We start from the raw sequence: 246380 nt of genomic DNA on the forward strand, positions 1-246380 counted from the left end.
ATGTGAATAACAGTAGTGGAATGTCTGTGCATGCTCCAAATTAGAGAGAAGGACAATTCCATTACATTTTATTTTGCCTTCCTAGAGACAAGCCTTCCAATCTTTTTTTTTCCTTTATGAGGGATGGCATCAGCTGAACATGCTGTGTATGTTTACTGTCTTTGTTATACACGCAAGCCATTTTCTCATTGTGTTTTGAGTCACCTTTAGTTTTGATCCTTCTGAGACTGTTCTCTGATTCATAGTCCTATAGTATCACTGGGAAAATACTGATGTTAAAATGATGGGCTTTTGCAGCACTAAGCAGTTTGAGATCATTGAAAGCACTGTGAAATATCCTAAAATGTGATATGCCTAATCTCTTCTTGTTATTAAATTCTGGGTGCAGCTCAAGAGCTACCTGTAGTGCATATCCCAAATGGACTAGTATTAATGTCACAACTCAGTGACTTTTCTACCTGATTGCATTTCATCATCTGGGCAATATGGTCTTTTTATTTGCTTTTCTGTTTTGGTTCTAGGCTGATCTCTTTTGAATGACCACAGAAGTGTATACCATATATATATAGTTTGTGTGTATATTTATTTAAATTTGTTTGTACATTAAAATATCTTATTAACTCCCTCCCTGTGTTCCTCTCACAAGAGAAGGAATCATTTGACTTATTTCTATTCTTCAGTTCTTTCTCTGGAGGTGGACATATACAAGTCATTCATTATAGTAACCTTGTTTAGCAAAAGAAAATATATAACATTTATATAGCACTTACTATATGTCAGGAGTTTTAGAATTATTTAATTATTTCATTTGATCTTCACAGCAACCTTGGGAGGTAGATGCTATTATGATCTCCATTTTACAGATGAGGCAAATGAGGAAGATCCCAGGGTCACATAGCTAGTAAGTATCTGAGGCTGGATCAGAACTCAGGTTTTCCTACATCTCAGCCTAGCACTCTATTCACTGCACTACCTATCCACTGAGACAGACCTATAAAGCTCTGGAACTCAGAACTCTATGACTCATTGACACTAAAGAGTAATATACAAGAGCAGCATCAGTAGAACTTTTGTCATCAGGAAATCCTTCTTTTATCTGGACATAGAATCATAGAATCTAAGCCAGAATGCAAAAAGACTTCAGAAGTCATCTAATCTTCACTATACCCAAACAAGAATTCTCTATACAAATCCTTGACAATTGAGCATCTAGGGTCCCTTAGGGATTTCCATTGAGTTGACATCAGCTCTTTCCCAAAGTAGCCTTTCTGGTTTTAAACAGTTTTAATTTTTAGGAAAATTTTCTTTATAGTCAGCCAAAATCTGCCTTTCCAACTTGCCAAGCAAGAAAGAGCTTAATCTTTCCTCTTTCCTTAATCCATTTAACTACTTTAAGACCATTTCCATGTTCTTCCTACTAAGCAGACATAGGTCACCCACTAGAGTGATTAAATGCTTTTCCCCAGATTTAGGATATTGCCAAGATTCACGATCCTTCAGCAGTATAAAAACAAGAGAATTTAGTTTAACATCTTTTTCTTAGTATCTAAACCTGTGATTTCACCAGTATGGGAGAATTTCCTGAAATGGAATTCCCTGCTAATGTATGTCAACAGCTTTTCTTTATCTTATAGACGCTGCAGAGTTGCCTGGAATATTGAGTTGTAACTTACACGGGGTTACGCAGTTAGAAAGTGTTCAGTCTTCAGTCTTGAACTCAGGTCTTCTTGACTCTAAGGTGAGCTCTTTATAAGGCTATTATGCTTTACTCTCTCTTACTTATGCCTATATGTGAAGAGCAATTCATTTAAGTAGGAGACAACAGAAAGTGGGCTGGGATGAACTCCTCCCCCATGTGACAGCCTCCCAGCAGCAGCAGCAACAGTCTTTTTCTGGTGTGGAGGTGTGTTTCAAAGGGCAAGGATCTGATTTCTTTTCCTTCCACCTTTTATTCCCCATTTTTCAACTGAGGACTGCTTGTCTGGACACAAAAATGGTGTAGCCCTGAAATCTCTTATTCAGCCTTTAGTTTCTCAGCCTGAATAAGAGATTTACACACACACATACACACACAGCTTTTCATAATGGCATGCCACACTCTTGATTTATATTGAGTTGAGAGCCACCTAAAACCCCAGATCTTTTTCATATGAACTATATAGTCTAGACAGGGTAGATAGAACACTAGACTTAAAGTATTCTGACCTTTACTAGATGTGAGACTGTGGGCAAGACACTTTACCTTTTTTTGGCCTCTGTCTCCTCATCTATAAAATGAGATAAAATATTCACTTACATATAAAATTAGAATTGTTGTGAATTGTGTATCCTCAAATGGGATAATCTGCAAATTGTACTTTATAAACTGTAGAACATTATACTTACTCACATTAAATTTCACTTTCTTAGATTTAGCCCCTCGTTTTTGTCTATTGAGACCACCTTAGATTCTAATTGTGTGAGGTGGATTAACTATCCTTTCATTTTCATTTAGTCTGCAAATCTGATAAGTGGGCCACCAATGTCTTCATCCAGTCACTGACAAAAGTGTTGAATAGCACAAGCCAAATAGGTTTCTGAAGCTATTTGGGAGTGATATCCTTTCAAATTAACATTGACTCACTAGTGACCAAACTGCTGTAGTCTGGCTATTTAACCAATACTAAATTCACCACCTAGCCCACAGCTCTCAGTTTTGCTTCTTAGAGTGAGTGGTTGGTCCAGTTCACAGCACCTACAATGCATACATGTGCTTGTTTTCCTACAGTCATTTCCAACAACTGTCATTTTCTTTTGGGGTTACTTTTGCCAATCTGATGAATGGAAGGTAGAACTTGAATTATTTTAATTGGAATTTCTCTAATTACAAGTAATTTTGAGTATTTTTCTTCTAATTATTAGTAATATGAAGCTTCCTTTAAGAGCTGACCTTTTGATCATTTAGTTATTGGGAAATGGCTCTTACTCTTACATATTTGGATATAAGGCCTTTATTAGAGAATAGAATGCAAAGATTTTCCTGGTTAACTGTTTCCTTTCTAATTTTAAATCTATTGAATATATTTACATTTATATAACCTGGGGGCACTAAGGCGGTTCAGTAGATTGAGAACTAGGCTTAGAGAAGGGGAAGTATGGGGTTCAAATCCAGTCTCAGACACTTCTTAACTGTGTGACTGTGAGCAAGTCATTTAATCCCTAGTGCCTAGCTCTTACCATTCTGCCTTGGAACAGATACTCAGTATTGATTCTAAAATGGAAGGTAAAGGTTTGTATTTTTTTTTAATTTATATAATCAAATTTATATATTTTATTTTTGATAATATTTTCTTTTCCTTGTTTGGTTTCATTTCTGTATTTTAAAAATGCTTTATTGATACTCTTTTTCTTCCTTTTTATCTCTAATACTACTTTCTAAATAAATTCCTTTGTAACAAATATAGTTGTTACAGCAAATATTCAATTAATGGAGAAAATAGAAGCAAAATAAGTCCTAAGTAGGTAAAAGTAGTTCTTTCCATTGCTCCATCATTTTCTATTTATCTAAGTGATGATCCTACCCTTATTTTCTTTTTAATCTTCTAACATGGGACAACTAGATGGCTCAGTGGACTGAGAGCCAAGCTTACAAACAGGAGGTCCTGGGCTCAAATCTGGCCTAAAGACACTTAATAGCTATGTGACCCTGAGCTAGTCACTTAACCCTCATTGCTAAGCCCTTACTTCCCTTCTACCTTGGCGCTAATATGCAGTATTGATTCTAAGACAGTAAGGTAAGGGTTTTAAAATAAAAATAAATCTTCTGGCTCTTGGGGTTGCTAAGAAACCTCTGTTTGTTATTCTTAACATTCATCCATAGCTTCAGGTCATTTTGAGCTTTAGTACTTCTAATGTTATTATTATAGAACTGTATCACTCTTTGCTCTTTATGCTCAGTTAATTGCCTTTGATTCCACCATTTATTATTGAATTTTTTAAATTTAAATTGATCATTGAATTCTCTATGCAACACTAGATCCATAATTTCATCAAACCTATAGAAACACAATGTGCCACTTTAATTATCTATCACAATAGTTTGATAAAAGGATGCACTATCTGAATTGTTCACTAGGTAAGCCAAGAGTCTTCTTTGTAAGTTACTTCTGGTACATGTACAAGATGGCTCTTTCTTAGAAGTCTACATTAACTCTGCTGGCCAGCAATGGACACAGCCTATAAAGGCCTACAGTCTATTGTGAAGCCCATGTTGTTGCAGCACTAAAACAGCTTTAATTAACCACTCATTGACTAGGTTCAAATTTCTTCTAGGTAAATAATGAAATATTGCTGAAAGTATTAAAATATGAAACTTACCATCTATTCTTAGCTCTGAGCCCCCTGTAATGGATTTACTTTCTTAGACCACTTTCCAATGAATTCAGAGATTCACAATTCTATTTGCATAATGTATAATTGAAAATTTGTTACCCTAAAAAAGAACTACATATCCTGAGAGCCCACTGACTTCCTGTTATTAGGTACTTCCTGTAGACAGAGGATAAAGGAGTGGGCATTGAGGTTCCTCCTCTTTGGCATGATGTAGCATCAGCGGTGATGGTGGTAAGGTGGGCATTTCAAAAATGGCTAACAAGCCATGGGCACGTGGTTTTTTATTTTGTACCCTCTTTATTCCTTGATTTCTAATGATCATTTAATAAACCTCTAAAATATAATTTTTACTATATTAATATATAATTAAAATTTTTACAATGTTGTATTCACACTGTGGTTATTATACATAGAATAAACTGAAAAGGAACTATACCAAACAATTTCTTTCAAGAAAGTTAACTGCCATGCTGCCACATGCAGACTGCTCTACAGTACATCTTGGTCTTCTGGTTCTGGAATAGCAATTAAATCAATGCTGCCATTGCTACTGGAAAAGGGTGTGACAATTGACTGCTCTAAGGCTCTATTCCTATTCTCTGGGATTATTAATGCAGACTGAAACTCCTTTCCCTGATCTCTTATATGTACTGTACTTAAGCCCCCATTATAAAATAAACTCCTTGATGGCAGGAATTTATTTTTGTATTTGTTTCCCCAGAACCAGCACAATACCTGGCATATAGCAGTCACTTAATAAATGCTTTTTCATTCATTTATTCCAACTGTGTACCAGTTCTTCTCTGTGACCTTTTTTGGGTGGAAAAAGATAATATAACCACAAAACCTATGGTCATGGAAAAGGAATAAAGGTAGAGGGCTCCCTATCATAAGATGATGCACAAAAATGGAAAAGTGGAAAAGATGATGAGAGTCTTTAATTTTCCAGAATAAGCTCTGTAGCTTGATTCCTAGGTGAATAGGATTCTTAAAAACGGATGCTCTTAGATAATTTGGATCTCTTTTATTTATTTTTAAATTTTCAGTTGTTTTTTTTTTTAAACCCTTACCTTCCATCTTGGAATACTGTGTATTGGTTCCAAGGCAGAAGAGTGGTAAGGGCTAGGCAATGGGGGCCAAGTGACTTGCCCAGGGTCACACAGGGAAGTGTCTGAGGTCAGATTTGAACCCAGGACCTCCCATCTCTAGGCCTGGCTCTCAATCCACTGAGCCACCAAACTGCCCCCAAATTTTTAGTTTTTATTGATATATTTTTTTCTCTTACCTTAGTTTCCGAATAGTCTTCCCCCTTTCGTCCCCAATGAGCTATCGTTTACTTTAAAATTATTTTAAAAGTAGGAAAAAAATGAAGTCCAGCAACACTAACCAACTTATCAGCTGAGTCTGCCAGTATAGGTATGGCTACATACCTGTTGATCTGCAAAGAGGAGAAAGATGTAAATTTTCTCACTTTTTCTTTAGCTTTATATATAAATCAACTTTGTGTGGTTTCTTTTATGTTTGCATTGTTGCAGTTAAGATATATATGGGTTTTCTGGTGATAGTCATTTGACTATACATCAGTTCATCTGTCTTTCTATGCTTTTCTGCTCTCTTATGGAACTCATATTACATTTAACTTAACATATCACAATTTATTTAGCCATTTCTCCAATCGTTATGCATCTACATGGTTTCCAGCTCTTTGTTAACATTAAAAGTTAACCTCAAAAGCTATGAGTATTTGGGTGTCTAGCTTTGTGTGATCATCTTAGGTTATGTGCCTAGCTGAGATATTTGAGTCAAAGGATAGGATAAAATGGGATATTTGTGAAGTGTTTTTAAAATCTTAAAGCCCTATACAAGGGCTATTATTACTATTCCTGCCTCATAGAACACTTAGGAAGGATGGCATCTACTTCCCTCTTTATCATAAAGAGCCTAAGCAGTTTCATTTGGGGGTATGTCTCAAAAATTCTGTCCTATCTCCTTTTATGGAAAACTCCTAGACTTTTAAAGTCTCCAGGGAGTTGAAAAAGGTGAGTTAGTGGCACAAATAATAATAATACATAATTTTTTTAATTCCTTAAGATAAATTCTAGCTTCACTTGTTTGTGGTAATACTAGTTAGTGAACTTTTACAATTCAGGTTATAAAAACTCATTTGAGGCCCAATTTAAAGGACCCTTAGAAATAACACAGGCAACATAGTGAAGTAGAAAAAACTGGATCTGGAATCAGAAAGTATGGGTTCAAATACTGATTCTAAGGTATTGGAAAAATTACCTAACCATTCTAGGCTTTAGTTACATTTGTAAAATGCAGCTAGGTAGCCAGGGATAGAGCTCCAGGACTGGAGTGAGGAAGACCCTAGTTCAAATCTAACTTTAGACATTACTATTAAATTATCTAGACATTTCAGTTTCCTTATCTGTAAAATGGGGATTATAATAGCACCTACCTACCAAGAGCTGTTCTGAGGATCAAATGAGAGAATATTTGTAAAATATTTGGATAGTGCCTAGAACAGAGTAGGTACTATGTAAATGTTAGCTATTATTATTATTATTTTAAAGTTATTTCCAATTCTAACTCCTATGACAATGAATTCTCTTTTTAATAACATAAGGTAAAAAATTAACTTTGCAAAATTTTATAAATGATTTAAAAGTTATAGTAAACTTAGTTTCACAATGTGTTTCATATCTTGTCAATTTTTTCCTCTTTCCTAAAGCAGAAATAATGACTTTATTATGAGAAATTCCAGAAACTGATTTAGAAGATTAGCAGTAAGGAAAATAAGTGAGGATCTATCTTTCTATCTCTGTTTACTGGGAGACTGAAATGAACATACAAAAATTGTATATCCTGAATCTCCTTCCAATTCATTCCAAAAAAAAGGAGACTGTGGGGTCATCTGGCCTTTGTTGTTTTCATCTTATATGTCTCCATTTCCTCCACAAGCTCTATGGCTTCATGATAGCTGTAGTAGGGCTGCTTCCTCTCATTCAGCTACATGATTTCCATGGCTTGTAGGAGGTGGGTCTCCTTGCATTTAATGCTTTTTCGGTTGATTATATGCATGAAGCAACTTAAATCTCCTCAAAGAGAAGCACAAAAACGTTTTTATAGCACTAAAAAAGGTCTAGTTTAAATTTTTTATATGGTGAAAAAAGTTCTTTATCCAAGAGAAGAAGCTGATAAGCTCGAATGACTCTAAGAACATGTAGGGACAACCACCAAACAAGCAGCAGTATTTCCTCTCAACCCTCCTGATTTAGAGCTTTGGTCTCATTGTTGGGGTTAGGAGTGGGGTGGGGCTATGAAAGGGGAGGGGGGTTGTAAAAGTAGCCAAGTCTTAACTCTAAGGAAAGAGCTCTTAGTGCCTAGTGCTGGATACAGAGGTCCCAAGTGGGCAAATCTGGAATGAGTTCACCAGTATACAGGGCAAAATACCAGCAGTATGCTGGAATCATCTCATACAGGCCTGTGATACTTGATTGCTAAATTTTCAGTGTGAGGATTAACACTTCAGAAGTCAGCAAATGTGACAAATCAAGACTTGAGTAATTTTTTTTTTTTGGGGGGGGAGTCTAGACTTAAGTGATGGAAAAAAATGTCATTTATGCCAATTAAGTTTAAAAGTGAGTTATGGGTATATTTCCCTCCCTCCCTCCCCTAGACACCCACCCTCAGCTGATTATTAAACCTTTACCATCACACCCTTGCACTGGAACCCTTAGAAGAGGAGACAGTAGCAGCTCTGCTCTCTCTAGACTCCAGAAGAATTGTTACCCCCCAACACTTCCTTAGAACCTGAAGGGATCACTTCTTCAGGGGGTGGGCTCTTGGGTCCTGTGCTAGTCTCACTATCGGGGAGAGGGGCATGTTCACCAGGCTCAGCTCAACTCCAAAGTTGAAATTGACCAACAAGTCCCAGTTCCCATTTTCATGAGCCAAGTGCTCTTGCCTTAGTCAGTTTGTAGTAGTTCCCATAGTTTTAAGTTATAGAAGGAACCAGAATGCAAACTTCGTCTCCTAGTGACTTGCTTGCAAGGAATGATATGTAGCTCATTTTGGAATCTTGAAAATTTCAAAATACAGATAGTATATTGATGAGAGTGCTAGTTTTGGAGTCAGAGGACCCGGGTTCAAACATTATCTTTGATTCTACCCAGGTGAACTTGAGAACTTCATCTTTCTAGGCCTTGGTTTCCTCATCTATACAATGAGGACACTGGATCAGATGACATTTCTTTCAGACTCTACATCTTTGGCCCTGTGGTCCTGGAGAACTTCAGCTTCACTAGTTTCTAGCTCAAATTGCATGTTTGTTTTAATATATCTATAACTACAACCCATTGAAGATCAGCCCTATGATGCTATATGCTGTATTACACATGTGTAAGAAAAATGTGATTTTAGATTACTGGAGGACACAAGGAAAAAAGTTGGGGGAAAAATACTACAGGCATCCAGAAAGAAGCAGTGCCAAGTAAATAAGTTTATTCAGGATCTCACAGAATCAAGCAGCTTCTACTATAAAATGAGAAATCTTAGAATATGACATTTCAAAAAATGATAGGCTCATAACCAAGAACTTATCTCACAACACTGAGTATAATTCTAAAGGCTATTTTAATGATTTTTATGAAGATATTTTATCAATTGCATGTAATAAATTTTCTACCATGAGTTTTCTGAAATTATATGATCTACACTGTCTCCCTCCCTACCATTCCTCCCAGTTCCCAGAGCTGGCAAGCAATTTTATCTGGATTATACATGTATTATCATACAAAACACATTTCTATATTATTCATTTTTATAAGAGAATAATCATATAAAGCCAACCCCCCCAAATAAAAATCCAAATAAATTGAAGTGAAAAATCATAGGCTTTGATTTGCATTCTGATGCCAACAGTTCTTTCTCTAGAGGTGGATAGTATTCTTTGTCATTGCCTCAAAATTGTCTTGATTCTAAAGGGCTAGTTTAAAAAACTGATTTTTTAAGCATTTCTGATGAAAAGACTAGATCTAGCTCATCAGACACTGAAATGTAAGCACAAGTCCAAAGAAACCTAGAAAGGGAATCTGTTTGGCCAATTGGAAAGTTTATATGATGATGTAGTGTTAACATTGATAAAGGAGATGAAAACAAGCATCTTTTCAGAATAATAATGTTATTAATATTAAAGGATATTTAAAAAGTTAAAAGAGAAAAACTCATCCTGGGGGTAGAATTTGTTTTGATGATTCTAAGAGGGTAAAGGAAATAGAAGGAGGAATACATTAGTGTAGCAATAAAGAAGGGTTGGAAATTGGGGTAAGAAAAGTATGCAAACATGGAGGAAGCAGTATGGGGAGAGGCTATCAGCTAAATCTCATTCTTCTTAGTTGGAAAAAAAGAGGATTGACTACACACTCACAGGATCTGTGTAGAATTCATTAAACTCAACAGAGAAACAAGCAAGGACAGAGAGGTGGTATTCAGGAGGACAATACTAGGGAAGGAATAGCCAAAAGCTAAACAAACTCCTAATTCGGGATAGGGACCATAAGGGTAAGGAAAGAACTGGTCTCTAAGAGGGTGCCTTGGATTAGTGGTGTCAGACTGAAATAGAAAAGTTCTCTACTGGCTGTATATTGACTAACACCCTCTTCCCTCCCCCCCTCCCATTTAACCTTATCTCTTGTTGTATTTTATTTTTATTTTGTTAAACATTTCTCAATTACATTTTAATCTGGTTCAGGCAGCTTGGGAGTTTTATAGCCATTTGCAGCCCATAGGCCACAAGTTTAACACCTTTGTCTTAGATTGCTTTTTATATAATTGGGGAATGGCTGAGCAAATTATTGTATATAAATGAAATAAACAATTATTGTTCTATAAGAAATGAATGGAGGAAAAGTTCCAGAGATTCCTGGTTACAGAGTAGTGTGAGAACCAAGAAAACAATTTAAACAAGGCAGAAACTATAAAGGAAAACAACTTTGAAAAACTTAAGAACTGTGACCATGCTCTACACAATGAATAAGTCTCCAGAAAACCAATGATAAAATGTTACTCACCTGCTCACAGAGGATGGACTAAAAGTACAGGAACATATATTTTTTAATTGACATAAATTTGTTTTGCTTGACTATGCTTATTAGTTATTGGCTTCCCTTATTTCTCTGGCTAATGTGGTGGTGATTATGGGGAACTCATAGGGATAAAGGTTTAGCAATAGTGATACCAAAAAAAACCAAGTCTTTGTAGCCTTTTTTTAAAATTTGGAGAACAGAAAGAAGTTTAGAATCACAGACAAGGGTAGTTTTGAAAAATTTAAATTTATTATACTTTTAAAAAAGCAAGTAGTTTGAGAGGTCTATGGTTTCATATAAAATCCCCCCTTTGGGTCCTACTATGTATTTGGGGTGTATGGGGTGCTCAGGGAGGGGTAGTATCTCTGGTATGGAGGGCTTGTCCTGTCCTCTTAGGGCAGCTCTCCAGCCTCTGACCCTCACCTGACACCCAGCTCTCACTTGTGGCTCCCAGTAGCTGCTAGCATGCGGCAGCGGCCACACCCCGGGCAACGGCTTCGACAGGCTGGCCAAACCTTGTGAGGGTAGCCATTGGGTCATCGACCCATGGTGAACCAGGGCTTTGCTCACCCAGCATGTGAAGACTGCTCCCTCGGAACAAACGGGAGAAACCAACAAGAAGGTTCAACGGCTGAGATGGCGATGCAGCAAAGCACTGTGGAGTGCTCAGGGCATGTTGGAGCACAAAGGACAACACGGCCATCCAATGTAGCTGAGGAAGTCTCCAGGTGTAACGATTTTTCGTGCCACTGGACCCAGGCTTCCAACGCTGAGAGAGTAGGACTGTCTCTGTGCATCGACTTTTCCACTTAAATCTCCTTCACGCACAAGTGTCTTTGTGCACACTCATCTATACACCATAGATGAAAACGCACAAAGACAATCATCATCCTCGGTTACCGAGAGACTACTACTACTACTACTACTACTACTACTACTACTACTACTACTACTACTACTACTATGTATTTGGAAATGCTTTTTTGGTGTTTAAGGTCAGAATTTTTTTTTGAAAGGCCTTGTTGCTTCAGAAGGATAAACGAGGTCCAGAGATAATTTCATAAGGCAAACTTTGGATTAATTTAAGGAAAAGCTTCCTAACAATTAGAATTATCAGAAAGTGTAAAGAATTGCTTCAGGATGTAGTGAGTTCTCTCCCACAGGTTTTTACTCAAAAGCTAGATGACTACTCCTCCCTGAGAATTTTGTAGAGAGTTTCTTAGTCAGGTATGATTTAAACTAAATGGCTTGGGGGGAGGTCCCTTCCAACTTTGAAGTGCTATGATTCTGATGTCATATTCAAATACCATGAACCCAGCTCTTAGCATATACATACATCCCAACTCATTACTTGACTTAATTTATAATGGTTCTTGTTGACCCTTGTAGATAAGTCTAATTCATCAGATCATAACCTTAGCTCACTTTACTTCCATAATTTAGAACACCTTACACCAGGATTCAGCAAGTTCTTGAGATAGACTATTCCAAATTGCCATTTGTTCATTCCCTTATGAACCATAAAGCAGGTTTGTTTTTTTAACTGGCCCCTATCAATTTTATGGCATGGCCTTTTACTTCAGCTTCTACTACTTAGCGTTTCTCTAAAACCTTAGTCACTGTACCTAGGAAATAAATACATCCCAAAATACCAACCTCACTATTTTTCATTCCACTATTATGGTTTCATATCACTGGTTCTCAAAACTTTTCCAAATCTGAATCTTTAAAAATATACAGGTCCCCTTTTCACAAGCTAGCCCTCCCTTAAGGTGACCTGAAAGGGTTCACTGACACAAGACTGAAATTAAGAATGGGATAAAAAATAGGTTGGGATAGGTTTGGAACACTGAATGAGAGGAAGAAAAGTGACTGAAATAGGAGAGTGTTGAAAACAATCTTTGCCTGGGATGCTTTTTATACTGATGTCTAGTTTTTGATCCAGTGTCTTTGTTTACCCTGACCTCCTTTACCAATGTACTTTTTTTTTTTTGGTATCTCAAGTCTGGAGCTCTTAACATCATAGGTTTTAAGACAGGAGGATTACTATCTTTTGAGGAAGGGTAAATATTAAATGATTTCTATGATTCCAAATTGTAGAATTTGGATTCTGGGTTGTATGCTCATCGAATAACATAGTATTATGCACATTTATGAGAATACCCTTATCACCCACTTACAATTTTTTGTGATTTCTCAGAACACTCTTTCACATTGTCTACATTCTTCCCTGGGTTGTGAAGAAAGTCCCTTCTAAACGTCAAACTATATAAATGAGCTATTATTCTAACAAAACTGAGTTTGTCATTCTCTAATCTCATTCAATTCTTTTACATCTATATGCTTTTGCTCATATCCTATCTCACTTCTCAGACTAATTCTATTCCCTAGGCCTATCATTGAAATCCTTCAAGATTCGGGTCAGGAACCAACTCTGCCATGAAACTCTCCCAGATATATCCCTTGAGAAATGGTCTTGGAGACTGAACCCCGCCTTTGTCCTATTATTGACATTCATCTGTACTATGGTTATTTGTATTGTCTAGTCTTCTCTTACAAGATTTTAAGGCCCTTGAGGGAAAGTCTGTTTTATTTCATTCTTGTACAGTTGACTGTCAGAATGGTGCAGTACACATACAGATGCTCGAAAAATGGCTAAGGAGCTCCATTCAAAATTAAATAGTTGAGGTCAATTTTAGATTAGGAAAAAATTTAGGTGCTGAAGCTTTTATTAAAAAATAAGAGGTGCTACAAAGATTTGATTGAAATTTTTATTTTAACTTTTGTGATATTGTTAGCAAATTGTTTTTACTGTTTCTCAATGGTAAGAACTTGTGACTTGTAGTATAATACAAAATATTCCCCTTTAAAGTTTTAAACATGTCACCAGTCACTAAATACAAGGTTAGATTTCCTTACAAGTGACTTTCGTTAAAGGGTTTTTCTATGAATCGAGGAAAATATTTTCGGTAAAGACTATGGGCAGGCCTTCATTACCTGGAGGGTGAGAAATGGAACACATTTGGCTGGCTTCTTCCTACTTTCAATATCTGGGGTAAGTTTGTTCATATCTAGCCTCAGAAAGGTGTGACCCCGAGGCAGCCTCTCCCTAAATGGGTAAACAAGGCAACACACCAAGTGCTGGTATGCGTGAAATCTAGATCGGCCATTAAGAGTTCTCCTTACCTACCCTCCTCCCTCTGGGTGTGGAGGCACAGGGTGCTGAAACTCGGGCTTTACACCATTCCCCACAGGGATGTTTACCACACACAACAGGGTGAGTATACAAGGGCCAACCCCTGAAAACCTCATCTAAGGGGCCTGGCCCCAGCTCGCCTCGGCGAGATCTCCGACTCCAGACGGGAGCCCTCGGCTCCATCCGGGGGTCTAGCCCCCTCGACGGGCACGGGGCGCCAGAAGAGAAAGAGCAGGGATCGGGGCGGAGACTGATGGCTGGTCACAAACAAGCCCCGCGATCCCCTCCCCCAGGCCCGGGATCCGCCTGCCGCTGGGGCCCGGCCCAGGGGAGGCTGACTCCTCCCGCTAAAGCGGCGGCGGCGGCGGCTGTCCGGCCCCCTTTCCAGTGTGTCGGCCTCGCTCTTGCTCCCCCCTACTGTCACCCGCCTCCCAGGCCCTCAGCTGCTCACAGTCACCTCAGGGAAGGGGGAGGGGGGGGAAAGGCAAGCTCGGCCCAACCTCCATTTTTCCCCGACCCCCATCACCTCCAAAAGCCAAGGAGAGAGGCTGCCTGCCCCCGCCGCGCAGGCTCACAGCCTCGGCCGCCCCTAGTGCGCCTCCCCTCCCCCACCCAGCCGCCCCTCTCCGCCCCTTCCCGGAGCCCGCCCGAAGCCCGCCTCCGCGCCTGCCCACCAGCCCGCTTGCTCTCTCGCTAGCTCTCGCGCGCACCCGGGCGCCTCGCCTTCGCGCGTGCTCAATAACTGTCCCCCGAGCTGACCGTCCCACTTCCCCCGCCCCTCTGCTGTTTGAATATTCTAATGAGGGAACAGTCCATGACCTATAGGAGAGCAGGGCGGTGTGTCACATGGCACGGGGACGTGTCAGGGGGGCGGAGCCCGAGCAGCCCCTGCCCGAGTTAAAACCGGAGTGTGAGAGAGAAAAGCGCTTCAGTAGCGAGAGGGGCCGAGAAAGTGGTGACACCGCCGGGGAGCGGGGGGAGTCCCTGAAACTTCTCCCAACAGCCCCAGGGCCAATTTCCCCCCCTCAGCCCAACCCCCTCTTCGCCAGCTCCCGAGTCCCCACTCCCTGCGCCGGGGGTGGGGTGGGGAGCCAGGCCCGTCTCCCGCTGGGACACACACAGGGGCCGGGAGCGGGGACGGGACCCCCGAGGCGGGTGGACGGACGGACGGACAGGCAGGCAGGCGGACAGACGGCCGGGCGCCCGGCCCAGCAGGCAGGCAGGAGGAGGAGGTTGGGGGTCCGGCGGGGCGGCCAGAGGCGAGGGGAGTTTCCTCTCAACTATCAAGGGGAAAAACTCCCCTCTGCCGGAGGAGAGACCCCGACCGTGTTTTCCTCCCCGGGGCCGCGCTCCCCCACCCCACGTAGCGGCGGCGGCCGCAGCCGCCGCCGCCTCCACCTCCTCCACCAGCTCTACCACTACCACCATCTCCTCTTCCTCCACCACCTCGGGCCCCGGTGTCCCCGGCCAGCACTATGCCCATCTTACTGTTCCTGATAGACACGTCCGCTTCTATGAACCAGCGCAGCCATCTGGGCACCACCTACCTGGACACGGCCAAAGGCGCGGTAGAGACCTTCATGAAGGTACCGACTGACCGAGCCCGGTGGCAAACACGGCCAGGGCGGACCCGGGGAGCGGACGAGGAAGGGGTGGTGGTGGTGGTGGTGGGGTGGAGAGGGTGTGGGGGAGACCTGGCTGCGGGAACAGCCAGGCGTGGGGACCCCCCCCCTCCCGCCACCCCCGCGGGCGAGCAGGCGGGCGGGCGCTGGGGATCCGGGGTCGGGCGGGGGGCTCTGGGCGCAGAAGGGAGCTGGGGGATGGTGGGGGAAGGACGGGGTGGACCCTGCGTGTGTGCTGTACGGTGGGGAACGGGGTGGCTCGGTATGCCTGCGATGATGCCTCGTAACCCAGGCTGTATGCTTTCCTCTGCCCGCCCTGTTCTCTCTCTTCCTCCCTTCCTCCCGCTTCCTCGCAGCTCCGTGCCCGGGATCCAGCCAGTAGAGGAGACAGGTATATGCTGGTCACTTTCGAAGAGCCTCCTTATGCTATCAAGGTAATAGCCCCCGCCCTCCCTCCGTTCCTCTACCCCTGGTTCTCTCGCCTTGCCTTGCCTTCCTTATTCCTTCCTCTCTCTCGCCCTGCTCCCCCTCCCCCCTCCCCATTCACCCTTCATTATGCTCCCCTCCCCCATTCGCCGTGGCTTCGGGCCCTTTTCTCTCTTCGTTTTTTCTTCCCGTTTCTCGGCCCCCGCCTCCTCCCACCCCTGCCCTCGATACTTCTGGGGCCAAGTGGAGTGGAGCGGCCGCGGCCTCCTGCACGCCGCCCGGATCGGGCAGCCCGCGGCGGCGGCGGCGGCGGCACTGCTATCAACATGGCCGACATTTCCCCCTGTGTGGTGTGAGCAGCAGCGGCAGCGGCAGCAAGGCACTGTGGGGGATATTTATTCAAGTTAGAGAAGTGACAGCGGCGGCAGCGGCAGCAGCAGCAGCACCACCAGCAGCAGCAGCAACAACTCGAGCTCAAGTTTTGCATTAAAGGGAAATCGGGTCTCGAGCTGCTTGTAGGAACCTGCGTGTCCGCTCCAATCCCTGTCTGGCCGCCAGTTTGAGGGCGGCGGGGCACGGGAGAGGAACTTGTGCACTCCCTCTTTTTTGGGAAGAGTTTGGAGGAAAAGACCTTAGTAGAGCTTCAGGCTCTCGGAGATAGACCGCCAGGGAAGCCGCTGCGCCCTGCTTATCTGCAGGACCCCCCCAACTGCCCAGGGGACTTGGTCAGGCCTTTCCTGGGGGAACTTGGCATTCCTCACGGCTCCAGGAAGTGTCCTTTAGAGGGACAGGCACATGGAGAGGCCTGTGGAGGTGTGTGTGGGTGGGTGGTTGGATTTTCCCAAATAATGTGTTGTGTGAACAGTCTAGGTAAGGCAGAGCAGCTGTCTTGAGATCAACTCACTGAAAGAGCTGTCCATGTGTACCTGTCTGCATTTAGTAGTTGAAAAATAAACAATCTTGCATTTCTCTTTTCAGGCTGGATGGAAAGAAAACCACGCCACCTTTATGAATGAACTGAAAAACCTTCAAGCTGAAGGACTTACGACTCTTGGCCAATCCCTAAGGACAGCTTTTGATTTATTAAATTTAAATAGATTAGTAACTGGCATAGACAACTATGGGCAGGTAGGTTGAATATTAAGGCGTGGAAACTAGTTCATTTTCCTTTTTTCTGAAGAAACAGTTCCAGTTCAAAAACTATTTTCATAATATGAAGTTTTAAAATGTACCTGTGCTCAAAGCATATTTGAATGGGGGGGTAAACATACACATATTAGAGGCACCCTAAGAATAGTTTTGTTCCCCTCATGTTATTTTTTAAAAAGCATTTGTTTTCTGAACTTGAATTCTTTATTTAATAAGATGACATTTTCCTACCCTCATACAGTTTAACAATACTGAAATTTGTGATTAAGATGAGGAAATTTTGTGTATTTCCTAATATTACCTGCTTATTATAGTGCTCCACTTTAATCATGTGTTTACAACTTTTGCACTTACTGAGGCACAGGCATTATTAGGTCCTCAGTGGCTTTCTTCATTCTATTTGTAAAAAAAACAAAACAAAAACAAAACCCAAACAGGGAACTTGCTCTCTTCTGTACCAGTGCTTATCCATTCCATGTATGTCACTTGTCTGAAGGGTAAGAAAAGTATATTTTCACATAAGTGCAGACATCTTTTGATTTTTGAATACATTAGGGTTTCTAAGCTTCCTTTGAAGGATCCAGAATTGGCTTCTGTTGTTTTTAGTGAACTAAACTGTTAGGTCCAGATGACAATCTTTTGCTCTTTCTTAAGAGCTTTTTTCCTTCATTCAACCCCTTGGGTTTCTCTGGAAACTGAAGAGCCCTTAACCCCTAAGTCCCTGTATTACAGCTGCTGCTCATCAATATGAGGATCAGACAAGATCTCTTGGAGCCTGGCAACACCATTCTCTAATCAGCGTGATGGTTCGATATGGAGTAATCAAGGTGCTCCATTAAAACATTCCATGAGACTGCTGGCCTGAGAAATAAAAGATCTAAGACCCAAGAGGTTCAGATGTTACCTAGAAGTGCACTGCACTCCTACCACAGGGACCTGTTATATTTAAATATCTGCCTTTGCTCCACTCAACTCCCATGAACCATGACTGCCTGTTAGTAGGACTGTTGTCTGCCACTTTGCTTCTTACAAACTAAATTTACTCTATAGGAGAAGGAGCACACCTGAATTCAGTATAATTTTTGGTGTTCACGTAGGGAAAAGTGATATATATGCTCACAAGGCTATATACTATTCTAATTATTGAAAAATTAACCTCAAAATTAGTTTTGAGAACATAGCCCTCAATTTAATGTGTCATTTCAGAATCATCTTTTTACCTAGCTGCATTCGTGTTCTCTTATGTTTTATCTGTTTTTCCTTTTGTACCTATTCCATTCTAGGCTCTTCTCTACTCCCCACCTCTAACTTCTCAATCCACTTTCTGCTAGCTTTTCAGTTAATGTCTCCTTTTTGGCCAAGGAATGTGTGAGTTTGGAATTGATTGCTGCTGTGAAAGGATAATTTTCTTTGTATTTTCTTATGTAGTGATACATAACATGGCTTCTTGTGGATTCAAAAATTCATCTAATGGAATATGCCACCCTTTGTTTCATATTTTCATATTGTTTATGAAAACTATCAGATCTTTTTTACTTCTCCATCACATTTCATCAATTCAAAATGAATGTTATTTGAGTATTAATAGTTTTTTATATGTAAGAAATAGACTAATTGCACAGAGGAACTTATTTTAATTTTCTGTCTTGCTATTTCCAGATAGGAACTTTTGACTGTGAACTCAAACTTTATTGATAAAGTTTTTGGAGTATGATGTTTTCTGTATTTGGCATAGGGAGAATAGGGGAAGAGCCCTTGAGATGAGATTGCAGGTTTTAGGATGTTTGAATTTTGCAGGGACGTGGAGAATTGATGTAGGTGAGTAGTACAGCTCTTAAGCATGAGTTTAGAGCACCAAAGCCTTACATACAAGATACTTCATGATGATATAAAGGTCAGCTTGGCCTCTCAAAGGCCATGTCAGTTCATCATAAGCTGTGGCTTGTCCTGGCTAGCTTGAAAGTGTATTTTCAAAGGTCATTCTTAAGTTCAGAGAGTCATCATTAGAAAGTTGGCCATTAAATGGAGAATTTTTTTTGTGCCCCATTAACTCAAAAATTTAAGGCTTAATAATACTCATCTAACTTGAGGATGGTGTCTCCTTGTCAATAAAATGAATCCTGAAGCTTGGATTCAAGAAGTTTATATAAATGCTGTTAAGTGTTCTACAGGTAGAGAAGAAAATTAAGACATTAAAATAGCTGAAAAACAATTTTTCAAATGAAAGCTCACATGAACTTTAAGGGAGTAATGCACTAAAGAAAAATACCTCTTTAAGCAATTCTGCTCAGGAATATTTAGTTCCTGACTTAAATATTTCAGAATACATAAGTATAGTTTTCCTTTTTGCCCAGGTATGTTTGTTATGCCTGAAGTCAAGTGGGCTGAAGGAAATTCTAGGGGGACCTTTGTCAACTTTTGAGAAATTCTAAGATTCCTGCAATTCTAGCAAACCTTAAATTAGGCAGATGTATAAGTAGTCTTAACTAGCTAAAGTATGGTTGATAAAGGTCCCTCAAAATTTCCTTCAATGGTAGATAAAAGTCCATTATGGAATATTTTCAGATTCTTATGTGTCTGTCAAACTTCTTGTGTTACTTTTAAGCTAGATATATATAAATTAATGGGATTTTAAACTAGAAGAGATCTCCAATCATTTTTTCAAACCTTTTTTTTTTAAACAGATGAGCAAAATAGATTTCAAAATAAGCTGCTTTAAGGTCTTAAGGCAGTGGGTGAGAGTACCAGAATTCTAACATCTTCAAATCAGAAATCCAATGTTTATATGTGTGCATATATATATATATATATATACACACACACACACACACACACATTCATGCAAAAAATTTGCCATTTCCTAATGTGTGATTTGAACCAAAGAACTGATAGAAAAAAAATTTTTTTTTTACATCTACACATTTTTCATTTATTGGTTCCTCTAATTAGCAGTTGTACAAATAAAACACCTATTTTGACATTGACCTTGGCACAATCTACTGGTAAATATTCTGGAATTGAAGCTCTTAAGGAAAGAGGAATATTTCTGATTGATAATCTCTGAAAATATATGCCCAGCCTTCTCCAATAATATGTACGAAGCACCACTACTATCCACAGTTGAATATACTTGATCAGAAAAGTATTCAATCAATTAAATGAATATATTTTTCAATTCAGGTGATTTTCCCCAAATATGAAAATAATGTGGTAGCAAAATTTTTCTTTAATTATAGCAACATCTTGAGTGTAATGACACTTCATAGGCACTTAAAGCATCTTTAAAATTACTATTGGAGATCAGTTTTAAACTAAAGTATTCAAATGTATATACTTTTAAAGTATTCACTTTATACTTTTACTAAAGATCTGAATCTCTCCCTTAATATGTAAAATTAGGGCATGTTTAAAACTTGAGATCTAAGTTAAAATGTACTTCAATCCTTAATTTTCCAGTTCCTATTATTATTACTTTTTAGTGAAACATTTTCGAAAGAATTTCCAAGTTATATTCCTTTAGATTTTCATCTTTTGAGGTTATTCTTGTCTGAAATCTGACATTTCTATCTGTCCCAAGTTTGGTATTTCTTCAATTCCCTTAATTAGTAAATGAAATTACTCCTTTCATGCTGTGCAATTTACCTACTTAACCATTGCACTTTTGAAAAAGTAATGCTTTAGTCGATAGGTAATATTAAAAATTATGTATTTTGTAGTGGATAGAATTCCTGTTCAACCTTGGTATTGGGAGGACCCAGGTTCAAATCTTAACTTTCACCCAAATTGAAGGCAAATCTATTAACTTTATGTTGCATCCAGGAAACGTAAAAGACTTAAGTTAAAGATGCATTGGTAGAGGGCTTTATACTGTGGAAATCACAGTTGAAATTTAAAAAAATTTCTTAAACTTTGATAGCCCTGTTAATTTTTTATATAAATTAAAATTTTGAATGCCTAGTTATTATAATTGTTAAGATATTTTAGTGAAGATGAAACCAGATCAGGTAATGCGTGTATATTGTGGAATTCCATTTTAAAATTTAACCATTTGGGAAAAAATGGACATGGGTAAAAATGCTCTAGTTTTTTTTCTTGCAATATTCCATTTGTTCCCCAAGTGATGGAGTTCAGAATACCCAAATAGATCTTTAGGTAGAATTACTTCATTTAAACATCTTTTCTCCTGTTTAACATAATCAATGTAAATGATGGATAATTTTATCTCTATCCATGAAACTGAACTTTGAGCAGGTATCCATCCTGTTAATGTATCTTCCTCTTTTGCCATACTAAAAATCTGTTCTTTTTGGGGGGAGTTGGTGTATATGTACTCCTTTAGGTCTTTGACAATTTTCCTAAAGCCAATGACTAGTACTGTAAAAGGTTGTTTTTTTGTTTTGTTTCACTACAGCCTTCTCCCCCCTAAAGAAAATAAATCAGAAACAATTTAATATTCTATATTCATGAAAAGAATTTAAACCATTAATGTAATGGTAAATAGAGATCTATCCTTGTACCTTTTCACTTCCCTTAGTTATTTTCCTTGTTTCATATAGCTACATATATTTTATCCAGAATTAATTTTTGTCTTAGAATGTGGGTTTTCCCCACATTTCCCACATGTTGGGGTATTTTGGCATAGTGAGAAGGGCATTGTGCCCATGGGCTTTGGGGATTGGATTAGTGCCCCAACTCTAATTGATTTGTGTGACTTTAGCCAAAATACTTTATTAACCCTTCTGTTCCTCAGTTTCATTTACTATAAAATAGAGATGATGCAGCCTGCTCTACTTATGGGATTGTTGTGAGAATCATGGGACAATTAGGATTTATTTTAAACTATAAAATGCTATATAGATATAAGCCAAGGTTATAGATTTAGAAGAAGGGTTTTTTTAGATTATCCAGCCCAACTCCCTCATCTCATGTATGCAAGAAGAAATTAAGACCCAACAAGATTAGGACAGTTTGGCAAGTAACTGAACTGAGATTTCACAGAGTTCTTCCGACTACAAAACTGATATACTTGGGTCATAAGATAATAAATTCTTTAAGGTCACCTGGTTTTATAGGTACTATTCTCATCTAATTTAGTTTTAGTTGCATGCCAGTGGAAGTCATGGGTTATTTTTATCAATGGTTTTGCCCAACAGTCATCTGATTTTTTTGTTTGTTTATAAATGGAAGCAGTAAACATTTTCTGCTTTGTATACTGAAAAATACCTAGTTCTAAACTGAAAGCACATGTTTTCACCAGACTCTGCAGTGTAGTAGAAATACACTAATCAAAAGTCAATGTGAAGAATCTTGACCAAAGAAGTTTGTCATTTAAAAAGCATATAATAAAACTGATTTTTTTCTTCCTTAATAAGACCACATATGTGGAAATACCGATGTTAGTGACATTTTTTGCATTTCAAAAATACCCTTTGTTTAATAGATAAATAATTATTTTCTTACTCAGGAAGACCTTCAAGCAGTTTTAGACAACACATTGTTTAAAATGAGGCTCACTTGTAAGAAAGATGAGGTCTAAGCCTATAATGGCTATGATTCTAGATTTACTGTTTTAGTACATTGTTTAGTTGAGTCCAACTTTCCTGACCTTATAGTTTGTACTGTCCATGGAGTTTTCTTGGCAAAGATACTGGAATGGTTTGTCATTTTCTTCTTTGTTACACTGTTGTACTATGAGCTACTAGGGGAAGAGAAGTTTGAAATGTTGGGGTAGGAGATTTCGAAGAATTGAGTTAAAAAAAAAATTACTTTTCCAAAGTATTGAAAACATTCTCTAGTACATATTTCAAGTGATCTAGAATTTTTCAGATATTTTGGAAATCACTGTCATTGTTGAAAGATGACTAGTCAGTAAAATAAAAGTGCTTTTCCCTTTTAGTTTAATAAATCACAGTTCCTGTTTTAAATATAAATGTGTAATTAGTTACTAAGGTATTTAAAACTCAAGCTTGAAGGTAAAATAAGTGTTAAATTTGAATGAAAGTAAATAGAAATACTCTTAAAAGATTTTTTTAGCGAGAAAGTCAAAATGAGAAAAATAGATAAAAATCATTTGGTATAAATTTTTTCATTTTAAGTTTTAATTATAGAAATTCCTTGTCTTATAATTTGTAAAAATCTTGTGATTTGATGTCTATATTTTAAATAACTTAAACACATTTTTCATGATACTAAATCACCTTGATTTTGGAGTATGGTCCTGTTTGTGGGAAGGGAGAAAAGAAAGGAACACTCAGGCCATCTATTATTACCCATTGTTAGTTTGAAGTAACAAAGCCTAATTTAAGTATACTTCACTGAAAAACAAGTGTTCTTTAAAGCAACTCTCTTTTATTGTGCTTAGGAATTAGAATTTGAGATAATTTAGGTTGACCTTTTATACCAGAGGAGACAACAACCCTAGAGGTAAATTTCTCAGACTTGTGGAAATTAGGTAAATAAGTTATTTTGTGTTTTTTTTAATTGAAAAGCACAATTAAAACATCTCCATTATATTCTATTAGGTTGTAAAAGCAAGATATTTTTATTGATAAAGAATTCTACTCATCTCTTTTTTTATGATGAACATTCAATAGGATTTTTTTTTCTAGTTTAGTTAAATTGTTTTCACTGAGGCAAGTTGAAATAACATTATGGTTAAAGATTTATAAATAATATTAAATTATAATTTAAATTTTTAAGGGAACTTGTATGTTTGAAGGCACACTATAATATCAATTTTTTTCTAAAGTTAGGAAGTTATTAACTCCCTATATTTCAACTGAAGCTGACAAACTTAATTTTCCCAAAGTTATATGTGAAATATAACAGCTGTATTATATATGAGTGACAACTCAAGTTTAATATGTGGTTTTTTTTAAAAGAAGCCAAAACATTTCCCCTTTGAAATCCATATTGTATTGAAAGATGATAACTCTTAATTGTAGTAGTATTAGAACAAAAAGTCTAGGGGGGGAAGGTATTTTTTTGTGTGTCTTGGTTTTAGAAAATTCCTTCATACTATGCTAGATTTTATCACTGAAAGCCCAAATATGAAGTGATTTCAAGGCTTTTACTGAGTTCTTAACAAGATAAAAGGTTACTCCTCTTTAAATATATTTGTGAGAGTAGCAGACAGGACTCCTAAAAGATAGTATGTAGGTGAAAGTAAACCATTTTATTAAGTTGTAGTCAACTATTAAAGTCTCAGAAGGAATCTATTGCCACATTAATCATGTATATTCTGTTCCTAGACACAGTTTATACAAAGTGACTTCAAACTGCTTTGCAAAATAAAGGATTTTATTTAAGGCTGAAGTTTAACAACTAAAATTTACAAGAGATTTCTACATTGAGGCTTCATTCTTAGGATCCATTTTTAATTTGATAACCATCATATTATTCTCAGTTGTAGGTATAATATAATCACCAACATAGGTTTTTTTCCTTCCAGGATTTGAGTTTAGGTCAAAGAACTTGTACCATAGTTATATAATCTTATAAATCCTTTTTATTATATGGTAAATATTAAGACATCTCTACATAGATTTTTATGAAGGTTAAAAAAGTCTAGTGTAATAATGTGCTTTTCTTGTTGTTTTGGTAGAGCAAAGTATTTTCTTCATGTTAAATTTACCACCATAGATGAATAATGACTATTTGTATTTCAGAGACTTTTAAAACTATTTAAGTAGATTATAATTTATAAAAAATGTATTTGTTGAGTGAATCTGTACCAGAATATTCAAAAGATGTTCTTCAGGGTTCCTTAAATTAAGTGGAGAAGATCATGTGAAATGTAAAAACAAATTCCATCACCACCCATTTTTAAAAACTTAAATTTTATATCAATTTTTAATTTCTCCCTGTCAAATAGTCTATTAGGATTTCCCCCCTCTGTGCTTCATACTAATAATAGTAGATCTCTACATAGCACTTTAAGGTTTGCATACATACTTTGATGTGAATAGTAAAAGTATTGTCCCCATTTTATAGAATCAGAATTTAGGATCAGGGAAGTTTATTGATTTGGCTATTGCTCATATAGTCATTGAAGTTAGGGGGATATTGAACTTCAAGCCTTTTAACTTCCAAGTCCAACAATCTTCACTAGTATTCTCATTGATGAATAATTTTATAGGATTTCCATCTCATCATAGTGCTGACTTAGTTGTTTGATGATTCTTAATATACATTTAGAAGTTCCTTTTAAAATAATAATTTTTGCATGTAACACTTTTAGCTAATTGTGCTTACCATCTTTGTGCTATAGCAGTCTTGAGTAAGGAGACTAGTAAAAGTGCAGTTCACTCATTATGTTTTGTTTTTGTCATTATGTGCCATCCACATTTATATGTCAGTTTATAATAACATTGTAAGTTGAGGTTTGCAGAAATTGGTCTCTCTTGACACACTTGTCCATTGCAGAGATCTTTTCACTTAAAAAAAATTTTTTCCCTGCCACGTTTCTAACTTCTTAGTGTGATTTGTGTATTCTTTCATGGTTTGAATTCTTTTTCATTTAGAATTGTCTATCCAGGGGGCAGCTGGGTAGCTCAGTGGATTGAGAGCCAGGCTCAGAGACTGGAGGTCCTAGGTTCAAATCTGTCCTCAGACGCTTCCCAGTTGTGTGACCTTGGGCAAGTCACTTGATCCCCCTTTGCCTAGCCCTTACCACTCTTCTGCCTTGTTGATTCCAAGATGGAAGGTAAGGGTTTAAAAAAAAAAGAAGTGTTTATCTACTTATTAAGTATTTATATAATTATAATAACTTTATAAATAACATTTACTTATCATACACTGATATCTTCCCAATGCCAATCAGCCTGTCTTTAGATTGAATGTCAGACTTGTTTGCCTCCCAATACTTTTTCATTTTCTGCCATATCTAGAAATCTGTTAATTCTATGGTAATTGTATCTAAACCTATCAGAGTTCAGTTTAAAGGTGAATATTTTAAGATGTTTCAAATTATTAATCATTTCAGATATATCATTTATGTTCTTTTCCTTTGATGCATTAATACTAACATTATTAATTATTGAGTTTCCTACCATTAATTTTTTTTGTAGAACCATGAATGATACTTTAATCCTTCTTAGACTTAGATTTCTTAATATTTGATCCATTATTTAAACAAAGTCCTGAATGCCACTAGTAGAACATTATCTTCAGTGTGTGACTTGCTTCTCTTCCCCTCTCCTGTCCATTTCCTCCATCCCTATTATTCCACTCAAAAGTATTTCTGAACTGGGATAATGGGGTCTAATCTGGATATTGTTCCATTTAAAATTAATCTGAAATTCTGAGTTGCTTAAATGTTTAATTTAAATACTTCTTAGCTGTATTCCAATTACTTTGATGTTTAAACATTAACACTTAATTATGCTCCCCCGCCTCCCCCCTGCCTGCCTTTTGGGGTAAAATTCAAAATCTTCAAATCTTGATTTCTTAAGGTGAATTACTTAAAATTTAAAAAATTTCATAGGATCAGATTTAGGACCGGAAGGAATTGATAAACTTGTACTAGAAGTCCCCTGAGTGCCTTTCTGCTCTGTTACCTAGAATCTTAAGAGTGGCTGGAGGTACTTGGAGATCATTAAATGGCTTGGTCAGGGGTCATGTGAGCTAGAATGTTTCAGAGACAGATCCTTCTGACTTCCAGGCTAGCTCTTGATCCACTATACCACACTACCATTGGTCTTAAACTAATTTTTAGCAAAACTATTGAATATTGAAAAATGGACTGTGTAAATAATAATATTGGTCTTGGGAAATACAAGTGAATACGTATGTAATGATTGTGACCACGACTATTAACATTGTGTATAATTGTTATATTCTGTGGCATTAACTCTGCGATACATTTGATGAGTCAGTAGTTAATATTGCTTCTAAGAAAAACTTCACTTAGTTTAATTTCTATATTGTGTTTCTACTTTCATGGATAGCCACATCTTGTTAGAAAGATAATACATTTGGAAATTGCTTTAGTTTTTTTTCTGAAATTAAAAATGAACATTAGGTAATATTTAATATGCTTGGAATTTAATGGAATCTAATCTCTTCCCTTTTGTAAGGGAGCAGGAATGGGGAGGATTAGAGATGATGAAATGTACACTTCTAAAGCTGATTTAAAAAATGTTTTCTTGCTAAAAAAGTAAGCACTTTTAAGAATATTAAGTATACATTTTCAAAAATATTTTTAATTTAAAAGTTATCAGATCAGCATGGTATAGTAGAAAGAACATTGAATTAGAAGCTGTTTTAGAATATTCTGTTTGAATTTTACTTTGAAAAGTACTAGTGATTTTGGGCAAGTCATTTAATAATTGCCTTGAGCCTCAGTTTCCTCATTTTAAAAATTAGAGTGTTAAACTATATGATTGATCTTTGAGGATTCTTCTATTAGGGAACTCTGTTGTGTATGTGTGTATGAGAAAGGAAAATAGACCCCTTTCCATATTAGGGATCTCTTGTTAAATCTGTATGAACAGTTGGAGGATATAGATCCTGGAATTTCATTTTCTTCTTCTACCCACTGGCCAACATAAATATCTCTTCTTTCACATAAGATTTAATTATCAACTGTGCCTTTTATAGCATATCTAAGTAATTAAAGACATTTTTTATATACATTATTTCAAAGATATTTATATCGGGCTTACATTATCATTTTAAAATTTTGCTTTCATTTTTCCATCCTGATTCCTTAGTAGGTAAGATTTCAAAAAAATTGTCAGAATATTTTCTTTCTAAATTTGACTTATATGCCAGAACCACAAAACATGCAGTAATAAAACAGGGTGATCATTTTTTAATAGCATGTGAATTTAAATTTGTTTTGTAAGTAGAATAGTTAGAAAAACATAAAATGGATCAAATCAACATTTTTTTCTTGCTTATCCACATAGGCATAATGGTTAACAGAAAAATAATCAAATGTTTATTTTCAAGTGTAGCATTAAAATAATGTTGAACTATTTATAATTTTTTAGATATTAATGGTTACATATGTTTTAAAACTTTTTCTATATTTCATAGTCTATTCAGAATACATATTTTAAGTAAGAATGAAGAATAAAAATGATTCTTTATGGTATATATAGAATCCCTAGAAATTTGAGAAAACAAACCTAAAAATGAAAAACACTTGTGGTACTTTATTTTTGAGTTATTTTATTCTTGTACCAAAAATCAAAAGATCATAGACTTAGAGAGCTAGAAAAGACTTTAAAATCCATAATGCTTGTCTTGGGAGGTAATAGTCACACCATCTCATTTTGCAGATTAGAAAGCTGAGGCTTAGAATAGGTACAAAGTAACTTTTTAAAAGTGACAATTATAACATGGAAGATGGGATTTGAACCTAGATCCTGTGACTCCAACCTCAGTAGAGTAGCCTTTTTAATTCTTACTGATCAAGTGAAATTTTCCTAATGATTATTTTTAAAAGTGACTACAAAATAATTTCTAAAAGCCTGAATGAAATTCTGAAGCCTGTATGTTGGTAGATATTTGGAATTCTGTGTGGAAAACTAGTATGTAATTAGCAAAATGAGATAAAACTTGCATTGATGCTCTGTAATTCTGATCTTAAATATGTATTTACATAGATTTGTAAGCATGTTTTGTAGATGTATGACACATCTGTTGTTGAGGTGGAAACTTTTTTGAAAGAGATATTTTGTGATTAAAACAACCTTCTTACCCATCAGAGACCTAATGCTAACTTCACTAAAGGAAGTCCTAGATATTGCTTTTTATTTTTTCTTTCTTTTTTTTCTAAATAAAAGTACCTACTTAAACATAGTAGATGCTTTGGGTAAATATTTAATTCCTTTTTACTTTTTGGATTCTTTGTCTTCTAACTCCAGAATGCAGAAGCTGAGATTCTTGTATATAAATCTATGACTGTCAATTGTGTCTGGTTTTTGGATAGCTGGATAGTGTGTCAGGATATCCTGTTTAGGAAAAAAGTCAGGGAGCAGCAGTCATACTGCTGTCTATAAATGATTTCTGAGGACTAACAGTAATACTCGGACACCCCACCCCCCACCCCCCTCCAGCTGTAGGATTAAGTAGTTACTGAGTTGAAAGTACAAACAAGCTTGTGGGACTACTTCATATTCAGTAACTGAGCCATACAGTTTTTAGATAGTCTGTTTAAAGGGAAGAGCCATCCCTTTGTGTTATTGGTTCATCAGCATATTTGCTCATTAACTATTGCTTTAGAGTATATACTTATCATGAATTCTGCCTTTTAACACCTCTCTTGCTGTCCATTCAATCAACTGTTATGTCCCTTTAGGCCATTTCTTAATACCAGCCAGTTTAAAATTTTGATGTTGGCTATCAAAAATATATGTTAAGAATTTGACAGATATTAAAATTTTGTTACAATTGCTGCCAAAAATTTGTTAAAAGTTTTCTTTGATATAAGCAATTCAACTTGGTTTTAAATTTAAATCTGGTTTTTTTTTTTTGAGGCTGTTGTTATCCTGTAAAGAAATTGCTGTTTGGATTATTTATATTTATTAGTTTGTTTTTGCTTTGCTAACTTAGAACAAAAGTATCCTTTCTCCATCTTTCTTTTCGTAGTTATTTTCAATTACAGCTTTTTTTTGTTGGCTTATATCCAGTTTAATATTATAAATAAGTAGTTAGACTTTCTAAATAAAAACTTGGACATGGAAAATATTAGTGTGTAATATACATATGTGTGTGTATATACATGTATGTATATATACTACATATATAAAATATTTAATTCATATCTATGTCTTTTTATAAAAATGGCTTTAGAGATCATCTAAGAATGTCCCCTCATTTTCATCTGCTTCTGGATTCTGGGTTCTGCCAAATTGTATAAGGAACTTAAATGTTAAAATTTAGTAATTATATAAACCATAGAGTTTGACTTGGAGGACTGTGCATTTACCTGTTTATTATCCATTGTGGGCCAAGAATAGTGAAATTAGTACATGGATAGTACAAGTCATTTATATTTGTATTTACATGGTTTGTATAATACATTACATTTTGTATTGCACTGACACCTGGGATTTTGTATACAACAAATTAATGAAGAATGAAGCCATGCTGAAGATTTCACTCAGGAGGAACTGGAAACCTGTCTATCCAATTAATCACCCACCCTATACTCCCTTCTCATATTGGGTTTAAAGAGCATTATCTCTCAGATTGATTTCTAACCTTGCCTATGTATGGGTTACTTTTCTTGGTTACAGGAAAATAATTAAATATTTTGATTTAAAAGACATTTTCCAATAGTTTATCATGACCGCCCCCATCCCCTCCTAACAAGAAAAAAATAAGAAGATAAAAATTATAGCAATTATAGGGGCCTTACTTAGAAAATCAAGCTACTTTTATTTTGCACAAGGGGAAACTGAAGCCTAGAGAGATTGTGACAAAATGACAAAATGTAGCAGAACCAGGATCAAGAGAACCTCAAATCTCATTTCAGGCCTTGCTAGACTATATGCTTCATTAGAATGGGAACAAATAACTCTGGACTATTAACTGGAGAAGTAAAGTGTTCAGTTTGTCAATGAAAATATCCTTAAGGCTGATGAAAGCAAGATTTGCTATGGATATGAGTAAAAAATGTTATGCATTAGGAATTGATTGTGGATCTACTAAATAGAAATACTTTAAGAGTATACCATCTTTTTCTAGTTACCTGAAAATTTTTTCTCATGATATATTTTATATAAGAACATAAAATGACATTTGGTGATGAAGTTTGAATAGCAAAAAGGTAGTGTGAGTTTTATATGGAAATTTCTTGGCTTTGAAGGCATAGTAAGATGAGACTTAAAATTGGAGTCAGGATATGTATTTTAATTCTGCTCCTGCCTCTCTTTAACACCTATGTGGAAATAATTTTGAAATGTTAGTTACAACTCAACCTAAGTAATTAACCTGGCAAGATTAATTTTAAATCATTAAAAGAAATTATTTCAAAATTCATAGGTAAGGTAACATCCTGAACATTAGTCCTTAAAATTCTGGCCTACTCCACATTAGTGATTATTTTTCCCTGATGGAAACTTGCAACTAATACATAGAAGAGTGGTTAATGTAACTTGTCCAAGTCACTTAGGAAACTGAGGCTTTAATTTTCCCATTTTATAAGATGAAAATGGTAGGGAGTGTGTCATATTTCTATGTGTTTAAAAAAAAAAAGGGAAATTTGAGTGTTTTAGTTAGAAATAAGAATCTTAGGAAACTGGCACTTTTCCCAAGTTCTTGTTTTTCAGATTGGCATTCTTTGCCCTGAAGAACTGTCTTAGCTATCACTCTATCTGTAGAAAGTATCTTCCTTCCTTTTTACTAAGACCAAGGTAACCAAATGGAAGGAGAGAGGAGAGATGTGGTGTGTGTCATGTCTATTTAATGTGGGGGATTCTTAAGCCTGAGATTCTGACACCTTGAATCCAAGTTTTCCTAGCCATTTCTAACCCTTGAATCATTGCAGTAGTAACAGTGGTACTAGAAGTGGTGGTGCCTTATTGTCAAACTCAGAATCTGGGGGCCACTAATTTGTACATAAAGGTCTCTGTAAGCCACATATTGTTTTAGTTTTCTAGTATAGGTTAGTTATGTTGTATTTTTGTTTATTTTCTTAAATATGACTCAGTTATATTTCAATCTAGTTCAGGCTACACTCAAGCCTAGCTGGCCCATATTGCAGGTAGGTAGCATGTTTGACATGGCTGTTAAACCATATTTACCAGTGTCATGGGACATATTGAGGAGGAACTATTGCAGTGCTATGGACCCTTTTTGACACTAAGGCTAATAGGCATGTTGAAGGACAATTGGAAATGTTAATAGATAACATTTATAGAGTACTTACAATTCACACAGAGCTTTTCACAACAGTTACCTGAGGTAGGTAGAACAAATATTTCCTCATTTTCCAGCAATGGAAGTGATTGATTCCTTGGAGATGCTATAACTTGTTTTCATTCTAAATTCTAAGACAGCATGCCTGACTGTCCCTATTTTCCTCACATATATACATACACTGGCAAAGGTCACATGGACCAGACCTTCTGGAGTTAAAGGGACTAGTTAGAATGTTCATGATTATGCCCTTAGCTAAAGTATTATTTTTTGGCACTTTAAAAAACAACTATATAACCCTTCTCTGGGACTTGTTTATGAGGGAGATCCAGGGGAATTGAAGAGATGACTTCTAAAAGCTAAATTTATGTAAATTTTCCTCTTTGTATAGAAGGCCTGCTAACTAAATAATAAGAAATATAGTTGATTTTCCATAATTAAAGTATGAAGCAACTTAACCCAGATGTCATGTTTTAAAAAAATTAATGAGAGGCAGCTAGGTGGTTTGGAAAGAAAGCCAGGCCTGGAGACAAGAGGGTCAGTGTTCAAATCTGGTTTGACACTAAGAACGTGAACCCTGAGCAAGTCATTTCACCCGGATGGCCTAGTCTTTATTGTTCTTCTGCCTTGGAACCAAAACTTAGTATTGATTCTAAAACATAAGGTAAAAGTTTAAAGGGAAAGGATTAATAGAATACAATTAATTATCTTTTGACTCATTTAGGGAAATTAGAATTCTTTATGCCTATGACTAACATTAAAAAAAATTAGGAATTTGTAAAATCAAGTTAACTCTGGGCATACTAGTTTGGAAAAGAAAAATGTTATCAAGTGCAACAGTTAATTGCCATCTTTTAGCAATTGTTACAAAGACTTGATACCAGAGGAAGCAAAACTTAAAGGCTCAGTTGAGATATGAGGGTAATCTCTGGATTTAATTTTATTTATACTATCAGTAAGAATACTTGAATTAGCTTTATTTTTATTCACTTTATGACTAATTAGAAATTTCATCTCATAGTTATGATATTACTATTAATATGTGGTTGTTTTCTTATGTTCCTTTTAATTTTTCACTTTTAATATCTATTTTATGTGATCTAAAATTTTTGTAACAGATTTATATAGAAAATCATTTCTGTTTCTATAATGGAATGATTCAATTTTATAATATCCCATAATCACATTATGGCTGCATATGTGAGTGAACAAGTAGAACATTTGTCAGATAATTACAGTGAAAATTTTCATGTACTTATAATTTAAATGTTTTAATTACTTAACAATGTGATACTATATTTATTCTTAAATACCCTAGTAGCTCTTTGAATGAAGTGAAGATCCTTATATACTTATATCCTGCATATTTCTCCTTGAGTTCCAATGTGTTTCTTTTCTTCTAATGATGAAATGATAGTTCTAAGTTGTGCTAAAGAATTCAATAACAAATAAGCCAATGGAGCTAGCTATTGCTAGAGTGATAAGTTAAAGTAATCATATACCACATAATAACCAAAACTTTCATGGACTGCTTTTTTGCCAAGAAATCCTCTTTTTAACATTGGAATGTAAAAGTTTGCCTTACTGAATGATAGGAAGAAAGGAGTGAGTTAACTTTTAGTCCCTCTACTGGTAAACTCTTTAATAGCAGAGCTTAAATTTTAAGAGAGGTTCTTCATTGTTATTAATCAAGCCATAAATGTTTATTAATTTCCTATTATGTGCTAGGCACTGTGCTAAACATTGTTAATTCAAAATCAAAATAATATGTCCTGTCTTCAAAGAACTTATAGTTCCATCTGGATACTGATTATTTGCAACTTATCTAATATTTTAGTGTGGAAAAATTTATTTCTAGTATCTCACATTTAATGAAGTTAAAAAGCCCTCATTTAAAAAATATAAATGTTATTAGTTTCTTAGATTTTGAGACCATATCAAAAAACATTATTTTGCAAATTAACATTATGGACTTCCAAAATTGACTTTGTTTAACAAATTTCAACTGTAGTTAACTTTCTGAATCTTTATAATTTTTCACAAAAAAACTGATCCAAAGAATTGATGATTCCTACTTTTTTAATATTCTGATTTACAGGATTGATAGGATGTGGCTATGATATTGCCACTTGGAGAGAGTAATATGAAAGTCAAATAGCATGTCATATAAATTTATCATCAGATTCCTGAAATTGCAGGAAAACTTAATTTTCTTCAATCTATCCTATAAGCATAAGCCCTTCCTAGTCAGAATTTCATTTTAAAATGAATTCATTTTATGGATCATCTCTTTAGGTGTCTTGACACTTTTATAGATTTAAATCTGTAAACAGGTCTTAGAATCCATAAAGCCCAACCCACTCATTTTATAAATAAGGAAAATGATGTATAGAAGTGTTTTTTCTTATACAAGGACATACTACTGTTAAGTATTTTGGGCAGTAGTTGAATTTAAGTCTTCCTGACTCCCTAACCAGTGAATGTTCTTTGCATTGTGCTATCTTATTGCCTTGAAGTCTCACAATCCTTAATACTTTTGTGAGGAAGCTAGGTTTCTGATTAAGCTTTTGATTTTATAGTCAAGGGTATTAAGTAGGTTCAAATTTAGGTTCAATTGAATAGATATAATAAAATTGGAAAAGGTATTGATCTACATCTGTTTTACATACAAGTCTTCAAACATCAAATATTTGAATCCTCTGAAGACTTATTAGATTATTTTGCATCAAAGTATACTCTAAAAAGGATTCACTATATTAGGATGTGTATATTCACTCACGTATGTATGTATATACATAAATTATAAACTTTGTTAATTCCTTTTTGCTTTATCTTAGAGGAGTTGTTCTTGAGTGAATGGAGCAGACTGGTGGAAGGACCTAATATTTTTGCTCTGTAATTTGATATTTACTTAAGGGACAGGGGAATAAAAAAAAAAAGACAAGAACTGATGGGATAAGGAACTGACCTGACATACATATTAAATAATATGGCATTTGTATAATCTTGTTAAATGTATATTAGAATCTTACAGATTAGAAGGGAAGGTCAATTTTGAATGCCATTTGAAAAGTTTCAATTAATACCAAAATAATTTTATAGGTGGTCTTATTTTTAAGGCGGTCACTTTATAGTCTCTGGTGATTCATTATATACTCTCCAGTTTGTTTTTCAATATAATTGAAATAAATATTTAAGCTTTAATTCAGCATATACAAACATATCATAGATGATGGACTAGATGAGACATATTTTTGGATATAGTTAATGGCTCTTGATTATATTACAGGGGTTTTGTTTTTTCTTATTTCTCTCTTCTCCAGTGGGACAAGAAAGAAAAATGTATGCCAGTTGAAAAAAATGTAAAAATTAATCACTTTAAAGCATATAGTGTATAGGTTCTTTGGTGAACTTTAATAGTGAATTTTACTGAGATATTGAAAAGCAGCAGAAATTATTTTGGAAGTTTTTTTTTCTCACTAAAATCTAGTTAAAGAAGAGATTAGCTGATTATTGTGTATATGTGCACATTTGTAAATTTTAGGTAATGTATGAAAGGATAACATGCTAGAAGACATACAATTAAATGTATTCTGTGACATACTCCAAATGTAGAATTTCAGAGGATTGTCAGTGAAGGCTAGAGGACTTAGGTAAATTTTCATGGAGTGCATATAGGACTTCACCTGAACTATATGAGTAGCAGTTTGGGAGAATGGAGAGAAGTTTCCCCTTCCTTTTGGGGGGAATATCAAGAACAAAGGCAGAGAATCAGGAATGAAGAAAATGTCCTGTTTGTAGAACTGACTGGAATAGGATAAATGTCTGGGAACCTCCTATACCGAGGCAGATTATAATAGCACTTCCATAAAGTACAAATTGAGATTGTTGCTTTTAGGTCTGGGAGGTTAAAAAGATTACTTGAGTTCCTCTGTGGCTTGCATTCAATCAACGTACAGGTCTCATTTTCTGCTGCCTCTAAGATTAAGATGTTGTAGGAAATTCTTGGAGAAATGGATTGTGGTCAGATTATTTTGGCAGAAAAATGTTAATTAGGTATAGAAAAATCGGGCCAGTTTTTTTTGTTTTGTTTTTTTTACTGTAAACCCTTACCTTCTGTCTTAGAATCAATACTGTGTATTGGTTCCAAGGCAGAAGAGTGGTAAGGGCTAGGCAATGGGGGTTAAGTGACTTGCCCAGGGTCACACATCTGGGAAGTGTCAGAGGCCAGATTTGAACCTAGGATCTCCCATCTCTAGGCCTGGTTCTCAATCCATTAAGCCATCCAGCTGCCAGTTTTTTGATAATATAATGATATAAAAGTCAAGAAAAGAAATATGGATGATGAATTCAGGAATGTATTGAGAGGCCAGTAAATTGACTGTTGAAGTAATCTAGGGGACTTGGCCTTGAATTAAAGTAACAGGAATGCAAGTGAGCTATGTCATAGGAAGACTCAATATATTAAGATAAAAGTAAAGGAATGAAATGAATCGAAGTACTGAGTGTGTAGGGGAATGGAGGTACCATTGTCAGGGAACTTAAGCAGGTTGGTTGGTTTTTAGGGGATAGTATGAATCTGGTTTGGAAATAGTTGGAAGTGATAGTGGAATATCCAGGTGGAAATGTGAAGCAGGCATCTGGAGATAAAAGGGTGTAGGGGTGTGTGTGTGTATGTGTGTGTGTGTGTACATGCTTATAATTTAAGACTAAGGTAATGTTTATGTTCTGCTAAAAATGACAGATTTGGTATCTACATATAATAATAGCACTTTTAATATTTGATTAATTCTTTTTTATTCATAATGACTTAGATGTTCTCTGAGAGATTTGCCATATTCTGTTTATAGAGTTGCTATTTGGCCTAAAATATAGAGCATTTAAATACCAGGAGTCATGAACTGGATTTTATTTTCATATCTGTATGGACTTTCTGTGCCTGAACCCTGGATATATTCCTCATTTGGAAACATGTTTAAGACAATTTGTGTGTGTGTGTATACATGCACACATCTACATATATATGTCGATATATAGTATACATATGCAAAATATACACTTTGAAGTCTTAAAACATTTTTAATGGTTGTTTTTAAAGTTGAATGGGAAAAAATCTTGAAATAAAAAAATGACTTAAACTTTCTATTTCTGCATTTTTCCTTAAAGGAATTTATTGTCTTTCTAACATTTATGGCAATGTGAAGAATGGAATGAGAGGTATACATAGAGAACTAGCTTTGTAATTGGAAAGACCTGGGTTCAAATTCTGCCTCTAGACACACTTGTTCTGTAACCTATGAATGATTCTCTAAGAGTATAAATTGCAGGAATGGAATATATTGTGCTGATAGAAAAGCCATTATTACGTATTGACTGTGATTCAAAGACAAGTGAAACGGTTGCCTTCTCTCAAAGAGCATATGCTATAACTGGGAAGACAAGATATATAGATGTATATGTGCACGTGTTTGTGTGTGCGTGCGTGCGTGTGTGTGTGTGTGTGTGTGTGTGTGTGTTTTCAAGATAAGTACAAAATGGATGCAAGAAGATATTTGGGAGGAGAGGATACTGGCAGTTTAGAAGTGGGGTTGGGAAAGAACCAGGAAAAGGCTCTTGTAGGAGGTAGTGCTTGAGTTGAATTTTGAAGGAATTTAGGGCTTCCCAGAGATGGAAGTAAGATGCAGCTAGGGCAAAGGTAGAGACAATTTCTTCTTTGAATTCTCTACACCAATAAAATCAGAAGTCCAATCAAAGAAATATGAATAATTCTGCATTTTGAATGCTTGTTTTAGATGTTTATGAAGACCTTCATTCAGGAAACAAGTAGAAACAATGAGTCTACTTTGGAGAATCTACTTTGATTATAGCTATATATGAGTAAGAATTTACTTTGGTTATAGTTGTATGTGAATAATATATGGCATTAATTTTTCTACATTTATTTAATAAAATAAAGGCATTTATGAATTATATTTAATAGCTATGAAATTTTATTTTCTAGAATTCCAGAATGAATCATATAAAATCATTATGTTAAAAGTTCCCCTTATCTACTTACTGTCACGTTTCCTTTTTTCTTGAAAATGATACTTAGTTTCTGTTAATTTACTTGTTGCTGTGGATAGTGCTTTCCTGTGGCCAGTAATTTCCATCTTTTTAAAACTTAGTTTTCAGTACTACACCTTGAGGTCTTAATTGTGATTTTATTCAGCAGCCCTAGTATTTTTTAGGAAGTCAGGTCATCCTTTACCTTTCTACTTCTTCTTTCAAACACCTAGTTAGGTACCTAGGTCAGAGAGTAAGTACCTATCTTTCTTTTTCTGTCTGTTTTCTACCTTTTTTAGTCTAGTTCAAATGGAATTTTTTCATTGAAACATTGATTCCCATCAGCCAGAAATACATTCTACTTTCTCTGAAGTATAACACTTTGTTATATTTGACTTTCACATTTTACCTTGTATTTATAGTTGTTTGTTATACATGTTTCTGAATTCCCCCTACCTCTACCAATAGGTGCTTTCTCCCCCATTTCCTTGTATTTATTTTGTATGCACTTGTATATATACTTATACATATATATTTCCTCTCCTGAGAGAATAGAATATCCCTGAGAGTAGGGATTTGTTCATTTTTTTTCTTCATATTTCTATTGCCTCATATTAAGTACATTAGGTCCTTAATAAATGCTTTTTGACAGATTGATCTCTATTAGGAGTAATCAATTCTGTGAGGGTGGGAACTGTTTTACTTTATATTTCTCATAACTCATCAGATATTCTCTCTGTGTGTATGTGTGTTGCAAGCGAATGAAAACTTTTTCAAAACCAATGTATATCAGTGACTTAAAATTTTAAGAGTATCCCAGGGTTATCCAGTCAGTAATGTTAGAGGTAAGATTTGAACTCGGGTCTTTTGCTCCAAGGCTGGATCTCTAGCCACTATACCACATTGAATTTCTTACTATTTGTCCAACGTGTGCCTTGTAGTTTTGATTTTATGAATTTTCCTTTATGTTGGTAGTATAAACATTTAGATATGTTTTTAACATAATAGAATAAAAATTAATAAACTGAAACAAAAGAATTGCTATTGTACATATATGTAGACTTCATTTATTTAGGATTTACTAATCCCGGAAGGTTAATATTGACTTTTAACTTTCATATACTTTTTTTTCTTTTTTGGCTTGATCTTTCTAAGCCTTTTTTTTTCTGTTGATGATTTCCTGGTTTTTTGTTATTGTTGTAACTCATTGTTTTTGAATGAATAAAGGAAGCTAGGTGGCACAGTGTGGAATGTTAGTCCTGGAATCAAGAATACCTAAATTCATGTCCAATCTCAGATGCAAATTGTGTGATCCTGGACAAACTCAGTTTCCTCATCTATAAAATGAGATAATAATAGCATCTACTTTCCAGGGTTGTTGGGATAAAATGAAATAATTGTTGTGTTTTTAAATCTTAAAGCATTGTAAAAGTACTATGTTTACTATTATTATTTGCGTCCCATTTTTGTATACAGAAATGATATTTGTTATTGATAGTTTATACAGTGTTTTGTCTAGTCTCACTACTTAACCTAATAAATATTTATTGGTAACTTTTAATAATGGTAATATTTTTGAATAGTTGATTTTAAGCCACAAATTTAGACTAAAGCCTGATTTTTAAAATCCATGTTGTACATGACAATTATAATTTGTTTTTTTACTCTTTAGGGAAGAAACCCTTTTTTCCTGGAGCCAGCGATAATTATAACAATTACTGATGGGAGCAAGTTGACTACTACCAGTGGAGTTCAGGAGGAGGTAAGCTTTGCTTACTTCAGCATTTATAATAGAAATTCAGTTTAAAAACAAACAAGCAACTTGTATACAGTCAATTCTTACTTACCGTCTAGTGGATTATATAACCTTTTCAGTTTATGATAATCAAAAGCTCTCTCTCTCTCCCATTGTCTGTTTGCCTCCTGGGTTGCAGGTGGTGAGCCATGAGGGAATTAAAGCCAGAGTTTAAGGGGAGGGATGCATATTTGTATTTGTGTAGATATGTGAGACAGGAGCTGCTTTCTAAAACCAAGCGTGGTATAAACAGTTTTTGGCTTTATGTCTTGGCATCTCCATTAGCATGGGAAATTGAGAATTGACTATATGCAGTTTAATAGGATGAACATCTTGGATTTCTTTTTGGTTTAAGATATTTATATATAAGTAACTTGGATTTCCTTTGAACTTCCAAAAATGAATTGCATATATTTTTGAAAAATAAATTAAAAAATTTTTAAATTACAGTCTTCTAAATTATATATAGTATTTGCTTGAGAATCTTAATTGTTAACCTCAGCTTACTTATTGCCTGTAAAAGGGTATGAATAAGAAGAAATTGAATGTTTTAAGCATATGAAGTAATATTAGACATTAGACTTTATTCACAGCAAAGTTAGATGTCTATCTTATTCATGTTAATTAATGAAATTACCATAAAGAGTTTACAAATATGGTATTGATTTTTTAGAAAATATTGCAGTTTTTTCTTCTGAATTTATAGCAAGAAAAGAGAACTGAGACCATGGTTGTTTAAAGCAAAGTTAAAATTTCATTTATATTCTAATCCAAAATTAAGGGGCCCTTTTTACAGCATATTAGTAATTTAAGAATGCTTCTTAGCCAAAATTCTTAATTATTTACCTTTACCGGCAGGAATCAACATGTAGCTAATTATTTGTGTCAGCATATGTCAGGTATAAATTTAACTCACAGATAATATATTTTAATTATTTTTCTGTTTGAAACGCCTTTCTACCAAATTTTTTTTTCAGATAGTTGCCAATAAATAGCTAGACTGAATCAATTTGAGTTTTGTTTACTTCTGTATTTATTGGACTTTCTTTGGGAAATTTGATGAAGCATGAAATAGCCAAAAAAATGAGAGATCATTTTGGTATGATGAGCATTCTTTAAACATTATTCCTTAGTTTTGGCAAATCAATAGCTCTTTCCTGATTTTGTTTTAGCCTCTTTTGGGTTGACTTCACATTATAATTAAAAAACTGGTTGTGTTTTTTTTTTTTAATTTCTATTTTAAACTTTTGTTGAATTCCTTTTAAGGTATATATGGCTATATAAGTATACATACATGCACATGTGTATATGTATATATGTATGTATACATATATGTATGTGTGCTTTTTGCCTTTCTTAGAAGTGTCTTTGGGATGCACATATTGAACTTTATCTGACAAATTACTGTCTCTGCTTTGTTTGGTCTGTTTTGTCATTTGGTCCTCTTTAGCCCTTTTCTCATGTATCTATATATTATACAATATTTTGATCTGTGAGCTGACATCAGGATGTCTTCTGTTGTATCCTTAGTAGAGAGATACTGGGAGAAGTCAGTTTTAAGTTTGAGAGCCCTTCTTGGGCTGGAAAGGTGCCCTTTGTCAGTATATGCAATGAGTTAAACTTTTGGAAATATGTATCATGTTATACATGTGTGCGGGAATTCACTTGAGATATTTCTGAGCTCTTGAGTTTTTGTAAATATGGTTTGCTCTTAGTTCTGTTGATCTGACTGTAAGAGGCTGAGTTTTGTTTTTGTTGCTTGATGTAGTTCTGACTCCTGTTGCCTTTTCCTAATCTTTTTTCCCTACAATATCTTAAAATACTGTATTGAGTGTAGAGACACTCTTGGCTATATAAATAGTAATACTTTTTTGAGTTGTCTAGAGCAACATGGATTTTCCCCCCCTCAACTGGGAGGTTTTTACTGATTAAAAGAATCCAGAAATGAACATTGATAACCTTGTAATGCTATGAGGGATCTAGGAATAGTGGTTTAAAGTAGAAGGATCCATAATTTCTCTAGTATAATGATGTGTGACAGATGTGAAAAAGTTGAAACACTGCATATGATATTTGCTAAATACTAACAAATAGCTTAGTAGTCACAGTATTCATCATGACATAATAAAAACTTGTTTTGTGGCTAATATTTCAGTCATTATTTTAGTTATTTTTGTCCTTTCTGTATAATTAATGATTACTAATACAGAAATCTGAAGCTTTTAAATTACTTAAGGTAAACTTAGTCTCATATGTTGAGTAAACTTGGTAATGAAAAGACAGTAATAATATTAGTATTAATAATCCTAAACGAAGATATTTTGCAAACTCAGGATCAGGAAGTTGGTTTTCTCTAATAGAATTTACCTGGTTATCACACCCGGTTTCTATTATTATGCTATGCTCTGACAGAAATATTCGGATTTATTTTCATCAGGATTGAGATTTTCTCTATTTTTGAGAAGCTTGTGTGAACCTCATAACTGTAGTATAATATTAGTGGTCTAATGGGACATGGGTGTTGGTTTTTTTCTAATATAGAACCCGTGGAATTGACTTCAGTAGATAACAATAACAATGTGACAAATTTTGATTAGATGAAAAAATTATTCACTTCTGTTGACCAGAGAACTCTTTTGAAGTAGCTGCAGTTCTCTTTGAGCTTCTGCACCACATGTGGTTTAGTTAATTATACTAAGAAACCATTTGGTTTGATTATTTCCAGATGACTAATAAAAAAAAAGGAAAAGCTGATCACATTTTAAAAGAAAGCTATTTGATAATAAAAAGAGATTTTGTATAATTCAAATGATATTTAGTATTTCCTAAAATACAAGAATTCACTGAAATACCTTTTTACTGAACACTAACAGGTTACAGTACATTGGGTGGATTCTTCTTTTGTTACATCTTTCATATATGTCATTTTTTGTCAGTTCTTAATGCTACTGCACTCCTCAGCAAGGAGCTCATCATTCCAGTAATGAATGCTAGTGGCTCATCTCCTTGTCTCTAAGGAAGCAGCACACCATTGCCAGAATGCATTCTTCTGAAACACATGCCACTGCTTTGTTCAGGAACTTAGAAGACTTCCCGGTTTGACTGCCATGCCTGGATCTAAACCCACTTTCCTCTTAAAGGGCCTCCATAACTTCACCTATCCAGTTTTATTTCCTACTCTTCCCCAACTCACTTGCTGTCAAAGTATCTTTACTATGTCCAAAACATGTCATATGCATTCTCATCTCAAACATTTTTTTTATGCTATGCTCCAACCCTGGAATACTCCTTTCTTTCCTTAAAGCCTGTATACATTTTACATATCTTTTAAGTACCTTTACTCAAGTTGTCATCAATTATAACAATAAAAAAGTTACTAGGGTATTTTATACTTTAAAATGTACATTATTTACATTACCTTATTCTGATCCATACAATGGTACTGTTACATAAGTAGTAAAAAATTACTACCTCTATTTTAACGGTGAAAAACCAAACCTCTGAAAGGTTATGTTACTTGCCTCATGGTTTGTGTAATAGAGCTGAGATATGAATGTGTTATTTCTAAATTCAAATCCAGTTCCTTGGGTAGAAAAATCAGAATTTTAAAAAAAGCTAGTGTTTTTTCCACTAGACCCTAATGACCATTATATATTTAGAGTCTGCATCACACTGTATATAGTTAAACATGACTTGTTTTCCACAGTACCTAGCAGAGTGTTGTTAGATTAATAGCATATGTGCTTAGTCAATACTGGATTGATTGATCCTAGAAAAATTAGTGTTGTGGCTAATAACCTCTAAGGCACACTTTGTACTCCTAAGCTTTAAATTGACTAATTGACTGTCTCCATTTATCTGAGGCACAGTTTTTGTTTACATTCAAGTCAAGGCATCTACAGGAAGGATGACCATATAATATAAGCTCTTGAGAAGTCATATAGTTCTTGTATAAGATCAAGTTCATGCCTTCTAACTCACAAATAAGCAAAAGTTTTGATTATTTAGGTGTCACACAGACAAATTGTAGTGCTATATATAGGAAGGGGAAATGTAGTAAGTGAACTGCTCAGTTTTATGATAGACTTTAATATAATTCACTTGTATAATTTGAGAGGAATGCACATTACCCAAAGACAAAATTATAACTTGCTATTGTGACTAGTTGATTTTTCATAAACCATATTTTACCTTGATTTAAAGTTTCATAATGTGGCAGTATCCCTGTCTGCTAACTTAAGGATGCAAGAGATCCAAGTATACCAACTTTCTATTAATAGGTCATTATTTACAAAGTTTCACTGCAAAATAAGCCACTCAGGGAAATCATTTGTTGACTTTGTAAATAACATATTTGATCTGTATAATGGTCCATATGACTATTTTGTTTGACAAAAGGCATGTCTTCTATGACATTAACTGATACCAAGATAGCAGAACTGACTGATAGCTTGTTTTTATATTATAGACTAAAAACTTGGGCTATATATGATTGAAACATTTGTTGTTCCCTTTTTCAGAATAGGTCATCATCAAGTGTACTGTAACATAGTCTGCTAGAATAGTTAACTAGTTGACTAGAAGCAATAGATTTTGTACGCTTTCAGACAGAATCATGTAAAAATTACATTTTGCATTTTCAGTCCTGTATCAACTCTCACACAACCAAATTACAATATGGTAGTCATCTAAGATTTTGAAGAACTCTTCTGCAGCCAAGCATACCTTTTTTTCATTGCCTTTTCTACTGATAGGAAGTCCTTTTGTATAATGGGTAAATAAATACCATTGCTACAGTACTGCATCATAACTGAAATATTCAATCATATCATGCTTTCAGAAGGATATAGTCAGTGATACTAATCAACAGGCAATCTAGAAACTATCAGACTATTTTCTTTAGCACAGTGGTGGTGAGAATTTAGTATAGCAGTTAGCATTTTCTTCCTTCCCTCCTCTTCATCTTATAAATGGCCATAATGGTTTATTTATCTATATATATATATATATACACACACACACACATATATATATATATACACATATATATATTCATTAATATTAGGATTGCTTTGGATACCAAAATTGTTTTGATGAGATTTATAAGTGAAAAAAAAAAACCCTTGTATGTATTATGCTTGCTGTTGACACTAAAGGCTATAGTTTCTCACTAGTTTTCCCAGCAAATATTATTCAGGTCAATCAGACATGCCACTAGTTTTTACCTCAAAACTTCTTTATCAAATTCTATTTCTAGCAGTTGTACTTTCTCACAAGGATTGGTGCATTAATCTACATGGTAGATGTTCAGTTGTCATGCAGGTTTATAGGAATTATTTATAGTAATTCTAAATTGATATCTTACCTTACATTTTATAGCTATGGATAGGTTGGTTAGTAGCTCTTGAGTGTTTTAGTGAAAGAACATAATAAATTAGCGTCCTTAGAACTGTATGTTGTCATCAAAGTCTGTCATCCAGTTTTATAATTCTTTTCTACATGACCTCCTGATATAGCTACCACACTAATTCAAGCCCTCATTTACTCTCCTGGATTGCAGCATCTTCTGACTTGTCTCCTGCCACAATTCTCCTACCATATCAACCCCATTCCCCCAACAACAACAAAATTCCAGTGGCTACCTATTACTGCTACAGTCAAATATCAAGTCCTTTATTTCATATATCTCTTCACAAGTTGGCCATTTCATACCTCTATTTGCTTCTTACACTCTATTCCCCTCCACATTTTGATTCAACTACACCTGTTTTCTTGTTCCTAACACTTGATACTTTCCCATTTCCATGTCTTTGCTGCCCTGCATTCCTGGAGTGCTCTCCCCTCATCAATTTCCCTGTCTTCCTTCAAGATTCATCTTAAATATCAACTTTTGCATGAGGCCTTTTCTATATTGCTGCCCTCTCTCTTTGTGAGATGACCTTCTTTTTACTCTGTATCTTGTGTGTTGTTTGTTTTCTGGTCATGTTCAATTCTTTGTGGTCCCATTTGGGATTTTCTTGGCAAAGATACTGGAATGGTTTTGCTATTTCCTTCTTCATTTTACAGACGAAGAAACTGAGGCAAATAGGGTTAATTTATTTGATTTATCACATAACTAGTTGGAGTCTGAGGCCAGATTTGAACTTAAGAGTTTTCCTGATTCAAGCCCAGCACTCTTATCTACTGTGCCACTTATTCTCTAAATATTTATTTGCATGTTGTATCCTCATTAGAATTTTAGCTTTTTCAAGGAAGAATGTTTTATATCCTTGATATTTCATAAACTTGATCTGACTGTAGGCATTGTCTAAATTTTTATTTTAAAGGATTCACTTGAGGATTCATACTGATGAAAATGTATGGGTACTGCTATGTATTTTTATGGTACAAAACTTTATTTCTTCTGACTTTACAAGAATAGTTTTTAATTTCATAAAGTAGCTAAAAACTCATCCAAAATTGCTTTAGAGGGTGTTGGAATTCCATCATGTCATTTTATATTATCTCCAATAAAACATTTTTGCATAAGCCTTACCTAAAACGATTGAAATTGATTGAGGGCACTTTGTGTGTTTTTTTCAAAGAGGTGAGTGAGAAGGACCCCAAAAATAATCTAGCCTGACAACATAAAAATAAGCTATTCTTTGTATTAGCAGGACTATTTCTCTTTCCCCCACCCTTCCCCTCTCTTCCTTTCTCCCCCATCAGTGTTTTTGTTTGTTTTTTATATTTTTTATTATCAACCCACCACTACATTTCCTAGTAATGTTAACCCCAGATCTGGTCCTGTAGTATATATTCATTCTAGGGTTTTATCTATTCAACCATTCAACAATAGTTAATTAATATCCATTGTGTGAAGATAATTTCTTCTTCTGTCCGCGGCACCTACTTATAGTCATTTTACTGTCTGATCATATTTGTACGTTTTGGGGTAGCATACAAGTATACACATTATTACCAGCATATTGTGAAAAGTAATTTTTCATATTTGAAATATAGAATTTATTACATTCTTATTTTTAGGTAGTGACACCTTTTAATTTCATTCTACTGGGAAATTCCCAGTGACATATGTATATGGAAAGCATTTCTCTGATAGGATATCTTTATTTTCCCACACCACCACCCTTTTATCCTTTCTTCTCAATGAGGTCACCTGGGAACAGGAAATATAAAGTAGAATATTTCTATGTACAGAAATATTTTTTTTTAAATTATGCTTATTGAAGAACTGGCTACTTTAAAGAAAATGTTAAATATGTAATAATAATTGAATTAATTCAGTAATTCTTTGATTTTGTTGGAAAATAAATCTTGACTTTGACCTTTTATTTAATGGCTTGTCAGAACCAATAAGTAAATATAAGAGATTTCTCATGTAAGGAAAATTTCATTTAGAAATGATCCTTTCTTTCCAACCACATTTTCCTTTATCCAGACTCTGGTGAATTGAAAACAGTGTCTAGTAAGAATTTAGATTAGGCAAAATGGATACTATCCTTACCTTGGGAATTGTTAAATTCTTAAAATCCCAGAATCGGTTACCAAGTTAGACTGATTAATTTTCTTTCAGGAAATATTTTAAAATAGGATAAATTATCATCTGTCATATTGTTTTAGATGTTCCTATCTTAAAAGACTAGATGATAATCTATCATCCCTGCTAGGTAGTAATTCCATATTTGAGCATCTTTTTGGTTAAACATAATTACTTTTTAAAAGGCATTTTAAAGCACTCATTCTTGATAATGAGTAGTGGGGAAGGTAATTATTTTATTATAGGAAGTTGCTAAATGTATTTATTTTAAAAAATCAGACACTCAGTCTTCGTCTATATTGAGAAATTTTAGATTATCCTTAACCACTAGGTTTCTTGTGAAGTGTGTAGTAAATTGTATTGCACAGAAAAATTTCTAGGAAGTAAAAAAAGAAAGTAATAATTTGAAAATTATTAGGATAATATAAAAGATTCATATTTATTTTCCTCTTATTTAGAATATCTGATAAGGAACCCTATGCTAATACTGTAAAGCTGCAGCCTAAAAGGATTTCATTTCGTCCTGGTATCATTATGCCTGGGGAAAGTATTTTATGTTTATGAGGGTTTATTGAAATAATAAATAATTTACTTTGGCCACAGTAGATCATGTTTTAAGGAGCAATTGGATTGGAAGAGCTAGCAGTGGGAGTAGAGCTTCTTGCCTGGAGTTGAGGGGTGGTTACCTGGGAAATGTGACCTCAGACACTTCCTTGCTGTGTGAACCTGGACAAGTCACTTAACCCTAATTGCCTACTCCTTACCACTATTCTGTCTTGGAATTGATACTAAGACCGAAAGTAAGGCCAAAAAACAAACAAATATAGCAGTAGGAGTAAACTTTGAGTCATTCTTTTTGGTATTTGGCTTATGAGCTTTTCTTTTAAAAGACATAACAAGTATTTAAAATGGTCTTATCACTAATTTCAAGATTGAAATTCATCAGAATAACAGGGTAAGAACTTTTTATATATATGTCACTATAGTTAATGAAGATGACTGCAGTTTAAAAACACAGACCCCATGACTTATTTCATAAGGTTGATTGTTATACAGTATTTAGTTAAGCAACAGGGCTAGTTACTTGGATGTTAAAAATGGCACATGGCAGTCTTAGTAAATGGAATTAATAATTCAGATTAGGTGATTGGGAATAATTTTTCTCATGCTTATGTATATTTTGATATGTCCTTGAAAAATTCTGGCAATGTCCACAATTTAAATACATTTAATACTCCCTCAGAGACAGAATTTTAGAAACTGAACACTGATGTTCTGCTAATGGGAAGAACATATTCTCATGAGCATTCTTTGTAGCACTGTCTTGGGTCTTCCTTGTATTTCTTGACTAGGATAAACACTTTGTAAGCCTTATAAAACACTATGCAAATATTAGCTGCTACTGTGAATTAGGCTTTGTGTTTTTTACCTCTAAAACGAAGTCTTTTATTGGTACTTGGTATGACTGGTTTAGCTTTCTAGGCTCTTGCTATTTATTTTGATATTTTCCTTCCCATTTTCACTACACCATCCTTTTCTGATTTGGGATAGCAATTTTAACTTTTCAATCATATTTTAAGAACAAATCTTGTTCATCAACTCCAACAGGGTTTTGGAGTGTTGGTCATTGTTTCAAAGCAAGGCTACATTTGTATCTAGACAAGGCTATTTTGGTTTATTTCCCTCCCCCCACTCCCCACATCTTGTCTTCTCAGTTTGAGTCACTGATTTTTTCCCTTTGTTTTGTTTGTTGTGGTTTTGATGTTTTCTTTCCTTTCAGCTGAAGGAGCAGTCCAGTGGTTTCAAGAAGTGCCAAAGTGCACTGACTGTCTCATGATGACTGGTGCCTCAGGGAGGGTCATGATTCCTGGATACAGGATCGACCTGATCCTGGATGTCACTTCAAGCAGTCAGATCGTGGGGGAAATGCCTTGTCTAATGGCTAGTCTTCCTCAGTTCTTCTCAAAAGTCTGATGCTAGTCATCACAGAAGGCCTCAGAAAAAGCCCTAAAGGTGAGCAGAGTAGAGTGTAGTTCTCTCTGGGGGCTGTGAATATATGTTGGAGAATACATTTTTAAGCACAAACTTGACCCAACAGAACCAGGTTGAATTAGAAAAGCAAATTTGATCTTACAAACTGATGTTTCATTTCTAACTTTGAGGTGTTAGAACCACCCCCCCAAAATTCAAGACTCATTTAAGTGAAGGGCTCTTGGTGTGCCTCCAGGATTTCAATTATAGGGCTCTAAGAGTATTAGGTTAATTTTCTTTGAGTTTAACTAGGTGTGTCCAGCTCAACAAGGATGGACTAGTGTTTTGGTTACAAAATTTAACTTGGTTATCAGTTATGGCCTTTTAAAAAATTAATTGGGCTAGTACTATCATGTTTCTAGTTGTATATATCTCCTGAATTTGGTATATATTTTACCAACTCTATTCAGGCTGTTGACTTTCAAGTTTCAACAGTTGGAGAGCCTTTGTGTAGTACATTGTTGTTTGGTTTTTATAGGTTTGCCATTTTCAACACAGCCTCCTGTGAACCAGTTCCAGTTTATAGTAGGATTATGTAGGTATTGAGGAGTCTTAACTTATTTAACAGTAAATTCCTAAAGAATATATGACCCTGTGCCTGTATTGTTAGAATAATGAGCCTTTAGACTCTAGAAATTCCCATGAAGAAGTCAGCTCTTAAATCTGACCATTGTGCTGAATGAACATAAAGGTCAACTTTTCTTTTGCATTTTAATCATTTCCTAGAAATGATGAATTATGAACTTTTGAGAATAGAAACAAAAATTATGTGTCAGGTCCCACCTATTTCATAATAACCAGTCTAACCTATATTAATAATTACTAGGATGGACTTTTCGAGAATCTTTACAATGAACTTTCTACTCTGACAAGGTGAGAGTTTGAATGATAGTAGTTGTCTTAAAATTGAATGAATGATGGGTTTTTTATTGCCCAAACATGTCCTACTTTTTTTCTTTAGAAGTAGACAAATATCTACAGGTACAGATTCCCTACTGACAAGCCTTGAAGGTCAGATGGATTTACTTTTAAGATTTGTGGGAATGAAACTTTGATGTTGCTATTCTTTAGGTGATTGTTCATCTCAAACTGCAAATGATATTGACTCATTAGCAAGAGATTTGCCAGATTGGGACTGTATCTGCATAAATCAGTTTTTAATATGTATTTAAGTAGGAGTGTGTTTAGTCCCTAGTGTCACATAGTCTAAGAATTCTCCATTTGATAATATTCATTTTTAAAGAAGATGGCTAACTGAGTGGTTCCCAGAATGCTTTCCTTAACACTTCATTTTTTAAAGTGTATCTTTGTATTCTTATAACCTGTAAAAGTAGTAGTGAAAGGGAAAACTTGTGGAGAGAGAATTATCATCCTTCAGTGTAGTAATGAGAGTCATGATCCTTCATATAGTAATGTGTAGAAATTGTCCAATAGTTTTGTAGTTGAATACCGAAGAGGGATTCTTGTCAAATCCATCAGTATTAAGTGGTCTGGGAAAAGAAATATTGTTATCCCCAACTGGAGCCAAATAAGGAAGGAAATAGTATTTCTACTTGAGAGGGGAATAAACTAGATTGTCACTTCTATCTTAGTGTGGTGTCTTATTTTCCTTTCCTTATCAGGTTGAAATAAAATTCTTGTTGCTTGTATTAAATCATAATATTACAAAGTTAAAGTGTGCTAGGGGTGCTTTACTTACTTTTTTCAAGAGATATTTACTAAAGAAAGATTAAATAGAATTTTGACTTAAAGGAAGTTAGAATTAGGTTCCTTTTTTGTTTGTAACTACCAGCTGTTTTTTTTTTTAAACCCTTACCTTCCGTCTTGGAGTCAATACCATGTATTGGCTCCAAGGCAGAAGAGTGGTAAGGGTAGGCAATGAGGGTCAAGTGACTTGCCCAGGGTCACACAGCTAGGAAGTGTCTGAGGCCAGATTTGAACCTAGGACCTCCCATCTCTAGGCCTGGCTCTCAATCCACTGAGCTACACAGCTGCCCCCAACTACCAGCTGTTTTAAAAAAGTTTTTTTTTATTAAAAATTTTTGTTTATGTTTCTAAATAATGCATTGGAAAAAGAAAAATAAAATTTATCTCTGAACTGTTATTACTATTAAAACACAGAATTATTGAAGGAATAGGTGGTTACGTATCTTTTAATGAAGATTATAACTAAAAATAAATCAACATTATAGTTGTGAGTTTTACTTTTGTTATTTTTCTTTGAGTTTAATGATTAGGATTATTATTCATGTTTTTTTTTAAGTAAAGTAGAAAGTATTTAAAATACTTGCCCTGCTAATGAGTCTTCACTGACCTCACATATGTTAATATGAAATGAATAAACAAAAAAGTACCTCTACCTTGATACATGAGAATTGAAACTATTATAATTGTAAAGGTAGCTAGGCTGGTCTAGTTGGTCTAACCTCAGTTAACATTACGAACTGGGAAATTACCAAAAACACCATAAACCAAGAAATTCAAAGTAATCCTTGGGAGAAAGAGGTTGTTTTCATGTTAATAAATTCTTAGCCATCTGACTTCTTCCAAGCAATTACTTTTTAGGTTGTCTAAAATTTTTACTGATAGTATTTAGATAACAATAATAGGAATAGTAAAGTGGCACATCAGAGTGCTGGACCAAGTTCAAATCTAGCCTTTGATTTTTAATTAGCTATGTGACCCTGGGCAAGTAATTTAACCTCTGCCTCAGTTTCCTTAATTTTGAGAATAGGGGTAGTAGTAGGTAGTGCCTACTTTACAGGATTTAGAGATATTTGTAACATGTTTAGCATAATGCCTGGCTTGCTTAAGAATGTTTTTTTTTCTTTCCTCTTCTTCCCTTCCTTGGGAGAAGTAATACTTTTAAAAAATCGTCTTCTAATTACTTTGCTTTTTAGATGTATATCTTTGTGGGTAAATTATTCTTCATATATTATACTTTTTCCTATGAAATTGAACTTTTCTAATTTATTTTCATTCTCTTTCTGTTTGCCTTGACAACATTTCTCTCATGTTCATTATAAATTATTCTCTCCATTTCTTTTTTATTGAAATCTCCCTCTTGGAATTTCAGCTTAGATACTTCCTTCTCAATTTATTAAAAGTTTTCTTGGTTCTTTTTGGCCTTTGTGACTTTTTATCTTATATCATACTTATTTGGATACATGTACTCTTCTAAGACTGTAAGCTTCTAGAAGGAAAGGTTCATCATTTTTCATCTTTATATTGTCTGGTTTCTAGTAGAAAACTTTGTGCAGAGTATACATTTAATTGAATTGAAAACTATTTGTTGGAATTTCTACTTTTTGCTTCTATATAGACAACTAATTGGAGACTTCAGTAATGAAATGAAACATTTTGTCTATGAAAACTAAAATAAGGAAGCTATCCCTAATAATTGCATATTGGGTCACAGAAGTCCCCAGTTCATAAATCACTTAATAATTGTGTTGCAGAAGTTGGAATTAGTTTGGAATTTAATGCATTTAAATATTAGTAATTTTTGAAGTAGTTCATAAGTTTTCAGGTTTGCATTTAAGAATCTATACTTAACCCACGATATACCTGAAATACTAGACATTTGCAATAATTATTAAGCAATATTAAATAAGATTATTTTGAATAATATTATTTGAGAGCATACTAAAATACTAAGTAAGATTTCCAAGTTTATCTTGTATAAATATTCTATGTAAGCAAACCACAATCCCTCCATGACCTAATAGATGATTTCATAAGGTGCTATGGTAAAAAATAATAATTATTATATATATATATATTTATATATCTCATCAAGTAGCTTACCTTCTCTTAAATCTTTCCAAATTTAGCTAAGCTGATCTGGGTCTTGCTGCCAGCATTCGAAACCTTTTCAAGATTTTCCTTGCCAGGGTTTGGTACTCTGCTGAAATAATATAGAATTTGTCATCATTGCCACTTCATGATGAGGGATCGAGGTAGGATTTTTGATGTAAGGATTTGAGGAAAAGTAGTTTCAATTAGAGTAGGATCAAGTGATATATGATTATTGTGGAGATTTCAAAGGAGACTTTTGGGTGTTTTTTTTTTTTTGGAGACTTAAGTTGATAAGTCAACTTTTTTTTGATACATCAGGAAGAGAACTCTATTGAAAATTTTGTTTTTGTATAGTCAATTAAATTGAATCTGACTCTTCATGACTCCATTTGGGGCTTTCTTGGCAAAACTAATGCAGTAGTTTGCCTTTTCCTTCTTCAGCTCATTTTCCAATAAGGAAACTGAGGGTCCAAATGACTTGCCCAGGGTCACACTGCTAGTAAGTATCTGAGTCCATATTTGAACTCAGGAGGAATCGTCCTGACTAGGCTAGGCAACCCTATTCATTGTGTCACCCAGCTGTCCTATTTAAAATTATTAGTCATGATTAAAAGTATCCAGAAAGAAATTGAGAAGGAGGATTTTCCTGTGGTAGTAGGGCTATGGGTTAAATGGGAAATAGGAAGGAGTTTAAAGAAGATGTATAAATGTTTGTGAGAGAGTATGCCTCTGGTGGAATAAAACTATGAAGTACTGTGGGGTAAGAGGTAAGGTAATATGAAAATGAGGCTCATATTGAGTTGTCCTGTGCCACATTTAATATCTATTCAGAGGGAGTAGTATATAACTGGTTATCTCAAGAACAGGTCAGATGATGTGACCTTTTTCTAGGTAAGGAGACAAAAAAAAAAGTTAGATGAGGCCATTTTATATATAAAAGCTTGTCTGCTTCTATATTGCCCAAAAAGGCATATTCTAGGGTGGGGAACTCATAGGTCCTTGTGATTAGTGCTCCTATAGTTTGTTTTATGTAAAAAAAAATCCCCTTGGATTTGGAATTAGATGACCTGGAATCAAATCCTAGCTCTGCTATTTCATTTTTCTCTGTGATCTTCTTGATCATGCCACTTTTCTACTTTATTTCTTCTTGCCATTATCTATTACTAACTATATATTGAAGTCACCATTTATCAAAGTATATGTTGATTTAATTTGGAGGATATCTCTGAATCTTACTTTTTCATGAAGGAGATTGTTCTTTAAGTTCAAGATTCTTTGAATGATGTCTTTATTTGCCTTGCTTTATTTGACTTCCCTCCTGTCAAAATTAATATCCTTTACTAATATAATTGGATTTCTTCATAAATATATTTATATATAAAGCTATGCCATAAAAATCAGCAAGGAAAAAGAAACCTTATTTTTTACACGTTTTTGTTCAGTAATTTCAGTCATGTCTGACTCTATGACCTCATTTGGGATTTTCTTGGCAGAGGTACTAGGGGTTTGCTATTTTCTTCTCCAGCTCATTTTACAGATGAGGCAACTGAGGCAGACGGGTTAAGTGGCCATGGTCACACAGCTAGCAAGAGCCCAAGGCCATATTTGAACTTGAGTCTCCCTGACTCCAGTAGTAGCACTTTACCCATTACCTCTGAATATTCTCATTTGTCTAACTTCTAGTTTTGTTGTCATCTCTCTTTTCTTTTTCATCTCTGATTTAATACAAATAGAATCTTAGAGCTGTCTGGGTTTTGACTCCCAAGTGACTATAAAGCATAATGGGTTGGGTTTTTTCCCTTTAATACTCTTTCTTATCTTTTTACCAATTTTCTGTCTTGAGAATCAATTATAGAGGTTCTGGTATTCATGAATTGCCCCACTTCTTGTCCTGCTTCATTTTTGGTCAGTTCTGAATTGTGATATGAGAGAATACATTTAGAGCTGAAAGGGATCCTATAGGTCACTTAGTCCATCTTCCTCATTTTTAAGATGAGGAGGAGGAATCTCAGAGAAGTGAAGCAATTTTGCCTGCTATTAAATGACAGAACTTGGATATGGAAACCAAGTCTTTAACTGTTAAATTCAGTGTTCTTTTCACTCTCCATACTGCCTTCTTCTGTTTTCTAAAAACTTATTACCACTGACATTTTCCTGGATTTTTGACTGTGATCTTTGAGCCTCTTCTAGTCCTTGATTCATTGATTCTTTCTCAGATCTTTATAGCTATAAACAATTTACTTTGGAAAATCTGATTACCTGAAGTGTCTAGTTTGCATCCCACCCTCTGGTGCAAGTTTTGCACAAACTGTCCCCATGATCACGTTTCCTTTTTCCATTCACAGAACCCCCCTCCTTTTCTTCCTTTAAACACTTGCCAAAATTAGTCTAAGGTGTTTCCATTTGGAAAGCATAAGACTTTTCTAGGTATTAAATCTGAATTTTCTTCACTTATTTCTTTTATAGCTGTATAGTTTATATTTAGTATTCTGTAAAGTAACACTTTTTCTCTAATTGTATGTTGCATTGGGGAGGAAATGGAGAATTGAACCCCATGTTCTAGCTCAAATTATGCCCCTTGTATGACTTAGATTAAGTAACAACTTTTCTTTGTTTATCTCTCTAATTATAAAATGGGGATAAGATATGTCCTGTCTAATCATAGGACTATAAATATCAATAGTTTTGAAAGTGTGATAGCATGTTGCCAGTTTAAGATAGGATTACAAGGACCATTTTCTTTTCTCTATAACATGCCACTCCATAGCACTCTAAACATTGCTCTGTACTCTGAAAACTCAACCATTGATCCAATATTCAATTATTAAGTGCTCATCCACTATATGCAATGCACTGCAAGTGACACAAAGATGGGGAGGAATAGCTGGTGGTAGCTTTTTTTCTGGAAGGTAGGATTCACAAAGATTTTGACTGGCAGACATTGGGCTAAACCTAACAAAAAATTAATGTTTAACTGGGATAAATGTTAAAAAAAAAAGAAAAGACCAACCCTTACATTTGGATTTAAAAGAAAATTTAATTTAGAGTTACAAGATGGGAGAAGCGTGGCTGTCATTTGTCTCAAAATGATATTGAGTTTTTAATGGCTTGATGTATCAGTTCGAATTATGAGCGTTAGGTCTTAGCAAATAAAAAAAGCTATTTAGATCTTAGACTGTGTTAAGATAGGCAAAACTTCTAGGCATATATATATATATTTTTATCATTCATACTCTGAAGCTTCATTGCAGTAGGGTTGGATTAGGTGCTTGAAAGCTATGTTGGTGGAGCATAGTCTCTAGCAGGGTCTGCTTTGCTTTAAAGGCATTTAGTCAAGTCTTAGGAAACTGGATAGAGTATGGGATCTGGAATTAGGAAGTTTAAATCCAACCTTAGACACTGACTAGTTGGGTGACCTTGGGAAAATCACTTAACCTGTGTCTGCCTCAGTTTCCTTATCTATAAAATCAGGATCATTAGTACCTGTCTCACAGGGTTGTTGTGTGAGGATCAAATGAACTTGTAAAGCACTTAGTGTAAAGCACCAAAATGCTTATTCCATTCTCTTCTCCTTTTCCTGGTAATGAAATAGTCTCCTTTAAGGACTAGGCTACCTATATAGGGAGAGGCTTATCACTAGCAGGTTGGTAGATTGTTGATGAATTCTTTGGGTCTGGCATCCATCAAACAAAATTAGAAAATAATCCTTTTATCTTTTGTGGTCCCCTTTTCTGCAGTGAAAATGGCAAAAGGATGCATGTACTAAGTCACAGTTTTCATACTGTCTCTAAACTTACAATACAACTTGATTGTATGCTAAATTTGAGATCCTGAATAGCAAGTAATCATGTTACTGTTGGTCCTGAATGACCTTGAGCAAACACTTAACCTCTTTAGACTTCAAGTTCCTTGTTTGTAAAATGTGAGTTTTGACATCATTGTTGTGGCTCCATAATCTATATTAATCCTTATATTCTTGCTATAAAAACAAAGGTAAAAGAAGGAAGGTGCTGCCAAATTAAGGGATAGTAGACAGGCTTTCCTTGGAGAGACCAATAAAGTTATTGGCAGAGTTTTTATTTTATACTCAAAGGCTACAAGAAGCATAAGTTCATAGGACACTTTGTCATCTCATAGTCCTCTTGATAAGATTTTGCAAAAAATCACCCTTAAAATTATTGCACTTATGCAAGAGTCTCTGTTACAGAGGATGAAAAAGAGTTGAGAGTTAATGAAGAACTCTGAAAGTCCCTTCAAAACATGTCAGCTTTACATACCTTTTGATGCTTAATGACTAGCATATAGATAGTGACTTGGAAAACATGAATCTGTAATGAAGATTGAGAGAGGCCAAGTTAAGGTGTGCAGGAACCTCAGGCTTCTAGATCATTAATATTTCCTTTGATAAAAGGATTAAGTATTGCATATTGTGAGAACTTATTATTTTGACAGAAATGATATGTTAACTGATATGGTGGTTATTGGTGAATCAGTTGTGTAGTTAGAACAATGATATGTTAGAAAAAAGGACTAAAATTAGCAAAAACCTAGAAGAAAGAATAAAAATGTGAAAGAGATACTGCATGAAGTTGAAACAGTTTATTCTTGACATTTAAAGAAGTTATTGCTAACAGACAGAAGAAAGAAAATGACACTGATTTTAAGTACTTTGGTTAGCAAACTCAGTTTATAAAGCAGAGGGAGATTGTAGCCAAGGGCACTGCTAGTTTAAAATGTAAGCTCATTTGTAAAATCTCATAGAGAAAAATGATGAAAGATTGTGCTGAATTGTCTCATAAGCAATGGAAGGTCAAGCAAATTTAAAGAAAGCTTGGCCAGGGCTCAATAAAACAAGTCATTCTGAGGGTATTTAGGGATTCAAATGGGAGGAAGATCCTACAAAAATTCACAAGAAAAAAGTAAAAAAGATCTGTGAAGATTTTTGTCATATCTTTTTTCACCATCAAGGACAATTGAGCACTACAGCACACTACCAGATGTGCTAAAAGAGAAAGAAGAAATGGCACTAAAGAGAACAAAGATAGGGAAAACAGCTGGATTGGAATAAGTGTACATAGATAATTTGTACTGGAAGTAACATAATCATCAGGATATTCAGTGATTGACTCATTAGGTATCTGAAAATAGAGAAGATACTGAAGGTTTAGGGAAAAAGATTGAACATTATTAATACCCCAACAAAACTGAAAACACAGATTTTCCCATATTTGTGACTACTTTTTTAGCTCTATTAAATGTTTATGAAAATCTACATTTGTGTGTGTGCGTGTGTGTAACAATTAATAGTAAATGAAACAAAAAAAATCAACTAAAACATTTACAAGGATGTAGCACAGTACTCGGCACATATGCATTTAAATGACTTTTTTGTTCAGTTCCAGTGATGAGGGTATTGATATAGAACTGGTAAGCTTTTAAAGTGATAGTGTATGCTGGACCATATTTTTTATTCTAAAATTGCCTGAAAGTTGTAAAGAGTACAAGATAGTACTGTATGTATTTTTTTTTTTAAAAAACCCTTACCTTCTGTCTTGGAATCAATACTGTGTATTGGTTCCTAGGCAGAAAAGTGGTAAGGGCTAGGCAATGGGGGTCAAGTGACTTGCCCAGGGTCACACAGCTAGGAAGTGTCTGAGGACAAATTTGGGCCTAGGACCTCCCGTCTCTAGGCCTGGCTTTCAATACACTGAGCCACCCAGCTTCCCTGTGTGTATTTTTGATTATAAAAAAGCATGTGATTTGGTAGATCCAAATACTCCCTTAAAGACTGTCTTTCAGCAAAATGTCTCCTATACATATCACAGTTATTTAAGATTTTTGGAAAGCTACAACAGAAATAAGTTTGTTCAGTTAACCCCTCCTTATTGCTAGCATCAGATGAGGCATCAAGCCCTTGACAGTGTTCAGCACTGTAATGAGAGAGGCAGTGCCAAGTCCAAGTTGAAAGGAGATTCCCTACTGGCATCAAGTGTCTTCAGATGCTTCTTTTGGTGAATGCTGTCATGATAATTGCCTTAAACCTAGCATGTGGAAGAGATTTATTACCACACAGAAGCATTTGGCTTGTCTACAGAAACAAAACCAAGTGAATTCTCCAGATGATATATGGTTGGATGGTTAACCTACAGAGCTTGTTTAACTATATGTTATTGGGATAAACAGTGCAAATATACAGTGAATTGGACCTGTAATTAAAACAGAGGGTAGGAGAACAAATAGGATTTCCCTCTAGGAATGGCAAGACTAGCTTAATAATTCCAAACTTCTCTTAACAAAGCCTGCCTTTTTAATACCATATTGTACTAGTGGTATTACATGGCTTTGAGACATGGAACATGAGTCTTTAAGAAAATTGACCATGAGTGTAACAGAAGGCATTGAAGAGATTCATAGGGGATATCAGGGAGTAGCAAATGTATGGCAAACTAGAAATTTCAAATAAGTTGAAGAATAAACCAATGTGCGGAAATGTGTGACCAAAAGAAATGGGCTGATCACATGGTGAGGTCAAGGATTGCCAGTGGAACACTCAAGCTCTCCATCTCTTGTTCCTTATCCCTTACTGTGTACTTCTTGGTCTCCTATTGCAATTTCAGGAGAAAGGAAGGAAGGCCCCCAATATTTTGGTTGGATCCTCTGGTGAACTTAAGTGGAACTGCACAGTTAAAAGGTGCACAGAATGGTCAATATATAGTTAGATGAGATACCAGATTTATTTGAATTTAACATATTTCCAGAGTCAACGAAGTATATAGCACTGCTATACTCCATCATACCTATTTAAAAGTGAGGAAATTCAGCACTGTAACCTGGAATATGGAAAGATTTGGTTTCTGTTTGTATTCAGGTGGCAAAGCCAGGAACAATGGGGAGAGATTGCAAAGAAACCTGTAGTTTTGAAGTGAGGAAAGTTTTCTAAATATTAGAAGTAGAGGGCAGTTAGGTGGGTCAGTGGATTGTGTAAACCTCCCTTGTTACAATTGGAAGGCAGGACTGAAAGGTTCTGGATTCAAATTTTACCTCAGGCACTTCCTAGCTGTGTGACGATGGGCAAGTCACAACTTCAAGTTGCCTAGCCCTTGCTGTTCTTCTGCCTTGGAACCAATACATAGTATTGATTCTAAGATGGAACATAATGGTTTTTAATAACAACAACAAAATTAGTAGTAGATTCCTTATTATACAAGTACTCAGGCAGAGCTTGTAGTGAAAGCTTTCCAAATGTTATATGAGGAATTTTTTCCCCAGTTAGTGGGTAAGCAAGTGGCCATTAAAATCTCATCTAACTGAAATTTTGTGGTTTTACAGTTCTTGATAGCTTGGAATGAAGAAGTAGTGTTAAGGTGCATTAAGTAAACTTCTGTGCTTGGCCAAAGTATTTCTAAATGGGTTTTTTATCATTTGTATATTTTAATAAGTATCACAGCAAGAATTCAATCTAGTGGTTTCACTACTAGCTTTGAAACAAATTTGTTCATGTTAATATATTTGCTTTTGTCCATGACTGTAACTCAAAATTCTTTATCTGTTAGTTCGATGTAGTACCATTTCTTCTGATCTCTTATTTTAAGTACCTTGAAGGTATTTCCACCAAAATGTTTTTATGGCTTAAACTCAGGTTGTCCAAAACTAAAGTTGTCATTTTTATTCCTAAGCTGATACTGCTTCCCAACACACTAACACCACGCAAGCTTTGCCATTTGTACCTTTTCTGTCTATTCTTCATTCTTAATATCTCTTAAATTTTTCCCAGTTTCTCTAGTTCTACTTTGAGAAAACAAGAAGGAAAGAAATAAGCATTTATATAGTGCTTAGTGTGTGTCAGGTACTTTGCTGAGTGCTTTATTACAAATATCTAATTGGTTCTCACAACCCTGAGAGGTAGGTGCTATCATTCCTATTTTACAGTTGAGAAAATGAGGCAAACAGGTTAAGGGCTTGCCACAGCTATTTAGTATTTGAGGCGGATTTGAGCTTGGGTCTCCCCCTCTCTAGTGTACCATCAACTCCCAACTGGTCCTTGTATTTATATTCCAGAATCATCTACTTTCTGGAAAACTGCAGATAGAATTGGATTGGTCTTCATGAGTTTCTGTTATCTTTCTCTCCACTGGCTTACTTACCAAATCTAATTTGTATTCTTAACTTCTTGCTCAAGAGCCTGTGTTAAGTCTGCTCAAGTATGTATGATTGTCTACCATATGAAATGTTCGTTTGTATTTAACTCATTTAGACTGTCCATAATTTGTCCTTGCTCTCTACCTATGAAATTTAATGTCTTTACTAAGCTTTAATGTGAATGAATATGACTTAATATGCTCCTGGTTCTTTGCTTCCAACTTCCAACAGCCTCCTTAGCTAATCTTTATTTCCATAACTTTGCTTAGAGTTAGCCTGGATGGCACTTTCCATTCCCTTTTACCTATCTAATCTTATCTATCTTTTTGAACACCTTGCTCAAACTTTAGCCTTTCTGTGAAACTTGTCCTTATTCTAGTGTTTAGTGATCTTTTCTTTCTGTGAATGTTTTAATGTACCACAGAATATAACCCTTGATTTGTCATTTATTGCCATTCTGCTTCATTACTGTCTTCCCCAATTATAAATTCCTTGTGCAAGGATGTGATACCATTTTAAAAAATTAAAATAAATAAATTTTTTGTTATTTTAGCACATTCAGCACAATGCTAGGTACTACAGATCATAAATGTTTGTAGTTGGTTGACTTTACTTTTATTTGGAAAGGAGAAATTTATATAATGGATGCAGACAGTAAAATAGCCTGTTATTCCAAAGATGCCAAATATTGTACATAATTGTCACTTAATAAACTTTTGTTGAATGAATGAAGCTTCTGTTCTCACTTGTAAAAGAGCTGCATAGTGTAATGTGAAAGAGTAGTGCACTGGCTGATGAGGACATTTGGCTCCTCATTTAACTCATGGGTCTGGGTTCCCTCATCTGGAACATTAGGAGCTTGTACTCAGTGATGCCCAAGATATCCCATTCAATATAAAAGCTGAGTCTGACTGAGAAAATTGGACTTTGCCTAATTATGTCTGGCCTTTTAATCATTTATTCTTGTCTTAAATCTTTTGTTTCTCATGATGCTGCACATCAGCACCTTACTATTAAGAGGTGATGGTCAGATATTCCTTCTCTATTTTACATGCATGTTTATGATAACTTGCCTGTCTGGGATTGAGACATTTGAAACAACTGAGAACCAGAAATAAAAAGGAGGGAAAGGTCTATAAGCAGTCAAAATAAATGTTACAAAAGATTGTACTTGAAAACTCATGCAATTTGTAAGGATAAAAAATGTAAGGGGTTAGTCTAAAAGGTTGGACTGGATTATTTAGGTGTAGGGTCGCCAGGAATTTAGTCAAATTTCAAAGAGATTTATTTTAACAATTTATTTATAAAATATGGAAAGAGTGAAAGTAAGAAAATCAGAGAGAGGATAGGGTATGATATCTAGCCTAAACACTTAAGTATTTTGCTCCTACCCCTGGCTCAACCCAGGCAGGGCTCATTAGCCCTTAGCAGGAGAGGCCTCAGCCTTGAGGTGAGGACCTGGGGATGCAGGAAGTGTCTCTCAAGAGGTTAGGTCTCTCCTGAGGCTAGTCCCTTCAGAAAATCTTCAGGAAAAGGAGTCAGCCTTTTTCACCCACCCCACATGGTAGTTTTAAGGAAAGTAGAAGCAATCCGAGATCTTCAGTCAGAGCTCCTCTTTGCAAAAGAGCTGAAGGCCTCTTCACAGGAAGTTCTTGGCATTTTAAAAGATCATTTCTTTTTGTCACTTCCTGTGACTTCCTTCCATTTTACATGTACCAATTATAGCTAAAGCTTTGCTTAGGTAGATTCTGATTCGTCACCCACTATCGCACATGTGCATTTATTTTGTCTCACAGACTTCCCCTACTCCTCAGGTATAAGATATATATGCTTCTGGTGATTAAATCTAAAAATGGGCAGGGGAGAGTAAATTTAATGTTCATATTTTATTCATAAATATTAATAGTAACAACTTATAATTATATCTTGCCTTTACAAAGGCAAGTTTACAAAGCATCTTATGTATGATGCCTTTTTTTTTAAACCCTTGACTTATGTCTTAGAATCAATAGTGTGTATTGGTTCTAAGGCAGAAAAGTGGTAAGGGCTAGGCAATGGGGATTAAGTGACTTTCCCAGAGTCACATAGCTAGGAAGTATCTGAGACCAGATTTGAACCTGGGACCTCCCCTCTCTAGACCTGACTCTCAATCCACTGAGCCACCCAGCTGCCCCCTGTGTCTTGATCCTCTTAACAGCCCCCCATGAGGTAACTATTACAGGTATTGTCTCCATTTTAAATTTCAGAAAAATAGAGGTTCAGAGTAAATTTTTGTCTATGATTATACATAGTTTTTAAGTGTTAGATACAGGATTTTAGACCCTTACACTCTCACTTAGAACCTATTTACTCTTACCTATGAAAAGGTATAATAAGCTTAATCTGTTTTCTAAGTCCACTGCAAATTAGAGCACTGGGATAGGTGTTGGTCTCCTTTGGTTTTGGTCTCAAATGGCATCAAGTAGCTTATGACCTTTGTCAGGTCATTAAGTTTTCCCATTTGTAAAGAATTTGGATTTAATCAAAGGATTTAGGAGCTTTAACAGATCTCATTTTCCTCAACCAGTTTGTATGGCTGTTTCCTTTGCCCCTCTGTATGGGGAAGTGGTTTTTTCTTTGTATTTCCTTTCATTTTTTTAATATGTAGTAGACACTATTAAGCTTCTGTTGAACTTTTTGAATGGTTGCATTTATTTAGTCTCACTTCCTCTGCTTTTATTGTTTGAGAAATTGGGACTCAAAGAAGCACACCCATTGTATGTCTAAAATGCTGTGGTTTTATTTATATTTAAGAAAGGATTAGATTACATTTAATTATGTTATAATGATGGTTGTGTGAAGGAGTATACTTTGAGCTATGTGGAAAACCCAGCTAGCCTGAACAATTTAGAACCCTTTGTTTTAAAAACTCATACCAGTGGAGTGTAAATTAATCCTGCAAATCAATGCATGTGTGTATGCTAATCTACATATTTTACATTATCAATTGAATTATTAATTTTCAATACTTCATTTGTGGTTTGTACTACTGAGTATCAAAATGAGATGAGAGGAATTTAGAAACGATAAGCAGTATCCCTTTCTAGATTCAAAGAAATTAGGATTAAATCAGTCTAAATTAGTAGGAAATCTGAATTTTTAGTATTTTTTATAAAAAATGTTTTATTATTGAGGATATTATTCAGTAACACAAATTCATGGTAAACAAGTAAATCACTGGCCCAGCTTGCTTCAACATAGAGAAGACTGTTTTCACTAAAGTATTAATTGCTTGCATGTTTTCTGTAAGTTACAAAGAAATTGTTAGTCAAATTCAAATTCAAACAAAACCCAATAAGACAATCAAGAAGCATTTATTAAAAGTATGTAGGTTTCAGGCACTGTGATGATTGCAAAAGATACAAATACCAGTGAAACAATTCTTACCCTGTGGGGAACCCAACATCATGTACACATGTAAGTAGAGACAAAATTTTTTAAAATTGGGAGTGGGTCCTGGCAACTGCATAAGTTGGAAAAGACTTCATGCAAGAAGTAGCATTTCAGCTAAGCTTTGAAGGAAACTTGAGGTTCTTTGGGTTGGAAGTAAAGGAAGAAGTGCAATCCAGACATGAAGAACAAGAGTGCATAATGTTGGCAAACCTATGGCACTCCTGGAAGAGGAGGCGGCTCACCTCCCCCATCTCCACACATGCCTGAGGACATTTCTCACATGACCCACCCCTCTGCTCAGCAGCCCAATGGGAGTACTTCTTCCCTCCCCTGTCTGGGGTAAGGCATTCCCTCACATGCCACATGAGGGTTGCAGTTTGGGCACTTGGTCTCTAAAAGAGTCACCATCACTGGTTTAGATTGTCTGGTGTGAGAAACAGTAAGAAACCCAGTTTGGCTGGATTGTTGTGTGGATAAAGGGGAGAGATGATGGTAGCAGCTAGGGGACACCATAATGCATAGAATACTGGGACTGGAGTCAGGAAGACCTGAGCTCAAATTCAACCATTCATAGCTATATGATGTTTGGAATAGTCACTGCTCTACCTGTCTGCCTCATTTTCCTCAATCATAAAGTGGGAATAATAAAAGCATTGTACTTCCCATATCAAATGCGATAATATTTACAGAGTACTTAACACAGTGGTTGGCATGTAATAGGTACTAAAGAGAATGAAAATCCCTGTCCCCTTGATTATTTTTAAAGAAGACCTGAGTTATCACATTTAATCAGTAATTAGACACAATAAGCAGTTGTCCCAGATTATAGTAAGATTACTAGAAATCTAGTAATTGCATTTCATAAGGAAAAAGTCTAAGCGATGTAGGATATCTTACTTTCTCTTTAATCTCATAAGCTATCATTTACAATAGTGTGTGACTCATTAAGTTAGCTGAGAGCTTATCAAAATACATAAAGGCATGTCCAGATGGTGAGTGGTGGAGGGTTTTGGAGGTGTGCTGACCTTTTGACCAAAGGACTTAGCCTAGTATATCAGATGGAAGGCCATCCCAACAACCAATACTCAATAAAAAGCTGAGACACCTCCTCAAGCACTCAATCATTGCTAGAAAATAGTCTTTCTGCCTATTGTCCCTAGATGTAACTCCTATCCTTTTATCCTAAATGGATCTCCCACCCATTGAGACCCAGGATTGGTGGTTGAATATTGGGGTGGGATCTTGAATGATGTAATGATGTTAGGATATAAAAGAAGGAGAAAAACCTCTCATTCAATTGTCTTAGATTATGAGGAAAATCTGATGACCTAGCTTTGCTGAGAGACAATAAACTTGTCATTGACTTGGAGTTTTGCCACTTTGCTTTATTCCACATTGGCTGAAAAATATTCGTGACAGTATCATATAAATGCTTATTCCTTCCCCATCCCTGGCCCTCAATGTGTAATAAATTAGGTTGAGGAACAGGTTGTGAAGGGCTTTAAATGCCAAACCCAAGGATTCTATTTTTTTTCCCTAGAAGGGGTGGGGGGCGGGAGGCGGAGGGCGCCATTGGTTATTGAGCAAGGGAAAGACCTGGCTATATTTTTCAGTTTATGGAATCACTTTGTGATATGAAGGATGAACTTGAGGCAGAGAGACCATTTGGGAAGAAGCTTTTGTAATAAGCCAAGGTGAGACTGATCTAGAGGTAGTGGTTCCCACCTGAGTGGAGAAAAGAGGAAGCTGAATGAATACATATGGTAAGACAGTAAAGGGTCAGGCTGTGGACAGGGAGAAGGAATTTTAAAAGGTGAGTTTAGGGGTAAGATAATGATTTATTTTTAATAATTTTTTTGTGTGGCTATGTTGAGTGAGATTCTGAGACTAGTAGTACAGAATGCCTGATAAACAGTTGTTAGTGGGTTTGGGAAACTATGGAGAGACTAAAGTTAAGTGCTAAGTACATCAATGTAAAGCAAAGATTCAATGAGATCATTTAGAATAATTTAATATTCTGATGAATTGGATTTCCTGTTTAACTGGTTTGTTTCAATTTATTTTATATTAACCCTTTTTGGAAATAGAAAATACTGTCATTTACTTCTACCTAAGACCTATTTTAGAATATTAGTGACTATAATTTGACCTTTTGTTTAGTGTTTTACAGTTCTGTAGTTCCTCTGGGTTATTATTCTGAACATCACTTACTGTTCATTATTGAAAATATGGAAAGTATAGGATATTGGGTTGAATCTGAAATGAAAACTTTGACTTAAAAAAATTTCCATCATTAGTTTTTCTCCCAAATATTATTTGGTTGTATAAGGAATATGACTAGTTAAGTTACTGTCAATACAGGTTTTATTTTTATTTGTTTATTTTAAAATATTTTCCCATGTTTACATGATTTATTTTCTTTCCCTCCACTCTTCTCTTCCTCCCTTTCCCTCCCCTGAACGGATAAGCAATTCCACTGGATTATACAAATGTTATCACTTGATACCTATTTCCATATTATTCATTTTTTCTATTGAATGATTTTTTAAAAAGCCTAAACCCCAAATCACATATCCATATATACATGTGCTAAGTGATGTCATATGTTTTGCTTTTGCATTTCTCCTCCCATAGTTCTTTCAGTGTGGTTAGCATTCTTTCCCATAAGTCCTTTAGGAGTGTCCTGGCTTGTTGCATTGCTACTAGTTGCAAAGTCCATTGTATTGGATTATTTCACAATATTTTACTTTTCTGTGTACAATGTTCTCCTGGTTCTGCTCATTTTAATAGTTTTTTTTTTTAAGTAAATTACAATTCTTTTCAAACCTGTACTATTTGCTTAGCAAATATTTCTAGATAGTTCAGAGGGATATTTTCAAACATGCCTAATATTAACCTCTTTGATTTGGGTCACCGTCTTAATTTTGATTACTTGGTACGTTCAAAGAAAATAACTAGAAATTTTAAAAGTTACTTGTTTAAATGCTGTTTAGAGTTAAGAGAACTATGTGACTAGCTTTCATGACAGAGGGTAACATCAGTGTGATTTATTTGATCTTCATGATTTCTAACCTATATGTTGGGGATACCTGAGGTACAGCAGTATTAAAAACAACTTTCTGGATGCTATTTTTCATAATGTATGGAAGCACTTGTGTTGAAAAAATGCAAATTTAATTGAGCTAATGGAATTAATTGTACATTTTTATCCTTTTCTCAGTTAATGGTATACTTATAGTTGTACTTATACAGTTGTCATGAGGTAGAGTCTCTGAAATTTAAAAAGATTCCAATGGGGGGGGGTGGTAAGGGATGTGTGTGTGTGTGTGTGTGTGTCTGTGTCTGTGTCTGTGTCTGTGTCTGTGTCTGCGTCTGTTGTTTACCTCTAGAGGGTAATCTGTTTCTGCTGAGGAGTAAAAGGAAGAACATGTAGTAAAATTCCAAGGGAAGAAAGGAGAGTTTGGATTGTGGGATGATTTATAGAGCCATTCTGCCCGATTTTTAAAGTGGGACTTAAGTTAATGGAAGGTAATCTGGTTGATGATTAGTAATCCTAATATGTATCTGCCTTTTAAAAATACCAGCATAGGAAATATTAATTGGCATGAAATCAAATTAAAATTTTAAGAATTCTTTACCTTCTATCTTGATATCAAGATATATATTGGTTCTAATGTAGAAGCTAGGTAAAGGCTAGACAGTGGGAGTTAAGTGACTTGCCCAGGGCTACATAGCTAGGAAGTGTCTGAGACTAGATTTGAACTTGGGTCTTTAGACCTGGCTCTCAGTCTTCTTAGTCACCTAGTTCCCCCTGCCCCCCAATTAGTTTCTAAAATAGTGTTTTAACATTGTGTACAAACACCTATGTACTAGATTAATAGACATGCTAACATGATGAAAATTTAACATTTCATCCCTTATAGTCATTTAAAAAATGAAAGTCATGTGATCCCCCCCCCATGCCATCTAATTAAGGGTCCATCTTAGAATATCCTAAAATCATATATAGTATTTTCTTTCTCCTTGTGGTTCTTGACAGTTGTAGTAAGAGGAAAGAAAAAGGAAGTGCACTTTCTTTTTCCTCTTTTTTCATTTACTCTGGGGACTGCTTCAGTGAAAAATGCTAACTTGATATGGGTTTATAGAACCAAACCCAAATTTGCTTTCCAGTGATTTTAATAGCTTCCAACCATCTCCCATAAGAACAGGGTGAATACAGCCAGATGCATATGTAACTAAGGATAATCAGTTTAAACAAATTGAAAAAGGGACAGTGTTGATTTAGAGAGTATAGCCTTGCTTTTAAAAAATAATCAAATTTATTAAATTTGTGAATTACTTAAAAATTAAATTTAAAAATGTTCATTTTTGATGTTGAGTGATAATACTAGATTTATCAAAATTATGTAATGGATTATTAGATTATTAAATTAGATTATTAAAGGACATCTAGTAAATATAGATAACGGGAAACTAATGTGACTTCATCAAAACCAGATCATACCATACTGAATCACTTTATTTTTTGATAGAATTACTAGACTTCTAGGTTAAGGAAATGCTCTAGATAAGATTTATCTAGGTCTTATAAAGCAGTTGAAAAAAATCTCATGCTACTTATGGAAATGCTAGAGAATAAGATGTGGGCTGGATAATAGTGCAGTCAAATGAAACTTGAACTTTATGAATGACCATATCCAAAGAAGAGTGATTAATGTTTCAATGGCTACTTGGAGAAATGTCTCCACAGGAGGACCTCAGAGATCTGGATGTACTTCATCCTGAACTAAAGGCATGGCATAATATGCTTAACAAATTTGCAGATAACCTGAAACTGGGGGGGTTGTTAGCATATATAGGATGATAGTTAGAATTTAAAGATATCTTAACATTGGGGCAAATCAGTATGGTGATAATTATAACATCTTACACTTGGATTCAAAATATGTCATGAATGCAAGATAGAGGAAGACATGGCTAGATAGTAGATCATCTGAAAATGATTTGGAGATTTAAATGAAGAGTCAATTCAATTTGTGTAAACAGTGATAGAATGGACAAGAAAGCTAGTGCCACCTCAGGCTTCTGGCCTAGTCAGACTATATCTGGAGTATTGGGTTCAGTTTTTGAAAAGCCATTTGGTACAATGATGAGTATTAGAAGGAAGGCAACAAAAAAGTGGATGAAGGGCTTTTAGGTTGTGCCTCATAACATATCAGAAAGAATTGGTAATGTTTTTCTGGGAAAGGGAAAGATTTGGTGGGGTAGATTTTAGAAGTGGGAGTGGTGGTGAGAGAAGAGTTGAAGGGGTTTATCTTGGAAGAAAAGTGATTATTCCTGTTCTTAGTACAGGAAGGCAATGGATAGAAGATGTACAAAGGTAAATTTATGTTTACTATTAGGGAAAAACTTGATTAACACTTAAAACTGCCAAAAGAGCCTTGCTATCTCAAGGGGGCAATGGGTACCTTTTGATGGAGATCTTTGAGCAAAGTCTAGTTTTTTGCTTGGGTAGAAGGGATTCCTATTTAGATACAGGCTGGATTAGGTAGCCCCTGGAAGTTGTGGGGTGGGGGTGGGGGAGAAAGATTGTATGAATCTATGATTAAAATAAGTTAATTACATTAAAGGTTAAATTGTAAGTTTTCTGTAATGTTTTGATTTAAAAATGGCAAACTTTCTAAATTGCCTTATCTTTAGATCTCTCATTCAGAAAGCAGTGAAAAACAAAGCCATAAGTGAAGATGATTTTTTTCTTAACTGTTCAGATATTATGTAGTCATATAATTTTGAAGTTTGTCTTTTCAAATAGCTTTCAGAAATGGCTGCATGGTGGGATGGAGAGCACTGGACCTTGGGATTGTGACTTTGTTCTACTACTTAAATACTGGTTGTATGAATGGCAGTAAAGCTTGGTTTAGCTTGCCCAATATTCCATGTATACCAAATTGCTGACATTAATATCTTTTTTATTTTTAAAATCTAATAAATGTTAGTACTTAAAAATGAAGATTTGGGGAATTTAAATTTTCTGAAACATTGCTATAAATCTGTTTTAGAGGCCTAGACATCTTTTCCCAGCTATAAATTCAACTCTATAGTATCTCTCTCTTTTCCAAACCCTTATCTACTATCTCAGAATCAATACTGTGTATTGGTTCCAAGGCAGAAGAGAGGGAAGGACTAGGCAATGGGGGTTAAGTGACTTGCTCAGGGTCACACAGCTAGGAAGGCCAGATTTGAAGCCAGAACCTCTCATTTCTGGGCCTGGCTCTTAATCCACTGAGCTACCCAGCTGCCCTCCACTCTATATAGGATCTCTGCTTAGCTCAGGCTATACATCCTCAACTATACTGGACATCTCAAGCTTAGTGGCCTATAGGCAATGCAAACTCAACATGTCTGAGTGAGAATTCATTCTCTCTTGTGCCTTGAGTGGACCATTGTTCCAAACTTTGTGATTTCTATTGAGGATGTCACCATTCTTCCAGTCACCAAGTTTGCAACCTCAGAGCCATCAATAACTCTTCACCCTATCCTTGACATAGTCAGTTACCAAACCATGACATTTCTTTTGTTGTTGCTGTTGTTTGTCTTATTTTTGACTCTTCATGACCCCATTTGGTGTTTTCTTGTCAAAGGTTCTGGAGTGGTTTGACATTTTCTTTTACAGATAAGGAAACTGAGGCATAGTTTTAAGTGACTTGCCCAGGGTTTGAATTCATGTCTGTCTGGTTCTCTGTTCATTGAGACACCTAGATGCCTCCTCGATATTGCTACTGCCATAAAATCCTTCTCTTTCTATTTGCATAGCCACCATCCTTGAATAAGCCCTTAATTGCCTCTTGCCTAGACTATTGGCAATATCTTCAAATTCATGTCCCTGATTTCAAATCATGTCCCTTCCTGTCAGACTTCCACACAACCAAAAGTTATATTCCTAAAGCACAAGACTGTTTGCCTCTAGGATAAAATGCAAACATTTCTGATAACCTGGTTCATCTTAATGAATTTAATTTTTTTTTCAGTTACATTAGAACCAATTTTTAACAATTATTTTATGACCCTTTGTGAATCAGAATCTCAGCACCCCTTTTCCCCCCTTCTCTTCCTCTTCCTCTAAGATGGTAAAAAGTCTGATTTAGGTTATTGCTTTCATGCAATACATATTTCCATATTCTTCATGTTATGACTGAAGACACATACACTAATAGACATTTAAGGCCTTTTTCAACCTGTCATCAGCTTGTCTTTTTGCTGTAATTACACATTACTTTCCTTTATTTTTTGCTATAGTTTAGCCAAACTGGGCCTCTTGTTCCTCCTATAAGACAGTTCATCTCCCATCTTTGTGCTTTTACTTTGTATAGACTTATATCCAGTGTTTGGAACACACTTCCTCTTTACTCTTCTACCTCTTACAATTTAGTTTCCTTCAAAACTCAGCCCAAATGCCATCTTTGGCTTTTCCTGATTCTTACTGTTATAGGACTTTCTCCTCCTCTCCTTTATTATCTTCTGTTTAGGTTTTTTAATACTTAAATATATACTTAGTATGTGCTTCTTAATTGTTTAGCCAGAGATTTGTGGTATGACCCTTATTCTTTTTGTGACTCAATTTCCATTGACTGGCCTACACAATTGTAGGAATCCACATTAGTGCATAAGTAAGAAGGCAGAAAAAACAAGAAATGACAACTGTTGGGATAATGGTAATGCTTTAAAATTTCAAAACAGCTTCAGAATTTACTGTAAAATATGGATATTTATTTGGAAATATTCTTTAGACAGTTGTAGCTTTTCCGTTATTTGAAAGTGTGGTCTTGGGGAATATTCTAGTGGAGACCTAGCATGATATCAACCTAATAATTTTCATTTCTATTACATGCATTATGGATTATTTATATTTTTAAGTTTTCTTCATTCCATAAATCTATGTAGATTTGATTCCATTTTTCTTATGTATATTATAACAGCTTGCTTTTGCTATCTTTCTTGGTTTGGTGTTTTTATTCCCCTTGACCTGGATGTTTCCACTCTCAGGTCTTTGGGGACTGTTCCATATTCTAGATATTATGTGCCCTGACCAGCCACATTAGTCATTAGAGGCCTTACCTTTATCCAGTGTCTCTTGCCTGTATTTGTAGTGTTTAGAGATTGTGCTGCTGCAAAGAAAAGGACCTAGATACAGCACAGGTTCTTCCCAAATTGATGGTAGTTGAGGAAGAAAAGGGTCAGGATTCATTATCACTTGTGTCATTTTTAGTGCACGGATTGCCCAGAATGGGAATGACAAAAGTAATATTTTGATTTTTGACTGCTATGGAGTTAGGGATCTATCTAGTTAGACCCTGGACCATATTTCCTCAACATTGCTCCCCACTGCCACTGCCATCTGACTTGGCCAGATGGCAGTAAGCAAAAGTTTGATTCCATCCAATAACCACTAACTGACAATAATGAAGTTACTGACCCTTAGGTCTTACATAGGGAAATGTTTTGTTGATATTGTCTCCTTATCATGAGTATTTAGGGGAAAAGATAGCAACAAAATAATTTTTAACTCTCTTCTTAAAATGAGGAATTTGAAAAGTATATTATTGGGAAGGAAGGACTTGGCTTCTCACTCTACAGCCAGCTTATCTCTCTCTAGGAACTGATAAATGAGTAGAAAAAACTTAAATCTTTTAATAATGTAGAACAAGATTGTTCTAAGTGACCAACTTTATAAGCTCAAAAATCATTTACTTTTGGTTTAGCAAAGGTTATCTATAAAAGATGGCAAATATACATATTACTTTTAAAAATGTAAAAAAAATTAAAATCAAATAAATATAGGTGACTATTTACCGTACAGAAGAATTCTTGACCTTTACCGCAAATTTTCTCTAACTAAATAAGTTATCTTAATGCTTTTAATGCATGATTTGTTTTAAAAATATGAAATTTATGCAAAAATTTCAGGAATACAATTTGGTGGCAAAAGCTTTGTAGTAATTCAGACTTCCCAGCAGAGGTCCTCAAAGCAAGGCTTGCAATACATTTTCCTTTTGGCATTTTATTTTCTTTTTTGCTTTGTGTTATGAGAATACTAATGTTACATTAATTTATGATTTGAACTGAAAACTTAAATTTCCTTTTTCTTTTTAGCTCCATTTACCTCTTAATTCACCTTTGCCTGGAAGTGAATTGACCAAGGAACCTTTTCGTTGGGATCAGAGACTCTTTGCATTAGTGTTGCGATTGCCTGGTACCATGGCTGTTGAATCAGAGCAGTTGACAGGTGTGCCTCTAGATGATTCCGCAATCACACCAATGTGTGAGGTGACAGGAGGTAAGGTTTTTGATTAAAACAAAAACAAAACTCTCAGTTAGTGCTAACCTAAGAGCATTTTTAAAATGCCTTTGGCTTTAATGGACACTGATCTTGAAGCTGTTATAGCTACTGGATTTGATTTTGAATAGCAATATTTTATGCTTCTCAACTAGAAAATGGAAGTATTCATAATTCCTTAGATGTTTTCCTTAACTATTTACTTAATTATTAACTAATAGGAGATTAGCAGTTTGGAGTTATTAGACTGATATGGTGAAAGAATATGGGTTCAAATAGAGATGGGTTCAGATCCCATCTCCAATAATGCCCTGGGAACCATGGTGAGTCACTTAACTTCTCTAGGCTTCAGTTTTATCACCTATAAAATAAAGGGGTTGAATTAGATGTCTCTGAGTGTCTTCCCCACCCCCACCCCCAAATCTAGAACTATGCACCTTGGTTGGAAACATTAAAGTTAGATTTAAGAAAGAATTTCTTATAGGAGCTGTTTATTGGACCAAATGATTAAGGAAGAGTATAGACTATTATGAAAATATTTTAATATTAGGATGTCTAAGGGCATAAGCACTAATCTTAGAGGCAAAGATGTGAGTAGAAATATATTTCAACCACATGTTCCACTTAAAAATCAGATAATGTAGCCACTTTGTTAAGTGAATATTATTAAATAACTCAAAAGATCATAATGGTCAGGAGATGTTGGCAGAGTGTTTTATGAACTAGTTTTGTCTGAGACACTCAGATATAAAGTCAGGGCTTCTGTTGTCTTTAATTGTGTGCCTGCATGCATATTTGTGACTCTGTGTGTGTGTTTAAATGAATGAAAAAATATTATGCATTAAGTGTGAAGCACTGGGAATACAAAAAAAAAAGGACTAAAGTACTAAAAGTAGAAGAAAAGAAACTTTGCTTTGTAACAATGGGAGAAGACAGCACATAGGAAACTTCTTTAAGTCAAATGTCAAGGCCCAGTGGCCCTTAGCACATAGTGATGCATCATCTTTAGTGTCATTTCCATTAATGAAACCTTTTTATTTTCTGTTGGTGGACCGTTTGATGATTCCAAGGACTTAGTTTATAAGTTTCTTTTCTTGACTTCAGTAATTGGCTGAAGAGAAGGCAAAGGCTGTAGCCCTGGAAGAGGTAGTTGCCAGTTCTAACTTATACAAAAGTTGTTTTCCTGAATGTTAGCTGAAAATAGTGTTTAGGGGAGGGAGGGTGTGGGAACTAATGCTGCAGAGGTTCTTAGATTTACCTAACTATAGCTGCCTACTTGTTATTAGTCTCCTGTCAGTGTCAGTTGGTTGATAGTGTTGTTGATATTGGCAGTATTGGTGGGCCTCTTTCCACCAGGTTTGCTCCTCTAGATGATTGGCTGCAAAGTCCAAGCTGGAAGAAGGGTTGGTGTGACTTATTCTTAGGGTTTTTGAACTATAGGACCCTGGAGGGTGGTGTGAAGAGAGCAAGGATATAGTGTAGTTGTGATTTGATCTGCCTATCACATGCCATTATCTTGTTTTTCAAGGTTGTGTGGTAATATTCAAGAATGTTTTTATTTCATTCTTGCATTGCACTGAACCATCTATAGACTTGATATAATTTTTGAAACCTCAGGGAATAGAATTTAGAGTTTGCAGGAACCTTAGAAATCATGTAGTCTACCTTAATTGGATAATTACTCGTTGTACTTGCAATAGTACAACTCTCAGATGTATATACAGCTTTTCAGCTATTTTATTATTTGTTAGGTTGAAGGACTTAAAGATTTTACATATGTGTAAAGGTTAAATTTAATGGTTGGACACAGTTTATTTACCAAAATGGAGGGGAAACAATAAAGTAGAGAAATGTGACAGAGGTTATAGAAAATACCTATACTAGTCCTTGGTCAGGAGGGCTGGTAGTGAGTTAGCTGGAAGCTAGGCTTAGGAAACGAGTCAGCCTTTTCACTCACCCAACCAAGTGGTCCAGGAGTCTTTAAGTTGAAGTCAGGATCCACACTGCAGTCTCCAATGAGGTTCCCTCCAAGACTATCTCCAGGAGACACTCCCCGCAAGACTAAACTTCACCAGCCTCCCAACTGAAGAATTTTGTGGCTTTTATGGTGGTTTCCTATCCTTGCCCCTCTTCACAGAGGCCAATCACAATTTCCAAAATTGTCATACCTCTCATCCTCCTAGGATTCACACTTTTGGATTCACACCTTTCTGAATGTGTGAACTCTTAAAAGAATTCAAAAGTTTCTGGCTGTTTGAGTTAGAAAAAAGGGTGGAGCTTTTCCAAGTATCTTGCTGGCTTCTCACCTTTAAAGGTGTTAACTCTCCTCCTGGGAGTAAGAGTTTGTGGACTTCCATTATCTTAGGGTTAAGCATGGGTGTATTTGCTTTTGTTGATTAATTAAAAAATAGACAAGAGAGTTTATCCTGTCTTCAGTCTAGTGAGGTACTAGGCAAAGAGAACAAAGGATTTCCTTTTCACAAGTGCAAACTCAGAATAGACAAAGAGGACCAAGAATTTCCTTTCATAGATGCTTTGTATACAGGTTGGAAATATCTGTTTTTCACTAAATTATTTTGGAGAATTGGTATAAATTTCTAGGATTATTGAGTGACTTGGCATTAGGTTCAGATAAATTTAGGATTGTACAATAAAACAACCATAGAATGACTAGAAGGAAGCTTGAAGTTATCTAATTTCAAGTCTCCTGTCTACCTGATCATCTGATTGGCACAATGGACAGAGCATTGGGCTTGGTGTCAGGAAGAACTGAGGTTGCATGTAGCTTCAAACACTTGCTGTGTAATCCTGGGGAAATGGCCTAATCTTTCTGCCTCAGGTTGCTCAATTGTATCACGTGAATAATAATAGAACCTACCTCACAAGGTTGTGGCGAGAATCAAATGAAATAATATTTATAAAGTTCTAGTGTCTGGCATTATTAAATACTTGTTCTCATCCTTAATCTTTTCTCCTTTCAGAAATTCTGTATTGAAATAGTTTTTACCAACTAGCTATCTCTTGCCTTTGGCTTAATTTTTGTTTAACCTCCAGAGCAGGTGATTCTACAACCTTCCCTGGTCTTGTATTTTAATTTTTCAGGAATCTTCAGATGCTAGAAATTTTTTTCCTAAAATCTAATGGGTCCATTTAGTTTAGCACCATCAATAATGGAAATAGAGGAAAGCTGTTCTTGGTCACATGAAGTTTTCAAGAAACAATCCTAATTTTTCTTAGGTTAGAGAAATTCATTTTTTTTTAACCTTCATTGTTAGTTCATTTCAAAAATTAGAATTTTGGTTCTATTACTTTATTTTTTTTAATTGTTACTCTTCAATTGTATTCAACTCTTAAGTGATCCCTTTTGAGTTTATCTAAGGATACAGGAGTTGTTTGCCATTTCCTTTTCCAGCTCACTTTACAGATGAGGAAACGGAGGTGATTTGTCTATGGTCACACAGCTAATAGGTGTTTTAGGCAGATTTGAACTCAGGAAGATGAGTCTTTCTGGTCTTAGGCCTGGCACTCTATCCACTAGGCCATCTAGCTGCCCTTCTTTTGTTTTCCTAGACTTAATTATGATGCTACTCTAGTACCTACATACTTGGACTATTTACACACTTGTGTATGACCATGCATTTGTATTCATACTGTCTGCTCTGGTCTATGGGGGCTAGCACTGACCAAAACCAAGTGAAGTCTTAACTTTGATTTATGATTTTGTGTGTTCTTGTCAAAATTGCTCCATAAGCTTAAAAGTTACTAGTTGATTTTGATTCAGATTTGGTATACTGTTGCAGGAGTATAAAGATAAGTTTTACTTAATATGTGTTTTAACCTGTCAAAAGACAAATAGTGGTTCATAAAAATTTTCAAGTGGTTATATCTCATTTTTAGTGTAGTACAATGCATTTTGTTATATTTGCAAAAGTGTTTTTAAGAGAAAAATGAAAATTTAGAATAAAGGCCTTTTCTATAATATTTATAAGTTACTTAACTCTTCTCTTGTGATTGACATTACTTTGAGACTGCAGGGAAGTAAGGTATGTAGTTTACAGAATCAATAGTTAATAAATATAGGATTATGAAGAAACAAATCACAGTGGATTAAATAAACTGAATATTGAGTACTAATCACCCATGCAAATCTTTGCGATTTTATTTCTTTGGTATTGATATCACATATGATTGTGTTTTACTACTTAATTCATTATGGTACAAGGCTCAACTGTTATTAAATGTAATATTTATCCCCAGTCTTGCCTTCCTGGGAGGTACATATATACATGTATCCTATATTTTTGGTAAAAAAATCATCATTTGAGTATAGCTCTATTTCCAAACCAGTTTGTTTTGTAAAAAATTAATTGATTTTACACTAATTTGAATATTATATTGAGCTTGTTTTTATCATAACACTCAATGAACAAGGCAACAGGCACAGATATAATTTCTTATATACACTAATGCCAAATCTCTTTATATTTTGTCCTTTAAGCAAAGCTGTCTTTGAGTTTTATGTTTCATTACTGACTGGGATGTTTGTATTTTTCAAAATAACCTTTTGCTAAAGGTCATATATGCTAAATGCATATGTTATAACTACCTTGAGACATATAATATGATTTCTTTCCACTAATATTGACTATTTGTGAAAAGGACACAGCCGCTGTTGACTTTTTTTTTTAAACCCTTACCTTCTGTCTTGGAGTCAGTACTCTGTATTGGCTCCACGGCAGAAGAGTGGCAAGGGTTAGGCAATGGGGGTCAAGTGACTTGCCCAGGGTCACACAGCTAGGAAGTGTCTGAGGACAAATTTGGGCCTAGGACCTCCCGTCTCTAGGCCTGGCTCTCAATCCACTGAGCCACCCAGCTGCCCCCGCTCTGTTGACTTTTTAACAACTAAAATAGATATGGTTTGAATTGATGATTATTAGGCAGATTTTCGCATTTCCTAGGCTTTTCAAACTGTTACCTGCAGTTGTACCCTGAAAATGCCCACTTAAGAAATGAATGTTGGTATCTCCCTTTTTGTTGTTTAGTGTTATTAGAGAATCTTTTATTTCAATACTGCTTGCTTTAAAAAATAATTTGTTAAGTTCTACCCATTATTTTCAAAACTGTCCTGCATGCCTGTATTGCCTTCTATTCTCCTTTGAATAGATTTTTTTCAGTGGCTCTTTTTAAAAAAATTTTTTTCTTTTTTCTTTTCTTTTTGGTTATTATCATCACTTCCCACCAAATTCTCCTCTTCCTTCCCCCCTTTTAAGCAGAGGAAATATTCTTCTCAAATTGACTCTGAATGTAAGAGACTTTCAAGCTACATGTGTCTGGCCATTCTGGAAGGCAGTTCAATATGGTTTACCTGAAAAAGGAGTACGGAACCTAGAAACAAGAGGATATTGGTTCAGATCTAGCCTCAGGCACTTAATTAGCTGTATGACTCTGGACATTTGTTTTAACTTCTATCCTCAGGTTCTTTATCCAAGACAATAACAGGAACAGTAATATTTCCTATATTTAAGAGTTGTTGTGAGGATAAAATGAGATATTTGTAAAGTGCTCTGCAAACTTTAAAGTGTTATACAAATGCTACCTCTTACTGTCATACCATTCTTGCTAACATCTAATCTTTTGCCCAGGAATAATTGAAATCCTCTTCCTTCAAGGCACTTTTTTACATACTTTAGTTTTGCAAGATATGTTCAATTTTTTATTGTAAGCCTATATCTTTTGTTTCTTGTAATATTGTAATCCAGGATTCTCTGTTCATTTAAAGTAGAAGTTGCCGGTTCTTGTGTGATCCTTTCATGGTTTCTGACTATTTTATAGTTTATTATTCTTTGACTTGGGAGCTCTAGATCTTGACTTGACATGCCTGCATCTTTTCCTTTTGGTGTTTATATCAGGAGGTGATGGCTGAATTCTTTTTATCTTTACCATAGCTCTAATAATGTTAAGTTTTCATTTGTGATTTCTTGAAATGTGATTCTACTGCTTCATAAATTATCTCCCCCTGACCTTGCAAGTCAGTTGTTTTTGTATTTGATATCACATTTTATATTTTATCCTATTTTTTTCAGTCTATTTCATTCTAATATTTGCTCTCTTGGAATAATTGATTTCTGCATAGATTATTCTAGTTTTTCAGAGATTTCATTTCTTTATGTAATATTGGATTTCTTTTTTCTTCTAAGCTACTTACTTACTATCCTTCAAAGTTTTTTCTTCAGAGCTTTTATTTCATGTTCTACTTCTTGCTTTATTCTGGATATTCATTAGGCCACGTGGAAAAACCTAATTTTTTATCTTTGATTTTTCTGCTTATAGTTATGGAGAATTATATTTTCCAGGTCAGATTTTTGGACAGCTCTGGATCCATTATAAAGGCCTGAATCTTTTGCTTGTTCTTTCCCACCTTAGTTCCTAAGTGAAGGCTTTGTGCCAGCCCCCTGCTATGTTTTTGAGTGGGATGGCTTATCTTCCTTTGTTAATTTTTATCTCTTAGGGCTAGGCCCACTTGGATCTTTGAAGTATTCAGAGAGCTAAGGGCCTGAAGTGTCCTAAGGGCCTGAGGTGTCCTGGTCTCAATGTTCCCATGCTCAAGTGGGCCTCTGCCTCCTGTGTCTAGTGGTCCCTTTCTAAGAGCCTTCCAACATTCCACATGTAGGTATTCAAACTTTGTGGGCCTTTTGGGGAGAATACTCTTTTCCAACTGTCTCTAGATATGAGACTTGCAAGCTATGTGTATTTGGCCAATTTGGGGGTACTCTGAAAGGCAGTTATATCGTTTGCTTGAATGAGGAGGACTGTTTTTTTCCACAGGTGTCCTCTCATCTGCTGCCTGTGTATTTTTGGAATACATGTTTTTGTGAAGTTCTTGGATCAATGAAATCAACTTTTACTATAGTTCCTAATTGGATTTCTTGATTATCATTTGAGCTGCCATGACATTTTAGGTTTTCCTGTAGTTTCAAGTAATTGTATCCAAAGAACCCACTATTTGTGATATGACTTAGTGTAAACATCTCAACTAGAAAATACAAATCCTCCCAAATAAATAAAAGTATTTGTGTATGTATGCCTCCATTAACATTATTTACATGTAAACTCTTTCTAAGATTAAATGACATCACAGAGGACTCTTTGTTCCATTGGAAAAGAACAAAGCAGGAATTGAAGCCACTGATGAAGAAGGGATTTGAGGGAAGGCAGCTTAGCAGGGGACTTGAAAAAGTTTCATACAAAGGTTTAAGACTTTATAGTAGGATGAAATGTTATGTAGCTCTGCTTGTATACTTAAAAACTAAATATCTAGGATACATCATAGCTACCATTGATTGAATTTAAGAAATACCATTGAATGCCTATTATGTTCTTTAATAACTTTTTGAGACTACTCAATAGAAGAGTTTTGTTATTCAATATTATGTATAGTTTGAAACATGATATAGTATAGTGGTTCTTAATTTAGGATTTGTGAACTTTTAAAAAAAAGTTTCAAATTTGTATTTCAATATAATTTATTTCCTTTGTAATCCTATATTTTATTTTAGGAATTTAAAAAGCATTATACTGAGATGGGTTCCTTTAGCTTTAGCAGAGTACCAAAAGGGCTCGTGACAAAAAATTACAAAAGAGGTCTACAGTCTTGGAACCAAGCCTGAGTGCCAGTATGTGCTCTAACTCTGAGTAGGTCACATTATTTCTAAGCATCAGTTTCTTCATTTGTGAAATGGAGGCAGTATACTGCTTATATCACAGTCAGAAAGTTGTCATAAAGAAAATGCTTTGTAAGCTTTAGTGTCTAGCTCTGCTTGTATATGTTCTTTCCTCTTTAAAATGTGTCTGGAGGAGGCTCAGTGGATTGAGAGCCAGGCCTAGAGATGGGAGGTCCTGGGTTTAAATATGCCTCAGACACTTCCTAACTGTGTGACCCTGGGCAAGTCACTTAACCCCCATTGCCTAGCCCTTACCACTTTTCTGTCTTGGAATCAGTATCCAAGACAGAAGGTAAGAGTTTTTTTAAAACTGTCTGGAGACAAGAACCAGCTTGCTTATATTGACAATATGTATATTGTTTGCATTGAGCATACAGATTGGCATATACTGTGTATTTAATAAATGATTTTTCTTTCATTAGTATAAATTTTAGCCCTTTTTATTTAATATTAGCTTTTTCCTAGAATCTTAAGAACTGAAGGGACTTCCAAGGACCATATAGTCTAATCTGTATCTGTACAAGAAACTCTTCTAAGTAGTCATTTGATCTCAGCTATCAGTAAAGACAAAAGACTCTTTTGGAGGCAGCACATTACCACTTTTGAGTAATTCTAATATCTTCAAAAGTCTTCCTTCAGTTACACCTAAATTGGAGGCAACTGGGAAGCATATTAAAGAGACTTCTGGGCTGGAGTCAAGAAGATCTGAGGTCAAATCTAGCTATAGCTACTAATTGTGTGGCTGAGCAAATCCCTTAACACATCATATTTCCTCAACTGTAAAATTTGGATAACAACACCTTTCCTCCCAGGAAGGCACCTAAATGTTTATTTCTTTTACCCTCCTCCAATCTGATTCTCTAAAGCCTGCAGTTCCATTATTGTAGTGTAACCTGTATTATTCTAAAAGTCTTCAAGGTCTGTGAGTACAAAGTTTTAAAGAAGACAATGTAAGGGAAAGAGCACTGGTCTTAGCACTTGGGTTCAAATCCCACTGATATCACTTTTTTCTCTCAGGTTTCTTACTGTACTTAGCTTCTTAGCTTTAGTTTTCTCATCTGTAAAATAAGGGAATTACGATACATGACTTCTGGTGGCTTGTTGTTATTTCTAAACCTGTGATCCTTTGACTATACCTAATCTTTTGGGACAGTTTGATTTAGTATAAAGAGTTCTGGGTTCAAATCTCAATTTTTACATTATCACTTGACCAGTATCTGTGAGAAGCAGGCAGTATGGCATAGAATTTAGACATGCTGGACTTGGAATCAAGAAGACCTAGATTTAAATTCTGCCTCAGACATTATTCTTTGACAAATCATCTAACTTCTTTGATCATTAGATTTCTTCATCTATTAAATGGAAGTAATATCTTAATGAGCATTTAAAATTTAATCTCATGGAGGGTTTATGAGCATCAAATGACAATTTTTTGTCATTTTTTGTATTTTGCAAATCTGTTGTGTAAATGTAAGTTAGTAATTTTCTCATCTGCATGAAGATAAAATGGTTCTACATCTAGTATATCTCGCCAGAGTTTTTTGATTAAAGTATTTTGTGCACCTTAAGGTATTGTTGATAACTTTGTATATTCTCCCAGTGTTATGCCTATAGTTGAAGTTGACTTGGTAAATGTTGTTGAATATTCCTAGTTTTGGCATATGTTAAGCTTTGTTTTGTTTATATTTCAAGGAATTAGAAGAAGGGGATTTATTTAATTACTTTATAGCTGTTACAGGGAAATGTATGTTATATTTAATAATTATAATGTGTATCAGGTAAATATAATTCACATTTAGGGCTGTGTTGTGGAGAGACCACAGTTACTTGTCCAAAAATTTAATTAGTAACAATTTCTAAAATATATGTTACATGAGTATTGCTGCTTATATTTTTAAAAAATCTACTCTTACATAAAGTAATGAAATAAAGTTGACATTTTGTTAGCATTGTCAGTAATGGGACAGTCATTTTATTCCATCAGCATTAAATGCCTACTATCTGCAGAGTAGGGCATTTGACTCTGAGATGAGGTGCAGTTTAGAAAAGCTCTTGTCCCTAACATTGTAGAACTTATAGCTAATGGTTTGTCTGGTAAAGGTGAGGATTTTGATGGCTAACTAGTTTTTGTCTTACTTTTGTATTTTAGGCCGCTCATATTCAGTGTGTTCTCCAAGAATGCTTAATCAGTGTCTGGAGTCCTTGGTGCAAAAGGTGCAAAGTGGGGTGGTGATAAACTTTGAAAAAGCAGGACCAGATCCTTCCCCCATAGAAGGTACTGTAATTTCCTAGTAGACTTTTGAAGTAAACATCAGCAGCAGTAAAATTAAAACTAAGAAATCATTTTGGTATGGCAATATATAAAGATATTAAACCTTTAGTGGTGATCAACAGAAAGTATGTATATAAAATAAATAATGAAGTGTTCTGACAGTCCCACAGCTTAGCTGTTACTGTGGGAAAATCCATTAATTTAGGGGGGCCCAAAAGGCCAGGGATAAACCTTGACTATAAGGTCTTCATCTTTACCTGTAGGCAATTTGTATCTGGATTCATTCTCTTAAGACTATAAATTATAAGAGTATTAGGCTACTTTAAAGCCATGACTATGTTAGAAGAACAGAACTCAATAGGCACAATTTTTGTGTTTTTTGAGGCTCTAAGAGGTCTATCTCAAAAACTTGAATGTTGCTTGGTAGAGGTGATCTATTAGGAATACATAATAATAGAAGAATTATAGAACTTAAATACTTTGTTGGAGAACCTAAGCTAGTGTTAAGAAGCTAGTGTTCCACGCTTTAGTTGGTCTTGAGTATTTTCTTATAGAAATAAAAATTGTTAGGAGATTCATAATCACTTTGATTTTACTATTTAAATTTGTGTCAAGTTTTTAATGACAAATACGTCTTTTATACTTTCTTAACTACAGATGGACAGACAGAACTATCAAGACCTTTTGGATCTCAACCTTGGCACAGCTGTCATAAGCTTATCTACGTCAGACCAAACCCTAAAACTGGGGTTCCAATAGGTCACTGGCCTGTTCCAGAGTCCTTTTGGCCAGATCAAAATTCTCCAACACTAGTAAGTGTCAGAAATAGTGTGGTGAGAAGCATGTGGAAATAAATATCCTTTTATATTAGTTTTAAATTGTAGATGGTCAATACTTGTAATGAAGACAATAAAAGGTATAGTCTCTTTGAGGAAGAAGTGCATTCTATTTGTTCAAAATTCTGTGATCAGCTCTTAAAGGATAATTAAACTTTCATAAAATCTCAGAATGTACCTCAGAAGCATCCAGTCCAAACCTGTATATGGGCAAAAATGCCCTTTACAGAATACTTGATAAATAATTCATCTAGCTTTCGCTTGAAGATTTTCAAGGAGTGGGGGGAAGGGGGAGAACCTACTACTTCCTATGGAAGAATATTCCAGGTTTTGATAACCTTATTGTTAGGAAGTATTCACCTAGATTGTGTGTATATAGAGACAGACAGACAGACCAGGTAGAGTGTCAGGCCTTCTCGAGTTCAAACTGGCCTCAATACTTTCTAGTTTTGGTGACTCTGGGCAAGTGATTTAACCCTGTTTGCCTCAGTTTCCTCTTCTGTAAAGTGAGCTGGAGAAGGAAATGGCAAACTACTCTAGTATCTTTGCAAAGAAAACTCCAAATGAGGGCATGAAAAATTGGACATGACTGAGCAACAACTATATAGATATATCTCTGTCTACACATGTATGTTACTTTCAAAGATGAATCATTTTGGGGACATGATTATATGGATGGGATCATATATTTGACCTCCTAAGTTAAAGAGTAAAGAAAGAATTGAGTATTCTCTCCCTTAGAAATTACCCAAGATTACTTTGTAGATTGAAATAGTTTACTTGATTTTGGTTTAAGTAAATCCAAAATGCCCATAGCCAAATAATATATTTAAGCTTATAGTAAGGTATTATAGTAAGGTAGGTGAAATTTCTCTTTTTATAGTAGTATAATGTGGTGAGGGGTAATGAGACTGAAAGAATGTAGAACACAAAGTTTGAAGCTGGTAACCAAAAACTGATTATTATGTAAAGATTGGAAAGTAAGTGGGGGTGGGGTAATCTGTGATTGTTCCAAAAATTTGCTCTATGCCACTTCAGCTTATCTTGAAGATCATTCCTTTGATGCTCTAGACCAGTTCCTCTTCCTATCTTCCTTTTCTTTAGTGCTCTTTCTGCTTGCTTGTATAGCACACCAGGGACTTTAATTTTAAGAGTCCAAATGTGAATTCTGCAATAGAAGTTGCTTCATGAACTACAATTATTTTTGTGGTGGTCATTTTTCAGATATTTACAATTAATAATGTAATAGGGTATGACCAAGTGTCCTATGAAATGTTTATTTTTATCTTTACATGCCTGATAAAACCATCTCCATCATGTTGTTTATTTGCCTCTCCAAGGAAACTTGTGACCCAGGCTTGCATTTAGCTGTTATTGTTTCCTTCTTCATGTATAGAAAAAGTATATACATATACACACACACATATATGAATGATTTAGTCTGTATCAAAAAGCTTGATTTCTCAATGAAGAATAAGAGAGGGAATTTGGAATTCAAAAAGCTAAAAGATCTAGGATGACGGTTACGTCCTGTAGGTGCAATGCTGTAGAAATTCATACTGAATTATAGTAGATCATAAAGCTGAAAATGTGGCCTCTCATTCTGTTGCCTTTTATTGTCCTAGTTCTGTACCTTTTCATCTTTCACTCTTTAAAAAAAATTATATACTTAATAATTACCACCAGCAGTAGCAGAAAATATTTAGCTTAAATGTATTAAAAAATTATGTGCAAATCCACAAATTCCACATTGTTTATAATTCATTTAAAATATGTAAGTTGTATATGTATGGAAATATAGACATCCTCTTTTGAGTTCCCTTTGGATTTTTTACTTGGATACTTTTTTTTCTTGATTTTGTGGCTGTTTTTTTTTAATCATAGTATTATTATTCTTTTCTTCATACATTTCCCTTGTTTTCTTTATATTTCCAATATTTGTTACTTATAATAACATAATACAATCTATTACATTAAAATATATTTTCAGTCATTTTTCACTTTCATTGCATTTGTGGTATTTTTAGTTATTTTGTCACAACATACAAAGCTTTCATATTTTCATATATATATAGTTTTTTACCCTCTCAATAATGCCCATAGGACTTTGACTTAATAATAGGATCTCAAGATAAATAAGCATGACCATTCTCTTTCCAAAACAAGTCTGTCAGCTTGGTCATAGCCAGTGGAACTTTTGTTTCAGTGTCACCACCCCCATATTATGATGAGTGTTGAAGTAAGGCTTCTGTTGAATATTTATGTCTCTCAATGATTGTCATCCCACTAGAAATTATGTGTAGAGTATGTGTATACTCAGGCTTAGCTCTGCTACTAATCTTATATAGGTTTGTGTGTGTGTGTACATGCACGCGCATCTTTCACTCTTTTAGTACAATTTTTTATTCCACCTTTCACAGAATGTTAGAACTGAGAGGGAAGCCTGCTTCTTACATTACATTACATTACTCCCATAATAACTAGCAATGGGACTACCAGTGCCCAGAAAATTCCTGTTGATTCTAAAATTAAAGATACCATCATTTTCTTTGTCCATTGTTTAACTTAAGAGAAAAAGTTTTCCTCATCATGGAATATAGTATATTAGTGGAATAGGTATAGTGAAATACTCTATTACTGTATTGGTGCAGATGTGGCATGCGTGCCCTGCTGGATGGGTCTGTTCCCCTCCCATTCTCCACAGTGCCCAAGGACATTTTTCACAAGTCCTGCCCCTCTACTCACCAGCCCAACAAGAGCTCTTCCTCCCTCCACTCTCTGGGATAATGCAGGGGGCTCGTGGGCAGCTTGGGCATGTGATCTCTAAAAAGTTTTTCCAATGTTGCAGTAATACAAAGAACTGGAAGTCTGGTTTCTCACTTCATTTAAAAAAATTGATTTTGTGATTTTAGGCAAGCTCTTTTTCTCTGGCCTTTCATTTTCCTAATTTACAAATTCATAAGATCAGATGATTCCTTCTGTTCCTTTTAACAGCTCTATTTTCACATAACTGATATATGAATCAAATTAATTCAATCTTTCAAGATTGAGGAGCAAGGTCAGTGTTTGAAACATCATAGAATCATACTTAAAGGTAGAAAGGAGGTTAGAAAATCATCTAATCTAACCAAATCTACTTGAACCACTGTGCCTATTATAGTGACATTTAACAAATGTTAGTGATAGTAAATAGACAGCTTGAGAAAGAGAACTTGCAGAAAGTGTTGAATCAGATTCAATATCCAGAAGATATAGAACCTATGGATCTAGAAGAAACCTTTAGTTTGAACCTCTTTTTTAAATTTTAAATGAAGACACTGAGCCAGGGAGATTGTTAATTCTGTGTTGACACTGACATAGAAGTAGTAGGGTATGAATTTAAATATAGATCCTCTGCTTCCAAAGCCCGTGCTCTTCTAATATACCGTTGTCTTTCCATTCTGGTCCTATTTTTTGTTTTGTTTTGTTTCTTTTGTGACATTTATAATGTTAAAATGTTGAGATTTCATTTTCTGTCATGAATTAGCTCTTAATCTAGGGTGTTAAGAGATATCACAGAATCTTAAAGTTAGAAGGGATTTCATAGTCCTTAGTCCAATAGGACACTTCAGACCCCAACTGAAAACTCCCTCTATAACATTCCCAACAACTGGGTGTATATGGTAATTTTAGTTTATATGTAAGTTTTATTAGTGTTTGAAAAAGATGTATGAAGATATGAATTTATATTAGATCTCTGATTCTTTTCATTGATATGAATATAAAATGAATGGCTAGTAAGTAAACTGAAATGAAAATATTTTTAAATTCCTTTATGTAGAGATGTTTTTATGTATAATGTATTATACATTAATTTGTTACCCTATTTGTTAGGAGGATGTCCATTTGCTGGATAATAGAATGGAAACTTAACATGGAACAACACTTTGAATAGCTCAGAAATAATTTTGCATATTGTTAGGTTGCACATATGGATGTGCTTAGTAAACTACATTGGGGCCATTTTATTAATTTCTGGGTGGATCTGAATTTTCAAACTCCCAGTGTGTAAACTCCACTAAATACAGTATGTCTTTTGGAAGTTATTTGGAGTTCTAAGATTTTAAGTATCTTACTCATTGCCCATAAAAAGTATATGTCAGAGGCAGAATTTGAACCTGTTAGGAAAAAAACAGGGTCTGGCCAGAGTTTTAAGTGTTTATTAATAAAATGAGAAAGTGAGAGAGATTTAGCTGTACTAATTTAAGGTAAGATCTGATCCCAAGTTCAGCCCAGCATGGTTCCCTCCATGCTGACTGCCAATCACTATGCACCAGTTGAGGGAACCAGTCTGTTCAAGAGTGGAGGTAAAGAGACTTCTTCTTGTGCTTGCCTTTTTATCCTCCCCCGCCCCCCCATCCTCCCTCCATAGCAACTTTGCTTGTTGATACTCAGACTGACTCAGGGATGCCAGGCTAGCCAGGCCATTAGATATGATGTTACATTTACCATTGGGGTGCGTATTTTTCCTCACACAAACCCTTGTTCTTTCTAATTTTGATAGCAACTCTACTACATCACTCAGGCTCTTCCTGGGTCAGACTGTATTGGTCATTATAAGAACAGAGGCGACTTTAGAAAGTTTACTCCTTTCTTTTTAGTGCTACATTAGCATCACTAATATTTAAGCTTCTAAGTTTTTAAAATTTGTTCTTAAAAGGGAAGTCCAATCCCTCAGTTTCCCTTGAATATTTTATTTTAATTGCTTTCCTCTGGACCTCTTACATTTTTCATATGGTATAATATTCAGAAATATTTGCACTTATTTTTAGTTGCATCATAGTGTTTTATTTTGTGCAGTCATTCCAGGTATATTTGTTGAGTTCAGATATGGAGGTCAATGAGAGGGCTATTGAAGGGTATTAAAGGCAGCATCTATGCTTAGGGAGTAAATAATCAAGATCTTTGTGCTCAAGATGCAGATAATTTAGTAAATAGTATAATCTCCAAATTGGAAGGAGAGAAAAGAATGTTTAAAACTCTTAATCTCATTTTTCGATGAGGAAAATTGTGATTCATAGGAATAAATCATCTTGCTTAAGCTCACATAACAAGTAAGTGGCAAATTTCCAGACTAAAATCAATGCTTTTTCCAGATAAAACATGAACACAGATAGCTATGGGTCAGTTTGTACTGTAAGAATGGTACAAAATGCAATGAGAGGCAAGAAGAAGGAGCAGAGATCACTTCCATTAGAGCTAATCAGAGATGACTTTGTAAATCAAATTATATTTAAGTTGGGGATTGAATTACTATTTCCACATGCAGAATTTAGAAAAACCAAGGAGAGTACGGACAAAGGTATGAAAAGAGAGAAGTCTTATTTGCTAGGAACGATGAGTCCAATTTGGTAGGTACGTGGGTTTTGTGTTGGGTGGAGTGTTAGATGGAGAGTTCATAAGGATCCAAATTGTGAAATCTAAGAAGTTTGTGCTTTATTAAGTAGGTACTTAGAAGCCATTTAAGTGTTGTGGGTGTGTTTTTTTTTAAAAGCAAGAGAATGAAAAGATAAAATATCTACTTTAACAGATTAAAATGGAGGATTTTGTGTGTTAATTTTTGGGGGAGCAGTGAGGCCTGGATTCTGGGAAGCTATTACAGCATTCCAGTTTATTAGACATGGAAAAAAGATTACAGTTAATTCATTTACAGTTTTCACTAATGTCAGTGTATTTAGGCATTCAGTCACTAAAATAGAAAATGAATTATTTAGTTTGTTTTATAACAGTATTCTGAGAGGAAAAGCCAATGCCCCTTTTATTACATATTTCAGGAAAAGATTTTGTTTTGGATGATATTAGATGTATTTACTGTCTTTGTAGATAACATGCCATGATTTAACTTAAATTGTTCCCAGAAAATTACTGTTAGTAAAACAGAAACTTTTTGATCATTGAATGTTTTCTGATCACAAGAGATTTCACAGATTTTTCATAGCGTTTCAGAAATATTTAAAAATAATAAGAGAAGTAATAGCTCCTGTTTTGGACTTTTATTAGGAACAATTACTTAATAAGTCATTTAGGAGTGATGCCTCCACACAAAACATTAGGAATTTTGCTTTGTTATTTTCATTACTCAATAGGGGAACATTCCTTAGATAACAGCCATTTTTTATTGATCACGTTGTCCAAATAAATTGTCCATCTTTATACATATTATATATTATAATATTCATCTAATTATAGTCATTTTTGTGATTATAACTCCAGAGAAATTATTTTAGTGATTTCTTTAATGTGACAAAGCTACTTTATCCTGGAGAATTCCTTCAATACCCACTCTCCTCATTCTCCCTCCCCTCTCCCCTAATTAAAATATTTTTCTGTGAAATGCAGGCTTTCTTATTCTGAAATTTTTAGGGGGCAAGGGTAATAGTAGTGAAAGGAGAGAAACTTAAGTTTATTCCTCTGGGGATTGTATTACTAAATGACTAATAAATCTTGACCAGCATTTCTGGTCACCTGGTGGGAGTTGATTTTGATTGCAAAAAATTCAAAAGTATGTCTCTGTAGGAAACTGCCTTCAAGAAATATCTAGATGTCAATTTGCTTCTTTTTGTATTAGTACGAAAATTCTTTGAAGATTTTGAAAAGTTTGTTTTACTTTATAAATTTACTTCATTAAAGTGTTTTTTAAATAAATTAAGAAATTAAATATAAGTAGGTTATAAAATTGATCATTGATTTAGCGCTAGTAAGGATCTTCAATGGTTATCCAGTTCAACCCCATTTATTTTATAGCTGGTAAAATTGCTTTCTTGTTCTTGATTTATTTTCAGTGAGAATAGTCAAGAGTTGTTTAAAGTATTTTGGTGATCACTTCCTAGCTGTGTGGCCCCAGGCAAGTCACTTAATTCAAATTGCCTAGCTCTTACTGCTCTTCTGCCTTGGAACCAAATACTTAGTATTGATCCTAAGACAGAAGGTGAGGGTTTTTTAAAAATTGTTTTGATGATAATAGTCATATTTTTCTGTTTAGCCACCTCGGACATCACATCCTATCGTGAAGTTTTCTTGTACTGACTGTGAACCAATGGTTATTGATAAACTGCCTTTTGACAAATATGAATTAGAACCATCACCACTGACCCAGTTTATCCTAGAAAGGAAATCCCCTCAAACTTGTTGGCAGGTAAAGTAAACATAATTATTTACAAATAAAATTCTAGATTTTAGAAGATTTTAATTGATGAATAATATAATAGTTTAAATTCCATCCATTTTTATCAGCTTTATAAAGTTTTTATGATTTTTTTTTTAAACAGGTGTACGTGAGCAACAGTGCAAAGTATAGTGAACTTGGCCATCCTTTTGGTTACTTGAAAGCTAGTACAGCATTGAATTGTGTCAATTTATTTGTGATGCCTTATAATTATCCAGTCCTCCTTCCTCTTTTAGGTAAGTAATACTTGTAAATTTCCTGTATAGAGAAGTATGAAAAAGTAATTTTTGAAAAACAAGTTTTGAAAGTTGTTCCTATTAGAAATGTTCTTTGTAACAATAACCTTTATCATCTTTTGGAATGAGTTAATCAGAAGAAGTTCATAATAATTGCTTGTATCTTTATAAAATGAAGGGTATATATATATATTTGAAAATGTTTTTCTTTGTATGAATTTAACTGCCTTATTTTCTCTCTAACAGATATTAAAAATCAAAGTGTTATTTGACCCCAAATAATGATATAGTAAACACTCACAATTGTTGGCTTCTATACACCTCTAATGTTGATGCTAAGCACAACTATTAGAGATGATCCCCTCGTACCTGTCCTATCATCTCAGTCCTAATAATGGTGGTTACAACACTGTTATCTATATATTCTGTGATGAACCCTCTCCCTCATGTTGGTAACTCCTGGGATCTGATATATGTAGATCTACAATAATGGGTGATGTATTATTATGGGTTTTTTTGTATTTTTTGTAATCCTACATTTTTCCCCCCACAAAACTTCTTTTAAAGCCCTTAGTTTATAGTTATTTGAAATTTTCTCTCATGTTTCAATCCATATTTGAAATATCTTTCCAAGACAAAAGACTAAAATTCAGGAATTTCACTGAATGGTAATTAGTAATTAGCTTATATACTTCTTAGCTTATTACAAATCTAAAGGCACATGCTTGTAAAATAATTAGAAACTGACTTTTGTATTTATAAATACTGAGTGGTGGTGGTTTCTACATGTTATACATTTTTAGATGACCTATTCAAGGTGCATAAAGCAAAGCCAACAATAAAGTGGAGACAGTCATTTGAAAGTTATTTGAAGACCATGCCTCCCTACTATCTTGGGGTAAGATTATGAAACTTTTTAAATAGAGAATTAGTTATATGATTCATGTTTTGCTTTGGATATTATAATAAAAAATTTTTCCTGTCGATTAGCACTTCCTATTGTTCAGATGACCTTTAGATAGTAAATACAAAGGAGAAAATTCAGAGATTTGCAAGCAATTAGTATATTAGGCTTGGGAAACATGATGCCTAGGTTCTTAGCTCTCAGCTTTATTAATTATGTCACCATGCATGAGCATATTACTTAGCTTCACAACTTCAGAATTTGCCCTACTTTTCACAGGAAGAAAAGACAGTTGACTAAACCTCTCAGGTTAATGTGTGTGTGAGTCTAAATAAAACAGACTACATTTACACAAAATTTCCTTGGTTATTATTTAGGAAATTTCATAGATGGGTTGGTGAGGTGAGATTGGAAGGTGCAGTATGTTAAACTTGGTTTCCTGAGCAGAAGTAACCCCTTAAATAAGGAGCCACTTTAAAGCAAATGGGAACTTACGAATTTATATAGAATGGGAACTTGAACTTTTCCTAGCTAGAATTCTGTTATGGATGATTTTAATTGTATCAAAGTTGTACATAAATGAACACTAAAATATAAAGTACTGATAAATATTTTACCAGGAATTTGAATAGCTTATACAAATTAGGAAATTCAGATATGACATACTCAAGAAAAGCAACCATTCCACTGATTTCCATGTAGTTGGCAGATATTTGATTTATTTTGACAATATTTCAGTAATTCTCTGAGAAAGTCTTGGATAACTGCACAAGTGAGTGTTACAGTCAAGTTTTATTCAGGTATTTGAAACATGGATGAAGGGAAATACCACTTGAAAGCTTTAATTGATCTGGGAACCTCTTCCCAAATTAACATTAAAAAACCTTGCTAAATATTGTTTAAAAAAACAATGTGGCCAAAATGCTACTGTGTAATAGATTTTATGCTTCTACTTGGCAACTGAAACTAACATTTTCTTCTGATAGCATTCCCAGTTAAATGAGAATCTCTAAATTGGAATTAGAAGATCATATAGCTCCAGAGGTAACAAAGATTGTAGAGTTCGTTTGGGCCATTTTATATAGGAAGAAACTAGTTCTAGAGAATTATGACTTGACCAATGTTATATAGGTAGGAGTAAGTGGCAGAATTGTTATTTGAACCTAAGTTCTCTCCCTCTAAAGCCACGCACGCTGCTTGGAAAGCAGCCACTGGAAATTTGAGACTGGGCAATTCATAGACCCATTAGACACTCCTAGTTCTACCAAGTCTCAATAGCAACTCTTGGGAGTGGGTACATTCTAGTCGTATATATTGTTTTTCTGGTTCTTCTTTATTTACTTTGCATCAGTTCGCAAAATCTTCCCATGTTTCTCTCAATTCTTCACCCAGTAAATCTGTATCACATTTACACCTTGCAATATGAATATTTTGGCATATATAGGACATCACTTCTTTGGTATATATGGCCAGGAGTGGGATTTCTGGGTCAAATCAGTTTGATGTCTTTTCATTCATCATTCCAAACTGTCTTCCAGAGTGGTTGGACCACGTCACAACAAAGAAATGAAATGCTGAAAATAGTGTTTTAAGATTAGCCTAATTTTTGAAGGGTTAGAAAGTCCTAGAGTAAGAGAACTTGGCTATGTACACTTGTAGTTATTCAGAAATAAGTGTAATGAAGGACTTGTCTGGAGTGAAATGTAAGGATTGAATTAATCTGAGAAATAGTAAGGAATAAATGAATGTGAGAAATAGGAATAGAGAGGAATGAACCAATCTGAGAGACATTCTTAAAAAACAGCAAGATTTATTGAAGGACTGGATACTAGGGAATCGGGAAGGGAAAGAATCAGATACTCCAAGGTTGAGAGATAGGGAAACTAAATAGGAAATTTGTTAGAAATAGAGCCATTGGGGATGAGAGCCAGTTTGTACAAATAATAATGAATTAATTTTTTTGACATTTTAATTTAGGTTGATGTGACATCTAAGTAGAATTATAGATAGTTGGAGAAAAAAGACATTGTGCAAGTAAGAAGTCAGAATTGAAGATAGAGATTTAGGAGTCAGCACAGCTACGACCTTAAAAGTCTTAAAGACGAATCAATTTTTTAGTAGTGAACTAATAAACATTTATTAAGTGCATGTTATGTGTGAAGTATTCAAGTACTAGGGATACAAAGAAGGGCAAAAAAATAAATTAAGGTGAAGATGAAATGGAATACTTAATGGAGATTACTAGATGTCTTTTTGTTCCTGTGAATAAGGTGATACAGTCATAATTATGGTTCAAAGTTGATAATGCTTTGCATGTAGTCTCATTTTGACCATCCGAATAGCCATTTGAAGTAGATAGTATAACTGTTCACCTCATTTTAAAGATTGGGAAACAAGCTTAGAGAAGTCAAATGACTAATTCAAAGTTACAGGAAACTAATGTGGTCAGAAGCAATCTAGGTCTTATTATTTCCCACTATGCCCTGCTGACTTCTAGATCATCTAGGGGAAGATTGTAAAGGAGTATACTGGATAGGCAATAAGAGATGAATTAAAGGAATTGTATATAACAAGTTTTGTGAGTTTTACAGTTTATGCTTTTGGCAATATTTTGTCCTTGAAGTAGTTAAATGCCTACTGTTTAGAAGTTACTTTGTTAAGGCCTCTGGGAATACAAAGAGAAAAGTAAAAATAGTCTATGCCCTGATGGAGCTTTTGTTTTCCTTGGGTGATGAGAGGGAGAGGAAAGGTCATATTTTTATTCATAAATGCAAGGTAATTTAAAAGGGGGACAGGAGGGAGAGGGGTAGAGTACCTGATACATAAAATGTCTTTTCTTCCTCCTAGGAATAGTGGTGGATTTATCTTAACATCCAGTATCATTCTCTCCCTTTTAAAACCATTTATGCATTTGCATAGCCAGTAAAGGAACAGAAATGTAATTTATGATTATGAAACAGAATAAAGCTGTCTTACTTGATAATTTAATTTGGGGGGAGGGGGATAATTTAAGCGAAGTGGCACAGTAGGTAGAGCAACAGACCTAGAGTCAGGAAGACTTGAGTTCAAATATGGCCTGAGACTCTTTACTAGATGTGAGACCCTAGGCAAGTCACCTGACTTTTTCTTTGTTTCCTCATCTGTAAAATGGAGAAGGAAATTGCAAACCAAATCTTTGCCCAAAAAAATCTCAAATGAGGTCACACTGAATGGGAAACAACTAAAATGAACAGCAAAAACTTTTTCTTCCCTTGGCCTTTGATGTATCAGTCCTTTCTTTTAGAATACTGATAATGGTTAATTATTTTGCATATAAAAGTGAAATATAATTGAAAAAATGAAAGTAGGAGAAATTATTTATTCCTTATAATTCCTTCCAGATTTACATCTTTTAAATAAGTTAAATGACCATCTAATTATTTTACCTTCTTTTATTAGTCCTACTGTAATTCAGTTTTCTTGATTACTATAATATTTGATTGGGATAAGGGACTACTTTGTTTTAAAACTTTTTTTCCTCCAATAACTCAGGCATACAAGTTCTTTTTATGTAAGTCAGGATATAGTATTAATGATTGCTTTTTTCCCCCCTCAGCCCTTGAAGAAAGCTGTTAGAATGATGGGAGCACCTAACCTTATAGCAGACAGTGTGGAATATGGACTTAGTTATAGTGTCATTTCATACCTCAAAAAATTGAGTCAACAGGTAATGTTAATAAATAGAAGTATCATTAGATAGGAAACTTAAGAATTTTGAACTGGTAATTACAATAGTGAACAAGACTGGAGCCAATCTTAATGATTCAAACAGCTTGGCTTCTCTTAAATTCAATTATTATTAAGATAGCTCTGTATTTAGATTCCAAATTAAGATAAAAGTTTTTATAAGAAAATGGGAAATCGTTAATGGAATAAATCTTAGATAAGATGATATACATGTGGTCTTGAATGCACTGAATTTTATTTTAAGTCTTAGTTTAAGGTTTGATAATTCCTTATTTGTGAAATTATAATTTATCTGGTACTATTTTCTTTCATATGCACAATTGCATGTTTGATTTGAAGTTCTTGTTAAAGATTGCTTCTTTTATTGGAAGTAGTGTTAGTATTTTTATTCTTTTCCAAATATTAAAATGTATGGGTTTTCTTTTTTTCTTTTTTAAAGTCTCTTGGGCACACTAAAAAAACAAAACAGTAAATTCTATCATAATGGCCATAATTCAAAGTAAATGAAGATACTGTGTCAGTTAAGTAGGGACTGAAAACAGTCAGCAAATGATGCTTTATCTTGCCAAATTATTAGTGTGCTATGAAATATAGTACATGCTGTAGGACTTTCTGATAGCTGGAAAACAGATGTTTTCCATTAGAAATTGGCTGTTGACTAAAATGCTGATGGACCACTAGGAAAACTATCTGCTTCTGTTTTTTAATGCCTTTTTTCCTCTCTAACAATCTTTATAGAACTATATCATATTGCTTTTTGTTATATGTATAAAAACTTCCTTGTGTGGGTTAAGAAGACTTGTTGGGTAATTGGTGAGATTTCCCCTCCCCTACTGTCTCATCACTCCTGAGTGTGATTATACATTATCATGTATGGTATAGTGACATTTTATAGATATCATAGTGTAGTGTAGTAGCTATTTACATGGGAGTCTTAAGAAATAAACATTTTTTATGTAGTGAATTTAGCTCCTTTATGTGAAATTTACCATGCTCAGATGACTTAGAATTGTGGCAATACATAACCATGTGAATGAGATTTTTGTTTCTTATATATAATTTTTCATAGTGTATCACATTTTTAATGAATCTTTTACATAAAATTTAAAACTTATTTTTATAATCTGATTAAAATGTTTAGAATATATCATGTCAACTTCTATTTATTTTGAATTAAGGCCAAAATAGAATCTGATAGAGTCATCGGATCTGTAGGCAAAAAAGTAGTGCAGGAAACTGGAATTAAGGTCCGAAGCCGATCACACAATCTGTCAATGGCATATAGGAAAGATTTTCAACAGCTGCTACAGGGAATTAATGAGGAAGTTCCTCACAGACTTCTAGACCTCAACATGAAGGAATACACTGGGTTCCAAGTTGCTTTGCTGAATAAGGTAATTGTTGTACATAATAGTACCACCTCAAATATGCTCCTTTGTTGTTGAATACAATAAACTCTCTGTTATCTGACTTTCTGCCTATCAGAACTCTGTTACCAGCCCATCTACACATTTATAGTACAGTAATAACTAATGCTTATAATGTTGACCCTGAGGCACTACACAGTTCTGAAGTACCTTTTGAATTATCAAAGATTAGTATCATTTATGTTTGAAATAATTCATTCTTATTCTTTAAAAATTGATAATTTATGTATACCATGTAGTTCTATTAACCATCTATTTAATAAAAGGTAGTAACAGAAAAGGATCTTAAAGGTCTTCTAGTCTTTAGTCTCTGAAAGGTCTGGAATAAATGCCTCTGACCAGTAGTCATCCAGACTCTTTTCAAACAGTTTCTGTTGTGGAAGTTTACTGCTTTAGACAACCCATTCCATTTTAACTAATTTATTAGAACCACCTTCCCCTTTTTGCTGGCTGAACTAGCCTAGTAGAATATTCTGTTCTCTAACCATTTCGCAGATAAGAGAGTTTACTGTATTTCAATTACATTTGTAAAAGTGTTGATTTAAAAATTTCCCTCTTAATACTTTAATTGTAGGATTTGAAGCCACAGACTTTTAGAAATGCTTATGATATACCCAGACGAAATCTTTTGGATCATTTAACAAGGATGAGATCTAATCTTTTGAAGACAACTCGTAAATATCTTAAAGGTCAAGATGAAGGTTAGACTACTGATTATTTGTATTTCCTTTGTATTTCATACTAATGTGATACCATTACTACCAAACTTAAATTAGGCTTAGCACATTTTTTTTGGAATTAAAGACCCTCTGCTTTAAGTGATGCTGTTGTGGTAGCATTCAAAGATAAAATGATAAAAAAAATCAAAATTCTGATTACTCAGAGCCAAAAGTTTATAAAATGTTCTAGTCATGGATCCTGGACTTTCTTATTTTCTAAGTAACATGTTGCTATTTGTAGAATATTGTGTTTGATATAAGGTGCAGTGGAATAAACATGGATTTTCATAATAGGATTTCTCACTGGTCTTTAGTCTATACCATTGAATATAAGATTAATGTAAGATTCTGAAAACCCTGAGCAAAATTGCCATAATATTAATATAAATTATGCTAATACTGTTTACATTTACTTTACTTCCACACTCATAACTTCAAATGGAATTCATTCTGATGAGTTTGATAACTGATTATATATGCTATCTGATGAAAATTAATTTAGTAGAGCTTTCTTTCTTGTTTCTATTTTGCTAGATCAAGTACACAGTGTTCCTATAGCACAAATGGGGAATTATCAAGAGTACCTCAAGCAGATACCTTCTCCTCTTAGAGAACTTGATCCTGACCAGCCTCGAAGGCTGCATACATTTGGGAATCCCTTCAAGCTTGATAAAAAGGTAACTATTTTAAAGTTTTCCTTAATATAACTAGGAATCAAAAAAAAATATTGGCATAATTTATAAGTAATTTTTTTTCTGTAACAAGAAAAAATGTTGATAACTTTTTATTACAGAAGCTAAAACAGCCACAATAATAAAGCTATACAGTAAAGTCAGACAGAATGAAAATTTGATTCTCCTCATCTTCTTTTTGAATAAAAGGATCCAATATTTAGCATAGCAATCTGGACAAAATTTGACCCTAAAGTTCTTTTTTTGTTAAAAAAAAAAAGGAAAAAAAACCTCAGACCACAGCATGGTATAATCAGTATTAATTCAGAATGAAGGAAAAACTCCTCTTCTATCTCATTTAACCCCATCCTTCTAATAAATGTTTCTTTACAAAACAAAACTAAGAAGCCAAATGGGATTCATATATTTTAGCATGAATTCTTTCTTTATGTAATTAGGAGTTCTTTAAATTCAATAGATTGATAATGTTACCATTATTTCAGTGACTTCTTTCTGGTGGCTTTTTAAAAAATGGCCACTTGGGAAATTATTTTAAATTTATTTTGTATTTTTCAATTTTCTTTAGTTGATCAATATCTATATATAAACTAAGCACAAAAAGTCTTGAAACCTTTTTACCTTCCTCATTTCCTTACATATCATTTTGTTCAAGCTAGAGTATTATTTTCTAAATCTTATGAAGATTGGAGTATTTCTAAGCAATAGATTGAGAATTGTCTGAGTGAAGTTGAAGGTATTTAGTTTTCCATTTTGTTCATCTGAAGACAAAAGTAAATAGATTTTTTTTCCTGTTTGGATTAGTGAATGTGATTGATTTTATAAGTGTCTAAATATTTTTAATTGGAACTTTGATTTTGTCAGATGTGATCAATTTTAAATAGTATTGTTTACATGTTGTTGTCCCTGTTACATTGGTGAACTTCTTGAGAGCAGGGACCTTTTGCCTTTCTTTATATCTTTAGGACGTAGCACAGCTACTTAATAAATGCTTGTTGGCTAATTAATCAGTTTTACTCATTATAGGGAATGATGATAGACGAAGCAGATGAATTTGTATCTGGGCCTCAAAATAAACACAAACGACCTGGAGAACCAAATATGCAAGGGATCCCCAAAAGACGTCGTTGTATGTCTCCACTTCTAAGAGGAAGACAGCAGACTCCTCCAGTTGCAAACAATCATATCGGAGGAAAAGGACCTCCTGTTCCAACTGCACAAGCACAGCCTGATCTTATTAAGCCTCTTCCTCTTCACAAAAGTTTGTTAAACTTTTTGTCCCCCTCTCCCCTCTTATTTTTGCCTTTTGGTTCCTCTTCAGTTACTTCTTATTATATATTAGATTTAGTAATTTGGTTAGTAATCCTATATTTCTAAAGATGATTTATATTTGTCTAAATGTGTGCTTTTTAAAAAAAAAATTTCCTTTAGGATAGAATTTACTGAGCATTCATGTATTCATGTCACTGTTTAAGGCCTTGACATTTTCATATTATCTTTTGTGATTTGTAAATTCATCAAAGGCTATAGATCTATAGAATATGACAATTTATAATCTATACAAGAGAAAATTAGTTCTATACATAAAGATAGTGTGATGCAGTTTGAATTTATGATCAGAATTTGGGATTTGGGAATGCTAATAATGATAACTAACATTTATGAAGCTCTTTAAGAATTGGAAAACATTTTATAAATATCTTATTGTATCGTTAGCATTTTTTGAGGTAAGGATTTTAGAAATAAGAAAACAAGCTCTGGAGAAATATGATGTGTGACAGTCCTTGAACCTTACTAACAGGTTTTTTTGAGCAAGATTTAGAAATCAAATACAGTTGACTCCAAGCCCAACATTTTATCCACAGGTCCACAGAATTAATATTATCTAGAACCAGTTTGTGTTGGCATAGATTCTGTTAAATTAGAATTGACTTAAGGTGTCAATTGTTAGTTTGCAGGGACCTCAGAGTCCATTTATTCCAAAACTTTTTTTTTATAGAGGAAGAACCTGAAGTTGAGAGGAGTCAAGGGGTTTGCCCAGTTAGGCAGGTAGTACTTAATAGCAGTACTTGGACTATATGCTTGAGGCCACTGAAACTCCTTCCTCTCCAAGCCTTATAATTTCATCTCTTGCTTTTAATTTATAATAGCTGGTAAGTGTAATTGTGCTTCCTTAGCTTGCTTGAGGTCTGCTTGAGGCAGACAGAATGAGAGAGAGAGGCAAGTATGAGCTATCTCCTACAGTGAGATAAATGCCTTGAGTAAAACAAATGTTCCACCAAGGCCAAAAGAAATTAAAGGACTAAATATAACAAATTATGCGTATCTTACCTAAACATATCTCATTTAAAAGTTATAGTGCATGGCAGAAGTTAAAAACTACTCTCAATACATTTATTTTAAAGAAAACATCAGTGCCATATTATGTATGTATATTGATTTGTAGAATATAAGAAATAGCCTTAGATGATGCTTTTATAGTCTTTGATTAAATGCTTCCCATTTGGTCCTGTGTTTAAGCTCTCTTATCTTTGTTTTTAGCTTCAGAAACCACTAATGACATGGCAGTGGATGATGTGGTTGAGAATCATGTTGCAGACCAACTGTCATCAGACATTGCACCGAATGCGATGGATTCTGAGTTTTCGACATCCTCTTCTCCGGTCAATTTACTGGAGCGACCAACCAATCACACAGAGGCTCTTGGCCATGATCATTTAGGAACTAATGACCTTACTGTGGGTGGATTTTTAGAAAATCATGAAGAACCAAGAGATAAAGAACAATGTGCTGAGGATAACATGCCAGCATCTTCACTCAACAAAGGGAAAAAATTGATGCATTGCAGAAGCCACGAAGAGGTCAACATTGAATTAAAAGCACAAATAATGAAGGAAATTCGAAAGCCAGGAAGAAGTAGGTGCTAGTAACAGATAACACCTCAAATTTGATTGTCTTACGTAGTCAAAGAGGAGTATTTGTAGACTTCATTTTGTCTCAGGATCAGATAATTTTTGTCAGAGTTTAATAATACTCTTTCATGTCCATTTTGACTGCATAGTCATCTCTAGAAGTTGACATTTCTCTCAGCATGCAAACACAATCATTGCAAAATTATGATTTTTGCACTATATATACTTTTACTTTAGTCAGTCAATAGGTATCTATTGAGTATCTACCAAGAGTTAGTTATTCCTAGTATAGTGTGCCATATGCTTGTCAGCTCCATTTGTTGTTGTTTTGTTTTGTTTTTTTTAAACCCTTACCTTCCGTCTTGGATTCAATATTGTATATTGGCTCCAAGGCAGAAGAGTGGTAAAGGCTAGGCAATGGGGGTAAAGTGACTTGCCCAGGGTCACACAGCTGGGAAGTGTCTGAGGCCAGATTTGAACCCAGGACCTCCCATCTCTAGGCCTGACTCTCAATCCACTGAGCCACCCAGCTGCCCCCCTTGTCGGCTCCATTTGGATCAAGATCCTGGCTTATTTGATCTTTATATATATCCCATGGCACAATCCTGTATACATACTATATTTAAAACATATTGGATATTGAATACCATGATTATTAAACATGAGCTTAGGGATGTTTTTTAGTGTATGAGCTTAACAACAATTATATGTGTGGGGAAAGAAGGAAGGAAGCATGTGCCAAACACTGTAGTAAGCATTATATATTAGCTTATTTTATCCTCTCAACAACTCTGGGACACATGATCAAAGAGGCTAAATGACATTCCCAGGTTCACACAGTAAGTTTCTGATTTTGAACTCGATTTGAAATTATTTGAACTTGAAACTTTCTGACCTAAGGCCCACTGCTCTATCTACTGTACCACCTAGCTGCCTCTGAGAAAGATAGTACCATAGATAGATAATAATTTTTTTAATCCATACCTATTTTCTCAGATTCAAAACTAAGTATTCCAAGGCAGAAAAACTGTAAGGGCTAGGCAACTGGGATTAAATGACTTGCCCAGGGTCACACACCTGGTCTCCTGGTTGAACCCAGGACCTCCCCATCTCAGGTCTGGCTCTATTCACGGAGCCATCTAGCTACTTTATATGTAGATATTTAATGGAAATTATTTTAACTTTAAATTCACTATTGTAACTTAATTCACTTATTCAATAAACATTGAGTTCCTACCATTTGTAAAACTTTGGGAAGTACAAAGATGTTATACATGCACCTCCATATATATATATATTTTTTTTATTTTAATATATATTACATGTAATACATATAATATATTTTAATTTAATAAAAAATATCATCAGAAAACATTTAAACTCAGAAATCATTGAGTATTTTTATATAATCAAACATAAGGAATATGAATGGACTCGCCTTTCCTAATCTGTTTATATAATACAATTCTTGTCTTAAAGAAACTTGTAATATAGACCATCATTTGAAATCCTCCAAATCTTTACACACAAAGCTTGAAATGAAAGTTTTAAATTCTGTTTTTCATCCCTTCCCCACACTTTTGTTTGAGGAAAAAGTTTTTTTAATGAACAACAAATACTTAAGTAAAAAAATTTATTTACATATTATTTCAGTTATTATAAAGCTATCTACAAAATTAATGCTTTCCTGGCTTTATGCTTATTACTTTGATGTAGGAGTTGCCTCAAAATATTAATATTGTATAAATTACTTTTGTCTTGTTCACATTTATTTTCCTTAATCACACTTGTTTTATATGCACTATAAATCATTAATCAGTGTTAAAATCCTCCTATGAAATTATTTTTATATTTTTGTATGACAATATTTCTTTGTAGAACAAGTGCCTACAAAAGATAATTTAGAAAATGATTAACTATATGAAAAACCATTTACTTAGATGCTGCTTTTCTTTTTTTTTTTTAAGAATATGAAAGAATCTTCACATTACTGAAGCATGTGCAAGGCAGTTTGCAGACAAGACTAATATTTTTACAGAATGTTATTAAAGAAGCATCAAGGTAGGTCATCTTGGAACAATAAAACTGTCAAATATTTTAAAATAACTGGCAAATGTAGACTATTCTATAAAGCATTTTATATTATGCATACGAATTTCTATATATGTATATCTTTTTTGGTTAATAAAAATCTCACCAGTTAAAAAGAATACATTTAAACCCCTCAGAAATCATGGAGTGTATTTATGTAAGCAAAAATAAGGAATGTGGATAGACTTATCTCTCAATCTGTTTTAATTTTGTTTCTCCTTTTGGTTTTTCTTAGTTTTTTATAGTTATACTGCCATAAATGCTATTGATTAGAAATGAGATTTGAATGGAACATGTTTATAGGTGGGAACCTCTTAAAATTAAGTGGGTTAATGTGGTACAGCTTAAATTATCATTGACCTAGAAGCCTAAAAATCGTGGTAGGAATAATCTAGATTAAATTATTGAGTTTTATATAGTCACATGAGTTGAAATAAGTTTGTATAAATGGAATAAAATAGATGTTTACTTTACTAATCTAAAAATCACATTTTTAAGCCAAAAGAAACCTTAGAGATAATTTAATAGTTTTCCTCAGAAATATAAACTTTAGCTAATTTCATAGCAACTTCTATGCTACCCACACAATAATTTTAGAGTGAATAGATAGATCATCTCTTATTTGTTGGAAGCAATCTTTCTTATAAAACAGTCATAGGTCATATTTTGCCATAACATTGGACCTAGAAGTCAAAGAGATTTGGGCTCTAGTCTCAGCTTTCTCACTTTGTGGTTTGGGTCAAGTCACTTAACTTTTCTAGGCCCTTAATTTTCTCATCTAAAAAATGATGGAGCTGAACTCAAATCTGCACTTTGGTGCAAGTAGAAAAAGCACTGAATCTTGAAGCTAAAGTGTCCCTGTTCACTTTGTCACTCCCCACTCACTTCCTGATCTATGACTGAAATTATCTCTACTAGATTCATTACAGCTCCATGTTGATATTGATAGCCCTGTGATCCCAGGCTTGTGGATGAAGATGATAGGGTTCCCTTATGGATTGGAAGGTAGTGAGCCCTGGCTTTGCTCTTAAAGGACCTACCTCAGGTCAGGTCCTGCCTTTGACATTTATAACCTGTGTATCCTTACACAAGCCACTTAATCTACCTGATCCTCAGAGTGAATGTTGGGTTAGATGGCTACCCTAGTCCTTTTTAACACTGGATTGATCCAGGCAAGAGCCACACATAGTCCAAAGATTAGTTTAAATTTTGAATCCTTTAGCAGCTCACAGACCACAGATGTAACAGTCTAGAGGCCAGTCACTAAACTGCTGCTCACTTTTAGTGGAAATTGGGTTGACAAGTGGGAAGAAAGGGCTAGTGAAAAGAATTGAAGTAAATAGAACCTCTTTAATCCATGGAGCCATCATTGCTCATTTACTGAAGAATCTTCAGATTTTTAGGTCTGTTAACTGCTGGGAAGCTGGGGGGAGGGGGGGGACCTTCCTTTTTGTAGCTTGGCCCCCTATAGCAGTTTGGAGTAGGCTATGAACTTCTTGAATAATACTTTTAAACGAATGGAATGGAATGTGTAGGATTACAAAGGAAACCAATTATGTTGAAATTCAATTATCAAAATGTTTAAAAAGATAAGACCACAGACCCCAAGTTAAGAATCTTTGTTCTAGATCTATGATCTTATCCTTCCAGTTTGGTTTTTCCTTGTGCCATTTGTAAATTCCTGAAGCCAATGTCATTGTCATTCTGTCATTCTGTCACAATGTATTTGGATGGGACTGGCATTTGTGTTCCATTTTTATCAAGGTTATGAAAATCATATATAGTTTTTGCATAGGTTGAGAAGTAATGGATCAAAGTGTTTCAAGAGTGAAACAATCAAGTTTATTTTATTACCCTTTGAATTAATTATATTAACTTTGCCAACTTTTTAAGTACAGGTTTATTTTTTTCATATTAATGCTCAATTTTTACTTTTCTTAACTTTCTTTGAATGTCCACAAAGTATCCCAAGAAGATTGTTTTTCCAGCAATTATTTTGGGACCTATATTAATTAGGTCATATTCTAAGAAGTAATAATATTTAGATGAATTTATCTGGTTTTTAAGTTAGTATCCAGATTTAAAAGTCAGATTTGTTTTTACATTCATGTCTCTGAAGTCCTAAAACAAGCTATTTTGAAAAACATTTTTCTAATTATGTCTTAATCTTTATTCACTTTTTAAGTGTTATTATTATTTTTTTTTTTTAGGTTTAAAAAACGAATGCTAATAGAGCAGTTGGAGGGCTTCTTGGAAGAAATTCATCGCAGATCCAATCAGATAAACCATATCAATAGCAATTAAAAAGAAACTAGAATGTGGCCACCTCTTTCCCTCCCTTCCCCCAAACACAAAGTAAAAATATGACTGAAGGAGTACACTGCTGTGATCTTTGCATTCGTTTTTGACAAGCACTGTTGGCTCTTTGAAATACTAAAAGCAGCAAGTCTACAGATCCTGTTTCCATCATTTTACAGTGACCTTTCTTCATTTTGGTTTTATTTTTCTAATGTGAAAAGTATCACTCAAGAACATTTTTATTTAACAAACTAAAACAAAAAAATCCCATAGAAATTCTTGCTTGTCATTGACTCTTGCGTGTCAATTTCCCTCAGGTTCTATTTTCTTAATCCAACCTTCAAAATTGTCACCTCTGTTAAGGTTGAATTTTGCCAAAAAAAGGAAAAAAAAAGAAAAAAAGAAAAGAAAAAGACAAAAAAAGAAAAAAGTTACTTTGTAATTTTTTGGGGAAAAAGCACATACATAAAAACAAGGTAATGTTTTGTATATACAGTTATTTTGGATATATTATTGTAAGTTGTACAAATGTATTTTGAAGAATATTTAAGAAAAGCACTTTTGTTATTCCATCAATAAATGCTCTATTTTAATCTTGTGTGTTTTAGGAAGTAGTCAAATTTAAAATAATCCTTTTAAGGAAAATTCTTGAGATCAGCATAATTTTTGAGGCATCACATTTTTAGTACTAGAAATGTTATACCCTTTGAAGTTTATGTTAAGAGTTTACCATAGTCTTATCAAAATTCCTGCAACATGATAACACAATCTGATTATTTCATTAGGCTGTTGGCCAAAATATATTATTTCCATTATTACTCCATCTCCAGATTACAGAAAAAATCCATAGATGTGGCACTGGAAAGAATAAAACAATTCAAGGAATAGAAGCTATGGAATGTTAATTGCTAACTTTTGTTCTTCCCCATAGCAACTTTTTCCTCTGAATTTAACTAACTAAACTGATGATATTACTGGGAAGCAAGTATTTGGGACACACCACACACCATATATTGGTTCAACTGTCTAGTCAATCCTTAGAATTGAAGACTATGGAGGTTTTAATTGTTTATTCAATAAGAACTTTAAACATTGATGTAATCAAGAAAGGGATTTATTCTTCCTGATTAGCCTATTGCCTGAGCTTGAATGCTAGACGAATTAAGACATTTTAAGATTACTTTTCCATGTTTAGAAATTTTAATAACAAAGTAAAGCAGTAAATTTGGTTCCCTGGATTATAGTTTTAGCTCATACCTTACTTAATTCAGTACCTAGCAGAAAGCTCTAGACTACTAATATTTAGTAGACATCAACAGTTGATGGATAGCCAAAGCTAACTGTTGGAAGGAGAGTATACCTGTTTCCTAAGGCCTTAGCATAACTTGGTGTGCACCACATTTGACTCAATCTTACCTCTCATACACATTACATTAAAGTTTGATGGCCACTAAAACTGTGTTTCACTGCTAATGGTCCCCCTGTGTATTTAGTAAACTGAAAGAAAAAAGATTTTGAATGCGAAAGAAAAATTGGTGCATGATAGCATTAATAGTTTATGCAAGTGTTTTTAGGTTCATATAGCCTTTACCCTGTTCAGGTATAATAAAAATACAGTCACATTTTGTTGAGGAGAGAGCTCAGTGCTCAGAGGGAAGTGAAGAAACCACCTTTGAGACCTATTATTCTAGAGGATTTGTAACTCTTCCAATACTGAGGACAGAACCTGTGAATAAAAACAAATACTTAAAGCAGTGCTACTAAGTATCTTTCTAGGCATTTAAAAACCTTGACCTATACAAAATGCCTATCAGTAAAATAGCATCTAATTCAGTAGGCTGAGAAGTTAGCCACTTAAAATCATATTGCAAAGCAAATACTAAGCATAGAGTAGGTGACTTGCTATTTAGGACTCAAATATAAACCCAGAATGTGAGATGGATAGAAAAATGAAGTCTCTTGGTTGATATTTTTCTAGATAGGAACATACTTCATTAGAGTACCTGGCAAACAGGTTTACTTCATTTTGGTATTCAATAACTAAACATCAAAATATTTTCCCCATTTATTTAACATGTCGGTTCTGCTTTTATATTGTCTATTGGAAGATCAGAGGGTCATCATGCTCAATTTAATTAGACTAACTAGATCCCAGGACTGACTTGAGCAAAAGGAGGAAAGCTCTTTCCCAGTCCTCCTCACAACATTGGTCATCTGTTTGCCTCTCCAAGTCAATGCAATGTGTCCTCATGCTTCCAGTGCTCATATTGCTGTCTCAATGCCTTTATGTTGTCTCTCAGTGGTGTTAGGAGAGAACTGAATAAATTAATTTACACTGTGTTCTGTCTTACAAGGCTGAAAATGCTCCTAACAGGGATAGTTACATTTTAACAAGCTGAAAGTCTTAAGCCAAAGGAATGAATTCTTAACTGTGGAGTCAGGAAATGGAATGATAGGGAAGTAACTTTGGCTCTTCACATCAGTTTGTAAGACTGACCCCAAAGATTTTATACCCAAGTTAAATTATCACAATTCCTTAGACTTTATTGTTATATTCCATTTATCATCATGCCCACTGGCTTTTGGGATTTGTTTTTGATGGCTGTGATAAAAATAAGCTTAGTGTACTTCTACCTAGGGTTTTGTTGTTGTTGTTTTTTTAAGAAAACAATGCAACTAGGGCAGATTCTCTACCACTTTAATTATCTCCTTCATGAGAACCTTTAACTGATTTGGAACACTAGCAAAGACCTTTATGTTTAATTTCTTAAAGGCCATTGTTGGGTGATGGGGGGAGGGGGAAATGATAATTGAACCTAAAAGTGCTTCAGTGTATATTCATAATTATATTGTCATACGAAGTGACCATTTAAATGCTTAAGGGAAATGGTTTTTGATTAGATTTTTGCAGTCACTGCCAACTTTTAAATAAGGTAGTGTTCTTCCAAAACATCAAGGTTTTGATGTCATTTTCCAAATTCCCATCCAGTGGGAATTTCTGACTTTGGAACATGTTTTGATAGCCAATTACCCTGGCCATGATGATTCTGACCATTTTTTTCCCTGTTATATTTTGGTGTTTTAGAAAAGCAGCCCCAAATTACTTTAGCTTTATGTTCTTTGGAAGTACCCTTTCTAATTGAAGTTTAATGTCTGCCTATGAGGAGTTAATGTGCTTTCCTTTTCCTTCCATATTACTGCCCTCACTCCAAACCTGCCAATGAAATGCTGAAGCATATAAATGAATCTCTTCTTACAGAAACTATCTTCTGGTGAAGGTTTAAGTCTAAGGTACAATATACAGCTAATAATTCTCAAATAAAATGCTGTCAACAGTTTCCCTAGCAAATTTTTATAGTAAATGTTTCCCTAGACATTCCAATTTTCTTTATTAACTCTTGAACATAGTTTTCCTCCATTAATAACAATCATGCCTGCTGTTTAGTACAGTTAGATCAGTTCACCTTTGCCTGATTTATTAAATTCCTATTCCATTTTGTTCCTTTTTACTTGACAATGCCAATCTTTGCTTGAAAGTACCTTTTCCTTCTTGGGATTTTAAAGGTTGCCAAAGGAGGGAGAAAAGCAAATAGTAAGCTATGCATGCAAAGAGAAACAAAACACTGTTCGATTTTGCCAAATCTGAGAGGTTTTACCTCTTATTTCTGACTTGCCAAGGCCTTATGTTGTAAATTTGCCTGTACAAAGCTATGTGGTGCCCAAAAGTGCTTAGGGGAAAGATTTTTGTTTCCTGTGCAATTTCAACAAGAGTGTGGAAAATGTAAGATCCCAGCTCTGGCTGAAAATCAGTATAGAAAATTCAGGAAAATAAATAAATAATGATCTTAAATGCACCTCAAAGTGCCTTCCTTGGGTTAATATTTTCCTTTCATGATGTTAGGGGTCTACTTTAGTCAGTCAAGAATTACCCTAGTGTACTCTAGTGGACTAAAAGTAGCCTCAATTCCTAAGATGTTGAACTTAGTATTGAGAAACTGCTGATAAAGCAAGCAAATTTTCTTAATATAATTTTGCATACTTTTTTTTTCCATTCTAAAAGTTTAACCAATAATCAGCAGGCTTCTAAATTGTTTTGATCTCATAGTCCTCTTAAAGATTTGGGCCTACAATAATTCATACACAATTATTTAAGATCCAAAGGCAGGAGTCTACAAATGGCGAATGAAACAGATTCATATGAGGTTCCTCAAACCACAGTTATAGCACCAGCAGTTATAGGAGTCAAAACCTCACACACACCTAGATGTTGATGGGTTATCTTTCTCATAAAAAAGATGTCATTTAATTGTGTGACACATTAACTCAAACAATAAAACAGGTGAGCCCTTGTTTAGATTGGAGAGCCTAGTCCTAATGTGTATGTAGTTTTTCTCATGAAATTCCTTTAAAGAAATTATCGAAATACCTGTATTCGATTCTCTCAGGAAAAAGATGAATGGCCTGTCTGCCTTAAAAATTGGAGTCCTTGATCTTCTTAGTAACAATAGAGCTACAGAAAAAATGAGGGAAATAGAGAAATTAATGTGATAAGCTGCTATTATGATTTTATTGGAACTAGATGGATATAGGCTGATTAGTGATCTAGAGATTCTACTTGCCAGTAGAGAAATCTTCTCTACATAATGTCCTTAACAGGTCTTAAGCCTCTGGTGGAAATGGAAACTCATTACTTCTCAAAGCAGTTGAGGAGAAGGGCTACATTTAAATTGAAATAAGTAAAATATGTACTTGACTTTTAAAGATAAGAGATTATAATGACATTAAATTCAAGATATTTGCAAAAATTGAAATGAACAAAACAGCATATAATACTTGGGGAAGACCAGGTGATAGGTCAATGTCAGGAATGTGAAGAGATCTAAAACCTCCTAGTTCTAGTAATATATCCCAAGTGTGAAGTTCTTTTATGCTGAAAATAATTTTCAAATGGATCAGTACACACTATTTTTAGGGAGTAATAATAGTATTTTTCTAATCTCATTTTCATTTTTGGAAACTCATTGCTGTTGCATTGAGTTGCAATTATTCTTATGTATAGATAGCCAACATTGAAAAACTCTGAACCTAGACTACAACATCAATATTTCAGATAAAGTTTTAAGTTCAAAAATAAAACACGATAACTTGAACTCTGGTGTATTTAATGTGAGTAGATGTGCCACTAGCAAATTCTCACTTTTCTGCTCCTTGTTTGTACAAGCATACCTGTTGTCCCAGATGCCTTGATGCCATTTTCCAAAACTTCAATTCTGGCATTGTGGATTGCATCAGAAACGTAAAGGTCATCTTGGCCTAATCCCAAGAAAAGACAAAGCTTTGGGTTACTTATTTTTGTTATAACTTAAGTTTGGCATAAAGGTTTTAACATTTGAAAATGTTTGTACATATTCTATTTGCATTATCTGAGGCACACCTTGTCTCTACTTGCAAGTGTCTCTCATTACCTTTTGCTGAGGTTGAGATTTTAACTGATGAACTAAAAGTACTAGACTTGAACAAAATGGCCTCTGCATTTCCCTCAGCAATAGAGCCATTGCATGAAACAATTTATGTAATTTCAGTAGCAGATGCTTAATGAGCATGAATGTAATTCAATTTAATACATTTATTAAGTACCAATTCTGTGCAACTGGGCAAGATTCTGGGAGAAAAAGCAGTTGAGATTAGACATGGTCTTTTTGTCATAGAGCTTAATTTAACATAAAAGTATGATGCACACAGAAAAATAATACAGAATTCCAATAGCTCACATTTATATAGGATTTTGAGATTTACTAAGGGTTTTTATCATAACTCTATAAGGTGAGTACCATATAAGTATTTAGAGAGATGATAAAATTACATGAGGTCCAGAGGATCAGGGAAGGTTTCATGGAGATATATATTAAATTAAGCTTTTAGTGTATAGATAAGAGAGTAGATGATATATACCCTTGGCTTAATAGAATTAATTACCAAAATGAGTGTAAAAAAAAAAAAGCAAGGATCCCTTGTTCTATGGCCTCTTGCCAAAAGCTTTGAATTTTAGCCAGCAGTATTAGTCTGCCCCTGAACTTTGAATTGGTTGAGAAATTATGAATATCCTATAAGAGGAAAGTCCAAAGTTGACACAGTAGACCTTGAAATATAATCCAATCAGTTTATAAACAGCAAAGTAAAATGTTATGTAGCAGGATGTGACTATATCATAAAGTAAATTTTGGAATCTGCCACGTGCAAGACATTATACTAGGATCTGGGGGTACAAAGGCAACGAACGTAAAGCTCTCTTGGATGGTTATGATGTAGTCCAGATGTTATGTATGCTAGAATGTGATGGAGGCAGGGGAGAGGAGGACTCTGAGTTGGAGCAATTAGGTAAGATTTCATGGAAGAGATAGTGGCTGATTTGAGCCTTGTGAGGAGTTATGATTCTGGAAGGCATTCATGTTGGTGAAGAGGGAATTAATTTACAGCTGAGAGATGGCCTACGTGAACATCTATTAAATTCAGTAAACATTGGTACACCTTTGCATGAAAATACAATGTGTGTAAGGGGTTGAAGTGAAATAAAACTGAAAAGGTAAGAGATTACAGGGGGCCTTAAATAATAGGTGAGGAATTTTATATTTCATATATAATATATTATATATTGTGGACAATAGAGAACCGATAAAGGGTTTTTGATCAAAGGAGCCACGTGGTCATACTTATGCATTAGGAATATTATTGTGATAGCTATGTGAAGAACTGAATTAGAGAGTTTCTTTTGATTTTTCACGAGATTGCTCTCAATTCTACTTGTTTTACTGCTCCTTAAGCTCCTTAGCTGAATTTTCATCTATTTAATGCCTATTAACTGTAGATAACCCCCTATGGCTTTGTCCTGGGTCCTCTTCCCTCTTCTCAGTACTATCTCACTTAGTGATCTCATGGCTCCCATGTGTTCAATTATCATCTCTATGCAGATGATTCCCAAACCACCCCTAGTCTGCCTCCTGAGCTCCAGTCTTGCATCACTAACGTTATTGGACAGTTGAACTGGATGTCCTATAGGCATCTCAAACTCAGTATCAAAAATAGAATGCATCTCCTCTCCCTTTAACTCACTCATCCTCCCTCCAAACTTCCCTAGTATTAAAGGCATCACCATTTTTCCAGTCGCCTACATGCTCTCTTTGACTCATCCCAATAGGCAATGGGTTTTATCATTACTATATTCATATCTTTCCTATATCTTCTTCCTTGGCTATGAGTATGTAGCAAGTCCTAATTCTGACGTTTATCGCTTCGCTCCTAAGCTCTAGCACTGACTTTATTCTCCCTGCCTAAAGCCTTTTCCTACTCCAATCCACCATTCACATAACTGACGAGATGATTTTCCTAAAGTATGGCTCTAATCATAACCATGGCTAACTGTGTTACTATTTAACTCCAGTAGGTAGCTCCCCGTTAACTCTAGGATCAACATAAAACCGTTTGTGTTTAGCATTTTAGCTCTTCAAACCCAGCCCCTTTCTGCCTTTCCACTTTAGGACCCTCCACACTGTATTCCCCCAGGCTAGATGACACCATTGTCTACCTTTACCCTGGCTGCCCTCCATTCCTGGGATGTCTCTTCACCTCCACTTCCTTCAAGACAACTGAAATGCCACCTTCTCCTCCTCCCCCTCATTTACAGAGCCATTACCTCTTGAGGTAATTTTTCATGTGCTCTGTGTAGTACTCTGTATTTACCTAATATTTACCTCTCTAACTGGAATAGGAGTTCCTTTAGGGTAGGGACTGGGGTATTTGGGTTTTTTCCCCCCTCTATTCCCAGTCTTTACCAAGATTCCTGCCACAGAGCTTAATAAATGCTTGTTAATAAGTCCATCGATTAAGAGAATCTGGAACCATGAAAAATAGGAAGCTACTAATATTACCCAGGTAAGGAAGTGATGAGGGTCTGAAGCTTGCAGAAAGAACAGGTTTGAGATGTAGAATCAGCAGGACTAGGACAGATTGGATGAAGTGGGAATGAAATGGATAGAATTAAATATCAGGGAAGAATGAAAGGATTTAAGGTCAAAGTACAGACTTGTTGGGAATTCACAAAGATTTGTATTTCTGTGAATACCCTTCCCCAAATGGGTATGGGAAACTTGGCAAAAGTGAAAACAAAGGGTTTTTTTTTGGGGAGGGGGGGATAGTATACAGTAAAGCTTTTTATAGAGCTATATTACATGTTAATTTTAGTAATAAAAAGTTCAAGCAAAGAGCAAGCCATGTCCATTCTTAAGTGTCATTTTGAATCTGACAGTCTATAAGATGTGTCTGGAATGAGGTGAATTCTAAACCAGAATGACCTAGTCTTAGAGAGAGGGACTGGCTCAGTCCTGTAATTTTGAGTCTCCTGGTAGACTTGGAGCTAAGCATGATTTAATTTAGACCTATTAAAGCAGACTTGGAATACTATGTTGATCTCACAACTGATCTATCTACCAGAGGTGAGCTAGGAGAAGAGGCTCACTGAAAAGGAAATATCTGAGGGGAGAAAAGTTTCTTCATCTCCCAGAATTAGCTGTTTTGTGTTTATTTTCTTAATTGATAGCTAAAATGCAGTAAATCATATTCTTAATGATTTAGCCAAGCAGCTGTCCACAAACTTTAAGGTATTTGGTGGAATTTCAAATGTCATAGCAACTTAGGGAACCACTAAAATGCACTTTAGTTAACCCAATCCACTCTAATAAAGACAAACTGTGACACTGATAACATAAAGCAGGATAATCACAAAATTATTTGGCTTTATTTTGTATTAGGATTATAGAGCCCTAGTTGCTAAGGCACTTCCATCTGATTCAGTCACTCTTTTACAGATGAGGAAATTGAAGAACAAAAGTGACTTGCTCAAAAGTCATACAGTAAGTGCCAGGCCCCAGATTTGAACCCAGTATATAATTTGGGGAAAAATAAACAGTTTTACTTATTTAGTTTAGTTTTGTTGTTGTTGTTGTTGTTTGCCTAACATATAAATTGCTTCTGTATTCCTTGTATGTGGCAGGAGGAGGTCCAGAAGTGGGGTAAACAATAGGAAGAGAGCCCTAGAATTTAAAAAAATATTCTGTATGATCTGTGAAGTTGGATACATAGGTATTTTAGAGTCGATTCTCTCCTCTTAGGAATGTGACAGCTGTTTTACTGCACCAGGAAAATAATGGTTTAGAAATAAAGGAAAGAGTGCTTAGTGTTTGATAAGGAATGGAATAGTCATATACGCATCTGAATGCTATCTTTAAATCAGTCTTAGCTGGGTAATGCAAGAGTACAGATTAAGCAAATTACCACTGAAATTGATAATCTAATTGGTGATGTATATAGAACAGATCCCTTCATTATCTTTCGTCAATAGTGTCAGACTCAAACAGGGCCACATAATGACTTAAAAAAATTAATTATATTTAATCTGGTTCCCATAGCATTTTGGAGCTTTGTAGGCAATTTGTGGCTGTGGGCTTTTGAATTTGACACCTTTGTCTTATACAACCTCTCCCAGGAGTCATTCTTCTAGACATGTGTTCAGTGGTAAGAGATATCCAGCTCCCAAACCGCTTGTTCTTAATTTCATTCTTCCCATTTGTAGATAAAGTAACCCCTACTTTGTCTTAAACTGAAGAGTCTGTGATTTATTCTGCTAGTGAGTCCTTTGCAATGAAGAACCTTTCTGTGGTGGAAATTACCTTAAGCGACTAAAGCAACATGAATATAATCACAGACTCCGAGTTGGAAGAGAATTCAGAACTAGTTGTAGACCATTTTTGAGAAGGAACCCACTTTTCACCATAGCTTTCACATAACCATTCCACTTTCTGCTCGAAGCTGTCCAATAGGGATTAACCCACTACCCTTGGATTTGGATTCCAATTGTTAGGTAGTTTTTCCCACATCAAATTTAAATTTGTTTCTTTGCAGTTTCCACTCACTATTCCAGCTCTGCTCTCTTGGGCCAGTTTTAAACAAGATTAGACTTATTCTTCTTGACAAACTTGACCATTACATTCTCCATTAAGTCTTTTCTAGGTTTAATATCCCCAGTTACACCAACTGATCCTCATTTGACACGAATTCTCTCTTCAACATTCTCATTGCCTTAATCTGTATATTCCCTTCATTATTAATGCCCTTACTAATAGATGGGGCCCAGGATTGTGTTCAGAACTTCCAGAAGTGGTCCAAACCAAAACAGAAAAGCAGGACCCTACCATAGCACCTCTTAATAAGACAAGATTATATTAGGGTTTTTTTGGCTGCCATATCACACCAATGACTAAAATTGAGCTTGTAGTCTACTAAAACCTCTAGATTTCCCCTCCCCCCAAAATTAACAGCTGTCTGTGTCTACTTCATCTTGTATTTGTGAAGTTGATTTTTTAAAAACCTCTATAATACTTTATCTTTGTCTCTATTAAATTTCAGTTTATTTAATTTGACATCAAGATCTTTTTGAATCCTGGTTCTCTCATTGTGCAGTCATCTGATAATTTGATAAATTTAATATCCATCTCTTAATTCCAAGTAAAACTAATAAAATTGTTGAACAACATGGACCCAAGCATACTCCCTTTGGAGCTAGTATAGTCATTTGACCAGTTCAAATATAACTAATTGTATTCTCATGTAGCTCACATCTCTTCATGTCTTTCTCAAGTACAGCATGAAAACACTTAACAAATCCTTTGCTAAAATAGGGTTGATACCTACAGTATTTCCCTATTCTTCCAAGATAAAAATTCTGTCAAAAGAGGAAATAAGGTTAGTCCGACATGATCTATTCTTGATAAAACCATCCTAACCTTTTGTGATTACACATCTCCAAGATATTCACTAACCATCTCAATAATACATCCTGGAATTTTCCCCACAAACCTAATCAAACTTTCAGGCTATAATTTATAACTTTGAAAACTAGGAAAGCATATGCCCTTTCCCAATTCTGCAGGTATATATAGTTCATATTCTCTGTGATCTTTCAAATATCACCAATAGTGGTGGTGGCTCAACATTTACTAGTTCTTTTAATACTTAAGGATTTAGTTCATCTTAAACGGTTCAAGAACTCTTTAAGGGTAGTAAGGCACTATGCTACTGTATCTTTTTTTTAAATAAAATAAATATATTTTATAATTCAAAATGGCTCAACTAAACGTGGTCATTTATACTGGTCTTTTTCTCTGATTATATGCAAATTCAAGTATACACAATTGGCATCAATCATCCCCATCATCGAACTTTCCTACTTCCCAACTTTATTATACATTTTTGTTCTGTCCTTTCCTATTCAAAGACCATTTTTCTTGGCAGAATAAATAGAAATTTTCAACAGCTATTGTCCCATCCTCTTCCAATATTGGTTTTGACCCTTCTTTGAACCTCTTCCCACCCACCCAAGTAGCATCAAAACCAAAACCTTTTGGGGAGGGGTCGGAGGATGAGAGAAAGGAAATGAGTCTAACACCTAGTTGGTGAGCCTAGGAAGATGGCGGTGCACTTGACAATAATAGGAAAGGTTGGAAGAGTGGAGGAGTTGAGTGGAAAGATGAGTACAATTCTGGACCTGTTGGGTTTAGGATGTGTCTACAGGACATCCAATTCAAGATGGGGAATGTGAGTCTGGAGGCTAAGAGAGAAATTGGGGTTGAGGATCATCAGTAGGGAGGTAATTGAATCCATGGTATCTGTTGAGATTGCCAAGTGAAATACAGAGGAGAAGAGAGCGCAGAACCCTAGGGGAAATCTATCATTAGAGAACATGACCTGGAAAAAGATTTAGCAAAGGAGAATAAGAAGTAGCAGTCAGACAGATGAGTCAAAATACTGAAGGTCACAATAAAGATGAAGACAGGTTTTGGGGTTGCAAGAGAGAAGTGGAATGACAACTGATTGTGATCAGGTAAGGGAATTTCAGAGTTCATGAACAGAAGTAAATAGTGCATTTGTGGGTGATGGTAACATAGTGGGTTCCACCATTACAATAAGTAGTGGGGAAGAGGGGTACATGGAAGATGAATAAATTGTCTTCAGAATTTCATTCTTGAGGGTTCCCACACCTCCTTAGTACATGGAGTTTCTATCTACCTTTTTTTAAATTTTAACCCTTACCTTCCTTCTTGGAGTCAGTACTCTGTATTGGCTCCAAGGCAGAAGAGTGGTAAGGGCTAGGCAATGGGGGTCAAGTGACTTGCCCAGAGTCACACAGCTTAGAAGTGTCTAGGACCTCCCCTCTCTAGGCCTGACTCTCAATCCACTGAGCTACCCAGCTGCCCCCTCTACCTTTTTTTTTTAACCCTTTAAAATTCACTCTCTAAATCTAGCACTTAGTTCAGATTGTCTCTAGCTTTCTTTTCTACCACATATTCCAAGATTGTATTGTCATTTCCTCAAAAGTTCCCATGATTCCCACCCCAGCAACCTCTTGTTGCTGAGAATCAGCTTCAGAATAGAAATTCCCCTTCTTAGTTCTTTCAATTTTAGAAGGATAAACTTTTCATTAAGGCAATACAAGAAATGATTAACTGCTCTGCTTCCCACAAAGCAGAGATCTACAGCTGCCCAGATAACCAAAGTCCTCTATCACTAAAGTAACATACCTCCATGCCAGATTTTTTCCATCTGTTTCCCAAAGTTCTCTATTCATTTCTAAGTGGTCTGCATGATATAGTTAGATGATGATATTGTTTGTTTCTCCCTCTGAAAGTTTTCATCCATAGGATCCCACCATTGATTCCTGGATTTCCTCACCTGAACATATCTTAGCATACAGTGTTATAGGGGCAGCTAGGTGGCTTAATGGATTACAAGCTAGATCTAGTGGTGGGAGGTCCTGGCTTCAAATGTGGCCTCAGACACTTCCTAAACTGTGTGACCCTAGGCAAGTCACTTAACCCCCATTACCTAGCCCTTATTACTTTTCTGCCTTAGAACCACAGTATTGATTCTAAGACAGAAGGTCAGGGTTTTATTTATTTATTTATTTATTTTATTTTTTTAAAACCCTGACCTTCTGTCTTGGAGTCAATACTGTGTATTGACTCCAAGGCAGAAGAGTGTTAAGGGCTAGGCAATGGGGGTCAAGTGACTTGCCCAGGGTCACACAGCTAGGAAGTAGCTGAGGCCAGATTTGAACCTAGGACCTCCCGTCTCTAGGCCTGTTTCTCAATCCACTGAGCTACCTAGCTGCCCCCGGGTTTTATTTATTTTTAATTGAAAAATGTTATTTAATTAATTTAGAATATTTTTCCATGGTTCCATGATTCATATTCTTTCCCTCTCCTCCTCCCCTTCCCCCCAGCCTACACACAATTCCACTGGGTTTTACTTGTGCCCTTGATCAAGACCCATTTCTATATTATTGATAATTGCACTAGGGTGATCATTTAGAGTCTACATCCTAAGGGTTTTATTTAAACAAACAAACATTCCACCTACTTGTATCTGCACTGCCCCTTTTTGAATAAGGTCTCATTACTCCAGACCAGTCCAGGTATGGGTCTTTTCTTACTTCATTTCAATGCTCATATCTCCTTCCAATCCAGTCCTCCTCATTTCCCCTGTTTCTTCTTCACAGGTCCTTCACCTTCTGTTCTGTCCTCTTGCTTAATCCCCCTCTCCACCTTTTTCCTTGAGTTCTTCAATGCTTAGCAAAGTGCCTAGCATACAGCAGGTGTTGAAAAATGTTGATTGATTGATGGTTGCTTCAATGGTTCAATTCCTTTTCCTACTTCAGCTCTAGGTGTTACCCTCCCCTTCACCTCAAGTTTTCCCAAGTTTCCCTAAATTCAATCTCTGGCCTTGGCTACAATTTAGAAAGCTTCTAAGTCATCTTTGCAATCTTTCCCCCTTTACCTCAAGCCCTCTTCCTACACTTGCTTCTGCTCCTGTCCCTGATTCTTCTGCCACATCTTTTCTCCATGAAAGCCAGAAGTGTTTTTTTGCATTTCTGAAGAGATGAAGTCCACTTTTTAGAAGAAGTCAATCAGGATTCCTTTATCCTTTGTGGTTCTTCTCTATTGAACAGGTAGTATCACTATGGTCCTGCCCTTGAAGATATGACAAGATAACTTTATGAATAATTCCTGCTATCTACTTTTCAGTGCAAACCTTCCTTTGCCAAGTAAAATTCATGTTTAAAATGAGGATTGTTTGATTTCCTGTAGATTTCATTATTCCTGGCTCTCCTCATCATCTTAGATAACAGGGAGATTAAAACTGCTGTTGCTTAGGTTCCTTTTACCCAGCTTCTTGCTATCCATCTAAAGGGAGCTGTCCATGCAGTTATCTCATTTTCCCCTTCTTAGAATGGCTAGAGAGCATGGGCACAGAGTCAGCTGAAGGGGGAAGTGTTGAATTAAGATCTTGAGAGCCTCAAAATTCTCTATCCAGATCTGGGGTTTTGTTTTCTAGCCCTGAGAACTCAGCTAGTCATCAAGAGCTTGTCTGGCCCTCTGCTAAGCACTTCAGATACAAAGAAAGACAAGCACATCTTTGCCTTCAAGGAGCTCCTATTCTAATAGGAGAGTTAATGTGAAAAATTGAACAAACAAGCTATATACTGTGCAAATGGAAGGTGATCTCGGAGGGAAAGCATTAGCTGTAGAAGGAGTCTGGGAAAGACCTCTTGAAGAAGGTAGGATGTGAGCCAAGACTTGAATGAGGCCAAGGAGTCTGTTAAATGGAGGGTAAGAGGGAGAGCATTTCCAGTATGGGGGACAGCCTGTGAAAATGCACAGATTTGGGAAATAGGCAAGGAATAATACGAAGGCCAGTGATGCTAAATTGTAGAGTACATGGAGGGGAGGGAAGGGGAAGAAACCTGGAAAGATAGGAAGGAACAGATTGTGAAGGGCTTTAAATAACAAATAGAAGATTATTTTATTTCATCCTGGAAATAATAAGTAACCAACTAGAGTTTATTAAGTGAAGAATAGGGATAATATAACCAGATCTATACATTAAGAAAATCATTTTGACAGCCGAGCAGAGAAAACAAAAATATTTGGAGGGGAGGAATGGGACCCAGGACAATCACTTTTTTCTTCTAACTTTTCTTATTTTAGTATTCATGTAGAAATTTAAAATAACCTCTTATAACAAACAGATTCTGAGTTGAAAAGATAATTTAAGATAATTGTAGAAGGTCCTTTCAAGAATCCGACTGGCCATGTCATTGGTTTTGTTCTTTATGTCCTAAATAAAAAAAAAATAGGTCTCATTTTCCTTTATGAAATACTGACCCCAGTGGGTTATACCACTGCACTCTGGCATGTAGACAACATGCCTTGGATATCATCTCTTCACTTGGAAAGGCTGGAAGCCTTCTTCTTGGATTGTCATAAGAACATATTTAGAAAGTCCTTGGATAGACTTCAGAGCATTCAGAGATATTGTCTAGCTGGTCCAGGTAGATCTGTTGAAGACGAAATTCTTTGAGGGTCTTTAGAAGCCTCTGCTTCAACTACAGCTTGTTTGCCTCATTTGATGACTTCTTTCCTAGCAGCCAGTGAAACAAGGCTGTATGGGGTGGAGGAGGCTACGAGGCCTTCTCCCTACTGAGGCCACAAGGCCCTGTGACAGTGCTTTGGTCTTTGACCTCCATATTTTTTTTTTCCCTTTTAGGAGAAGGAGACTGGAGCCTCTGACCATGTGAATTTAAAAGGTCAGGAAAGGGCTCTGGCATCCAAAGTCTGGGGCCCAGGGCCAGTGCAACACTGATGCCCCGAGGAGCAAGGAATGACCTTTGGGAGCCCAGCCCAGTGGTAGCTGAGACAAGAACTCCTCCAGCAGAGATGCCACTTTTGGACATGAACTTTGATGGGGACTGATATTATATAGTAATTGAATTAAGTTTTGAGTCTATTTCCCCTCAGAGACCAAGATGGTGTGGGAAGAGGATGCTTCTGAGGTATTGGGGGAAATGTCTGTATGTTTGTTCTTGCTCCATCTATGAAGTAAATATTCATTTGTAAAAGCTGGTCAATGTTAAGTGGTTAAATGGAACTGGAGTGTTAGTTACTGGCCTTTAGGAATAAGGATAGGATTGGGGAGTGGATGCAGCTGGTGGAAGTTTAATGAAGTGTCATTACAGAAAGAGAAAACCTTGCAAACCCCTCAGTATCCCCTAGCACCCTGAAGAAGAGAGATAACTAGTCTGGCTTTGGGAGAGTAAACTGGAACATATTTGGCACAGTTAGAACCATGATAGAGATTCCACTTCTCAGTCCCTGTTTTCACTGAATCATGCTTTTGATATAACAGGATAGTAAGATGGAGTCTGTCTCTTGATTCTTTTTTTTTTTAACATTACATTTGTTTTTTAAATCAATAAGTATCTCGCTTCCTTCTACTCACCTTTGCCCCCACCAGAAAAAAAAAACAGAAAAGAAAAAGTAAACCCCTATAACAAAAACACATAGTCAAGCAAACTACATTGGCTATGCCCCAAAATAAATCCTCTAATTTTGCATATCTAGTCTATCTCTCCCCTCTTTCTGGAGATATGCAAAATAAGAGGATTTATTTTGGGGCATAGCCCCAAATGTTCCTGTCTCAACCTGGTTATGTGAGATATAAATCCATCCCTTCCCCTATTTTTCTTTCCCATTGTTATCATTTCCCCCCTCTCTTTTTACTACTTCTTTTTTTAAAATGATCAAACAACGAAAATTACTCCCAGGTATTCTATCTTATTTGACTCCTTCAATGCTGATGTCATGGTTCTTAGAGGGTGGTGTATTATTCCTCTCTTTAGCCATTAAAATTCAAACACTTCTTCTGTACAAAGTCTTTCTAATGGCTTGCTTGTATTCACCCTTTTTTTTTTTTTAATGTTTTGCTTAATTCCTATATTTGCATTTCAAAATTTCTCCCAAGTTCTGGTCTTTTCATCAGGAATGCTTAGAAGTTCTTTATTTCATTAAAAAATCATTTTCCCCAAGTAGGATTATACTTGGTTTTTCTGGGTAAATTACTCTTGGTTGTAAGTCTATAGGCTTTTGTCTTTTAGAATATTGTATTGTATACTTTCCTTTCCTTTATAGTGGTAGCTGCTAAAGCTTGTTTGATCCTGACTGGAGTTCTTCAGTATTTAAAACTCTTCATTTCTGGAAACTTGCCTTTTTTTTCCCTCCTGGATCTGGAAACTCTGGATTTTGCTCTAATGGTCCTACAAGTTTTGATTTTGTGTTTTCTTTCAGGAATTGATAACTGTGTTCTTTCTATTTTTCATTTGCTCTGATTCTCAGAGGATTGGACAATTTTTCCCCTTAAGATTTCTTGAAATATGATATATAACTTCTTATTTATTTTTTGGTTATTACTTTCTAGTAGTACAATGATTCTTAAATGATCACTCTATTTGCTTTCTAGGTCAATTGTCTAGAGTGAGATGTCATATTTTTTTCTATTTTTTCAATCTTTTAAATTCTTTTTTTTATTTTTGGTTGTCTTATGGAGTTTTTGGATTCTGTTCCATTCTAATTTTCAAGGAATCTATTATTTGGAAAAGGTTTTGTACTTCTATTAATTGTCCAGGTTTTTCCTCCATTGTTCTCATTTACTTCTTTCCTCTCTTGCTCTCATTTAATTTATAATACCATATAAAAACTCACTTTTAACTCTTGCATGATTTTTTTCTAGGAATTCTATTTGATCAGGTAGGCAAGCTGTGTTTTTCTTTGAGGTTTTATGAGTGTTTTGGAGTTATTCTCATTCTCTGGGTTTGTCTTTTGATTATTCCTGGCCTTATAATAATTCTTTATCTTTTTAGTTGTTGCTATTCAGTTCTTCATTCAGAGATGGCCTAGAGATAAGAGGTTTTTTGGGTCTCTCTGTGATCCAGGCCTCTCTGATAGAACATTGTGCTTACTTTCCAGGGGAGGGAACTATATTCATGATCTGCCCTGGGATCGTCTTTGGTAACCCCACACTAGGTGCTCTGAGTACTGACTTTATGCTCCAGGGCCTAAACTTCTGCCTTGGGCTAGAATTGAGTCTAAAATCTGTTCTGGGTGTCCTGTGCTATCAGCTCAGATAAGCTTTCTGGTCCCAGTCCTCGATCCTAGCCCACCCCTTATTATAATAGCATTCCTACCCTGGCCCTTTGACTATGGGGCAAATGTATGATTTTGAACTAAAAAAGATTATTTGCTATCATCTCTTCTGAACTGCTTCCTCCTGTGTCACCATTTTGTCCATGTCTCCTCTCTTGATTCTTAGTTATAAATATCTCATAGGAAACAAGGAAATGTGACTTTTTTGTAATTTCACCCATTTCTTCCTAGTCTTCTTGTGAATGTCAAAGGACACTAAAGTCTGCTTGTTAACATTCACTGTTGGCTGTTATCAAGGGACTTAACATGAGTCTGGACTGCAAGGATTGGTGGAAGTGGAGAACTGATCTGGTTTTGATCTAGTTCTTGTGTTCTAACTTAAGTGCCCTTAGTCTAAAAAATGGAAAATTCTATGTTCTGAGAGGCCATTTGTGCCCACTAACATGGCAGAGGTGATAATCTGCCATTGAATTGGGAAAGTGTTAGCTCCATTAAGTTGGAGATAAATAATAATAGAAGCTCTTATTTATTTGGCAAATCAGTTTATAAAGCACTCTTCTCCCAAGAACGGGACGTAAGCAGTGTATAAAATTTGAGGAAAGTAGTATATATTTTATTATCTCTATTTTTTAAATGAAGATAATAAATCCCAATTTTTCAAATGAAGAGGTCCAAAGTCATTTATTAGTGCTCTCATGTAATTGCCTTATTTTATGTATAAAGAAACTAAACTCTAGGGAAATGAAATGACACCTAAAACCACAGTCAGGGATTGAGCTAGAATTTGAACAGAATTCTCTATACTTAAACCCAATGTTCTTTTACCATACTATTCTGCCTCAAAGTTACAAAGCTAGGGAGCACCAGAATGGAGACCTGAACCCATGTCTTCTTTCTTGGAGTCCAGAACTCTTCAATTATACCTTCCTGGTCACACATGCATCCTATAACCAATAAAACTGCATCATCACTGAAACAAAAGAGTGGAATTTTCCCTTTCTCCTTTCACACCTTCCCAGATGTTTTTCTTATATGCCTTCTTTCTGTCTTCAGCTATAATAAATATAAACACATTCTCCTTTCCACCAAAATCCCTGCATTTAATGTTCATTTTGACCTGATTTTACCTATAGGTGACCTTATTTCACCTGCACAGTTTATATTGGAAAGTCATTCCATTGGAGTTAGCTCTTGCTGAGCAGATTAGAGAATATGTCTGTATTGACTGTTATCCAGATAATTGTTTCAATGGTTCCTTTTTCCCCTTGTCAACAAAGGACTCCAACCCTGTCATCTACTGTCACAAAATGTGTAAGAGTTTGAGATGAAATGATATGTAAACATGATTTTTAATACTAGGATTGTGTCCATGTAACCTCTAATGCAATTTTCAACTATCTCAAGGAGCAAGATAAATACAGAATTTGATGTCACTTTAATCTTACAGTTCCCTTAAATTATTTTTAAATTTTCAAAGAAATGTTTTTTAAAGTAACTGCCAAAATTAGCTTCTAGTTTATTCTTCCTGTCTTTCTTCTGTTACTTATTCCCTGAAAGGGAATCATGTATTGCCTAACCTATGACACTGAGAACTGCTAAGAAAGCATAAAACATGGTTGTCTAAAAGTCATGCCACAGTGACTTCCTGTGACCATTTCAAAAGCCATCAGACATGAGATTATTTAGTGTTATTAGCTCTTATCAACCCAGGCAACCAACTGTGGGTGGGTCATTAATTTAAGGCATAGGAAACAGCAATAAAGTTTTGAATGTTTTGTCAGTGGGTAGGAATTATAAATTGATTGGGTACTTTTAAAGTCAAACATTTGATATATTCTCTTGAGAAATTCAGGTATGTATACATGTAATGTTTTCTTAGACTTGGAGAACATCTAGAAAAATGAAGGTATGTGTATATAATATAGTATATTTGAGAACACAATAATTTATAGGTTTAAAGATAATTGGGTGGGAAATGACATGCCAATGCCTTGTGGTTGTACTGAGAGAGGTCTTTGAGCAGAAGAAAGGAAAGAAAAGAAATGAATGACCTGCCTGTAAATGAAGGAGATCCTGAATGAAATATTCCTGGAATGAAACAGAAAGGATCATATAGTCTTTAATAGTGCCTAGGATTCTGAGGCCATTGGCACTGCCATAGACAGTAGTCATTTTGCTTCCTCTTTCTCAAAAAGGCTGTAATGGCACCCCACCAATCCTTTAGCCATATATTCTGTGGAAGTGACTTTCATTGTGTAGTCCTGGGACAAGTGGTGAACTCCAATTGGTCCAGGAGCTAGTCGCTTCTAATATTAATTATCTACATTTTATTTTTGGCAGGAGTCATTTTATTTACTATAATTAATTATATGTGAAGTCCTTTTAATGATTCCAACCTTCTTGCTACAACCAAAGTCCATCTTTTTAGTCCAGATATCCTCCCAGCAATGCTATGTGGCTAGGAGTCAATTAGCATTTATTAAGCATCTACTCTGTGCCAGGCACTGTGCTAAGCTTTGGAGATACAAAGAGAGGCAAAAAGCAGTCTCTGCTCTCAAATGACTCATTTGAGTCTAATGGGGAAGACAACAGGAAAACAATTATGACACAAGATAAATTGAAAATATGGATGACACTAAGATCAAAGAAGACTGGGAAAGAATTCTTGCAAAAGGTGAGACTTTACCTGAGACTTGAATGAAGCCAGGGAAGCTAGGAGGAAGAGGAGGAGAGGAGAGAGAGCATCCTAGATATGAGAGACAGCCAGGAAAAAAAAAACAAAAAACAAAAAAAAACTTGCACCTGGGAGATAGAGTGTTGTGTGCCAGGAATAACAAGGAAGCCAGTGTCACTGGATGATATAATATTGTGGGGAGGGACTATAGAATTTAAGAAGCCTGGAAAAGCAAGAAAGAGCCAGGTTATGAAGGGCCTTAAAAAAAAAAGAGTAATTTATCTTTAATCCTGGAGGTAATAGCCACTGAAGTTTATTGAATAGGAAGGTGATAGGGTAAGACTTGCTCTTTGAAAAGTTCAATTTGTCAGCAAAATGGGTGATGGTTTTAAGTAGAGGCAAACCTGAAAAAGGGATATATCAACCTGAAATCCAATAGTCCAGGCGTGCAGTGATGACCAGGATGGTTGTTGCAATGTCAAAGGAGAGAAGAGGGAATATATGAGAGCTAGAAATGATGAAGCTAGAAAAGTCAGAATTTACCACCAAAATCTTCCCTGTTTTTGTGTGTAGTGGCAGGCAATAAGTCATCTCCAAAGTGTTTTGCCCACCTGTATGATCTATAAACTAAAAGCACTGGGAAACCATTGTCACTAGGGATTCTCTGAAATCTCAGGGTATGCAAAGAACCAGAGGGTTTTGTTTTCTTCAGAACAGTCAGCTCCTTCCATGATCAAAGATGCACCTGCTGCATCCTCATAGGCCTTGGGATGATAGCTTCTCCAGCAGAGGTGGTGCTTGGATTAGTCCCCAAGGGGCCTTCCATGTCATGGATCTGTCCCCCACACCTGCTGCCATTTTAACTACCTCAGCTGCCTCCCTCAGGTAATGCTGGAGAGCACCAGGGAGGCAGAGGCAGCTTGCAGTTGGGACTGGCAGTTTTTTGAAACTGAGGGAGGCAGCTGGGACCTGAGCTTCTGTGACCAACAACTGGGGCCTCTCCAGGGGTACCCGAGCTGTACGGACATGTTGGGGTGATAAAGAAAATGAGGAGGAACCATTCCCCCCAGGACCCAACCCCAAAGAACTGAGGATTACTGTTTGTCATAATCATCATACACTGGTTAGTTAGGGCAACTGATTTTCCAGAGTCCTGGCCGGATGGCAGGCTAAGTATATTGTAGTGGGGAATACAGATGAAGTCCTCTGGACCCAAAGTAGCTGCCTTTTGGAGACACAAAGTTGAATCCTATTGATTGATTATATTTATATAATTTAAATCATATAATTTATATAGTAAGTTATATTTAAAGAGGGGACACTAATAAAGAATTTGCAAAGAGGATTTTATGAGGGACAAGCTATAGGGCCCAAGAGCATCTTGTTAGAATATGGTGCCCTGCTGGTCATTTAGCCATATATTCTATAGAAGGCTTAAAAAATCAGAAATGAAAGTTTAAACCCTCATCTACTGTAATTTATACAGAGAATGATCCACTTCAATTCATTATTTGTTAAAATCAATTTAATAAATCCCAGATTGTATCCAGATTAATTTATCCCAATATTGGTCTCCAAAATGTTCAATACAGTTTGTTTTTTTGTTAGCAGACATTGTACTCCAGATGCTAGGAAAACAAGTACAAAGGTGAGCTAGCCCTTGCCCTCAAGGTGCTTATCTTCTGCTGACCAAATATAAGAAGCCATAGGATTGATTGGTGGTCCATGTGACATAGGTAGCTGAGCTGATGAGAACATTTCTACAGATGCTCTTGATCTAGAATAAGTTACTTGTCTGACCTTTGCATATCATTAATTTAATGTCAGAATGTGCCAGGATACAGACACTCCTAATGTCCCTCTTTGATCTTGTCCAACCCCTTCATTTTACAAATGAGAAATTTCTCTTTCTTTTTTTGGTTCTAGTCATTGACTCTTCTTCCATTTCTGACTCCTTTTCTTCTACTGTGTCAGATTGTCCCTCTCTTACCAGGAAAAACAAAACAAAAACAAAACTACTGGTTAGATTTGTTGGTCATTCAATAATATTAAGTAACTTATCGTATGCCAAAGCTGTACTGGGCATTATGTCCAGTCTTTTCTCTTTCATTATTATTATCTATTGCTTTTTTATACCTCGGGTAATGAGTTCAGGCTTAGTGGATTTTAAAGACCTTTCTTAAATCTAAATGCTATATATCCTTCCAGGAAGATTACATCAAATACCTTTGAGGAGTATAGGGTCTTATCTTTATATTATTTGAAAAAACTTGATTTGGAAATCTCCCCTGAGATATGCTAATGTTCAACTAGTTTAAATTTCACTGGGAAAGATTAGCATCAAAGACAAGGGAAATGTCTATAATTATGACTTCTTTCCACAGACAATATATTCTCTAGAAGCAGTGTGGTATAGATGGAAAGCACCCCATACTGGGGGACAGAAAGCCAAATTTCTATCCTTAACTAAGCTGTTACTTATCTTCCTCAGTTTCCTCATCTATAAAATGAGGGGGGCTTCACTATGCAAATTGTAAAGGACTTCCAGATCTAATATACTCTGACCCTAAGGCTTCTTAAAAAAGTGAACGTTCATTTGATCATCAAGTTTATAAGAGAGGAATTATGACCCTAGTTTACCAGATCTTGGTAATCTAGCACATTCAGTCTAGAGCCCTCTTGAGCCTAGCAGAGAATATAGCCTCACTGAATGACAAAATCTCTCAGTTAAGTTATGATGATATACAAAAATGGAGAGTGCACCTATTTATTTATTTATTTGGGAAACAGAATCTTTTGGGGAAAGGTTACAAGAACTGTGATTATTCTGTCGAGAGAAGGCTAACAGATAAGCAAAGGTTTCAAGCTTACATTATTAGGAGGTCAAAGAGCTACAAGGAGGAGGGCAGAGAGGGTAGGAACAAAGACTGATAGCTGGGTGTTTCAGGAAAAAAAACCACAAATTGTCTGTTTTACAAGAGCTTCTGTTCTATGACATTGCTAGTGGTAGGTAGAAGGGTAAATTACCATGGTACCTAAGGCCTAGATATGGAAGCAGCTTCCAAAAATCCTAGAAGGGTGAAGATAGGTAGAATTCCATTTAGCCCCTCAAATGAAACCTCATGTTTGAATTAATTAGCCTAATTTTTGCATAGGAGGGGCAACAGGTTATTACTAGGTTATGATAACCCACAGCACCCATTTCTTCCATTTACATAATATCTGATTAACATAGAGGGCTTTTCTGTAACCACAATGCTAATCCCAAATCAAAATATTCTAAAACTGATCCAAAACCCAGGAATGACAGAAGAAAGAACATTTCTTACCTGAAATTCCTTTCAAGTTAGCTTTGAATGGATCAAACAGATCTGTGATCCCCAAAGGCCTTAAAACATCTTTTAAGTTGAAGTGGTTTTGGATCCTGAACCTAAAATGAAATACAATTCTTATTTTAAAACATTCTCATCTTCCATCTGAAACAACCTAACAAATCAAGCTCCTTAGTCTGGTATTTAAGGCTGTCCATGATGTGGCCCAGATTACTTTTCTAGCTTTCTCTATGTGAATTTGCTTCAAGTTCTAACTAGATTCAATTACTTGTTATTCTCTTGTTCTTCCCTATCCCCACATCTTTGCTCATGCTATTCCACTTGATGTTAACCTGAATCTTTAGTTTTTGAAATTCTACTGTATCACAAGAAATGATGAGCAGACTAATAAAAAAATGGAAAGACCTACATAAAATCATGAAGGGTGAAACAAGCAGAACCAAAAGAATGTACAGCAACAGAATATGGCTTGAAGAATGACATGTGTATATTTACCTCCAGGGAGAGAACTGCTAAATAGAAACAAGCAAGTCATAGTTTTGCATATATATGTATATATACACACACACACACACCTTTTTGTCAAATTATGCTTTCTCTAGTGTGGGGAGGGGAGAGAGGGTAGGAGAAACCTAGGGATTTTAATGTAACAAACTAGTAAGTTAAAAAAAAATTCTATCAGGGCTCACCACAGGTATGACTTACATTATAAAACCTGGTCAATCCAACTTGATGTATTTTCCCTCCTCTGACTCATACAATGCTTTGTACCTGTCTTCCAATACTGATCACATTCTGCTTTATGTTTTAGTGATTTCTAGGTTAATCATATTTCCCTTTTATAGATTTTTTTTTAGTATCTTTGGAGCAGTGCCCTATTTACATTTGCAACTCTCTCAGTACCTAGCACACAGTAATATGCTCAATAAATGTTTGCTGAATGAATGAATGAATGAATGAATGAATGGCTGAATACCCAATATTTTGTTTGCCTACTTCTATTTGATAAATCTTACCTCTTTGGCTTACTGTATTTTTTTAATCTTTGTATTCTCAATGCTTTTTATATAATATGTTTTAATATAGTTTTTTAAATTAAAAATCTATTTTCTCTCTCTTCTACTACTCTACCCCCTCCCACATACACACACTGAAAAAAAAAAACAAACCCATGGGACAAAATCAAGGAACACTTTATTGTCCATGAACAAAATATATATATATATATATATATATATACATCCCAGTAATGCCCCCCAAGTTCATCTCTTTTCTTGCATGCTTAATTATTGGTACTCTGGAATCATGATTGAATATTGATCAGTTTTTAAAGCATTTCAAAGTTAACTTTACCAAGTGTCATTATTATGTAAACTATTCTCCTGATTCTGCTTGCTTCTCTCTGCATTGCTTTATACAAGTTTTCTCCAGTTTCTTTAAAAACTATACCTTTTGGCAAGTAGGTGGCTCATTGGATAGAGAGCTAGGACTGTGGATGGGAGGTCTTGGGTTCAAATATGCTTTCAGACACTTCCTAGCTATGTGACTCTGGGAAACCCAATTGCCTAGCCCTTACCACTCACTCTTTTGCCTTAGAATTGATACTGAGTATTGATTCTAAGACAGAAGGTAAGGGTTAAAAAAAAAAACACAACATATTCTCATCATCATTTCTTTATTTTTTTTATTTAATAGAATTGATCCCCATATATCTTAGCTCCTCCCCTTTTCTTCCTGAATCATAGAAGGGATCACTGGGGAAAAAAAGATATGTATATATGTCTTTCCTGGTTCTCTTTTACTGTTTATTCTCTGGAGGTAGACATTCATGAGTTATTATTGAATATTGATTCTATACTTACATATAATATTTTCTTGATTTTATCCATTTCACTCTTCATCATTTCATATAGATCTTTCCAAGTTTTTTAAACCCTTCATCATTTCTTACAGCACAATAGAATTCTATCACATTCATATGCCATAATATGTTCAACCATTCCCCAATTGATTGGCACTCCTTTAGCTTATAGTTCTTTACTACTATAAAAAAATGCTATAAATTTTTTTACACAGGTTCTTTTCCTCTTTCGTTGGAGTATAAGCTTACCTAATAATGTTATTGCTGGACCATTTTAATAAGTTTTTAGCCATAGTTCCATATTGCTTTCCAGAATGGCTGAACTAAGTCATAGCCATACCAACAATACATTATTGTGCCTCTTTTCTTGTAATCCCTCTAATATTTGTCATTTTTACTATAATAAATATTTAATAAATGTTTGCTCAATAGAATTGAAAAATCAGGGTGAGGATTAAATGGTATAATTTACATAAAGCTCTTTGAAAATGTGAAAATGTTATATAAAGTGACTTCACAATAAGCCCAATCTTAGCTATGTTGTTCAGTGGATTGAGAACCAGGCCTAAAGATGGGAGGTCTTGAGTTCAAATTTTTGGTCTTAGATACTTCCTAGCTATGTGATTGCAGGCAAGTTAGTTAACTCCCATTGCTTAGCCTGTACTACTCTTTTGCCTTGGAACCTATACGTAGTATTAATTCTAAGGCAAAAGTTAAGGATTTTTTACAAAATAAAAACAAACAATAAACCCAATCCATTGTCTATGTCTTGGGGGACTTGTTGGAGGGATAGGAGAGCTAAGAACAATGGCAAAATAATGCCAACTAGAGACTCTGTTGAGACTTCTACAGTAGTTGTAAAGACTGGTAGGAACTAGGATGAGCTACCCAAATGGGCTCTGAAGACACAACTATTTGGGTAGCACCAAGGCCAGTGGGAGTAGATTGTTCCTCTGAATCCAAGAAATAGATAGGGTAGCCTATGGTTTGAGTGTGGCCCTACTTGAAATCATTAGGATAATTAGCTTGCCATAGAAGGCATCAGAATTAAGGTGATCAACATTGTATTCTGGTACAAGGAGGCTAGATATAAATTAGGTTAAGTTAGAAATACCAAAATCCCATCTGCTAGAAATGTTTTGATGCAGATGGTACTGACCACTAAAAAAAAAGGCAAACTATCAGTGTATATGAAATGACCTGAAGATCTGAATATTATGCACCAGAACTGCATCATTATGAAGCCAGAAACAGATGTTACCAGTTATATTCAAAGATTTATTATTTTGCTTTTTGGGGGGTCAATAATATGCTTACCTTCAAATTGCACAAAGATATACTGTAGGTCCTTCCTGGGCAATTTAAAGAAATAACTTTATTCTTAAACACAGATTAAATTAAATAAGAGTGGAATTTGAAGTCATTTAAATCAGAAAACAATGAAGTAATTGAAAACCTAACACAACACACGCTCCAGAATGTTACTTAGTAATGAAATAGAGGGCAAAAAGAATGCCAGTGTCTCAAGTTATTTTGAAAAGGGGATGGGCATCTTTAGAACATAATTTCAAAAAAGCTCTCCTTGAAGACAACAGTACCAATCCAACCAAATAGACAAACTATAGCAAAATAGAATAATTTTTGAAAGCTATCTGCTATAATCATCACAAACAATTATGTTCTCCCACAATATTTGACAGCATTTAAAGATATTTGAGGACCCACACAAAATGCTGCATTTTTTTTAGTCATTGCTATGGTAAGACTCAAAGGAGGAAAGGTAGTGCTCTCTAGGTCTACTTCTAAGGACAGGCATTAAATAGCTTGTAGCAGAAATAGTGAGAGAAAAATATTAAAGGCCCGAGGAAAGACATTAGAAGATTAAATGAATAAACACAAACTTTAAAACCTCATCATCAATAAAAGGCAACAAAAAAGAAGTTCCTGGAATGGAATATGGAAAGTTAAAATATATAAAAATTATAGTTGTCTTTAATCAAAAATTGGTAATGAAAGCCAAAATGTTTTGTATTCAAATTCCCCTGTGAACTCTGAATTTATAATACTACGTTTCTGTGTCCATAATGGAAATAACTATCTTTTTTCTGAGACCTAGACCACAACTAGACTTTCCTATTTTTGTTGAGAATACCATCATTCTTCTAGTCACCCATACTTGGAAGCATAAAGTCATCTCTAACACTTCTTCCTGCTATAGCCAATCAGTTCACAAGTTTTGTCTGTTTTATGACATCAGCATCTCTCATATCTACTCCTTTCTTTCTATTAATGTAGCCTATATATTGGTTCAGGCATGGTGCCTCAGGGCAGTCCTTCTCCCCAAACTTCAGTGAATGCATGAATGAAAAAACATTTATTAAGCACTATGTGCAAAGCACTGGGGATTCAAATAGGGAAAAAGAGAATGACAACATAGGAAGTTTCCGTTGCAATTCAGATGGAAAGAAGACCTCATGGGAGCAGGAAGCCAAGCTGATGGTAATACAACTTCTTTAATGTTATATTTCCATTTTTAAATCATTTGACAATTCCAAGGACTTTGGTGGAGAGGAATTTATTTCCTAGTTTTTCAGTAGCTATGGCTGTCTTGCTGTTAAGTCCAATTGCCACAAAGGTTGATTCTCTGGAGGAGAGGGTACAGGGCTCATCAGGAAGCAAAACCTCTAGTCTTTGGGGTGCTGCCAATCTCGAGGTTCTTGGGCTCAGAGTCCTGGCTATCACTATCTGGGTCTGCTGAGGTGGTGATGGTGGCAGTTTGATTCATTTGACATGTGCTGCTTCCTCTCTCTCAGGATGTCTTGCTGCTTCATCTAGGCCTGTTTCTCTGCCTTGTGGGTAGCAGTTTGCTGTCAGTTGGTGGGGATGCCCAAACCCTGCTCCACAGTTGTTCCTCTAGAGAATGGTTTTGGAGGGTGAGCTAGAAAGAAAGTCAGTCATCTGGGAGGCTGACAATTATTTCCAAGGCTCTTGAGTTAGCAATTGCCTGCCCATTGATGGCAGTTGGTCAGTGCATAGTATTGATGATGTTGGGTCCATTTTTTACAGGAGTTGATCCTTTGAATGATGGCTAAAGTGGCCAGTGGGAATGGAGAATGGACACTGCTTTGCCCAGAATTTTGAAGTGCAGGGTTCTGTGCTCTCTAGCATGGTCTGGAGGGATTTTGTAGTCAAGGCAGTAGTAATAATTTCACTCCCCTGAACATGTCAACTCCTTAGTGTATCTTTGTGCTAGGCTGGCTTACTTGTCTTGGGGGTGGTGTTTGGCTGGCAGTTGGCTAAGATAACTGGCCCCTTCTATACAGTGGTAACCATAATAGTCTTACAAAAAAGAGCTATTGGCTAGAGTTTGCAGACTGCCTCTGTGCTAACAGCCATCTTGTCTTCATCTTTCTCTCTGTCTTGAAAAAGTTTATGCAGTAACCACAACCTACTTGATCCCTGGTCCAAGCTCATCCCAACTGGATGATGCTATTTGGTTCTTTACATATTTGAATATTATCCATTGTCTTAACCTGATTACTATTTCTCTATCATATTTTCCATGCTTCTTCCCTTGCCCAGATTAATGCCTAGCCAGCAACGAAAGAAAAATGATAATGTATACAATATTCTTTCTTAATCACCACTGATCTCTCTACTATGAGGGAAAAGGTGTGCTTCATTTTTGAACTACTGGACCATCATTGGTTTTTCCATTCCTGGGGACTCACATTCCTTTTCCAGATCTATTTATATACAATGTTATATCCATAATATATATATATATATATATATACATATATATATATATCATTCACTTGGATTTGCTAGTTTCATTTTGCATCTTGACAAAAATCTTCCCATGTTTCTCTGAATTCTTATAGCCGTCATTTCTTCCTTTCCTTAGATTTAGGTGTATCCAAATTTTAAATGTGACAAGACCTTCCTTTGCTTTTTCTTTAAAGTTTCAGAGATAGGATCATCCTGAGGCATGGAGCTAAGGGTAGTTTTGAATAAAACTATCCTTCCTCTTCCCCACATTATAGTCAAAGTTTATACTTAGTTGGTTTTCTGTGAGATATATAGAGTAGAAGTTTTGCTTTAAAAAAATTGATGAACATGTTTTGTACTCTTGGGCCTGGCCTCTTAGGAAAGTTCTGTTTTGAAGAATAACTCATTAAGATGAAATAAACGAATAGCTGACCCAAACCCAGACACTAGTATCTCAGGTTTTCTTTAATGTCTATCAGGATCACCTTAGGTAGAGTGCCACTAAAGCAGAAAGTAAAGTTTAAAAAAAAGGATTAAAAGAATCTTCAAAACAGCTTTGCTGAAACCCCACTAAAGTAGAGTCAAGTCAGTAGGCTCTTTGGAACTTTTCATTTCCCTAGATCTCTTTCCTATGATGATGGTTTATTCTTATTGCCAAATTAAAATTCAGCATAGCTTAAAAATAAATTTCATTGATTTATCTTTTTTTGTTGCCAAAATTAACCCCAGTGCTCCTCCTACAGAGCCATTCAATGTAACAATACTTTTAAAGAAACCAAAGAAAAAGTAGAGAAAAAAATCAACAAAGCTGATCAATATTGTTTAAAAGTATGAAAATAGTTGATATGTGCCACAATTGTATCTATCTGCAATGGAGTGGAATGAATGGAAGTATCTTTGGTGCTGTGCTCATTCTATGTATTTATGCAGTATTCATCTGTGATTGCTTTTGTGGTTATTCTTTTCACTTACATTGTTGTCATCATGTGTACATTTTTATTTCTTGGCACTGCTTCCTTTATTCTCTATCAGATGGTACAAACTATCCATGCTTCTCTGTAGTCATCATTTCTTACAGTACAGCACTATTCCATTACATTCAGTTTGACACTTTGTTTAGCTATTACTTTATTATTGGCTGTCTACTTTGTTTCCATTCTTTGGTATTCATCTTACTGCTGGAGATTCTGGACACAGGGTAACATTTTCTCTTAGTTTCTGCCTTCAAAATTTTTTCTACCAGTTGCTTTGATTCCCTTCCATATGTAGGACAAAACTCCTTTATGTTACATTCTAGAGAACTCTTGAGAGATTTACCAAAATACCAGAGTTTTTGCTTTGATTTTGTAGCACGTATATTTGGTTTTGAGAATTTAGTGAAGGCTTTATCTCAAAGCTAGGCTCACCCTTTGTACCAATACTGCCTAACTCCATGTTAAACCTTAAGATTTAACTCCCTATATGTCTGTATGTTTTTGCAATACTTGATAGTCTTATTTTTAGCTTCTAAGAGATCATTGCCAAGGCCCCAAAAGATTTTCTTTTCCCCTAAAGGAAACGAACATACAGCCAACAGAGGAAGGCAGAAGTGGAGAATATTGTCAGTCAAGGAGCATTTATTAAGCACATCCTTTGTTCCAGGCACTGTGCTAAATGCCAGGGACCCAAAGATGCTCTCGTGGTTTAATGGAGAAGATAATATGCAAACAATTAGACTCAATTAAACTCTATACAGGATAAATTGGAGGTAATCTGCAGAAGGAAGGTACCAGAATTGAGGGAGCCTGGGAAAGTTAGCTTTTTAAGTTATTTCCATATTTACCAATTATTTTTCTTTAGCCTCTTTTATTCTTCTATAATCTGGATAGAGAGCTGACTTTGAAGCCAGAATGGCTCAGGTTCAAAGATTTCCTACTATCGTGGCACATGCAGGCCCCTGTCATCTCAGTTCTGGACAATAACCCCACCATATAGTCCCCTTAGTAAGTGCTAATTCTTTCAAGCCTATCCCCACTCCATTCCCCATTCCCAGTTTCTCCATCTTTGTCATGAAATACTGATACATGTCTGTCATGGCTGCCATCTGAGAAAATACTCTAATTTGCTGTCCATGTTGTTGTTGCAGTCACCCTTGCCAAAGATCAGTCTGAGTACTTTTCTTAGAGTGGTATGGACTTGCCATACCATCATGAGAGACCCATAGAAGGCTGGAACCATTGACCATAATGTAGTCAGTTTAAATGTCATTGGTTCCCAGTAATTGGTTATCTTCAGGATTGTCCCTGTTACATTCTAGATCATGTGGGAAATCATGCCAGTTATTACCCCAAAAAGGGAGTAGTATAAGTGTGCCATGTGCCATGAGTATTAGCACCAGGCAAGTTCTTAGAATCTTTTGGTGCATTCTACTTCTCTCTGTACCCTACCTTCACCCCAATTTCTGTCCACGCCTCCCCCAAAGGAAAAAAATTAAAAATTCCTTTTGAATCTGTCTTGTGAGCCCCTTCCCTGCTGTGAGCCTTGTTCACAGGATTTTAATGTCCGAGAGAGAGAGAGAGAGAGAGAGAGAGAGAGAGAGAGAGAGAGAGAGAGAGAGAGAGAGAGAGAGAGTTGAGAGAATGGAGATGGGGAAGATTGACCTTCCCTACTCTTCCCTTGGGGAAGGTAGCCCAGTCTTGTATCCCTGAGAGAAGGAATATGTCTCCTCAGAGAATGGTTCAGGGAGATGGGGGATAATGCTAGAAGGATAAGCTTTGGTAAGATGATGCCCTGCCTTCCTTTTGGTCCCAGCTATTGTTGAGAGGCAGGATGGGCTCTTCTGCCTCTGGATCCTTCAGGTACACCAACTGCCACTTCCCCACCCACCCAATCTTAGATTACTCCACAGCCCAGAAGAGATGGTTGCTCCTTAGGTCTGGTTGTTTGGATCCCTGAGATCCTGAACTAACCCTCCTCTTTGGGGAGAGGTATGGGTCTCCCCAATCTTCAGCCCCCTTTCCTAGTATCAGAAACTAGCCAGACCTAATTCTAAGTTGTAGACACTTAATTTGGGTTCACACAGGGAGAGGAGAGGTAAGGGAAGTGGATGAGTAGGAAACCCTATTGACTTGTCCCCTCTGGCAGACTGACTCCCCTCCAAGGTCTCAGGGTTCAGGCTCTCAGCCATGACTTCTATTCCAGCCAGCTGCTGGTTTCGTCCCTACTCCTGAACTAACTAGCTTGAGTATTGGAGTCCAGGACAAGTTAGGGAGAGAGATGGAGAATAAATCTTTGGAGAGAGGATTTCTCTGTGGATGGCTTCCTTCTAAGTTCCAGTCCACAATATCCTCAGATGGCTCTGACTACTGTTGTTAAGCTGAGTGAGAGGTATCCAGGGGTTCTAAGGGAAAGCAGTTGATCTCCAGAGAGACTGAAGCTTCCTCCCCACTTAGGAGATCTGCCCCTTCTCTCTGGCTCCCAGCTGAAGAAGTGAAGGAGCAGTTGGAGTTCTCCCAGCTTCTGTTCTCTGACTGGAATCTTGAGTTTTTTTCTTCCTGTACCTCCCCCACTCTCTCTCTGCAGCTGATTTCTGTCAGAGATTTCTCCTTGTATACATTGGATAAATTCCTCTCTTACAGCTCCCTACTCAGTCAACTCTAGTGGTTCTCTATCCTCCCTCCTCATCTCTGCCTCTTGGCTTCCCTGGCTCCCTTCAAGTCATTTCTCACCTTCTACATAAAGCCTTTCTCAGTTCCATTTGATATTAGTGCCTTTCCTCTGCTGCTGATAAATTCTACAATTTATCCTGCATCCAATTTGTGTCTCCATCATTGTTTGCTTGTTGACTTTCCCATTAGACTGTGAGTTCCTTGAGAGCCTGGACTGTCTTTTGTCTTTGTACCTCCAGTGCTTAAAAGTGTATACAAATCTATATAGTGGGTGATTAATAAATGTTCATTGACTGACTCTTCTTGACTTGTGTTGACCTCTGGCAGGAGTGGAAGTGTGCTATAATGGAAAGAGAACTAGACTTTTGAGAGTCAGGAAACCTAGGCTCTACTCCTTGCTCTTCCATGGACTAACTGTATTCTACTGAGAAAATCAATTCAATTCCTCAAGCATTTATTAAGCACCAGATACTGCTAGCCTGAAGGACACAAAAAGCAAAAACAAAAACAGACTCTACCCTCAAGGTCAAGTAACTATATTCTATTGGCAAATAAAGTAAAATCCTTGACCCACAATTTCTCCATCTGCAAAATGAAAAAAAGACTACATGATCTAAGGCCTCTTTTAGCTCTAAAAATCTCTGTTTTCCAAGCTGAACTCTCTTCTTGCTGGAAGTTAAATGCCTGTGTATACACACATACACACACACACACACACACACACACACATACTACATGTGTATATGTGTATACACATATAGAGATAAATTTGAAATTATTAATTAGATTAATTTTTAAATTCCAGATTGTATGTGCACTATGGTCTAGTGTCAAACTATATGAACATATGGCTTTATTGATACCTTTTCTTTTGACATCACTTTCATTTCTTAACATCTTTTCCCTTTACCTTCCAGAGGGTCATCCCTTAAAAGAAAAATTCAAAAAGAAAAGAGGAAAGTAAAACAGTTCAGCAAAACTAAGCAACCTATCATTCAAGTCTGATAGGCAGCTTCCTACCTCCATACTTCTCCACTTCTGGGAAGAAGGGACAGAGGTGAATTATATCTTTTCTTTGGGTCACACTTGGCCATTATACTTTTGGTTACTCTCTTTAAAAACAGCAACAACAAAAATACAACTCTTCTAGACTTAACCTTTGGGGCTATTTATCCCATACCTGAAGATGATAGGAAAGTTAAGGTGATCAATGAAAAGACATCAAAAGAAAGATATGAAGGCTCTCCTCTCCTGCCATAGTTGTTCTAACATGTGATTTGCCCCACTGGGAGAACATTACATGGTACCTTGGGGCATTGGAAATGAGTGAGTAGGCTTTAGAAAACACCAAATTTCCCATGGAGTACAGATGGGCAGACCCTATTATAGACCCTCCCCCCACCTAGCCCTTTTTCTGGAGAACAAAACCACTTACCTAGGCAGGAAAACGTCCATCTTTAGTCTCTTTAGGCTATTTGTCCAGATGTGAATGGCACTGGCAGTGAGGTGTGGCTCAAGTAGAGCCAGAGGGATTGTCTTGTTCCAAGGGAGTACCAGGAACAGGCTCACTGAGCTTCCTCGATAAGGCAGTTCAAGTACCCCAACTTGTCCATTAGTTGTGATTTGGAACTGGCCTAAATTCAATAGACATTCAATAGATTCAATAGACAAAGAGTTCCTATCCATTCTAGCATTTAAGTTAGTTTCTTCCAAAGGTCAGAGTGCTTTCCCTAAAATGCATATCTGACCAAGCCATTCTTTTACTCAACAAACTCCAGTGGTTCACTATTACCTCTAAGATTAAATATTAATTCCTCTGTCTGAAATTTAAAACTATTCACAAAATAATCCCAATTTATTTTTCTCACCTTTTATATTCTCTTCTTTATGCACCCAACAGTCCAGCCAAACTAGCCTTATTTCTATCCTCCCATAAAACTCTATTACCCACCTCCATGTTTGATATATAGATAATGAGTGCTATAGTTGGAGTTAGGAAGACATGAGTTCAAATCTTGACTTATGTACTTTCTAGCTACATAATCTTTGGCAGGTTACTTACCCTGTCCCAGTCTCAGTTTCCTCGTCTGTAAAATAGGAATAAAAATAGCACCTGTTTCATGAGGTTGTCATACCTTCCCCCTGTTAACTATTTCCAATTTTCCTGTATATAGTTTGTTTTGTATGTAATTGTTTGTATGTTGTCTCCCCTGTTAGCCTGTGAGTTCCCTGTGGGTAGAGACTGTCTTTTGACTCTTTGTATTCCTGATGCTTAGCACAGTGCCTGGCACATGGAAGGTGCTTAACAAATGTTTATCGATGCATTGAGATAGCATATGTAAGGCACTTTGCAAACCTTAAAGTGTTATTAATTATAATAAATTGAAATAATTATTAGAATAATTTCTATTATTATTATTTGCCTCCTTTTCTCCATATTTAAAAAATTCTAGTTTCTTTCAAAGCTCAGTTCAAGTGCCATAACTTTTAGTTTCTAATGCCCTCCCCTAAAAAAATTACCATGCGTCTATTTCATATCCACATATACAAAACACTGTACATATTATCATCTCAATTACATTGGAAACAACTTGAGGGTATAGACTGTCTAACTTTTGTTTTTAGATTCCCCATACATAGTACAATGTTGTGTATAATATGTGCTTTAAAATTGTTTATTATTTGATTTGCAAATAGTCCACTGCTCTAGTTATGTGGACAACACTAAAAGCTGAGGCATTAAGGAGCAAGATGAGTGGACCATTTGTCCTTAGCAAAAGGTTTTTTCATAGACTTAGAATGGACAGCAGATGCTCCTGCTCTGCAGTGATTTACTAGGGAGGATGCACCTCCCCAGGCATCCCCCTTCCTTTCTGGCACAAAACAGAATGTGCCTGATGAAGCATTGCCAGCTATGTCAACTAGAGTGTGGGAATTCCAAAACGGTCACTAGGATTTCAGTCTAGGAATGTGCTGGGAGAAGCTTTCCACTCAGGAGAATCACCCAAGTTCTCAGCCTCCTTACCCTGCCTCCATGATAGCAAATAGATTATCAGTGAAATTTGCCCTTTTAAAAGTGTGGCAAAGTTATGGAAGCCCCTGAGGATTGACTTGGTCCAAAGGTTCTGGGCATCCCATTAAATACTGCCTTCCTTTTTAGAGTGCAATGGGAAATGTCAAACCTGAAAGAGTGAGTTTCATCCTCTGCTCTGTTCAACAAGTCTGCCTTTTCTGGATGAATGGGCATAAAGAGCTTTCTCAGGATGCGTGAAATAGCCACATTCTGAACTCTGAGGATATCTCATATCAAAAGAGAGCAAAAAGCACTCAGGCTGGTTTCTATCTCATTTGTATACTTGGCATGCATCCCCTTCTGCAGTGTATTTGTGCCCATTGGCATTGCTGTCTGTGTTTGGTATCATATACTTCTGTGAGACTGTGAGCTCCATGAGGGCAAGGACTTTGTAGTTCTCCCTGTACCTAGCCCAGGGTTACAAACACTCTAGGTGCTTATTAAATTTTGTGACTGTCATTGCAAAGAAATTGCTGTGAGCTATTGTTAATATTATGAAATTGTTTAAATGAGGATAGCGCCCAGATGTTAGGTTTGTGTTTTATTCAATTATGTCAGATGGAGCTTGACTCAAATAATTGTCAATATTTTTATAGAAATATGCTTTTTACCTCCCTGGATGGCTTAGGAAATGGCCTGCCTTGGGGCAGAACAATGTTCCTGTGACACCTTTGGTCAATGCCAATCTTTAGCTAATGGCTTCTGGATTGACAGAACCAAAAAGGATCATTGCCACTGGCCCCATTACTGTGTGGATGGGCCACCCAAACAAGTCTGACTCATTCTGAGACAGAATCGTTTTTGCTGCTATTTGTCAAGAGAAAGACGGGGTTCCTTCAACTGAATCATTTTTAAACTGTGGTCATGAAAACTCATGTTATGGTGCTGACACATTACTTTTTTGATAGGGATTTTGTCAGCAAAGAAAATTTTGTAGTTATCAAGTAAGATTGCATATAGTCTAATGTAACCGAAGAAAATCCATTAAAAAGTGTTTGGTTTTGTTGGCAAGGAACTTACTTTTTACTTTTTGTGTTTAGAACATTTCCACACATGGTGGTAATTTGATTTAACTCACTAGTTAAAATGAGGAGTTGATTTAAATTCTTCCTAGTGGACTAAAAAACATTTGCTTGGGAGTTAAGAAATCTGGGTTCTACTCCAAGATTTAACATGAAGGTTCTATGTATCCTTGGGTAAATAACTGAATCGCATTGGGGATCAATTATATCATCTGTAAACTAAGAGGGGGAAAAGACTGAATGATCTCTATTCAGTTTGATTCAACAAACACTTGTTAAACCCCTAATATGTGTCAGGCTTTGGGTTAGAAGTCAAGTAATATGAAGACAAAATGAGATAATCCCTCTCCTAAAGGAGCTTACATTCTAGTGACCAGATACTATATATATATACATATATAGAAATAAGTATAATATAATTAAAGAAAAGAGAGACAGAGAGACAGAACGAGAGAGGAGAGAGAGACAGAGAGGCAAAGTCAAAGAGAGACAGAAAATGAGATAAGGAGAATTAGAGAAGACTTCATGGAGGGTGGGGAAGAAACATGGCATTGGAGCTGAATCTTGAAGAAAAATAAAGACCCTAGAGACATAAATAAGGAAGGATTCCAAGCATGGAGGACATCTTGTAGAAGTACATGAAGGTGAGATATGAGCATTAACTTTGGAGAATGACTAGAGTCCCGTTTGCCTGGAAAATGAAAGGGACTGATATGAAATAAGGCTTTAAAATCAGGCTGGAGCTAGACAGTAGGGGGTCTTAACTGGCAGGTGGAAGAGTTTTTATTTCATCTTAGAAGCAATAAAGAGTGACTGGAAATGCCCGAGCACAGTCGCTGTATCTGATAGTTGGGTGGAAGGTGAATTGAAGAAGGGAAAGGGTGAAAGCAGGGTGACCAACTAGGAAGCCGCAATAGATGAGGATAGAAAGGAGAAGTGCCCATTCTAGAGTAATGGTTCTATGAGGAGAAAGTAGGAGTGTGATAGTTAAAGGAATTGTTGAGGATTCCACAAGAGGCAAATGCAAAAGATGTAGAAGTAGTATTGACATGACTAGCACTGATGGAATATGGGAGAATTGAGAGAATACAAACCTAAAAAAAAGCATTTAGAGGACAGAAATAGGAAGTTTGAAGAAAGGCAAAATTCAGAGAGAAAAAATGATCATTTCCATTATGGATATGTTGCCTTTGAGATACCTAAGGGACATGCATGTGGAGGTAACCAGCAGACAGCTGATAATAAGAGACTGACCAGAATGACTCGAGGGAAAGGTTTAGGATAGTCTTTGTTAAGGAGTAGTGAAGGAGGGAAAATTCAAAAGTCAATCTAGAAAAAACACTTATTTCAATTAAGTCATGAGAACTCAATCGCAATATGATAGTATTAGTTTTCAGAGGACCTAGGTAAAAGTTCCTTTAAAATTCTATGATTCTACTATTGTGCTATAAGAAATGAAGAAGGTGACAATTTCAAAGAAACGTGGGAGGACTTGTATGAACTGATGCTGAGTGAAATAAGCAGAACCAGGAGAACAAGTTCTATAATAACAACAGTATTGTAAAAACCAAAAAACTTTGAAAGATTTAGGGACCCTGATCAACATGATGACCTATTACAGTTCCAGAGGATTCATGATAAAGAATGCTTCTCACTTCTTGACAGAGAGATAATAAACTCTATGGTTCAGAGTAAGACTTTTTTTTTTTTTATATGACCAATTTGGAAATTAGTTTTGCTTGTCCATTGGGAGAGAGAGAAAATCCAGAGACTTTTGGAAGGAAAGCCTGGTGGAGCTGCAAGGATTCCATCAACAGCATGGGATGGGCATAGGGAGAAGGTTTGGAACTCTGAAAGGAAAAAACCATGAGAGAGTCAATTGACTCTGCTCTTGACTGAGACCTGCTAGGGAGAAGGTCCATTCTTTGACTGGATCCAGATCCCAGGAACCTTTCTCTTCCTGAAACCTGATCCCAATCCTCCCAGATCAACAAGTGGGCAAAGACCTAAAGAAGAAAGTAGTTCACAAGAAGACCTGTCACAATTTCCTTGTACCTTGAACTTAAGACACCTGCTGTGCTGTGCCAAAAGCCAGGGTTCACTGCTCTGAACCCCTCAGGGGCTCAGGCCACTAAACTTGAGTGGCCTAACTTTGGGAGAAGGGTTCATCTAGATAGGGATCCTTTCCTCTCTCTTTCCTTTTAACCCCAATCCACCATCCATTTCAACCTTGCCCTTGAATTTTATTTCATAGAATAAACCTGGTTATCAAAACCCTTTAACTGACTCAAAGTCTCAGTGAAGGGCAGTCACAGCCGAGGGGAGAGAGAAGTGACCTCTCTCTCTCTCCCTAGAAGGAAGAAGTTTATAATTTAGGAAGAGCCTGGCAATAGAGAGAGAAAAGGCAGACACACTGAGGGGCCATAACCAGAGAGGACTGAAGGGGGAAAACAGACTCACCCTCCTTCTATCTCTGGACTTAACTATAACATCATCTCCTCCTCCTTTGTCCTTGCCTTGAGGGAAGGAAGACTCCATTCTCTCCCTCTCTTCTTTCTCAACACAACCCCATTATTACACCATGCACATTTTTTTTTTACAAAAGTTTTGCTTTTCTTTTTTCCAATGGAGATGGAGAGTAAGTGGAAGGAAAAATAATTTTTTCATTGAAAAATAAAATGAAATTGTGCTGCTATTAATAACAGCAACACCACACAATTCCAGGCATTGTGCTAAGTGCTTTTCAATTATTATCTCATTTGAGTCTCACAACAACCTTGGGAGATAAGTGCTATTATTACCCCCATTTTACAAATGAGGAAATTGAGACAAACAAGAGGTTATATAATTTGCCCAGAATCACATAGCTATTAAATGATGGAGACTGGATTCAAATTCAGGTGTTCTTGACTCCAGGTTCAGTGTTCTATCCACTTGGCCACCCAGCCACCATGATATGGAAAGCACTCACCGTAGTTGACATCAGCAGACTGGTACATCATGGGCACTCTGAGGATGAGACCTTCCATGCTAGTAAAGGACAACACTTGGGTGTCTGTGAAGGAGAATCTCTTGTGCCAAATGCTCTGGAAAGACATGGTGCTCACTAGGGCAATCTGAGCAAGTGCTGAATAGATCCTTTCCAAGGAGACATTTCCAGATTTCTCATCTGCACAGAGGAAGAACCATAAGGAGGACAGGCATTAGGAAATGAAAGCAAACAGACTGCATTTATGCATTGGAATCTTGCATGCGTATTTGGGCTTTGGGGAATTCCAAAGGAGATCAGTGGGGAAAGATCTGTAACCTTCTAAGTACTGGCTAAGCTAACAAATCATTATATGCTCCTAATTCAATATGGATACTGGCTAGGAGAAAAGTGTAGTAGAACAGAGAGCTGTCTTGGATTCAAGTTCTGCCTCTGACACATACTGGTTTGGTATTAATTCTACTATCTAGTCTAGGCAATTTTCTAAGATTCTAAGTCAAAGAGAAGGTCTTGGCATACAGTTATAGAAGGATTTTCCTTATCCCACAGTTCCCCATACTCGTGAAAAGGGCAGCTAGGCAGTCCAGTAGATAAAGTAGAACTGGACCTGGAATCAGGAAGACCTGAGTTCAAATTTGGATATAGATACTTACTAACTGTGTGACCCTGGGCAAGTCATTTAATCCTACTTGATTCAATTCCCTCATCTGTAAAAGGAGTGGAGAAAGAAATGGCAAACCACTCCAATAGCTTTACCAGGAAATCCCCAATGGTGTCATGAAGAGTCAGACATGATTGAAACAACTGATATAAGTGAAATCAGAGGTCTGTCTAGTCCTTATTCTTATCCCAATAACTAGAGTTTATTTTTTTTTCTCTATATTTCTTTTAAAAAGTCTAGAGAAGGGGCAGCTAGATATCTTGGTGGATTGAGACCAGGCCTAGAAACAGGAGGTCCTGGGTTCAAAATCTGACCTCAGATGCTTTCTAGCTGTGTGACCCTGAGCAAGTCACTTAATTCCCATTGCCTAGCCCTTACCACTCTTCTGCTTTGGAATTAATACTTGGTATTGATTTCAAGATGGAAGGTAAGGGTTTAAAAAAATTATCTAGGTACACTGGGTTAAAAAAAAATGTAATGTTTCTAGGGCCAGTTCTACGTATAGGTACAAGTAACCACCTAGATGGCCTTGTTTGTGGGGTGCTGCCAAGCTCTACTGGCCAACAAAAATCTCCCTAAGAGCAGTTAGGTGTCTACAGAGCCAGGCGGAGATAGTAGGTCTTGGGTTCAAATGTGGCCTCAGATACTTTTTAGCTATAAGACCCTGATCAAATCATTTAACCTCCATGGCCTAGCCCTTACCGTTCTTCTGCCTTGGAACCCATACTTGGATTCTGAGACCCCTAACTAAAAGTCATAGGAAAAAAATGGTCTTGCTTTGGCTACTGTGCTGGGGAACAAGACACTGAAGAGAGTAGCCAGGTAATCGGTGCTGTTTCCAGCTAAGAGATGATACATATACAGGCATTAAATCCTACCTGGCCCTTTGAGAAGCCTTTTATTACTACTTTTATAATATAACATATTTACATTAAACATAGTATTTCTAATAACTCTTATTAAATAAAATAAAATTGGTTTACATATATATAAATATATATATATATATATTTTTTACCTGCAACAAACCTATTGATCTGAGCCGTTGTCCTGTGAGGTCCACTGAAGTTACTTGTTGACAGGCTGCTGTTGGCCCACAGGGAGATGTGCTCAGTGAAACGAGAGGAGAGATGAGTTCCCGTTTGTACAAAAAAGGTACACATCAGCTGAATGGTGGTCCCTGGGCTGGAAGGGCTAGCTGCTGCCTGAGCAGTGCGCAGGAAATCATGCACCCGTCTGTCTGTTGGAGGAGGGAGGGGGGAAGGGGCCATCCATGAATGAAGGGGCTCGGCAGAAAAAAGGGAGATCCTGGCTATAACATGCAGATACCTGGGCTAGGGAGTTGTAACAGGACTCAGCATTCTCCACCTTTGTTTCTAAGATCTACTGCATCCTGTTCATTTGAAGAAAAGTCAATGCAACTTTTTAAAAAATCTAGCCAATAATTTCATTAATATAGGAACTTCTAGAGTGGAAACGAGCTCTACAGAGTGCCTCTAATTTGTAGTCTTCCAAAAGTGCTCATGGCTTAAAGCACTTACTCATAATATAGACCAGAAGGTGATAGAGTCAGGACTTAAAGCCAGATATTCCTCCAAAGGCCAGGCCTCTTATTGACTCTGCTACCTTGCTTCAATAATGAGATTCTATGTCTTTCTCCTTCCTTCCTTCCTTCCTTCCTTCCTTCCTTCCTTCCTTCCTTCCTTCCTTCCTTCCTTCCTTCCTTCCTTCCTTCCTTCCTTCCTTCCTTCCTTCCTTCCTTCCTTCCTTCCTTCCTTCCTTCCTCCCTCCCTCCCTTCCTCCCTTCCTCCTTTCCTCCCTCCTTTCCTCCCTCCTTTCCTCCCTCCCTTCCTCCCTCCCTCCCTCCCTCCTTTCCTCCCTCCCTTCCTCCCTTCCTTCCTTCCTTCCTTCCTTCCTTCCTTCCTTCCTTCCTTCCTTCCTTCCTTCCTTCCTTCCTTCCTTCCTTCCTTCCTTCCTTCCTTCCTTCCTTCCTTCCTTCCTTCCTTCCTTCCTTTCTTTCTTCCTTTCTTCCTTCCTTTCTTCCTTCCTTTCTTTCTTTCTTTCTTTCTTTCTTTCTTTCTTTCTTTCTTTCTTTCTTTCTTTCTTTCTTTCTTTCTTTCTTTCTTTCTTTCTTTCTTTCTTTCTTTCTTTCTTTCTTTCTTTCTTTCTTTCTTTCTTTCTTTCTTTCTTTCTTTCTTTCTTTCTTTCTTTCTTCAGAAGATCATCAAGAGCTAGGCAATTAAGGTTAAGTGACTTGTTCAGAGTCTCGGCTAGTAAGTATCTGAGGGCAGATTTGAAACTAGGTCTTCCCAACTCCATGCCTAATTTGGGTCTCACTTTGAAAAATAATCTCCTTGGAACAAAATCAGTCAAGAAATTAGCATGAACCAAGAAAACAAAAATAAAGAAATCAGACTGTGGTCAAGTTAGCCAGAAAAATTATCTATAATTATGTGACTGTCCTCCTCAGATTACCCCATTCTGCATGTCAAAAGTATACTAGTGGTGGGCAGCTAGGTAGCACAGTGGATAGAGCTCCAAGCCTGGAGGCAGGAGGATCTGGTTTGAAATCTGGCCTTGAACACTACCCAGCTGTGTGACCCTGGGCAAATCAATTGTCTAGCCCTCACTGCTTTTCTGCCTTAGAACATATAGTACTCATTCTAAGACAGAAGGTAAGGGTTTTCGAAAAAGGAGGTATACTGGTGGCAAGTATGGGCAAAGCTGATGGAAATTTTAGGGTGAATGGTAGGGTGGGAGATGGTGACTTTTTCCAAATTCAAGATATTCTCAAAAATATTCTGAATAATATAAATAATCCTGATGGACAGGTGGCTGAGATGCTCATTTGGTATATCTTTACATATTCCATTGGAGTGTAAACTTAATTCAGATTATTTCAAGATATAAGTCCACTGGCATTTGGATGCCCCCAATTTCCCAATTAAAATCTCCAGTTTTAGAAGTGCCAGAAAAAAGGGAGAAAGCCTTTAGTTCTAATTAGACACAGTGCATGTTATTAATATCAATAATAGCTTGGGAAAATACTGAGAAAATAAGGATTTAAAAAAGTCAATAGTTTCTATTTTCCTGCATCTTGAAATTTCATAGTTTTTAGTTAGTAATACTTATACAGAGTGAAATTGCAAGCTTTAGTAGCTTACAACTGGGCTGACTTTTGGAACACTTCATGGAAGATGGCATCCTTATTTCCAAAATCAATATTGCACTCTTCTTGCCATGTTTATTCAGGAGACGTGATCAGCTTAATTCTCTCATAAGCACCCTGTGGAGTGTGGAGTGTGGAGTGGTTGCAATACCTTGCCAGCACATCACAGACAAGCTAAGCCTCCAATCCTGTAGCCAGTCTTCACAATCTCAGCTTCCTCATTTATGAAATAGGAGTGTGGGACTCAGCAGCCTCTAAGGTTTATTGCAACTGTAAAGTTCTCACCCTGTGTCTCTTTCTGATTATTTACCAGACAGTCAACAATTGTTGAGTCTAAAAGTGATGCATAAATTGGTCCAAAGCAAATTTCAGGCAGGAAATTCAGGATAGAATTTGTAAAATGTTTATCGCAGTACCTGACACAGAGTAGGGACTTTAAAAATGCCTTTTCTCTTCCCCTTTCTTCAATGTCTGTCTTCCCACTAAGAAATTCCCTCAGCATCCTTGTTTATTTTCACCAATTAATTCTTTCCCAACAGTATTTTTGGTGGGAGTATAGATATGAGCTAATGTTGTATTCATACAGCCAGATGTTTCTCTGTTCTTCTTTGGAGATAGAGATGACTGTATGACATAAGAAGGAGGATGGGGCGATTTTCTTCTGTATTGGGGAAAATGCAAAGCTGGTACCTCCTTCACATTAAAGGGAGCCTACAGTCCAAAATCTCCCAGTGCTTTGAGGTCCTTCAAAGTAAGTAATACATGGAAGATGTCCATATAATAGGTGAAACCATTGCGGTATACTACTGCCATATTGCGTAGGAAGCAATGGGAGCAGACAGTTATATTAATGTTATTTGCCAGGTTTGTGGTTGAGCTGAAAAGGCTCATCATCAGTCAGTGGCTGATGGAGAAATAGAGGGCAAGTATGTGTCTGCCCAGAAGATGAGTGACATAGCAGCTGGATTAATGACCCAAAGGCTGGGCCAGAATAGCAATTTTAGACAATCACAATTTAACAAATCATAGTAAGGCAAATGAAGGGTTCTGTCTGAGTGTGTGTGTGGGGGGAATCTCTGGAACTTGGAACTTTGGGAAATTGAGACTTCTATGAGGCTAGGCTAAGAAATAATATATTTTCCTTATCCAAATTCACAGATCCCCTGAAATCTTTGTATGGACCCCTTGGGGAAGAGGTTCCTACTGATGTCTGGTTAGGGTTAGCTGTATTAGCTATGCCGCTCTGGGATGCTGCTGTCTGCCTAAAGATTCATACTATGTTTATGTGAGTGACCCTCAAGAGATCTGGTTTCCATGCTGACAGGAAGCCAAGAATAAAAGAATTCCAATTTGCATTTGGATAGATCTTTTTAATAATAATGGTAACAGCTTAGATTTATATAGCACTCCCTAACAAAACACTTCACATATATATTGTCTCATTTGATAACAACCAGAAGTTACCAAAGGCCAACAACTGTTAATCCTAAAGTAATGCATAAATTGGTTCAAAAAACCCCATGAAGTGGGTATTATTATTATTATCCCCATTTTCCAGATGAGGAAAGTGAGGTCCAAGTTAAGAGAAGTTAAGTGATTTTGCCCAGGAGCTATCCACTGCACCATCCAAGTGCCCTAATTAAAGAATAAGATTTTCTGGAGACTGGCCTATGACTAGCTGCCATGTGTTCTTTTGGTCCTTATTGACTTTTTCAACAAATAATGGATTAGCACAAAAGCCAGAGGAGCTTAGCATTAAGGAAGCATAAACATGATTCTAGATTAAGCGGTCGGTGGTTGGGACTGTACTGGGGAAAACCAAGGTCCAGGCAGCTTTGTATCATTTGAGAATCCTCTTGGAGTGCTGAAATGTGACCTCAAAGGCCAATGTCTTCTGCTCCCTGCCAGATTTAAGAAGCAACAAGGGGAAACAATTTCCTTCTTTTCTTGGGGGATAAGAGAGAAAAGGTAATGGAGAAAATGATGTAAATAAATATAGTAATGCCTCAGGCAGTACTTGCCATGAACTGTATACCCCAAGGCCCTTTCAAGTTGCAAGCAGGTGTTTCCTCGGGCTCCAAACTGCAGTATCTCCAGAGGGATAGACACGCTGGCTGGAGAGATGACCAAGTTCGTCCTGTTTCCACTTCCTGTCAAGCTCTGGTAGAGGCGAACTGCAAATTCGGTCTTTAACTCTTTCAGTTTCTGCCCGAGGTCACCATGTCCTCCCAGGAGACAGTCAGAAGGAAGAAGGAAGAGGATGAAGGTGAAAGGCAGCATGGCGGCTGAGACTGCTGGCTCTGTCCACTAGGAAAGACCATCTGCAATATAGAGGGATGAGCCCTTGGTGGTGCATGATGGTGGAACAAAGAGATAAAGAGATTCATGAGAGACAACAAATAGCACATGCAGAAATAAATGTGAGGAGTGCCTCAAGATCCTTTGTTCATTTGTGTGGGTTGTGTCCCACACTTTATGACTTGGCAAAAATACTTGAATGGTTTTGCTATTTCCTTCTCCTGTTCATTTTACAGATGAGGAAACTAGGGCAGTCAGAGTTAAGTGACTTGTCCAGGGTCACACAGATAGGAAGTATCTGAGGTCAGTTTTGAACCCAGGTCTTCCTGACTTCAGGTCTGTCACTCTATCTACTATGCCACCTAGTTGCCCACCTCAGGATCCTACTGAATGGGTATCCTTTGACTGACCCCTTCTGCTTTTCTTCCCCCCACTACTTTTCATATGATTCTTTTACTCCATACTTAGACCTTCACTTATAATACATTTATTCACACCATTATTGTCCTATTTACATATAGTAACAATAGTTGGTATTTATATAGCACTTTAAGGTTTAAATTATATAATATTTATTCACACCATTCTTATGCCTATTTTCCATATAATAATTATAGCTAGCATTTATATAACACTTTAAGACTTGCTAAGCATTTCTCAAATATTATTTCATCTTATCCTCATAACACCCTGAGATGGACGTGCTATTATTATCATTATCTCCATTTTACAGATGAGGGAACTGCATCAGCAGAGGTTAAATGACTTGCCCAATGTTACATTACTTTTAAGTATTTGAGGCTGTATTTGAACTCAGGTCATCCTGACTTCCGTCCAACATCTAGAGCCACCCAGGTAGCACAGTATATACAGTGCCAGACCTGGAGTCAAGAAGACCATAGGTCAAATAATTGACTAGCTAGTGACCCTGAACAAGCCACTTGTCTGCCTCAGTTTCCTTGTCTGTAAATGAGCTGAAGAAAGAAATGGCAAACCACTGCAATATCTTTGTCAAGAAAACCCCAAATGGAATCTCAAAGAGTCAGACATTATTGAATAACAACAAAAAAGCGATCAAAGGTTAAGTGATTTTTCTGAAGTTATAGAATTAGTGAACAGAAGAGGCAAAACTGAAACCTAGAATTTCTGACCCCAAATCCTGGGCTTTAAAAAAAAAACAAAAAACTATAACAAACAGTTTTTCTTCAGTGAAACGAAAAGCATGACAAACCCAATCTATATAAAATGGCCAAGAACAGATCTCCCCATGTTATTTCTTTAACCTCCATTGGCAAATGTCCCAAGGAGTCTTCAGATGCACAGCCACTTGGCACCACGGCATCTGCTGTTTGTGCTCAGCAACTTCCCTTTCCTGGCAGTGCAACTCAAATACCAGGTGGAGCACCTTGATTCTGGGATGGTATTAGACCCACTTGGGTCTTTTGGGAGACTAGGAAACCAATGGCCCTTTGGCCTCAGGGTCTCTCAGGAATTCCCCAAGCATGACCTTGTCAGAATTGGGGTTTTATTAGCCTACCCTCCTCCCTGCCTTTCCTTAGGTCCATCTTGAGTCTCTTCCCCTTATCTAAAGGGATAGCATCATTCATTCCCATTGCCTGTACTCACCTACTGCTGGGTTTGGGTGCTGTGCTCCTGTGGGTCTTCAGTGTTGCTTCCTTTTTAAAAGTGGAGCTGGGTCTGCTCTGAGTCACAAGATTGCCTAGGAAGGGAGTGTCAGTCGCTGCAGCCTCTGCTGGTGATGTCGGTGCCACTCTGCCCAAATTCCTGAAGGCTGGAAGTTCTGCAGAGATCCAAGCAGAGGGACATGGCTTCGGTTGGTAAAGCCAAGAGCAGGAACCAAAAGGTACATCCGGGGATGGAGGCGACAACTCCTGTCCAAGCCCTGCTCAAGCCTTCTTAGACTTATGACCCAATTGTACCCGGTAAGGAACCCCCTATCTCTCTGTTTTTTTTTTTTTCATGAATTCCATTGATTCCTGTCACCACGGTTTCTGGGTACCAGGCACCTAATGATCCCCCCCCCCAACTTCTATCCCCAGGCTAGGGAAGAGAATACATCATTCAACTGTGTGACATGGAAGTGAGGATAAATTAAAGTCTCTTACTTTCTTAGGATTAAACTTTTACTCCTTTACATCATTCAAGTAAAAAGAGAAAATATATCCGAGTAGCCAAAGATAGGGACTAATTTGCTTTTGTAAAAAGACTTTTAAAGGCACATACTTCCTGCTTTCTAACTGGTGCTAACCCCCTAGGTATTCTTATAGGTCTTGGGATTACCAGCATGGTGGAATGTGTTAGATTTGGACCTGGGTTCAAATCCTATGAGATATTGGACAAGTCATAGAACTTTTCTGGGCTTTAGCTTCCCTGTCCATAAAAGAATTAGATGATCTCCGAGGTTCCTTCTAGTTCTATACCATTGAGTAACATTTCTATGGTAAACATTACCAAATAAAGTCTTCATTTATATATATATGTAAGTGTATTGTGAGTCCTGAAATACACAGACCATGACATTGTCTACCTTAGTCTGTAAACTCTTGGAGTATGTTTAACTTACTCCATCTAAAAGGCAACACAAAGCGAGCACAGGCCTTTAATGATTGTTTTCATTGTTGATGATGATAGTCTTGGTGAGTAATAACTTTTAAAAAACACTTAGAGGGCCCACTGGGATGCTACTGAGATGGAAATGAAGGAGACAGCATAGAATCTCCAAGATTCCAAAGTAAGTGCATTTCCTAAATGTTAGAAATCTAAAAAATATCAAAAGGTGTTTTGTGCCATGGAGTTGGTTGTCATCCTTCTTACTAGAAGAGTACCAAAATGACATCACGGGTGATGTCTTTTGACTTGTGCATTCATTGACTTTAAGTGAGATAGAGTTGTGCCAAGTCATCAGACTCACTCTTTCTTCTGGAGTCATCCAGGTCCAGTGGCAAGACAAAAGTCAGGACACTTAGTGATGGCTCAGGATGTAGTGGGTGATTTTGGCTTCTTCCATGTCTGACCAAGCTCTGAGAACTATTGGTTACCCTCAACTTGGTTTAGTCAGCTTGCCGAGATGGTTTACTAACATGGTGGCCACTGTGCATGCTACAGCTTCTTGTAGCCGTAGGTGAGAGCTGGATGCCAGGTAGATAACAAATCAGGAAAGCAGCCCTGAAAAGAGCTTGGCAAGTCCTTACACCAGAGGTGGTAGTTCTCCCCATCCACACTGTATGCCCTGTAGACTAATCCTAGCTAAATGTACAAAAAGATATAAGATTTTTTTAAAATTATGAAATAAAGTTGAAAAATTTAAATACTTGGAGGTCCATTTGTGTTCCTTACTCCCAGCTCACTCTGTGCTCTTGAGACTTGTGACTCAGGGCATAGCTATAGAAACTCCTCCATTTCATATTCATTTATGTCTAGTAATTCTGTATTGAAAACTCTGATTTATAAGTTAAATGCATTTCTGATTTCTTATTTTAAAAGCAATTCCATTCCAGCTCTAAATTTATGATTCTATATTGTTCTCAGCTCTTTAGTCTGTATTAGTTCAAATAAGACCTCATATTTTTTCTATATTCCTCATATTCATTGTTACTTATGATAAAATAATTTTATCATACATTGCATTAATTGAGGAGACTTTGGTGATAACTAGAGTGTTGAACTTGGAATGAAGAAATGAACAACTAAAGCATTTATTAAGGGTTTTTTATGTGCAAAGCACTAGGTTAAGTGCTAAAGACACAAAAATGAAAGTAAATCAATCCCTGCTATCAAGGAGCTCAGGTTCTAACTGAAGAGATTACCTATATGGTAAGTTTCCACTGCTTCCCAAATGCAGAGATGCTATGCTTATTAGGGTGCAGCAAGGCAGGTAGTAAGGAATCATATCTGTTTCTGATTTGATTCTTTTGACAGTGCTAGAGACTTTGGTGTAAGAGCTTTTCTTTCCAACTCTTCAGTAGCCACAGCTGTAGCACAGTTAATGGAGAACTGGACCCAGAGTTAGAAAGATACTTATTGGCTATGTGACCCTTGGTAAGTCACTTAATCTCTGTCTTATTTTCCTCATCTGAAAAATGGGGATAATAATATCACCTGCCTCTCAGGTGTTTTGGAAAGATCAAAAGAGAAAACACTTGTAAAGTACTTTGAAAACTTAATGTTCCATATAAATGCTAGCCATTTTAATTATTATTATTTTTATTTATTGTTATATCTTTGTCATCCTTCAAGCCATGTACTCTTTTTTAAATAGAACTTTCAGGACCATGGTGTCAAGTCTAAATGTAGTGGTTGAACTGACCCTGGTGACAAGACTAGATCATTATAGAAACTGGGACAAATCTGTTCCACTTTCTCTCTATTTGTTGTTTTTCCTTTCTGTTTCAGCTATAGATTCTCTTGGGATTTTTTCCCTTAGTTTGGACTCATGCCAAGTTTTCTGAAGACCATTTTAATTGAATTTGCAATTTCTCACAGCTTCATTCCTTTAGGCATAAACTAATTGTGTCAGGCCCAGGGACCTGTAAAGAGTGAATGTGGACAGTATAAACATTCATTTTTATTTCAATTGGAATATTATTACTACATAATTATTTCCTCTTAATTGTGTTGGGCATTGTTCAAAAGAAGCTTAACAGGTTCAGTCTTCTGCCTTATAGGAATTTATTACTGAGAACAAACATTGACAACATCCCATTATTAAAGTTATAGCTCCCCATCATTCCTTTTTGTTAACAATCAGCAAAATATAAATGTGGACAAAAGTGTGTGCTATTGATCCCAATCATTCTATTAGAGCATTTTTTGTCTTTTTTGTGGAAACGTGCTTTTGTATTGGAGGGAGATTCTTTGGGTATTGTTTGTAAAGTGTCCATGCCAAAAGAAAAGGAATTTCTTTTAAAAGTATTAAAAAAGATGAAACTAATAGGATGTTGCAGGATAAATTGGGAAGACAACAACTAGGAGGAACTTTTGGTAAAATATAGAATTATCTTAGTTCAGGGGTCAGCTGGGTAGCTCAGTGGATTGAGAGCCAGGCCTAAAGATGGGAGGTCCTAGGTTCAAATCTGGCCTCAGACACTTCTCAGCTGTGTGACCCTGGGCAAGTCACTTGACCCCCATTGCCTAGCCCTTACCACTCTTCTGCCTTACTCCAAGATGGAAGGTAAAGGTTTAAAAAAAAAAAAGAATTATCTTAATTCACTCATTCTACAGTAAGAGAAACTGAAGTCTACAGGGATTTAGCCACTTGCTTGGGTTACATAGCTGTAAGCTTCAACTTATTTTTTAAACTTTATTATTTTAAAAAATTATTTAGTTTTTTTTCAGTTACATATAGAAATGATTTTTGACAATTGTTTCTGACATTTTAGGATTCACATTTTCTCCCTTTCTCCCCCTTTCCAACCTTCCTTGAGGTGTTAAATGGTCTGATATGTTATACCAGTGCTTTTATACAATACATATTTCCTTATTGCTCATACTATGACAGAAGATAATTATTACACATACAATAAAGAACTCATGAAAGAAATAAAGTGGAAGATGGCATGGTTTGATCCATAGTCAGATTCTATTGACTCCTTCTTTGGCTATGGATAGCATTCTTCATCATGGGCCACGTGTGGATATCTTGGGAACTTCCTCTGCTGATAATAGTTTCATCCTTCACAGTTGATCATTGTATAAACATTTCTCTTATTGATTATATTGCTCCCTTGGTTCTGCTCACTTCATTTAGCATCAATTCACATAAGTCTTTCCAGGATTTTTTCTCCTTTTTTTGGTTAATTTATTTTTTAAATATCATGTAAAACATACTTGGTCATTGTTTTAAGAGCACACATACAAAACTAAAACCCCAATATAAAATCCGAAACATACTAATGTGAAAGAGAATATGCTTTGATCTGCATCCATCTAACTCCAACATTCCTTTCTTTGGAGGTGGATAGCATTCCCTGGCATAAGCCTTTCAAGATTGTCCCAGATGGTTGCAATGACAGAGAGAGAGAGAGAGACAGAGACAGAGACAAAGACAGAGAAAGAGACAGAGTCAAGTTTTCACAGCTGATCATCATATAATATTGCTGTTACTGTGAACAGAGTTCTCCTGGTTCTGCTTATTGCACTCTTCATTAGTTCCTGTAAGTCTTTTCAGAGTTCTCTGAAATCATCTTATCATTTCTCATAGCACAATAGTATGCCATTACCAACATATACCACAATTCATTCAACCATTCCCCAATTGATGGAGATCTCAATTGCCACCACAAAAAGACAACTATAAATATATTCATACGAACAAGTCCTTTACAAGTCTTTTCTCATTTTTATTTTTTATCTCTTTGGGATAGGCCCAGTAGTGATAGTACTGGATTGAAGGGTCTGAACAGTTTTATAGACCTTTTTGGCATAGTTCCAAATTGCCCTCCAGAATGGTTGGTTCAGTCTACAACTCCACCAGCAATGCATTAGTGTCCCAATTTTCCTACATCCCCTCTAATATTTATCCTTTTCCTTTATTGTCATATTGGCCAATCGATAGGTGTGAGATTTTCCAGGATTTTCTGAAGTTATCCTGTTCATTGTTCCTTATAGCTCAATAGTATTACATTACAACCACATACTACAACTTGTTTATCAATTCCCTAAGTGATAGACAACTTCTCAGTTTTCACTTCTTTGCCACTACAAAAAGAGCTGCTAAAATATTTTTGTGCAGGTTAAGTTCTTTCCCTTTATTTCTGTTGCCTTGTTTCCTTAACTTTAAAATGAATGATCTGAGATAATAAGATCTTTCTAAATTCTAGGATACTATTAGACTTCCATCTATTTTTCCAAGTTCATCATCCATTAATTATTTTCTTTCTTACACTTTCTGATCTAGACAAAATGACCTTTTCTCCATTACTTTCATGTGGCACTCCAGCTTCTGCTTGAGGTGGCCATCACTTATGACTGGAATGGATTTCTTTCTTATATCCATGTCATCAAACCCCTCATTTCCTCCAAAAAATAGCTCAAGCACTACTTTCTTTTTAAAATTTTATTTAATTGATTAAGATAATTTTTCCATGGTTACATGATTTATATTCTTTACCTCCCCTCCTTCCACCCCCCTCCCATAGCCAACATGCAATTCCACCAGGTTTTACATTTGTCATTGATCAAGAACTATTTTCATATTATTGATATTTGCACTAGGGTGATCATTTAGAGTCTATATTCACAGTTATATCCCCATCAACCTATGTGATCAAGCAATTGTTTTTCTTCTGGGTTTCTACTCCCACAGTTCTTTCTCTGGATGTGGATAGCATTCTTTCTCATAGATCCCTCAGAAATGTCTTGGATCATTGCATTGCTGCTAGTAGAGAAGTTTTTACATTCGATTATGCAACAGTGTATCTGTCTCTGTGTATAAGGTTCTCCTGGTTCTGCTCCTTTCACTCTGCATCAATTCTTAGAGATTGTTCCAGTTCACACAGAATTCCTCCAGTTCATTATTCCTTTTATCACAATAGTGTTCCATCACCAATAGATACCACAATTTGTTTAGCCATCCCCCAATCAAAGGACATCCCCTCATTTTCCAATTTTTTGCCACCACAAAGAGCGTGAGTATAATCAAGCACTACTTTCTATACAAAGCCTTTCTTGATCTTCCCAATTGCTATTTCTTTCCTTCTTTAACTTGTATTTATTCTGTATGTACTTATATACATTTAGGGAGTACTTTGGCTTTACTCTTTCCAAGTGAAGGCAGATACATCTCCCCTTCAGGGCTTTAGAACTATCATTGATGGATTGTAGATAGCTTTCTTTAGTGCTATTGATTTAACATTCCATTCCAATGGATTGACCCAACTGTTAACCTCCAGTGACTACTACTTTAGTTCTACTGATGCAATTAATATCAATTAATACTTATTAAGAGATAATTATATATTGAAAACAGAAATACAAACATTTATCCCACAACTTCTGATGGAACCACCATTTTCTACATGACTTCAGTCTCTGAGGGGAGTGTGGTCAGATTTAACACAAGATTATAGACCTACTAAGTTCACATCTACCCATGATATTACTGTTGGAAGATCTCTTGACTCAGCTAGGGTTGAATTGCATTCTTACAGTTGCTCTTTGAGCCTTGGGGTCTCAAACCTGCACCAGCTTGTTAACTATTGGATTTCAACCTATATATAGGCTCATCCTGTGCTATTCTCCTTCTGTCATTCTATTATCTAGCCAAACTGGTCTTTATTCTCTTTCTCAGATGTGGCATGGACTCTATTAGGCTGTCTTGTTATTTCAAAACTCACAAGGTCATAGCATCCAATCTCCTTCATATAAAATGAAAGAATAATTGCTGAAACAAAACAACAACAGAATAACAACAAAATAGAGACCTACATTCACAAGCCATATGTTGGCCTCAGATGGGGTCAGTCCCAGGCCTTTCCCATCATTGTCTCTCTTCTTCCTTTGGAATATGCCACCAAGAAGGAAGGAGTTTCCTGAAAGATATCTGGATCCTGGTAGTCTAGTAGCTTCTGAATGTCCCCAGCTCCAAAACTGAAGCTAATTGAAAAAGACTCCTCTTTTGCACTTGGCTAACAAACTTGACTCAGTTGTAGTTGTAGTTTGTCCTTCATTTTCAAAGAGGTATAAATTCTAAGACAAGAGTGGCAAGGGCTAGGCAGTTGGGGTTAAGTGACTTTTCCTAGGGCCACACAGCAGTATTTGAGGCTAGATTTGAACCTAATTCCTCCCAACTCCAGACCTGGAGTTCTATCCATTATGTTACCTAGCTGCCCCCCAAAGGACCTATTTGTACAAAAATGTTTATAACAGCTCTTTTTGTGATGGAAAAGAATTCTAAATTGAGGGGACATTAATCAATTGGGGAATAGCTGAACAAGCTATAGCATATGTTTGCTATGGAATACAAAGCAGGATAATTTCAGAAAAAAACTGGATTTACTGATGCAAAGTTAAGTGAGCAGAACCAGAAGAACATTATATACAGTAACAGCAATATTTTTTGATGAACAACTAGAAATGACCTAGTTATTCTCATAGCAGTGATCCAAGACAATCCCAGAGACTGGTGATGAAAAATGCCTTCTGCTTTCCAATAAAGAACTGTTGATGTCTAAATGCAGACAGAAACATACTATATTTATCCCCCTCCTCCTCTCCTCTCCTCTTCTTCCTGTCTCTTCCTCCTTTTCCTCCTCTTTCATTTGAGATCTCTCCCATAAAATGTCTAAATGGAAAAACTTTTACATGATTGCAAAAAAAGGAAAGAAAAGAAAAACCTAGGAAGAGTTACATGAACTGATACAGAGTGAAATGAGCAGAACCAAGAAAACACTGTATACAGTAATCGCAATATTGGAAGTATGATCAACTCTAAGAAACTTAACTGTTCTGATCAAGACAAAAGACAATTCCAAAGGACCCATTTTGAAAAATACAACCTACCTCCAGAGAAAGAACTGATGAACTCTGAATGGAGATTAAAGCACACTTTTAAAAAACTCTATTTTTATTGCTTTATTTTGTTTGTGTTTTCTTTTACAATATGGAAATAATGTTTTGCCCAATTTCACAGATATAATCAATAAAAATTGCTTGCCTCCTTCAGAAGAAACTGTAGTGGTGCAGGAAGGAGGGAAAGAATTTAGAATTCAAAAAACTTTTAAATGATCATTAAAATTGTTTATACTATATTGGATAATATTTAATGAAATGAAATTAAAAAATTAAAAATTAATATTGAGCCTCTGGCATGTAACTAGATCTCTTTTCAAAGTAATCGAGAGATTGATTACTCCTTATCTGTTTTAAAAACTATTCTGTTATATTCAGAGTAAAGTTTTAAAATGTCCAGGAAGGAAAAGATTTGGGCCCTTTACGAGTACTCTTGAGTTAGAAACAGATTTTCTCAGCAGAAAGCCATTGATAAAAATCCTCAGGAATTGAAGGATTTAGTTAAAGTGTGATATGTTAGCATTAAATACCAAAAAGCTCTCTAGCTAGCACTGAGTTTTAGAGAGTATAAAGAATTAATGAGTTAAAGAAGAGGAGAGTTAAGGTCTCTGGATCAGTAGGACAGAAGCAGAGTTTGTTTTGAAATCTTCCTCACCTCTTACAAGTGTCCTTTGGCCACAGATGCCTAGCCTTGGCTAGACATATCAGAAATGCAGGCTGTTGTTCATAAGGGGTTTAGGAAAGTGTTTGTGGATTGATAGAAACTTGTAAGGAACATGGAAAAATCTTTATGATGATTTAGGCCAGCAATGGATTGTTCCACTTGCCTGCTTTGATCACCATCAACTTCTGCAGTTGAAGTAGTAAAGAATTCTGAGGGAGATACAGGAGGCTACAATCATCAGTAGTGGCAAACAACTGCCATTAATAATGTAGCTACCATGTTCCCTCAGACTCTGATGGAGATGGGGAGTTGAGGGTGAGGAATAAGCATTTATTAAGAACCCATTGTGTGCCAAGCACTGTGCTAAGCACTTCACAAATATTATTTCATTGGAACCTCACAACAACCCAAGGAGGTAGCTAGCAGCTATTATTACCCCCATTTTATAGCTGAAGGAGTCTGACTTCTTTACCAACACCAACCACTGAACAAGTACCATTGAACAAAGCCTTGGGAAAAATAGCACTTCCCAGATTTCCTTCTATGCTGGTTCTTGCAGCCATCATTCAAGGGAGCAAACATTGTGGAAATGCAACCTAGCAACCTCTTCTGAGTCCCCCACTTCCTCAGCACCTCAGCTACTGAAGATCTGAAAAAGAAATTTCTTACCAGTCAGGTCCTTGGCAATGTCAAGTGGCTCAACATTAGCAACAAAGACAGTAATATTAATGAAAATGACATTAAAGATAAACCATGTGCTTTGACTCTGTACCCTAAGAACCATCTTGCTTTTTCATCTGATTTACAACTAGAACCTCCCATATTTGTTGTCTTTGATTAGAATATAAGATCCTTGACATTAGAGACTGTTGTGTCTCTATTTGTATCCCCAGCTCTTTGAATATAGTAAGCATTTAATAACTTTTTTCATTTCATTTTGTTCATTCATTCAATTTTGTCTTAGAACCTTAATTATAATTCATGGAATGTCAGAGTTGGAAAAAGCCTAGAATCTAGTTTGTCTTCCTCTACAATTCATCTATTTCCTCTATAGTTACCCCTCCCTTCCCCTTTCTTCCAAATAGTTACACAAACTCTGCTGAATTGAATCTCTGATTGAATCTGCCTGGTACTTACATCTATCTCATCAGTATCCTTTTCCCCTTTGATTGGACCCTCTGACCCAAAGGCAGGACCACGGGCTTCTGTTTATTGAAGGGTTTGGCTTGTCACAATCTTTTCCCCATTTCCCCCCAGCTACATTGATTTTGTACTTCTTCACCATGCCCCTGAGCCTGGTATTTGCTCCTCCTTTCTTCTTTCTGCCCCTCATTCATCCCTATTCCCCTCAGCTCCCTTTTGTGTATGGTCATCCCTCCCCCCCATTAAATTGTAAGTTCTTTGAGGGCATAAACCATTTTTCTTTCATTTGTATTTATATCCTGAGTGCTTAGCACAGTACTGGAATCCAGTATATGTTTAATAAATATTTGTTGACTGACTGCTGGTACACTTCTAGTGACAGGGACTCATTTCCCAAAGTTGCTCATATTTCTGGACAACTGTATTGAAGGAAATTCTTCCTTTTGTTAAGCTGAAATCTTCTTTTCTGTAATGTTTATTCCTTGGTCCTAGTTCTGTTTTTAGTTCTGTGAAGAACAAATCTTATCATTCTTCTACATAATAGCCCTTAAGATTTTTGAAGTAAACCATCATGTACTCACAAATTGTTGGTCTTCCTCAGGCTAAAAAATCTTAGGTCCTTTAACCTAGATAACAAAGTTTTGTGTCTTTTCGTTATTCACCATATTGGATGTCTTCTTCTACATGCATTCCATTTTCTAAATGTAAAATCTGGCGCAGACAAATGAACATAATACTCCTAGCATGATATAACCAGCAGAGAGTCCAATGGGTTTATTATGAGTCCTGTGTTGAATATATGAGCTTTGCTATAACCTGAAAATTCTGTGTCTATGGCCTCTGAGCCAAGTACTTCTTTTCTATTCATTGAGTAATCCAGCAAACAGAGAATGACTGGTCTACAGTTTAGCCCTAGGGAATCATCCATTCTGGATATTAGTGACTGTCATTTTCTTTTTTTTAAGTGTTCATCAATTTATTAATCTTTTCTAAAAAATTTCCAAGGATCAGTTTCATGCTAAAAGTCACCAGCAAAGCCAGTGCCAGTACGGGCACTGCAAACAAGCCTATAGAACCCAACTAGGACAGGCCAGACACCAGAGACTTAAAGTCTGAAAGGTTCTATGTCAGAAGGCCACGAAATGAGAAAGACTCAAAGAAATCAGAAAGGCCCAGGGAGGGGATTCTGGAGGCTCTGTGACAAGTACAATGTTTTGATAAGGACACCCAAGGCCCAGGAAGTGAAAGGTCCCTAATATCCATCCTGAGACATCACAGAACAGGAATTCATAACCCAGAGTACAGGAAGTAAAAGAATTTTTTTGAATAATGCTTCAATATGATTGCTTTCCTTTGTAATTCTATGTATTTTTAAAATTTATTTAAAAATATTATTCTGAGAAGGGCATCATAGACTTCACAAGACTGCCAAAGATGTCCATGACACAAAAGAGGCTAAGATCCTAGGGGTAGAGGCCAGCACAGAAACCCAAGGGATCCCTTATGAGACTAAGGTCAACTACTCTATCCAAAAGTACAAAGGAGTTAGAGTCTAATTCTAGTATGAAGGCCCATTTAAAAAACTAGAGTTGGAAAGCTAAGTAAATCAAAGAAAACACTGACAAGGATCAAAAATTATTATAGAACTAGAGATCCCCAATAGAGTGAGCAAATAACTCACAACTACATAAAACAGATTTTCCATGAAGTCTTAGAAAAATTAAGGAAGAGAAAAAGGGAAATAAAAGTTCTATAGAAAAGAACTATAAAGAAAATACATAGTTTAAGTTGTAAACCTCACTCAAGTAATGGATAATTTGAAAGCTATACTAGACCAAAGGGAAATTAACAATGCTATGGAATAGCAAAAAATTTTAGAACAAAATCAAAAGCCTGAAAAACAGAAGAACATGTAAAGTATATAAGATATAAAACAAGAGACCTCGAATACAGGTCAAGAAGAGATAATTTAAGAATCAGTGGACTTCCTCATAATTATAAGTAAGCAAACAAACAAACATGGACATTATATTTCAAGAAATCGTAATTATAAAGAACCTATATTTATTAGAACAAAAGGGTAAAGTGAATATCGAAAGAATCCACTGATCATTTCCTAGTAGAAAACACAGAAGGAAAAGTCCCTGGGAAGTCATACCCAAAATTCAGAGCTACCAAGATGAAGTAAAAATGCTGCAAGTATTAGAGAGAGGTAGTTCAAGTAACAGAAATCAAAGCCAAGATCACACTAGAATTGGCAGCTTCTTTTATAAATAAGAAGTGATCTTGGAATTCAATTCAAAATAGTACAAAAGACAAAAGATGTGCTTACAACCAACAATGACTTACTCTGAAGAGTAGAATATAACTCAACAGGGGAAAATGTTGGATCTTTAATGAAATAGAAGACTCCCAAGAATTCTTGGTGAAGAGATCAGGCTTGAAATGCATACATAAGAATCAAGAGAAATTTAGAAAGGTAAATTAGAGCAAATAAAGGCAGTATCCCTAAATTACTTTAATGTCTACCAGAGGTATTAAGGGATTTAAATTTTAAAAGAACCCAGAGGATCTATGGGGTGGATTTATTCTGTTCTGAGGGTATTTGAAGAGGAAAGAAAAGGGAGAATAAAAGGAATACATTCATGTTCAAAGGAGGAAGAAATGAATGAAATTTGTTATTTCTTAATAACAAGCAAATATGAGAAAAAGTATATGCAACCATTGAGGAATAAGTGAGAGAGGTAGGCATCACATGGACTTCACTCTTAAGTGACACAGGCAAAGGAGGGCACATGTACACAAAGTTTAGCATAGAAAATCATCCAATTCAATTGAGAAAAAAGGTGAGGATGGAAAGGTGCTAAGAGGAAGAATAATATTTGAGACAGAGTAACTACAGCAAAACAAACTTTATATTCTTGAAGGGAGGATGAAAAAATAGTTAAGAAATGGAAACTAAAGGAATTGGGGAATGGTTGGACAAATTGCGGTTAGGAATTTAATGGAATATTATGAGTCATAAGTAAAATTAAAAGACAGTTTCAGAGAATCCTGAGTTATTGAACTAACGCAGAGTGAAGTGAACTGAAAAAAAGAAAACAATTTATATAAGGACTGAAACATTGTAAAGGAAAAATAGCTTTGAAAGACATAAGAGTTCTTATCTCACAATGTAGCCATTTCTCTAGAGGACCTATGACCAATCATCTTATTTAACTCAAAGGAGTGATGGATGCAAACTGTAGAAAGATTTACATTTTTGGCCTCTGGACACATTTGTTTTGCTTGGCTACTCTTATTAGTTTCATGGATCCCCTCTCCCCCGACTTCTTTTTCTCGGTTTGTAATTGGAGGAGGGGTTAGCCTGATATAAAGGAGGGTAGTAGTAGTGATGCCAAAAGAAAAACAACAACAACAAAAAAATTGAAACATTTTTTAAATGCACAAAAGGAAAAAGAAGAAATTCAAAAGAGAGTTTAAACAAGTCAAAAAAAGTTTTGAAAATAATATGGGCAGGAGGCACTGGGTGGCTAAGTGGATTGAGAGCCAGGCCTAGAGATGGGAGGTCCTAGGTTCAAATCTGACCTCAAACACTTCACAGCTGTGTAACCCTGAGCAAGTCACTTAACTCCCATTGCCTAGCCCTTACCACTTTTCTGCCTTAGAACCAATACACAGTATTGATTCTAAGATGGAAGTGAAGGGTTTAAAAAAATAAATTAAATAATATGAACTATTATTATATACTTTTAAATAATAAAAAACAAGTGATAAAGAAAAGTCATGTTTTCATATTTAATCCTCTTTGTGTTCTGTTGATTAAATGGAAACATATTCTTTTTTAGAGTTTAAGTTCAGAATCTTAAAAAATGAATCATCCTTCTGATGTTTACTAGCTTAATATTACCCTAGGTAAGTTATTTAACCTTCCAGAGACTCAATTTCTTCCTCTATAGAATGAAAATAATAATACCTGAAGAATCTATCTCACAGGGTTTTTTAAAAGATCAAATGAGATACTATTTGTAATTGTTTTGTAAAATTCAAAGGGTTAAATGTGCTGATTATTATTATCAAATCTTGTGACAGAGGCTGACACATGCCAGGCTGAAGAGTGTGTGGATCTGATCACTTCAATGGGGGAGGGGCCCCAGGAGATTGGAATCTTGAGGAGCTAAAGATTCTGGCTGGTAGAGGAGTTGGTCTCTCAGTCTGGAGAAGCAGAAGAGAGAAGATTGATTAAGACTTTCTCCTGAGGGTTAACCCACTTTTTCCTGCTTGTGACTAGAAATCCTCCCCACCCCCAACATTTCCCAATTGAAAAGACTCACTGAAGAGAAAACCTGAGAAAAGGCATTTTGAATCTCTGTCAGACTTTACCTCAGTTCCTGTTGCCCTGGGTCTGAACTGTGGCCAAGGGGCCAAATCCAGGGTGAGTCAACCTGACTTTCTTTCATGGGACTCAAGCTGCCAAAGTCTGAGTTCCCCCCAAACTTGAGGAGGGAAGGGAAAAGGGTTTAGATAGAGACAGGGACCCCCTTTTTCCTGTTGTAATAAAAAAGTTTGGTCTTTCAGTATTGAGAGATAGAAAAAAAGTGGAGACCTCCCTTCTCAAATCGGGGTTCAGGGGAGACAGATGATGTAAAGGAGAAAAAGTCTGGGGATGGTAAAGGGAACAGAATCTGGAAAGAACTGATGTTTAGGGTTGGCTCAGAGAGAAGAGAGGGGGTTTGAAGATTTCCCTTCTTCTGCTTTCCCTCCTTAGCTATGGATGCTCTCCCAGATTTGCTCTTGTCCCTCATCCCCCCTCCACTACTCGAGACCAAAGGGTCTCCCCTGGATCTGTTCACTCACACTTGATTCACAGCTTGGGGAAAAGATAACTATTTTAATGTCAATTAAATCAGGGTAATAAAAAGGAATAACTGGAAGGGAAAAGAATGAGAAAGGAAAGTGAGAAAAGGGGGTCCCTATCTCTATCTAAACCCTTTTCCCTTCCCTCCTTGAGTTTGGGGGGAACTCAGACTTTGGCAACCTGAGTCCCATGAAAGAAAGTCAGGTTGACTCACCCTGGATTTGGCCCCTTGGCCACAGTTCAGACCCAGGGCAACAGGAGCTGAGGTAAAGTCTGACAGAGATTCAAAATGCCTTTTCTCAGGTTTTCTCTTCAGTGAGTCTTTTCAATTGGGAAATGTTGGGGGTGGGGAGGATTTCTAGTCACAAGCAGGAAAAAGTGGGTTAACCCTCAGGAGAAAGTCTTAATCAACCTTCTCTCTTCTGCTTCTCCAGACTGAGAGACCAACTCCTCTACCAGCCAGAATCTTTAGCTCCTCAAGATTCCAATCTCCTGGGGCCCCTCCCCCATTGAAGTGATCAGATCCACACACTCTTCAGCCTGGCACTTTTCTTGTGTTTCCAGCCTCTGTCACAAATGCTATTATTATTATCACATTTGCAAGCTTTTTCTTTACCTGGGATGTAATTTGTCTGGCTAGGAAATATGAACTCATTATTATTAGTTATTCTTTTATTATTTCTCTACTATCCTGGGCTTCAGTTCCATTTTAATTGTTTTCATTTTATTCTTTCTAGACAATGAATCAGGAAGGAAAAGCCGAGCAATAGCAGCATGATGTTAAAGGTCAAGGCCCTGGGGCCCAAGGTATGGTGTAGTTGAAAAAATTATTTGACCATCAAGAGATAAGCAAGACAGGAAAGGTCTGCCTAAGAGAATTTGCTTTTAATGAACCAACCAGAACATGGAGCATATGAAAGGGCAGGAAAGAGCAACTTAGATGTGTTTGGAATCAGAGAGGATCTGTATATGTAGGTTAGGGAGGTGGGGAATAAGATGCCCATAGTCCAGGATGAATGAGGTTCCCCTGTCTGAAACCTCTGGTAGAAGATAGTTGGGGACTTCATATAAGAGAGTTCCTTTTTCAATAGGAATAAAAATGGTTCCTGGATTAAATAAACTTCCTAAGGCTTGGCATTTCATTTTATCTAAACTTTGTATGTTCCTACTATCTCACATAGTGTTGTGTTATTTGTAGATGTTTAATTTTTTAAAGTTGAATTCAATTAAAGCATTTTTCCTTGAGCTACAGCCAGTGGATAAAGCAGGTAATGAGAATGACTGAACTGGAAGGCTGAAGGGGAAAGGCATCTGTCTAAGATCTAGACTCTAACATAACCAAATTGAGTGCTGGGGAAGTAACAACCAGGCCCAAAGAGAAATAGAATTGAGTTAATAGCTAAACCAAAACTAGGGAGAAGATTAATGGAAGGCAACCAAGAAGAGTAGATTAAATATTCTGAATCTGGTATTGAAGAGAAGGATAAAACTTTAAAAATTTTTGCAACTTGTGAAATTGTTGCCCTTCTCATTTATTTCTTTTCCATTCTTCTCTTCATATATTTTTCTTCATTCCCTTTGTTTTTCTAGCATTTACCATAGTGCTTTGTACATAGTAGGTGCTTAATATCTTTTTAGTGTTTATTGAAGTGAACATAAGTCCCGGGAATCTCAGTTAAGTTTGATCTTAAGGCCAGGAGCATCATGAGAAATGTAATCTTTTCTCCCAATTAAAAAAAGTCTGTCATCCCTGCAGATCACCCTGAATGTTCATGTGTGGTTATACATCTAGATTGTAATTTAATATAGTATATGGAACTCTTAGTATGGAAACTCCCTTCCATGTGAAGCATATCAATAACTGTTTGTAGTTTATAATCTCAGAGGGTTGCCAGGGACACTGAGGCATTAAATGATTCTCTCATGGCCACAGAGCTAGTATGTGTCAGAGGTGGAATTTCAACCCAAGTCACTCATCTCCAAGCTAAACACTATCTAATTGCAACCCTACCTCTTGGCCATTGGTACATATAAAATATGCATTGATCCATATATAGTGGAGTTATAGACAATCCATGTTCATAGATAACCTATAGTAGGTAGTCCACAATACTTTTATTTAGATTGATAAAATATACTGGTCAAATATGTATTTTTCATCATTTGTTTTCAAGAGGACCAATGGCATCACAGGGTGATGGCTCAACTTGTACATGAATTAGATTTCAGTGAGGCAGAGTTGCATAAAATCATCAGAGTCATCAAGGTCCATTATGACTGGTGATGGCCTGGGATGTGGCAGATGACTTTGGCCTCTTTGATATTTAACTAAGTTCTAAGCTCTGCACAGTGCCTATTTCAACTGCCCTCATGGTTGTTGAAACAAATTGTTCTCATCTACCCATTCTGCTGGAGGAAGTCTTCATTTTGGGGGTAGACATCCCCTTATCTCACTGACAAGCTTAAAGTCTGTCAGTTACCCTGATTTGGCCCTTGTACTGAGACTGTTTTACTAGGATGTGGCCTCTGCTCATGCTATAGCTTTTTGGAGCCACAGGTGAGAGTTGAGTGAAAGGTAGACATCAAAGGTTTGGTAAGCCCTCATACCAGAGGTGCTAGTTCTTCCTGAATGCCCCATATACCCCAAGTATATAGGTCCCTTGTAAATACATAATATCTAGCAACATAAAGCAGAGTTGAAGAGGCCACATGGAATTATACCATGAATACTATCACAAGTTGGATTTTCATAAAAAGTATATATCAAATATACCCTCCTGAATGGTACCATCTAGGCATATTCATTCCCTTTTGCTAATCATTATTTATTAAGGTGCCCACCATCTTCAAACCTTAATTGCCTTTCCAATTCTTTCTTTCATAGCCCACAGTGATTTCCTTTTTCTTGGATTTCTCAGTCAGGATATGGTCTGATGCTTTTTCTAGATGTGTTTGGAGGAGTCTGTGTAGTGTAATAAATAATAATAAGGGATTATATGCCTCCAACTGTTTCTCCTGGTAACATTCCAAATAGAACCTTCTTGTTTGACTGACAGGTCATCACTCAACTACTGCTTGTGCCTTTTTGCATGCTTCCCAATTTCTCTCTTCCACAGTAGGGGGCAAGAAGAGAGGAAGAGAAAAAGGGAGAGAGAGACAGAGAGAGACAGAGACAGAGATGGAGAGAGACAGAGAGAGAGAGAGAGAGAGAGAGAGAGAGAGAGAGAGAGAGAGAGAGAGAGAGAGAGAGAGAGAGAGAGCTCATCCTGTACTTCTTTCTACCACTCTGTCATCTTGATTCAACTGTAGACCTCTTTTCCAAACCAAAATCTAGGGCATGTATCATTATAAAGGATATTGCCTTAGTACTGTTTTGTTAATTTAGACCTTCCTTTCTTAAAAGGAGAATTTCCTCCTAAAATTCAGCATGTGTGACTGATGTAGCTATGGAGAATCCCTAATATGTTTAAGCTGATTATCTGTAGAATTTCTACAGGTCTTCCCCATGGACTGGCCAGTTTTGGAGAAAATTGTCTCAAGAGTAAAAAGGTAGATGCTATGATATGCCCAATTTGCTGCCCAATAAGATTGGTATGATCTTGGAATCAAACTAGTAACAATAATAATAATGGTGATGATGACGACAAAAGTATTTCTATATCCTTTCAAATTTACAAAATAGCTTTGCATACATCATCTCATTTGCTGCCCATACAACCCAATGAAGTAGGCAGTACTAATATTATCTCTATTTGGAAGATGAGGAAACTCAGGCTCACAGGGATTAAGTGATTTGACCAGAATCATATAAGCAAAAAGTATCAGAAGAATTTGAACCAGTCTCTCCTAACATCAAGTCCAATACTCTTTCTACAACAATGAGCTACTTTTCAAAGTATCAAAGAAAAAAGTTATAATTAACATAAGTATAAAGGGAGGAGAGACAGTTATTTGGTAATAGCTGCAGGAATTCAGGATAAAGATCACTAGTTCTACTTTGTCCCTCTGGTATTGTTTAGCAAATTACCAGGGTAATATTCAGAGACTTGGTGTAAACTACTTACCAGGGGCATAGGATCATCTATATAGAATTTTAAAGGTCATCTAGTTCAACTCTTTCATTTTAGAGATGAGGGAACAGAATCAGTCAAAAAGATTGATTTGGTCTGAGGAATTCTTGCTGTGCTGGCTAGGTGAGGCTGTGAGTCTAACTCACAAAATAGCTTAAATAACCCTTAGACTATGAACTAACTCACCAAGGAAATATTAACATTTCTCTTCTAGAAGAGGCTGCCTAGCAGCTGCAATTCAGCTAATACAGAGGGAGTTCCTATTTCATAATATTAGAAGGACAACAGTTCATGACATTTGTGCTTCATTCCTACTACTACATCAGAATTGCTGTTCCCTCCTCACCCTTTGCATGAGTACACACTTATTGCTCCTGCTCCAGAGCTGGCATTTTTTTTTTGGCTGGGTAGCACAAGGTCTGTTTGCTTTCATTATTGCACAATTTAGATTTCCCTTTTTTTGAGGAAAGATTCCAGGCATGGTAGGAAAAAATAAAAAGAAAAACCTCTAACTCAGACTGAAATAAATTTCTATAGAACAAGGCTACTGGGTTATTTGGCAGCTGATGGAAGAATCTTATGACTCTCTCTCACCTCCTCCCTTAACTTCAGTTCCAAAGTAAAATAGTTAAAGTTACTACTACAGATACTCAGAGGTTCTTTGGAAGTAGTCTCAAGGGAGGAGAGGTCAGGTTCATGACAAGGCATTTTCTTTCCATTTTCCATCAATATTTCTGCTTGATTTCCACTAAGGTGCAGGGTACCCCCTAGTGGCCCTCCTTTTCTTCTTCCTTTCAAAAATTGGCTTCTTCCATTAGAGTATAATCACCTTGAGGGCAGGAACTGTCTTTTTCTTATTTGTACCATCATTGCTTAGCATTATGCCAAGCATATAATAGGCACTTAATAAGTGTTTATTGAACTGAATTGTAAATTCCACAATTTTATATTTATCCTTTGGGCTTATTGTTCTATTAACATGCAAATATTTCTAATAGGAATGCTAAGGTCTTCTTAGACATTTGTATCTCAGTGTGAATAAAGTGAACAAACCTTTCTTGAAATTAATATGAAGAAAGATGGGGAGAACATGAGGACATGGGCTGTTGGAAGCCAGAAGATAGAGAATATTTTGTAGAGTGAAAAGGATATCAAAAGGGTTAACTAGAGAGTCATTCAAGTTAAACTTCATAACCTCTTCAATATGTTGCCTTATGCTAGGAAACTATGTTGCACCACATAGCCATATAAGCATAGTTGTATATTCTACACATAACCATGATGTATTTGTTTCTCACTGGCTATGACCAAGATATACTTACCTGACAGCATTAGGAAAAGAAATAGACTGTTGGACATTTATCTCAATCATTCATTCATTCAAGTAGCTGCTTGGCATTCAAAAACCTTCACAACCTTGGCCCTCCAACCTTTCCCCTCTAATCTCCTATGACTAGTTTCCATGGACCCTATGCTCTAGATAAATGAAGCAACTTTCTGCTTCCAGATCAATGTTCTCTTTCCTCCATGCTTTTTCTTGTACTGTTTTCCTGTACTTGGCAATATCCTCTCTGCTTTAATTGTGTTGATTTTCTCCCCAACTTTTAAAGCCCAACTCTCATCCCTTCTCTTCTTCGTGATCCTTTCCCCATCCTCCTTTAATAGTAATATTCTTCCCCCTCAATCTTCACAAAACACATTATTTGGTGTTCTCTACTGTATTTACCACATCACTTTCTATCATACTTCAGAATGTATACATCCCCCCTTTCCACTAGACTATAAAGAAAGCTCCATGAGGGAAGGAATTATTTTTTTACTAGACTTAGGTAAAATGGAATGATTACTGAGCTCTGACTTACTTCTATGACCTTTGACAAATTATTTATCTGTATGGCTCTCAGCCTCCTCATTTGTAAAATGAAGATATTGCATTAAGGGTTCTCTAAGATCCCTTATAGCTACTATGATAAATAAATCTCATGACCAGTGCCTACCTCCTCTTCAGCAGGTAGATGGCCCAGTGGCTGTGTGACCCTAGGCAATCATTTAACTCTGTTTACCTCAGTTTCAAATCTATAAAATGAGCTGGAATAGGAAATGGCCAACCACTCCAGTATCTTTGCCAAGAAAACCCCAAATGGGGCTACAAAGGGTCAAAGACCCTACTGAAAAACAACTAAACAACATGCATGTAGTAGGTAGTTAAAATAAATAAAAGTTTGTTCAATGAGTGGTTTTTAGACTTCCTGTGGAAAATTCAAAGCCCCAAGGTGACCCCCCTGTGCCACTGTGTTTTAAGGTATCTTCTCCCAGCTGTGAGCAGATTTGATTTTCTTTTTTAAGGCAAACCACCAATCTGAAGAAGGACATAAAGAAAATCACATCATTAGGAAGGTCAGTTTTCTGAGAAAAAAACCATAGAATGGTAATGCCCAAATACTCAAGTCTATTTTGGAATACCAGGGCACCAGCTGCTTTCTATGGTGAATGAAAAACTGGATGACTCAGCTACTTTGGATAGCACCTTTCCAGCAAGGCCTTTAAGGCATTCTTACTGGAGCACTTCCGGATTCAAGCCAAGGCTCTGATAAACTCCCTGAAACTCTCCTTTGAGTCCAGCTGGCTTCCTGAAGATTAATTCTTAGACTTTTCAGAACTGAAATGCCTGCATATGAGGCCAAAGAAACATGCAGACAAAATGTACCTAATTGTGTTAGCTTTTATTAATTAATTTCACTTTATGTACTTGAGAGTTAAGACCTCCTCAATGGGCTATGTAAATTTATGCAAAACAGCAGGTGGACCCATGAGTCCCGGCACTCCCCCTCCCACCACACCCCCTTCTTTCACAAATACAACATTGTTCTAATTCCCCATTGGACTCTTCAGTGCGATTTCTCTCAACACAGGAAACATGCTCTCCTCTGCAGGCCTGTGCAGAATATTCATTCTATCTAATTAGCGGAGACAGCTGAGGTTACACAGATGGAGGGGGAAGAATCTGAGCAGACTTGCTGAGGGAAATGGGTCTGCACGGCTAGCTAGCTGAGCTATGCCAGAAGTCCTTCCTAGGAAAGGCATTTACAAATGCAAAACTGAAATGCGAGGAGAGAATTAGCCAGAGGCATGGAAGGCAGTAGGAGAGAGGGAGGAATTGCTGGGCTATGTGTAGGAGGGATTGCTGCATAAAGCTTTTGCTACCTGAGGAAACTTAGGTTAGATGGCAGGGGCAAGCAAGAATTCTGTGGGCCTCCTTTTAGCTGGGCTTCTTAGGATAAACTGGGTGCTTAAGCCGCTTGGGCTCCTACATGGAAGCATGGCCTCCTCATCTGACTTGGCTGGAGGAACTCCCTTCTAGAACATGTGCCACGTCTGCAGCAATCATGAAAGGCATATTCAGCTTTGAAGTCCCACACACCTGCTGGCTGCAAAGTGGAAACAATGTGCTTTTCACATACCTCTTTCTTTCTTTCTTTCTTTCTTTCTTTCTTTCTTTCTTTCTTTCTTTCTTTCTTTCTTTCTTTCTTTCTTTCTTTCTTTCTTTCTTTCTTTCTTTCTTTCTTTCTTTCTTTCTTTCTTTCTTTCTTTCTTTCTTTCTTTCTTTCCTTCTTTCCTTCTTTCCTTCTTTCCTTCTTTCCTTCTTTCTTTCTTTCTTTCTTTCTTTCTTTCTTTCTTTCTTTCTTTCTTTCTTTCTTTCTTTCTTTCTTTCTTTCTTTCTTTCTTTCTTTCTTTCTTTCTTTCTTTCTTTCTTTCTTTCTTTCTTTCTTTCTTTCTTTCTTTCTTTCTTTCTTTCTTTCCTTCTTTCCTTCTTTCCTTCTTTCTTTCTAAGATGTATCATCAATCAATCAATAGATGTATCGTCAGAGAATATCCTCTCATTCTGAAACAGTGCAAAAGATAACCTGTCCTGGCATAGAGAAAAAATCAGAGCCAAACCTAGTTTCTAGGTCCTTCCATTCCTTACCAGTTCAGACCAGTTAGTTTATTAGTGTGGACTGAAACTCTCCAATTTCATCAGTGTAAATTGAAACTCTCAGCATTTTTGAGTAACTCGCCTGCTGCTTATAGTCTTAGAGAGGTGTCTGGGTGACACCAGAGCTGGTCTGAATGAAAGGTAGAGTTTGAACCCAGGATTTTCCTGCTCTAATGCTGGCCCCTCCACTGCTTCTCAAAACCTCCCAAAGTTTCATTAGTTTTTGTGATTGTGTTATTTGCCTTCCACATAAAAGAAATTCACATTTTCTTTTTCAGTTCCTTAGCACCTTTCCTCTGTTCATATATAAATTAATTAGCTCAATAGCTAATTGCGGACTTTCCTTGTGCTTTGGGGGTGGGAGACAAATTTTTGACTGTGCTCATTTATTTTTGGACTTCAGCTGTTAAAAATAAAGCAAAATGATTTACTCTAGCACAAAGGCAGATAACAAGATATTTCAGGAATGTGTTGAGAGTCTTTGGGACCTCTGAGTGCCTTTAAGGACTTTTGTTTAACCTTGACTGGTTTATTGCTTGTGAACTGTGTGACCTTGGGCAAGACCTAGGTTCAAGTCTTATCTCTGATACATAAGAATTATATGACTAAGGGAAAATCTCCTAACCTCTCAGAATCTTAGCCAATACTCTAAGGTTATCTTTAAAAAACAAAACAAAACCCTTACCTCTCATCTTAGAATCAGTCCTAAGTATGAGTTCTAAAACAGAAGAATGGTAAGGGCTAGGCAATTTGGGTTGAGTGACTTGCCCAGCCAGGGTCACACAGCTAAGAAGTGTCTGAGACCAAGTTTGAACCCAAGACCTGCTGTTGCCAGGTCTGGCTCTCTATCCACTGAGTCACCTATCTGCCTCTTCTCTAAGACTATTAGAAAATGGGTACATAATTGTGTTGGTAGAAGGAGTTTCCTCCTGGAAGACCAAAGATATCTTGGAAAATAATACTACAGAGAATCAGAGAAGAATAAAGTTTGAAGGGACCTAAGGGATCATCTAGGGCCTGTATTCTAGGCCAACAATTCTCAAACTTTTTGGTTTCAGGTTCTCTTTACACTCTTAAAGATTCTCTCTATCAAGGAACTTTTGTTTATGTGGGTTAAATCTGTTTATAGTTCCATTTTTGAAATTAAAATGATAATTTTAAAAATAATTATTAATTCATACTAATTACAATAATATACCTATTACTTGTTAACATAAGTAATGTATATTTTAGAAAACTTACATATCCCAAACAAAAAAATTATAAGAAGATTGACTTTTTTAATCTATTTTTACAAATTTCTTTAATGTCCAAAAAGAAGGCAGTTGAATTCTTGTATCTGTATCTGTATTCAGTCTTTGGCTATATGTGGTTTTGGTTGAAGTAGATAAAGAAAATTGATATTACACAGATACATAGTTTGAAAAGAGAGCAATATTCATATTAGGCACAAAATGACTTAATATTTATTATGAAAGGAGTTTTGATGTTGAAGACACCCCAAAAGGGCCTCTGGGACCCCCATGGCCTATGGATGTCACTTTGAGAATCATTGATCTGGGCTTCTCTGTTCCCAGCTTATGTTAATATTTCTCTGACTGTAAGTTGTCTTTTCAGACTCATGGCCTTTGATGACTTTAAAAATAATGTATTACTGCACTGTCGCTTAACTTTGATCTTTCCATCTCCTATACAAGAATTGTTTGTGAGTCTTTGTCTACAACTTTGCTAAAATTTAGGTAAAATATGTCTGTAATAGTCTCCTGATCTGCCAATCTATATAGTCTTTTCTAAAAGAAAAGTGGGTTTTTTTTTTTGGCATGGCCTGTTCTTGGTGAAGTCAAATTGGCGTTTTGTGACTTTCTAGATAGGTACTGGGCATCCTTTTATTTTTTTTAAACCCTTACTTCCTGTTGTCTTCCCTGTGCCAATGGTGGCTCTAGCTTAACCCAGGACCACCCAGAAGTCTGTGGCTTTGCACATGTCTGTTGAAGGTCATATTCTCAAATAATTAAATTTTGATCTATGCTGCAGCCCTTCCTAAATCCTGTTAGGACTGAGTAGGGTGGAGATTGTATCAATTCTAAAATCAATCATGACTCAAAGAACTTCCTGTTCTATGCTTAAGCATAGGTCAAAGCCCTTTCCATTGTTCAGCAAAAGGTTTCTGTCCTAAAGTAATCTTAAGAAGGGAGGAGGAGGAACCTCCCATGCCAAGGGGGTTCACATTCCAATAGAGTTCCCACTATCAATAGGAAATTTTTCAAGTATGAAATTTCCCAATGGTGAACCTTCCAACATTTATAAGTCTAAGAAATTTTAAGGTTTACACTGTCTTAGTAATAACTCTAAGACAGAAGGGAGGGCTAGGTAGACTGGTTTAAGTGACTTGCCCAGGGTTACATAGCTAGTAAGTATCTGAGGTCCAGATTCTCCTGGTTCCAGATCTGACCCTCTATCAACTGTGCCACCAGTTGCCCCTGATCACCCTTTAAATAATGTGGTCTAGAATTTTATCAGGAATAAGTCAGCCTCACTGACCCATTCTCTTTTCTCTTTTGACAATAGACTTCAAAATGATCAGAGAGACAAGGATCTGGAACATTTGGCATATAAAAGTTCTGAGTTTTTTAATCAGTTTTGGGCTCAGTAAGCCATTAGGGTGGTCTGGTAGATAAATAAGCTAATCAGATATTAGGCTGCATTGGGAAAAATATAATGTTCAGGACTAGAGGGGAGGGGAAGAGCAGCAGTCCTGCTGTTCCAATCTGACCCCTTATTCAGACAACATCTGGAGAACTGACTTTAATTTTGGATGCCACACTTTAGGAAGGATTTTAATAATATTGAAAGTGACCAGAGGAACCTACTTAGACTGGAGATAGACCTCTTGATTATGCCATTAAAAAGATACATTCAAGGAAATAGGAATATTTATCCTCAAGAAGAAAAAGTCTAAGGAAAGTAAGGAAGAAATGATATAACAGTTCTCTTTAAGAATTTAAAAGGCTGGAATACAGGGGGACAGCTGGGTAGCTCAGTGGATTGAAAGCCAGGCCTAGAGACAAGAGGTCCTGGGTTTAAATTTGGACTCAGACACTTCCCAGCTGTGTGACCCTGGGCAAGTCACTTAATCCCCATTGACTAGCCCTTACCAGTATTCTGCCTTGGAACCAATACACAGTATTGACTCCAAGATGGAAGATAAGGGTTTTTATCAAAAGGGAAAAAAAGGCTATAACGCAGAAGAAGAATCACATATATTCTACTTGACCCTAGACATTTTAACTAGAGTAATGGATGAGTATTTTACTTTTCAGTTGATATAAAGAAAAACTCTAGTGATTTGGCTTGTTCTGAGGTCCTGATGGACTGTCTTAGTGGGTAGTGGTCTCACTGCATATATATATATACATATATATGTATATATATAATATACATACATACATACATACATACATACATACATATATATATATATATATATATATATATATATATATATATATATATATATGATCTCAGTAAGATCTAAAGCAAAGACTGGATGAACATTAATTAGTGGGTTTTGGTCCAGTATGAGTTAGACTGAAGAGTCTAAGTTTCCTTTCACCTCTAAGATTTTGTGATTGTATTTTTCTTTATTCATAGGATCCCAAGTTTAAATCTGAAAGGGACTTCAGGGGTCATCTAACTGAATTTTCCATTTTACAAAAGAGAAGATTCAAACTATGAGTAGCTAAGAATCTTGCCCTAGGACATATAATTAGTGTGGATTTGCTGAGGATTTGAACTCTGGTCATGTGGCTCTGAATCGACCACAATTGCTGTTGGTGCTATATGGCTTCTCAACCTGACTTATTCAACTCCATCAGTTTCTTTGCTTTCTGGATTCCCCACCGTCCGCTTGGCTTTTTTTGAGCATAAGATTTATTTTGTCCTGTCAGTTCCTAGAAACTGGCTTCTTTCTTTTACTAGCTATACTTGTCTGATTCCAATTTGTTTACTTGGTCTCTAATTCTATACAGGCATGTTCTTGGCTCTTCATATATGTCCCCTATTTCCCTAGTCAAGCAATCAAAAATTTGGAGTTGTCAGTGACCTCAGAGGTCATATTGTTCAAATCCTTCATTTTATAGATGAAAGGAGAAATGCCTTGCCCCAGGTCATACAGGGAGTAAATTGCAGATTCAAACCTACTTTGGGGCTTCCAAATCCAACACTCTTCCCTCTGTGCTATGAATCTAAGTTTCCTTGACCTGCTTCCATGGTTAGGACATCTGGTATGACATCTGTCCTTGATATGACATTCCCTGGCATGACATCTATCTTAAGGATGTCATACCAAGTCTCCAAGTATTCCAGGGAGGTAGACTTCTGTTCACCAAACTAAAGAGCATGTCACTGCACTGAATATTTCAGCCTAATAAAAAGGAGGATCGTTTTTTTAATTCAGGGAGCTTATTATTTAAAACCAACTTCAGCTGTCTACAGTAACCTCTATTACTAAAACTGCCTCTATATATCTATATATACATATACATATATGATATGATATTTTATATATATGTGTGTGTGTGTGTGTGTGTGTGTATTTGCTTACCTTTTGTCTTAGAATCAACACTAAGGATTAGTTCCAAGGCAGAAGAGCAGTAAAGTCTAGGCAATTGGGATTAAGTAACTTGCTCAAAGTCACATAGCTAGGCAGTGTCTGAGGTCGGATTTGAACCCAGGACCTCCCATCTCTAGGCCTGGTTTTCTGTCCACTGAGCCACTTAACTGCCCCTGACTGCCTATATATTTAGTGATAGAATTATTCCTTTAGACCTGTTTCAACTATAGTGTTTGAACAGATTTATCATCTGTAGTCTATTTATAAAGAAATGAGATTGCCAGTTAATAAGAAGCCCTTATATAAGCTCTGGGGGTTTCTTATCCCAATTCCCACTCTTACCGACAAATCAAGGTCCCCAAGAAGGCTGCTGGCTACAAGGTCCCTTCAGAACCCTAAGCAGCCATGAGGGATTAGGGATATCTTTCTCTTATGCTACTGGATTACACTCCAATTCTGATGTGTTCTTCCCAATGTCAATAACACTTTATTAGCATTCCAGTGTCATTTCATCAACTAACACCCATTAGTTTTTACAAAGTGATATTTATTGAGAAGATCAAGATAGAGCACAAGTATACTTTCCTTAGCCCCTTATGTAGGCACAGGACACTAATCTGCTAATGAAGAGCCCCATAATAATGGGTTTAGGAACTAGGGTTACACACAAGACTTTTCAGTTATATATATATATACATCACAGAGGAATACACACAGAGTCTCAGGAAGAGCAACCCATTTTACCAGATGCCACATAATTGCCCTGCTTTGCCTCAAAAAAAGTTTCATGGGATTCTCTTATTCTTCTTTCCCATCTAATTTGCTCTATAGCCAGAATATAAGAAATGATTTAGGGAGTAAAGTCTATGGTTTATTATCATTTTCTTGTTCTTGAAACTCTCTCTCTTTTTAACTTTGTAAATACTTTGTGTATTTGCTTTGCTCCAAGGGCTTCCATAACTTGTTATTAACTATGGGATCATATCTGAAGAGCTTCTGACCTTCCTAGCTTTCTTTTATAGTCCTCCCCTTCAGGCACTCCAGCCAGATAATTCCCTGGTGGTCTCCTGTTCTTTTGTCTTTGGCTAATGTTACCCTCTATAACTGGAATGGATTCTTCATGCCTCAGTTTCTGAGGATTGACAAAGAACACTGGAATTGAGGTCAGATAACCTGGCCAGTTGGTGTCTGACCATACTACTTACAGTATTTACGACTTTGGGAAAATCACAAACACTCTGGGCTCATGTGTCACCTTCTCCTGGTCCTCTCAGTGGCTAGTACAATCCAAAGTGGATTACATTCCATCTACTAAGAATTTGCCTTACATATTATATATGGTCTGATAGATAAGGTATAGAAAAAGTATAGAAAAAATCTCCAATTTGGAGAGACTGATAGTCTCATTAGGGTTATTGACAGTTATTGACAGTTCCTACATTTCAAGGTAGTTCTCTTTCTCCCTGAGTTTGTTAACAATTTGGATGATATAGCTGAACTGAATAGAGCTTTGAAGAGTGATTTGACCACTGAATTAATATAGAATGGTCTTAACATATTTGCATCAATTCAGATATATATGGCTCTAAAGGCAAATAAATTCAAATATAAAAAATCTCTTTTTAAACATAAAAGCCAATTTCTCTTTTCATTATGAGAACTTGATTAGCTTTTTAGATCTTAAGTCATCAAAATGGCCTTTCTTTTATGGTTTCCTGTATCCCTTGTTTGATCAATTTTCTTTCTACTCTAACAAGCTGCGGCCAAAAGTTTTGTATGGGCATGTCAACCACAACATTATGTTCTGATATAAAACAAGGATTTATAGCAAGTATGTGATGGTGCTTTTCACAGCTAAGGGTACCCAAGATGGAGTGAGAGCATTATTATGCCATGTTCCAATTGATTTCACTGGAGGTCATCACTGAAATACAAGAAAGATGAATTCAATGGATACAAAGCACCAAGAGAGTCAGTCACTAACAGCAGAGATGGTGAGAAATTGATGGGGAATGAGGGGTTGGGGACAAAGAGGAAGGAAAGAGAATGATGAGGGGCTTTAGTAATAATTAGTAATTAGGAATAATTTATCAGAATGATATGGTAAAAATTCCTCTAAAAATCCTTATCTGAAGTAATTCCAAATTCAATCTTATTTATTTGAATAGGAACTGAGTTAGAAATTTGTCAATATGAAGTAGGACAGTGGGCCAGCATTAGGTTTCTTCCCAAGGATGCCTGGATACTCCCTTTTTCTAAATACTTTTTCTAAAACTCCTTTTGGAGTTTGTTTCTGTTTTCTTGATAGCAGAACCATTACAATTAGATTTTTATCATATTGATTTAAAGGCAGTTCTATTGGAATAACCCAGTATGACAAGAGAATAGCCAAAGAGGGCTCAGCCCTGAGATATACTGACAAGTCTATTTTTGAAAATACCTGATGAAGCAAAATTGAGGGACCTTGTTCTGAACTTTACAAAATACATAAATATTTTGTGACTATATCTGGCCTTCCATTTATTGGTGAAGAAATGGCCTTTTGATTGGTTTCTGAGATGAAATGGAGAATTCATACAAAAAATACCAATGAACTGTCATTGTCCTTTTTCTTGCCTGGTTACATCTGAGTAAGGAGGCAGGGTTGCTAGTATTAGTGTCATATACTTTCCATCAACATCAACAGAAAGGCACAAGTATGTAGCCTTCTTATTGCTTCTACTTTTTATGAGTCAATTCTTTTCTGCCATGGATTGATGGGTATTTATTAAGGGTAGACATCCTCCTAACTCACCCATAGGTTTGAGACCTGTCTGTTACCTTCAACTTGGTTTAGCCCATTTACCAAGATGGTTTTGTTGGGATATGGCTGCTATGTATGCTACAGCTTCTTAGAACCCTAGATGAGAGTTGGGTCAAAGATGGGTGTGCAGCCCCTGAAAAGGGGTTGGCGAACCCTCATACTAGAGGTTCTAATCCTTTGTTATCCTGGACAATTCATGACCTCTTTCTAGGTCTTGGCTTCTTTATAAGTAAGATGTGGGGATTATAGTAGATGAACTCTATGATTCTTTTGTGTTCAATATCTGGGATCTTATTTTATGTAAGCCCTGTTGTAGGGAAAAAGACTTGGCAAATTTAGAATTCAATCAAATAAAATATCCCTCCCCCTCAATTTTTGTGTTCTTCCTCTTTCTATCTTGTTATGGAAAGATGCAATTTCATGCTATGCCCACAAATATCTCTGGATCACTTGTTGGATCACTTTTACATGTCTCTTCTTCTGTGATGTGGTTTCCTGAAATCTGCAGAAATGGAAGTTAATGATTTCTGTATTCCTGGCCTCCATTAGAGACCTTGGGTTATACATAACTCAAAAGGCCAAGTACTAAACTGAGAGTTGGTGGAAAGACTTGCTAAAAATGATTGAATTTTGCAAATTAGCCTGTAGGTGGGAAGGAACCCCCCCCCCCAAGATAAAAAAAGAAAGTGGCAATTTCACCCAAGATCCTCAGGGTCAATTCTGCCAGCCTGGGCTAATTTTCATTCTTTTAGAAAAAGCTTCAGAGTGTGTCACTCAGCAGCAGTAACTGAGTGGGAGATCTTGCAAAGCAAATTAAATCTTGGTAATTAATTCTCTGCTTTTAAGATTGGGGATGAGAAGTGCAGTGAGAACTTGTGCCTGCTATGAGAATGATAGCACTTGTGGTTTAGCCAATTGGAATTTTAAGGAGTTGTTTTAGCAAACCTATTTTTATTTTCTAGAGAAGTGAGGTAAGAAAGGGATAGTAATTAGAGGAGATAATGGGAAATTCTGTTCCTAACTCTTTAAATTCAAACACTCCAATGGATCTGAGATCCACTCAATATGGATAATTACCCCAAAGCTACAGATTGCAATTCATTCAGGCCTGGGCATGGGTCATACAATCAATTCTCTTGTCCATGTGATTCCATTATTTTACCTCAACATGCCCAATCAATGTGCTAGATAGAAGCCTCCTTCTCTTCCTTTCGACATCACATAGATGCTGGTGGAGTGAATGAGCTGTCCATCAGCTCTTGCCACATGACCAGTTGGTTTTCTTTTCTCTGTATAATATTCTTTGATAGAAATTGTTTGCCCTTCATTTTTGAAGAGGAACAATGACAACACAGGGTGATGTCTTCACTTGTCTATGAATTGGATTTTAGTGGAGAAGAGTTGCACAAAGTCATCTGCCTTATTTTCTCTTTCAGTCATTGAAGTTCAGTGGCTAGACAAAAGTCCAGATGACTTGAGATGGCCCAGAATTCAGTGGATGACCCTGTTATCTTTATATCTGACCAAGCTCTAGGCCTTCCATAGCTCCTGCTTCAACTACCTTCATGACCATTGGAATGAATTGTTCTCATTCACCCATTCTGCCAGAGGGATTCTTTATATGTTTTGGATAGACACCCCCCTAACTCACTGACTGGTTTGAGGCTTGTCAGTTACCTTCAATTTGTTTTAGCCCATCTGCCAAGATTATTTTACTGGGGTATAGTTACTACCTATGCTAAAGCTTCTTGGATCCACAGGTGAAAGGTGAACACCAAAGGTGGATGAGAAGTCCTGAAAAGGACTTGCCAAGCCCTCACACCAGAGGACCTAGTCCTCCATGAACACCTCAAAGACCCCTGAAAGATATAGCCAAAATAGTTAAAGGATATGAATAGTTCTCAAAAGAATTGAAAACAATTAGAAACCCACATGAAAGAGTGACACAGATGACTAATGTAATATTTATTGGGAAAGGAAATAGGATTGGGAAAAATGGGGATAAATAGGGAATAATGGGAGGTTTGTATAGGGGTAAAGAGGAGTTAAGGGGAGAGAGGGAACACTGCTTGGTGAGGCAAGGGAGGGAGATGCCCCCTGCTGAGAGGAAACAGCAGGGGTCCAATAAGGACTCTTTGTTGCCTTGATGACTGAAACTGAAGTTCAGCTCCCTCTATGACCAGAAAAGATAGTCCACTTATCTGACTGCGAATTCAAATAACATAAAGTTTAATAACTAGTTGGGATTGAAGTTTTTCTCAGCTTCAGACCTGAGGCCAGGCTCTAGAGGCTGGTGGAGAGTTTGTCCCACTCCCATCTACTCTCGTTGTTCTAATTCAGAATCTTAGCAGTACACAGAAAGCAAACAAGAACAATTCTAACCTTTAGAAGCCTGTGTCTTTGGGCTGAACCAAGAAGAGCATGCCACTCCAGACTGGGCTGAACAAGCTCCTTCCTCCGCCAACCCAGAAGCAAGTCCCCCCCCCCCCCCCCCCCCCCCCCCCGCAGGCAGGAAGTGCTAGTCCCAAGACCCAACTGCCACTCCCAGTTGGCCCTTCCCCCACACAAACTATTAGTCTAGTTTCCTTTCCACAATCGTCCCCTTTTTTTGTTATGACCTTCCCAAGGTCACATATTTATATTATAGTTACCAATTTACTAAATTTACTCTAAGGATTCTTTGCGGTAAAATAAGGGTAAGGGTAATTTTGGGGTTTTACATTAAATTCAGTACAATAAATGTTGAACAAAACTATTACAAGAAATTTGAATCTTAGTGCTAATACTACTCATTCTAAGTTAACTAAAACTAATACATTATTTACATATAATACAACAATATACATTGTTCCACATCATGATGTCAGTCAAATGGAAATATCTATTGATCTTTCTATTCGCCTAAGACCTTATGGAACTAACTATATACATATTTACATTTTGCATAAATACAATTTCAAACACTTGTTTATATAAACAAGGTCTCTCAATGTGTCAGTTTGTGATTTTGTGTTTTGTGTCTAATAGTGTTGTGTTGAATTAATACTTATCAAGTTTCTTCAGATTTCCACTTCTCATGTTGACTGATGGATCTCTTCTTTCTTCCATGTTATGTAGTGATGCAAGCTATTTCCCAAATATGTGAAATTACTTTTGTTTTATTATTTCAACACACTCAATCTTACATATAAGTCTCGTTTTCCATCTGTCCTCTAATATAAACAAATTTACAAGTTCAAAGTCTTAGCTGTCCATTTCAGCTTTTCCTCTTTGTTTCTTGTCTCTAGCATCTTTTCTTGATGCTTTTCCTCTGGGCTGGTTTAAAATCTTTTCCTCTGGGATGCTTTTCCTCTGGGTTGCTTTTCCTCTAGGCTGGAAAGTTGTCTTGAACATTATGTGTTACTATTATTTCTTTGTGTTGTACTTTGTATGTTAATCAGTTTTTGTTTTTATTTCTCAGCCCTATCTTTTGTCTAATTATCTTCTATGTCTGTTATAGTGATGTTGAACTTTTTCTGGTTTCATGTGGGAACAGTGAAACCATGAGTCTTTCCCTGCAACTTTTATAGCTGTTGGGGTAGTAAGCAATACTTCATGTGGTCCAGTCCATTTTATGTCTGTAGCCAATTTTCTATTGAGATTTTTTAAGTATACTATGTCTCCTGGCTTGATGTTGTGCAAATTATAATCTAGGGGTACTGTTTGTTGTATCAAGCCCATTTCATGCAATTCTGTTATTCTTGTCTGTAAAGCTTGTATATATTTTGTTAATTGACAGTCTAGTTTGTGAGAAGTTCTATGTCAGAGAAAGGAAGATGTGATAGGAGCATTACATTGTTTTCTTCTTCTTCCTTTTGTTTTGGATCAGGTATATAATTTTCTTGTACTGCAAATTTAGTGTCTCTATCCACTTTATCCACTTCCACATACTTTTCACAAAGTTCTTCGTAATTCTTGACTCCCAATGTTGCCAGCATTTCTTCTATTGTGATTGTGTAGTTTATTTCCTTAACTAACTCTTCTGACTGGATCGTAATAAGAGAAATGCAAATCAAAACAATCCTGAAGTTTTAACCCAAACCCTGCAAATTAGCAATAGTCAATTAAAACATGAGAATGTCAATGTTAAGAGAGTTGTAGAGAGAGACTCACACTAGTGCATTGTTGGTAGAACTGTGAATTAGTATAACCATTCTGGAAAACTATTTGGAATTATGCAACTAAATGGCTAAAATTCCCATACCTTGACACAGTTATTCAGTTAGTAATCATTTATTAAGGATCAGTATTTATTAAGGTCCTATGCTGAGTGCTGGAAATACAAAGAAAGATAAAAGACCATCCCTGTGCTGGAGAAGCTCACAGTTTAATAAGATTTCACTGCCAGTGTTATGCTTCAGGGAGATCACTGAGTTTTAAAAAAAGCTTTATATATACCAAAATATTCATAGCAGCACTTTTTGTGGTCTCTAAGTATTGGAAACAAAGTAGAGACCCAATGACTAGGGAAATGACTAAACAAATCATGATTCATAAATAATAGACTTCCTGTGATCTAAGAAATTATAAATATGTTAAATAGAAGCATGGAAAAATTTACACCAACTGCTATAAAGTAAAAGTAAATAGGGCCAAGAAAACAATATACTCAAAAATTATAAAAAAATATAATAGTGCAAATGAGAATAACAATGACACACAAAAAATGAATGATATAAGATTAAAAAGAACAAGGTTGGCCCCAAAGAAGAGACATGAGAAGACTTCTCCTTTAAGGGGTCCATTGGTGCGGCACACTACATATGATTACATTCTTTTGGGATATATTGATCAATTTTGCTGGCTTTTTTTTAAAAACCCTTACCTTTGGTCTTTGAATTAATTCCAAGGCAGAAGAATGGTAAAGGCTAGGCAGTTAGGATAAAGAGACTTGCCTAGGGTCACATAGCTAGGAAATGTCCACCTCTCTGCCCCCAATTTTTCTTCTTTTAAAAGAAGTTTTGGCATGAGGGCTAGTTCTTGGAAGAGAGAAAGGAAAGGAATTTGGGGCTAAGAATTTAGGTGATGTAGAAACTACACTCACTACTGTGAAGATCAAAATTAACTCTCCCCTGATTATGAAGTTGAAAATTGTAACCCCTTCCTATTTTTTAGATTTATTCACCCAAAGTGTAACCACCCTACTTAAAAGTCAAGTATGGAGATCTGCCCATTTTTAGATCTAATCATCAAAAGTTTAACACCCCACTTAATCATTAAGTAAGAGGTTTGTGACCCACATGTGCAATAGTGGGTGATGAATCAGAATTGAATCAGAATTAAACTAACTGCCCCTGGGCAGTCCTAAAGCAAAGCTTCAACTGTGATTGGTAGAATTAAAATTAGGGGAAGACACAGGAAGTGACACAAAAGAAGCATCTTTAAAAGGAGCTGCTACCTCCTGTGAGACACAATTCTTCATTTTTTGAAAGTGGAAACTGGAGACAGTTCTTTATTCTTTGGAAGTGGAGACTGGAACCAAGACCCTGTTCCTGGTGAGGCTGTTCTAAAATCTCTTCCTTTGAACTGACATGTGGTGAGTGAAAAGCTGACTCTTAACTGCTGGATTTTTCTGAAAAAAACTAACCTCAGGAGAGACTTACCTTATACTCTGTCTGATTTTCTTATTTTACTCTTTCTACATTTTGTAAATAAATTATAAATAAATCTCTTTGGAATAAATTAAATTCCTAGCAATCACACTCTTAAATAATCCAGTCCAATCCTTTTAAAAACAACCCCTTTCCTCCCCCTTACACTACCTACACTTTATCTTCTTTCCCTCATTCCCCAACCCTTCACAATCTGACTTCTTTTCTTAACACCCATGTAAAACTTTCTTCAATGAAAGCAATGACTTGTCATATCCTTTTCTCAGTTCTTATCTTTCTCAACATTTCTTCTGCATTTGATACTGTTGACCACCCTCTTCTGAATACTTTCTCCTCTCTAGACATTTGGGATACTATTCTCTCCTGGTTTTCCTCATATCTATTAGACTGCTCCTTCTCTGTCCCTTTTGCTGATTTATCATCTATATCAAGTCCCTAATTGTTTGTTTATCTCAAGATTCTGTACTAGGCATGCCCCACCCCCCAATCTTTCTCACACAATCTCATCAAATACACTGAGTTTCTTTGCAAGTGACTCACAGATCTGTAAATATATCCATCCCTAATCTCCTGAACTTTAGTCCCACATCACCAATTGCCCATTGGACAAGCCAAACTGGATATCCCAGAGATATCTCAAACTCAGCATGTCCAAAACTGAACTTGTTATTTTTCCTCTCAAATTTGGCCCTCCTTCAAATCATTTCTATTAAAGGAACCACTGTCCTTCCAATCTCCCAGGTTTATATTTCAACATTATCTTCAACTCTTTACTCTCCCTCACTCTTTATATCCAAACAGGTGCCAAATCTTCTATTACACACCTCTCACATCTAACCCCTTTTCTCTATTCACAAGATTACCACCTCCACTTAATCCCTCACCATCTCTCATCATTGCATCATACATCATTGCAAAAGTCTCCTAATGTCCATTCTTTCTAAAGTCTTTCAACACTCCAGTCCATCCAACTCAGTGCTGCCAAACTGACTTTTCCTTAAGTGCATACCTGGCCATGTGATTCTCTTACTCAGTTAACTTCAGTGGCTTCCTATTATCTTTACAATAAAATGTAAACTTTGTTTAGCTTCAAAAGCCCTTTACTATATGAATCCAACTTATCTTTCCAGCCTCATTGAATATTACTCTCCTTTCTATACCTTATAATTTTTATCAAATTACACTTTTCTGTTCCTTCCAAATAACACTTCACTTCCCATCTTTGTTTCCTCCCTCTTCACTTCTCCCTCACAAATTTCTCTATTCCTCAAAAATACAGTTGCCATATATATATATAATTTTTTAAAAACTTTTAACAATACTGTATATTGGTTCCAAGGCAGAAGAGCAGTAAGGGCTAGGCAATGGGGTGAAAAGACTTGCTCAGGGTCACACAGCTAGGGAGTGTCTAAGGTCAGATTTGAACCCAGAAACTCCCATCTATAGGCCTGGTTCTCAATCCACTAAGCCTCAATTGTCCCCAAGCATCACTTTGTACATGAAATCTTTCCTGATTATGTGCTCCCCCAACAAAAAATTACTTCCAATAACTCCTGTCCAAATTTCTTTCTCTGTAACTACTTTGTATTCATTTGTATTTATTCTACATATGCCTATTTATGCATTTGTTGTCCTTCCCATTAGTGGAAAAGATAATTGAGAGTGGGATTCTTTCAGTGATTATATCTTAATCCCTAGAATTTAGCACAATACTTGATATATAGTCAATGCTTTAGAAATGCTTGCTGATCTGGGAGGAGGGAAGGAAGAAGGAAGGGAGACAGTATGGATCATATAACTTTGGAAAACTTACATGGAAATTTGTTATTAAAATAAAAAAATAGAAAGAAAAAATATAAAAGCTTGTTGATTGATTAATTGATCCTTTCACTTATTCAAAATCATAGTCAGTGGCAGAGTTTTCATCACCTCTAGCCACTTCAATTTTCTTGACCTCAGTTTCTTTGTTTGAAATATGGTAAAATATAATCTGGGGTACAGCTGGGTGGCTCAGTGGATTGAATGCTGTAAACCTTAAAATTTCTTAGACTTATGAATGTTGGAAATTTCCCCATTTCCAACATTAGGTAGGGAGGGTCCTTCTCCTCCCTACCTAAGACTACTTTAGGACAGAAACCTTTTGCTAAACAATGGAAAGGGCTTTGACCTATGCTTAAGCATAGAACAGGAAGTTCTTTGAGTCATGATTGATTTTAGAATTGATACAATAGAGATACTTGGAATGACAGAACCAGGTCTTGGAACTTCCAATCTCCACCCTACTCAGGGTAACAAGATTTAGGAAGGGCTGCAGCAAAAGGATCAAGATTTAATTATTTGAGAATATGACTTTCAACAGACATGTGCAAAGCCACAGACCTCTGGTCAGTCCTGGGTTAAGCTAGAGCCACCATTGGCACAGGGAAGACATGGACAGTGATTGGTAGATGTGAGAACTGAGGGGAGGGAACTGAGATGGTTTCCTTAAAGATAGAGGGGTCTGAGGACAGAAGGTGGTTGGAGAGGTTTTGCTCTGAGAGGTTGTGCTCTGAGAGGCTTGCTCTGAAGGAAGCTGAAGGTAGAGGCCCCTGAGACTGTTTCTCCATTTTGGTCATGTGAGTGATAGGGACTGATCTCTTTTCTTTGACTCAGCTATCTAAGGGCTTGGGCCTTTTGGCCCAGCCTAAACAGAGGGGGCATTTAAGCCCTATTCCCTTCTCTCCCTTTTCTCTCTCTCTCTCTAATACCTTTCTTCCTCCTGTTTGTAATTAAACTCCATAAAAGGTTGACTGCTGACTTGAGTTTTCATTAAGGAACTACATAGCTGAATTCCTTGGTGACCTTAAATTAATATATATCAGTCTTTTAAGTGATTTCCTTGTCACAGTGCCAGGCCTAGAGATGGGAGGTCCTAGGTTCAAATCTGGCCTCAGACACTGCCCAGCTGTGTGACCCTGGGCAAGTCACTTGACCCCTTGACCCCCATTGCCTAGCCCTTACCACTCTTCTGCCTTGGAGCCAATACACAGTATTGACTCCTAGATGAAAGGTAAGGGGTTAAAAAATACGTATATGTATATATATATATATATATATATATATATATATATATATATATATATATATATATATATAATCTGCTTGGTTTAAATCCCAAAGAAGAAGATAAATAGATTCAATTTTAAAATAATTGTATGGACTAAATATGAATGGCTTTGTGTAAGTAAGAGATACTTGTATTTTGCAATAACAGTGAGATTTCTAATTGTGATATGAATGACATCAAGGTTAGTTTTGAGGATTCAAGTGCTATACACCCATTGCCCATGGTCACAGAGTCAGACTACCCAAAGATCAGCTGAAGTTCAAGTTCTAAAAACCTTTTGTTATTTGGAGGATGATACTTGTTGAGCATTTATTAATGTCAAAGCATTTCGTTGAAGTACTATTTATTTAGCTCAACATTGCATCTTGTAATAGTTAGAAACACCTCAGTTTAGGCTCTTTAGAGAATTTCTTAAGACAACCTAGACCCATTTCACATCACAGGCTGTTTCTATCTGTAAACAGAGAAGTTTAAGAATATAGGTTGGTCTACTTGGGATTTCTATTCCCTTCTCCCCCAGAAAGATTCTCAAGGCCTCCTACTCCATACTTTCTGAGTACTTTGAAAAGAATTTCTAGAGAGTTACAACAAATCAAACATAGGGTGGTTTGTATTTTTCCCATATATAACCCTGCCCAGATCTCTTGAGCTATATAAATCCTTTGCTAGGGCACAATACAATTGGTTTGCTTTTCTCAACTTCAAGTCCACCTCTAACTCTGCCTTAAATATCTTTATTCCTTAAAACAAACAAACAAACTAAACAAAAATCTTCTATTAGTATGTTTTTATATCACCTTCATGTCTTAATACTTTTGTCCTTCCCCTCTCCATCCAGAAAGCAAGCCTTATGAAAAATAAAAAAGAGAAAAAATCAGTTAAGGAAACCCAAGTATTTGACAGTATATTTAGGGCCCCTCACCCTCCAAACCTTTCCCACGTCTCTCAAAAGAAGGGTCAGATGTACTCAGAATAATTACACATCATTCCATTTCTGCCCCCCTCCCCCACCAATTTACATTGTTGTAGTTATTGTGCATATTATTTTCCTGGTTCTATTTACTTCACTTTGCATCTGTTTGTATAATTCTTTCCATACTTCTCTATACTTAACATATTCATTGTTTCTTATAGCACAGTAATATTACATTCCATTTATGTACCAAGTCAGAGAGTGCTTGTTAAGCACCTCTTCTGTTCCAGGCATTGTGCTAAGTGGCATAGATACAAAGAAAGACAAAAACAATCCTTGCTTTTAAGGAACTCAGAATCTAATGGGGGGCACAACATACAAACCACCACAGGCACACCTCAGAGACATTGTGGGTTCAATGCTAGACTACCATAATATGAGGTGCATGAATTTTTTGGTTTCCCACTACTGTAAAAGTTGTTTATATTATATTTTCTTCTATTAAGTAATATGATAATAATGAATATATTAAATATTATTACTAATAATATTAAATAATGCTATTTATATTTCATTATATATAATTTAGTATACTATATTGATAATTTTGATAATATAACATTACATATACTATATAGAGTATATGCCATATACTACGTATATACTACTATACTTATGTAGTATACATACTATATATAGTATATATACTATAGTAGTCTCTCAGTGACTGAGAATGACGATTGTCTTTGTGCAGTTTCATCTATTGATGTACCCTCATGTGGCTTTGAAGTCCAAAGACTGAGGCGCACAGTTTGTGGCACATGGGGCATGGGACGCCGGTTACTACAGGAGGTGCGGTTGTGGCCTGGTGTCGGCGTTCACACGCAGTGGCAAGACGTCGACGTCGCTCATCTTCAAAGGTGGCGGCGGCATGGTTAATGTGGGTTCTCCAGCTGCTTCTGTCAGAGGCAGCGAGTTCTAGTTGCTTTGGTGTCATGCCAGCCCACTTCAAGTTGGACTTTAGCTGATCCTTGAATCTTCTCTTGGGTCGGCCTTGTTTCCTGAGTCCAGCTGACAGTTCACCATAGAATACCTGTCTTGGTATTCGCTGTGGGTCCATGCGGATGACGTGTCCAGACCATCGTAGCTGGGTTTTGAGGACCATGACTTCGATGCTGGTGGAGTTGGCTCTGTCGAGGACTTCCTGGTTGGTGATTCGGTCCTGCCATCGGATCCTCATGATTGACTGGAGGGAGCGTTGGTGAAATTGCTCCAGCTGGTTCATGTGCTTCCAGTACAGTGTCCATGTCTCACAACCGTACAGGAGCGAGCTGAGGACCACTGCGTTGTACACTTTGAGCTTCGTCGCAGTGCTTACACCGCTCTGTTGGAGGACTTTGTTATACTCAACAGACTCCTGTCATCTGTCTCAGAGCAGAACCTGCCTGAATCACAATGTGACTTCTGACCAGATTGCAGCACCATCGACATGGTCTTCATGGTGAGGCAAATGCAGGAAAAATGCCTTGAGCAGAACCTGAGTCTCTTCATAGTCTTCATAGACCTGACAAATGCATTCGACACAGTGAACAGGGACGCATTGTGGGTGATCCTCAGCAAGCTCGGTTGCCCAGCAAAATTTGTCAAACTGATCCAGCTCTTTCATGTCGACATGACAGGGGAAGTCCTATCTGGTGGAGAGACTTCTGATCGCTTCAACATTTCCAATGGCGTGAAACAAGGCCGTGTCCTCGCTCCGGTACTATTCAACCTATTTTTCACCCAAGTATTACGACATGCTGTGATGGATCTAGACCTGGGCGTCTACATCAAATACTGACTGGATGGCTCACTATTCGACCTTTGCCGCCTGACTGCAAAAACAAAGACAACAGAGAGACTCATCCTGGAAGCTCTCTTTGCAGTTGACTGTGCTCTCATGGCCCACCAAGAAAATCATCTCCAAACCATTGTGGACAGGTTCTCCACTTCAACAAAACTGTTTGGCCTGACTATCAGCCTCAGCAAAACAGAGGTGCTGTTCCAACCTGCACCAGGGAGGCCAACGAACCAGCCGTGCATTACAATCGACGGCACGCAGCTTTCTAACATCAACACTTTCAAGTACCTGGGCAGCACCATCGCCAACGACAGGTCCCTAGGCCACAAAATCAATGCCAGGATCCAAAAGGCCAGTCAGGCACTCGGGCGGCTGCGCTCCAAAGTCCTCCAACACATACTATATAAGTAATGCTACTAATAAAGTAATATTACTTATACAATATATAGCATAATATACTATATTATTAAAATTAATAATATAAGTAATATTGAGTTTTAAAAAACCAATGTATATGCTTTAATTATAAAATACTTTATTGTTAAAAAATGTTAACCATCACCTGAGCCTTCTATGAGTTGTAATCTTTTTGAGGGTGGAGGATCTTAGCTCAGTGTTGATGGCTATTGACTGATCAGGGTGATGGTTGATGAAGGGTTGGGTGGTTGTGGAAATTATTTTTTAAACCCTTTCCTTCCTTCTTAGAATTGATATATATTGGTTCTAACGCAGAAGAGTGGTAAGGCTTAGGCAATTGGGTTAAGGGACTTGCCCAGGGTCACACAGCTAAGAAGAATCTGAGGCCAGATTTGAACCTATCTCTAGGTCTGGCTCTCAATCCACTGAGTCACCCAGCTGACCCCCCCCCCCTTCCCCAGTATTTTAAAATAAGACAGCAATGAAGTCTGCCACATGGATTGACTCTTTCATTTTCACACTTAGAGGCCATTATAATAACAAAGATCACTGGTCACAGATCAACATTATATAATATATATATTATATGGTACTTATGTTATATATGTATAATATAAAGTGTAATAATAATGAAAACTTTGAAATACTGTGAGCCCTATCAAAAATGTGACTCAGAGACATGATGTGAGCTCATACTTTTGGAAAAATGGCACTGATAGACTTCCTCAACCCAGGATTATCACAAACCTTCAATTTGTAAAAATTGCAATATCTGCAAAGTGTAATAAAGCAAAGCACAATAAAATGAGGTATGTCTGTATATACAAACAAGGTGTAGTTAGGACAAATTGGGGGTCATCACAGAGGGAAAGTACTAAGATAAAGGAGGATTGAAGGTGACACTTTAGCTGAGACTTAAAGGAAGCCAGGAAAGCCAGGAAGAGGCAGAGAATTCCAGGCAAAGGGGGCAGTCAGGGAAAATGCAGAGTACCAGACCACAATTTGGTTAGCTGTTCCCCAGTAATCATATAGGCAGCTAGGTGGCACCGTGGATAGAGTGCCAGGTCTGGAGTCAGGAAGATCTGATTTCAAATCCAGCCTCAGATACTTATTAGCTTTGTGACTTTGGCTAAGCCACTTCACCCTTTTTGCCTCAGTTTCCTCATCTGTAAAATGACCTGGAGAAGGACATGGCAAACCACTCCAGTATCTTTGCCAAGTAAACTACAAATGGTGTGCCAAAGAGTTGAACACAATTGAAAACAACTGAATAGCAAAACTATAGGGGTGTGTGTGTGTGTGTGTGTGTGTGTGTGTGTGTGTGTGTGTGTGTGTGTATTGGTTGTGGGGAATGTATTTTAGCCAATAGAAGGCATAGCAACCCTATTTACTTGACTCTGGCTCTTTTTGAGGTAATTGTTTAGGTAATTCCAGGTCAAATGATATTCTCTTTTTGGTGGGGATAACTGACCCAAGATGATCACCACCCAAAGTTTTGGAAGTTTAAGTGGTAGGTTATGGCTTCCCTTTTGGCCCAAGATGATATTTGTCACATTTACTTGCTTACTCCAATTATCCAAAGCAAGATATAAAAGGTTAGGTCAGAAGAGAGAAGCTGGATAAGTAGATTTGAGAATTATCTTGATCAAGATGATAATTAAACCTTTGGGAGCTGATGAGATCAGTCAGTGAAACTGTACAAATGGAGAAGGAAGAGGTCCCAGGACAACATCCTGTGGGACAGCCACAGGGTGACCTTGGAGATGTCACTGGCTCTATAAAGCATAAAAGACTTCTTTCTCCACTGGGCCCTCGACTAGTCTCTCCTCTTTGCTAGTTTTGTTCTCTTCTGCTCTACCCCTACAAGCTTGAGTCTTCAGAGGTTCTACCTCTTCTTCCCCTGGAGAGAAAGAGGGATTTTTAGACTCTTTTAGTTCATAGCCCCAAGACCTATTTCGGATTTTTGTAATGTATCATGCATGGCCTTCTGTAACTCTGACTTATGAACTGAATTCATTGTAAACTCATTGGAATTATGGTTAGAAAGTCTTTTGATTCTTGTAACTTTAATATACCAGATCATTAGCCTGAGTCCTAGCTAATCATTTCAGGAGCAAGAGTTTCATTTCATTTCAGGGGCTGGGTGGAGCTGGTGATCTTTGTCCTTCCCTTTCCACAAATCATTACTATGCATCTGGTGACTTTTGTCCTCCAATGTCCTCTGCAACCAAATTGCTGTATTCCCTACTTTCTTCCCTAAGGAGTCTAGGTAAATTGTGCCTACAGTGTAGTTTGTACATCATAGTTATCAATTGGCACATAGAATAATAGAAATACTAATAATTATCCTGAATACCCAGTTGGGACAGGTCCAAAGTTTCATTGTTTACCCACAACAAGGATTAGTTTTCCATAAAAGGTAAGGACACTATTCCTTATACTTATAGATGTAACTAATCAAGGCAGGTTATCAAGGACAAGCCAAGAGACTCTATTTCAGGATATTTTCCACTCACATGTCAAATTGATCTTCCTAAATCATAGGTCTGATCATATCAACCCACCCTACCCATTCAACAAATTCCACTGGTTTCCTATCAAATATGAAATCTTCTATATTCAAAGCCCTTCCTAGTCTGTCCTTTTCCTACCTTTTTGGTCTTCTGACACCTTTATTTTCTGAAATCCATTGATGCTGGCCTCCTTTCTGGTCATTAAACAAGCCATAGGTCTCCTATGCCTGGAATTCTCTCCCTCATTGTCTGGGTCCTCCTTGGCTTGCTTCAAATCTCAGCTGAAATCCATCCCACCTTCTACAAGAAGCCTTTCCCGATCCCTCTTACATCTAGTGCCTTCTATCAGTTATCCCCAATTTACCCTATATGTAGTTTGGTGGTACCTGGTTTAGTTGTTAGCATGTTGTCTCTCCGATTAGATTGTGAGCTGCTCAAGATCATGGATTTGTTGTCTTTCTTTGAAAACCCAGCCCTAAGCACAGAAACTTGTTTTTTGGCTGACTATTCTTAGGAGCTGATTGACCCTTGCCTTCCTTGACTTAAACTTCTTGGTCACATAGGGGCATGTGTGTAGAGGTGGGGAGGGGGCTCCCCAAGTTGGTGGAAGACTGAAGGCCCCCCAAGTCAATACTTCCTGCCCTGTTGAACAGATCTCTTTCCATATGGAGATGGGGGTGCGAAGGGGGGGCTGCATCAATAGACGTTAGAGGCCATTGTATCCTAGTTGCATATCTTTGATAAGTCTGGGTTAAATAAACCTCTCATAATTAAGTGTTCCATGACTTATGAATGTTTCATTTCATTCCTAAAGCAAGCCCAAATGAACAATGTGCTTCTATCCAACATTCTCATATTTAATATCAGTATACATGCAGGCAGTGTATCATTGACATTAGAATTACACAATGCAGTGCAATTAGGTGGCTCAGTGGACAGAGGTACAAGGCTGGAGTTAGGAGGTCCAGGGTTCAAATCTGGCCTCAGACACTTCCTAGCCGTGTCACTCTGGACAAGTCACTTAACCTGACCTGCCTAGCTCTTACCACCCTTCTGACTTGGAACTAATACTTAGTATTGAGTTTAAGACAAAAGGTAAGGTTTTCTTTTCTTTTCTTTTTTTTAAGAAAAAAATTATACAATGCAAGTATTAGCAACAGAATGCATAGCAAATAACGACAAGCAATATATGACAAAAGTATAGACTGTAGCTCCAAAACTTTGGTCTAATGAAATAACTGGCAGGTAGCAGGCATGTAGCAGGATTTCATGTGTACAGTGGCCAACCACATATTACACAAGCAGAAACATAATATAGATACACATCTGTGGATAGATTACTGGATCTAGAATCAGGAAAATCTGAGTTCAAATCCAGCTGCTTACACATTTATATGACCCTGGGCAAGTCACTTTTAACATCTCAGCTTCAATTTCCTCTTCCATAAAATGGGGGTAATAATAGTACTCAACTCCCAGGACTATTTTAAGGATCAAATGAGATAATACAATTATTACGTGCTTAACCCAGTGTCCTGCACATAGTAGCTATGCCCTATCTCATTCATCCTTGAATCAGCCTCAGAACCTGGGATGATGCCTTTTATTGTTATGAGAATTTTTTATTTCCTTTTAATTTTTTTCTTGTTAGAAAATTAATTTTCTTTTTAGAAAGGAGCTATTTCTTTTCTAACATTAAAACATAGAATACATAATTGATGAATGAATGAATGAATATAGCTCAAATTTCATTAGAGAAATTCCAGGGGACAACCTATCCCATTTACACTTCTTGCTAATAAAAATCGATTAGTTTTCTTTCTTTCATTCAACAAACATTTATTAAGTGCTTTCATGTAAATCACAGAGCAAGGTGTTACGGGGGAATACAGAGATAAATTCCAAGCTGGCATTGTACTAATTGCATTGAGGCACAGGATCCTACAAAACCACAGTGAAAGAAATTGGTTTGACTTTTTGCCCTGGAAAAAGAAAGTGAATAAAAAATACATACTTCCCAGATTACCATGCAGTTGGGTAGTCGGTTATGAAATTCATCCTTCAATCAGTCAGTTTGTCGACAAGCATTTATTAATCTTTTACTATATTCCAGGCTCTGAGCTAAGTGCTGGAGACATGTGTTGGGGAGTCAAAGCAGAAGGACAGTGAGTGGGGCTCTTGATAGTAAAAGATTAGGTAGGATCTTATTACCTGGCTGAGTTTAGGAAAGTTGCTTAATCTAGCAGGGTTTCAGTTTCCTCATCTGTCAAATGAAGGGGTTAGACTAGATGGCCCTGATAGCTCTAAAGGGAAAGGTGGATGAATTGTGACTGTCTTTTGCCTGTCTTTGTATCCCACAGTGCCTGGCACAGTGTATGACATGGAAGGAGCTTAGTAATCATTGATCAGTTTCTTTCATATCCAAACGTAAATCATGGAACACTATGAAGCTTAGAAAAATTAAGTCAACCAAAAGACAACAGGAAGATGCAAGGTCAGTATAATTAGGTAGTCAGCATGTGGCCAACATTGACATGAATGCAGCAAGTGGCCAGAATCAGATACTTTTGCTGAGGTACGTGGCCAGAAAAGGAAGTAGCAAAGGGGCAGGCAGTACATGGACAGTCTAAATTGTTTGGTGCTGCTCTGGAGAAGGAGAGCTTTGAGAAGATGACTAGAGAGAACTTATGGAAAAATATGGATGAGAATTTCCTAAGAAATAAATAATGACTCATTTGCAAAGTGCTTTACGTACATTAACTCATTCAATTCCCAATAATCCTATGAGGCACTATTATTATTATATTATATAATGTATGCATAGAATAGAACATACTTATATTACATATAACACAATATTATATCATATACAATATTATAATAATATATTTTATTTTAATAATATTGTATATAATGCATTTTTATTTATTATTTATCAGATAATTATATATTATGATATAATATAGTTAATATTTCTTTACTATTATAATTAACTATATTAACTATAATATTTATTTTATATAAATTGTTTTTATTTATTTTATATAAAATATATTTTATTTTTAAAATACTTATTTTTATTTATTCATATACATTCACATATAATTCACATAATTCATATAAATTCACCTAAGTAAATTATTATTTTATTTTATTTATTCAATTTTGAAATATTTTATATAAAATATAAATATGTTTATATATAAAATAACCATAATACATAAGTTATATATAAAATAACTATAATAAGTGTTAATGTTATATAATAGATTCTATTAATATTTCCTTTTTACAGATGAGGAATCTGAGGCACAGGAAAGTTAAAGTGTCTTGCTCAGGGTCCCGTAGCTAGTATATGTCTGAGACAGTATTCAAACCTGGAGGAGAGTATCCAACACTGAACTAAATGAAGGAGTCAAAGCATCACTTTACCTTCTAAATTTTTTTGTTATAATAGAATTTACATTGATTATAATTATAAATAAATGGATCATTCTTTGGGTTTAGAAATTTTTTTCATAATTCAGAGATTTACATCTAGAGAAAGAACTGTGGAAGCAGAAATCCGGAAGAAAACATAAGGTTTATCACTTGTTTTTATGGGCATAGGATTTGGAGTTTTGGTTTTAAAAGGTTATTACAAGAATGAATAATATGGAAATGGGTTGTGAGTGATAATACATGTATAATCCATTAGAATTGCTTGTCAGCCCTGGGAGGGGAGAAGGGGAGAAGGGAGGGAGACAACATGAATCATGGAACCATGGAAAAATATTTTCTAAATAAATAAATACCAAAAAAAAAAAACCAACAAAAATTCAGGGTTTTTTAATTATAGAGATATTTGAGGATAGAATTCCCATTTATATTGCGTTTTCATGTTAAGGAAAGAAGAAAGGAAATAATCATTTATTAAATATTTAACATATTTTAGGAATTATGCAAAAAAGCTTTTATAAGTATTGTTTCACTTGATTCTTGCAACAACAACCCTTCCGGATAAATACTATTATTATCCTCATTTTACGGTTGAGGAAACAGAGATAGACAAAGGTAATAATAAGTGGCTTACTCAAGGTTGCACAGCTAGTAAGTGAGGTGAGATTTGAACTCTGGTCTTCCTGACCAGTACTCTGTCCATGGACCAACCAGCTGCTTCACTATAACCCTGTGAGGGAGGTAGTACAAATAATAATAATAGCCAACATTTAAATAGCATTTATTATGTGCCATGAACTGTGCTAAGTGCTTTATCAATATAATTTCAATTAATCCTCCTAACAAGCCTGGAAAGTAGATGCTATTATCTTAATTTTATAGATGAGGAAATTGAAGCAGCCAGACATTAAGTGACTTATCCAAGGTCACACAGCTAGTAAGTATCTGAGGCTGGATTTCAACTCAGGTCTTCTGACTCTAGGCCTAGTCCTCTATTCATTGCACTATCTACCTCATGTAAGCCCACATAAATTCACCTAAGTAAAATCATTTGCCTCTGACCTCACCACTAGTAACAGACAATAGTCAGAGCTAGACCTCCTGATTTCCCTCTTCCACTGTAAAGAAAATAGCCATTTCCAAGGAAGTCTTGAGCTTAAACTTCTTTCTTTTCCCCTAAAAGGCGAATTTAGGAATTCTCTTAATTCCCAGGCTTCCACAAGTCTATGTATATTTTGTTATTTTTAGACTTTTCCACTTAAATCTCCTTCACGCACAAGTGTCTTTGTGCACACTCATCTATCATAGATGAAAACGCACAAAGACAATCGTCATCCTCGGTTACGGAAGACTACTACTACTATTCTATTACTTGATTTTGAAGATTTCTTTTTTTTTTCCTTTTCTGTTTACACAATTCAGGAAGAAAAAAAAATCTTCCTGGACTCTGCAAGGCAAGAAACAATAACAGTCAGAATATCGTCAAACTCAATTATCTCTGCCTGCTCAATTTGCCTTTGATCTTTAGGAGCCTGAAGAATTTTAAATGCTTTATCAATGTTCATTTGAATTCCTTAGGTAAACCCAACACCTCATTAAGCTGAGAAATAAGGAAAGCCTTGATAGCCTTTTCTTAAGGCTTGTCAGAGTCCAAGAAAGAACCGATTATAGCTTCTTAGTCAATTCCCAAGAGAGTTATGCCTTCGAATCTAAAGCATCTTTACTCCCTGTCCATACAGACCTCCCAACAGCCTCCTGGAAGGTGACACACCAGTCCTCTCCAGGCTTGAAATGGCACCAACCAAGAGCAAGGGCGTTTTTTTCTTTTCTCTGCTCAAGAGAAAAAGAACAGGGAATTCTGAGTCAATGGGCCATTGTGGTACAGAAACAAATGCTTCTTTAGGAGATTAAAAAAAAAAGTTGCAGAAGAAATTCTGTTCTTTGCCAAAGTCCCTCGTGGGCGCTCACCAAATATTATCATAAGATCATAGACTTAAAGCTGGAACAGACCTGAGAGGTTTTCAAGTCCAACCCCTTCAGTTTCCAGATGAGTAAACTGAGGTCCAGAGAAGTTACCCAGTTACAAAGCTAGTAGGTGGTTGAGGAGGGATTTGAACCTGAGTGTTCTCCATTCCCAAACCAGCTTCCTATTTACTCTGCTGTCCTACCGGAATAGGGATTTAATCTCCACTGGAATGTTTACTCAAAATAGGGAGAGCAGTTTGGTGGAATGTGTTTGCTTTCCACCCCACCCCACCACACCCTCACCCCTATTTTAATTTTTCTTTATTTTATTCCAGGAACAAATATACACATTAAGTTTTCCAAAGTTATGTGATTCATGTTTTCTCCCTCCCCTCTTCCCTCCCTGCTCCTGGAGTTGACAAGCAATTCCACTTGGTTATACATGGATTATCACTGAAAATCTGTTTCCATAGTATTCATTTTTGTAAGAGAATAATCTTATACACTGCAAACTCCAGATCATTCTGTGGTTGCTTTTTGTCTTGAATCCCTCCCCTATCCTCACAGCTGGGAAGATCTATTCCTTCCCTAGCTTTATTTCCTTGGAGTCTGTCTGGTATTGTAGTTGTCAGTGAGGCTGTCTTCTCTTCCCTGAGACCTTGAGCTGTGTGAGGGAAACCATCATCTTCTCATCCTTTGGGTCTTCCCCATTGCCAAGATGGTAACCATTCTGTTCTATTAACACCACTTTGGGGGCGCTGTGCACGGTTCAAAGATGGTACCCAGGTCAATGATACATACAGCTGTGTTTTGATTCCTGTTCTGAGTTCTAATAGGAGAGGGAAGGAAAGTCAGTAAGTGAATAAACATTTATTAAGCCCCTACAAGGTCCTTTGCTAAGGGCTGGGGACACAAGAAAGACAAAAGGAAATCCCTCTTCTCCCTGGGCACACAGGAGTTTAACGTACAAACAAGCTATATGCAGGATAAATTGGAAACCCTCCCCAGAGGAAGGGCACTAGTTTCATGGAGATTTGGAAATAAAGAAGGAGATGAAAGGGAAGAGGTGATGAGGGCTAAGAATGTCCTTTAGTTGCTGCTAGACCTATTTGTGTGACCCTGGGCAAATCATTTAACATTTGCCTGCCTCCATTTCCTCAACTGTAAAGTGGAAATAATAATCATTCACAAGGTTGTCTGAAGAATTAAATGAGATAATGTTTGTAAAGCATGGTATCTGGCACATAGTAGGCCCTCAATAAATATGTTTCCTTTCTTTTTTCCTCCTCTTGGGTATTTTAGGACATTTAAGAGGAAGAAGAGGGTCAGGGATGGTATGATTATTAGTGATTAACCATATATTTGGGACAGACAGATTCCATCCAACAGGGCAGGATATGGGGCTACATTCAGAGCAGAGGTAGCTCGCTTCAGAAGAAGCTAGACCCAAAGTCACTATGGAAGGTTTTTTGGAGTAGCATTGGGTCATCCATAGGAGAGTAAGCGGGATTATATATCTGCAACTGGAGGAGTCCTCATTGACTATCTAGTCTATCTAGACTATCATTTAACAGATGAGGAAACTGAGTCCCAGTGAGGTTAAGACACTTGTTGAAGGTCACATGGCCACAGTAACAAAGCTAAGAGTCAGAAGTCCTGTAACTTCAAGTTTAGACCTTTTCCTACTATACTTTGGAGAACTGCACTAAAAAAATCCTTTGTAGCTTTTAAAATTTTGTTCAGTTTTTCAATCTTATCCAACTTTTTGTGACCCCATTTGGGGTTTTCTTTTTTTTTTCTTTTTCTTTTTTTAATTTAAAACCCTTACCTTCCATCTAGGAGTCAATATTGTGTATTGGCTCCAAGGCAGAAGAGTGGTAAGGGCTAGGCAATGGGGGTCAAGTGACTTGCCCAGGGTCACACGACTGGGAAGTGTCTGAGGTCAAATTTGAACCCAGGACCTCCAATCTCTAGGCCTGGCTCTCAATCCACTGAGCCACCCAGCTGCCCCTGCATTTGGGGTTTTCTTAGCAAAGATACAAGAGTGGTTTGCCTTTTTCTTTCTTTAGCTCAATTTACAGATGAGGAAACTGAGGCCAAAAGTGAAATGACTTGCCCAGAGTCACACAGCTAGTGACTGACAACAAACTTGGGCTTCCTGACTCCAGGCTTGGCACTCTATCCATTTCAACACCTAGCTGTCCCAGCTTTTATTATGGAAATCATCATTTCTTTCAATGTTCTCTCTCTGTGGGACAGTTGTGTTGTGTTTGGAAGCCCCATCAACTGGAATAATAGAATTTAAAGTGATACCATCTTGTAAATTCCAATTTTGTTCTCCCCTGCCTTGCCTCCCTCTCTTTCCCCTTCTAAGTAAGTAAAGTTAAATGCCATTCATTTCAGATACCAACAAGGGTCAAGTAGGTCAAGGTTCATGAATTTGCCAGCACAGTCTTTGCTCTTCTTGCCTTACACCCAAAGGCACCACTTCTGGACTTAATTATATTTTGGCCAACTTGAATTTTCCTTAATTGTGAGTCAAGGCTTTTCCAGGCTTTTTCTTTTTGAATGTCCTAAAAGGAATTAAGGGAGCAGAACAAACTCTCCATCTGCTCAAGGACCTGGCTTCCTACTTCTACCCTTCTAGTATTTAGGAGGAGCACAGACTGCTCAGTTTTCTCTATTTGTCTCGGTGTCAGTTCCACTTTTGGTGACCAATACAAAGTGTTTAATTGAAGTTGAGAAGGCTGATTGCAATTACATTTGCTTCTATTCTGTCAGTCAACGTTTCACATCATCAGTTAAAGCTTTGAAGGAATTGATTGATTTGGGTCAAATATGGTGCCTTCCTAGAGGATCTCAAGAGACAAATGTAAATATGATTTTGTGCTTCAGTCTTGAAAGAAAATGGCACCGGGCACAAACTAGATAGGCTTCTTGTTGTTTTGAACAGATTTTTGTGACATTATGCGAATAGAGGTTACAGAGATATGTGATTGTATGGAGTGATGTCTCCAATTCTTGGAACCACTAGTGATGAAATGTAGCTATCTGAACACCATGGAAAATTAATAGAACTCATTTAGATGCAGTTTAGTGTAGTGATTTGGGCACCAGATTTGGAGTCAGAAAGACCTCAGTTCTAATCCCACTGGAGGCATTTATTAGCTCTATGACCCAGGGCAAGGACACCTCCATTTTCTCACATGTAAAATGAAGGTGTTGGATTTGATTGTCTTTGAGGTCCTTTCTAGCTCTAAATCTATGATGCCATGTCTTCATTTTCTCTTAAGAAACTCTATCAGTTGAACTGCAAAAGACATAGCAATACAATGATGCAGGCAATTCTGAAAGATTTATGGCAAAGAAGGCTAACCATCTCCAGAGAAGGAAGTGATGGGGTCAGATGCAGATCAAAGGAGACTCACTTCCACATTAGGCTATTTACAATTTCTTTTTTAGGATTTTGGTTTTAGAGTATTTTCTTACAACAATGACCAATATGGAAAGTATATTTTGCATGATAAAACATGTAAAATCCAGATCAGATTTCTTACCATCTCTGAGAGGGGGAAGGGAAGGTTGGGAAGGAGACAATTTGGATCTTATGATTTTGGAGAATAGGTGTGGAAAATTGCTATTACATGTATTTGGGAAAATAAAATAGCTTTGAATAAAAAAAAAAAAGAAACTCTTATCAGTTGAGAGAAACATTTTAAAGCATAGATAATGGGCCAAAGAGATAGATCTTGGATACTTCCATTGGAAAAACTCTACTGATGTTTCCTTATTCTTACAAATGAGCTACATATGCCAAACTAGGTGCAATTTAATGAAGAATGTATAAGGGAGCAGCAAGGTAGTACATTGGATAGAGCACTATGTCTGGAGTTGGGAAGACCTGGATTGAAATTTGGCCTCAGATACTAACTAGCTTGGCAAATCACTTAATCCCAATTGCCTATCCCTTGCTGCTCTTCTGTTTTAGAACAGACACTAAGGCAAAATGCAAGGGTTTAAGACTGTACTATAAGGCAATGTATCTTAAACTGGGCTGAGACAATGAGTGGCCAGCACTGTGGTTGGGAAGCAGCCAGTGGTTCTGGTTTGCCCATCACCCATTTGCAATTCTGCCAATGCAGAGTAATGAAAAGTGAAGAGACAGAGAAGAGTCAAGTGGGACTCTTCTTGGCAGAAAGATATAACACCATGCAATTCCAGTGTCTGCAATTCAATTCAACAAATATTTATTACAGAAGGGAAGGTAATCTTCTGTGAGTTCTTGTGATCTCCTGGTACTCCAAGCATGGGAGACAGCCAGTGAAATTCATGGAGTCTGGAGATGGAGGATCTTAGGTAAGGAACAGCAAAGATTCCAATGCTACTGGATCTTAGAGTACATAGAGGAGAGAGTAAAGAGTAAGAAGACTGGAAAGGTGGAAAAGGACCAGGTTATGAAAAGCTTTAAAAGAAATGCAAGTAAAAGTAATTAGAGGCAAAAGGGAACCACTATTGATTCTTTAGGAAGGGTGCAGTCACTTTGGCAGCTGAGTGTAGAATGAATTGGGATAGGGAAAGTCTTAAGGCAGGGAAACTGCCTATTGAGATAGTTCAGGTTGAGATGACAAGATCCTAGACCAAGGTAGTAGCAGTGTCAGGGGAGAAAAGGGAATCTTGCAAAAGCAGGAACTACAGGATTTGGCCACAGGTTAGATATGAAAAATGAGAGGCAAATGATAACGTCTAGGTAGTGAGACTGAGTGACTAGGAAGATGGTAGTGCTCTTAACAGGAACAGAGAAGTTAAGAAGAGGGGAGAGTGTTGGGGGAAAGATAATCAGCGTAGTTTGGGACACATTGAGTTTAAGGTGTCTTTGGGGCATCCAATTGGAGTGTGAGAATGGAGTTCAGAAGAGAGGTTTGGGATGTATCATCTGAGGAGAAATAATTCAAGCCATAGAGATGATAGATTTATGAACAAATAAACACTTATTAAGTACCTACTGCTGTGTGCTAAACCTTAGGGACACAAATACAAATAAAAGCAAAGATGCTTTCTGACCTCGAGGAGTCTCTTAAATTGACTCCTGGAAGCCATAGCATTGCTCTGCAGGTAAAGGATCCAATCAGAGGGGCAGATAAAAGTGAAGGGTAAGATGACAGTACCAGGTATATTCAATTGAAAAGAAAGTAAGCAGGGTTAAACGACTTGCCCAGGGTTACACAGTTAGTGGCTGAGGCTGGATGTAAACTCAGGGAGACGAGTCTTCTTGATTTCAAGCCCAGGCTCTGTACAGTGTACTACTTAGCTATCTCAGGCAGGTTAATAACCCTTGCAGGATAATGAGATTTCCCAATGATGAGTTTCCTGGGAAAGGTAGGCATGATGTAGAGTCCTAAGAAGGAAATTGTGGAACAAATATAAAGGAGAGAAGGGCTTTAGGAGATGTCTATGGTTAGTGGACACAACCTAGATAAAGAGTCAACAAAAGAGCTTGGGAAGAAGTCATTATACAAGTGGAGAAAACAGGAAGAGAACAGTATCCCAAAAACCTGGGGAGAAGAAAGCATCAAGGAGAAGGTGATTTATAGTGTCAAAGACTTCAGAGAGTCAAGATAAATTAAGATTGAGAAAGGCTATTAGATTTGGCAATTAAGAGATCTTTGGTAATTTTGGAGTAAGCAGTTTAGTTGAATTGATGAGGTCTGAAGACAGACTTGTAAGAAGTTTAGAAGAGAATAATAGGAAAGGATTGGAAGCATTGATTGTAAACAACTTTCTCAAGAAGTTTAGCTACAAAAGGGAGGAAAGTTATAGGAAAAGAGCAAGGATAGATGGCCTAAGTGAAGGTTATTTTTTAAGGATGGAAGAGAGATAAACATGTTTATAGGCACCAGGGAAGCAATCAGCAGAGAGGTAGAGATTAGTGATAGAATGGGATGGTAGAGGGGACAATATGCTGAAGAAAATAGACTAGAAGGGATCACATGTGTATGCTGACAAGCAGGATTTTGTATTTAATAATATTACATTTAATATTTAAATGACAAGCTAGATTTTTGTCTTAACAAGGAAGGGTTATCCTTGGCAAGAACAAAAAGGCCTACCTCTTCATGTGAGACATGGGTAAAGGAAGAGCGTAGGGGAAGACATCTGAGTGATGGGAGATGAAGGGGTTTAACCTTCTGTTAACAGAGATAGTGGTGGTGAGAATCTACACACTCATTATCTCCACTTCCTTATCTCGCACTCACTTTTCAACCCCTTTTGATCTGACTTCTGATCCCACCATTCCACTAACCTGTACTCTCCAAAATTATTAACCTTCTCTGAACCGTTAAATCCAATGGTCTGTTCTCAGTCTTGATCTTTCTGCAGTTTTGACATTCTTGGTCACTCTTTCTTCCTAGAAACTCTGGTCTCTCTGTTTTGGAGATATTATTTTGCTCCAATTTATTGGACCATTCCTTTTCCACCTCTTTGGATGAGCATCATCCATGCTCTGCCCTCTTTTTGTGGGTTCTATCCTGGGACTTGTTTCTCTGCTACTCTTTCAATGATTTCACCAGCTCCTTGTATATAGTTACAATCTTTATATAGAGGACTAATATTTTGTACTGAATGTGATCACCTTAGGATGTCCTCTTCTCATCTTGAACTCAGTATGTTCAAAACAGAATTCATTACCTTCTAGCTCATCCCCAAACCATCCTCAAATCTCTCCCAAACTTGCTTATTTCTATGAAGGGTACCATTGTCTTCCCAGTTAGTTAGGTCCCAAAACTATCCCATTCATATTCAATCAGTTGTCAAATCCTATTGATTCTATTTCCAGAGCATCACTCTCCTTTACTCACATAGCAACCACCTTAGTTTAAGCTCTTACTATCTTTTACTTGCACTTAGGCTATAGTCTCTCAATTGATCTCTCTGGACTGAGTCTCTCCTCTCTAAATTATCCTTTATCCAATTTCTGGATTAATATTCCTAAAGCACAGGTCTGCCCACACCATGCTTCTGCTCAAGAAGCTTTCATAGCTCTATATTTCCTCTTGATAAAATACAAACTTGCCTGAAAAATCCTTCCCAATCTGATTTGAACTCACCTTTCCAAACTGATCACACCTTCTCTCCCTTCATACACTCTTGTATTTGTTCATTCACTTCAGTCATGTCAGACTCTTCATGACCCCATCTGGGGTTTTCTTGGCAGAGATACTAGAGTGGTTTGTCATTTATTTCTCTAACTCATTTACAGATGAGGAAACTGAGGCAAATAGGTTAAGTGGCTTACCCATGGTCACACAGTTAGTAAGTTTCTGAGGCCAAATTTGAATTCAGGATTTCCTGACTCTTCTCCTATCCACTGCATCACAAAGCTCCCATCATACACTCTATTTCAGCAAAACTGATTATGTTCTTACAGTTCTCCTTAAATTCCATCTTCCACTTTTATGCTTTTTCACAGGCTGAACTCCATTTCTAGAAAGCATTCCTTCTCCATTGCTGCCTTTTTGAATTCTGAGCTACCTTTAAGGTCTGATTCTGGTCTTACCTTCTACTTAAAACTTCTCTGGACATCCCCAGCAATTAGTGCTCTCTCTCTTTCTTCAAATTGTCTTGTATTTGGTTATCTATGTACCTGCCACCCCTGCCCCAACTCTAGAAGACTATAAGTTTCCTGAGGGAAGATGTTTTTAATTTTTGTCCCAGTATCCCTAGTACTCTGCACATTTGTTATTCATTCATTCAGTCATGTCTGACTTTTCATAACCCTGTGGACCATACTGTCCATAAAGTTTTCTTGGCAAATAAACTGGACTGGTTTGCCATTTCCTTCTCCAGTGGACGAAGGCAAACAGAGGTTAAGTGACTTGCCCAGGGTCACATAACTAGTAAGTGTCTAAGACTAGATTAGAACTAGATCTTCCTGACTCCAAGTCCAATGTTCTATCTACTGAGGCACCTCGCTGCCTCCACTCAGTGCACAGTAGGTGCTTAATAAAATATTGAGTAGATTTTGTTGACTTTCCTGTCCCTGCCAATCCTAGACACTTTAGTGTGGCATATGCCTATGGTACAGTGATGTGGTAAGAGACAAGGGGAAGAGAAGTGGATTGCTTTCAGTTGACCACTCTAAGATAAAGAAAGCCAAGGCTGGCCCTTAGGCGAGAAGCTCCAAAGATGAAGATACGATCCATCCACCACCATAATATGGAGGCATTTCACACAGATGAGCAGCTGTGCTCAGAATTAGTTCTTTTTGGGAGTAAGATCCTTCAATGAGACTAATTGCTTTTATAATAGGACTTTCAGGAGGGAAAATTCTCTCTCTCATAAAAGCAAATGGATTCCCTGCTCTGAATGCACATCTTCTACACAGCAGGTACCAAATTACAGATGGCGTTTTATGCTCCCAATCAGGGCTTTAATGGGGAAGGAAAAGGCTCTAGCTCCTCCTTCCCCTCCCCATCGTTACAGCTGGAAATGCAGTTTTCCCTCTCCTCAGGGGTGAAGCTGAAAAAATCCAGAATGCAAAAAAAGGTACCAAATTTGATACTCGGAGTCATGGTGGTTCTTCAGTTGGACATGGCATAGGATTGGCAAAGGACTTCTAAGGATGGAAAAATTTTAGAAGCAATGATGAAACAGAGGGTCAGCCTTAAGGGCAGGCAGACAGATACCTGTTTGAGGGGAGGGTGAATTTCAGGGATTGTGGAAAAGTCCTCTGCTCTTTTCCCCCACCTCCATTCTTCTCTGATAGCCATTGCCAAGGTCCCATGGCCTCTGATTGCAAAGGTTCCAAGACTTCTTTTTTTAAACTCAAACCTTCCATCTTAGAATCTCTCTTGGTTTCTAAGGCAGAACAGTGGTAAGAACGAGGAAATAGGGTTTAAGGGATTTCCTCTGGATCACATGGTAGGAAGTGTCTGAGGCCCGATTTGAACCCAAGATCTCCTGTCTCTAGTCCTGGCTCTCTACCCATTTAGCCACTTAGCTGTCCCTCAGTCGCAAGACTTTTGACAAGGGCTTGCAAGAAAGAATAGGGGATAGCTCAGTATGGGTGGCCAAAAATCTGCTTTTTTTCACTAACTTTGGGCCACATCAGTGTATTGTTGACAAATCCTTTACAATTCCTTGTGCCCAAGACCAAGAAATGGAAGGTCATCCACCCAACAGTTCAGTACTTAGGCCTCACCTTACAATATGAGGACATAGACATGCAAGAAGAGTCACTCAGAAACATTAGGCTGCTGGAAATGAGTTCCAAATCATTTAACCTCTGTTTCCCCAGGTTCACAGGGCTAGTGTCTTCCTGATTCCAGGCCTAGCAGTCTATCCACTGCATCACCTAGCAACTCACTTCACTCTGAATCTCAGTCTCCTCATCTGTAAAATGAAGGAGTTGAACTAGATCAGTGATGGTGAACCTATGGCACAGGAGCTGAAGATGGCACACAGGGCACTCTCTGTGGGCACAGGGCTTCCCTTCCCTTTCCCCCCCCAAGGTTGTTATTGGAAAGGTAGAGGGACTCTAGTGGACCTGCTCCCCTTCCCCTTGCCACTGTGCCTGATGATATTTTTTTTTTTACATCACCCACCCCTCTGCCCAGCAGCCCAATAGGAGTCCCTTCTCCCTCACATGTGGGATAAATGGGGAGGGACATGGCATGAGGTCTCTTGGGGGGTGGGGTGAGGGTGGGGCCTGGCATTCTGTCTCTAAAAGATTCACCATCATTGGACTACTATACTCAACCCCCTCCCCCACAGCAAACCATTTAAGACCTCTTATAAATATCTTTTAAAGAAAGCTTTGAAGTCCCAGAATATTCTTTCTTTTTTCTTACATTAATAAAACTTTTCTTAGAGACTTTCCCCTGAATGGTAGCATGAGAGTCTATTGCTGATGGGAGGAAGGGAGAGAGATAGACAGACAGACAGAGACAGAGACAGAGACAGAGAGAGGAAAGAGAGAGAGAAGAGACAGAGAGAGAAAAGACAGAGAGAAAGGGGGAGGGAGAGAGAAACAGAGAAAGAGATTCAGTTATCTCTTAGACAGATTGTCTTTTCAGTAAATCTCTCAAAAATCCAATTTTTCTTTAGAAATTTGTCCTACATCCTATAATGGGAACTAGGCAGTCTTATTACAGAGGACTTCTCTGCTTCAGAAAAGAGCCATTTTCACCCTCTATCTCTATTTCCCCCTTAATGCCTTACAACCTAGTTTATGTCCTCACCACTCTACAGAAATTGCTTTTTCCTGTTAGTTATTCTTTCTAATCCCTCAAATCTTCTAAGTCCTCAGTCTCTTTGGCATCTCTGCAGCATCTGACTTTCTTGCCTCTCCCTTATTATAGTATCTTCATCCTCTGTATCCAGGATACCAAGAAGTCTACATCCATGCCTACATTTTCCTATTCTATTGCCATCTCTTGAGCTGCTCTTAGTTCATCTTTGCTGGTATTACTTCTTCATCCTGGTGGAAGTCCAAGTCCCCAACTTTCTTCTTCCCTGCCAGATTTAAAGCCCTAAGAAAGCTTAGATTGAAAGCTGTGAGCCTACTTATGACTTTAAGGGATGTAAGGGAATATCTAGTCCAAAGCCTTTGTTTTACAGGTAAGGAGTCTTGAGAGGTGGTGTGGACAGTTAGGTGGCACAGTGTAGAAAGGACTGAACCTGGAGTCAAGAAGACCTGAGTTCAAATATGGTCTCAGACACTTTCTAACTTAACCTCCGCTTATCTCAGTTTCTTCTCCACAAAATGAGTATATTATCACTTGCCTCCTAGAGTTGCTATTGGTAAACATTGGTAAAGTGCACAGTGAGGCAGCTAGATGTTCAGTGGATAGAGCACCAGGCTTAGAGTTGGGAAGACCTGAGTTCAGATTTGACCTCAGACATTTACCAACTGTGTGACCTTGGGCAAATCACTTAACTCCGTTGCCTCTGGAGAAGAAAATGGCAAACCACTCCAGTATTCTTGACGAGAAAACCCCATGGACAGTATTGGCATGCTGTGGTCCATGGGGTCATGAAAGTGGGACACAACGGAATGACTGAATAATAATAACCCTAAAGTGCCTAACACAGTGCTTGGCACATAATAGACTATACAAATGCTTGCTATTATTACTTGCTCCAGGTCACATAAGCATGCAGCGCATCACCACTTCTCTCTGCACTCATCCTGGGAAATCTCACCTACCCTTGTGGCTTCAATGATTGCCTCTCCGAGTTCGCCTGTCAGGCAGAGAGATAATGAATGACAGCCACAACCTGATCTCAAACCTCAATCGTGATACCCAGTGATGGGGGAAGGAGCTGACAGCTCAAAGTTGACTAAAACCAAGGCAGGCAGGAGAAAGCAACAAAACACATGGCAAGTCCTACCCAAGGGGCAATAGAAGAACTAGAAAAGAAAGCTACTATGTAAATGGATACACTTTTAGGTTTAATCTGCATTATGGATACTTCCTTAAATCTAGAGGATTTAAATCAGGCTTGATTTGTAGCATTTACTGATGGCTGAGGTATAAATGCTCCCACTGAAACTTTAACAATGGGCTCTCCCCATGCCCTCAAGCTGGCTCCTGCACACCCCTGGTCTAAAGCATTCATTTGGTGCCATATGGCACTTTGTTATTAATCTTTTATATGTAGGCCCTGTCTTTCCAGAGAGTAGGAGTTCAGGAAATGAATATGAATTAGAGCAAGTCACTGCAACAGTTCAAATGAGGACTTGGTATAAATCTGAAAGTTGGTGGCACATGGATAGATTCCTGGGCTTAAAGTCAAGAAGACCCTAGTTCAAATCCTGCCTTTGACTCTTAGCCTCTCTTGACCTCTCTCAGCTTCACTTTCCTCATATGTAAACTAAGAATGTTGGATTTGATAGCCTCTAAAATTCCTTCCTTCTTACAAAAATGAGACCACGTTAGTTTCTTCTATCCCTTGATTTGCCATCAAAGGTCTTTCCAAATGAATGATGAGATTATAAATCAGAGGTAGTCCCAGGAAGGGAAAAGGAGAAAATCTATATATGAGTCTTTCTTGTCCAAATGAGAATTATTAAAGTATAACCCCTAATAGTTACAATAGATTTAGGCTCCTGATTTAAAGGGGATTTAAAGATCCCAAGTTTATAGTTCTGTTCTTGAAATTGTTGTTATGAAATATGAATGGCTCATGATGAGCCCCCCAATCGGAGAGCAAAAACTCTTTGGCAATGAGTTGGAGGAGCTGGGATCACAGCCCCAGCCTAGAAAAGGTCATTCTTTTTTTGTGTGGCTCCCATAGATGTTCCATAATCTTTTATCATTAATAAAGGGACTTAATAAAATGTAAGAATGAGCATCAGCTATAGGTGTTTAACAGGAATAACATGAAATCAGGCAGATGCAGTTTTCAATTTAATAAAAGGACATAATTAGAACACACATCTCTCTGAAGTAAGTGGAAGAAGAAGGTGTGACAAGGAAATCACTTTAAAAGACTGATATATATTAATTTAAGGTCGCCAAGGAATTCAGCTATGTAATTCCTAAATGAAAACACAAGTCAGCAGTCAACCTTTTATGGAGTTTAATTACAAACAGGAGGAAGAAAGGTATTAGAGAGAGAGAGAGAGATTGAAAAGGGAGAGAAGCTGATAGGGCTTAAATACCCCCTCTGTTTAGGCTGGGCCAAAAGGTCCAAGCCCTTAGATAGTTGAGGCAAAGAAAAGAGATCAGTCCCTATCACTCACGTGACCAAAATGGAGAAACAGTCTCAGTGGTCTCCACCTCCAGCCTCCTTCAGAGCAAAACTTCCCAGAGCACAACCTCTCAGAGCAAAACCTCTCCTCAACTCCCTAGTCCTCAGACCCCGCTATCTTTAAGGAAACCATCCAAGTTCCCTCCCCTCAGTTCTCACATCTACCAATCACTGTCCATGTCTTCCCTGTGCCAATGGTGGCTCTAGCTTAACCCAGGACCGCCCAGAGGTCTGTGGCTTTGCACATGTCTGTTGAAGGTCATATTCTCAAATAATTAAATCTTGATCCTTTGCTGCAGCCCTTCCTAAATCCTGTTACCCTGAGTAGGGTGGAGATTGGAAGTTCCAAGACCTGGTTCTGTCATTCCAAGTATCTCTATTGTATCAATTCTAAAATCAATCATGACTCAAAGAACTTCCTGTTCTATGCTTAAGCATAGGTCAAAGCCCTTTCCATTGTTCAGCAAAAGGTTTCTGTCCTAAAGTAATCTTAAGTAGGGAGGAGAAAGACCCTCCCATGCCAAGGGGATTAACATTCCAATAGACTATCAGTAGGAAATTTTTCAAGTATGAAATTTCCCAATGGTGAAATTTCCAACATTTATAAGTCTAAGAAATTTTAAGGTTTACAAAGGTAAGGACCTCTGGATCCTCTATGTTTGTTGTATTTTTAAATCAGTTCTCTGGCCATTTTAGAGAATACAATAATAAAAAAAAAGTCTTATTCTTTGCCGCTTGTCCTTTCAATTTGCACTTCTTGTGGTTTTCCTTGGAGGTTTGGGTTTGAGGAAGGGCACTGCAAATATTGTTATTATGTATGTATATTTGTGTATGGAGAATGGAAGTCCCCAACACTTCCTCTTTTCTTCCTATCTTCTCTATTCTTCTTTTTGAGAGATCCTCCAAAAACTCCTGCTCTATGGAGAAGACCCTGCCCTCCAGTCCTGATCTCACTTTTCTCTCCTCTCTCCATTTTCCCTCTAAGATAGGAAGAAATTCATCTCCCAATGTCATTAACAAGTCTACTTGAAGGTAGCCAGCCCAAGCCTTACCAGACATGTTGTTAGAAAAAGAGATTGTGGAGAAGTTATAGAGGCCTCTAGAGGGCTGGGCAGGGATGTGGTGGTGGTGGGAAGAGATCACCATGATCCTCCCAATTCAATTGCCAGATGGCACCTCTCCATGTTACTTTCTTGGCTTTCTCTTTTTATACCAGAAAAATCCCATCTCTGACATGCTCTCTCCTTATCTGGAGTTACAAGATGGTGATTGATGAGGAATAAGATGTCATCCTATGACCAACACTTTTGGATTATCTTTCAATGTTATGATTGTTTGTATGATTGATCCTATGATGACAATCATAGGATCAGAATGGCCCATTAGACTATTTCAGGTTAGTTAATGAGGCAGTTATGAAGGATCTAAGATCTAGTTGCTGTAGAGTCATTCGTACCCTTATTCATGACGTCAGGGTTGCGGAGACAAGGAGACAATCTAGGCTGGTAAAAACAAAAGAAAATGAAAAGTAATTCATAATAAATTGGTAAACATAATAGCAGTCAATTCACATGTGAATATCTTTCCAGAAATCTCTGCTTCAAATCTAGCCTCAAATACTTACTAGTTATGTGACCCTGGGCAAGTCAATTTACCTCTTATGGTCTCAGTTTCCTCATCTGTAAAATGGGACTAATAATAAGGTTGTCATGAGGATTAAATGAAATAATAATTGTAAAGTGCTTAGCACAGTGCTTGGCACAAAAAGCACCATAAAATGTTAGTGATGATGATGATGAAAGATCCTCCTATACTTCTCCTCCTTGAGTTTCTCCATATGAATCCTAACATACTGTATGTGGATAATAGAGAGATACAAAATATTGCAAAGACTGGATTTTACAATGAAATCTCATGCAAGAAGGAAATAGAACTTTGGCTGTCAACAGGGAATGGGGCTGGAATTTCTAGCTAAGAAAAGCAGGTGAACAGTTGGGAATAAACCCTTTTCTTATCCTTCTTAACTGAGGAGGAAGGGAGAAAATCTCACTGATTTTATCTGGCTACAAATCCCTCGTTGATCTGAAGAGACCCAGATTAACCTTTCTTTATAAGTGATGGATAGAGACTTTTTCCCTTTGGGGAAGGCAAGAGACTATTCACCGCAAAGATTTTCCTTCAAAGCTGTATTTGTCTCAGGAAATTATATCAACCTGACTCCACAAAGATCCTAAGGTCTTCTGGGACTTAGGTCTCTAGACTTGAGCCTCAACCCCTGAAGAAACTTTAGGTGGAAAATAGAATAAGGACCCTTGTTTCCCTCTTCTCTAACATACCATTCCAGACTGATCAACTAAATAAATAGAATTTATAATTTACTGAAGAATTAGGGAAGTGATGTTTCTCTTTATCTGTTCTATCCCTCTCAGTTACCTGTGTCAATGTGGAAATCTAGAAGTCCCCAGTTTATTTAGTTTGAAAGTAGAAACTGTAAAATTGAGATTTGAACTCTGGGCTTCAATCCCCACAAGTCCTTGCTCCACTTCCCCAAAATGCTTTGTAATCTCACGGAATTCTGAGGTGGGCGAGATCGAGAAGGTACTTAAGCTGATTGCAAAGGCTTTTGAGGCTCTCTTCTCTTTTGGACTTCCATTTTGGGGCAGACATGGCTCTTTCCATAATGTAGGTGAGGTCTTATCTAGGCCTCTGGCCTAGGCACGTGTTTTCTTACTTGTATATTCTTAAATTCTCAACCTTTAATAAACCTCATAAGATATAATACTCCTTGCAGAGAGAAACTAATTTCTACCTGCCTCAGTCTCCATATTCCTTAATTTTCATCTTTACAGTTTGGCGACCTAATGGGAAAAAAAACTCTCAATCTTCTGATTTCTTTTCTGATCTTTAGTTCAGCTTTTGATATCTAGTACCTAGAAAAAAAAATTTTTTTTTGAGCCACATCTCTCTGGCCAAGGTGATTATTTTACCCTCTGCAAAGCTGCTGCTCAATCCATACCTATTGCGTTTGCTGCCCCCCCCCCCAGCTGCTTTTGCCTGCGGGCGTTCAGCCCCCCCCCCCCATCCAGACCTGATTCAACCAAGATTGCAATCATCTGGTACCCAATCTCCAGGCCCTGCCTGCCTGTTTCTGCAGCCCCAGACTCACGAGGGTGACCCCAGCCGGCTCATCACCCAGATCCTTGGAGCAGATCTCTCAGGACTCATTGCGACCAGCTGGTAACAGTATTGGCCATGTGGGCGGAGGGGAGAGAGGGAAAGGAGAAAGGTAATTTTCCCTTAGGCTAAGCCTCCACCTGGATGGGGGGTATTGACCACGTGGGCGGATCATAGCAGGGGAAAGCAACTAGAAGAGAAGAAACAGATTTTTCAAACAGAAACTTAATAGCAATGGGCTGTTTAAAAGGATACCTTTTGACTCTTCTGGTAATTTCATTGACTTTACCTGCCTGTCAGGGAGCAGACTCAGCCCAAAGATTCAACTTCAACTTTAACTTTGAAGGGGCAAATGGGTGGCTCAGCGAACTGGGAGCCAGGCCCAGAGATGGGAGGTCTCTAGTTGAAATCTGGCCTGAGACACTTCATGGCCATGTGGCCCAGAACAGATCGCTTAGACCCCATTGCCTAGCCCTTACCACTCTGCCTTCTGACAATAGACATTTAAATGGATAAGAACCCAAGGAACTTTAAAGAGACTAGAGGCTATATTTTAAGGCATTTCAGACTCCAATGGTTTATAAAAATCTCTGTATTCTATTGCATTTTTTGTTTAAGGTTTAACTTTGTGATTTTAAGTTCATATATTACTGGATTGAATATTATTCTGTTACACTGAAGGTTGATTGAATTTATTTTGAATGTACTGAGTTTTAAAATTCTGCTGTTTTTCCCCTATAACTGTGCTGAAAAAACATTAGTGATTAAGCCCATATATGAAAAAACAGTTTTTCTATTTTGCCTTTGTAAAATTGTCATAGAGGAGAGATGGACTTCAGGACTGGGTATAATTGTATAACAACCTTGGGAAAATTTAATGTGCTAAATACCTCAAATGATTTTAAGGGTTTTTAAAATATGATTTTGGAATTTTTTTTTAACAATCTCTGGTTATTTTTGCCTGCCCCTACCACGAGGTAAGGCCCATTCTAGTAGCTGAAGTGAAATACATTTTATAACCCCCAACCTTCCCACATGTGAATGGAAGTTGAGCAGTTAATCTCAGGGCATTTGTATTCCTATAAGCCTCCAAAAAAAAGGAGCACCCCTTTATTTATACTCTTCAGCTCACTATTTTACTTCTACCAGAATGATATATAGATTTCTTGATTATGTTCTTAACCCAAGATGAGTTTTACTTTGTTTAAAAAATATGTTTAAATACCAAGGTTGAAAGATTGCTATGTTTGTAAAAATTGTGACAAATATCCATCAATTCATAGGTTTTAAAAAATGCCATACAGCAACTTATGTGAAATATGATAGTGTTTGTTTGCTATTGTAATTAATTGGGCTATTGAGAATTTTGGGGATTTTGATAACTACATATTTGTACTACTGTATTTTTAAAAATGAAAAAATTGTTAACCTTGTTCAATTCATTTGCCTTCTACTCACAGTGATCATGGCCAGATATTAAGAGGAAATGGATCTCATTTTTGGTGAGAAAGCCTTGCATTTTATATTTTCTTAGCTGACATAGAGTGTCAATGATTATAAGCTATATTTTTGAATTTTAAAGCTCTTTTATTATTATATTTTTCTTGCATGTGCAATATAACTTTTCAGGTTTTTTATTTAATTTTTCTCTCCTTTTATATTTGAAGCACATGTCACCAGTATTAAGATTTTCTTTAACCTTTTGATTTTGCAGTACTACAAGTTTGAAATACATTTGTCAGAGAATGCCCAAAAAGGCTTGTGACTATAAAAATGATGCCACTAATTATATTTAATAAATTATGGGACTTTGCGTAATGATTCTGTCTGATTCCAGGACAAGATTTACACATAAGAGCCATTACACAAAGCCAAAGAAAAGACAATCCAGGATGGATTGATGCACTTCTAGGCTAATACAAAGGTTTTGAACCTAGTGTGAGACTTGGGGTTACTGTGTTTAACATTGCTAGACATAGGCTTTCCTTGTGTCCACAGTCACTCTGAAAATACTCACAGACGAGTATCCCAGAAACCTTGGCTCATAATCTGGTCCCTTTTCTGCTTTCCATAACGTGGTACCTTTCTGTAGTCCTGGCTATTGACGGGGTAAATGCATCATTGCTAGATCATTTTGATTGGGTCCTGATAGAAGGACCTGTTATAGATTTATTTTTCTTTTTACTTGGAATTTTTACACATAAGATTTTGATAGTCTATATTTTCATCCAGAGTTTTTTCTTTTTTTAATTTGGATTTTTCTGATGTCTTTTTAATATCTCTTGCCAATTGATTCATATACCTCATACCTCAGCCATGCATCCTTAAGTGATTCTGTATTTGTCAATCATCCTCTTAATGGGGGAATGTAAAAAAAATTATTATTTAAATTGCAAAGTTTAAATTCCTTTTGAGAAGAATTTTAGGTAAAGAAGATGCTACCTCTCTGAATCCAGAACTGAACTGTTGGAGAAGCCACCATGAAGAAGCCTCCAGACCACAAGTTGCACAAAATTGAACTTTGGGTGTGGTTGATTGAACATTTATTTGTATGTATGCTTTCATGCCAAAGGGAACTGCCCCCTACCTGGCTTTTTGTCAATGCATTCAGCAATTATTGGTTTTATTCTTTTTTTTTCTCTTATCCTCAAATTATTGTAATCTTTAAATTGATTATGTTTTTATGATCCTTTGGGGAAGGACTTCTTCCCAGAGGATCAAACGGGGGTATGTAAAATTGAGATTTGAACTCTGGACTTCAATCCCCACAAGTCCTTGCTCCACTTCCCCAAAATGCTTTGTAATCTCACGGAATTCTGAGGTGGGCGAGATCGAGAAGGTACTTAAGCTGATTGCAAAGGCTTTTGAGGCTCTCTTCTCTTTTGGACTTCCGTTTTGGGACAGACGTGGTTCTTTCCATAATGTAGGTGAGGTCTTGCGTAGGCCTCTGGCTTAGGCACGTGTTTTCTTACTTGTATATTCTTAAATTCTCAACTTTTAATAAACCTCATAAGATATAATACTCCTTGCAGAGAGAAACTAATTTCTACCTGCCTCAGTCTCCATATTCCTAAATTTTCATCTTTACAAAACCTCAGGTTTTGACCTTGTCACAAGAGAGTTTTCCCCCTGAGGGTAGGTCCCACTTCACCAGACATAACTCTTTTGTCTCCAAAAGCCTTTCCCAGTATATCACACCTTCCTTCTGAGGATCGAACTCGGGACCTTCAGCTAGGGAGACTGACTCCGCTACCTATTGCGCCAAAGCTGAAGTGGATGTCTATTATCTGGTGAAGTGGCACCTTCCCTCGGGGAAAACTCTCCTGTGACAAGGTCAAAACCTGGGGTTTCTACTTTCAAACTAAATAAACTGGGGACTTCTAAATTTTCACGTTGACACCTGTGAAACTTTGGTTCCTGATCCCCCGATAATACATGTATAAGAATGGAGCAAATGAACTCTCAATACAAACTGATCCTAATGTGGGAGAAAAAACTTCAGTAATAAATCTTGCATTATATAAACTTATATATGCATGCACATATTATCTAGAAAGCAATGTCAATTCTTTTGCAGTGATTTCAGAGAGGAGATAGGTAACTCTACTTGCATTACAAAAGTCCAAGAAACAAATATATCCTTACAGACATCATAGGAAAGGTCAGAGGGACAGCTAGGTGGCTCAGGGGATAGGTATTCAGGCCTGGAGTTGGAACCTGACTTTAAATTTTGCCTCAAATACTTCCTAGCTGTGTGACTCTGTGTAAGTCACTTAATCCCAATTGCCTAGCCATTACTCCTGCCTTAGTACTGATACTTGGTATCAATTCTAAGACAAAAGGTTATTATTTTAAAAAAAGAAAGAGAGAGAGAGAGAGAGAGAGAGAGAGAGAGAGAGAGAGAGAGAGAGAGAGAGAGAGAGAGAGAGAGAGAGAGAGAGAAATGAAAGAAGGAAGAAATAAAGGAAGGGAGGAAGGAAGAAGGAAGGAAGAAATGAAGGAAGAAGGAAGGAAATGAAAGAAAGAAAGGAAGGAAAAAAGGAAAGGAAGGAAGGAAAAGAAGGAAGGGAGGAAAGAAGGAAGACAGAGAGAGGAAAAAGAGAGAGAGAGAGAGAGAGAGAGAGAGAGAGAGAGAGAGAGAGAGAGAGAGAGAGAGAGAGAGAGAGAGAGAGAGAGAGAGAAAGGTCATAAAAACCACAAGCCCGAAATTATGAAATGAATCTTAGTCATAGTTTAATAGACTCTAGAATATATTTGTGTATTTTAGCTGAGAGACATTGTAGAATAGTGCCTAGGCAGAAAAGATCTGGGTTTCAAGTCTAATATCCTGGACACATTGGCCTGATACAAATTGACCCTGGGCTAGTCCTTCCACATCTCAGTTTCCTAGGCAATTCTCTAAGGTTATTAGTATATAGGGCCTGAGGGAATTTCTATATGCAGTATTCTCCAAATTAATTTAGTTACTAGAGAAAAAATAATGTGTTAGCCAAAGGTAGGTGGAATCACACATATTTGTTCAATTTAAATCTAATTTCTGAGGACTATCATACTGAGGTAGCACGGAGTAGCTTGAAAATACTTAGAGAAAAAAATGGTGCCCACTACTTTCTATATGGGCAGTAGGAGATGGAGAATTTCCTACATTGGTTGAGAGAGAGTTACTTCTGTCATCTCACCTGGTAGAATTTAGCTTATTCCATGCTGGGGCCAATTTGGGAACAAATCTCTCTAAAATGGCCTCAGGAAATTCACTAGCAGCAAAGAACAATGGCTGATCTTTTCAATGGCTTAGGAAGAGTCTTGCTAGGGGCAATGCTATTACTATCATTTAGTTTCTTGCCTTAATGATTTTCTGTAACTACTGGGAACAGACATAACAGAGAAGATGGGAAAGCATTAAATTCTCTGCTGTTTTTTTTCCCCAGTTTCAGAGATGTAGAAAGAACCTTGGTCAAGCTTTATTCTCCTTGTTTCTGTAGTTCATCCTGCCTGCCCATCCTTTTATTTTTGTTTTTGTTTTGTCTTGTTTTGTTCCTACAAATCATATCTTATGTCTGGCCTGAACTCCATTTTGTTTAAATCTTCTTTACCCCTACCCCCTTATAAGTTATGTAAAGTGCATTCTCCTCTGGATATACCTGTCAGATGTAGTGAAAGACACTTACAAATCAATGACTGTCATAGCTCTTGATTCAGGAAGGAATCTCAGACAGAATAATTAAACAATAAAGAAATTCAGGGGGATGTGAATTTGTTTGTTTGTTTGTTTTAGAAGATTATATCTGGGTTATACAAAATCAAACTCTAATATATTCTTATTGATTGCATCTGATGAATTACAGGAATGTCAAATTTCCATTACTTAAGGGAATTCTGCATCTGGCAATGACCTGTCTTAAGAAGTCCTTCCCTAAATCCAAGGGGTGGTAATCAGTAGAATGAGCTGCCAGATGTCACCTTCATTGACACTCATCAAAGTGTCACATGATTTAGATGCCCTTTTAAAAAAAAGGGAATTAAATCTAATTTGGGGGGAGAATTTTATGGTGCCGTGGAAATAGTTGGAAATTTTAAAACCTGGATCTTCGCCTAATTCTTTACTAATTGGATGTGTTGCCTTCCCCTGCAGGCTGTTTCAGAAGCTAATCCTAGGTGGTATAGTGGGTAGAGTACCAGACCTTGTAGGAAGACCTGAGTTCAAATATGACTTCAGATACTTACTAAGAGTGTGACCCTGGGCACACTACTCCATCTGTTTGCCTCAGTTTCTTTATCTATAACATGAATTGGAAAAGGAAAGGGCAAATATCTCTAGTATCTTTGCTGGTAGAAACCCAAACGAGGTCAGGAAGAGTCAGATAGGATTGAACTACAATTCTTCTTCCTGTCCTTGTGTTGAGTGATGACATTAAATATATAGATTAACTGGTTTCATACTTGTGATTATGGCTCTGATGATTACTTGGCCTTTGGGAGAGTGGAAGGGAGTGTTGCAGGACTCTAAGTACCTGTGGGGTGGCTCTACCCATTAGTAGATGTAAGGAATTAATACTGTAGTTGCCAATTTAAAAATATTATAACTCAAATCAAATTGACTTTTAATAGTTTTCTTTACAAAAAGGTAGAGTGAAAGTAGGGAAATGTAAAAGAGGATATAGGAGAAGTCTAGTCTATCACCCTAAATGTTGTTCTGGTACCCAGTTTAACCCATTCAGGGCTTGTTAACCCCTTGGTTGGAGGACTAGGTGGTGAATTAAACAAGGGTTCAACCCACGTGGTCTCACTCAAGAAAGGGAGGTCTTGGGGGCAGCTGGGTAGCTCAGTGGATTGAGAGCCAGTCCTAGAGATGGGAGGTTCTAGGTTCAAATCTGGCCTCAGACACTTCCCAGCTGTGTGACCCTGGGCAAGTCACTTGACCCCCATTGCCTAGCCCTTACCACTCTTCTGCCTTGGAACCAATACATAGTATTGACTCCAAGAAGGAAGGTAAGGGTTTGGAAAAAAAAGAAAAAAAAGAAAGGGAAGTCTCTCTGGAACTAATCTCTCCAGAAGCCAGGAAAGGAGGGTCAGCTTCTTACTCACCCAAGCTGAACCTTCAAAAGAGAAGATCTAGGAGCAATCTTACCAGAAGCAGCTCTAAGAGTCAAAGTCCCAGGTTAAAATCCCAAGTCATAGCTCCAATCAGCAGTCCCAGTCCAAGATCCTCAAAGCTGGAAATTCAGGTGGAAGACCCCTTGGACAGGAAGTTCAGGAGTTTTATAGTCCTTTTTCCACATCACATTGTGCTCTTTCCTCCACTTTATGGGAGCCAATTGTAGTCTTTCAATTTGCTTAGCACTGTCCAGGGGGTGGTCAGTTGCTTCTGGAGTTGACAACCACTTTTAGCAAGTGGCTTGTGGACCTCCCCTACTTAGTGTTAAGTAGGGGTATTTTCAGTTTTTGTTGATTAACTTAAAAATAAGCAAGGGAAGAGTTAACCCTATCTTCACATAGAGAGGAAGGGATGTAGAATCTGCCCAATGATTTGACCCATGTTATAAAAGGTGACAAATGAGCCTTACCCCAATCTTTGCCATGTTGATCACATAGCCTGGCAAAGTGAATCAGAGGAATCCCTGATTAAATCAAGAGTCTCTTCCATACCTTCACCCCCTGCCACCATCAACTTTATGTGGTGGGCCTAAAAAAAAACAAAACCCAACAACCCTTATCTTAGCTTTAGAATTCATACCGTGTATTGGTTCTAAGGCAGAAAAGTGGTAAAGGCTAGGCAATGGGGCTTAAGTGCCTTACCCAGGGTCAGACAGATAGGAAGTATCTGAGGTCATATTTGTTAAGGGTAAAAATTAGGGTTGTTGACTGAATATATTATAGTAGTGGTTGCCAGGGATTAAAATTCAATCCCAATAAAATATTCATGTCAGTTTGGGATTTTTATGGTGGCCTACAATAGTAGGAAGAAATTAAGTAGAAGAGAGAGGAAAAGGAATTGGACTGCTCTGGCAAGCTAGATAGGAGTTCAGAGGCCTAGGCCGAGGGGCCTTCTCAATCTAGTTTGGCTTCTAGCCATGAGACCTCCTCTGAGATGAGGGGCCTCCTAGGAGGAAAGCACTTTAGGAGGTAAAGGAAAAGAGGAATCAGCCTAAACTACTCACCAAGCACTCTAAGAATGCTGCCATGAGCTCCCAATGCTGAAAAAAACCCTAGAGTCTCTGAGAGAGTGAGAGCAAGAGCCCGGAGAGAGAGGAAGTGACGCAAAAATATATAGACCGTTCTTTACATCACTTCCTGCATCTCACATGTACCAACGGTAGCTTAAGCTTGATTTAGGACAGCCCTGGGGGTCTGTCAGTTGTTTCTTATTTGTCACTTGCTAGCACATGTCTGTCATAGGCCCTCCTCCTCAACACTTAATCCTTAAGTAAGGGTGTATACATTCCTGGTTGCTAGAATTCTAAAGACTAAGCAGGGTGGAGTAAAACTAAAATTCACATATTTGAACCTAGGGTCTCCTAGTTCTAGTCTGGCACTGAGCCACCCAGTTGCTACATGATGGGTCATTTCGAGGCAATTATTGATAAGGCCAAGTATCAGTTACCCTTCCTCTTGGGTATCAAACCAAATTATTAACATTCTCTGAGGCCTTGGAGCCTGGATTTCTCTTTCTCTCTGTCCTTCTTCCCCCTCTCCCTTTCCCTCCCTATTAATTCTCCATTTCTGTTTGTCTGTCTCTCTGTCTATCTCCTCCCCACCTCACAAACATGGAAGTGAAAAAAAGTGCTTAGAATGAGATCTGAGATGGGAATTCAAGGACATTGTTGCTCCTGAACCCCAGCCTCCTTGTAGAGGAGGGAAGTTTTTATGTTCTTCACGTATCTAGCCTTCCAGCAGAGTTCCAGAATCTATCCTTCTAGCAGAGAACGGCTTTGAGAGTTGCTTTGTGGGAAACTTCATAATCCATATTTCCTAAGTCTGAGATTTTGGGCATCAGACCTAATAGGGAGAGAAGATTTCTTGACACAGGGAAAAAGGAAGGGAATAAACATTTATATAGTCCCTACTACATGCTAGTCCCCACTTCACAGATATTATCTCAATGGATACTATGAGCTAGGAACTGTTATCCCTATTTTACAGTTGATAAAATAGAGGCAAAAAAGAGATTAAGTAACTTGCCTAGGGTCATTCAACAATGAGTGACAGAGCTATAACTCAAAAAACCCTGGCTTCCCCATTCAACATCTACTCTTCTTTCCTTTATAGCCTGCTGCTGGTAGTATAATAATTCACATTTATATAGTACTTTGTGGTTTACAGAAATGGAAACAAATAAATGAAAAACTAGCCAGGACTTATTTCTAGCTAATGCATTATACAGAATATCATTTATTTGCCAGGGCTTCTGTTCCTTCTATGTGAAGTGTCAGGAATCCTCTGGGGCTAGTGTATAGGCAGTCCTCACATTTTCCTCTAATTTATTCCTGGAATCCATCCATTCCTTTCTGACCCCACTGCCACCAGCCTAATTTGTGTCCTTATCACCTCATACCTAGACTATTGCCAGAGCCTGCCAAGTGGTCTCCCTGCCTTTGGTTTATCATATCCAATCCATACTACATATACCTATTAATGTAATCTACTTCTTTGATATAACTAAGTCTTTTAATTTGCCATTACTCTGTACAAAATCCTTAGCTTTAACATTCAAGGCCCTTCATAATTTGATGCCCTTTCCCTCTCTCCCCAACCCCCTTTCCTACTACTCTCCGAATGCTTGTAAAATTGCACTCTGAGTCTTATAAAATGGGCATAAATATACAGTGTACATCAGTTATATATACAAGGGACTCCAATGAGCTATAAAAAGTACCAGTGATACATGAAAAGATGTTGATGTCCTACAGCTCTCCAATAAGCTATCTGGCAAGTTTGAATTAACACTTTCTTTTCCTTTTGATAGATTTCCCTGTAGCAAATAGAAGTAGTAAAAATCCAAGTGGTAGATTTTCAGTATTTTTTTGTTGTTGTTTTTGGTGGTGGTGGCAATGGTGGTGTTGAGGATGATATTTCTATCATTGAAAAATATTTTTAAATCTCAGGCCTGACCCAATATTTTTCCCCTTTACCTTTGTGTATTTCCTCAATTTATTTAAAGCAACAAATGCCACTGCTTAGAAACAGGCCATAAAAATGCCATTAGAAAAAAGAATGTGCTGTTAATTCATTTTTTCTCAGTTTGCTCTGGCATCCCTAATTCATGTTCTCTAATCAGCATGCTGAAGATTGGAGAGATGATGATTCATTCTCCGCAGAAGGTGCTATGCCTGATAGAGGTTCCAGAAACCAAGGGCCAAGAGCCTTATTCTTTTTCCTCTTTATCTGCTCTGCCTCCTTCTCCACACAGTATAACAGAGCAGTTCAGCTTTTAGTACATCAAATATGTCTTTCATGTGTGACCACAAGCTACCAGGAACAGAATGATAAAACTGACTTTTAATCTCTTGTATTCACAGCCTTGACACTCATCATGGAATTTGACATGGCACAGGAAATTCGAAAACAAATACCTGGTCATTTGCTTCAAATTCTCTCTTACTAGTTACTCTCTATGACAGACAAAAAAGAAGAACCAAACTATATGTGCTTCTTTGTCCTACCTCCTAGAGTTGTCAGGTTCAAATGAGATCATTTTTGTAAAGTAATTAGCACAGTGCCCAACACTTAGGTACTTGATAAACGCTTGCTTGCTTCCTTCATTTCCTGAAGAGGTAAAGGTGTTGACATCTGAGTAGGGGTCTCAATTTTTTAGCATAAGATGAACCTAACTTTGAACTTTAAAAAAAAGAAAAGGTGGATGTAATTAGCTTCCTCAGTTAAAAAAAAATTTATCTGATGACATGAGTATTACTAGCCTGAAGAAATTAATTTCATCCGGGTGGCATGAAATAGTGGAAGGAATACTGGGCACTTTTGTGGAACAAAGAATAAGCCTTTCTGGAGAGCAATTTGGAACCCTGCCCAAAGGGCCATCAAGCTATGCATACCCTTTAGCTTACTTCTAGGTCTATGTTTCAAAGTGATCATAGATTGGGGAAAGGACCTATTTCTACAAAAGTATTTTTAGCATCTTTTTTTGTGGTAGCAAAGACCTGGAAATTGAAGGAATGTCCATCATTGGGGTATGACTGAACAAGTTGTGGCATATGATTACAATGGAATACTATTGCACCAGAAGAAATGGCAAACAAGATGATCACAAAAAACCTGGAAAGTCTTCTATGTGTATTAATTAGAATCTTTGGACTCCATCTCCTAGAAGCCCCTTAATATTTCCCAAAATTCCCTTTAATCTCCCCTGTGCCTCCATGTTTGCATGATTATGTGATTGTATTTAAGTGGTGGTAGCTCCTCCCATGTGCTCTTTCTCTTGCAACCAGGATGGATTTAGGTAGTTCTTTTACTTTAATTATTATTAATAAAACTTTATAAAATATAATACTTATTTATTAATTATTAATTTTAATCTTTACATATGAAGTGATGAAAAGTCAAGTGAACAGAACCAAGAGAACTTTGTACAAAGTAACAATAGAGTTAGATCATCAACTGTGAATGACTTAACAATTATCAATAAAGTAAGGATCTAGGACAACTTCAAGGGATTTATGATGTGAGAAAGGAATTCACCACCCTTTGTTTTAATTTAATCAATCAGAGACCAGGAATTCCTCTCCCTTTATTTTAATTTAATCAATTAGAGGCCTGGAAGTCCTTTACCATTGAGTTGTGCAGGACCACACAGGCCCACAGTGAAAGGAAGTTGAAACCAATAAGACAGGAAATTGATCCCACAAGCTCTGCCCCCCTGGGCAGGGCCAGACAAATCAAAGAACTATGGTTGATTCTGGAAGATGTGATGTGGGAGAGCAAGTGGATGGAGAAAACTGCTTATAAAGAGGAGACCAGGGGTCTGGAGGACATTCTGATTTTGATTGAGATTTTGATTCTGATTTTGAGCTTGGTGTCAATGACTCTTGCTGAAGGAACACTCTTGCTCTGGTGACTCTTGCTGAAGAGACTCTCACGGACTTCTAGCTGGAGATTGGAACCTGAAGGCTGACTCTTGGGCTCTTCTGGCTATTAATTGGACCCCTGTTGGTGGTGAACTTCAATTTCATCAGAAAGGCACAGAGGGTGATAGGCTAGGCAACTCTACCTCTTTCCTAACGTTTCCCTCTTGTTACTATCTCTACTTTTATGTAATAAAGCTACTAATAGCTTCAGAATTCAATTTTAATTATTACAATGGCAATATCCTCTGTTTTTGGAAGGAACTGACAAAGCCAGGATGCAGATCAAAGCATGCCATTCTTTATTTTCTCCATGAATTTTCCTCTGGAGTAAGTGATATGTGCCTTCTTTCACAATGTGACGAATATGGAAATATGTGTTATATATAATAGCATATGAACAACCTATATCCCATCATCTGCTGTCTTGGGAAAGGGGCAAGAGTGGGAGAGAATGAGAGAACATGGATTTCAAAATGTCAGAAAATGATTATTGAAACATTGTATTGACAGTAAGTTGGAAAAAAAAGAAAAGAATGAAAAACTAAGCACATGTCTATTGGATAATCACATCTGGATAAATTGTGTTACATAAAAGTTGTTGTTCAGTCTTTTTTCAGTCATGTCCAGCTCTTCATGATATCATATGGGGGTTTCTTGGCAAAGATAATGGAGTGGTTTGCCATTTCCTTCTTCTTCTCATTCTATATAGGAAGAAACTGAGGCAGACAGGGTTAAGTGACTTGCTCAGGGTCACCCAAATAATAAGAGACCGAAGCCAGCTTTAAACCCAGGAGGACGAACCTGCACACTGCACTACTTAGTTACCATTACATGAAGATAATGGAATAGTATTTTACTGTCAGAAATGATGAATATGAAGAATTCAGAGAAATCTGAGAAGACTTGTAGGAACTGGTTTAAGAAGTGAGCAGAAGCAAAATAATTATCACAATAGTGTAAAGGAAAACAATACTGAAAGACAAAATTCTGAAATACATAAGGATAAAAAGGATTTCTAACTCTAAGAGATTCTAACTCCACCCAAATAAAAATCCCTGGTTCTGCAAGGAACTGCTTCTCCTGTGCCCACAGGTTATACCGATTCTTCTTGATCTGACTAACCCAAATTTTCCCTATTCTAAGCAAACTAACCCTATTATCCTTATGATTATTAACTTCGCTTCCAAGTTATGAAAACAACAACAACAACAACAACAACAAAACAACAAAGGCTAGCTGGTTGAGCCTCAACAAGAATCAAGTTATGAACCTGAGAGAGAGAAAGTAACTCCTCACTACCTCCCAGAAAGTAACTCCAAACTCCCTCAGAGTCATTGCCAAACCCAGAATGTGTAACTGTTACAGAAAAACCATTAAACTGTCAACATTTGAAACTGACACACTGTCTTAAATCTATTTGAAACTCTAATTCTTTCTCAAGCCAGCTTCTCTACTTCTTATCTCTAAACTAACATAACAACACATAATTTCTAATATCATCTTTATGCTGTGTAACCCTGGGTATGTCACTTAACCTTATTTGCCTCATTTTCCACATCTGTAAAATGAGTTAGAGAATAAAATATCAAATCACTCCAGTATCTTTGCTAAGAAAACTCCAGATAGGGTCTTAAAAGGTTGTATGCGACTGAAAAAAGACAACAGGAACAAATATGCCAGACCCTGTGCTAAGTATGGAAATAAAAAAAAGGAAAAACAGGCCTTTCCCTCTAGGAGCTTACATTTCAATGGTAGAGAAATGCTAATAATTACTAACTATATTACCTCAACTATTAATATTTTAATAATATATCACAGTATAAACATATATACCAATATATGTATTTTATACTATAGATGTTATATATAAATTTATTTACTCTAACATTATTATAGAAAATACATTTGATTAAATTTACAAAACATGTAAATATTTTATTGATATTAATTAAATAATATTAATATTTCTATTATATAAGGGATTTATAAATACATTTTGATATTTATATATTTAATTATAAATGTTCATATATTAATAAGTACATACTTATTACATAGTGCATAAGCTAATTTTATTTTATTTCTCTAACCCTTACCTTCCATCTTGGAATCAACACTATGTATTGGTTCCAAGGCAGAAAAGTGGTAAGGGCTAGGCAATGGGGGTCAAGTGACTTGCCCAGGGTCACACAGCTGGGAAATACCTGAGGCCAGATTTGAACCTAGAACCTCCTGTTTCTAGGTCTGGCTCTCAATCCACTGAGCTACCCAGCTGCCCCCCATAAACTAATTTTAAAGGAGAAAGCAATTGCAGTGGGAGCTAGGAAAGGCTTCTTGAAGAAAGGAAGCTTTAAGTTGAATTTTGAAGGAAGTTAAGGAAACTGAGAGGTAAAAGTGAGGTGGAATGGGACATAGCCAGTGCAAAGGTGTGGAGCTGAGAGATGGAGTATTGAGTTAAGGAACTTCAACTTAGCAGCCAGTGTATTAGTATCATAAACTGCATGGAGGGAAATAAGGTTTCAGAAAGATAGAAAGGTAGGAAGGGGACAGATTATGAAGAATTGTAAATGTTAAACAAAGGAATTTATATTTGATCTTGGAGGTAGTAAAATAGAACCAATGATTTTATAGAGATAGTTGGGTTGTATGGTAAATAGAGTGAGGAATGTAGAATCAAGAAGAGCTGAATTCAAATCCTGTCTCTGATATGTAGTAGCTGTGTGACCTTGAACAAGTCACTTAACATCTCTTGACTTTAGTTTCCTAATAAACACCTTAGGGGTTTTGAAGATTAGATGAAATTACTTTACAAACCTTAAAGTACTATATATGGCAGTTTATTAATTAATTAAGTTAATTAATAAATTGGCAGGAGGTGACATGGTCCAATGAATGCTTTAAAAAAATCACTTTGACATTTGAGTAGAGATGGATTAGAGTGCAGAACAACTACTGGCAAGGACACCAATTAGATAGCTATTAGGGTAAACCATAATAGAGATCATGAGACATTGAACTAGGGTTGTGACTCTATGCATGGAGAAAAGATATATTCAAGAGATTCTGGGAAGGAATTACCATGGATGGGGTCCAGCCTCACTCTCTAATCTAGGGTTCCCGACAGGTGGTGAATGATCAGTCAAAATAAATAACAAATGGAAGATAGCTTCATTATTACGGCCATGGGACTGCGTTGCATCTGATAGCTGCTCTGCCATTCCTATGGCTTTTATTTTTATACCCATTTTCTTGGCATGCAAATTATATTACCTAACACACATGTTCAAAGAGAGATAATTGGAAAAGTGATACATTAACTTTTAACAAATCACTTGATTAACATTCAATATTCTTATATTATGATTATAGACAGCATACAAGATAAATGATTTCATCACAGGTGGCTTAATTTTCTCATTACCATGTGAGAAGTTTTAAGCTTACAAACAATCAAGGGAAATTACTTATTCCTTTTAATAAAATGGAATAATTAATCAACAGTTCTTAAAAGACAATTAAACAATCATATCATTGAGGTTGAGGGGTACTGGGAACATAATTCAAATTTAGACTGGTAGCTTCTAGGGAGTTTCTGAGTTCCTTATTTGTGTAATCGAGTCACTAAGGCATACTGAAGCTTGATGAACTTGTACTTATTGCATGGGCCTCTATGATTTTGTGCTGGCTTCATGAGAATAGGTTTCTGTGAGTGGGAAAGTTTTTTGGGCTTGGCCTTTAGCTGCGGTTTTGCTGGGGATTATGTACCTAAAAGTTAACCCATGATAGTCTTTTTGGGATTGGGTTTAAGGGTCTGATCTCTTGGTGATGTTTTAGAGAATTAGGGTGCGGGTGTTTTGCTCTTGCATTATTTCTTTTGAGACTAGGGGGAATAATAATCATGCTGATTCATTGGTAAGGGGGCATTGATGAAAGAGGTCATGTAAAAGGGGGACTGGGTGGGCAATCACATCTCACCAAGGACTACTCTGTGGTCTCCTTAGCTACCACATGTGACTCTGTCAAGGCGTTATGGCCTGATGGTTTCCAGCAAGAAAGAATCAATTTAATTTGAGAACAAATTAGACATGTGAGATGAGAACAAGAGAGAGAGGATGACACCCAGGATGTAAGCCTATGAGAGGATGGGAAATGTGGAAAAAGGGTCTGAGTGAAAAGATAGTAAATCATATCTTGGACATGATGAGTTTGAGATGTCTTTGAAACATCCTGTTTAAAATTATCAAGAAGCAGTTGCAAATATAAGCTTTTCACATGGCAGATAGAATATATATATATGTATATGTACATATATATATACACACATACATACATATGTGAGAATTATCTGCATAGGGACTGATGAGATCACCAGGTTAGACAATATAGAAGAAGAGTAGATGGTCCAAGACAGAGCCTTGGGGGACACCAACCATTAGTGGGCATGACATGAATAGTATGAGATATTGGTCTTTGCATAGTTTCTGCTAAACTAGTGTCCAATTATACCAGCAATTTTTATCAAACAATGATTTCCTATCCCCCAAACCTGGTTTTATGATTTTGTTCAATAAAAAATTAGTATAGTCTTTTCCTGCTATTTGTTGTATGTCTGTTCTGTTCCACTGATTAACCTTTCTAATTTTTAGCTAGTACAAGATAGTTTTGATAATTATTGCTTTATAAAACAATTTAAAATCTGCTATTGCTAGACCTTCCTTTATCCCCCCCCCCCATTAATTCATTTGATATTCTTGATCTTTTTTTCTTCCAAGTGAATTTTGATATTATTTTTCTAACTTGATAAAATAATTTTTCAGTAATTTAATTGGGATGGCATCAAATGGGTAGATTAGTTTAGGGAAGATTGTAATTTTAATTTTATTAGCTCTGCCCATTCATGAATAATTAATATTTCTCTAATTAAAAAATGTTTTATAATTGTGTTCTATATAATTCCTGGATTTATTTTGGCAGAAACTCTCCCAGGTATTTTATTCTAGCTATGGTTATTTTATTTTTTAAAACTTTATGGAACATTTTATTTTATTTATTTATTTTTTAATTTTGGTAGGATTGTCATTAAAAAAAATTTTTTTTATTTCATTTGGTCAATTTCAAACATTATTCCTTGGTTACAAAAATCATATTCTATTCCTCCTTCCCCTCTTCCAATCTTCTAGCTATGGTTATTTTAAATGTAGTATCTCTTTGTATCTCTTCTTGCAGGACTTTGTCATATATGAAAATGCTAATGATTTATATGGATTTATTTTATATCCTGCTACTTTGCTAAAATTATCCATAATTTCACCTAACTTCAACATTCTTTCCTAGATTTTTACTTACCAGATTTTTATGATCCTACCAAAACCTGAATGAACAAAAAAAAATATTCTTGTTCATTCTTGTTCATATAGGTATACGTATCCCCCAGACATCCTGAAGAGACAAGATCATAAATGAATTTAAATGGTCAAATATGAGGAATTAGGAAAAAGTGAGACAGGCTTAGGACAAAGAAGAAGATGAGGTAAGAACTAAGATGGAGGAATAGGAGAATGCACCTAAGTTAGACTGTATGGGCCAGGTGTATGAACTTAGCAGCTGCTTCCTTATAGGAACTACTGGTTATTTGTCATTTTTTGACACTTTGATGAGTGTATCTTTTAAGGAAATTCACCTTTCTTTTTCTGATTTTATCAACTTGACTTTTTAAAATTCAATTTTATTACTGAGAAATGGATGGAATGCACTGGCTGTTAAGAGTACCCAGTCTGTTTGGCAGCCCTATTTCTTATTATGAGTTTTAAAAAATGGTCTTCAGGTAGAATGAGCAGCATAACTCAGTTTCGCTCCTGCTTGCAGCCTCCTCTATATGGTCAGGGGACAGGAATCAATTAGATCAGCAATGATAGCCATGAGACTGACATGAGTTCAGAAGAAGCCAGATGGCAAACCAGTCATGTACAATTAGGCAAAAGATATGGATATGCCCAAAGAACAGAGAGTGCATCAAGATGGAGTCCTAGATTTGACTGGATTTATGCTCCTCACTTGGCTTTCTAACCCTGACCTTAGACCTCAGCTTTCTACCATGATTTCTCTGATCCTAGGATCTGTGGAGAATTGTATAAATGGAGATTTTGAACCTTTGGACTTCATCCCCCAGAAGCCCTTTAGTATTTCCCAAAATTCCCTTTAATCTCTCCTGTGCCTCCATGTTTGCATGGTCACATTCTTGTTTTAGAAGTTCTGAAGCTCCTCCCTCTAGTTCTCTTCTCTCATGCCTGGGCTGGGTTTAGGTAGTTCTTTTACTTTAGTTATTATTAATAAAACTTTAAAAATATAATACTTAGTTTTTGTATATCAACTTTAATCTTTATAGAATCTTGATGGATGAAACATTTTCCCACTGTTCCAAATTGGGAAAATTTTAGCCAGTGCTAAACAGCTTACTTCGTTATACTAGGCTAGGATCTCTATACCCTAAGATGGCGCATGTGGAAATGATCTTTGGGACCTGATCCCCCTTGAGTAAAGCAAGCTCCACATTGGGGACCTGAAGGATTAGTCCCAAGACTACAGAAATGTAATAGTAAAATCTGAGTCCAGAATTGTATTCAAAACATTTTCTAAGTCATTAATTAGGAAAGGGAGAGAAAAGGAATAAGCCTTTATATATTGCCTACTATGCACTAAGCATTATGCTAAACACTTTACAAGTATTCTGTCATTTGAGCCTCACAGTAACCCTGCAAAGTAGGTGTCATGATTCCCCCTTTTTTAAAGTTGAAGTAACTGAGGCAAATAGAGTTTAGGTGATTTGCTGAGGGTTATATACCCAGCCAGTGTCTAAGGGTGAATTTGAATTGATAAACTAGACACTGGATTATGGATAAGACATAGAGATTTAGAGTTGGAAGGGGCCTTAAACCACTGAATCAGGGGCAGCTAGGGAACCAGATCTTGAGTCTGGAGGACCTGGGTTCAAATCTGGCCTCAGACCTAGCTGCGTGACCCTGGGCAGGTCCCTTAATCCCCATTGCTTAGCCCCTACCACTCTGATTCTAAGAGAGAAGGTAAGGGTTTAAGAAAAAGTCACCTGCCAGCATCTCCACCCTGTCATCTTTTCATTACACCACTACTTAAAAAGGACAATGTGTTACCCACCAGCTAGTAAAGTGGCACAGTGGATAGAGGTAGGAAGACATCTCCTTGAGTTCAAATCTGACCTCTAACAGTAACTAGTTGTGTGATCCTGGTCAAGCCTTAACCCTGTTTGCCTCAGTTTCCTTATCTATAAAATAAACTGGAAACTATTCCAGTATCTTTGCCAAGAAAACCCCAAATGAGGTCACGAGGAGTTGGACACAACTGAAACGACTCCACAACAACAATTATTTCCCAACAACTACATTTTCCCAACATGTAGCACTAAGGCATGTTTCAGATGTGGGATTGTCCTCCATGGGGTGAAAACTGGCTATCACAGGCCTGCCTAGACACAGAGAGAGGGACTATGCCAAGATCTTCCAAGAGGGCAGCTCTTTGCTCTTTCTCCCACATATTTTCAAAACTGGTCCCTTTGAAAAACCTCATCCCAAATGTCTTTTTGTTGTTCACACTCCCTGCCTGTGAGGTCCCCAGGGCCATGTTCAAGAAGGCCGAGTGCTACAAATATGATAGGAATCACTTAGACCAAAGAGTTTTCATAATATAAACTTTGCCTATTTCCTCTATGAAGTCACTGTGCTCCAAGAGAGAGATTCTTCTGTATAACCACATCAAACTACACGTCAGCTGAATGTTGTTCTAAATTTTATAGATGTCTTTGGAGGTTCAGGAAAGAGCCTGTAGAGAAAATGCTGAAGGTGATGATGAAAATTGATTTCCTGTCCTGGTTCTTGGAAACAGGAAGAATCAAAGGATCAGAGAATTTTGGAGCTATGAAAGTCCTTTAAAGATAATTTAATCCAGTCTTCCTCCTGAAGGAATTGAGGCTCAGAGATTAAATAAATGGCCCAAGTTCATGTAGCTGGTCAGTGGCCAAAGTGGGTTTGACCCCAGTTCTATTGAGTCCAATGCCCTTTCCAGGGTACTATGAAAATCTTTAAATTACTGCAAATAGAATTTGCTCAATGAATTAAGAACAAATTAATGTCATTTTTATGTTCTATTTCAAGCATGTGGAATAAGCTGGTTTGCTTTGGACCCAAGTCAGCTTGTGCTCTTTGCCAATAGCTTTGTAGGTGAAGGTCAAAGAAAATGGCAATACCCAAAGAGTATGGCAACTCTGGCCAAAGCTGCAGGGGAACAGAGCAGTGTGAGGTAAGCATAAGGTCTAGCTGAGAAAACAGGTTTTGCAAGTCCATGTCCATAAGCCAAAAACAAAACAAAATAAAAACCCCAAAACCCAAATCCTAAAAAGCAAACAGAATGTTAGGAGGGTTTGGAAACATTACAGGCCACATGATCATCTATATGGAGCCATGGTATATTTGCTGCTAGGTGGCACAGTGGATAGGGTGCTGGGCCTGGAGTTAAGATGATTAATTGTCCTGAGTTCAATTCTGGCTTTAGATACTTAGTAGTTATGTGACCCTAGATAAATTACTTAACCCTGTTGGCCTCAGTTTCCTTATCTGTACAATGAGCTGGAGAAGGAAATGACAAACCACTCCAGTATCTTTGCCAAGAAAATCCCAAATGGGGTCACAAAGAGTTGAATACTACTGAAAAGCAACAACATTTACCCCTGGGATATGATTGGGGTTGGGGTCACTGTGCTCCAGAATATGGAAATTGGAACTGATGAAGATCTGGGGAAAGGCACTTAATATTGTAAAGGGGAATAGACTAAAGAGATCAGGGCTTGTCAGTTATTCAATAATGTCAGTTTTCAGACTTATCATGGGAAATATCATGGCCAAGATGATTTCCTAGCAACCAGTTTATGCATTCATTTATTTCCTGGAACAAGGAGAATTTTGGGGAGTATGGAGATATGAAGACCATTTTGATCAAAATTTTAAATCTCTTGATTGGTTATGGAGAGGGTGAACATGAATGTATTGGGGTGGGGAGGAGAGAGAACAGAGTGTTTCCTTTTGTTTGCTTCTTTGGCTAACCTTTTAACATTTTCATTATGTCAATATTGAATGTTTAACCTGGCCAGTGTCATGGCACTAGACTTCGGGAAATTAAAAGGATTTTACCAAAACATCCATTCTGGCCAATTGAGTGGTGTTGTTTTGGGGTCAATATTCAACAAATATTTATCAATAAGTTATACTGTAAGGGTTACAATAATGAATAAGATATTGTACTTCCATGGAGCTACCAGTCAAAGAAGACTCAACTAGAAGAATGGATGGATGAATGAATGAAAAGGCATTTATTCAGTGCTTACTATGTAGCAAGCACTCCTCTAAGTGAGAAAGATTAAAATACAAAAATCAGAGAGCCAGGGGCAGCTGGGCAGCTCAGTGGATTGAGAGCCAGGCCTAGAGATGGGAGGTTCTGGGTTCAAACCTGGACTCAGACATTTCCCAGTTGTGTGACCTTGGGCAAGTCACTTAACCCCCATTGCCTAGACCTTACCACTCTTTTGCCTTGGAGCCAATATACAGTATTGATTCCATGACAGAAGGTAAGGGTTTAAAAAAAAGAATAAAAAAAAATAATTAGAGAGCCCCTGTTTTCAAGAAGCTGACATTATAATTTGGAAACAAAATAAATAGACAAATAGTAACCAGGGAAGGGAGCTATGGTCTGAGAAGTCATAAGGATGGATACTGGAATAATAGGGCAGTTCATTGATATACCTTCTCCAGAGACAATAGTAGGGCTAATTTGATTATGGGGAATGCTGTTTTTTTTGATTGGGGGAGTGGAGATGGAGATCAGCAAGGCTGAAGATGGCCAGGAGAAAATGAAGATGAATGTGGATATACTTTTAGAGAGTGCTCATTCAGAAACAAGGCAGTGAAAGGAAGGAGAAACATAGAGTTTGTTTGGGGCAAGTTACAGAATGATCCAGAGAAGGCTGGATAACAGAAAGCCTGATTGACCCAGTAGGGAAACAAACATTGTAAAGGAAGAAACTAATGTGCAAGAGAGGGCATTGTTAATAGGTCAACGGGCTTTGAAGAGAAGATGGAAAAACATGGATGGAGAGTATTTATAAAAGGTTAACCTTTAAAAGGTATCAGAAGCCCTTATTTCTCTCAGTCAGAGGGAAGAAGGAAAGAATGAATCAAGACAGAAAAATACTGAAGTGGAAAGGAAGAAAGATGAGGGAGCTCATTTAATCTTTTTGGTAAAGTAGGAAGTGACTAGGTGGAGCAGTGGATAGAGCCCAGAATCAGGAAGATTCATTTTCATGAACTCAAATTTGATCTCAGACACTTACTAGCTGTGTGACCCTGGGCAAGTCACTTAACCCTCATTTTCCTCATTTATAAAATGAGCTAGAGAAGGAAATGGCAAACCACTTCAGAATCTCTGCCAAGAAAACTCCAAAATGGGGTGACAAAAAGTTGGATATGACTGAACAACAACAAAACAACAAAAAAGTAGGAAGCAGAGTTATCTTTCCCAAGAGTTTGTTACACAGTGTGGGAGTGTGATTGGGAATTTATGGGAAGTGGAAAAGGTTTGGAGCAGCTGCTGTGGAGAATTGGATTAGAGTTGAAAGAAAGGTCTGCCAAGTTGCAGTAAGGTCCTACTTGGAATTACTTAGCCAGAAGTTGAAATGTCCCCTATGACTCTCTGCTTAGAAATCCGGAATCAGAGAGAGCAGACAGAGGAGGCAATCCAGGGTCAAAAAGTATTAAAATAGAAGGATATGGAATAGACATTGTCAAGTAGGGTTCATGCAAAGGATCAATGATTCCAACTCCTTTGAACTGAAAAACTCTCAGTATATTAAGGCCCTTCTCTTTAGTCCAAGGATGGAAGTTTAGGTGCTCTAACATGACACATGCCTGATCAGAGATACAGGATTAGGATTCCCATAATGTCTCTCTGGAGATCTGAGAATTGAGGCAACATTTGGAAGGTCTTCTTAGCCAACAGCCCAACAAAGTGCCTTGGAAACTTAGCATGGGTCAGATATGTAGTTATTGAATAACTATTCTACATATAGCATTATAGAATAATGGAATGAGCATTGCACTGAGAAAGACAAAAGCTGGGTTCATATTTACACTCTGCTAGTTCTTAACTATAACTGATGAGTCAAAACATTTGTTCAAACACCGGGGAGTCAAATAAAAACAAGACACTCCCAGCTATAAAGAACCATCCATTCTAACAGGGCAAGACAACATATAAAGGGATGCTGGAAGGGAGAAAAAGGTGTGGAAACCCATTGGCCATGGTGAGGAAACTGCAAAAAGTATCATGGAGTTCTCCATCAAGCTCACCTATTAAAAACCCCTGGCAGCCAGAGTGGAGAGTTCAATTAGCCTAATGATATCTTCTCTGAAGCCTTTATTTCTATACCTCTTCATTGGGTATGATGCTAAAGGTACTGTCTACTTACTAGATGGTGAGGGATACTTGAATAAACAAATATATGTCATTTTATCAATCTGGAGAACTCTAACATGGGAAAACTCCCCCAATTAATCCTAGGTAGTTGCTTGCCACACATGCCACACAACAATCTGAAAAAGAATTCCTGATTCCAAACCTATCAGGATGCCAGATAAAAAATCTGTTATGTAAATGTCAATTAACTGGGGTACGTAAGTACCTACTGAGTGCCAGCTGCTGTGCTAAGTGCCAGGAATACAAAAGAAAGGTCAACACTAAATAATCCCTGGTCTTTGGGAGCTCACAGAAAATACAGTTGACTCCATGTTTGGTCAACGCCAACCATCATGGTCTTTCCTATGTATGATAGAGAGGTAGGTGAGAGATTTCCATAAACCACCTCAATTGATGTTTTTTGTTTTTAGCAAGAATCTGGGTATAATTACTTGCTTCTTATTGTGAATATTTAGAATAGAATCCATGTAACTTGGTGTCCTCAAGGGTCAGAAGAAAAAGGGTTGAGGACATCTATCTTCCATTGCTAAGGTTGGGCAGGAGATCTCATAGCACAGAGGAAAACATACAGGGTTTGGCATTAGAAGACACCCTCTTCCCTAGGGTCGGATCCTAACTTTGTTCCTGACTGCCTGACCTTGGATAAATCACCTCACCTCAGAGGACACCTCCAGCAGTGGCCTCCCCTTATGGGGCTCCAGCCTGGACCCTGTGATCTCATAACTTCTTCATCTGAAAAATGAGAGGGATGGACTCAATGCCCTCAGATGTATCTTCCAGCTCTAATCCCATGAACTCATGAACACAATATGCTTTCTCTTGCTTCCCCATTCCTGCAGTTAGAGGACTTTCAGATGGTGCAGTAATGTGGTTTGTTCTCTGTCTCCCAGGTTGAGTGCTCTTCTAGATTGAGTGCTCTCCACTTTAATTAACAACAAAAATACCAAACCTTCTTTATGAGAACAATAACCACCAGATGGCACTAAGAGCTTTTATGGAACAAGCCACAAAGTTTGCACTTGAGGGAAGATGCTGGAACTAGATGGACAGAAAGACCAGGCATTATAGGAGGTGTCTGAGAGTACTGGCTCATAGATCACTTGCTCACAGAAGCAGAGACATCCCAGTCAAGGGTCTTGAGCTGGCCCTTGGCCCTCTTGTCCAAGTCTGTATGTTTTGGGTCCTCCAGGGCCTCTGAACTTCTCCATTCCTAGACTCAGTGTTCTTTCTCAGTTTTATTGATGATGATGAGATTATCTTGAAAGATGCTTCTATATAGCCAAGAATTTCATACCACATCACTTCACCCCCCCCCCCCCCCATACTTCATATATTCATAGCCAAAAATGACCTCAGTCAAATTCTAGACATTGGGTTGTCAGAGGGGAATGACGGTGGCTGTTTCCCATTTTCAGTCACTCAGATTCAAATGAGAATAAGGCAGTGAACATCAGGAAGGAGTAAGTGGGCTTGAGAACAATATATATGTAGGTAGCTTTATTTCCTTGTGCTTTTTAAGGTAATGGAGGAGTCTAAACAGAATTTTTCTTGAAAAAACTAGGTGATGCACTGGATAAAGTGCTGGACTTGGAGTGAAGAAAATGTGAGTTCAAGTCCTCAAATACTTAATAGCTATGCAACCTTGGGCAAGTCACTTCACCTGAACCTGTTTCTTCTACCTTAAAATGGGAATAATATCTTTCTAGATTTCTGTGAAGATAAAAACAAAACTATACCTATTATCTATAAATGTATGTATACACAGATATAGAATAGATTTTATATAGCAAATTATCTATAATGTAACATTATACACATGCATATAAATGGTATCAAAATCTAAAGAATAGGCATGCATTATTTATACATAAAATAATTTTCAATATATCAAATAATGTGATAAAATCCACAAAGTCCTTCAAGAATCCTAAACTATTATATAAATGGTTATTATCACAAAGACAAAAAGACCGATTGTATAATGTAGCAATCCAAGAGAGATTAGGTTTTCAATTATGTGAAATACATGAGAGCATAGGAATGTAGGTTTTTAGAGTCTGAAGAGACTTCAGAATCCTTTGTTCTAGTTATTTCTTTCCCTTCTTCTCTTAAACAGTGAATGAATCCTGCGGTCAACTCAGCTTAGCTCAGCTTTCATTTCGTGGACTAGATAGGAGTTATTATTATTGCTAAAATAAAAATGTAAAAGTGTTACTTATGTTTATAGAGTCAAAGGATGTTGGAGCTGGATAAAACCTTAGAAATCATTTAATTCAACTCCTCATTTTAAAATGAGGAAAATTGAGGTCTAGAGAGGTGAATGACTTGTCCAAGGTCACATAAATCTAGGGTTTAACCCAAGTCTTGGCTC

At 36.7% G+C, this 246380-nt stretch overlaps 2 protein-coding genes across 5 annotated transcripts; one reads left to right on the forward strand and one right to left on the reverse strand.

The window, feature by feature from the left end:
• Positions 1–15105: 15105 nt before the first annotated feature.
• On the forward strand, positions 15106–107466 carry INTS6 (integrator complex subunit 6). 4 transcript variants are annotated; one of them, XM_001368490.5, is made up of 18 exons: positions 15106–15242; positions 15635–15712; positions 16683–16832; positions 39442–39531; positions 73655–73838; positions 83709–83834; positions 84489–84643; positions 91689–91841; positions 91975–92107; positions 92911–93005; positions 96607–96717; positions 97916–98131; positions 98739–98865; positions 99418–99560; positions 100599–100833; positions 102114–102488; positions 104452–104545; positions 106786–107466. In XM_001368490.5, the coding sequence occupies exons 1-18, from the start codon at positions 15132–15134 to the stop codon at positions 106877–106879; spliced, it is 2670 nt and encodes an 889-aa protein (XP_001368527.1). In that variant the 5' UTR covers positions 15106–15131; the 3' UTR covers positions 106880–107466. The 4 variants fall into 4 exon arrangements, with proteins under 4 accessions (XP_001368527.1, XP_016277413.1, XP_016277414.1 ...); XM_016421927.2 differs by lacking the exons at positions 15106–15242; positions 15635–15712; positions 16683–16832; positions 39442–39531 and adding exons at positions 48951–49117; positions 52969–53094; XM_016421928.2 differs by lacking the exons at positions 15106–15242; positions 15635–15712; positions 16683–16832; positions 39442–39531 and adding an exon at positions 48951–49117.
• Positions 107467–111171: 3705 nt separating this feature from the next.
• Positions 111172–155315, reverse strand: SERPINE3 (serpin family E member 3). The gene is made up of 8 exons (XM_056826127.1): positions 155083–155315; positions 153176–153501; positions 149008–149225; positions 147311–147508; positions 141680–141878; positions 130963–131063; positions 112100–112186; positions 111172–111383 (listed from the first exon to the last, which is right to left on the reverse strand). Exons 2-8 carry the CDS (start codon positions 153436–153438, stop codon positions 111172–111174), a joined length of 1278 nt encoding a protein of 425 aa, XP_056682105.1. The 5' UTR covers positions 153439–153501; positions 155083–155315.
• Positions 155316–246380: the final 91065 nt, after the last annotated feature.

The sequence above is a fragment of the Monodelphis domestica genome, chromosome 4, assembly GCF_027887165.1.
Source record: "Monodelphis domestica isolate mMonDom1 chromosome 4, mMonDom1.pri, whole genome shotgun sequence".
Taxonomy (NCBI): domain Eukaryota; kingdom Metazoa; phylum Chordata; class Mammalia; order Didelphimorphia; family Didelphidae; genus Monodelphis; species Monodelphis domestica.

What these genes read in the sequence shown, in the direction of transcription:
- SERPINE3 (XM_056826127.1), bottom strand. Translation starts at nt 153,438, where the DNA reads ATGCTGCCTTTCACCTTCATCCTCTTCCTTCTTCCTTCTGACTGTCTC. An exon ending in GATCAATAGGTTTGTTGCAG is followed by an intron (nt 147,509 to 149,007) that starts GTAAAAAATATA and finishes TCCTCTGTGCAG; the next exon opens with ATGAGAAATCTGGAAATGTC. An exon ending in ATGGACGTTTTCCTGCCTAG is followed by an intron (nt 131,064 to 141,679) that starts GTAAGTGGTTTT and finishes ATTTCATTTTAG; the next exon opens with GTTCAGGATCCAAAACCACT.
- INTS6 (XM_001368490.5), top strand. Translation starts at nt 15,132, where the DNA reads ATGCCCATCTTACTGTTCCTGATAGACACGTCCGCTTCTATGAACCAG. An exon ending in CGGTAGAGACCTTCATGAAG is followed by an intron (nt 15,243 to 15,634) that starts GTACCGACTGAC and finishes GCTTCCTCGCAG; the next exon opens with CTCCGTGCCCGGGATCCAGC. An exon ending in CCCCTCAAACTTGTTGGCAG is followed by an intron (nt 91,842 to 91,974) that starts GTAAAGTAAACA and finishes TTTTTTAAACAG; the next exon opens with GTGTACGTGAGCAACAGTGC.